This window comes from Mesoplodon densirostris, chromosome 6, assembly GCF_025265405.1.
Source record: "Mesoplodon densirostris isolate mMesDen1 chromosome 6, mMesDen1 primary haplotype, whole genome shotgun sequence".
NCBI classification, from domain to species: domain Eukaryota; kingdom Metazoa; phylum Chordata; class Mammalia; order Artiodactyla; family Ziphiidae; genus Mesoplodon; species Mesoplodon densirostris.
Genome location: NC_082666.1, coordinates 32,287,250 through 32,575,607, shown reverse-complemented (window position 1 = coordinate 32,575,607; position 288,358 = coordinate 32,287,250). Strand labels below are relative to the sequence as shown.

The 288,358-nt window shown below is 43.2% G+C and overlaps 2 protein-coding genes, 1 non-coding gene and 2 pseudogenes across 9 annotated transcripts; 3 read left to right on the top strand and 2 right to left on the bottom strand.

The window, feature by feature from the left end:
• Nucleotides 1-75,064: 75,064 nt before the first annotated feature.
• ZNF462 (zinc finger protein 462) lies at nt 75,065-217,525 on the bottom strand. 7 transcript variants are annotated; one of them, XM_060101167.1, is made up of 15 exons: nt 216,917-217,525; nt 216,238-216,281; nt 214,146-214,358; nt 161,162-161,411; nt 154,392-159,973; nt 153,421-153,585; nt 151,551-151,837; nt 147,241-147,359; nt 142,579-142,773; nt 110,998-111,265; nt 108,944-109,080; nt 98,842-99,065; nt 82,293-82,425; nt 77,464-77,587; nt 75,065-76,368 (listed from the first exon to the last, which is right to left on the bottom strand). In XM_060101167.1, exons 4-15 carry the CDS (start codon nt 161,382-161,384, stop codon nt 76,161-76,163), a joined length of 7,665 nt encoding a protein of 2,554 aa, XP_059957150.1. In that variant the 5' UTR covers nt 161,385-161,411; nt 214,146-214,358; nt 216,238-216,281; nt 216,917-217,525; the 3' UTR covers nt 75,065-76,160. The 7 variants fall into 7 exon arrangements, 6 of the variants coding, with proteins under 6 accessions (XP_059957150.1, XP_059957147.1, XP_059957152.1 ...); XR_009532780.1 differs by lacking the exons at nt 214,146-214,358; nt 216,238-216,281 and adding an exon at nt 77,036-77,181 and having other exon boundaries at nt 76,290-76,368; XM_060101164.1 differs by lacking the exons at nt 214,146-214,358; nt 216,238-216,281.
• Nucleotides 160,557-160,654, top strand: LOC132492822 (small nucleolar RNA SNORA70; annotated as a pseudogene).
• Nucleotides 217,526-219,382: 1,857 nt separating the features above from the next.
• On the top strand, nt 219,383-220,336 carry LOC132491611 (uncharacterized; annotated as a pseudogene).
• A 9,299-nt stretch (nt 220,337-229,635) lies between these two features.
• On the top strand, nt 229,636-230,329 carry LOC132492555 (lipopolysaccharide-induced tumor necrosis factor-alpha factor homolog). Its single transcript, XM_060102197.1, has one exon. It carries the CDS (start codon nt 229,636-229,638, stop codon nt 230,059-230,061), a length of 426 nt encoding a protein of 141 aa, XP_059958180.1. The 3' UTR covers nt 230,062-230,329.
• Nucleotides 230,330-241,298: 10,969 nt separating this feature from the next.
• On the bottom strand, nt 241,299-241,371 carry TRNAE-CUC (transfer RNA glutamic acid (anticodon CUC)). The gene has a single exon. It is a non-coding gene; the product is annotated as a tRNA-Glu (tRNA).
• Nucleotides 241,372-288,358: the final 46,987 nt, after the last annotated feature.

Sequence of the window (288,358 nt, the reverse complement as noted above, 5' to 3'; positions counted from 1 at the left end):
CAGGTCTTTTGTCTCCCTCAATAGGTTTATTCCTAGGTATTTTATTCTTTTTGTTGCAATGGTAAATGAGAGCATTTTCTGTTGGCATCTTTAGGATTCTCTATGTATAGTATCATGGCATCTGCAAGCAGTGACAGTTTTACTTCTTCTTTTCCAATTTGTATTCCTTTTATTTCCTTTTCTTCTCTGATTGCCGTGGCTAGGACTTCCAAAACTATGTTGAATAATAGTGGTGAGAGTGGATTTCCTTGTCTTGTTCCTGATCTTAGAGGAAATGCTTTCAGTTTTTCACCATTGAGAATGATGTTTGCTGTGGATTTGTCGTATATGGCCTTTATTATGTTGAGGTAGGGTCCCTCTATGCCCACTTTCTGGAGAGTTTTTTTTTTTTTTTTTTAATTTATTTTTGCTGTGTTGTGTCTTTGCTTCTGTGCGAGGGCTCTCTCCAGTTGCGGCAAGCGGGGGCCACCCTTCATCACGGCGCGTGGGCCTCTCACCATGGCGGCCTCTCTTGTTGCAGAGCACAGGCTCCAGACGCGCAGGCTCAGTAGCCGTGGCTCATGGGCCCAGCCGCTCCGCGGCATGTGGGATCCTCCCAGACCAGGGCTCGAACCCGTGTCCCCTGCACTAGCAGGCAGACCCTCAACCATTGCGCCACCAGGGAAGCCCTTCTGGAGAGTTTTTATCATAAATAGGTGTCGAATTTTGTCAAAAGCTTTTTCTGCATCTATTGAGATGATCATATGGTTTTTATTCTTCAAATTGTTAATATGGTGTATCACATTGATTGATTTGTGTATAAGGAAGAATCCTTGCATCCCTGGGATAAATCCCACTTGATTATGGTGTATGACCCTTTCCATGTGTTGTTGGATTCTGTTTGCTAGTATTTTGTTGAGGATTTTTGCATCTATATTCATCAGTGATATTGTTCTGTAATTTTCTTTTTTTGTAGTATCGTTGTCTGATTTTGGTTTCAGTGTGATGGTGGCCTCATAGAATGAGTTTGGGAGTGTTCCTTCCTCTGCAATTTTTTGGAAGAGTTTGAGAAGGTTGGGTGTTAGCTCTTCTCTAAAGGTTTGATAGAATTCACCTGTGAAGCCATCTGGCCCTGGACTTTTGTTTGTTGGAAGATTTTTAATCACAGTTTCAATTTCATTACTTGTGATTGGTGTATTCATATTTTCTATTTCTCCCTGGTTCAGTCTTGGAAGGTTATACCTTTTTAAGAATTTGTCCATTTCTTCCAGGTTGTCCATTTATAGAGTTGCTTGTAGTAGTCTCTTAGGATGCTTTGTATTACTGCACTGTCTGTTGTAACTTCTCCTTTTTCATTTCTAATTTTATTGATTTGAGTCCTCTCCCTCTTTTTCTTGATGAGTCTGGCTAAAGGTTTATCAATTTTGTTTATCTTCTCAAAGCACCAGCTTTTAGTTGTATGGACTTCGTTTCCAATTCATTTATTTCTGTTCTGATCTTTATAATTTCTTTCCTTCTACTAACTCTGGATTTTGTTTGTTGTTCTTTCGCTAGTTCCTTTAGGCGTAAGGTTAGATGTTTATTTGAGATATCTCTTGTTTCTTGAGGTAGGATTGTATTGCTATAAACTTCCCTCTTAGAACTGCTTTTGCCGCATCCCATAGGTTTTGGATTGTCGTGTATTCATTGTCATCTGTCTCCAGATATTTTTTGATTTCCTCTTTGATTTCTTCAGTGATCTCTTGGTTATTTAGTAACATATTGTTTAGCCTCCATGTGTTTGTGTTTTTTACATTTTTCTCCCTGTAAGTGATTTCTAATCTCACAGCGTTGTGGTAGGAAAAGATGCTTGATATGATTTCAATTTTCTTAAATTTACTGAGGCTTGATTTGTGACCCAAGATGTGATCTATCCTAGAGAATGTTCCGTGCGCACTTGAGAAGAAAGTGTAATCTGCTGTTTTTGGATGGAATGTCCTATAAATATCAACTAAATCTATCTGGTCTATTGTGTCATTTAAAGCTTCTGTTTCCTTATTTATTTTCATTTTGGATGATGTGTCCATTGGTGTAAGTAAGGTGTTAAAGTCCCCCAGTATTATTGTGTTACTGTCGATTTCCTCTTTTATAGCTGTTAGCAGTTGCCTTATGTATTGGGGTGCTCCTATGTTGGGTGCATATATATTTATAATTGTTATATCTTCTTCTTGGATTGATCCCTTTATCATTAGGTAGTGTCCTTCATTGTCTCTTGTAACATTCTTTATTTTAAAGTCTATTTTATATGATATGAGTATTGCTACTCCAGCTTTCTTCTGATTTCCATTTGCCTGGAATATCTTTTCCCATCCCCTCATTTTCAGTCTGTATGTGTCCCTAGGTCTGAAGTGGGTCTCTTGTAGACAGCATTTATATAGGTCTTGTTTTTGTATCCATTCAGCGAGCCTGTGTCTTTTGGTTGGAGCATTTAATCCATTCACGTTTAAGGTAATTATCGATACGTATGTTCCTATGACCATTTTCTTAGTTGTTTTGGGTTTGTTTTTGTAGGTCCTTTTCTTCTCTTGTGCTTCCCACTTAGAGAAGTTCCTTTAGCATTTGTTGTAGAACTGGTTTGGTGGTACTGAATTCTCTTAGCTTTTGCTTGTCTGTAAAGCTTTTGATTTCTCCATCAAATCTGAATGAGATCCTTGCCGGGTAGAGTAATCTTGGTTGTAGGTTCTTCCGTTTCATCACTTTAAGTATATCGTGCCACTCCCTTCTGGCTTGTAGAGTTTCTGCTGAGAAATCAGCTGTTAACCTTGTGGGAGTTCCCTTGTATGTTATTTGTCATTTTTCCCTTGCTGCTTTCAATAATTTTTCTTTATCTTTGATTTTTGCCAATTTGATTACAATGTGTTTTGGCATGTTTCTCCTTGGGACTCTCTGTGTTTCCTGGACTTGAGTAGCTATTTCCTTTCCCATGTTAGGGAAGTTTTCGACTACAATCTCTTCAAATATTTTCTCTGGTCCTTTCCCTTCTCTCTTCTCCTTCTGGGACCCCTATAATGCAAATGTTGTTGCGTTTAATGTTGTCCCAGAGGGTCTCTTTGGCTGTCTTCATTTCTTTTTATTCTTTTTTCTTTTTCTTTTTTTTTTTTTTTTGCGGTACGTGGGCCTCTCACTGTTGTGGCCTCTCCCGTTGTGGAGCACAGGCTCCGGACATGCATGCTCAGCGGCCATGGCTCATGGGCCTAGCCGCTCCGCGGCATGTGGGATCTTCCCGGACCGGGGCACGAACCCGTGTCCCCTGCATCAGCAGGTGGACTCTCAACCACTGCGCCACGAGGGAAGCCCCATTCTTTTTTCTTTATTCTGTTCCACAGCAGTGAATTCCACCATTCTGTCTTCCAAGTCACTTATCCGTTCTTCTGCCTCAGTTATTCTGCTGTTGATTCCTTCTAGTGTAGTTTTCATTTCAGTTATTCTATTGTTCATCTCTGTTTGTTTGTTATTTAATTCTTCTAGGTGTTTTTTAAACATTTCTTGCATCTTCTCAATCTTTGCCTCCATTCTTTTTCCGAGGTCCTGGACCATCTTCACTATCATTATTCTGAATTCTTTTTCTGTAAGGTTGCCCATCTCCCCTTCATTTAGTTGTTTTTCTGGGGTTTTATCTTGTTCCTTCCTCTGGTACATAACCCTCTGCCTTTTCATCTTGTCTGTCTTTCTGTTAATGTGGTTTTTGTTCCACAGGCTGCAGGATTGTAGTTCTTGCTTCTGCTGTCTGCCCTCTGGTGGATGAGGCTATCTAAGAGGCTTGTGCAAGTTTCCTGATGGGAGGGACTGGTGGTGGGTAGAGCTGACTGTTGCTCTGGTGGGCAGAGCTCAGTAAAAGTTTAATCTGCTTGACTGCTGATGGGTGGGGCTGGGTTCCCTCCCTTTTGGTTGTTTGGCCTGAGGCAACCAAACACTGGAGCCTACCTGGGTCTTTGGTGGGGCCAGTGGCAGACTCTGGGAGGGCTCACGCCAAGGAGTACCTCCCAGAACCTCTGCCACCAGCGTCCCTGTCCCCACAGCGAGCCACAGACACCGCCCACCTCTGCAGGAGACCCTCCAACACTAGCAGGTAGGTCTGGTTCAGTCTCCCCTGGGGTCACTGCTCCTTCCCCTGGGTCCTGATGCGCACACTACTTTGTGTGTGCCCTCCAAGAGTGAGGTCTCTGTTTCCCCCAGTCCTGTCGAAGTCCTGCAATCAAATCCCACTAGCCTTCAAAGTCTGATTCTCTAGGAATTCCTCCTCCCGTTGCCGGACCCCCAGGTTGGGAATCCTGACGTGGGGCTCAGAACCTTCACTCCAGTGTGTGGACTTCTGTGGTATAAGTGTTCTCCAGTCTGTGAGTCACCCACCCAGCAGTTAAGGGATTTGCTTTTACTGTGATTGCACTCCTCCTACTATCTCATTGTGGCTTCTCCTTTGTCTTTGGATGTGGGGTATCTTTTTTGGTGAGTTCCAATGTCTTCCTGTTGATGGCTGTCCAGCAGCTAGTTGTGATTCTGGTGTTCTCACAAGAGGAAGTGAAAGCACGTCCTTCTACTCCGCCATCTTGGTTCAGGGCTGGTTCCTGCTTTGAGCTCTCGCATTCCATAATCTTCGAGCAGAATTAAAGATAAAATAGCCCACAACACTGCTACAAGTGTTAGAGGGTCTCCCGCAGAGGCTGGGGGTGGCTATGGCTCACCCTGGGGACAAGAACACCAGCAGCAGAAGCCCTGGGAAGCACTCCCTGGCATGAGCCCTCCCAGAGTCCACCACCAGCCCCACCAAAGAGACAATGAATAGTTTTTTATGTTTCCTGTGTTACTTAGGCTCCTGGAGTTCCAAAGTATCATAACTCTTTAAGCTACTTCCAGAAATGTAAATTCAGTGAAAACATACATATGTCAAGAAAGACTCAGGAAATCAAGAATTGTTTCCAACATGGAAACTATCTGGAAGCTCATTGAGAATTCAAGGCTGCAAGGATCGTTGCTGTCATTATCCACCTGGCCCGGATACACTAAGGGCAATTGCTTCTACCTACCAACTCTGTAACCCCCTGCTCTGCATGTCTCCTTCTACCTCATTTATTTGTTCTATTCATACCTTTGTCACATTCATGGCACCTAGTACTTTCCCTCTTTGGAACTTTTTAGCTTTGGCTTCTGTTGCCAATTGGGTGAATCTCTCTGCATTTCCTGGTTTGAATTTTTCAGGCTCTGATTAGCAATGTTTGTCCCTATTTTAGCAACTAGATGAACTCATAAATTGTTGGCATGGATTGGCTTTTTTGTGTCAGGTGCTAAGAAAGAGAGGATCATAGAGACATGAGGGAGATGATCTTTCTGTCTAACATGTGAGGATACAGAGAGAAGACTGCTGTCTGAAAACCAGGAAGAGGGTTCTCACTAGGAACTGAATTGGCCAGCCCCTTGATCCTGGTCTTCCCCTGCCTTCAGAACTGTGAGGAATCAATTTCTGTTATCTAAGTCAAAACAAGTAAATAAATAAAAGAGAGAGGATCATGTCATAAAACATGGTTGCCTAAGGCTGAACCCTCAGCAGGGGCTGTGGGAGGTCCAGGAGCCATCAGGAGGGGCTCAAGGATGTGACTTTCTCCAAGGTTTCCTTGCTGAGTATGCCTGCAATGTGCTAAGCTTTGCAGATAGAGCTAAGTTAAGAGAGCCTCTGATGTTAAGCAGCACAGTCTGGTGGATGTGGGACACTAGATCACATGAGATCTTTTGTGTGACTATTGCAAGCTAGCTGTTTTTAATCAAGGCATGAACATGAAAAGGCTTAGTAGAAAATTGTTCAAAGTAACTAGATAGGGGCTGTTTATTGGAACATAGAGTAGAAACTGAAATATTAGTTGAATTAAATGGAATCAAATTGTGGAAAGTGGATGCAACCGGAAGAAATTGGGAGGGTTTGCATTCAAAGGAAAAGGGGTAGTAAAACTGTAATACAGTATAGTATTAAGAGCAAGGACTTCAGAGTCAGACAGATTTGGGTTCTGGGTCTGGTGTACCTCAAGCTGATTTAGTGCCTTTACGCAAGTTACTTAGGTTCCTTGAGCCTTGGTTTCTTTGTTGGAAAATAGACTAGTAATATTTACTTTTGGGGTTATTATGAGGATTGAATGCAAAATGCATATAACATATTTATCACAGAGCTTAGAACATAGACATTCAATAAATATTAGCTGTATTATTATTATATTATATTATGTTATAGTATTATATTAAAAATTATAAAGATGCATTCATGGCCTCAAAGGGTCTTTGGTTAACAACGCCTGAGAATTCTAGAAAAGGTCAGCCTGGTGGGCTAAGAGAGAAAGTCAACCTGAGCTGGTGTCCACTGAGAAGCCCCATTTGGATACAAGAGCTAAAGAAGTTTTAACTACTTTAGTCTTTGAAGTCACATCAGGATTTCCCCCCAGACACAGCACACCTCAAGCCACAGATGTGCATAAGAGCAGGAGCTCAATTAGTGGTTATTAAATCAGAAAGTCACAAAGATCTGAAACTTTTAGGAAAAAGAGGTGTGTGATAGCTCCTCTCCATCAAATGAAGTGGTCCCTTTGAGCTGTGCCATCTTATGGTTGTATTTTAAGAAAAGTCTCTTCTGGCAGATTGGAGTGGTTGAAAGGTTAAGAGAGGAGAAAGTACTGGCACAAGATATACCTTTTTCTCTTTAAAGTCTCTTGCAGAAGAAGTTATTGAATTTGGAATCCCTTAGGATTCTAGATATAATTTCAGGGGAGAAGTCGTTTGCTTGCATCTACTGCTAGGGACCCTTCTAAGTTTCTTACTGGTAGATATCCTTGCATTTCCTTTCTTTGTCAGTAAGAATTTACATTTCAGTGAAAATCACATAATATTGTCCCATGTCACAAACGTTATCGCACACTTCAGAGTTTGTCTGGAGCCCAGTATGTAGTAGACACTAAGGACATACTTGTCAAATGAATAAATAAATGAAGTGCCTTAGAGATCTAGTTCAACTTGCCTATTTTACAGATTGGGAAACTGAGGCTTGGAGAAGAAAAATGAGTCATATAAGTTCATCAGTGACAGAGTGGGTCTACAAGCCCAAGGTTTCTCCAAACCTAGAAATTATTATAAAACCCCAGATCTTAATGACTAGGTAGATATGAGAAATTCTAATTTTGAGTGGAAAATAGCCCCTGGCAGGCATTGGCAAATTATATAGAGGGCCATATTTTAGGCACTATGGGCTGTAAGATACTTGTTGCAACTACTAAACCCTACCATTGTAGCACAAAAACAGCCATAGGCAATACGTAAATGAATGAGCATGGCTGTGCTCCAATAAAACTTTGGTAACTATGTGAGGTGAAAAAAATTTTTATTTATAGACACAGAAATTTGAATTTCATATAATTTACATGTGTCATGAAATATTCTTCTTCTGATTTTTTTCAATCATTTAAAAATGTAAAACCATTCTTAGCTCTCAGGACATACAAAAACAGGTGGGGGGCTAGATTTGGCTGACCCTTGGTCTATGGCATTAAAAAGAAGAAAATTCTTGCAGAATTTTTGGCAGCTGCAGAAATTCCCTTAGCCCTTCTCTCACTTAGACTGCAATTAGAAAGAGTGCCATAAGCTTGGAAGAATGGAGTTCCAAAGCTTATTTCAGCTGTAATCTGTTCTTTCCACTTGTTTAAGGTCTGTCTTTTCAGGATCAGGCTAATTTCTTTCAAAGTGATTCTTTGGGTTTTCACAGTACTGAAAACACCAAAATGACCAATAATGGGATTGGTTAAATAATTATTTGTACACCCATACAACATAATAACCAGCCAAAGAATTGATGATGGTATTGATGTCAACTGATATGGGAAAACCATTGTTCATAATTAAGTGAGGATAGGCAAGTTATTAAGCATGATGTCTTGTTTAATCCCATTGATGTAAATGTAATGCTACATAAATGCATAATAAAAATTATAAGCAAATCTGACTTGTTAAGCAAACACAACATTATAAGCAAATATGACATTTTATTCATGTTTTTCTTCTCTTTTCTTATTTTTTCTGTAGTTCATAATAGTGAATTGTATAACAATTTAAAACTTCTTTTTTTTTTTTTGTGGTACGCGGGCCTCTCACTGCTGTGGCCTCTCCTGTTGCGGAGCACAGGCTCCAGACGTGCAGGCTTAGCGGCCATGGCTCATGGGCCCAGCCTCTCCGCAGCATGTGGGATCTTCCTGGACGGGGGCACGAACCCGCGTCCCCTGCATCGGCAGGTGGACTCTCAACCGCTGCGCCACCAGGGAAACCCTGCCCAGATTTGCATGCAGTAGAACCTTAAACTTGCATGCAGGTTTAAACCTTAAACTTGCATGCAATAGAACCTTAAAAAGGAAAAAAGACTGTGGTTCTGGATGAAGTCTCTAACTGCTGACCTTGAAGCAAATTGCACAAGTGACCAGAGTCCACTCAAGTTAATGACGTTGACTTAAATCCTTCCTACACTGCACATTTTCCCACACATCAGTCCTCATTCCAAGGGCAGATGCAGCCATGCACAACCAAGTCTCCATTTGTCTTCTCCTTCTCCCCCTCCTCCTCCTCCTTCTTTATTATCTCCTCCTCCCAATCTTCCTCCTCCTCCTTCTTCTAAATCTGTGAACCTTTCCATCTTACAGACAAGCGTCGCTGGGTGGAAGAAGCACTAATAAAGTTGGTAATGGATAAATCAATTTCAGCAACCAAGAGAACATGTTTTGTCATTACAGCAAGCTTCCATGCCATAATGGGGGGAATTTCTGTAATTTTAATTTGAAGCAAATCCAGCCCAAGTGTTAGATGTAATTATTCAAAAATATTTCAGAGATATTATCTCTTTTGCTTATGTATATTCTTAAACTGGATGTGGAGAAAAAGAGGGAAGCAGCAAAGAAATGATTATTTGTGGACTGGCTGCTAGGTGCTGTGCACTTCACCCATCTTTCCTCACTTACTCCTCACAGCAACCCCATAAAGAGGTTCGTAGTCCCTCTTTCAAATGAGGGATGCAAAGCTTAGAGATGTGAAGTTATTTGCTCAATGTCACACAGCTAGTATGGAGAGGAGCAGTATTAAAAGTACAGTTCTACCTGGCTTCAAAGACCATGTGCTTTCAGTTAAGCAGTGGTTATTAACTCAGTTTTACAGATGTCAACAGGGCCGTATTCTGAAATAGCTCACTAATTTTGCTTTTAGGAAAAAGTTAAGAAAAAAAACTTTAGTCAATGACCTTAAGTCTCAAAAACAAAACAAAAATAATATTGATTAAAAATGTAACACCCGGGCTTACCTCATGGCCCAGTGGTTAAGAATCTGCCTGCCAATGCAGGGGACACGGGTTTGAGCCCTGGTCTGGGAAGATCCCACATGCTGCAGAGCAACAAAGCTCGTGCACCACAACTACTGAGCCTGCGCTCTACAGCCCGCAAACCACAGCTACTGAAGCCCATGCGCCTGAAACCCATGCTCCGCAACAAGAGAAGCCACCGCAATAAGCCTGCGTACCGCAATGAAGAGTAGCCCCACTTCGCTGCAACTAGAGAAAGCCAGCATGCAGTAACAAAGACCCAATGCAGCCAAAAAGAAATTAATTAATTAATTAATTAATTTTAAAGAAATGTAACAACCATATCTATACATAAGATATGGGTTTTTATAGAATTAGAGTATGCATCCCATGGAATGTAACAAAGCAGTCTGAAAACTGTTCTGTACTCAGATTTTTAGGGACAAGAAAAACCTTGGTGATTGTGTAGTCCAGCTGCCTCATTTTACAGATGAGAACACTGAGGCTCTAAGAGAGGAAATGGTTTGTCATAAGGCCCTAGCAATTGGTGAGAGAGCTGGGGCTGGACCCCCGGTCTTCCACCTCCTGCTTCCTTCTGCTTGGTCACAGGGTTCCATGTTTCTCAGTTCAGCAAATCAGTCAGCTAAGCTCTACGATAGATGCCTCGGAGGTTTTGAGAGTTCAAAGTGGGGAAAGAAACAAAGATGAGTAAGAAGAGTTTCCTGCCCTCAAAGAGCCATCAGTCGACTGCAGGAACATCCCTGGGAAACAAGCACAGCATGTTCAGTGTTATCATAGGAGGTATAGCTTGATAAGGAGTGCATTTGCAGGGGGTGAATTTTGTTTTTTCTTTCCATGTGTGTGCATTTGTGTGTGTGTGCTCCCTAGGTGTTCTTTTAAATTTTGAATTAATTTTTTTTTCTTAATTTTGTTTTGAATAACAGAAACCAAATTTTAAGACTGTCCCTAAATTTTACTTCTTGACATATATAAGTTGGATCGATAGCCGGTTGGCTACCTTAGCGCTTTTGTTCAGATCCATGCGGCCTGAAGAAGCAACTTGAGTTCAGGGGGAGAGAAGCAGACAGTTTACAGCAGAGCTTTTCCCAAGCAAAGTGCAAGTGCTGAAAGTCTCGCTGGCTGGCCAACCTTCTGACAAGCAAGGAGTGTCACCTCTTGGGTCCTTGCCAGAAGCCCTTGCTACCAACCTCCCAGCTCTTAATAAACCCCCTCAAGACAGAAACCTGTGGTGTGCTTCCCTTTTGACAGCATCTGAAGGTCTTTACAAAGAAAGACGGCCTTTAAACAAGGAACTGGCCTCTGATGCAGACTTGCTGTGTAATCTTGATCCAGTTTTGTTTTTTTTTTCTTCTTCTCTGGATTTCAGGTTCTCTGTCTGTAAAAGGCAGGTATAGGACTATCTCATGGACAGCAAATACACATCATTTATTCCAGTTCACAACTTATTGTTTGCTTGAAATCAGCCACGGTTGGAATGTTTACACCACGTAAACTGGTAAATGCTACAAATCAGGACACTGCCTCCCACCCCTAGCTCCAATTCCCAGAACTAGTTATTAGACCTTTACCAGCATACCACTGCCTTCGTGATGCTTCTATACTGTTCTACACTCATGGCAGACATTGCTAATCAATCACAGAATTCTGGTCCAACCGAACCTAGATATGACTTAACAGCCTTCCTCCCTTCATTTCATCATTCATTCCTCCCTCTCTCCTTCCTCCCCTCCACCCCTCCTTCCTTTCAACCTGTTATGCAGCAAATAATCTTTGATGCCTTTGTGCGCCAGGCAGTGGGGATGGAAATATGGACAAAATCTACAAAATTCCTCTTCTCATGAAATTTACTTTCTCATGGAGAGGAACAGATATTAAACAAGTGACAGTGAATTTTAAAATAATTTCATATGGTGTAAGTGCTCTAAAGGAAACAAACCAAGTGGTATAATAATGCTTGAGGAGAGACTAGTTTAGATATGATCATCTGGGAAGGGTTCTCTAAGGAAGTGCTTTTAAGCCAAGAGCTGTTTGTCAAGAAAATGATAGTCCTGCACAGAGCTAAGGGAGGGCATTCTGGGAAGAGGGAACAGCAAGTGCCAAGGCCCTGGGGTGGAAACAAACTTGGAGTGTTTAAGAAACCAAAAGGCTAGTGTACAGGAAGCGACAGTAGGTATAAAGAGAGAGGTGAGAGAAGTAGGCCGGTCCAGATTTGTAGAGTCTTATAGAACAGGGTGATAAATTTGGAATTTATTGCAAAAGAAATAGGAAGTCATGGGAGGAAGAGAGTTCAACTGACAGGATTTTCTAAAAATGTAAGTGAGGTGAAATTCATACAACGTATAATTAACCACTTTATACTATATATACTATTATATAATATGTGTAAAATATTATGTAATATGTATAATGGTATATAACATACTATTAACCACTTTATACTATAGTATAAAAAGTGAGCAGTTCAGTGACAGTACATTCACAATGTTGTACAACCAGCACCTTTATCTAGTCCCAAAACGTTTTTTTTTTTTTTTTTTTTTTTTTGCGGTACGCGGGCCTCTCACTGTTGTGGCCTCTCCCGTTGCGGAGCGCAGGCTCCGGATGCGCAGGCTCAGCGGCCATGGCTCACGGGCCCAGCTGCTCCGTGGCATGTGGGATCTTCCCAGACCGGGGCACGAACCCGTGTCCCCTGCATCGGCAGGCGGACTCTCAACCACTGCGCCACCAGGGAAGCCCCCAAAACGTTTTTATCATCCCCAAAGAAAACCCTGTACCCGCTAAGCTCAAATGATCCATCAGGGACATGAAGGTCTGGTGATAGTTCTCCCTTCTAATGGTGCAGAGTCCAGGGCTCTGGACATCATTGCTTCTGGGTTCTTGACCTGATAGCTCATTTATGGTTTTGTAATTCTGGAATAATTTCTCAAAATCTCCTCCACTGCCATTGAACTCCAGGAATACCTTCAAATTTCTGTAATTGGAGGGATAGAGTCAATTGGCTAATATATTTCTTGTGACACTGAGATCAAACAGAAATAATAATCATCAAAGGGCAACATTAGGTGTACTTTTCTTGCAAAGTCCACAACCTCCAGTAGCACATTCCACCAAGATCTTAGCAGAAACAAGTGCATCATCCAATTAAATTAGCCCTTCCAGGTAATTCATGTCCTCCTTTCTTTCATCCAGCTTTGAAAAGTAATAGGGAATCAAATTGATAAAATCCCACAGACCATAAAGACAATTTTTCACTCTCTCTTCTCATTAGCCATAGAGAGTTGCAAAAATCCATTAGTTAAGGACTAAAAATCACTGACTCATGAGGAAACAGCTCTGATAATCCTGAGTTTGGAGTATGGAATATTGATCTGATTTATTTTTTCCTAATGTGCCTATTCTTGGAATGGCAGTCTATACACATCTCCATCTTGCCTGATTTCTGGTGCACTACTAAAATGTGGAACACAACATAAAGGGCACAGGAATTGGAGATTGCCCCATTAATCCTTAATATGTTCTTACATATTCCTGAATAGCAGATAGCCTAATTCCAAAAACATTGACAATGTTGTGGCTCTGATTTATGTTGCTCTCCCTGCCATGTCTCACTGATGGAGAGAGTGAAAAAAATGGATGGATGTTACTGCAATACACCAAGATAAAACAACGCACACATACACAGGTGTGTGCCCATACCCCATGGCATGGGATGAAGAGATTTGGCAGTGAGAGATAGGTAACTTTTAGACATGCTCAAGGAATATGCTAATAGAACATCTAAGTGAAAATGTCTGTAGGCAATTGGATCTGTGCTTCTAAAGTTGAGGAATGAAGTCTGTGTTGGTAACTTAAATTTTGGAGTCATCAGATTATATATGATAATTAAAGCCACAGGATTATATGAGATGGTCCAGGGAGCTAGTACAAAGTGATCATAAAAAAGACCCAGGACACAATACTAACATTTAAGAATAGGCAGAGAAAGAATAAATTCAGGTTGTCTAAGATCTTCCTAGAAAAGGGTGTTCTACATTCTTTTGGGCAATATACTTTCATGAAGGAACACAGTTACTTCTTAGGCCAGGACAAGCTGCAGAAGCACCAGATGTGGCACTTTTGGGGAACAGTATTCACCAGATGTTCTCTGGCCACTTCCAGCCAATCACTCTCAAATTTTCTTTCCAACACAGAGCTCTCCTGAACTTTAGATCTGCATTTTCTAGTGTCTCTTTGACGCCCACAAGCACTTCATCCTTCTTTGCAAAGCTGATTGCCCTTGAAAAATATTTAAAAGGTAGAATACAGGGATCAGGGACAGACTCAGTGGAGGAGTAAAGAAGAGGAAGAAGTTGACCAATGGGAGATTGTGGCATCCTTTAAAAAACTATTTTAAGGCTAGAAAGGCAGGCTATATGTTAAAAAAGAAAAAAAAGTACCAGATATTTCCTGGTATTAAATATCTGTATCTACTATGGACTTGAGTTCTTGAGAGCTGGGATGTGTTATTTATTTCTGTGCCCCAGTGCTTTGAGTAGTGTCTGGCACAGGTAAGAGCTGTGAACAAATGTTTGTAACGTTGATTTGAATGCACTTTCAAATGGGGTCAGTAGCACCTTCCCATGAGGATTTATGTCAAACATCCTCAAGGGGCCCTAGTCACTTTTGCTTAGGCAAGAATTTCATCAGTCACACGAGGGAATTGAGTCACATTCTGGGACAAACAGTGTAAAACTCCTCTCGCTTGCACCAGACTAGCTTCTTATGCCTTTCCATAATAGAGACTTTCTCACTAGCACCATTGTTTTCACTTCTGATCAACATATATGTGTATAGGGGCCTCCCTGGTGGCGCAGTGGTTGAGAGTCCGCCTGCCGATGCAGGGGATACGGGTTCGTGCCCCGGTCTGGGAGGATCCCATGTGCCGCGGAGCGGCTGGGCCCGTGAGCCATGGCCGCTGAGCCTGCGCGTCCGGAGCCTGTGCTCCGCAATGGGAGAGGCCACAACAGTGAGAGGCCTGCGTACCGCAAAAAGAAAAAAAAAAAAAAAACATATATGTGTATAATAAATAAAATAAAAACCTTGTGTTAGAGCAACTCAGTTGTTTGCTGCGCATGATAAATTCTACATTTAAAAGAGCCATCATGGGGGAAGGGAAAGGAGAGTTAGTGTTTAAAGGGGACAGGGTTTTGGTTTTGCAGGACAAGAGGTCTGAAGGGAGATGGTGGTGATGGCTGCACAGCACTGTGAATGTCCTTAATGCCACTGAACCATACGCTAGAAAATGGTTAAAATGGTAAATTTTATGTTCTATATGTTTTACCACAACTAAAAATAATAATTTAAAATTGTAGCTCAGTTCTTTAAAAAAAGGGATCATTGTTTCTTCTTCAAGGGTTTTGGGTTACTGTTGTCTCTCACGGAGAGTGGAGAGTCAGAAGTTTAATCTCCTCTGCAGTGTGCGGACAATGACCTTATGTAATTCTGTGTGAGCAGTAAGCTGCACCGGGAGAGTTTTGGATGCCGTTGTGGGTTGCACTGTGTCCCCTGAAAAGATGTGTTCAAGTCCTAACCCCTAGTACCTGTGAATGTAAACTTATTTGGAAATAGGGTCACTGCAGATGTAATCAAGTTAAGATGATTAGTTTTAATCCAATATGACCGGTGTCCTTATAAAAAAGAAGAGACACTGAGACAGGAGATATGTCGGGAGAACACCGTGTGAAGAGGGAGGGGTGGAGCGATGCACCTGCAAGGCAAGGAATGCTAAGGATTGCTGGCAACACCGGAAGCGAGGCAGAGGCAAGGAAGGACTCCCCTCCGGCCTTCAGACAGAACATGTAGATGCCTTGATTTTGGACTTTGGGCCTTCTGAAGTGTGAGAGAATACATTTTTGTTTGTTTGTTTGTTTGTTTTGCGGTGTGTGTGCCTCTCACTGTTGTGGCCCCTCCCGTTGCGGAGCACAGGCTCCGGATGCGCAGGCTCAGCGGCCATGGCTCACGGGCCCAGCCGCTCCGCGGCATGTGGGATCTTCCCGGACTGGGGCGCGAACCTGTGTCCCCTGCATCGGCAGGCGGACTCTCAACCACTGCGCCACCAGGGAAGCCCACATTTTTGTTTTTTAAAGCACCCAGTTTGTGTTCGTTTGTGACAGCAGCCACAGGAAACTAATACAGGTGCCAAGAAGAAGGGGATCCCCTCCAGCCCTCTCTGAGCTCCACGTGCATTTGCTAAGGAGGATAGGCTGATGAAGCTGGTCTTTACTGAGCATTCTTATGGCACACTGGTCTCATTAAGGGGTGGGGAAGAGAGGGAGGGGTCTTATCATTGTGACACACAGTCCTTCTTTAATAGGTGACAAGAGACAAAATTAAGGGCTACCTCTACGTTAAAAAGCAGTGACAGCACCAGTTGAACGCCTCCCATTTCAAGGAGACAGACACACGATCATCAGGTGGTTTAGCTGCTCCTCCAAAGGAAAGAAGCAGTTTGGAGCAGTGGAAAGAATGATGAATGGGACTTGGTTTTAGGAGTTTATAGTTTTGAAAGGGTCCTAAGATACAAATAATTAAATCTATTAAAAGGCAGAATGGGGCTTCCCTGGTGGCGCAGTGGTTGAGAGTCCGCCTGCCGATGCAGAGGACACGGGTTCGTGCCTCGGTCCGGGAAGATCCCACGTGCCACGGAGCCGCTGGGCCCGTGAGCCATGGCTGCTGAGCCTGCGCGTCTGGAGCCTGTGCTCCGCAACGGGAGAGGCCACAGCAGTGAGAGGCCCGCGTACCGCAAAAAAAAAAAAAAAAAAAAAAGGCAGAATGATTCAACATCAATCTGAGAGACAGGAAATACCCCCATGTGTGAGAATAGGTCTATAGGAAGCTTTCCAGAAAAGGAGGGCACTGCAGTGAATTTCTGGGAAATGGGGGTGGGTGCAGAGAGGGCCATTCAGTCAGTGGGGAGAGGAAAAATCTAGGATCCGTTCAGGGCCTGATGAAGTTTGAGGAGAACGTTCATTCTGTGATTACAGGAGGCATTAAAGGCTGTGCTGAAACTTCAGGTTGGATTTTCCAGGTATTAGGGAGACTTCCTAGGTTTCTGAGCAGGAGAGCAACATGATCAGAGCTCGGCTTTGGGTAGAGTGTCGTGCTGGTTGTGTTCATTAGGAGTTGGAAGAGGAAAAGTGTGGAAGCGGGGAGAGCAATTGGAAATGTGCTGTCAAATCGATTATATTTTCTAAAGTGGCAGCTTGCCAATTGTCATTCAATTCTTTGGAGATTTAATTACACATGAAGTTCAGAATCCATAAAGAAATTTCACAGAGCAAGAGTGAGTCTTCAAAGATGGAATAAGAACAAAGAAGCAAGTCCCTGCCAACCGCCTCCATTACCCATTTCCTATCACCCTAAATAATAATCAACTAATGTCAGGGAAGCTGGCGATTCATTTGACCATTCTACCTTTTTTTTTTTTCACCACTTACCAGTGTTTTACATTACCTTACAGTTAACAAAATGTAGTAAGCACTAGTATTCAGGAGATTTAGTTATGAGCCCCTGATTTCTAGCTATAGAATGGAATTACTATAGACTGAGATTGATTGCTTCCATACCACCTATACGTTGACTTTGATAAACCCTAGTCATTTCTCTCTAAAAGAGTTAGAGATTGTCTACCCAGTATCAGCAACCTTTTTATTTTGCATCTGGACCAACTGATGGAAAAGAAACTATACGCAAATTTTCTATAAGTCAAATGAAAAAAAAAGAGCTTTATTGATTCCTGTGGAGAAATGTATATTCTAATAACTTGTTACCTGCTTATTAAATAGAAAAATGCCAATTAAAAATCTTTGCATGGCTTTTCAGTCACTAAAATGTTAATTTCTATGTTAATATTAGAGAAATTGCAGCAAGGAAGCACATTTCTAGTTTCTAACTTCATGCTTAAATTAGATCAAAGATGATATTAGTTTTCATAAATTAACACACAACTTAGATCCAGTGTGTAATGAGGTAGGCCATGTGCATTCTTGAGGCTAAGGGTTGCTCACTGCTGATTTAGGAAGAACCCTTTCTTGGACACATGGGAAAATGAGTCCCAGAGATGTGAAGTGATTTGGTTGTGGTCATATGCCTACCGAATTATTGAATTCTACCAAAGGTCATTCATTTGGGATCCTGCATATTTATTTATCTATCTATCTATCTATCTATTTATTTATTTATTTATTTAGATCCTGCATATTTATCATCTTACTATTGTTTGTTCAACACATATTTACTGAGCATCTACTAAATACCAGACACCTTCGAAGTGCTGGAAAAACAGTGGTAAAAAAGACAAAGTTCATCCCCTAAATCCTAATGAGGACAGAGAGAAATAAATTGGATAATGGTGAATGATAAGAAAAAAAAAAGCCATTCATTTAGTGATAAATGGAATGAAAAAAATCAAAGAGGGTAAAGGGACTTTACTTTAGAGCACTTTTAGGTTCACAGCAAAATTGAGCAGAAGGTTTCCCATGTACCCCCTGCTCCCCACATGCACAGCCTGCCCCATTGTCAACATCCCCACCAGAGTGGCACATCTGATGAACCTACACGGATGCATCACTATCACCCAGGATGCATAGTTTACATTAGGGTTCACTCTTGGTGGTGTACATTCTGTGCATTTAGACAAATTTATAATATTTTTAAATTTCTAACACTTTCACTGTAAAACAGATCCTCCACTTGAGTTACATAGGAGGGAATTTGGGGTCAGTACTCCACTATTCGCTTCTAGAAAGCAGCACACCATTCACAATTTTTCGCTCATTTGTGAGCCTGTAGATTTGAAGGTTGGTATCACTACTTGTATTGAGAATGTAAGCAGGACATCAGTTCTTCCCTGTTCTCTTTCATGTGCTCCCCTGTAGAATTAACTTGTACAACAGCATCTGTGAGTAATGTGGACTGGAGACTGTGTAAGGAACAGAGAAGAGGGTTTGCACCCCACCGTAAACAGCCTTGGGCTTGGAAGTCTAAGTTCACACATCTCCCTCTTCCTTGGTTCCTTTTCTGTTGCCCAACCACAAGGGGGTCCTACTTTTCTATCCTTTTGTACCAATGGACTGGTCACCATCCTTTCCCTCTTCCATAGTTCAGCTCCGCCCCAGATGCTGTCTCCAGATCATGCCCTGGAGCCCAGTGAAAGAACAGGTGGGCCACCTTCACAGACCCATCACCTTAGAAGGCAAGTTAGGAACCCCCTCTTGCACTTGAGCATGACTTTGGATTCTTACTCCCGAATACGTAGCTTTCACCACACTTCTCCACGAATTATAGAAATGCTCTAGAGAGGAGAATTTCTATTTTCTACTCATCATTGGGGTGATACGTGAGTAAAGAAGATGATGTACCTCTTACATTATGGATGAAGACACAATGTTGTTGTGCACGGTGAGGGGAAGAAACACCGGCAAAGCCACTGATTATGCTTTGGTGTACTCTTCTCTGCTCAAGGGTGATTGTTTAACTAAGACCATCTGGCTCATTCAGCAGTAGCCAACACAAGGAAACACTTAAAGGACTGGTTTTCTGATATTAAATATGACTTTCGAAACCCAAATAGTTCTTATTATTAAGCCTGCGATCAAAGGAGATCTTAATTAGCTTTAGGACTAGAACTGTAAATAGAAAAGGCATTCACGAACAAGCACGTTATCCTTCCTGGCAGATGAGCGTACACATCATGGACCGCTTCATGATGATGGGAGAATATAATGTATTTGAGGGAAAATATTAGCACAACACCATCAAGGGGATTTGCCTGATGTAAATGTAACATGCCTATGTATACATTTATATATGAGAAAACTTCTTTTATAACAGTTACATTACCTCTCTTCATCTCCTTTATTATTAATCATTTTGAAGCCCTTGGCTTTGATATTTTTTCTAAGATTTTTCTCACCACCAGACATTCAAAATTTTTTCTTGAAGGATCCCTTAGTATAAACTAATACTGCTATATTAAGACTCTCAAATCCTTTAATAATTCTTTGGATAATTCCTAAATTACTCTAAGAACTGTATCCTTGGAAATAAATCCTAAGAACAAAATGAACATGGTTTTGTTGGAAGGACCAGCAAAAGAAAATAGGCATCTTAGAATGCGCTAGAAAAGTGGCAAAAGCTTTTTAGACAGTCGTTAGCTATCCTCATGGAGGAATAGATTAAAATGTCTAAAAGAAATAGAAATGTTAAATGCTCTCATTTCACATCAAGTATGTAATTTCTTTTTTGTTTTGTTTTATATCCAACCAGTTGGAACCTACAAAATAATACAGCACAGATTTCTTTTTGTTGGTCCTATAATACTTCCCTTGGAACAATCATGCCTGCAATTCGGGGACTGTCACAGCCAAACTGATGTCTTCCCTTGGGACCATGAGGAACAATTGCCCTTCCCCACGGGGTGGCTCTAAAAGCCGAGTCTAAAAGCCGAGCCTGGTGGATGGATGGCAGCCGCTCTCTGGAGTGTGCCCCTCTTTGTGGGTGAAGCTGCATAGTTAGGCCAAAATACTTTCTCCCAAATGGTTAACTGTTAATTGTGTGCAACTGCTGCAGAGCCCTGTAAAACCAAAGAGGAGAAAAACCATGACAATTTTTTTAAATTAGCGGAAAACATGCTCTTATTTTTTTGAATCCCCTAAGGGTCTTATTTTTTGTTTATTTTTTAATTGTCCTAGTTTGTTTCAATCCTTTCCTAGGCTTTAGTGTGATTAATTGAATGAGGCGTGGACATTTTATTTGCAAACCAAGTAACACATAATATATTTTTATTTTCCAAACCCCACATGATATAACTTCAGATCCATAACATGCATGGAAAATAAATATTTCATTAATTTCATTGTTCCTTAAATATCCATTTTTTTTTCTTCCTCTGAGTTTCTCTCCCACCTCCTCCCTTTTTTTCTCTTCTACATAGGTTTCAGAACTTCTGGAAAATGAACCAGTTGAGTGTGTTGTATTGGGGGGAAGGGTGGGCCTTGGAGGCAGGGACTGAAATCCCTGCTTGGCTACTATGTGATTTTTGGAAAAATTAGTTAACTTCTCTGAAACTCACCTTCTTATTTATAAAATGGGGCTAGTAAATCTCTAGGGTACCTGGGAGATGATAGAATGTGAAATATGGTCCTAGCAGGGGCTGTGTGGCCAGAAGCAGGGGTGCAGGAGCCTGCAGCCTGGCATCGACTCTCCAGTGGGCCACTTACTACCTTCAAATTCCTTCACTTCTTTGTACTTCACTTTTATTATTTGTAAATTAGAAACAAAAACAGTACGTGTCTTGACTCATTGCTGGGAGGCTTAAATGACTTCATCACACTTGCAAAGTGCTTAGACAGTGTCTGCCATGTGGTCAACACTTGACCAACGTTTGCCATTATTGTACTCAGCAGAGTTTCCTGCTCTCTGCCTACCTCCTCATGTTAATGATGTGTCCAAGGTGAGTCCATTCCCTCTACCTCAAGCTCAAGGGCACTTGAGTGAACCTGTTCAGCTGCAAAGTTTAGCTTCTTTCCCACACCCAAGAATCTCTGGGAGTTTCTGAGTGTGTGGTGGTGTAGCTGGAAGGTATAGCCCTCAAGGAGTGACTGGATTTTTGTGGTGCAAGGTCTAGAATCACAGGTTGGGTGTTGATGACACTCATTCAGTGGGAAGGCAAAGTTGCAAAGCTAAGTGATGACCCCACTCACATAATGGGCTCTTCTGCCCTGGCCAGTCTGTGGGGCTGTGGTCAGTGCCTTAGTCCAGCAGAGCTCTTGGTTATGACCCTCATTCACGGTATGGTCCCAAGCTAAGGCACCAAGAGCCATCTGAAGGGGAACTAGTGCCCTGCAGAGCTAGGGGTTACCCAGAAAACACAAAAGAGCTGACCACTGAGGGACCACTCCCTAACTCCCTAACCCTTGCATGTGTTCAAAGTGCAGGAAATGAGTGGCCCAGGGAAAGTCATGACGATTCTACGGAATAATTGATTATCCAGAGATCTGGTTAGGAGAACTGCCCCCTGGATAGCCAAACACGGTTGAGTCTGCCACGCAGAAGCCAAGAACTCAGCAAGAGGAACTTGAGATATTTGCCACTTAGCTCATTTAGGGCACAGAAAGGGTCCATGCACAATCTCTACTTTGAAGTTTTATTGCACTTATGCTAGTTTAGGGCCTTCTCACAGTAAGTTACTTTCAGAATTTCCCCTTCATTTGGCAAATTCTGGTGGAGAACTCACATACTAAAAATGACTTCTCTCCTATAATCTGGTTGACTTTGGATGGTGAACTAAGCCTGGCATAGTGGGCAAAGAGATTGTTACCACTGGTGTATTTCCTGTATGTTGGTTCATTGCTTGTATGGCTAGTGGATGTGCAAGCTGGAGGTTGTTGGCTGCGTTGGGTCTTAGTTGCGGCGTGCAGGATCTTAGTTGCGGCGTGCAGGATCTTTGTTGCAGCATGTGGGATCTTTCACTGCGTCGCATGGGCTTCGTTGCAGTGCATGGGCTTCTCTGTAGTTGTGGCGTGCGGCTTTTCTCTCTCTAATTGAATCATGCAGGCTCAGTAGTTGCGGCGTGCAGGCTTAGTTGCCCCGCGGCACGTGGGATCGTAGTTCCCCGACCAGGGATCAAACACACGTCCCCTGCATTGGAAGGCGGATTCTTCGCCACTGGACCACCAGGGACGTCCCCAACCCAGTTCCCACTTTGAACTGCCATGCCAGTGACCCTCTACACCATAGTCCCCAAACTTACATATGATTGCTTATTTGAAGCCTGGCAGTTCTGATTTGTGAATTGTGTACCTGGTCTCTTGTATCTAAAGTCCTTTGATAGTGAGAGTTGTAGGCGTTCCTCTTCATTTTTGCCCTAATATAGTATAACCCCAGGCCCTCAAAGCTGGCCTCCCTGTATAAAATAAGGACTTAGTAGAATTTTGTGAAGGCAGATTCTAATACCTGGTCTAATAGGCAGAATTCTAATACCAGGCCTTCCCCAATTCTCAGAAGATTTGAGAGGCTGGTGGTAGTGCTGGTGGGGATGTCTGGGTTACTGTTACTCCTGGAGCTTCTTCTTTCTATCAGATAGTGCCCTGCTCTCAACCAGATAACCTCAAAATAGGTCACTAAGTGGTTTAGCAATTCAGAAATAATCCTTTACAAGTGTCCTATAATACCTCTAACTCCCAGAGCCCTGTGATTCTGAGGACTCCCCGGCTAAACATGTCCTGTCAGCCAAGGTCCTCTCCTCAAAGAGGAACAGAAGGATTTTTGCTACAGCAGAAAGTAAATGAATTCTCTGCAGGTCACGAAGTAACCAAGGGTTTGGTAGGATAATTTGCTATAGTCACAGCATCTTACACAGATTCCATTTCATTCAAACCCTCAATCACATTCTCCACCCCAGGATAGCCGTTTAAAAGTTTGCTATTAGATGTTAAAACATGAGGGCCTAGACTATAAGATCCTTAGGGACCGAGAAACCTGTGATTTTTCATCTAAAATACTAAGCCATCAGAATACTGAGCAGGTTATTCTGGGGGAATTGGAGGTACTTCTGATGGCTTTCTTAAGATGATTTTTAAACTTTTGAAGTTGTCCAGTCTCAAGTTATTTGATCCATATTAGCTTGATTCTAAATAGAACTCATAAAACCAGAAGCTCTCAGGTGACCTTGGGGAAGTCTGACCTATGTCCTTCCTTAGTAACGTCACCTGCAGAGGAGTTTGGCAGAGCCTAAGGAAACCACTTTACCTGAATAAAATGTAGAGGGATGGGAGGGGCAGAGTTGCTGCACTGAAGACTCAGCATTTAAATGACTCATTTGGTTTCACTGTAGCCTGGAGCTAACAGTTTGGATCTCACACCAGCACGAAAACACATTTCCTCTCCAAGGAAATTGAGTAAGAATGTAGAACCAGAAAGACAATAGTGAAGTATACTTACCACGACCTCAGCTGGTCAATTGAGTCAGGTTCAAGGTTGCTTTCTTGGAGGGAAGTGTGTAGAGGAAAATTAATATAGGCAGTAAAAGTGGGTGTAGTCGCTCTAGAAGGCTGTGTTAAGTTAGTTAATCACTCTGAAGGTAGCCTCCTAAGTCAAAACAGGCGTCCAAAAGCAGATACCCATTTGATTTTAAGTTTGTAATATCCAGTAATCATCATTGTCTGATTTAGCTACTAAGATCTCCCCCTGGAAAGCCTTCTGACTCAGATGCCTGTCTTATCCATGGATGTTACAGTCTTAATTTGGGCCAGTCCCTGAAGAAGATGCCAGCATCTTGCTTTCATTGTTTGAGGGTGATTTCATCTGATTTTACCGTGTCTTTGTTTTGATGTCTGTAGAGTGTGCCGGCCAAGGTTACTTCCTCTTTCAGCCTGGCTTGGCTTGGCTCCTGAGTGATTTAAGACCTGTTTTGGAACTAAGTGTAGGAGTTGGATCAGTGTGGAAGTCAAGGTCAGATAAATAACCATTGTCATGAAGAAACTTAGGCAGAAATGGGTCTGCACATACACAGCGAATATTCTTGGTGGGTCCTGTCCCATTGGTTCTAAGTGACCCGATTTATTTTTCTGGGAAGGGAGGAGGAAACTTGTCCCCTGGGAATGTTCCACCAAACTCAAGGCCCCTAGTTCATGCTGGAAGTTCTTAGAGGTAATAGTCTTGGGGGCCATCTCTTTCCAGGAGTTCCTCACTTGGGAAAAGAGATGATGTCCGGATCCATCTGAGATGCCTACGTGCTGGAGTCAGAAGGTGGTGACTGGCCGGGTGGATTTGCCCAGTTGAACAGAGTCCCTTCCACTGCAGCCAACTTAACCTTTATAAAATACAGATCAGATCATCTCACTCCCCTGCCTAAAACCCTTGGATGGCTCACCTTTGATTATAGAATCAAGTACTAGATCATCCACCTGCCATTTTAGCTCTCCACAATCAGGCGTCTGCTTACCTCTCCAGCCTTTTCCCTCACTGTGGGCCTTATCTACTCAGCCTTAGTGGCAGTGGTTCACAAACCACAATTCATGAGCCAAAAGTGCCACTCACAGATCAGACCACAAGCTAAGAATGGTTTTTATATTTCTGAGCAGTTACATGTTAAATGGTTACACAAGTTCCAACACAGTATCTTCAATTTTGCCTCTTGGCCTGCAAAGCCTAAAATATTTACTATCTGGTCCTTTACAGAAAACGTATGCTGTCCCCTGTTTACATTGTCATGATACTTTCTGCCATACAGAACCCCCAAAAGCACCATTGTTGCGCTCCACCATGCCTTTGCTCAAGCTATTTCTGCTCCCTGAAATTGCCTCTCTTCCTCAATTACTAGATAGCTTCCATGTGCCAGGTGCTTGGAATACAGAGCAAATAAGCTCCTACCTTCTAGGAGCTCACAGCTTTGTGAGAAAGACGTGCAGCTATAGCAGTGAGTCCAGAACTGTGTGGTAAGGGCTGACAGTGTGCAGTGGGGACACCTACATCAGACTGGGACATCAGGGAAGGCTTCCTGGAGGAGATGGTTGTCTGAGCTGAGTTTTAAAGAAAGAGTAGGAGTTTGCAAGGTAAAGAAGAGGATTCAATTAATGCCTGCTTTTCCAGGCACATGAGCAGTATCTAAAGCCATAGAAGTGTCAAGACCTTCATATCAGAAGAAAGCTGTGTAGGATCACAGGAGGATTTTTTTTTTTTTTTTTTTTTTTTTTTTTTTTTGCAGTACGCGGGCCTCTCACTGTTGTGGTCTCTCCCGTTGCGGAGCACAGGCTCCGGATGCACAGGCTCAGCGGCCATGGCTCACGGGCCCAGCCGCTCCACGGCATGTGGGAACTTCCCGGACCGGGGCACGAACCCATGTCCCGTGCATTGGCAGGCGGACTCTCAACCACTGCGCCACCAGGGAAGCCCCACAGGAGGATTTTTAACAGGGCAAGGCAGAGTCATATTTGCCCTATATAAAGATGGCACAGGCAGAAAGGGCAAGGAACAATTGGGGGCAGAGAACCAGACAGGAGGTGGTTTTACACACCCAGTTAAGAAGTTGTAATATCAAAACCAAGGCAAAGATGGGAATGCGGGAGAGGTGAGAAAGCCTAATTAACCCTCAGTGGCAGATGGGTTGTTGGAGGTGGGGTGAAGGAGGAGGAGATTCTGACTTTGGCCCCCTCTTCTACGTTCCCAGCTCCAGTCACTAAGCAGATGATGGAGCCGCCCCCCTCCCCCCAGCCCGCAGCTGGGGAAGATCAGATGGGGATGTGCAGGGAGAATGAGGGTCTCTCGTTCAAATGTGAACACATTTGCCTCCTCCAGGAAGCCCTCAGGCTGACTTGGGGTTCTCCTTTGTACCCTAATGGCATTGTTTAGTTCTATCAGAACATGTACAGAGTGACCCTGAACTGATCTATACTTTTCTATTTTTTTCCATTTAAGTGGGGTGAACTCATTGCAAGCTGATGTAATGTCTAATTAATCTTTGTATCACCAGGGCCTAGCACAGTGTCTAGATGCTCAACAAATGATCATTGAACTGAACTGAATAGATGTGGGGCCCTTGGGAAAGGCCCCCAGTTTGGTATGGTTGAGCACGTTTTTGATCCCCAAATAGACTTGGGTTGGACTATTTCTACTTTCTGTCTTTGTGAGCTTTGCTGTCACTGTATATATTTATCACATATGTATGATACCTTACCTGCCTGTGCTCTAGGGCCACTGCGAGAATAAAATGGAGGCAGAGGCAGCAGGTATGGATAGTGGAAAGAGACTGAGTGTTGGAAGACCAGCGTTCCAGTTCTAGCTCTGCCATGACTGCACTTTACCGCCTTGACTAAATTATTCCTACTCTCTTGGCCTCAATTTCTCCATTTATAAAACGAGGTTGGATTGGATCATATTCCTTTCCCTTCTAGCATTCTATTATGTTTTACGAAACCAGACGATGGATGTGGCAGGGTCATGCACGTGGTACATCCATGCGCAAATAATAGAGGAGTCACTTAGAGTCCAAGAAAGGCTTCAGCGGTAAACTTCATATCCATAAAGAGTGGCCCCTCAATGCATGCTGTGATGTGCCACTTGGGTCCCCCCTTCAGAACTGAGGCACTCACCCCCAGCTGCTGGGAGTGTTGCCTGCTGACTGTCTGCGGGAATTGTCCTTAGCGGAAGGGAGCTGCCTCTCCTAAGGTAGCTTCTCCCCGAGGATGGCCTCCATCCAATCACTGTTCAGTGTGCAATACAAAGGCCCAGCCCCGTCAGCTCAACTTTGGACATCTCTGAAGAGTCACCTCGGCTTCAGAGCTCCCCGGGGCCCATTGGAACTGCATCCCAATTCAACTTCCCCGTCATCACTACCCAACCCTGCTTCTTTCACTTCCTTCCCAAGAAAACAGCTGTGCACAGATCACCTTGTCTGAGTGTTTCCTGGAGAGCTTGACTTTGACTTCTTATCCACTGGCTTCTTGTCCTCCAGGGACTTTGATCAGGCATGTCAGTGTCCCCCATCAGGGGCGTGGCTCCTCCACGTCTCTTAATAATTACAGAAATGCAAGGCGGGACTGATTCCTCTAAAGGCAACATCCACTGTGTATCCCACTGTACTTCAAAATGGCAAACAAGATTTCTTCTCCCGGGGAAGCTATTCTAATGCCCAAAGTCAAAGAAAGTTGTATGTCAGAGAAGGACTGGGTTAGTAACCCCTGAAAATGGAACTTTAAAAAAAAAAAAAAAAAGACTCTAGAAAAATAAATCATAGCTAATAAAGCTTACTACTCTATAAATCAACACCCAGAAGGAGGGGGCATAAGCCTTATTTTTCATAGTCTTGCACCAACTGTCTGAGTTTCACAATTTGGTTATACCTCAGCCAGAAGTTTTATTTCTGACATCTTGAGGTCTGAAATAAAGAAGCCAGGGCTTCCTTCTGTTGTCCAAGTTCAGTGTAAACCAAAGAGTCAGAGAAATATGACAAAAAGGAAAAAGAGATAAATGATTAGTTAAAACTCTTTGAATAGCTAGATAAATATTGACTAAGATCCTGTAAAAAAGAAGCATTCAGATCTGCCTGGAAAGATCAGCTTCCCTCCTTGCTCCCTCCGCTACTGTTCAGCAGCTCTGCTGCGAGATTCTGGCTCCGTTATTTCTCTCAGTGGGAGCTGGTGTTTGAATGACTCAGCACAGCACTCTTTCAGCGGGAGACCCTGCCTCAGGTGGCGATCAGGCCTGGGAGAATTGAGGTCTCATTTAAACTAAGTCAGAAATTTCCCAACTTGTTTTAAAGTGAAATAGATTTGTAAAAATAACAATGATAATTATTTGACAGTGCTGTTATAGCTCCCAGATCGAAATTTTAACCTTTAAAGTGGAATCCATCCTTCTCCTTTCCCAATGAAACGGACTTTCTACTTCTCTGTCAGGCATTTCCAACCTGAGCTGAAACACTTGCCAGCTCAGATAAACCTAATGTGAATAAAACAACAGCAGGATAATTTGTTTCTTGGCATCTTTGGTCTTTCTTAAATCGTCATTATTGCTCACATGAGCTATTTATGCCCATTTTTAAAAGTAATTTTATCTTCTTCATATTCCGTGCCTTAAAAAATGTGTATGTGACACAAGCCTCTTCATTTGGGGGAAATGGTTGATACTTTCCTATGTCATTTACATCACTTTTTAAATTGCCCTTATGGGGTTTTATTCCATTTTTTATAAATTGGAATATAATTTACCTAGAGTAAAATGCACTGATCCTAAAATAGGGCTCACTGTCTCCCTCAGGCCACAGTCCATCTGATCAGCTGCCCTCTCCCATTTTCTCAATGTTCCACCCAGGTCAGCTCTGGCCCAGGTGCAAGCCATTCCCACCTTGGGCCCCCCCTGCCCTGGGGCTCTGGAAGACTCCTGCCGTTCCTCCAGGCTTCCTGCTGTGTACCCTCCGCCTACATCATCTGAACTGGGACCTGGTTGCACCTGACCCGCCGTGTCCTTCAGGACCCTCTCAGGAAGGGCAGTCACCCTCTCACACCCTCCACCTCAGGACCAGCAGTGGGGTTGGGCCCCTCCCCCTCCCCCTCCCCCCTCCCCCTCCCCTGTCCGGAATATCACCTGACTCTTTCCTTCTGCACCTCCTCCTTCTTCAAGGCAATCCCACTGCTCTTTTCTAACCCCAGTAATATTACTTACCAACCTCCGTGCCACCTTTCCTCAGTTGTAGAGGATTTTTGTATCTTGCTCACAGACCTCTTCTCCTCCCACGTGTCTGTCATCTTCCTCAAAGACTTAGAATATGCAAAAAGGAGCTAAATGAATTCCTGTATTTCTCCCGAAGCTTGTCCCACTGTCTGTGTGGCTGGTGTCCCCGATGGCCGTTTCTGCCCAGAGCTGTCAGCGCGTGTGTTTCCCTGTGGCCCTGGGCCTCTGCGACCTCAACCCCGTGTCCAGCTCTCCAGCCCATCCGGGTCCTGCTAGCAGCGCTTCCAGAGCCAGAGCATCCAGTCTTCCTCACCATGTGCTTTTCCACTGGTTTCACTGGGATCTGCAGGTGCTGTTGCCCTCCTCCCAGCACCTCGTCTCTGTTCTCTCATAGAATCTTCCCTGACCTGGACCTTGCAGATCCGCGTCACGGCAACTGGCGAGCTGCTCAGCAAACCTGGCAACTCCTCTTCCTGCTTCTGAAGCACTACGTTTCCTGCCTTCCTCACACTTACCTGGGGCCACGGGACGGGCTTCTAGTCAGGGAATGTGAGGCATTTCCTTCAAGGTCTGGCCCACAGCAGCCTGATCCCTCATGCCCTTCCCCCTTTGCAAACTGGATGCTGACACCCGTGGTGAGATTGAAAGCCCCCCCCACCCCCGCCCCGATGAAGATGGAAGAGCCTGTTACCTTGAATTCCTGCAGGAAACACAAGCCCCTCTGTCTTAGTCGGCTTGGGCAGCTATAACACAAATACAGTAGACCGGGTGGCTTACACAACAAAAATTCACTTCTCCTAGTTCTGGAGGCTAGGAAGTCCAAGACCAAGGTGCTGGCCAGTTCAGTTCCTGGTGAGGGCCTTCTTCCTTGTCTGCAGACTGACCCCTTCATGCTGTGTCCTCACATGGTGAAGAGCGAGACTGTCTCTCTTGTGTCTCTTTTCTAATGGCATTAATCCAGTTCCTGAGGGCTCCACCCTCATGACCTAATTGCCTCCCAATGGCCCACCTCCCAATACCATCAGAGCTTCAGCGTATGAATCTGGGGGAGGGAGACACAAACACTGAGTCCATAGCATTCTCTCTCCACGCCCCCTGCCCCGCTTCCCGTGATCGAAGAAAAACATATACATAGACCATGAATTTTTATTTATTTATTTTTTACGTATATATTTTTGTATTTATATATATTTATATATATATACATATTTTTTTTTGATGTGGACCATTTTTTAAAGTCTTTACTGAATTTGTTACAGTATTGCGTCCGCTTTATGTTTTGTTTTTTTCTGGCTGCGAGGCATGTGGCATCTTAGCTCCCCAACCAGGGATTGAACCTGTACCCCCTGCACTGGAAGGCGAAGTCTTAGCCACTGAACCACCAGGGAAGTCCCTTGACCACAAATTTTTTAAAAGTCCTTTTACGAAGTTAAGCCTCTGAAATTTTGGAGTTCATCTGTTACAGCAGTTAGTTTCATCTTAACTAATATAAATGTGTAAGGAGAAGGAATTCGAAACTGGATCATGTTCAAATAGAGTCTTCAGGGACATAAAAGTGGGTCACGGGGAAGGGGGGCAGGCTTAGGGTGAGGGGATAAGGAGAATTAAAGTTCTGTCTTCTTTGTGGATACTTTCCTTTACTGTTTCATCCTTTTGGACACTCTCCAGAATGCTTCATTCATGGGACCCGGGCTTCTCCCAGGCCTGTGTGTAATGCTGGGTAGGAATGAGGGAATGATGCGGTGGGGGGGGGGGGGAAGGAGGCACTCAGCAGGGTGAGAGGGTGAATAATGACCTCACCTCTCAGCATGTAGCCCAGCCCTCCCCCACCCATCCTGGCGGTAGCAAAGTGTGGATGTTCTTTCTATGGTGTGTGCCCATAAGGGGCCTATGACATCAATAGGCAGCTACTCAGGAATTTGGAATTCTGGATCCTGGTCCCCCTTTCCTCCCTCACAACTGGCAGTCTGAGTTAGGTTGGGAAATGGGGCAGAAGCTGGGTGAGAGAAAGGTTCAGGACCAAGGCTGTGCCTAAGGCTCTGGAGCCCAGGCGGCCCATGTGATGGGGGCCTGATATGGGTCATGGTGGGGACCGTGGGTTCTTCCCTGGTGCCACGGAGGCCTGAGTGTCTGGACCTCACTCCCCTAACTGGCATGTCTTTGTTTCTGCTGCAGTGGATGGTTCTGGCCATGATGCTGATGAGGGAAATTACTTAAGGAGCAAGTCTTTGCCCCTCCATTCTCTCTAGCATTCCTCAGTCTAGCGTCTCTACTTAGCAACAGTATCTCCCCAGATCTCCCGGTCCCCGAGCAGGAGCTGCCGTGTTATCGCCTCTGGGAGACAAAGTGCTTCTGCTTCATGGATATTATCTCATTAAACCCCCCAACCTTTCCCTTAGGAGTCAAGCCACTCCCTTCACCTCCACCCCCAACTCACAATCCCTGCTTCGTTTGAACCAGATTGTGAATAATAAATACTGTGATTTATCGCGAGTCATTTGAAAGGAACTGTAAATGGACCCTCAGCTTCTCCATCCGTCTGAAAGACACCATCATAATGTGCGTACAGGAAAGATAATGGCTGTTCTGACACCCACTTACCTGGGGCACCAATGATTTATGGTTATTGGTCAGGGGTTCCCAGGCGCCCTATACTCCCATCGGACAGAGAAGTCCCAGAATCCTTGTTCTTTCCCCGAATGCTGGTGTTGCGTACCTTTCCACTCCCATCACTATCCCACCAACACGCAAGGCATCTAGAAATATTTGCTGCTCCGTAAACGTACCAATTTTCCTTGGGTTTTCAAAGCTTTAAGTAAACTGTCCCTCTGTTAGAATGCACTCCCTTTAGACTCTCTACATTGTGATCTGCTGCTCATCCCTGAGACCAGCTCAAATCTCATCTCTTCCATCAGACCTTCTCTGACTCCCAAAGGATGACTTGCTCTTTCCTCTGGTCTTCAACAGCCTCAAACAGAATTGCTACCATTTGTACCAGGCTCTAGCTACACACTGTTCATATACATATTATCATTTAATTCACACAACAACTCTGTGAGGTTGGTGATATTATTATAACTAATTTTACTGGTAAGGAAAAACAAGGCTTGAGGAGGCTAGTAACTCTCTTGATGTTGAATGGTAATCAAGTGGTGGAACCAGAATTCAGTGGTGGCGCCGGGTCGGACTCCAAAGCCTGTAATCTTTTACTCTATAAGCTGCCTCCATTTTTTTTGCTCACTTGTTGGTCTCTCTGTTAGGCTTGAGCTTCTTAAAGTAAGAGATTATGATCTTTTATACCTATATCCTAGTACCTAGCATAGTATCTGATATATGAGGTGCTTAATAAATGTTTGTAGGATGAATGACTTAAAGAAAGAATGAATATATAACTTTGCTGCTTCAGAGAAATTTGTTGTATTTTTTAATTTGGGGAAATATTGCCAGGTTTCCCTCCTGGTGACAATGTTGGGAAGAAGGATCCCTGTGGGGAGAAAAGGATTATATCTCCAATTAGGCAAATCCAGGGGTCATTAAAATTAGGCTGGGACTTCCCAGGTGGCGCAGTGGTTAAGAATCCGCCTGCCAATGCAGGGGACACGGGTTTGAGCCCTGGTCCGGGAAGATCCCACATGCCGCGGAGCAACTAAGCCCGTGCGCCACAACTACTGAGCCTGCGCTCTAGAGCCTGTGAGCCACTACTACCGAGCCCACGTGCCACAACTACTGAGCCCGCGCGCCTAGAGCCCGTGCTCCACAACAAGAGAAGCCACCTCTATGAGAAGCCCATGCACCGCAACAAAGAGTAACCCCCTCTCGCCGCAACTAGAGAAAGCCCACACACAGCAACGAAGACCCAACGCAGCCAATAAATAAATATTTTAAAAAAAGAAAAAAAATTAGGCTATACACTAGAACTCATGAAAGCTTTTGAAGAGCTTTTCTTTCCGTTGGGCTTCCCCATAGAGTGATTGGGATATAGAGTTAGTCTCTGAACTCATTCACTTATTTATTTACTCATTCAAATATGGATAGAGCGTGCCCTGTGTGGCAGGCATTGTACTGAGCTCTGGGGCCACAGCAGCCAGCACAGTCATGGTCCTTAAAGTGAACTTCTGTGGTTTGCCCACCTACCATCTCTTCTGCTAACAGAACCAGACTTTTCCCTTGGGAACACATCTTTCTGATGCTCAGACTGCGTGTTTTAGGTTGGGCTAATTTTCATTGTTGGCTTCAAGTTCGGGCACATGCTCAGTCATTGTATTGCATCCTCTAGCCACAGTGATTGGTTTAGGGATGGGCATGTGACCCACTTTGGGCTAATGAGAGTCAGCAGTGGGACTCTGGAACTAGTAGAAAAGTGGCACTTTCTTTTTGTTGAGGCTACTGGTAGAGAGTGAAATCAATACAAAGGAAGACAGAGCTGAGATTTTGAGAGAACAGGCAAGAGTAGACTGATGACATAATTTCATGCCTTAGATACAACCGCCTCTAAAGAGAGCAGAAACCTCGGACTGCCCATTTGGGTGAGCCAGTGTATTCCCCTTTTTTGCTTAAGTCATCTTAAGGTGGGTTTCTTTCACTTGCTGTGGAGTAGGTCCTAAATAATTGTAACCTTGGCTTCTGAACGTGGGGTTTTATAAGTGAAATCCTAAAAAGTAGAACTGGCTGGATCATAGTGGCATGCAGAACACCAAGAATTCCTCTATTCTTGGCTGGAAAGTTGGAAATCCCAGTCATGTCTTACATAGCAGCTGGGTTGAACTATCACATGTACTATCTTGAGACTCAAACTGTGTTTTAGAGATAGAAAAATGAATTATATTGGAGAGGATTGGCTACTTCATAAAGCCTTCAGTAGCGTCCTGTAAGGATGAAGCAAGCTGAGTGGGAAGGAAACGGAGCCCACCCTGTCTCAATCAGCTGTCCAGGAGGGCAGAGAGGAGTGCGGTGGGTTGGAAAAGCTAAACTGTCTATCCCAAGCTAAACTTGGCATAAGTGAAGTGAGGGAGGCTAAAAACACACAGGGAGAAAAGATTGGAACCTAGAGGTAGAATGATATTTCAACACTCTACAATGTCTTCTTTCTTCCGCAGCCTAAAAAGCTATCCTCTGGGATGCAGCCAGGAAGCAAAGGGAAGTTTAGCCTTGCCCCTCTGCATCCCCATCCCAGTGTATCATTAGCAAGATGGATCGAACTGGAGGGCCTGCTACTAAGGGACTGGAACCTTCAGACATTGGTCTAGATTCAAGGACCCATAATTCTGACTTTGCATTTGACTGGATGCAGATCAACCAAGAGCTTATTAAGGTTTTGGAAAATTGTAATGCCTGAAAAACACAAAGCCTGACAAATGATAACCTGCAACAAAGTGATCAACTCCTAGGGCATTTCCAGCCCCGTGAACTCTCTAGGAGGAAGTCAGCAGCCCTGAGAAGGGAAGCCACCCCGTGGCCCTCTAGCTGTGGCCACAGGGTCAATAGACAAGGCAGTTCAGGGAGAACCAGAGGAGGCCAGGCTGGTCGGCCTCCATCGCGGGGCAAAGACGTCCTGGTTATCTCTGTCCACTGTGCTGTTATCCCCGTCCATACATGCATTGGTGTAAATGCTACACCTTGTGACCCCAAGATGTAGTTTTCCCCTCTCTCTTTTTCTAAGAGGGAGCTCTTCATTGTAGCTATCTTTTTCTTTCTTCACCACCACGTATCATATGTGTTGGGGGGCGGGGATTAAATATGTCATTTAGCCGTAAGTTTCTAGACAAAGGAAACATATCAGAATCACCTAGAGGGCTCATAAAAGCCCCAGTGGCTGAGCCCTACCCCCAGAGTTTCTGATTCAGGTGGTCTGGAGTTCCAAGGTGATCTGGATGCTGTCATTGTTTTGTTTTGTTTTGTTTTTAATTCCTCAGGTAATTCTAATTTGCAGCCAGCATTGAGAAGCTGAGTTTTAGACCCTCTAATCTACAAGCATTTTATTGAACACATACTGTATGGCCAGTCCCTGAGCTAGGTCCATGTACATGTGAATTCATATGTATATGTGTATATGTCGATGAGTAAGCCAAAGTCCCTGCTCCTGAGACAATCTTCACCTAATAGAGGAGAAATCATATAAACTGATAAATCTCATACAGAGTAATGTCTCCTCTGATAGAGGTAGCCCACAGCTCAAAAGAGGAGAGTGGCAAACTCACTGGAGAAGTCAAGCAGGACTCCAGAAGGAGGAAATTCTTTATCTAAGCCTTAAATGACGAGTAGGACTTTCCAGGGGGCATTTCAGACAAAGGGAACAGCATGTGCAAAGGCACTGGGGGCATAGAACAGGACCACGAAACTGCACAGTCAGGACCTTACAAGAACGTTGATGTGGCTGAAGTATCAGAAATGAGGTGGCAGGGATGGAATCTGAACCTGGAGAGGCAGCCTGAGATGCTCCCTATCTCATGGGGAAAAGCCTAAAGACTTAAAGTCATTTAAATAGTGTTTAGATGGCAAGGTTGGTCAGAATCTCAGTGCCCAGTGGAGAGTGGCTACTTGTGGGGAGAATGAGGTACAAACAGAAAGCTCCAGCAGAAGATGGAGAACCAGTGGCTGAGGTTCCCAAGGGGTTCCACACACACTTTCAGGGGTTCCTTGTCTTCGAAAGGAGAGCTCTACATCCATGTATATATACATCTACGCACAGACACACCTGGGCTGAGGGCAGCTGGCTCAACGTTCCCGAGCAATAAACAGCCACTGTCTGTCCCCTCTCAAGCTCGGAGGCTTCCCCCTCAGCCTGTGGGCCTGACTGTCAGAGGAGGCTGGCGGAGGCCGCCCTGGGCTTGCAGCCGGGGAGCCGACGTGCCGGCACACGGCTGCTGACTTTCTTCCCCCCTCACATTAAGCTGGGAGCATTTTGCACTTTTCTTCTCCAACTCTTTCAAAGCAAGTCATTTTCCTCCTCTGGAAGGTTGCCCATTGTTCATTTGACATTAAAGATAGGTCTTCACTGTTTTCTCTTAAGGCAGCAATTGGTGAAGTTAAGCTGTATTATGTGGACTTGTCAGAAGGGTACAACATTATACAAAGGAACGATGTGAAACAAAAATTGCTCTCTCCAACCTTCCCGACATCTCCCGCACACAGATTTCAAACCACTTTCTGCCCTTGTGTGTGCCTGGCATAGCCTGGAATCTGGGGTAATTGAAGGGAACGACGGGGTTTGTGGTTCTTCCGGCTGCCAGGGAAGCAGCGTGCTGCTGGGAATCGCTCAGTGGACAGGGGGCCTGAAGAGGACTGAGTGGGGCTGGCGAACAGGGAGGCTGATGAGGAAAACCTCTGTCCCCTCGTTTTGCTTGGGAATATGGTTACTTCAGGCCCTCAGAGCTGTGGGATGGCGGGTTAGTTTTAAGGAGCTAGTGGTCTTCCGTTTCCCATGGTGAATTCAGAGTTCATTTCCCAGTGACTTTTACACAGGATCGCACGGTCACTATCCCCGCTGGAATGTGGTCCCTCCCTAATTCCGGGCAGAAGCTGTGGTCACTCTACCTCCTGGAATAACAGTTTCCTCACACATTTCTTCCCTCATTACTTGGGCTGTGGGCCCTGGTCTCCACTCTGTCACTGACTAAACGTGTGACCCTGGGCAAATTGCTTAATATCCCCGTGCCTCAGTTTCCTCACCTGCAAAATGGGAGTAAGAATCAGTTACCATCTAGCGTTGTTGTATGGGTTAAATGATACAATGCATGTACCTAGCATGGTGCCTGGCAGTTTGAGTCCTCAATAAATGTTTGGTGCGTGATACTGTTTTCGTCATATTAGTCCACAGACATTGACTAAGTGCCACGGGCACGGTTCTGGGTGGGCCCTGGAGAGTGGAAGTTGAAGGCGACAAGACGTTGCTTGCGTTCCCGTGGGAGAGGAGACCAGGCAGTGATGGTTCAGGATCAGTGGTCAGTGCTGGGAAAGACGTAAGCAGCAGCTGCCATGGCAGGGGAGGGAGGGGCACCCACCTAAAGCCAGTGGGCAGAGAGGGCTTCTGGAGGAGGTGCCTCCTGAGGGAGACTTGAAGGATAAACGTAGAGAAAGAGATAGTCTCCCTGCCAGAGGGAAGAGTAGTGCAAAGATAGCAAAATACCTGGAAGCTTTCCCAGCACCGTGCTCAAGCCTAAGTGCCCGGAGCATAGATAGCGCTGTTTGGTGGGCAGTTGGGGGAGAAGTGGCTGGAGAGGAAAGCCTGGACCCACAGGAAGTGCTCTGGGAGGGAGATAAAAGGCTTGGGTTTTGTGCTGACGGTCAGAGGGAAATACTTAATGGGTTTTAGTAGGGAAGCGGCATGGCCTGATTGATAGGCTCTGGGTGGAGGGTGGGTTGGGTGGATGAGAGTCTGGTCAGGAAGGCATCAGAGTAACGCAGCAGAGCCCCGAAGAGAGGAAGAAGTGGGATGGTGGCCATGCAGTGGGGGAGCTGGCATGCTTCTCAGATTTAGAAGTTCGAATCTCTACACCTTGGCAATCACAGGACACAGGAGGAGTTGGGGAATGTATCCCCCCCTACACACCACCAGTTTCATGCCTTCAGTGACCCGTGAAGAACCCTTCACAGAGGTGAAGATGGCGTGTTCCGTTATGGACATGCTGCCATGTTTGAGGTGGGACGGCCGGGTGGACAAGATCCAGAGGCATTTGGGCCTCCACCACTGCGGGCTCTAGGGGAGCTCTGGGCAGGGATGTGCGTCATCCACACAAAGGCAGTAACTGAGGCCACGAGGTGGGTAAGGTCACCCAGGGCAAAGAAAATGGCAAAAGAAGATGGTTGAGTGCATAGTTCTGGGAACAGCCAGGTGAAACGGATAGAAGGAGGCGGAGAAGTCCGTGAGAGGCCAAGGAGGAGAGGCCAGAGTGACGGGAGGAAACCCGCGAGCAAAGGGAGGCTATGGGGAGAGTTTCGCGAAGGAGGAGTGGTTGTGATGCGGGCTGCCCCTGACAGATGGATGGAGGTGAGCGCCTCCGAGTGGCCCCTGGATTTACAGTGAAGGGAGGCTGTTGGCCACGGGGGCAAGGACGGCGTCAGGTGTGGTGAGGACAGAAGGTGAGGGTGGAAGGTGGAGGCTGACTCTGACAGTCAGGGGGGCAGCGTTGGGAGTGCTGGGAGCACCTGAGCGCGTGTGTAAACACAGCCACGGGCGCTGCCCACATCTGCTGAGCCCAAATCTTCAGGGTGGAGCCTGAGAACCTAGTCTGAAAAAGCTCCCTTGGTGATTCTGCAGAGAGAATTCCTAATGGCTGGAGGCACATACGCCGGGCTGAGCATCCGGAGCCACGTGTCTAAATCCAGCGGCAGCCCACGTGTGCGGGAGACCGGGAGTGGGATCTGGATTTGATTGTGGATCTGCCCCTCGCCATCTGTGTGACTGGGGCTGCTTCTGTTCCAGCCTTCTCATCTGGAAGACAGCGAGCTAATCACCACCTCAGGGTTACTGTGGGGTCCTGGTGAGAAGACGCCCCAAATGTGTTTGTCTTGTTCAAAGCCCTCGTTGCTGCTAATGTTAATGTTGCTGTTATCTGCATGACCTTGGGCATATTTCCCAACCTTTTTGGACTCTTATTTCCTCGTTTGTAAAGCAGGAGTAGTAGTTTCTTACTCAGCAGGTGTTGAAGGACCGGTGTGATTGTGCCTAGAGAATTCTAGGTAGGTGCTCAGCAAATATTCATTTTGTGCCTTATTTCATGCAGGACGTTGCACTCAGAGGAGGCCACTGGTTAGGGGGGCTGTCTTCAGGGGCAACACAAGTTTCCCTTTTCGCTCCCTCAGGCACTCACGGGGTTTGTGATCATGGAGGGTCCTGAGATTTCTGCAACCGTCCCCCCCCCCAAGCAGCCTCAAAGTGGGACCGGTGGTTCTGGTAGCAGCAGCAGCAGTGGTCAGCGTTGGGAGATCGGGGGGCCCGTCACCAACTAGCAGCCATCCCAGTCTTAGCCCTCCAAAGGACTGGGGGTGCTGGTACCGCTTTCAGAATACAGGGTAACCTCTGGTTTCATGAGAGACAGATCGTCCAGGGACAGGGTCCTCTGCATGTCCCTCGGGAAGTCAGGAGGAGAGGCTGAGAGTTGAGATGTTCACACCGGCAGGAAAGAATCGGTCAAATGCCCAAGATCTGCCTTCTGGCTTTTGCCCAGCCAGGGCCTCAGAGCCACGTGGAAGGTGGACAGCTTTGCAGCTCCCTCCAGCCAGGCCCATCTGGGGGAGACGAAGGGGGCAGAGGGAGGGATGGACAGCAGGATGATGCAGGGCCTGCTTTCTGTTTTCTGCTGCTCTGACTACACAGTCACCTGGCCACCATTCCTGTCCATATCACGCTGTTCTGTTTAGGGCTGAAGTCGGCGGGATGGGCCCCTTTGGAATCTGAGTCACGGATGAGCAGTATCCGCTCAGCACTTTACAGTTTATAGAGCACTTTCCCTCAGGTTGGATCATTCGATTCTGATAGCCACACAGGGCAGGAAGCCCAGCAGGGATGACCATCCTCACTGTACAGAGAGGAAAACAGCAGCTTTGAGAGACCTATCTGCACCTGTGTGTCAGGGTCTGGATTCTAGTCTAAGAACATCTGGCTTCAAAGCCAGTGCTATTTTCACTAGACCAGGAGCTGCTTTACACATGGTAGCCCTGGACTGAGACACGGAGAGCTGGCTCCTTTTCACGACATGGCCGCAGCTTTGCTCTGTGGCCTGAGACCAGTCACTTATCTGCTCTGGGCTTGAGTCAGCGACTCTGACAAACACAGAGCTTGGAGTGAAAAGCCCAGATGATCCCTTCCAACTGGACCAACTGCCTGTCTTAGTGCTGGATGTGCTCCAAGCCACCAGGTGTGCCAGGGTTAACCTTGGAAGGGTTAGTTACAGCCCTGGACCGTAGCCTCTACCCAGCATCCTAGGGAAATATATGTGGCCAGAGAGCCCTTTACTCCTCCTGGAAAGCCATGATGAACCATCCTTGAAAAGCCTGATTTAAGTGGGAAATCCGCAGACATCAGTGCTCACCAGCAGGGCAGTGCCATCCTCGTCACCAGTTCCCTGCCTCTGGGCCCAGCTACTTCCCTATAGGCATTACTCCCTGGGCCCTCTCTGCCCCTCCTGGATCCTTCTTCTGTAGCATCCACTGAAGGTTTTAGGCTGAATAGATCGCCCTTGTTCCTTTGATTTGCTGTGAGTCCCCAGGGACTGTACCAAAGTGGGAACATAGTACCATTTGTGGAATGAATCAAAAACAGAATTCTTCATCTCCCTGTGGCTTTTATGTCCACCAGGGCTCTTCTGAGTGGGGTCTTCACTTCCCAGAGGGACCAGTTCTTTTCCTCCTGGGCATCATTTTTCCCTTGAGAGACTGACTTTGGTTTCTGCAGTTTACAATCACAGAATATCCAAGAGTTTTTTTTTTTTTTCTTTTTTTTTTTAAGAGAAGAAAAAACCCCTTCTCTCCTAGAGGTCAACTATGTCAGGCTCTTGGCTGAGTGGATAGACAGAGCGGGGCTCAGCCTAACTTCCTCTGCACTCAGGGAGAGCACATCTGACTTTCTGGGGGCCCGGGTGGTCTTTCCAGCTCTGCCAAGCAGAAGGAAAACTGGACTTTCCCCAGGGTCTGTACCTTGGGCTTGAGACCACTTTTTTTAGTTTCTTTTGGTTCCTTTGACCTTTTGGCTCAAAATGCAGATTAAGGAGAGGGGCCTAAGGAACAAAGTCTCTCTAGCTGCCACATGGACTACTCTGGAATTAGGCCACTGCTGTCAATTTTATTTGGTGATCCCAGTTGGATCTCCAAGTTATACCTGTAATTTGTGCACTCCATGTATTACAGTCTGTCAGAGAAATCCTATAATTATTTTTTAAGTGACAGAGTTTTAAGGAATAGCTAAATAACTGAAGCTAAATTTAGAGCACTGTCTCTGTACAGTGGAACAAGGCAGGAGTCAGAGATACAATCAGTGGCTTGTAGGAGAATTTTATCACTATCCGAAAGGTGGCAGCAAAAATTACCTCAATTAACCTAACAAGAAGCCCGTCCTCCTCTGCCAGCCAGCCCAGGAGCCCTGGCACACACCTTTTCCCTCCTCCGCCAGGATTCCAGGCCTTCCTCTCCAGCTGTCCCCGGCTCCATCTGCTGCTCCCGTCTGGGGCTGACGCCCAGGCCCCAGTCACCTCCTGCTTCCTCTCTGAGAGCCTCCAGCCTGGCATTCCAGAAGGAGCAGGGTCAGGAGTTCACGCCTCCAAGAAATCTCAGCACAGATCAATGCTTCACAGCGAGGCCAGGGAAAAGCAAGGGCCTGTTTTCCCCCCTGTGCAAACTCCATGGAAAATGAGATTTCCCACCAACCCAAATGGAAGATCTCAGGAGAAACTGGGTACATACCTCCTCTGTCTGTTCGTCCACACTTTTATTTTTGAGAATCCATTCTGTGCTGGATGTTTGTGAATGACTTTAGTTGCATGAATAGATTGATTAAATATTTATTTAGCTTTTACTATGTGTTACATACCTTGCTAGGTTCTGAGTTTCCAGTTGTGAACAGAGCAGCATGCCCTGCCTTCATGTAGCTCATGTTCTAATGGGGGTAAGACAATAAACAGGGTATGTGTTTGGGTAGATGGTGGTAAGTGCTAAGGAGAAAGATAAAGCAGGATAAAAGAGGTAAGGAGGGACAGGGGGCTGTGACAGCTTTAGACAGGACAGCCAGAGACGACCTCGCTGAGAAAGCCATGTGTGGGCAGGCACCTGAGAGAGGAGGGGGAGCAGCCCTGATGCTAAAATACCCTCTGCGGTAGGAAATGTTCAGAGGGCTTTTGGAGACATGGAAGGAATCTTATGGGTCAGGAGGTATTGGAGAAGAGAAACGTCTCCCTTCTCAGAAAAATATTTACTATTAAAGTCATAGCCGTTTAGGCCAGGGATCAGCAGACGAGGTGGTTTTGTACAGCCTGTGAGCTGGGAATGGTTTTTATGTTTTTAAGTGGTTGGGAAAAAAATCCAAAGAAGAACATTTTGTGACACATTGAAAACCATATGAAATTCAAATTCTGGAGTCCATAAATCACGTTTTATTGGAACATAGCCATGTCTATTCATGTATGTACTGTCTGTGGCTGCTTTTGCATACAATGGCAGGGCTGAATAGTTGTGACAAAGAATGTATGGCCCAGCAAGTCCAAAATATTGTCTGCCTGGACATTCACCAAGTTCTGGTTTAGGCAGTGCGGGAGAGTGGTTAAACCCTGGCTGTGGTGTCAGGAGCCCCTGATTCCAGGCTTGGGGTCACCACTGGGTTGCTATGTAACTTTGGGCACTTGGAAACTATTTTTTCATTTCTAAAATGGGGACAAAAGTACCACCCTCTTGGTATAGTTGTGAGAATTAAATGAAATAAAGAATATGAAGTCTACAGCAAGTGCTGAATATTAATAGCCCTTATAATGATTATATAGTAAAATGTGAAGGTAGGATAGAAGGATATTATAGACTGAATGTGTCCCCCCAAATTCATATGTTGAAGCCCTAGCCACCGCACCCCCCCAGTGTGATGGTATTTATAGGTGGGCCCTTTGGGAGGTAATTAGGGTTAAATGAGGTGGTGAGGGTGGGGCCCTCATGGTGGGATTAGTGCCCTTATAAGAAGAGATCCCAGAGAGCTTGCTCTCTCCTCACCATGTTTGGACCCAGCAAAAAGGCAAGCCAGGAAGAGGGCTCTCACCAGAGCCCGACCATGCAGGCACCTTGATCTTGGATTTCCCAGCCTCCAGAACTGTGAGGATTAAATATCTGCTGCTTAAGCCTCCCAGTCTGTTGCGTTATTTTATGGCAGCCTAAGCAGACTAAGACAAAGGAGGAGCAGCGTCTTTGCCTGGGGAGCCACAGAAGTGGTCACTGAAATCACTTTTCAAGGGGGAATCCAACTTCCCCAGGAAAGGAAGGTGGGAAAAGGCCTTCTTGGCAGAGGAACTTTATATGCAAAGGCACTGATGGTAATGAACAAGGCGGGGTGTTTGGGGAACAGAGAAAATTTCTGGCACTGAGCACAGACCTGTGATGGAGGTTGGAGAAAAGGGTAGGATCTGGGGGAGCTGAGGCTGGAGAAGCACATTTGTAAGGGACCTTATGTCCCATCCTTGGGGTGGGCAGATTTGTTAGGTTTTGCCCATTTGATTTTTGAAGGATTCCTCTCTCCACCCCTGAAGTCATCTTGGAATAGGGGTGAAAAGCCAGCTAACATGAATCCCTTCTTGTTCTTTCATGGCCACAGGTCAGTGGATAGTTCCTCAGCTCCTTCTCTGTGGCTGGCAGTCTGCTAATCTTGGGGTTAATCAGTGGTGAATAAGAAAGACAGCTCCTGACAGCCGGGAGTAAGGAGGGTTCTGAGAAATAAGGATTTCTTTTTTTTAAAAGAAGAGGAAAGTATACAAGGTTCTAAGAAAAGGTATAATCAAGTGTAACATGGTCAGTTAAGATTTTTCCCCTAAGGACACTGGAAAGTTTTTGAAGGGCTTTAAACATGGTGGTGATGTTATCAGACTTGAGTTTTTTTTTTTTTTTTTTTTTTTTTTTTTTTGCGGTATGTGGGCCTCTCACTGTTGTGGCCTCTCCCGTTGCGGAGCACAGGCTCCGGAGGCGCAGGCTCAGCGGCCATGGCTCACGGGCCCAGCTGCTCCGCGGCATGTGGGATCTTCCCAGACCGGGGCATGAACCTGTGTCCCCTGCATCGGCAGGCGGACTCTCAACCACTGCGCCACCAGGGAAGCCCCAGACTTGAGTTTTTAAAAGATGGCTCCACTCCTGTGGCCTGGAGGGAGCTCGTATAGAAGAGGCTATTGTTGTATCTGCGGAAGAAATAGTGGAAGTTTAGGCCAAACGGTGGAAGTGACCATGGAAATGAGGGAGTGGCCCCAATGAGAAAAAAAGGAAGGAAGAATTCATTGGGCTTGGTGATTGGGTATAAGCATGAGGGAAATGGAGGCCACGTGGATGATGAGCAGAGATTTTGCTACTGCATGGATGGTGATGTCATCTACTGAGATGGGGAATAAGAGAGGATACAGGGTTCAGGGTGAGGATACAGTGGGCATCAGATATTCAGTATCAGGGATGTTGAGTTGGAGATACCTATGGGATAATCTAAGCAAGGGTGGGGGCTATCTTGAGGTATTTGTCTATCTGGTTCTGAAGTTCCTGAGGGACATGGGGGCTGGAGCTAGAAATCAGGGAGTCATTAATAAATGGATGGTAATTTACACACTGTAGTGGCTGAGATCACTGAGAGATCTGTTTGCCCCTGTGCTGCCCCCCAGCTGGCGGGGTCGCACCTAGCCTCAGGATTAAATCCCGTGTAATATGCTGTCTTTCGAAAACAAATACACACACACAAACAAACAGGCAAATGCTTCAATTCCTGATGACTCAAGTGGCATGTGTCTGGCCCTGATTGTGCAGACAGTTTTGCAGGAAGTTGCCAACACAGTGAACCATCTGAAGCCTCTAATGAAGCAATTATAGTATGTGGAATGAACAATCCACCAACTGTAAACTCAGTAGTGAGAAGTTTATAGGGATGGAGGGTAAATAACGGGCTCCCTGCGGTTACGTCAGAGTAACCTGATCTCTCATTGGAGATGAAATGTATATAATATGGGAACCTCTCCGGCCCCTCCCACAACACAACACGCAGAAAGAAAAAAGTTCCTGTAGGGGCTGCCCTGGTGGCGCAGTGGTTGGGAGTCTGCCTGCCGATGCAGGGGACACGGGTTCGTGCCCCGATCCGGGAGGATCCCACATGCCGGCGAGCAGCTAGGCTCGTGAGCCAGGGCCGCTGAGCCTGCACGTCCGGAGCCTGTGCTCCGCAACGGGAGAGGCCACAACAGTGAAAGGCCTGTGTACCGCAAAAAAAAAAAAAAAAAAAAAAAAAAAAAAGTTCCTGTAAAATACTATCCCCACCCTCTAATCAGTGCTGCTCTCTCTCCACATTTTGGGAAGTTATGGTTAAAAAAGACCTCTTTACCCTGGTGGGATCTCTACAGGTAATACATTTCAATGCTCTGCCCTTCCCGTTGGATTCTTGAATCTAAAACAGTTGTGCTAAGAGAGATGTCCAATCTCTGGCAACCATTGTAGTATTATTATTTCCATTGCTCTATGGAGGCTCTGAATATGTATTACCTCTAATTCTCTCAAGCCTGCAGAATAGATATTATTAAGATATTAATTTATAATGAGGAAGGAGACAAGTTTAAATCATCTGTCCTAGGTTGCAGAGCTCAGCTGTGGAAGAGCTGGATCAACCAGCTGGTCTGTCTGAGACCAGAGGGCTTCCTCTTCCCCACGAACTGCCACCTTCCAGTCTGCGTCTGAACACCTTGGGTCACCTCCCCGCTGTTCAGCCCATTCTCTTGATCGCTGGTGTTAGGAGATTATTATTGAACTCTCCACCACCATCCTAGGTTTACCTCTTAAAACACTCAAGTGAGTGACTTAGGATGTTTGGAGAGAGTCGTCATGCCCTTTCTCCCCTCAGGAGTAAACACCTCCAGCATCTTCTGCCATGTCCCATGTGGCTCGGAGGGGCGGCCACTACTGGCCGCCTTCCTGACAGCCATTCCCGCTCTTCCCCCAACTTCCTTGCCAGAAGCTCACCTCCCACGGCAGAAGCTGAGAGGGCCAGAAACTCACTCCCCTAAGAAGGAAACACTGAGTGTGGATTTTGGAGCTAGGGAATAAGGGAATTGGAGAGACAGAGGGGTAAGTGTAGCAGAAAGGAAACACCTGGATTCCTATCCTGACTTCCATCAGCTGCAGGCAGATTATTTAAACTACCTAAGGCCTCAGTTTCTTCAGCTCTAAAATGGGGATGACCATAACTATCACAGGGTTGTTTTGAAAACAGAAATGGGTCAAGCATATGGGCACTCAGCATAGAGCAGGACACAGAGAAGTTACACAGTAAGTGGATGTCATTACTTTATTACTATTACTGAAGATGGGGCCGCTGTTCCTGAGTTTTACTTTATGCAGTGTAAGACATGGGGTTTACACATGAATAAGGCAAAGGGGCATTAGCATCTTAATGTTCGTGAATGTATTATATAATGTTGCCCCCCCAAAAAAGCCAAGTATATAGGGTTAAATTTTTTTTAAGCACATTTCCATAGGGTGAGTGTGATGAGTAATGTGTATGAAGTTTTTGAAAAATCTGCTTTAATGAAGCATCAAAATTGGGATTCTTCAGATACGAATAGTTGGGTACTCTTTAAAGCAGGGGTTCTTGTGCATGCTTAGAATCATCTGGATGGTGTGATGAAAACGCAATTGTATCAAATATCTCAACATTCCCAAGACAGGTCTTGTTCTTTCATGGTGTTGCACGTAACATTCTCTCTAGAGCACCCAGCCCTCTTTTAGGTGAGAAACCTCAGCTCAAATGTGGCTTTAACACAACAGCTTCTGTGCTTCCCATATTATTGGAACTCATTGAATTGTAAATGCCTGAAACCAAGAGCAAACTAGCTTAGACAAAAAGATTTATTGGCCAAAGTAGCTGAAAGTTCCAGGGATCTTTTAGCTAATATGCCATCAGGGATCGTATATGAATGTATGTATATATCCCTCTCTTTCTCTCCCTCTCTCTCTAGAATTCTTTGTATATCTATTATATCGTCTACTACATTATTTTGTTTATGTATCTGACACCCTCCCCACCTCCTATCCAAGACAGTGAATTTCCTGAGTTCAGAAAAAAATGTCATCTCTTCCTTGGTGTCCCCAGGACCCAACCCAGGGCTTGGCCCCTTCATGGGAGCTCAGTAATTATGGAGTTAATAACCGAATGAAAGAGGACGTCTAAGAGAAGACAGGGCCAGAGTGAAGAAGTAAGCGTCATTTCTTCTGCCTTTGGAGGATCAAACATCAAATAGTATGGAGTGTATTGACCTAGAACCTCCCAGGATAGGCCAAAAATTGTTGAATTCTAATTCTTCCCAGAATTCCCTTTAACAAATGTAACCAAACACCTGGGAACGGGAGACCTGCCACCAGATCATCCATTTGATTCCAAGATAGAAACCCTAGACAGATTCCCTCGCCTGCAATTATCCAGGCGGAGCACAGACAAGTTAATATCAACACTCATCTTGATGCCTGCACTATCCCCAGAACCCAGAGAAAGGTATTCTTCCCTCTAATCCTCTGTGGCAGGACAGATGGCATTTACAACCCAATCTAGCACCTGGGAAATGTTTTTCACGCTACCAATTAAGACGCATTTCCACCACTGTGTCTCCATCACTTGCACCTGTAGGAGCTTCGCCAGGAGCGTTCCATCCGATGGCTCCCTTCGTCCATTGGGGCCTTTTGCTACAGATTCAAAAAGTGTTGCAAAGGAAGAAAGTGAGAGTTGCATCTGAGATAGAAACTTCCTGGTACACTCACAGAGGCCCCAGCAAATTCTTTTATTTTTTTATCCAACTGACAATTACTATGAACCTACTATGTACCAGTAGACATCAGAGGAAAATAAAAGGTCTAATTAGACTCTACCCTTGAGGAACTCATTCTCCAATGGGATAGATTAGTAAGTCTAATTAAGATTCATTGTGAAAACGCTTTAAGTAGATACGCTTTGAGATACTGATGAGCATAGAGAAGGAAAAGGCTCACTAATTTTGAGGAAGGGCCAAATTATAGCCTGTGTTATAGAGAGGCCATGGGTGTTAGTCCATATTTACATACATGTAGTAACTGACATTTTTGTAGTACAGTGTGGTTTTCAAAGCATTTTCGCATATTTATTTCATTTTATTCCCCTTCTTCCTTTATGTAGAAATTAGTCTTCCCTGTTTTCAGCTTAAGAAATTATGGCCTGGAGAGGCTAAGAGATTTGTTCAAAATGACCAAAAAAACAAAAGAGCAGAACTCAAAACTAGGTTTTTTGATTTAAGAGTTTATTTGGAACATATTCTGAGTTGCACAGGGTTCTCAACTGTGAACAAAAGTTAGAAAACAACAAAAACAAAACAAAAAGCCCCCCAAACCCAAAAGCCAGGAATAGCATTACCCAAGCAGGCCCAGCACTGGCCTGGTGAAGGCACCAGTATAGCCTTCCTTGGGCATTAAATACCACAGCTCGCAAACCTGAAACCGCCTGCATGCCTGTGAGGTCTCTTGGACTGCTGCTCCGGATGCTTCTAGAAACTCAGTGTTGTCCTGCCTGTTGACAGGTGGATTCTTGATGATGCCTGCTTCTTGGGTCCTTAGCTTCTGGTGGAGTCTGAAGTTAGTGCACCAAAGGGCGAAGTCTCCATCAGGTCCTCTAAATGCAAGGAGGGCCCGGGAGGCAAGTGCCTGGCATTTTTTGTCTCTTTTGTGGGAGTTGGACTCAATTTTACAAGTTTGGCAATTCCCGAGTATGAGAAGGAGGTTTAGAAGCCAACACTTAGCAATGCTTTATATTCCCTTCACCAGTACCTCTCAGTAGTGCTGGTTTCCTTCTTTAAAAATTATAAAATAATAATAAATTCTGTCTGGCTCAGTTCCTAACTCCCCGAAGTCCTTTTGAACCCAGCATGAACATGCAAAACCTCACCTAGTCACCTCCTTCACCGGGAGGCTTGACCACGGCCTCACCATCACAATCATGCCAGGAACGGCTCATTTAATTATTGATCAAACCCATTCATTTAGGTGTGTGGTTAAACACTCTTCCCTGGACCACTGGCCAAGCCAGCTCTCAAGTTTAATCACTGAGAGCCAGTGACTTTCACTTCTGACCACTGATTGGGAAAGAAGGGAAAAGGTCCTTACTAATCTGTGAAATGCAGAATGTCTTCCTCTGCTGCCAGGAAGCAGAGCTGGCTTCTCTGCGGAAAGGGGCCAGGTATCAAGGCTGTAGCTCTTTTAGATCAGTGATGATTCTCAAAGTGTGGGCTCCTGGGCCAAAGGAGCAGCACCTGGAAACTTGTTAGATATGGAAATTCTTGGGCCCCAGCCTGGAGCTACTGATGGAGAAATTCTGGAGGGTGGGTGTGGCCATCTGTATTTTAACAAGCCTTCCAGGTGAGGGTGAAGCACACTAAGCCTTGAGAACCATGGCCGCAGATCCAGGAGCTGCTTCTGACATGGGCAGCAAGCTTCACGGACTCAACCGTCTTTCATTTTTCCTTAGTGGACCTGAATGCGACCTGAACGAGCTTCATTTAAAGCAGTGAGTAAGCCTCTCCCAGATCATCTTCCAGGTAAGTCTGCTCTTAAAAAAAAGTCAGCCTCAAAGAAACCTGGAATGGCTGGGCACTTACTTCATCCAAACAGTTAAAGACTAAACCTCACACGATTTCATATCCATTGTCTCATTCTGCCCCATGACAGCCCTGGAAGGGAAGTTATTTTCAAGGTGAGGAAATAGGCTCAGGAAAGTTGATTTAATTGCCCAAGGTCACATATCTAGGGGGGCTGAGCTGGTGGCCTCTAAACGATGCCAGGGCTATGGGAATGACTGGGGACAGTCTGGGAGAATTCTCCCACCACCAATGTGTAATAGTTATATCACAAATACCTCAACTAATCATCTCCCTCTGCTAAGGAAATGTGTCTCTTTGATTTGGTGAAATGCTCAAGAATCGTTCTTTCTTCTTTTTTTTTTTTTTTTTTTTTTTCTTTTTTTGCGGTATGCGGGCCTCTCACTGTTGTGGCCTCCCCCGTTGCGGAGCACAGGCTCCGGATGCGCAGGCCCAGCGGCCATGGCTCACGGGCCCAGCCGCTCCGCGGCATATGGGATCCTCCCAGACCGGGGCACGAACCCGTATCCCCTGCATCGGCAGGCGGACTCTAAACCACTGCGCCACCAGGGAGGCCCTTTTTTTTTTTTTTTTTGCGGTACGCGGGCCTCTCACTGCTGTGGCCTCTCCCGTTGCGGAGCACAGGCTCCGGACGCGCAGGCTCAGCGGCCATGGCTCACGGGCCCAGCCGCTCCGCGGCCTGTGGGATCTTCCCGGACCGGGGCATGAACCCGTGTCCCCTGAATCGGCAGGCGGGCTCTCAACCACTGCTCCACCAGGGAAGCCCGAATTGTTCTTTCTTGAGCCTATCTTTATAAATACAGTTTCATACAAATCTCCCATTATCTCTATGGCTTTGTAACAAAAATGATCCAACAGATGAGCATGCAAGCCAGGCAGTCCATCCTAGGAGAGAAAGGCATAAAGTATGAAAGGGGATCAAGCAGCTACCAAACCCAGCTTTGTCAGGTTTAGATGCAAATAGAACCATTAACCTTCATGAGTTCTTGTGAAACGAGAGGCTATTTTGCAGATACCCCCAAGCCTTCTCTTTACTTTTATCCCAAAGTTTCTGATCCCATCTCATTTTTGCTCCTTTCCTAACCTAGCCTGCATCCCATGGACATTCAACCCCCTCATTTCCATCCCCAACCCCAGACATACACACTCCTCTCCTACCTGGGATAAATTCACTGTTCTTTTTCCTGGGTTCCTGCTCCGTTACCACTGATTGCTCCTGAACTGTTGATGACTCCCAAATTAAAGTGCTTCGACACGCCCTGGGTTAGCCTCATTTCACATCTATGCCGTCACCTGCAGCAGAACTCGCAATCCTCCCTGCCAAGGCTTCCACTGTCCTTTCTCCTCCTTCCTTGCTCTGTTCTAAAGCTTTGTGCCTTTCCTCTGGCCTCCACTCTCTCCAGATCCCACTCATCCTCAACAGACGGTCTTGTATCCTAGGTCACAGAAAATAAACAGCCACTAAGCAGGAACTTCTTCCACTCTCTTCCCCTCTGCTTCCTAACTGATCTGTATTTTTACCCATTGTTATGGACTGAATGTGTGTCTCCCCAAAAGTCATATGTTGAAACCCTAACCCACAGTGTCAGTGTATTTGGAGATCTGGCCTATAACGAGTTGATTAAGGTTAAATGAGATCATAAGGGCAGGACTCGGCTCCGACAGGATTAGTGTCCTTACAAGAAGCGACATCAGAGAACTTGTTCTCTCTCTGCACGCACACAATGAGGAAAGGCCATGTGAGGACATAGTGACAAGTCAGCTGTCTGCAAGCCAGGAAGAAAGCTCTCACCAGCCTTTTACTAGTGCCTTCTTTCCCTTAAGTCAGAACTGCATGACAGGGTAGGAGCTCAGGGTCAGGGATGGGTTGGAAAGTTGTTGGGTGATCCAGGAATTAGCACAGAGCGGGTAAGGTGAATTGAATATTTGATAACCACCACAGAACTTAGCGGCTTAAAACAGAAAATGTTATATTGTTTCTCATACGTCTTCAAAATGGGCTGGGCTCAGCTGGACAGTTCTACAGGTCTGACTGGAGGTCATTCATGTGGCACTTTTTAGTTGGCAGGGCAGTGGTGGGGGGAGCTCAGCTGGGATGCTGTGATGACTGGGCCTCCTCCCTTTCCATATAATGTCAGGACCTCTCTCCCCATGTGGCTTTTCCATACGTTCTCTCCAGCAGTGTTGGCAGCCTTCTAACATGGGGGGTCAGAGCTCCTAAGAGCACAAAGGTGGAAGCTGATAGGTCTTCTCAAGCCTTATGCCCGAAACTGGCACAACGTCACTTCCTCTGCAGTCTGTTGGTTGTGCGTGTCACAGGACCAGCCCAGATTCTAGGGGAGGGACTGAACAGAGTGTGCTCACTGAGGGCCACCACTGTAACAGAATAAACAACTTTTCATTCGTCAACCTACACCATAGGTAAGGACTTTCCAATAGGACTGTCCACATCTGCTTCTGGGACTCTTTATCTTGATATTGCTTTAACATTTCTAAGTCCATTTCCTAAAGGAATGTCTACTGAAATATAAGAGAGCCCTACTGTTTTACGTGCTGCTCCGTCTATTTCAGATGACTTTGCATCTCTTTTTGAGGAGAAAATTTATTTCCAGGTTCTTGGTAGAACATCTTTCAGCATTACGTAGTGACAATTATGATTTTAGAGGGCTCTCACCTCACCTCCCTATGGCTTCACCTCCCATGTCTGGGTTTCAGAACCAGCACAGACTTGAGCTTCACCTGTTTTTAGTGGAGTTTAGAGGCTATGGTATAAAGCTAGCGTAAGATTTTGAGTTAGCCCAAGTATTTTCCATATTCCACACACAGCCATCTCCACATTTCTAATATACCATGGGAACTTTCTATCATTTCAGGCAGCAGCTCAGGCAGGCAAAGCTCATTGCCTCAAGGAAGGGAGGCTATAGCCACACAAAAGAGAACAAAGGCATCAATTCTCAATCTTGAGTTTCAAAGAGCCTTTTCAAAGTCCTGGCAGAGAAAACAGGTTGATAGAAAAGGTTTCTGAGTTTCAAAAGCTTGGCTTTTCTTATGCCAAAAGCCATATGCTATGATGTTTACAATAGATTTGGGGAGATTATGTGATGATAAATAAAAAATATAAAAATGTAAAGAAATATATAAAATAAAAATGTTAAAACATTTTACAAGTTGATGAATGGTCTAGTTGTATAGAGTCTATAGAGATTCCAGGGGCTGTACTGAGACCCAGGGGTCCTAGGAGAAGCAACAGAGTAGCAGTGAGTATTTCTGAGAGGGACCCCTAAATGTGGCTCAGTTTAGCAATCATTCCAGGATGCATTCTCTGCAAGCGAGCTCTGAGATGAAGAGCTCTGAGATGAAGTCCGGAGTGCAAAATGCTGATTAGGAATTAACATCAAAGAAAGAAAGGGAAAGAAAGCAGCACTGGGCCGAGGGAGAAGTTGAACCGGGATGGAAGCCTGACAAAGCCTTGGAGCAAATATTACTCACCCAGGTACTCTGGGACTGGGTGGAATGGCTGGACCTTTATGCCTCCACCTTACTCAGTCATCAATACAAGATGCTCTGGAAAGGGCATGACCTTGAGAGAGGTGGCTGTCTGCATCTCGGAGGAGCTGACAGCTGGAGACCATCTGCTGACTGCACTCACTCTCTGCAGCTGGGCTGCAAGTCCTTCTGTGACAAGGGATCTGGGCAGCAGTGTATCTCCACATTTACCATGCTAATCCTCTCCTCCCTGAGCTTAATCCCAGGCCAGGAGCTGATAGAATGCTTGGATAGGCTTGGAAAGCCTGCAGTAAGGGCCTGGTGAGAACTCCCCAAATGCAACCCAAGAGAGGCGGCACGGGGGACTGACGTGGAGGTGGAATGACAGCTGGACAGCCCAAGCATGGCCCCCCACTGCCATGGAGAAGTGCCTGAAAGTTCCCTGCCTCCCCAAGAGGGCTCAGCAATGGTTAATGGAGAGTCAGACCTGGGCTGCTTGGACCAACTGACACCTAAAGTTTTTGGTGGGCAGGGGACATCTCGACTGAAAAACGTGGGATTAACCAAAGACCACAAAACAAAAAGTTCTTCTTAGTAGATTCCAGCAAGGACAGATGACAGCTGTAAACCAGATCCCCCTCCCCTTTTTCAGTCTGGGGCTAGGATACTATAAAGCCCCTCCCTATCCAGCTATCTCTATCAGCTTATCTAAGTTTCAGGTCATGAGCTGAAGGAAGGGGTAGAGAAAATCCAAATTGACTGAGTTTAAACTTGTGGTGACAGAGAAAACCCTTAAGTGATTGAGTTTATTCAGAATTAAATAGATTTGAGTTTTCTGCCACTAGACAACATGGGGGTTCCAGATAGATGCTAAGTTCAATTACGAGTAAAAAAATTTAATTATATTTTTGATTCATTTATGCCAAAGATTGAAAATTCTTACTGGTATATAGATATGAGATGATCAATGAAGTGATCATTGCTTCAGTCAGTAGCAGAGATAGAAATGTAAACCGGTGATATAGATCTAGGCCTGCTCTTGGCCAAGTGTGTGATACAACTGGGGATGCTATCTCAGAATGCTGACACTCAGATACTGTTGGTGTGGGGAATATTAGGAGATGATTTCTGTGCATCGACTTGGATACATATACATATATAATCAGGACCTTAAATTATTTATGTTTTGCAATTCTACTTTTAGGTATCAGGTTTAAGAAAATAACCAGATATTCTGACTGCTGTACAAAGAATAGAGAAATTCTATTCCAGGCAACAAATATTGGCCTCTGGCATTTGGGGGATGGCAGTAGAGATGGAGGATGTATAGGAAATTGGGATTTTTTTTGGAGGTAAAGTTAAGACTTGATGATGGATAAAATGTATGTGAAGTTTAGAGCATGATGTCTTCTAGTTTTTGGCTTGAGCAACTGGGTGGATAACAGTGGCATTTACTAATATGGGGAAGATCCAAGAAGGAAATTTGCAAGGAGAGGGTAGAAAACAAGAGATTTATTGTGGCCACATTGAGTTTCTGATGCTTTTAAATACCCACAGGGCTCCATCTCTTGACATCTAGTCTGGAGCTTGGTGGAGAGGAGGAGACTGGAGATATAATTTGAGAGTCATGTACATAAAGACAGCATTTAAAGTCCTGGGAGTGGATGAGAGCATTTACCGAGTTACTGAATGTAAATAGAGGAAATCAAAGTCATGATAGGATCAAGTGTGTGATAAGATTATTATAGATTTTTATTTTCTTCTTTATTGTTCTCTATATTTTCCAAGGTGTTTGCAATGAAAATATATTACTTTTAAAATCAGAAAACGAGTAAAGTCCTAATAAATCTGCTGCTGCCAACTCAGAAACATCCATACCACCTCCCTGCTCCTTTTCTCAGAAAAAGCATTTCTCCTAGGTAGGGCATTAAACACATTAATGTGCGTATTTAATTGGGAATCTTAGAGACAGTGTTTGCATGAAAATCAACATCCCCATCTCTTCTGAGTGCAAATGAGCCACTCATACCCTGGCGCTCCCACCTAACCTGCATCACGCTGCTGATTGAACCTGTGCCTAATTACGTGTCGCTCCTTGAGTTCTGGAGTGTGTAATAGCACTGTTTATTTGCCAAGGTTGACAGTGATGACTAAGTTATTTTCCTCTTCATGTGTTTTTTTTTTTTTTCCTTTTTTAAGTGGAGTCACCCCGCCTATCATGCCACAAATACCAGGAGTTGACGGGGTTGTCTCTGGTCAGTGAGTGCTGGCACAGAAGCCCAGACATCTCAGGATGTTTTATCAGAAGCCTGGGGAGAGGCAGGTTTTTTTTTTGTTTTGTTTTGTTTTGTTTTTTGGCCACTCTGCTTGGCATACGGGATCTTAGTTCCCTGACCAGGGATCGAACCCATGCCCCCTGCAGTGGAACTGCGAAGTCCTAACCTCTGGACTGCCAGGGAATTCCCAGGAGAGGGAGTTTCTGTAACTCATCTGGGATGGCTTTCAGGCAGTGGTAAAAGGGCTTCTTGCCTTGAATCTTTATTCATTCAACTAACATTCACTGTGGGCCTTCAGTGCTCCTGGCCCTACTCTGAGCACAGACAGAGATAAATATGACCCTGGGTAGGCTCTCAAGGAATGCGAAGTCTAGTGATTCCATCTGGGTTCAGTTTGTGAAGGATTGTGATGAGGGAAGTGTGGGACAATTTGGAAGCACCTAATCTGGGGGAGTATGGTTCAGGGTTCAGGCTACCTGGAAAGGATAATAATAGCTCACATTTATCCAACTACCAGGCACAATTCTTCTTGCTTTATATGGATGAACTCATTTATTCCTTCCAAGGATCTATGAGGTAGGTCCTATTATTATGCTCATTTTATGGAATGAAAAATGTAGGCAGAGTGGTTAAATCTGAGCTGAGTATTAAAGGGCAAAGACGGGTTAGCTAAGTTGGGGTAGAGGGAAATGTTCCAAGCAATTGGAGCTGTGTGAGGAATCCACAGAGTGTGAGGAATAATTTGGGGGTGGGGAGCTGCAGGATGTTCTTTATGACTGGAGGCTGTGGGGCCTGGGAGGATGGAGCTAGAGGGTCTTGAGAGGCTTGAAGAAAGGGAGTGACAGAATTAGGTCTGCCTCCATTCTGGCTGCCTTGCGTAGCCTGGTTGGACTGGAGGAAACCAGATAAGAAGTGCTTGTAGTGGTCTTGATAAGTGATGAAAGCTAAGCTATAGCACCTGGAGTGAGTATGGCCAGAGGGAGATGGACTCAGGGGGTTCTATGCAGGAGACAACTGGACCCAAGGAGCTAGTGTGAGGGAGGACTCAGTGCCCATATTTCTCCCTGGGTGACTGGTTAAGTGGTAGTGTTTCCCTGAGACTGGGAGCCCCAGGGGAGCAGCGGGCCCAGTGTAGACAGACGGTGCATGAGGTTTGTTCTTTCTGGTGCCTTGAGCCTGGGTCTCTGGGGAATGGGAGAAAAACAGTGCCCAAGCAAACCAACAGAAAGACAGTGAGCATAGGATGGAGACCTGAAATCGAGAACAAGCAAACCAACAAACTCCTCTTCATCTGCTTACCTACAATCTGACTTTCCAGCATTTTCCTATAAACTTAAGGGGTGGGAGATGTTGGAAATGTTCTTACAAGCAAGGGATGGTAAATAGAAATTAATTGGATAGCACTTGTTATTCATGTTTTAATATGTGTCAAATGTCACTGCCATTTTGTCTTTTTTTAAACTCTGTGTTAGGAAAAATTAAGAATATATATTAATGAGACCTTTTTTTAAAATTTATTTTATTTATTTATTTGTTTGTTTATTTATTGTTGGCTGTGTTGGATCTTCATGCTGCATGTGGGCTTTCTCTAGTTGCGGCGAGCGGGGGCTACTCTTTGTTGCATTGCATGGCCTTCTCATTGTGGTGGCTTCTCTTGTTGTGGAGCATGGGCTCTAGGTGCACGGGCTTCAGTAGTTGTGGCACGTGGGCTCAGTAGCTGTGGCTCGCGGGCTCTAGAGCGCAGGCTCAGTAGTTGTGACACACAGGCTTAGTTGCCCCACGGTTTGTGGGATCTTCCCAGACCAGGGCTTGAACCCGTGTCCCCTGCATTGGCAGGTGGATTCTTAACCACTGCACCACCAGGGAAGTCCCCTTGAGACCTTTCATAGGTTTATTGCTGATGTTGCCCCCGACTTTCTCCCAATTCTCTGTACGGTCTTAATTTCTTCAAACCCAAATTCTCCTACTTTGGGGACTCCCCTGGCGGTCCAGTGGTTAAGACTTCACGCTCCCAATGCAGGGGGCACAGGTTCCATCCCTGGTTGGGAAACTAAGATCCCACATGCCACATGGCATGGCCAAAAATAAACAGACAAATTGTCCCACTCTGGCAGTTTTCAGAAGCCCATTCTTTGAGGTAGGGGAGACAGTACTTTATTTATAAAGACCCTATTTCACAGAAAAGGAAAAAAAGACCTAGGGAGGGTATGTGGTTTCCCAGCGGTCCCCTTCTGGGTCAGTGGTGGAGGTGGTGTTCTAAGACAGACCCATCAGATCCCAAAGGCCCTTATTACCATCTGCCCCTACCTTCTCCCCGAGAAGTGGATTGGATAGATTATAGGATGCAGGCTTGGGAAGAAAGACTATAATTCTTTAATTGTTTCCAAAGAGAGACTTCTGGTTCTTGAAAACTAATAAGTACTGAAAAGGTTGGGTTATAAGGAAAACGAGCAGCAGGTCTGCTAAATACCTTGCTAGAGTTAAGGAAACGGTCTAAGATGGGGAGATATGGATCCTGCCTGCTAAACTCTTGCAATGTTTTTATGTGGCTGGACAAGTTTACTAGTATCCTCTCTGAGCAAGAGGATGGCTGAGGAGTAGAAGCATCGGACTGGTGGGACTTCCCTGGCGGTCCAGTGGGTAAGACCCTGCACTCCCAACGCAGGGGGCCTGGGTTCGATCCCTGGTCGGGGATGCCGCAGCTGAGAAGCCTGCGTGCCGCAACTGCAAAGTCCGCATGCCGCAACGAAGATCCTGCGTGCCGCAACGAAGACCCTGCACAGCCTAAATAAATAAATAAATAAATAAATAAATAAATAAATAAATCTTTAGCGGGGAAAAAAAAGAAGAAGCATTAGACTGGTGAGGACCCAGTCGTGCCTAGATCAACAAAATTTTCCCGAAACCGAGGACATTCCAATGCGGAGAGAACCACAAGAGCCTCAGCCGCTCCGGCTTTGTTCTGCACTGAGACAACACCAAGAAGCATCAGGCCATGCTCTTGTTTTTATCATATCATCCACCAAATAATTATTCAGCACCTATGGAAAGAGTACTGCTGGCTGCATAGCCAACATCTAGCTCCCCTTTCCTCCTTCTCATTGAACCCAGATTTTTTCCCCAACCCATTCCTATTCCAGATGGAAACCACGATTAGTCTGTGACAATCAGATGATGGTGATTACCTGGCAAAGGTCCAGGGCTATATGTGTGGGCCAAGCTATGTTGGCCCAATGAGATGACAAGAAACTTTTATAGACTATGCTTGGGAAGAAATTTTCCTTTTACATGCAAACAATAAAGTATGTAGCATTGAAAGCCATGCTGTGACCACAAGGGGAACCAGCTTTTGGGTGGAGCTGATACCGATGGAGGTCAGAGAAAAGAATCAGAACTGAACCCTAGATGACGTCATTGAGCTGCTGAGCCTACCGTACCTGTTTCCCACAGTGTATCTGGACTTCGGAGTTTTGTGAAATTATACATTTCCTCATGGCTGTAAACCTGTTGGAGTTAGCACTGGGATTTTCTATTACTTGCAGCACAAAGCATCCTGACTGGATCAACCTCCTTTTTTCCAGACACAATGCTGAGCACTGGGGACACAGCCAATCAGGGAAGGAGAGAGGCTCACAAGTGAGCAGAGCATTTCTATTCTGAGTCCTCAGCGCGATGACCTCAGTAAGCCCTGAGGCTTTGGAGGCACCTGGGACCAGATGGCATTAGGGTCTGACCCCTGGCCGTAGCAGTGTAACCGTGATGGCTCTTCATAAATCTTTTTGATGTCTATCTCGATTCGGCCCAAATTATTAACATACGTACAGCAGGTTTGTCTGTGACCTCACAAACGCCACCCCGCTTGGCCAGCAAGTAATCCAAAGCCAATCTATTGTCCATAACCACACTGGCCAGTGAGTTTAAAGAACTCAAAAAGTCTATTTGGGGCATTTCCAGTGGTCAGGGCTAGGCTCTCGAAAGTGTTGGTTAGATTTTCTTGGGTTATTTAATGGTAGACAAAGCCTCCCTGTGGAGCCGCCAATCCCCCTGCTGGTCCTATTCCTTCCAATGTTAATCCAGTGACCTTCGTGGGATAATATTGAGTATTATTATGTATTGTGCTGTGAATGAGACCAAATGTCCTAATGTACAGGCTCTCTCATGATATAAGGATAAGATTTATATAGGGGCCATATTACCCTGGGGTGCACTTGTCTTTGGGCCCTCGTCCTGGGGAGTGCCACATATCCAGACATATCCTGAAGGTGCAATAAGAGATCTGGGAACAGAAGAATTTAACAAGGAAGCAACTGTCTGGACCCATGGAAGGGACAAGTTATAAACACAATGCAGGGACAGGGGCCCATTCGAATATGCAAAATAGTTAAGTCGGGAGTATTCCACGCCTTCAGCTTAGATGAGATGGTGAATTAAGAGGGTTTTACCCACTGCTTCCATAGGGCCAGACAATTTTTAGCCCAGTTTTTGGTGCATTCCATCTCTATCCTGTAGGCACCCTCAACCTGGATTTCTGTAAGCACACAGAGTGGAGGCATTCATGGGAATGCAGCTTGGGTCCAGGTTCCAAAACGCGTTGGTGATGTTACCATTGGGTGGCTAGGGATTATTCCTAAAAGGCTTACCATAGCCAAGAGAACCATTAGAGGTTGGAAGCATGACTTGTTTTCTGGATGACAAAAGTAATCATTACTAATGGAAAAGTTTTAAGCCATATTTTTTTTTTTTTTTTTTTTTTTTTTTTGCGGTATGCGGGCCTCTCACTGTTGTGGCCTCCCCCGTTGCGGAGCACAGGCTCCGGACGCGCAGGCTCCGGACGCGCAGGCTCAGCGGCCATGGCTCACGGGCCCAGCCGCTCCGCGGCATATGGGATCCTCCCAGACCGGGGCACGAACCCGTATCCCCTGCATCGGCAGGCGGACTCTCAACCACTTGCGCCACCAGGGAGGCCCTAAGCCATATTTTTAAAAAGAGTTCAACTTAGGCAAGGTAGTCGGCCTAACGGGTATTTTCCATCGCGCTCGTATGGGGAGGGAGGAGGGGATGCCATGTGTTTGAACTGGTCAAGCTCTTGTTGTATGTACCTGTTTGTACCTGTAATGATTGTTGTAAGCCAGGGTTTTTGTGGCAGACCCAACAATTAAGCAGTTTTTCTCCCCAGGTGGCTATTGTAGATATGTTTACTAAAGCATGATTTTCCCATTCCCCCTGAGCCAAGACCATCATCAGAAGTCCTACTAGTAGTTTCATGGCTTTTGATATCATATTACTGTATTTTTTCTCTTAGACCCAGCAGGGGCAAAGCAGATGTTTACCAGGGGGAGGGGGTTCTGAAAAGTGGCAGAATCAGAGCATGACAGTCAGAAACACAAGGATGAGTAGGCCAACCCATCACAGCCACATGAAGCCACTTATCTGTTGTCTTGAACAGGTATCTGAAGTCTTCCGCTGGCTCGCAGGAGTAGCTCTCTTCTGGTTCCTGTTGGGACTTACAAGATACAGGTTTTAATCTAGGCAGATGTACCCAACTAGTAATTCTCAGTAGCTTGACAGCAGTTGGGTACTTAGTAACACCTGGTATGGTCCCTTCCATTTTGGTTGTAGCTGGTCCTCAGGGGACCCTTCCTTCCAAGTGTTTAGTAGGACAAAGGCCCCTGACTGGATGGACTCCTCGACATTTTCTTTTGTTAGGGGGGTGGGCAGCACTTTGTTTCCGTGTTCTTGGAGGGCCGTTTGAACTTGGTTCAAGCTAACAAGGTGGGAGACCACTTTGTGGGTTTCCTCATCAAACAGAGATCTGAAGTCAAGAGCAGCCTCCTATAGGTCATTTCAAATGGTCTAAGTTTAAAATTCCCTTTGGGGCCATCCTGGTCCTTAGAAGGGCTACAGGGAGGAGGGAGACCCTGGTTTCTGAAGTCTCTTGGCACAGCTTAGCAAGTGTTCTTTTTAGAACATGATTTGCTTTTTCTACTTTATCTGAGGACTAGGGACTCTAGGAAGAGTGGAAGCAGTAGTTAATACCCAGAGCTGGGGAAGCCTGGTGGGTCAGCTTGGTGGTGAAGGAAGGTCTGTTATCACTCTGTGAGCTTTTTGGTAACTGAAATCTCAGAATTATCTCTTTAAGCAGAAATTTGGATGCTTCTATTGCCTTTTCAGTCCTAGTAGGTAGGAAAAGCTTCTATCCACCCTATAAAGGTGTCTATGAATGCCAATGGATATGTTCATCTGCTACATGGGGGTGTTTGGGTCAAGTCCAGGAATATTCCCCTGGATAGTTTCCCCGGTGTTGTATGGGCCAAGTTAGGGGTGGAGGTATGGAATGGCTTCCTGGAGCATTGTAGGCACAAAGCTTGCAAGCCTTGGTGATATTTTTAACAATTTGGGACAGTCCCTTACCCAGGAACACCTGAGTAACCAGTTTGAATAAGGAGAGTCCTGCCCTAAGTGGAAGGATTCATGGATGTGCTTAATTATTTTCCATTGCTTGGCCCCAGGAATGAGAACCTTGTTATCTTTTGTCAGCCGCCCTGAGAGGTCTCTTTCTAGTCCCCCACGTTTAGCCCACTCGAGTTCTTCAGGTGTATAAGATGGCACCATTGGGAAGCGTGGGCTGTCCGGTCTGAGAGCTACAGCTACAGCTTGTAGGACAAGCTGTTGTTGAGTTGCCATCTTAATGGCCTTTTTGGCCAGGGCATTTCCCCTTGTAAGGGAGGTGTTGACCTTTTGGTGACCCCTGCAACCTCCTTTGGAAGCTGGACTGCTTCTAAGAGTTCTAGAATTTCTGCCTGGTGTTTTATAGGGGACCTTTTGGCTGTTAATAGTCCCCTTTCTTTCCATATGGCAGCATGGGCATGTAGCACTAGGAATCCATACTTGGAATCAGTATAAATATTGATTCTTAATCCCTTTTCCAGCTGAACTGCTCTGGTCAAGGCAATCAACTCAGCCTTTTGGGCAGAAGTGTGAGCGGGCAGAGCTCCAGACTCAGTAGTGGTCTGCAGGCTGACTATGGCATAGCCAGCCTTTCTTACCCCTTCACGTATGAAACTGCTTCCCTCGGTAAATCATTCTACATCGGGATTCGTCAGGGGCTCATCCTTGAGGTCAGGTCTACTGGAGTAAACTTGTTTAATAGTCTCCACGCAGGAGTGAACAAGGGACCCTTGGGGTGGGGGGTTTGGCATTAGAGTAGCTGGGTTCAGGTCTTGGGAAACCTTAAAAGTTACACCTGGGGCGTTATGTAGGAGGGCTTGGTATTTAAGCAGTCATCCACCCGTCAGCCATTTGGTGTCCCTTTGCTTCTAGGACTCCTTGTGCCTGGTGAGGAGTTAGGACTCCCAGTGACTGTCCCAGGGTGAACTTACTGGACTCTTCCATTCGTGGAGCAGTGGCAGCCACTGCTCTAAGACTTCCTGGCCATCCTGTGGCCACCTGATCAAGTTGTTTTGAGGAATAAGCTGTTAGTTTAGTGAGGTCCCTGAGTTTTTGGGTGAGGACACCCAGGGCTACCCCTTGTCTCTCAGCTATAGAGAAGGTAAAGGATTTTTCTAAGTTAGGGAGACCTAATGCAGGGGTGGTCCCTAATTTTCGTTTCAGAGCTAGAAACGCTTGTTGGCAGTCTTCATCCCAGTTAAGGGATTCATGGTCACCTCCTTTTAGGGTCTCATAGAAAGGCTTTGCTATGAGCCTGAATCCAGGTATCCAGGGGGGTTGGTTGGAGGGTTACAGTGGCTTCCTTCGGTCCTGTACTAGAGTCCTTGTCCCAGGCGTGAGCATGTATCCCACGTACTTAACCTGTTGGGTGGAAATTTGGTCCTTGTGAGGAGAGACTTGATATCCTCATTCACCTAGGAAGTTGAGGACCTGAATGGTGTTTTTATCTGAGTTTTCCCTAGTGGGACTGGAAATTAGGAGGTTGTCCACACACTGTAGGAGAGATCCATTAACCAACTGTCATTCTCTTAACTCCTTTGCTAATGCATTCCCAAACAGGTTGGGGCTAGCCCTAAAGCCTTGGGGCAGCACGGTCCAGGTTAGGTGGGAAGTGCTCTGGGTGTCTGGATCTGTCCACTCAAAGGCAAAGAGATAACTGGGAGTCTGGGTGCAGGGGAATACAAAAGAAGGCATCCTTTAGGCCTCACACTGTAAACCAGTTTGTGTTTTCTGGAACTTGGGTCAGTATGGTGTATGGATCAGGGACTCTTGGGTGAACTGGGACCCCTGCCTCATTAACTGCCCTCAGGTCTTGAACAAACCTATATTCTGTATACTTTCTTTTTCTATGGGGAGAATGGGGATATTACACGGAAATTGGCAGGGTCGTAACAGCCCATATTTTAAGAACTTGGTTATGAAAGGCCGGATACCCCGTTGGGCCTCACGCCTCAAGGGATACTGTTTTTTCCCCGGGTGATCAGCATTGGGTTTTAATGAAATCTGAACTGGGGGCCCATTGGTAGCTCTGCCAGGAACCTCAGTATCCTAGACAGCAGGGTTCACTTGGGAAACAATATGGGGAGGCAGGGAGACTTCCTCTGCTGTGTTACTGAGGCAGGCTCCCATGGCCAAGAGCAGCTGTTTCTCCTGGTGCGTGCCTTCTCTGAGGCGGTCTCCAGATTGAACTATTATCTGGAATTTGGTGAGAAAACCCCTTCCCAACAAGGGGACGGGGCACTCAGGCATGAACAGGAACTGGTGTGCAAAGCTAAAACTTCCTAGTAAGCAGCTGAGGGGGGTGGTGAATCATTTGGCTTTGGGCCATTGTCCATCCATCCCTGTTTCTATACGGGATTGGGAGGACAAGAGTCCAGGGAAATCAGAAAGCATAGGTAGCTCTGTATCTAGTGAAAAAAAAAAAAAAAAAAGAAGTAGCTTTCCTACCTGCCACGTCAAGGGTTACCCGAGGCTCCTCAGGGGAAATGACGAGGTGTCCAGGTGTCCTTTGGGAGACAGAGAGGGTCCCGGGCCCCGTCAGTCCTCTCAGCCATCATCCGCTTGGAAGCCCCAAGTCCCCTTCAGGACTGGGGCAGTCCCGCTTCCAGTGGCCCTCTCATATCGAGCAGGGTCCCGGTGGACTTTTCCATACGAGGGGCATTCTTTTTTCCAGTGGCCCTCCTGGCTGCATTTAAAATAGGTCCCTTTTCGGTGGGGCAGTGTCTCTATTCCAGATTTTCTAGATCCTGCCCCTGCCATGGGCTTTTGCAAGGCAGGGGATGGGGGGTGGTGAAGTCGGGGAGGGTAACCCTGAGGTGCAGGAGATAGGGCTGCAGCTAGTAATTGTGCCTTGCATTGTTGTCCCCAAATCCTTTTTGCTTCCTCAACTCTATCTCTATCATTAAATACTCCAAAGACCAAGTCCATGAGCTGATTCATGGGAGGTTGGGGTCCCATAGCGGCCTTCTGTAGTTTTCTCCTAATGTCTGGGACAGATTGAGTGATATAATGGAAATTTATGAGGACTTGCCTTTTGGGGGTGTCAGGATTAAAACTGGTATACTTTCTAAAGACTTCCACCAGGCAGTCCTGGAAGAGGGCTGGATTCTCACCTTTTCCCTGTGTTACTTCTCTGACTTTGTCATAATAGGCTTAACAACATGCCTTTTCATCCCTTCTGTGAGGCAGGTTATCATGTGGTTCTTGTGTTCGAGCCCTCTGCCTCCCTGTTGGTAGTCCCAGTGGGGGTCCTGGTCAGTGATTGCATCCCCTCCTGTAAGGTAGATTATATGTCCTTGATTTTGGGCTGCCATTTCATTGGCATGTGCCCGGGCTGCCCCAAGGATCCGGCTTTTTTCTTCAAAGATGCAGCAGTAGAAGGAGGACCTATGGGTCCCCCCGAGTAAGTTCATAGGACGTTGTCAGCTTGGTGAATTTCTTCCACAAAGGGGTCCAACTGGAGTCCTCGGAAGAACATCCAGATTGCTCTGTGCAAGTAGCTAGGTCAGCCATTGGAAAAGGGACATGGACTCTGTTGTTCCTCCATCACCAGCTGGCACTTCCCTTAAGAGACAGAGTTTGGTATTGGGAGGTTTGCAGGTAGCCCTGCTTCGTGTAGTACCGGCAGGAATCACCTCTGGTAATGGAGGATACAGGACAGGGCTGGAGGGATGAGTGGTGGTATTTCCAGCAGCCCAGATGGGGTGCTAGGGGTAGACAGTCTGGAAGACTGTCTCCCCTCAGAATTGGGGAGGGTAGGAGTTCAAGGTTGTGGACCTCAAGAGGTCCACATAAGGGTATCATCTAAAATCAGATGGCCAGATCTCTTGGTCCCCTAGTTTGTACTGGGGCCATGCATTATTGCAAAAGAAAATTAATTTCTCTTTTCTTAAGCCATGTTGTCTAAATTTACTCCAATTAGCTATGCATCCTAATGGGGAGTCCTTTGGGGTGCTTGTGGGGCTCCTGTAGGAGAAGAAGGTACTTTTAAGGGATGTGAGACAGGTATACCTGGCAGGAGTTTTTTATTTTGTTTTTAAAATTTTTATTGAAGTATAGTTGATTTACAATGTGTTAATTTCTGCTGTACAGCAAAGTGACCCAGTCATATATATATATATGTATATATATATATTGTATATGTATAATATATATATATATATTCTTTTTCATGTTCTTTTCCATTATGGTTTATCACAGGATATTGAATATAGTTCCCTGTGCTATACAGTAGGACCTTGTTGTCTGTCCATCCTATTCATAATAGTTTGCCTCTGCTCACCCCAAACTCCCAGTCCTTCCCTCCCCCACCCCCCACCTTGGCAACCACAAGTCTGTTCTCTATGTCTGTGAGTCTGTTTCTGTTTCATAGATATGTTCATTTATGTCGTATTTTAGATTCCATATATAAGTGATATGGTATTCGTCGTTCTCTTTCTGACTTACTTTGCTTAGTATGATAATCTCTAGGTCCACCCATGTTGCTGCAAATGGCATTATTTTATTCTTCTTAATGGCTGAGTAATATAGTCCATTATATATATGTACCACATCTTCTTTATCCATTCTGTTGATGGACGTTTAGGTTGTTTCCATGTCTTGGCTATTGTAAATAGTGCTGCAGTGAACATAGGGGTGCATGTATCTTTTCAAATTTTAGTTCTTTCTGGGTATATGCCCAGGAGTGGGATTGCTGGATCATATGGTAACTCTATTTTTAGTTTTTTAAGAAACCTCCATACTGTTTTCCATAGTGGCTACACCAATTTACATTCCCACCCACAGTGCAAGAGGGTTCCCTTTTCTCCATACCCTCTCCAGCATTTGTTATTTTTAGACTTTTTTTTTTTTGGCTGCTTTGGGTCTTTGTTGCTGTGCGCGGGCTTTCTCTAGTAGCGGCGAGCAGGGGCTACTCTTCGTTGCGGTGTGCGGGCTTCTCATTGCGGTGGCTTCTCTTGTTGCGGAGCATGGGCTCTAGGTGCACAGGCTTCAGTAGTTGTGGCTCACGGGCTCTAGAGCACAAGCTCATTAGTTGTGGCGCACGGGCTTAGTTGCTCCGCAGCATGTGGTATCTTCCCGGACCAGTGCTCGAACCCGTGTCCCCTGCATTGGTAGGAGGATTCTTAACCACTGCGCCACCAGGAAAGCCCTAGACTTTTTAATGATTGCCATTCTGACCAGTGTGAGGTGATACCTCTTTGTAGTTTTGATTTGCGTTTCTCTAATGATTAGCGATGGTGAGCGTGTTTTCATGTGCCAATTGGACATCTATATGTCATCTTTGGAGAAATGTCTGTTTAGGTTTTCTGCCCATTTTTTGATTGGGTTGTTTGCTTTTTTTGTTATTGAGTTGTATGAGCTGTTTGTATATTTTGGAAATTTAGCCCTTGTTGGTTGCATCATTTGCAAATATTTTCTCCCAGCCCGTAGGTTGTCTTTTCTTTTTGTTTATGGTTTCCTTCGCTGTGTAAAAGCTGATAAGTTTGATTAGGTTCCATTTGTTTATTTTTGCTTTTATTTCTATTTTGCTTTTGTTTTTATTTCCTGGATCTTGGAACAGGGTCATGAACATTTGGATATATGGAACTTACCCCCATTTACCTTCCCTTTTACAAAATAGGTCCAGCTGCAAGCTGGTATTATAATTCAGTGACCCATTTTCTGGCCAGATCTCTTGGTCCCCTAGTTTGTATTGGGGCCATGCAGTATTGCAAAAGAAAATTAATTTCTCTTTTCTTAAACCAGCTTGTCTAAATTCACTCCAATTAGCTATGCATCCTAACGGGGAGTCCTTCGGGGTGCTTGTAGTCACCCCCATTTTTTGTTAGGATGTTGTGACAAGACAGGGATCTGTCATGATCAGTCATGGGTCTGGCCAAATGGTGGTTGTCCTGGCGCTCTCCCAGTGTCCCTGATACCCCAAAACATAAGAAGGGAGTGCACAGTTAGGGACTTACAGTGGATGGACCCCCTCAAGGGGATGTTGCACAGTTAAGTTCTGATGGCAGTGAAGGAGATGGTGTAATTGGCCCAATCTGTGATGGCCCCTAACTCCAGGGTAGGGAATTCGGCAGAGGAGGTGTTTAATTAAGCAGGGAAAACTGGGCTTGTGGCATCTGGCCTTAAGAAAGGGTGTGTTTGGGAAAGGCAGCAGTGAGATCCCTGTGAGTGACGGAAGTCTGCCTGCTCCGTGCGCGCCTGAGGCGGCCCCTGGGTTAGTTACAGAGAGGAGTAAGGGCCAGCAGGAGTCCTAAATCCTAAACCCTGCAGAGAGGGAGGGAGGAGACCTGGCCCTGAATGGGCTTCGTCATCCAGCAAAAGAGGAAAAGAAGCTGATAAAGCTGAAGGATAGGGCTGGAGCGCCACAGGCGATATGATGATACTAATACAAGGAAAAATTCCCTTCAGGATGTGACCCTAGGGGGAGGGGGGTGGGGGAGGGATGGAGTGGGAGTTTGGGGTTAGCGGATGTAAACTATTATATATAGGATGGATAAACAACAAGGTCCTGCTGTACAGCACAGGGAGCTAGAGTCAATATCCCGTGATAAACCGTAATGGAAAAGAATGTCTATATGTGTGTAACTGAGTCACTTTGCTGTACAGCACAGGTTGGCACAACTTTGTAAATCAACTGTACTTCAATAAGAAAAAGATTAAAGGATGTGACCCTTATGATGATTAGCACAACAGTGTTGGATCAAACATCCAATTGGGCAAAAATCAGCTGGGGACTCAGGGTAATAGTAGGTCTTGACCTGAGGGGAGGCTAAAGAGGGATACCTCTGCACGCTGTGAAACAGAGGCGACACCCGGCCTGCTGGCACAGTCAGCAAGGGGGCCCAAGGACCAGTGGACAGCCGAAGAAGTTACAGGAGTTTGAGAGAGGGAGGAGGAGATTCCACTCTTAACCAGCTGTGCTATATTTATCCGCTATTTTCTGTGACAAAATTCTGTGAATTTTCATTTCGCAGAATGAAAATTCAGTCATGTTAATCAAATTTCAAGTTCTATGGCCAAGCTCCTGCCTTGAGATGCCTGAAACAATTTGGCACCTGGGTTAGCATCAGAAAGCCCATCTGGGTAGGGTCTCCTCCCTGACCTGAATCTGAAAAGGCAGTGGGTGGCCACAGACCTGGACCCACGCGATTTAGATAAGGTTTCTCTCCTTTCCTCTCTTTGCCCTTTGACGACCCCCTCCTCTTCTGGCCTCCAGGACCGTTCCTTAAGCAACGTCTCCCCTTCCAAAATGCCCAGTAGCCTCCAGGCTGATGCCCTGTGCGGGACAGAGGACACAGAGGCAGGGCTTCCCGGCTGGACGGGCCCCTGGGAGCCAGGGGCCTGGGGAGTCTCGGATGGGTCCGGACCTGCAGCCGCAGTTTTCCAAACAGCCCCCTGGAGTAGGTTCTTTCAGCTTCAGGGAAAGGTCAGCGTTTCGATCTCATGTTTTCACACATCTTAAATGGATTTCAGAGGCCCTGGCGCTGCCCCTGCTCTCTCTTTAAACAATGTGGTGAAGCCGCTGTAGCTTTGCTAGAGGCTGCATTCCTCCCACATTGTGATGTGGTTTTGGAAGTCATGCATGCAGTTAGCTAAACCAAACTAAGCTGCTTCATGAATGGGAGCAAACTCAAGAGAGAAATGGTGAACAGAAATAAGGCAAGTTTGCTTTCCACCCCTAATTCAAAAAGCCAGATAATTAAGTAGGCGGAGAAAGCAAGTGTCCCTTCTGATTCCAAGAGCTGACTCTCTCTTTCTCCATTTCCTTTCTTTACTAGGTAGTGGCGGCGGCGGTGGTGGTTTGTCTGTGTGTCTTGGGGGCAGAGGGGTGGGTATTGTAAGGGAAGTTCTAGTGAAAGATCTATTTCCCCGGATCCTCTGAGTAAGCTTTTTCTGTCATATGGAGAACATAATAACTGCTTCCAGTCCTGTTCAGCTTCCCTCCACTCAGCTCTCTTCTATCTGGCCCTCAGCAGCAGTTCCAAATCTTTAAGCTCTCTGCTGACTTGCCCCCATCTCTCACTCTGGATTCCACCTGGGAGCCGAGGTTCTACAGAATGAACTCAGTGCCCCCTGCACCTCCCACCTGCAAAGGCCCAGAGAGCACATTCCCTTTCCTCTTACTTCCCCTTTCAGGGGAGAAAGAGCCCCTCTTCTTTGCAAAGCCAATTCCTCTACTGCGCCCTGGATCCCAACATGAATGAGCTTGCTTGTCAGTTACTCTGCAGCTGCCATAACTCCTTCGCTCCAGTGTAACGAACATGTCCAAATCACTCGAATTCCAAAAAAAAAAGTCTTCCCTCGAACCTGCCTCCCGAGCCCCCCGTTGCCTGCCTGCTCTCGCCACTGCGCATCTTGGTCCAGTCATCTACCCACTTGTCACTGCCACACATCCCTGCCGCCACCGTCGCCAGTTTTGGCTTCTGCTCCCCCATCCCGTGGCTGGCCACCATTGATGCCTAATCTTCAGACCCAGTGGACCCCCCCATCCATTTCCTGTTCACTTCTGGACGAGAGAGGAGGAGGAGGAGGATGGCCAAAGTGAGCTCTTGAGGGGGGAGTGTTGGTGTCAGTTCTCTGATGCTTTCCCAGAGAGCCGACAGTTTCAGACAAAGACATTTTTCATCTACCAAGCTGCATATTTTTACTTAGATATTTTAAAAAGCAATCTCAAGCTCTGGAGGAAAATGTAACATTGATGCCAAATCAGATGAGAACTAACACTTGGTATCAACAGGAATATATTTGAATTTAAAAAGGCTAGCTGCATCTGACAGCAGTGTGTCTCAGAGACTTAAGTCTGAGTCGGAGTGGGGGTGGGGAAGAGAAGCGAAGACTCTTCAATAAATGTTTATTAAGACAGGGGACGGGTGGTAAATAGGGTGACCACCTATGACATGTGGGAAGTCGGGGCAGGCTTCATGTCAGAAGTTACACTTAGGCTGACTCTTAAAGGGACAGGTAATTTCCGGTAAAGAAAAGGAATTCAATACCGAAGGCAGAGGGAGTGGTATGTACAGGGCGGGGTGTTTGGGGAAAAAACCCTGACATTTCCAGGAAATGAGGAGCACAGTACTTCGAAGCATCTTACGGTCTTTATGATCTAGTGTTGTCCCCTATCAGACCCCTTGGCCCTGAAATTTGGATAGTTGCAAGGAAAGAGCACATCCTATAGTAACTTTTGTTATGCTTCGGGCTGAAGACTCACTAAATGTATATGAGTAATCAACTTCTCCTGTGCCTCCCTAAAACAAATGTGCGCTTTTAGACACAGAAAACGTATTCAGTCAAGGCTGCCTTTCCCCAGAGTTGCCAGCAGCAACCCAGAGGTGGAGGCAAAGCCTTCACAACAGGAGCCTGGCGGTCCCGCAAGCCCCAGCATCTTCGGGGTAGTCTCTTCTCCCACGTTGCATCTCTGTCCTCACCATTCGTGAGCTCTTGGAGGACAAGAGCCATGTCTGTTCGGTTTGTTGTTACCCGGTGGCTAGCACCAAACATTTGCTCAAAAATATTGGTGACGTGCATGGGTGATGGGACCAGCATCCTGTGCTTTCTAAATAGAGGGTTTCTATCTCCCCTTCTGTCTCCAAGGAAACACTTTTGTAAGTTCCTGGTTGTGGTAGAGGTTGCCAGTTCATGAGTCCTTCCTGGGCACAGTGGTAGACAAGACCACACACTTTCCAGCCCCTTGTGGGTTGGTGGGATCGTATGACCAGGTCTAGCCCTTGAAGCAAGACTGGAAGTGATGTGTGCTACTTCCTGGATGAGGCATTTGAGTGGGTAGATCACCTCCAAGCTCTCAGCAATGACCCTAGGATTCATGTGTTAAGATGACAGCAACATCAGATGGAGAAGCTTGGATTCCTGAGCCACTAGATGAAAGGGCATTCCCACTGACCCTCACTGTGAATCTGTGTAAGAATTAAACCTCTATGGTGCTAAGGAGTTGCCTTGTTGCAGTGCCTACCATGACTAATTTATCAGTATATTCTACTTTCTCTACATAAAGCCAAGTGGGAGTATGGATTAGACATGAACTCAATAAAAACACTGTTCATTAAATATTTGATGGAGGCCATGAGAGAGGAATAGCTGTTTTACAATGGACAAGTCGATTACATCACTTTCCTTTAGGAAAACATACAGAAGAAACTTCTTAACCTGCAGTTCTAGAAAAGGTGGAATGTCTCTTGAACATTCAGTAATAAAGTTACTAAGAATGTGATTCTTGATGGAGACGTTTTTTTGCCAAGCCTCCCAGCAAACTCAGAGCCAAGTATGTAGCTTATGCATGGTCTCATGGAATGCATTTTTGCCAATTCTCTACTATGCTTTTGCTATTCAGTCATTTTCCCTTTAGGTCCTGATTTACCTAACTTTGTTTTCTAATTGTGTTTTATACACTCTGTCTCTTAATATCCTTCTTTTGTGAAGGACAAGGAAGTGTGAGAATCAAATTTTTAGAATGGGCTCTGGATGTAAGCCATTCTTAACACTGGTGAAGGCAGACAGTATAAATTGGCTTTGAGTTTAAAAATTATTATAGTCCAGTAAAGATGTTAAAAAATTTATTTTGAAATGATTAATTATGGAATGGCAGAAATTGAATATTCAAATGCAATAAATGTAACTGGTTACATGATAATTTTGATTTGAGCTAGTTTCTGACAGTAGTTTCTAACAGTAATACTTGCCTGGTCAAATAATTTTAAAAAGCTAAAGTAGTTTGAATTCATCAATAAAAAGATCATATTAAAAGACAAAAAAATCCTTTTTGACCCACCTCCTAGAGAAATGGAAATAAAAACAAAAACAAACAAATGGGACCTAATGAAACTTAAAAGCTTTTGCACAGCAAAGGAAACCATGAACAAGACGAAAAGACAACCCTCAGAATGGGAGAAAATATTTGCAAATGAAGCAACTGACAAAGGATTAATCTCCAAAATTTACAAGTAGCTCATGCAGCTCAACATTAAAAAAACAAACAACCCAATCCAAAAATGGGCAGAAGACCTAAACAGACATTTCTCCAAAGAAGATACACAGATTGCCAACGAACACATGAAAGAATGCTCAACATCATTAATCATTAGAGAAATGCAAATCAAAACTACAATGAGATATCATCTCACACCAGTCAGAATGGCCATCATCAAAAAATGTACAAACAATAAATGCTGGAAAGGGTGTGGAGAAAAGGGAACCCTCTTGTACTGTTGGTGGGAATGTAAATTGATACAGCCACTATGGAGAACAGTATGGAGGTTCCTTAAAAAATGAAAACTAGAACTACCATACGACCCAGCAATCCCACTACTGGGCATATACCCCAAGAAAACCATAATTCAAAAAGAGTCATGTACCAAAACGTTCACTGCAGCTCTGTTTACAATAGCCAGGACATGGAAGCAACCGGTGTCCATCGACAGATGAATGGATAAAGATGTGGCACATATATACAATGGAATATTACTCAGCCATAAAAAGCAACGAAACTGAGTTATTTGTAGTGAGGTGGATGGACCTAGAGACTGTCATACAGAGTGAAGTAAGTCAGAAAGAGAAAAACAAATACTGTATGCTAACACATATATATGGAATCTAAAAAAGAAAAAATGGTTCTGATGAACCTAGTGGCAGGACAGGAATAAAGACACAGACATAGGGAATGGACTTGAGGACACAGGGAGGCAGAAGGGTAAGCTGGGACGAAGTGAGAGAGTGGCATGGACATATATACACTACCAAATGTAAGATAGATGGCTAGTGGGAAGCAGCCGCATGGCACAGGAGATCAGCTTGGTGCTTTGTGACCACCTAGAGGGGTGGGATAGGGAGGGTGGGAGGGAGGGAGATGCAAGAGGGAAGAGATATGGGGACATATGTATATGTATAACTGATAATAGAGCAGAAACTAACACACCATTGTAAAGCAATTATACTCCAATAAAGATGTTCAAAAAAAAAGACAAAAAAAAAAAATCAGTGCTGTTGATTTTAATTTACCCTTCTTCCAGGTTTCATGACTATTAATTTTCCCTTGGATTTATAACAGGGTAGCTCAAAGAATAAGTTAATGATGGTAATTACCGGTGCAGGATGCGTAGTAAGATAGTTTGTGGCAATGGCTGTGACTTGCAGTTAGAGGAAAATAACTGTGCTCACGGGTTCAGGGTCCCCAGATGATGATGTTCAGTCACTGGCATTTCCTCCTTCTGAAGCTTCATACACCACTTTTAACATTTTTGATGGAAAACATTCATTCCCTCCATGAAATTTCCCCAGTTGGTTATAAATAGCTGATGCAGAAATATTAACATTTTAAAATCCAAGCTCACACCTCACCTTAAATTTACCTTTGCTTTTCATAACGGTTTAGATTTAATGGCTTGAAATAGCTCTCATGTACATGCATTGAAAGGCAATGCTATATAATTTCTACATTTCATATCTGTAGTCATATCTGTAAATGATTTACAACAGATGCACAGACACATGTGAAAAAAATTCTTTATTAATTTCTCACATTTCATTACAAAATGTATGTTGCAAACAACTTTGAATAACCTACTTGTGTGTTTTTTGTTGTTTTTTAAACCCCTTGGCTTCAAGAACTCAGGATCTCCCTATCTTTTATCAAGTACTGGGAAATACTGATTTTATTGGAGTCAATAGGTTATCATTTTGCTATTTATTTTCTTCTCTCAAGCTCTGAAAAAAAATGTCCTCTGTATAAATTAAACAAAAAAATGTTGTAAATTCTATGTCATTACAGTCAACAGAATTATAATAATGCATCCAAAATGTGCGGCCACAAAATATCAGGAATATGTTTGAAAAAAGAAAAAAAATGACATTCTAGCCTTGTTAAAAGGATAATGGTCCCATATTTTTATTAACAGGTTAGCAAAACAAAATCCAATGGATTACAATATTTACATGTTATTTGAAAAATAAAGTAGTGATAAAAGCATGTCACAAATATTTTCTTTTTTTTTTCTTTTTTTCTTTCTTTTTTTTCTTTTTTTTTTTTGTTTGTTTTTTGGTAACCATTACAAACACCCAATCCAGGTATGGAACTGTTTAGTACATTTGAAATGAGGCCAATTAAAAACAAATAGGGACACAAAATGAATCTTTGTCTAGATAGTTCACACTTTCCCTTTTTCTGGTTTCCACATGATGGCCCCCATCCCTAAAAAAAAAATTAAATTAAAACAAACGCCCTACAAATAAAAATTCTTAACAGCAAGAAAGTAAAAGAACAACATGCTTTTCAAGTAAGCACTTATTCCACAAATGCAATATCTTTCCATGGATTTTATTTGAAGCTGTGTGGGACACTGTCATCTCAGCAATTCCCCTTCCCTTTCTCCCCCCCTCCCCCAACCCTTCCAAGTAAAAAAAAAAAAACAAAACAAAACATGAAAACCAAAGGACTCACACACGTACACACAAATGCTCATGCACACATCCAAGCTCACACGCACACAGGCTTCTAAAACCTAAGATTCAAGGAAAGTTCTACTTTTTGGAACGAAACCCTTTGTTCACAATCAGAACGTATTATAAATGTAGACTTAGATTTAGTCTAAGCTGCTCCCTCCTGAAAAAGCTAATATGGGGAAACAGAGCAGCTGGCAGCTAGATTAAAGAAAAAAAAAAAAAAGTAGTTCTCCAGGCTCCTTGTAGGATATAAGTATTTCGTGAACACTCTCACCAAAGGGGATGGGATTCGAGCACATCCCCTTGTCCCGCAAAATAAATGAGAATCCCCCCCCGCCCCCCAAAAACACAATGCAAACAAAAACAGAACACAGATTTAAAATCACACACAAAAGCCAGCCCATCCTAACAGAAATTATTTGTGTGAGACAGATAATGTGTAAAATTTGACAGCAACAAAAGGGTGAAGAGGACTTCCTCGTCTGGCCCACAAGCTGCATAGCTGTGCCGAAAAGTTTGGTTCTTTAGTTAAATTAAAAAAAAAAAAAAAAAAAAAAAAGAAAGTTAACTTCTTTGTTATTTCCATGTTTAAAATAAAAACGTTCCTATTCACAAAAAACTAAATCTCCCTTGCCCCCAAATCAAAACAACAATAACACACACACAAAAAACAATTTATATGAAAAACTGAATTGTGCTGTGTTTGTAACACTCAAACTGATAGAAGATAAACGTGTGGCAAACAAAACTCCACAGTCACCTTAAAATTAGCTCACATGAAATCTACCAAATTCTAAATTATAGTTGAACACTAATAAACAGCTTACCTGGAATAAAGGATAATTCACAAACATTTATCTAATAATTAAAGTCTGTTTCTTTTTTTTGTTTTGTTTTTTACTAAAATAATTAAAAAAATCACAGTATTTTAAGAAATAAAACCCACGTGGGGATTTTAAGCACAATTTGTGTTCCTTTCTTTAAAACTCTTTTTTTTTTTTCCTCCATTCACCATCTTGCCCAGCAGTTCTCTCTACATTTAACCACAATGACGACAGGTAGTACTGACAAATGCAGAGAATTCCCTTGGTTAAGTTTGAGGTACTAGGAAACAGGTGACTGTTTTATGCAAAGCAGTTTTTTGTTTTGTTTTTGTTTTTTGTTTTTTTGTTTGTTTTTTCCCAAAGCGGCTGCAGTTAGGTCTTGAAAAAGCTTAACGTATTAAAACTAGAAAAACGCACCAAAAGTTGTGCGTCAAAAAGTTGTTCCCCTAAGAGAAGTCTTCTACTGTCACGGAGCTTCTGTTTCCACATACTGTCCAAGACCACCATAGCGCACACATGTGCAAGGGAGGTGCTTCGTATTCCGCAACAACTGAAACTTCCACGATGAAGATCCGGAAGGAAAGATGTAGTGATGGAAAAGGAGCCACATATTCCAACCATTTAAATAACTTTAATTTACATACTCACTCACACAGGTACCAGTGCTTTGAAAATAGATTGTTCAGTCCTAAAAAGCAGCTTTGTTCTGTCTTCTCTTTTCTGTCCCCCCCTTCTCAGCCCAAGCCGGCCCTCCCACTTTTTTTCATCACGGTTCAAGTAAGAGGTGATTAAGAATTTCACCAAACGCTTATTCTTTTTTGGCCTCTGCATTCTCCAGGAGAGATTTGTCAGCAGCTACTACACAGATGGCTACTGGTTCATTCTTTAGGGAAAAGTCTATCCCGATTGCTTCGTCATCTTCCTTTTCCTCTATAGAGGGCACCTTAATACTGTCCTCCATGCTATCTTTCAGGTGGATTTCTTCTCGGCTCACCTGCTTGGTGTCATTCAACGCCCTGGAAAAACATTCATGGTAGTGACGGGTGAGTATATATATATATATATTTTTCTAGTTAAACAAAAAACATTCATGTCCTTATTTCTCTGATCCTAAAAAGGTCTTGGGGTCTTACAAGTATGACTGAACTGTGAGTGATTTATCCTTGCTACCTGTTATGCTTAGGTCATATATTTCTGGTATCTTATCAAAAAGTTGAACCTATAAAAATATCCATTATCATACTATGTATTGATTATCCCATGCTTTGATTCCAGATCAACATAATTATTTTATGTTCCCTCCTGTACTGGGAACAGTATAAATCATAAGCGGTCATAGCAAGAACTGCCTTATACTCAGACCCATCAGAGGAACCTAGAAGCTTGGAGATTTGCTATATTTATTCGGACTAAAAGAGCAACTCAGGTATTAAAGATTTAATGGATAGGTCCAGAAACAAATCATAGAAACAACAAAAAGCAAACACCTGAAGACGGGACCCATGTCCTGGGGAGCTTAGTTACATTCTCTGAAGTTTAGATGCTTCACGTTTCTGGGCATTTTCTGCTGGAAGGACCAACTCCTAGGTTCTCCCAGCATCTGCTGGGCTCTAAGTGCCTTGTCTGGGGACAATTTCATGTTCAAGGATCTTATGAGTGATCTACAGGTATGCTCCCACCTACCTGGGAGGCAGGCAGAAGCGGGCTCTGTCCCCGAGGCAGAGCATTGAAGGCACCAAGAGGTGCGTGGGAAGGTTCAAGGCCACTCAGGGAATGAGTCATCACAGAGGCAGGAACAGAAGCCAGATCTTTGGACCCCGGTCCACGCTCTATCAGAGAACGTCATGCTAATGAAAGCTGAAGGGACACGGGCTGGAGAGAGCGCTACACTTCTACACGAGGGCTTGAGCGGGATCTGTCATTCGTAAAGATGATCTTTCCTCCTTTGACTTGTGTCTGGGTGACCATTTAAAAACCAGCGGAAAGGTAGAAACCCAGTTCGTTACAACTGCCTCTCCTCCCATGCCCGGAAGTGTGACACAGAGGGGTCTATGTACTGTCAGGAGAAACCGCCACCTCGCACGATGGGCGAAGGCCTTCATGGGACTTACATGCCGTGTCTCAGCACGTGCCTTTCCCACTCAGAGCCCTGGGAAAACGCCCGTCCGCAAAATTCACATGGAAAACGCTTCTCAGTGTTGATAGCAGCCCCACGGTCAGAAAATCTCATCAGATCTGTGAGGAGAAAGCAGAAGTGTTACCTGTGTGCCGGGGAGCAGGCAGCAGAGAAGTCAACATCCATTAGGAAACTTCCTCTCCTACCTTCCCTCCCACAGCCATTCAGTGAAACCAATTTCCACATTCCGTACTCTTTCTCCTACTGGCTTTTCACCAAAGGATATTTCTTGAAACTCTCTCAAGAACTGTTCCTGTGGTTCCCGAGCCCCACGTGTCCTCACTTCTCCTCACCTCCCAGTTGCTTCCATCACAAATAACCTAGGTCTGTCTTGCCTGAAGAACCCCTTCTGTTCATTCCAATGGCATCTGTGCATTTTTTTTCCTATCAAATCTCTCCCTTCTGTGATGCTCTGTATCAGTGACTCAAGTTTAACATCTATTCATTTTTTATTTGACACAAGTTCATCTCTGCTCACTAAAAAAGCACCAGACCAGGAAAAGCGTGGTAAGACCTCAAGGCTTCGACGCATTCCAAGGAAGGCTGAGGACTCACGACTGGTGGTCATCTGCCATGGATATCAGAATCAACACCTCCCAGGGTGACTGTGAGCACTGAATGAGATCTGTAAGCAAAGAACCTAGCAGGAGTACGTCCCGGGCATCAGGGAGGCTGGAATGTGAAAGCGTGTCCTCAGCTAGTAAGGGCTCCTGGCCAGCTGCCCGGCATCTAGGCCTCAATCGGTATACATATTACATATATATGTATATATATATTTTTTGGGGGTGGGGGAGCTGTGTTGGGTCTTCGTTGCCGCATGCAGGCTTTCTCTTGTTGCGGTGAGCGGGGGCTACTCTTTGTTGTGGTGCATGGGCTTCTCATTGCGGTCCCTTCTCGTTGCAGAGCACGGGCTTCAATAGTTGTGGCACCATGCGGCTTTCTCTTGTTGCGGTAAGCGGGGGCTACTCTTCGTTGCGGTGCATGGGCTTCAATAGTTGTGGCACGCGGGCTTAGTAGTTGTGGCTCGCGGGCTCTAGAGCACAGTCTCAGTAGTTGTGGTGCACGGGCTTAGTTGCTCCGTGGCATGTGGGATCTTCCCAGACCAGGGCTCGAACCCATGTCCCCTGCATTGGCAGGCGGATTCTTAACCACTGAGCCACCAGAGAAGTCCAATTGGTGTATTCTTGAACATGGGGATATGCACACATTTCTGGATTGCTCTGTCGTTAACATCAAATGTTGACTGTCATTTTATTTCCTCCATGGCCCTGGGCACACGTGAGTGGTCTGATAAATGTGGACTGACTGGCTAATTGTTTACAGGCCACTCCTCCTGGCAAACTCAAAGATGAGAGCTTATATGGCCTTTGTGTTATCCTGAGTCCCCAGCCCATATGTCTTTGATTATACCACAGAGGGCCAAATCTTTACGTGCATAATAAATAGCAGGACCTAGACGGCTCTGCAGCCACGCTGCAAAGTGAGGGCAGCACACGGGGAAATGTTGATCATCTCTGCGTATCTGATCACTGTGTGTCTGTACCTACAAGACGTTACAGGAGGATGTCTCCTGGTTGAAATACTCCGTCTGATAAAAAGCCTCAGGATGACGTTAACAGGCTAGGTGTCTCTACGCTGCCTTCATCTTCAGCACAAAAAGCTCTGTGAATGGGGCCAGTTTTAACAAAAGATGAAACATTTTCTCACAAATTAAGAAGATCACCACACAAGCCATTAAAAATAATTGCGCAGACTATCTTCCTTGCTTCTTTTCATTGGACCTGAGACAACACCATCTGCCCTGCGCATTAATTCCTTAGCAGGGATTAGCTCGGGCAAGGAATCAGCAGAATGCCTTCCTAACTCCTCCCGGCTGCATAATGAGAGGGGGTGGGGAGGGTCCTGCTTGGGCTCATGGTGATTTCTTCACGCCTGGTTTCTTCTCTTCCAGATTCCCTCTGTGCTGCCTTCTGAGGCAGGACCTGCAATGTGGCCACAGTCAGTCCCCTCCCTGGTTCTCGTGCTGGGAAAGGACGCTGGGAACGGGGTGGCTCCAAGGATGTGAGCCCCCCGAACTGAGCGCCCGATGAGCAGCTACAGTGCCAACGCGGGGCCTGCCCCTGGCACACTCACTCGCTTACCCTTAGGAAACATGAAACCAGCCACCTATTCTTTCCAAGGGCTCATGCTGTTTCATCCTCAAAGGAGGAGGCCAGTCATTACCTGTCACACATCAAATGGCTCTCCATTAGCCCCGGGAGCTGTGCTAAAGCCACCTCCCGCTCTCTACTCCTGGAAGACAGAACGTCTGGCAAAAACACCCCGAGGCTATTGTGTGCCGGTTCTTCTGGTTGGCAAGAATACACCTGATGGTGGAAAATTGATTCAAAGGCAATGAGACAAAGGAGGCTGTTCTTTCAAGGATCGGGCGAGGGGTACGGGAAGGTTTTGGCTAGTAATTCCCATTAACGTTACTAGAAGTGACTCATGTAATTCCCCCACCCTCTGAGAGAGGAATACAGGCTTCTCCACCCCAAGACTCTTTTCCCCATGCTGTTAAGGCTCATGAATGTGGATGCTAAACTTTCCAGGGACAGGCGATCAGACACCATGAAGTTCTTTCCAGGCAAACAGAGCTGGTCTGATGCCACAGTGCCCGTGCGAGGGGGCGGCCAGGCTGGGCAAGCAAGGGAATGTGCCTGGTGCTCTCACATCTAACTGCCATCTTTTTCTTCTCATTGTCTACGCTTTTATTTTAGAGGCGTCACGGGAGGGGAGGACTAAAAGGGGTTCCTGCCTCTGCAATACTTACAACCTGAAAAATCATGTGTGCTCGGCTCTAGAGATTAAAAAGTCATGGTACCCGATGAGGAATAATTCATTTCCTGGAGAGGACCAGTAGGGCACAGAGCACCATGAAGACAAGGAGCCTGTGTACCCTCTGTCACAAGCATCCTCTTCCAGAGAACTCTGGAAACAGTGCACAGACGTTAAAGAATTCATCACTAAGAACATATTTGTGAAATGCTAAAATAAATAAATAAATAAAGGAAAAGAAAATTAAAAAACCATGCTTCTCAGATCACAGCCATTTTCCTTGTAGGGGCCCTACTAATAAAAGTTGTAACATTACAAGGGCAATCAGTCTATATGGTGTGGGTGTTCTATTTATCCATTTACCACGGGCATGGGGGCTCAGGAGCCAAACTGGATCTCCACTCAGCAAATCTGTGGTCTCCTACTACAGCAGAGGTAAAAGATGGTGGGCGAGGGGATGGGGCTGGAAGTCAGGAAGGAGAACAGGGAGAACCTCAGGGGGAAGTGGCCACCAAGTCAGCTTTCTTAGGCTTGCAGACTGACCAAGCAAGAAAAAACAAGAAATTCCACAAAAGTGCCCCTTAGAGTGAGGCCCTAAGGGCCACTGGACGGACAGAATTCAGGGGCAGGTTCCCTTCAATGAGGAACATCCCGCTGTCCAAAGGGTAGGGGAGATGGTACCGTAGTGTAAAAGACATTTTGCCTTTGGAGCCAGAAGACTTAGACTCAACCTCCAGTGTTTTTTGGTTTTTTTTTTTTTTTTTAACTTTAAACAAGCTCTTAAGTATCCTGGGCGTTTGTTTCCCCATTCGTAAAAATGGCAATAATACCATCTACATTGCAGGGTTTTATCATTATTATTAGCTGGTTACTATGTTCTAGGAACTAGACTAACGTTTGTGTGCTATCTCATTTAAGATTTACGCAACCCTAGGAAGTGACATTGTTATTATTAGGATGATGAATGCGTAAGGAGATAAAATAATGTACCCAAAGTCATATAACAACAAGTAGCAGAAGTCGGAGCCAAATGCAGACAGAGCAACTGCAGAGCCGTCTAACCTGATTTAAGATTAAGGAAAAAAGGTATAAAACCACCAGCACTGGGCCTGGCACATCATGACGCTCAGTAATGGCAACTAATACCATTCTTCTCATCACTGGGATGACGTCTATCACATTTATTTCTCAGGTCTAGGTTATCCATGTGCTTTTGATAAACCTGCAATAACTAAAGTAAGATCTCCCAACCTATATTCTTTATGTATAGTCTTGGGTTTTCCACAAGATTCTATGTTGAGCAATATAGAATACCAACTCTAGATCATGTAAACGTATGTCTACAACTAAATATACTTTGAAAAACTTCACTTTGAAAATAATGATAGACTCACAGAAAGTTGAAAACTCGTACAAAAATACCACAAAACCTTTCCCTGTAAACACAGCCAAATAAAAGCCCCTGGTCTCTCTCTCTCTTTACAAAGCAAAAGCAGTAGCGAGGGGGGTAAGAGGAGGACCGTGCAGAAGGACACATGGAGAGAGCTCAAGCCCCCTGCAGCTCCCCCCAGCCCAGCAGTGTACACCCCAGCAGAAGCAATTTTAAATAAGTGTTCAATTGGAAGCTCATTTACATTCCTCAGTAGCTTTTACAGGACCATCCATCTTGCCGTCTGTCCTTATTCTGCAGATTCCCTAGATACCAGTTTTCCTGAATAAAAAACCAATCTTGCCACGTATTTTTTAACGAATGTATTTCCTGGGAGTTTCTAGAGCCGGTACTAGTTTATGAGACACAGCCCCTGGTGTGTTTCTTAGTGCTCCGCGACTCAACGAAGAGGGGCCATTCCTTCTGTTACCCCTACAACAACCTTCTGCCTCCCCTTCTGTCTCAGCACGGCCGGGCTGGATGCCAGCCGGGGCTCAGAGGGCAGAGAAGGGACCTACCTCTGTCATCAGCCTTGCTGTTCATTTCCTCTTCCTTGTCCTCCTCATCACTGCTGGAGCTCTCCATCTTCTCCTTCATCTGTTCCAGCTGATCCAAGTTAACTCGTCCAACCAGCTCAAAGTTACGGCTTACCTGAAAAAGACCCAAACAGACAGTGGAATCACAAACCACAACCGAATGCGTTTCTCCCCGGAGGATAGAACTTCCCACCGTCATTTTCCTGTGGGTGTGCTTTTAGAGCCAGGACCAAATAACCCCATGCCTAAGAGGTCCTTTCTTCACGCTGACTCTCTCAGAGGCGTACCTGCCGTTTACTTCCACATTCATTTTCACCGGAAGTGTCAACACTGGACCTCCCTTACCAAATTCAGTAAGAAACGTGAGCTACCGTCAGCAGAAAATCAAAAGTATCGCGAAGCCTGGGGTGTAGAATAGGTGTCCAACAAACATTTTTGGAGTTGAATTCAAGGATGTACCTTCTGTAAACTCCCCAAATTGTGGTTTCCTTCCCCTTTCTGGGAATGTAGCCTTTTCTGGTTTGGGCTTTTGGAAACATGTATAAGAAGTGTCATACATGCATATTTATGAAGTTATGTTTTCTGGAGGTGAAGTGACTCTGTAAGTAACCTGAAGACTAGCAGTGAGAGTCCCAACATTTCCACCATCAACCTGGAGGGCTATCAACCTATCAACCTGGAGGGCTATGGGCTGTCCTAGCTTTGACCAAGTGACAGCTATTTGATTCCTAACTCCAGTTTAGATGTAAGACAATATTGGTACTGTTTAGTGTTACTACTGTTTCTGAAGCTGACCACAGCCTATTCATCAAAGCTGGGGATTATCTGAGAAAAATCTAGATGACAAATCCCTAAAAACCCTTTTAGAGTGTTAACTACGGCTGATTTTTGTTTACATAAAAAGTGGCTAGAATAATGTGGGAATCCAAACTGTCTTCAAAATATCATCCAAGAGAAATAAAAATCCACCCTGAGAAAACTCTGTAAGGATATTCTGTTTGGGGTTCTCATGTCAATGGTAGTACAAAATGCAGCCTCTTCAATTAATCAATTTTCAGAACTTCTTCAGTTGCATGTGTAGAGTTATCAGCAACGACAGCACAGGAGTCTAGCCAACAAAATGACTCAAACCAATACAGTGATGGGTTCCGTGCTTCCCCTGTGGGGACCAGGGAAGGGGCCCATGAAGATAAATAAGACCCAGTTCTTGCCTCCAGAGTTTAGTTGAGGAGGGAAGACAGACTTCATTAATGAGACTCCAAGGCAGATTTCCATAGCTGCTACAGGAGAGACAGCGTAATGAGGGCGCAGGAGAGGATAGGGAGAATTTACAAGACAGTTCCAAAATATTCCCTGGGACCAGCCTGGAACAAAGATGTGCTGAGCACCACCAATTCCATATGCCTGGCAGATGGAAACATCATCATCAACTGTGACAAATGCGAGAGAAAGAGCCTCAGAGCATCAGGGCCAACAGACAGTCCTGTGAAAAAGCTTAATACTGCCCCCATAACATCATGTTGGGGGGCGGCCGCGTTGAAAAGGAGCAAGAACACTCGGGATGAAAGCTCTCTTAAAGCAAGAGAAACAATCCATTGAATGTAATCCATGAAATCAGTCGACTTGGAAAACAACTCAGCATGAGGGTGGAAAAGACCTCTTCGTCAATCTCAGCCCTAAACCCTCAGAGAAGGCAAATTCCTGATTTGCTCATGAAAAAAAGTTTTAAAAATGAATAGACTATGGCGAAGAGGAGGAAGCCAAGTTAGAATCTTTCTTCGTCTCTGAGTTCACAGTATCAGCCGGCAAAGGGCTTTTGAACAAAGTACCTTCCTAATTAGGGCTTTATCTATTTACTATCCTCACTCCTACCGACCTATATAGATTTTTTAAAATTTATAACACAGAAGCAAAAAGGCAGGGCACAAGGAGAAGGAACTTTGAAGTCAGATAGACCTGAGCGCAAGTTTCGGGTTCGCCGCGAACCATGAGACTCCGGGCAAATTACTGAACATAAATGTCCTCAGTGTCCTTGTTTGTAAAAGGGGGCCAGCATAGTATCTGAAACACAATAAATAGTTCACCAAATTGTGGTTTCCTTCCCCTTTCTGGGAATGTGGCCTTTTCCGATTTTGGCTTTTGGAAACATGTATAAGTATCGTAAGTGCATATTTATGAAGTTATGTTTCACCACAAAGTCTACATTTTAATCAAATAGCATTTATGACAAATATGTGAATAAAAGTTTTCTGGGTTGCCAATTTTTTTCAGGAAAAGGAGGCAAGATTCCAACTGGCCTAATTTCAAAATATGCAAAGAAACAATATTTTGAAATGATCAGTACTTTAAAAGGCAGCCTTTTCCAATAGCTTTCTCCCTGCTTCAGCCAGGGCAACTATAACCATCATGTAGAAGGGGCAGGAGAGGTGGGCATTGCCAGGAAACAAAAAAAGTGAAACCAAGAAAGGCCAAAAAACAATCCTCAAACATCTTTAATCCAGCAGTTTGCATTCATTCATTCATTCAGGACTCCCAGGGGCCCTGCTGTATGCCAGGCCCTGTGCCTATCAAGGAACTCACAGTGACAGAAGGAGATCTGTCACCAAACCAAATGTTATTTTTTCTTTTCCTCCTTCCTGTTTCTTTTCCTTTTACAGGAAAACTGTTAGCATTTTGGATTCTGCACAATTTTATGAGTACATGACATTTTCATGGTATAACGTTCACCCGGGGCTCACCAAGGATTTATTTGTCCTGAAGATTTCGAAAATCTTTGTTTAAAAATAAAAATGAAGAATTTTGCTATGTAATTAGAAGATTTTAAATTAAAAACTCTTTATAGGGTTGAGTCCTTACTATACTTTAAATCTCCAAACCAGCAATCCAGGGTTAATCTTCATACAAAAGGAAGACTCCTTGCTGCACTTCTGAGCCACCGTCTCTTTCCTGTATTATTGCAAGCCCCTTCCCTCCCTCCCTCCCTGCTGGTCTCCCAGCATCCATTCTCACCACCTCTTGCATCTAACCTCCAGGGTGCTCTGACTGAGTGATTAAAAAAAAAAAAATAAAAAAAAAAAATCTGCTCATGTCAGACTCCACTTGCCCTGAGGATGAAACCCCAATTTCTTACTGGGCTTTACATGTCCCCCCGACTATCATCTTACCCCCTGGCCCACCTCGCCCTCACACTGACGGCCCTTTGCTCCCACCACCCTGAGCTTATTCAGGTCCCTGGAACAGGCCAAGCTCTTGACTTTGTGCCTCTCTCCGCAGAGGCTATGTCCTCTGTGTGAAATTCTCTCAAGCCTGCCTCGCTCACATGGTGTCTCCTCAGCCTTCCAGCCTCGCTCCAATGTCACTGTATCTGGGGGACCTTCCCTCAACACCTCCTGGGTTAAATATCCTTGCTCTAGGCTTCCACAGCACCCTCCCCTCCCCTTTCATAACTCAGTGACTGTACAGCCCAGGGAACTAGATTCAATACCTTGTAATAACCTATATAGGTATGTAGAACTGAATCACTTTGCTGTACACCCGAAACTAACAAACATTGTAAATCAACAATGGTGCGATTAAAAAAACCCTCAGAAATTAACTGTTTCTGGCCTGCCTCCCCAACAGAACTGCAAACTCCATGAAGACAAACACCCTGCAGCTTATTCACAGCCAGATCTGCACTGGCCAGCGCAGTGTCCAGATTAGAGCAGGCATGGTTCTCACCTCTTGGATACTGGGTGTCTGCATTTTCATTTATTATATTTTTCTGTACTATAAATGTTTACAAAGAAAAACTAGAAAAGAGAAAAAACTCACTTAAAATCCAACGACCTACATGAAGAACCTAGGGGTAAGATGGGAATAAAGACACAGACCTACCAGAGCATGGACTTGAGGATATGGGAAGAGGGAAGGGTAAGCTGTGACAAAGTGAGAGAGTGGCATGGACATATATACAGTACCAAACATAAAATAGCTAGTGGGAAGTAGCTGCATAGCACAGGGAGATCAGCTAGGTGGTTTGTGACGACCTAGAGGGGTGGGATAGGGAGGGTGAGAGGGAGGGAGACGCAAGAGGGAAGAGATATGGAAACATATGTATATGTATAACTGATTCACTTTGTTATAAAGTAGAAACTAACACACCATTGTAAAGCAATTATACTCCAATAAAGATATTAAAAAAATAAAATCCAATGACCTATACATAATACCTGTGAACAAGTAGTTACATTTCTGTATTCCTGTTCTCTATTCACAGATGATTTACAGTGCTGTTTTTTGATGCATGGTATGGCATAAATATCAATCTCTGTATACATCCTTTTTTTTTTTTTTTTTTTTTTGTGGTACACGGGCCTCTCACTGCTGTGGCCTCTCCCGTTGTGGAACACAGGCTCCGGACGTGCAGGCTCAGTGGCCATGGCTCACGGGCCTAGCCGCTCCGTGGCATGTGGGATCTTCCCGGACCGGGGCATGAACCTGTGTCCCCTGCATCAGCAGGCAGATTCTCAACCACTGCGCCACCAGGGAAGCCCTATACATCCATTTTTAATCACCACATAATACTTCGTTAAGTAGATATATTATAGTTTACTTGACTCTTCCCATGTGAGTTTACCTTTGGTTATTTCTGGCTTTTCACTATTAAAAATGCAACAATAAGGCTTATTATATACAAACCTTTCTTTCATGTTTAGTTTTAGCCATGGCAATCAGGGAAGAAAAAGAAATAAAAGGAATCCAAATTAGAAAAGGAGAAGTAAAACTGTCACTGTTTGCAGAAGACATGATACTATACATAGAAAGTCCTAAAGATGCTACTGGTAAACTACTAGAGCTCATCAATGAATTCGGTAAAATTTCAGGATACAAAATTAATATACAGAAATCTAGCATTTCTATACACGAACAGCGAAAGATCAGAAAAAGAAATTAAGGAAACAATTCCACTTACCAGCACATCAAAAAGAATAAAATACCTAGGAATAAACCTACCTAAAGAGACAAAAGACCTGTACTCTGAAAACTATAAGACACTGATGAAAAACTGAAGATGACACAAACAGATGGAAAGATATACCAGATTCTTGGATTGGAAGAATCAATAATGTCAGAATGACTATACTACTCAAGGCAATCTACAGATTCAGTGCAATCCCTATCAAATTACCAATGGCACAGAACTAGAACAAAAATTTAAAAAATGTGTATGGAAACACAAGACCCCACCTGAACAGCCAAAACAATCCTGAGAAACAAAAATGGAGCTGGAAGAATCACACTCCCTGACTTCAAACTATACTACAAAGCTACAGTCATCAAAACACATTTTTGTTCCGGCACAAAAATAGAAATATAGATCAATGGAACAGGATAGGAAGCTCAGAAATAAACACACACACCTATGGTCAATTTATCTACGACAAAGGAGACAAGAACATATGATGGAGAAAAGACAGTCTCTTCAATACTAGACAGCTAGCTACATGTAAAGAATGAAATTAGAACATTCTCTAACACCATACAAAAAAATAAACTCAAAATGGATTAAAGACCAAAATTTAAGACTGGATACTGTAAAACTCTTAGAGGAAAAAATAGGCAGAACACACTTTGACATAAATTGCAGCAATATCTTTTTGGATCCATCTCCTAGAGTAATGAAAATAAAAACAGAAACAAATGAGACCTAATTAAACTTAAAAGCTTTTGCACAGCAAAGGAAACCATAAACAAAACAAAAAGACAACCCACAGAATGGGAGAAAATATCTGCAAATGAAGCAACTGACAAGGGATTAATCTCCAAAGTATACAAACAGCTCACGCAGCTCAGTAACAAAAAAAACCAAACAACCCAATCAAAAAATGGGCAGATGATCTAAACAGACATTTCTCCAAAGAAGACATAGATAGCCAAAAAACACATGAAAAGATACTCAACATCACTAATTATTAGAGAAATGCAAATCAAAGCCACAATGAGGAATTACCTCACACCAGTCAGAATGGCCATCATCAAATAATCTACCAACAATAAATGCTGGAGAGGGTGTGGAGAAAAGGGAACCCTCCTACACTGTTGGTGGGAATGTAAACTGGTACAACCACTATGGAGAACAGTATGGCGGGTCCTTTAAAAACTAAAAATAGAACTATAGTATGATTCAGCAATCCCACTCCTGGGCATATACCCAGAGAAAACTATAATTCGAAAAGATACATTCACCCTAATATTCATTGCAGCACTATTTACAATAGCCAAGACATGGAAACAATCTAAATGTCCAAAGACAGATGAATGGATAAAGAAGATGTGGTATAGGGACTTCCCTGGTGGGCCAGTGGGTAAAACTCAGTGCTCCCAATGCAGGGGGCCCAGGTTTGATCCCTGGTCAGGGAACTAGATACCGCATGCATGCCACAACTAAGAGTCCACATGCCGCAACTAAGAAGCCCGCATGCCTCAACTAAAGATCCCACATGCTGCAACGAAGATCCTGTGTACTGCAACTAAGACTCAGCGGAGCCTAAATAATTAATTAATTAATTAAAAGATGTGGTATGTGTATACACATACACACACACACACACACACACACACACAATGGAATGTTACTCAGCCATAAAAAAGAATGAAATAATGCCAACTGCAGCAACATGGATGGACCTAGAGATTATCGTACTAAGTAAAGTAAGTCAAACAGAGAAAGACAAATGTCATATGACATCACTTACATGTGGAATCTAGAAATGATACAAATGAACTTATTTACAAAACAGAAATAGACTCACAGACTTTGAAAACACACTTCTGGTTACTAAAGGGAAAAGGTGGCGGGAGGGATAAATTAGGAGTTTGGGATTAACATATACTCACTACTATATATAAAACAGATAATCAACAATGACATACTGTATAGCACACGGAACTCTATAATAACCTATATGGGAAAAGAATCTGAGAAAGAATGGATATACGTACATATATAACTGAATCACTTTGCTACACACCTGAAACTAACACAACATTGTAATTCAACTATACTCCAATTTAAAATAAATTTTTAAAAAAATTTTAATTAAAAATAGAAAAAAATGCAGTAATAAGCCTTATTGTATATAAATCTTTCTTTTATATTTAGTTTTAATTTTATAGGCTAAATACTCAGACGTGAAATTACAGGGTCAAAGTCAAATGGTATACAGATTTTATATTAAAGTTCCAATATATTTCTAAGTTTGCTTCTAAAATGACCATACTTGTAGTGATTACTTTCTGGATCTAGAAATTGGTGGGTATCCGACCAACTTCTTAATGAGACAGAGGACACATGGAAGGACACTCACTTTCTTCTTTAGAGATGAGAAGCAATTTATCACCTTGTTTCACAAAAGCCCACAACAGAAGGAGAAAGACAGCAAGGCTGAGTTTGAGTTCTAGAACCTGGCTCCTTAGAGCCTTCTGAAGGCAAAAGAAGCCATCCAAGTTTTTAAAGGGTAGGCTGTTCAAACACACAATCACTCAGACTGTAAAACCATGTGCAGATCCTTGTATCTCGTGAAAGTTATCTGTGAATGCCCAGGAACTGAAAGTCCCCCATTAAAGGCTGCTAACTCAGAGTTGTGTGAAAAGCTGTGCAGTAAGGAGGTGAGATGAACTGCCAAAGACCAGCAAAAACTTTACCCCTTAACACTGAAGTGGAGATGCTGTAAACTCCTCAATGCTCATGCTTAATGTTCAAGCTTCACCACTACACCTGTCTTTTTGTTTGTTGCTTTTTAACCATTCAGCAAAATGGTTTCTATCTGTCCCTAGCATATGAAAGAATTTCCATACTCGAGTCTTATTCTAAGGGGAGGAGTGTTATGTGATTTACAAATATAACCAAGTTGCACATGCATTTTCATACTGCCCTGGGGGGGCAAACCCAGCCTTATAGGAAAGACTGATATAACCTTGCTTGTTAAGGAAAGAATGAAGTTGGACACCCTCGTCTTCAGATTACTTGGCAAACATTAACTGGGGGAGATGGTGATGAAGACAAATCCACGTAATATTTCCAGAGTCCCCCTCCTACTGACTTAACACTTGTACCTTCAAAAAGAGGCCCCCAACCAGGATGTTCACATCACCTAATAGTGCATGTTCATGTTAAAAAGAAAGGCCAAGTGAACTTTTTACTTCTAGAAGAAGTGACAGCAGAGAACATGGAAAAACTGTCTCTTACATCAGAAGTGCCCATCTCAGTCACAAACTGACAGTGCGTAGTACTGCAAAGATTTTAAAGGACTATGGACCAGGCAGGCAAACTTTTTCTGTGAAGGGCCAGTTAAGCGAGTTTTTTAGGCTTTCTGGACCATATGGTCTGTCACAACTACTCAATTATTGTGTAGCTTGAAAGCAGCCACAGATAATACAGAAATGGATAAGCATGGCTGTGTTCCAATAAAACTATATTCAGGGACACTGAAATTTGAATTCTGTATAATTTCACATGTCATGAAATATTACTCTTTTGATTTTTTTCAACCATTTAAAATCGTCAAAACCATTCTTAGCTGGCGGGCCATATAAAAACAGGTGGTGGGCCAGATTTGGTCCATGGGCCAGACTCTGCCCACCCCTGACTTATGATATCAGGTGGTTTGCCCAGCACATCCTCTTTGCCTGTCTCTGAAAGTCAGAATGGAAATGAGGGAAAAGAATCAGTGGGAGAAAGGGTCAGCAAAGCACTGTCTCTGAATTCTTACAGGAAGGTGGTCAAAGACGCAGGTAAAAGTCTTAAATTCTCTGCTAAGAGCATTTCTATCAGAGCTCTTATAAAAGCTTCTAGAAAAGATATTCAGCTCAGTGTATTAAAGTACTATGGAAGGTGAGCCACGACACCATACTTGCTTTGCATTATGCTGCCCTCCTATTTTAGAGACATCCTTATCCAGCACTTAACATGCTGGTTGTGATTCTCTGTTTAAGCTTATCTCATCTGCTTGCTTATAAACTCTTCCAGGGTAGCAACTGTTTCTTATTTAGTTTTACAGGCTCAGTGAAGAGTATAAGGCCAGTCATCTAGTTGACACACAATACATGCTATTTGAATCTACCAGTAACATAAAATCCCATAGGCGATCATAAAGTATAAAGAACTTTATAATATTGCATGCCATGATACAAATTTGCTTGCTAATGAGAATAAAACTGGACATTTTCTAAAAGATTTTGTTTCAGTGCTTACCAAATAATCTACTATATGCTAAAAATTAATCCAGTAGTTTTTCCATGTATCACTTAACCCTTATGATCATTCTGTAAGATATGTGTTATCTTCCGTATTTGTAGATGAGGAAAACAGGACACAAAGCAAGTAAGTGACAAAGCCAGGATTAGAACTCACATCTTCAGATGACATAGCTCCAGCTTTCCTCATTAGAATGCAGATCATCTGTCAAAATGTAAATTTGCTTACAAAATATGGAAACATTATCCATGGGATACTGGCTGAACACAAGAAGAAGGAAGAAAAAAGTACTGTGACAATAATATTCGATCCAAAATTTGGTGGGATAAAGCAGTAGAATCTTTGGAGAATATTTTCTTCAAAATAAAAACCTTTCTAAGAACAGTAAGAATAAAGGGTGGTAAAGTACCAGAAGGGTATGGAGCACAGAAGTCAAGGAGACTATGTACTTTCTTTTGCCGTCATTGAGTTAGAACAGAAAACATGCTTCTGCCAGCCCTGACTTAGCAAAAGTCCAGACAAAATCAATCATTTTGAGCATCTCAGCACAGCTCCAGTCACAAGTACTCAAGACAGCCCAGTGAAAGGCATCATTAAAGTCAAACAACTTTGCTGTCGGCCAACTGAGCTGCTGCCAATCTCCGGAACTCGAAATCCAGAGGCAAAGATGCTGATGATGGTGTCATGTTTTGCTTATTCGAACAATTAGGATACTTATAATTTCTTATTTGAAAAGTGGTTTCGTTCATTTATTTAGCAACCAGCTACTGGAGACTTTATTGTATGCAGGGCACTATGGTTAGATTTGGGAAGAAAAGAGAGGTAAACAATGTGGTTTCCATTTTAAGACTGTTGCATCCGGTGGCAAGACAGAGGCTTGTTAAGAGTTAAGTGCAAGTTGAGGCAGCATGAAACACATGCCTTAATAGAGGAAGAAGGAGAGCCCTATGGAAGCTTGGGAGCTAGGGCCATTCATTGTGGCTGGAGACTTTAGTGGATAGTTTCAAAGGTTATAGGCAAAGAACATCTTCAAATGTCTACTTGAGAAATATCTTCTAAGGTTCTGCCAGGCACATCCCTCTGAATATGACCACACCTCTTGCTCATCTACCTCTGATCTGTCTTCCAAAATACATGAAAGAAGCAGGTCCATGGTTGACAAATCAAGAAGCAACTAACATGAGGGAGAGTACAGATGAAATGACATAATCTTCTGGAAAAACCTTCAGCTTGCAGGAATCTACAGAATTCATAAAGCTAGAGATGCCAGTACTTAGTTCAGAAATTAAACACAGTCCAAAAAGACCATGGCCAAAGGTGTATTTTATGATTTGGAGTTGGGGAAGGTTCTTTGTTTTATTTCTCCTCATTTCCTTTGCTGGAAACAAATATTCTATGTGACTTTTTCGTCACTGTGGATTTCACTAGTCCAGAAAGCAGAACAATTTTATTGGAATAACTCAAATGTTGGCAATTCCTCCCGAGCTGAATGTTCTGCTGCTTCCCCTAAACTGACAAAAAGAAAGAGATACGAGTTCCTTAGAGTTCAGCTGCCTGAGGTTCCATTTGTATAAAAAATTAAAAACATTTCAAAGTAAATTCAATTAGTGAATGTGTTTGGCTGAATAGACTATCCTTCTAAATTTAATACAGTGAACATGACAATTTTACGAGCAAAGCAAGTTAGAGATAATATATTTTTATGTTCCTTAAACTAGCAAAGAGACTTCAGAACCATAAAGAATGCTAACAAGGTATTGCATATACTTAAACTTTCTTCAAAGAAAAATATATGTGTGTTTTTCCAAATGTGAGAAGTGAGAGGTTTGTTTTTTTTCATGACTTCAAGGTTCCTAGAAATGTTACCTCTTCATCTTGCACCAGCATTGCTAATAAATGGCACCACTGACATATGATTTCATTCTGTGTGTGTGTGTGTGTGTGTGTGTGTGTGTGTGTGAGAGAGAGAGAGAGAGAGAGAGAGAGAGAGAGAGAGAGGAACATAAGGAGGGAGGGACTGAAAGAATAGAATAGTCCGCCTCTAGAAGACCTAGTGAGATAGAAAAAAGACAGGGAGTTGAAGGATGAAAAACTAAAAGTTCAAATAGCCTGTACTGTTTACTTTAGATTCCAAGAGATTTACAAGTGATTCCTTGTTCACTGGTACAAAGATAAAGATCTAGGAAGACAAGATTCTGTGTCACCTAAAAAAATGAAGGTGCTAAAACAAATAAAGAGAAAAAAATGAATGTGTTGATTGTCACCCGTTTCTACTTCACCTTGGCTTCTGAGGATAAACACAGCAGTATAAATCCAGGGCACTTGAGAATTTGGTTCTTCAGCAGAATGGTTTATTTAACTTCAAGGATGCTTCCTGCTGAACCAGTATTCTGTCTAGTCCATGAATGATACAGTCTGACATCTTCAGAGACATTCCTGAGGTTTACAAGCTTTGCAGGCAGAATTCAGGAGTCCAGTTTTGAATATCCACTTCTGTTTAATGATGAAATCCTTTGACTGAAAATACATCCTACAGTGTCTTTTAATTTCTTGTATAGATTCTCTCCACCACACAAAATCACCTAAAGCTATTTGTGGAAGAATGTAATGAGCAAAGCATACAACACATTGTTTTGCTAGAAAGCAGTAAACCTTAGTTTAGAACCAACTGCTAAGTCTATTGCACATTTTATTTTTGGCAGTTTACACGTTCCTCTGGACCTCTGCATCTTTATAGATCTATCTGTTCTCAGGATCAACCTTATAAGAAAAGACTGCAGAAAATTAACATTTACTGAGGACCTACCATGTGTCAGGTCCTGAGGAACTTGCATCTTTTAGGTATTAAGATGTAATTTACTTACCATAAATTAATCCATTTTAAATGAACATTTCAATGAGTTTTAGTAAATGTATACATTTGTACAACCCTCTACAATCTTCTTCTATTATTCTAAGAAATACCCTCATACCCTCTGCGAGCAATCCCTGCTCCAAACCTCCAGCCTGAAGCAACTTCTGACCTGCTTTGTCTCCTCAGTTCTGCCTTTTCTAGAAACCATACAATATGTAGTCTTTTGTGTCTGGCTTCTGTCCATTTAACATGATGATTCTGATATTTAGCCATATTGTTACATGTATCAGTAGCTAATTTCTTTTATTGATAAGTAGTATTCCGTTGTATGGATATAGCACATTTTGTTTATGTGGGAGTAGACTTGCTGGATCAAATGGTAAAGTGTATGTTTAACTTTTAAACAAATTGCCAGAATGCTCCAAAGTAGATGTGCCATCATTATACACTGCATTCAGCCCTGTGTGAGATTTCCAGTTTCTCCACATCCTTGCCAACACTTTGGTGCTATTGGTCTTCTTAATTTCAGCCACTCTAGTGGAGAGGTAGTGATGGCTTACTACCTAATTTGCATTTAATTGTCTTAATTTGCATTTCTTTAATGGTGAGTCCTACCTATTAAGCATCTTTTCATGTGATCACTTGCCTTTTGTATATCCTCATGGGTAAAGTGTCTATTCAGATCTTTTTCTCATTTTTAATTAAATTGTTAATCTTCTTATTACTGAGTTGTAAAAGTTCTTTATATATTTTGGTTAAAGTCCTTTGTTAGTTATTTTGCGAATATTTGCTTCCAATCGGTTGCTTGCCTTTTCATTTTCTTAATGGTGTCTTCTGAAGAGCAACAATTTTGATGACATCTAATTTATTGATTTTTTTCTTTTAATGTTCACAGCTATTGTATCATACCTAAGAATTTTTTCCCAAGAGAAATTTGAGTGACGTAAAGCATCAACAACCACTATTTTCCATACGGAAATCCAATGGTAACAGTACTATTTGTTGAAAAGTTATCTTTTCCTTATTCCCTTGGCACCTCTGATGAACATCAACCGGCCACATATATTAGGGTTTATTTCTGGATTTTTTCTTCTGCACCACTGATCCATACATCTGTCCTTATACCAATACCACACTTCCTGGGTTACTGTAGCTTTACAGTAAAAGTTTTGAAATAAGGAAGGGTGGGTGAGTCTTCCAATTTTGTTCTTTTTTCATACTGTTCAGGCTATTCTAGGTCCCTTGCATTTCCATATACATTTTAGCATCAGTCTGTCAATTTCTACCAAAGAAAAAAGCCTACTGAGATTTTGATAGATTGATTACACTGAATCTGTAGATCAGTTTGGGAAGCATTGCAAATATTCAGTCTGCTAATCCATGAGTATGGTATATATTGCATTAACTTAGTTCTTTTATTTCTCTCAACAACATTTTGTAGTTTTCAGGATATGGCTTTCACAGTTCTTGTTTATTCTTAAGCATTTTTATTCTTTTTGATATTATAAATGAAACTGATCTTCTTAAAATTTCATTTTCTCCGATTGTCCATTACTAGTATATAGAAATATAATTGGCGTTTGTATATTGATCTTATATCCTTCAATTCTGCTAAACTCACTAATATTCTAGTACCTTTTAAAATAGATTACTTAGGATTTTCTACCTACAAAGATCACACTGTCTGTGAACAAAAACAGTTTTATTCCTTCCTTTCCAATTCTTATGGCTTTAATTTCTTGTTCTTGCCTCATGGTTCTTGACTTTTGTATTTCAATCACTAGCAAACTTCTCTTTAGTACATTGTTTGTTGATACTCCTATACCCTTTTCATGAATGCTGAAATCAGGGTGTTGTACATCCTTCACCCCAATGAATGACCATTTTTAATTAGTGCATAATGTCAATGCCTATCAGTCAAAATTCACTTTCAGCAGCACTGCTGTCTATGTTTATAAAATAGTGTTTGGATAATTATTTCAAAAATTCAAATTGCATTTTGTATTCATCATTTAGAAAAGAAGAAATAGTTAATAAGCACGAGCCTCAAACTTCACAACGATTGAGACAAAGATGAAAATCATTAGGCATGCTGAGAGTGGCAATTCTTTAGCCTCAATTAGGTGCTTGTTGGACTTAATAAGCTGGTCAACCATGAGAGGGAGTAAGATTAAAGAATCGAACATGGCATAATGAAAATATAACATATCAAAAACCATGTCTAAAATGTAAAGCAGAGTCAGTGATTTTATATATATAGTCCATTTTAGGTCTTTAGGGACATAACTGCCTTTCTCATAGGTTGTTGTTATATTTGAGCACAGTTCAATTCACAAATAGACTGAGACGTGGCTCTCAGTGTGGGAAATACCAGGACTTCATTTAATCTTACAAAACTTCTGAGAAGAGTATACTGATTCCCATTTAGAAATCAGGAAACAGAGAAATTGAAGTAACCTGCTGTACAGTAAATGGTGGAGACGAAATTCAAACCTAGGTCTGTTTGGCTCCAAAAGTTCTAAACTGGGCTCCTAGTTTCCTGAGTAACCCATTTGTTTGATGCATATTCCAAAGCCCCACATTTCCACCTGCTTTCACAACTGGTATGGTTTCTAGCCTTCTCTGGAATTCTCCAGTGACTCACAGCTACTGTGCAACCATTGGGGAAGAATCTACCTTCCTGGTTTGCTCTGTCCCAAAATACCAGTCTGATGGCTTCAACACTATAATGAAAAGATCCGAGGTGGTTACATAAATAAGACACATGTGCATAAATGTAGAAAGCTTAGCTTGAGACAGATAAGTGATTTTCCTTTCAGTTTTGGGGCAGAAATGCCCAGGAAGTTTGGATAAGAAAGGGTATTGAAGTTTTTAAGTGAGGTAATTCAGGCGTTTCTTCTCTGCTTTCATTTTTGGGGAGACACATTAGAAAATGAATGCATTCCAAAGCAGAAAAGTTAGCATCAAACCATTAAACTGTAGATGGGTGATAAAGCTCAGCCTTCTCTCTCAACATCCCACAGAAAAATTCTAACCCTTGGGTACAGATGTCTCAGACAGGGATCTTTATAACTTGGGTTTGTAAGTCCAGAAAAGAGAAGCTGTTATTTCCACTGACAGTACACAGAGCAAGGAAAAAAGGAAACAGTATCAAAAGTGCTTCTCATTGTGCCTTAGGTAAACACTCACTAGATGTTTTGGATTTGTTGGTTAATTAGAAAACATTTCAATAGGCTCTTTTCATGAAACAAATACTAATCATCCCTACCCCCCCCACACACACACACACTCCCCACACTCTGGACAATATACAAAACCAGAAACAACTGTCTCAACTCCTGATGTGCCACACAAGTCCTCAGAGAAGTGAGGAAGCCATCTGGGATGATTTTACCCTCTGATCAGCACACTTTTGGAAGAGAATTCTTTTTCATAAACCCCTTATTTTATGTCCTATACTAATTTGTTCCCTCCACAAATAAAACACATACTGTACGGTCCTTACAGTGTTCAGACATGAAGAGCAAAGCCTTGGAAAATTTTTGTAGTCAGCAATATATCGGAAACAACCTACATGACTGAGGGACACACCGGCAGAGCCATCAGATAGAATAGGGGCCGGCAACTAAGGGTCCACAGCCTGTCGCCTAATTTTGTAAATAAAGTTTTATTGGAACACAGCCATGATCATTCATTTTTGTCTTGTCTAGGGCTGCTTTCTTGCTACAAGGGCAGAGTTGAGTATCTGCCACTGAGACCATCTAGCCTGCAAAACCTGAACTATTTACGATCTAGCCCTTTACGGAAAAAGTTTATCAACTCTTGTGATAGTACGTTTAAAATAACATGGAGGGCTTCCCTGGTGGCGCAGTGGTTGAGAGTCCACCTGCCGATGCAGGGGACGTGGGTTCGTGCCCCGGTCCGGGAAGATCCCACATGCCGCAGAGCGGCTGGGCCCATGAGCCATGGCCGCTAAGCCTGCACGTCCGGCGCCTGTGCTCCACAATGGGAGAGGCCATAAGGGTGAGAGGCCCATGTACCGCCAAAAAAACCAAAACCAAAACCAAAAACATAAACATGGAAAAATATTCCAGTTAGGGTAAATTAAGTACAAGAAAGGAAAGATATACTCTTCCATGTAAGGTAGAATCATAATTAAATAAAACAAAGGAAAGTGGGCATAGAAGAGACCAAAAATGTTAAGCAGTTGGATGTGGGGGTAGCATTACAGGTGGTTCTCTCTCCCCCATCTACATGTTCCACTTTTCTAAAACGACCTTACAATTCTTTTATAATAAAAGAATAAACTGAACCTCATTTTAAACATTACTTTGGCGCGTGTCTCTGTCTTGCACACAGTGGGTGTGGCTAAATTTGGCCCGGCCCCTCCCCCAGGTGTGCTGGGGGGCGGTGGAGGGTGGGGGAGGCCAGGCCTGTACCTTATGCTCGTCCCGAAGGTGGCTGTCCAGTTCCTCCGTGTGCTTGGTCTCATAGTAGCAGAGCTGGCATTTGTAAGGTTTCAGTTCATTGTGCTTTTCTATGTGTTGCTGGAGGCTCTCGTCACTGGAGCAGGTGAAGGTACACTTATCACAGCGGAAAACTACTCCCTGCAAGTATTTTGACAGTTTGGATCGGCATACTTCAATGGGGACAACGCGCTCTTCTGTGGAAACAAATTGAATATAAAGATGGGAATTTTTACTGATGGAAGGCAGATGTCCTCTCTCGGGAGTACAAGGAGAGACTCACCCATCCACTGTTGCTAATTCTCATGGCTCCGGGTCCATGAACTGCACACACATGCCCACCGTCCCTCCTCCAACCCCCCAAATCAACACAGTCCGCTGGGACACACAGGTGTTTCTAAGGCCGAAAACTCTCTGTGTACTTATTACCCAGAATGACCTATAAATAGGGGTGGGCAGGCTGAAAGGTGTTGGCTAATTCCTGAATGGAGGTGATGAAAGGAGGAGAGAAGAAGAGAATTTGTACCAACAGGAATGAGTATCAGCAGCAACCATCAGCGCATCCCACTTCCTCAGCAAGTGGCATTTAGGCTGGACTCACAGATGTCTTTAAGGGGGAAGGAAAATGACATTCTCAGAGCACCTATGTGCCACCACTGTGTACCTCCCTAGCTACTCTATTAGGCTGGAGTTATTCCCATTTTTACAAATTAGTAAAGCAAGGAACTGAGCTTTTAAGTAACTCTCTATGGGTCACAAACTCTGTAATTGCCTAATCCGAGATCCCCATGCCCGTCTACCAAACCGCAAGTCTGTTATTTCCCATCGTTTCCCATTCCATTCCTGTTTCCCCTTCCAAGATGTTCTCAAGGAGACTGTTTTCCTTTTCTGGAAACCAAGGGAATCTCTAATCTAAGTTCAAATCTGAAAACAAAGCATCCTGGGCACTTTCATTCACTGAAACTCCAACTCCACCTCGGAAGAACTGAGGCAGATGAAATGGTTGCAGGCAGCCTTCCGGGGGAGAAAGGGGTGGCGTGGGAGATGGGGAGGATTTGTGCCTTTACAGACAATCTGTAATCTGACTGTCACAAGGGAGAAAATAAAAGAGAGAGAGGATTTGGGTGCTTTTCCCATTCACATACCAAATGCTGCAGGGCTGGAAGTGTGTGTGCTTGTTTATTTTGTGCTCTCTCACCCTTGTGTTTAGCTGCTCAAGTTAAATTTCACACCAGTCTGCCCAGAGTTTCGGCACACGCGCCAGATATCCGTAACTGGGATAAAATTAAAATCTGTGCTATTTATGCAAGGATCAAATATAGCGTGTGCTTTCATGCTGTGTCTGAATTTCAGAAGACTCTGAAAGTTTACAGATGGACACACACAACATATATTTTTTAGAAAGAGCAATCTATTAGTAAGTCAGGGAAGTGTGTTGTACCCTCAGAGTCACCGAGTGGCAACATTTCCAGAGCATCAGGATGTTGTGTGCTAAAGCCCCTCACTCTGGGAGCCCTCCCTTTGTTGCTGGCCTGTGTTTGGCCCCTGGGGAATTTTCCCACCTGAAGCCCTGTCTTTCTCTCAACCAGCACATTCTCAGTGCAGGGCAGTCCCTGCCTTGGGAGCCCTTGAATGCAGCGATTAATTGGCCAACAAGAATCTAAGCAGAGGAAGCGTGGAAGGTGGTGTCTGCACCACACTCCCTGGAGCTCTAATGCATATGTTATTTTCCCTGTACAAAGAGTCAGTCGCTTATTTGGAAATATAAATATTTTTAAACCACAGTAGAGCAGACAGCTAAGAAACACATGATTATAATGGAATCCACACATTTTCTTAGAATAGCAAATGCTGTAACAGTCTTCTAACCATTCAGTTCCACGGTTTGGTGTAAATGGAGGGAAAAAATGCTTTGGCGTAAACTAATGAGCCTTAAGACAGCCCAGGCTATGATGTTTTATTCCTCTAATCCAGGGTTTCTCAAGAGTAGCACTACTGATGTTTTGATGCCAGATAATTCTTTGCTGTGGGAGGCTTTGCTGTGCAGTGTATCATGTGTATCATCAGCATCCCAGGCCCCTGCCCACCAATGCCAGCAGCACCTCCCCCCACCCAGTCACGACGACAGAAAATGCCTCCAGACAGCTGCACCCTGAGGAAGCAAGATGGACCCCGACTGAGACACCGCTCCAAGTCAAGTGCCAACTATTCAGTCCAGCTGCCCTGGGTTAGACAGGCGTGGCCATGAGCTACGAGCAAGCTGGCGCCCACGGCAAGAGATGGGGGACAGGCTGAAGCAAGGGGACCGGGTTCCACACCCTACAGCTCAGGAGTTCATGGGAAGTGTTGACACCAACTCTTCTGGCACCTTCCTTGAGACTTGCGCCCTCGCCCCGCCCCATGCTCTCTGTGTTTGCTCCTGATTTACACTTTGTCATTTCCACTGCTTCCTCTTTCCTCCTTTGGCTCTGGCCTGTCCCGTCTGCCCCGGTTCTGTCGACCTCCGTGGAGATGGAGAACAGCTGGCTATAATTTTCCACATAACGACGCCTCAACACCTTGAAGACAGTCATTCGGTCACCCTCCAGTCTTCCCTTCTCCCCCATAAATAAGCGGTTCTTTCAAGCTTGTGTTTTTTTTTTTTTTTTTTTCTTTTTGCGGTATGCGGGCCTCTCACTGTTGTGGCCTCTCCCGTTGCGGAGCACAGGCTCCGGATGCGCAGGCCCAGCGGCCATGGCTCACGGGCCCAGCAGCTCTGCGGCATGTGGGATCTTCCCAGACCGGGGCACGAACCCGTATCCCCTGCATCGGCAGGCGGACTCTCAACCACTGCGCCACCAGGGAGGCCCAACTTGTGTTTTTTTTAACAGGTCTCCTTTTCAACTCCTCTACCACTTTGGTTAGTCTTCTTTGCAGTTTCCTATTTCACTCTGTGTGTCTAAATGCATTTTGCACAAAGTCAGGAGCACCCAGAATAATACCTTGGAGGTGAAACAATAACAATGAATGGGAACGGCTGCTCCCATTTATTAAGGGCTCACTATGTTTCAAGCACGGTTAGGTGTTCGATCCTCTCAGCTACTTTTTTTTTTTTTTTGCAGTACGCGGGCCTCTCACTGTTGTGGCCTCTCCCGTTGCGGAGCACAGGCTCCGGACGTGCAGGCTCAGTGGCCATGGCTCACGGTCCCAGCCGCTCCGCGGCACGTGGGATCTTCCCGGACCGGGGCACGAACCCGTGTCGTGTCCCCTGCATCGGCAGGCGGACTCTCAACCACTGCGCCACCAGGGAAGCCCCCTCAGCTACTTTTTATTCTCACAACGCCCTGCAAAGTCAGTTTGATTATCTTCAGTGAAAGCTGAGAACAGACCCGTTAAGCTACTTCCTCGAAGTCGCTCCTCTAGTTCGGCACGAAGTTGTGACCTGGGAGCCTGGGTCCGCTGACCTTCACCGGCGCCCTCCTCTGTGCCTCCTGAAAAGAACTCTCAGGGCACATCCAGTCTGTTCGCCATGCACTGCTAAGCCTTTTATTCCTAATAGTTCAAAATCACAAAAGCTATCGGTGTCTAAGGCAACCATTTCTATCTGTATTTCTTTCAAATATCTTCTGGATTTCACAGAAGGTCATTTCCCTGCTGACTTATTCTGAAAGGTAAGACTTCCCATTTCCAAACTAAGACATTAACTACAATATGTCCCAAGTCTCTTAGTTAGATGGATGTTAATTTTAGAAAAAAGTTATCTTTTCTTTCCTTTCTACAAACATGGTTAACATGACCAAGATATAAAACAAGACAGACTCTAAAAGGCAGGTGAAGGACCAACAGTGTTTTCTCAATAAGGTTATTCATGGTGGAGGCCAGTGAAGGTCATAAAGTGGGAGACTGGAATGTTTCCAGGTAGGGCCTGAGCCCTGTCTTGGCTACAGAAGCTCAGCGCTTGGGGCTTTTTCTATGGGGGCAGCGACAACTGTAGGTCTTTTCTTGACTTCACACCTCTCGAAATTACCTTGGGTAAGAAATCAAGGCCTGAATCACACGCATTGTGACTCAGCTTCCAGCTCTGCTTGCAAAAATATTATGACTTCACCAGTTTGACTACAAGATAGATCGTGTCCCTCATCTCCTCATACTCAAAAGATGGCTTAGCACTGCAGCTGGACAGAAAAGCCAAAAGGCTCCAGCCCGGAGCAACGCCACACTGTAGCACATGGGTGCTAAGGCTCACCAAAAGCCCGGAAGTGTGTGCCGGGTGGAAAAATCGCAACTACCAAGGCGGGGGTGAGGGGGTCACTTCTGCTCAAAACAGTGAAAAACGACCTCACTGTGGAACCCAGAATCACCAAGTAAAAATTCTTCCTGAAAGGGAGACCACAACACACATGGGTTTCCTCCCCACAACGTGCCAGGCCTACATGAAGCGGGGGGAGATTTGGAAGTCATTCACTCCAACAAACTCTGAATGCAGGTTACCATGGTAGAGGGCCAAGACCCTCTCTGGGCCAAACCAAAGACCCACCTGTTACTCTCTCTCAGCTCAACAACTGACAAAGGCTGAGTACTAGAAAGCCACCATCCCCAAATATAACCATAAACAGACACACATAAACATAAGCACAACAGCTCCTGTAAGAAGTTTTGACATCAGCCAGGCTACCACCCTCAAGCCAAACAGAGCTGGGAGCTGCATGTCTAATTCTAACAGGCCAAAGCACGTGATGGGGATGAAGGGAACATGTAATCTCACTGAATAAAATGAAAGACTATCAATCTCACCATAGATTTTTTTTTTCTCAAGAAAAATGATACTGATCAGATAAATTAGGGGAGATTAGTTCAGTTCCAAAAAGATACCCACCTGCAGGGTTCAGTTGTACTCAGCATTTGTGTACATATTGAGGTTACAGGCTGGGAAACAGAGAGGTTAACATGCCAACTAGAGACCAGTCTTGGTGATTTACACAGCTCCATAATTATAATGTAAATATTTGGCAGAACTGTTTCACGCCTATAATTCAATCTGTGCCCAGCTTTTTATACCCAGGTTTGCTGTAGGTATACCAGGGACGTCTAGGCAAAGCGATGCATGAGGCATTGTGCTTCCGATGGTGACGAGAGCTCAGTGGAGGGACTTCCCTGGTGGCGCAGTGGTTAAGAATCCGCCTGCCAGTACAGGGGACACGTGTTCGAGCCCTGGTCCGGGAAGATCCCCCATGCCGCGGAGCAACTAAGCCCGTGCGCCGCAACTACTGAGCCTGCGCTCTAGAGCCCGCGAGCCACAACTACTGAAGCCCGCGCATCTAGAGCCCGTGCTCCGCAACAAGAGAAGCCACCGCAATGAGAAGCCCGTGCACCACAATGAAGAGTAGCCTCGGATCACTGCAACTAGAGAAGCCCGTGCACAGCAACGAAGACCCAATGCAGCCAAAAATAAATAAATTTATTTTAAAAAAAAAGAGCTCAGTGGAAACATACTCCCGAAACTGTTTACTCCTTCGTTCACTGTCTCTCTTGCCACTAAAGCTCAAGCTCCTTCAGTGCCCAAACCTGGCCTGACTCTTCCTGGCTGTATCCCTAGAGCTTAAAGCAATACTAGCACAGGATGGGCGTTCAGTAAGTGTTTGTGGCATGAATAGAAACCCACCAAACCTCCTACCACCAACTTTCTCCTTGAAGCAGAAGTCTCGGGGCTTAATTTTTCTCCAGTTAAATTGGTCCAATCATGGTCAACCTCACCAAATGTTGATCTGACCTAAGTTCACAGTTCCTCCAAGAGATGGGTCTATAATCCTTGGCTTCAATCTTTGCTAAATTAGAATTCACAGGTGTCTCATCAGTACCCCAGCTTCCCAACTACCTACAGAGTAACGTTCTACCCCTATGCTGGTACCCAAGCCCTCCTTAATTTGGCCGGAATATACTTCCCTAGGCTTGTCTCCTATTCTCTTCAGAGGAGTCTAATACCACTCTGTAAACACGTCTTGCTTCCACTCATCCGACTGGTTTGTTAAAATTCTCCTTCCACTCTGTAGTGAGTCAAATGGTGCTCCCAGAAATTTATGTCCACCTGACCCCTCAGAATGTGACCTTATTTGGACATGAGGTCTTTGCATGTTAGTCAAGACAAGGTCCAGGTGAGATCATATTGGATTAGAGTGGGTCCTAAATCCAGTGTTCTTGTAAGAAGAGGAAAGGGCACACCGACACACACTGACACATACTGACACACACACACACACACACACACACACAGAAGAAGGCCATGTGCAGATGAGGCAGAGACTGGAGTGAAGCAGCCACAAGGCAAGGGAAGCCCAGGAAAGTCGGGAGCCAGCAGAAGCTGGGATGAGCCAAGGAAGGATTGTCTCCTAGTGACTTGAGAAGGGGCCCAGCCCTATGAACACCTGCATTTCAGACTTCCAGGCTCCAAAACAGAAAGAGAATACACTTTTGTTAAGTCCCCCAGATAACGAATACACCCACCTTGAGTCTTCTCTGCCTGTTGAAATGTTATCATGGATCAGTTTGAAAGCTACCCCCTCTACCACCTTTTTCTACCCCAAACAGAAATATATCTGCCACTGGGAATCTCCCAGATACTGATCACTCACTATCTTATATGTACTTATGCACACGCTTCATCTCCTTGAAGAGGGCAGACTGGGTCTCGTGTACCCCATCTTAACCCAAAGAACGCAGCATGCCGTGGCATGGAACAAGCAAATAATGAATGTTTGCTGAATGCATGGACACACAGTATGCTCTCTCTTGCCACAGCCAACATAATTCCATGGTTATTTCTCATTCAGATTTCCCGGGAGTGAAACGGATTCTCTTTCCCTTCCTCCCTATGTAAATATAGCAATTTGTCTGGACAAAAAGCTAAGGAGACTCTAGTCTTGCAAACAGCAGCTCAGTCTCAGGGCCAGTTCAGAAGTTGTTTTTCTTGCCTTTCATTCCACGTATTTTAATTAGCTAAGGTCTCAGAAAGATCTCGTACTGCAGGCCCTAGAGACCAAAGATGTTTATTCATCCACAGAGTAAGGAAAGCACAGGTGGAGAAAGAGCCACATCTGGTTACTTTGAGATCAGCCCCAACTCGAAATTGCCAGGCAGACACCCAACCCTGTCTCTTGACTTGTCGAGACCAGCTTCCCACTGAGCTGCCATTTTGAGTTGAGATGGCCACCAAAGCCAGGCCAGGATGCAGATGGCAGCTACGCTGTCCCGAAGCACCCTGCCCCCTGCGGCTCAGTGGTCCTCGTCTCTGACCTCCAGTCTCCAGACCACGCCATCCTCAGACCCAAACGCCACAGCCACTAGAATGCTCAACAGAGTGACACCAGCCACCTCCCCAAGGATGAGACAGTGACGCCTGGTGGGCAAAGGCATGGGCTGGGGGTCAGACAAGCCTGGGTTCAGATCCCAGGCTGGGTTGCTTATTAGTCATTTGACCTTAGGTAAGATGCTCAGTCTTTCTGAAGCTGTTTTTTCTGTTGTTGTCAGGGATAACAGTAATACCTACCACTTAGGGTTTTGTGAAAATTCCATAAAATGACTCACTGAAAAGCACTTAGCACAGCACCTGGTACCTAATAAGCTCGCAGCAATAGTAACCATTGCTGTTGCCGTGGATGCAGTCCACGGCATTATTACCACCACTCCTCAAATGCTCATGCTCATTCCAGATTGTGTACTTTCTGACCCCAATGAGGACAGTATCTATATACTCTGATGCCTCTTTTAAAATAAATCATCTCTATAAATAAAGAGAAGAGACTGTAAGTAAGCAGTGACAGGCAATATGACGGATGGGTCATGGGGTCAGAGGGCTGCGTTGACACACAGTTTCCCTGCTCACCGGTTGGGTGACTTTGGTTAAACTACTTCAGCCCTCGTGGGCCCAGGGGACTCGCCACTGGATTCAGGGTGGGGACAGTATGCTCTACATCCTACACGGTCCCCTCAGGAGAACCCAGTGGAGAAACTCCTTTCAGGTTCCAGCATCTCAGATTCCTGAACAAAATTTCAAAAGTCTAACAAACACTCTACATCCAGTGGCTTCCGTTTTTGTCTCTCCTACCGTGGGCCGCAGTCCCAGGGCCAAGACCGCAGCCCACTGCTAACAAATGCACAGCACCTCACGGCGGACACCGAGGACCCAAACTCTAGGTGAGCTTTTTCATACTTCACGTGAACTTTCAACTGCTTTCTCCTTATTCTGCGTTTGCCCCCATCTTCTCATTTGTTTTTAATCCTACAGTTCTGCACGACTATTTTTAAGATACCTTAAATCCTTTGTGAAACGATCGTAAATAACTACACTAAATCAAAGAAAAAGTTTTTTCCTGCTTCAAGCTTCACGTACGTAAAACAGGACTACGGGTCATAGTACTGTCCCTCCCAGTGTGGCTGGACGATGAAGTAAGCGTGTGTGAGAGGCACCAGGTCAGGTGTGGCATGCTCCAGGCATTAAGCATTTCTCTCTCTCTGCCTCCGTTTCTTGAATTCTCAGCTCAGGGAAGGAAAGTCATCAAGCGCATTAGGCATCAAGGCTCTGATCCCACCAGGCAGCAACATGGAAAAGAGAGAGAATCCACTGCCAAAGTGGGGTCTCACCGATGCTGTCTGCTCTACAGCAGCACGACTCCTGGCCTCGCCCCAAGCAGTGCGGGCACAGAGCCAGCGACACACACATGGGCCAGGGGACCGGAAGCCAGGTGGCTGAGGTGGCACACCAGGAGGGAGCACCCGGGCCAGGAATTCCTGCCTAAACGCTCCTGCGTAGCTTTCCCCAGCTTGCAGGCGGACGTCCTCGCCAGCAGGCATGTCACGTCTCATGAGCCTGTCCGGGGAGGAGGGGGACCTGAGGGCGCAGAAGGCTGAGTCTTCCACGGAGTTTGCAGCAGACGTGGGTGACATGTCACAAAACATGCCGGCCAAAGGCAGCGGCTCTGGGGAAATGCTGGAAACTTTGAAAATGCCCCCTCCCCCCGCCCCCTGCGATGCCCAGCATTTCAGAGTAACATCTCAGCAGGGTAGCAGAAGACACTTGTCGCTTTCAAGTCTTTTTTCGGTATTTTCGGCAAATACCTAAAAGCTTTCCCAGGTTAGAGGTAAAGGAAGGAAGAGAGGCAGGAAGAGGAAGAATAGAAGGGAGGGAGGGAGGCAGGGAGGAAGGAAGGAGAGATGGAAAGGTCAGTAGGTGGAAATAGCATGAGAGACTGGCAACGGGCACTCTAGCCATCTTTTTCCATCCACCTCTGGCTTGAACCTCTTCCGGATAAAGTAGGTTTTACATAAACATATTTTTCCTTCCAGTGCAGACGGGGCCTGTTGTTTAACTGTTTTAATTGGCCAGCAGTAAACTCCACTCAAAGGAAAAAAACAAAGAGGACCTAGAAGACGTACCCCAGCTTATCAGAGGTGTTGACATTTATGGAACACCCAGGATGCACCCACATGGAACACACCAGACGCTCAACACGTCACCTCAGAGGCATAACTCGTCACCTCTTTTTACGGAGGAGAGGGAGGTTAAACACAGGAGGCTTTAAAGCTAGAATTTAATCTCAAAGCCTATGGCTTTTCTAACATATATCAGGCCACTTTCAGTTTGAAGAATTTTCGCTCTCCCTCCAGTTCAAGGGAAATTCCGCATTCTGCTTTGGAAATCATCATTTTGGTCTTCGTCCAAAGAACTGCTTACAGCCACAGAGCTCCCTGCCCTCACCCACCCACTCTGCTTCTCATTCACTCCTTCCTTAGCAAGGTCGTGAGACGGGAGGACTGAGGATATAAAACTCCCTCTCAGGGGGAAGCCCCGCAGAACTGTTCGCTGCAGAATCCATCACCTTTGCCTCCCGCCACGTGTGAAGGAAATCCTCTCAGCTGGAAGATGTTTTTACCCTGTTGGCTGTCACTAGGGTGATCGCTGTGATTTCTTGAGGGAAGAGATATGGTGAGGAGCAAGGGACCAGGCAAAGGTGCCGCTTCCACCTTGAGACGGCTTCCCCCTCACGCCACCCGAGCTACCTTCCCCCCGCCCCACACAAGAAAACCGAGCTTGGAAGGTTACCTCGGTGCAGCACAATGTGGTCAATCATGTTGCGTTTGTATTTGGTGTGATAGAGGCAGAGAGGACAGCGAAGATCTTTGGGGCCCTCCTCGGGGACCGCCGAATGCCCGGCTTCCACGTGCATAGTAAAAGCAGATCTGGGAGGGAGGCGGGGAGACAGGCGATGAGTGTAACCAAGGAGCATCTCACTCACACCCCCTGCCAGCAACCCTACTACAGAGACATTCCACCCGGGGGCCAGAACTACAGTGGTTCATCATGTTTGCTGGCCGCAAGTTCCCTGGTCACTCGTGCAATAACTAAGCACTGTCATGCAGTGGTAACTTCTTTTTGGAAATTTTGCTACCTGGCTGGGCTCAGGCAGGGCTGAGTTTGCAAAGAAAGAAACAGGCTCCTAATTTTATTCTTGAGAATTAGAAGTTGCCTGTTAAACATATAAAACAAAATCCCTACAAGAATATATTTCTCATCAGGCTCAGAAGGAGAGGGGCTGTTTTGAAGCTGGGAAGATTTATCAGCTGCCTCGGTGACTCTTCCCAGGGAACAGGGGAGGGCAGGCTGGTTAGGAAGTCAGGACGGTTGATGACCACGTAAAGGACACTCAGAGCTGTTGCTGTACCAGCCCTAAGGCGGAGGGCACCGCTGCCTCCCCACTCCACCCTTCTCAAAACCTCAAAACTTACAAAGCCTTAAATGTCTCATAAAAATGGATGAAACCAAGAGTTTAACGGGCAAGGTCCCCTTATTAACCCGAGTGCCTCTCTGTGGGGAAACATGTACACCTGTCAGTGGGCCCTTGTTATCTGGGTCCTTTTTGCCTTCTCTCACTTCTAAGGTCACATACATATTTATCTAAAAAACAACTGAACCACATTAATAGTCAGAGATGTAACATATTTTCCATTAAATCCCAGCAACTAAGATGTTGGTGGAAAAGAGACTTGTTTTTCTATCAGTTCATGTTTTTTGGGGGGGCATGAAGTCTACTCACCAGCCTCTCCGTGTGGAGTGTATATTGAAATACTGGAGTGACCTAAAGCCCAGGCCCTGACGGCAGCAGGAGCAGATAATAGCTTTATATCTGTGCTATAGCATTTCATATTATTACAAAAGCTTTCTATCTATGATACAATAACACTTATTAGTGTTGCCTTTGTGCCAAGCACTATGCTAAGCACTTTACGGCTTCATTTACGGTTCTTTTACTCCTCACAAGCGCCCTATGAGGAAGGTACTATTATTGTCTTTTTTTTTTTTTTAACAGATAAGTAACCAGAGACACAGAGAGGCTTAGTACCTTGTCCAAAGTCACACAGCCAGTAAGTGGCAAAGCTGGAGTTCAAACCCAGGTAGTCAGGCTCCATATTCTACACTCGTAACCATGAACCTAAACAGTATCTCCCAGGATGAGATGAAATCACAGGAGTTTAGATTAAATGATAGGAAGCATTCCAATCTTTCTCATACACAGGAGCAAAGGTGACTCTGGCTTATCTTTTTTCTAGAAGGGAACTCTCTCTGTGATTGTTCAAGTTTAGTCTTCCCAGTGTGGAATCTTGGTTCTCTGGGTGTCTTTCAATAATATGATCTTAAGAAATAAGAAATCTCTACAACGGTAGCAGGGGCGTCACGACTCCTGACATTCTCTCTTGACTTTGACTTTGCTTCCGAGAAGATATTTTTTTTTCTCCAAAGACAAATAAAATAAAAGGTGAGGGTGAGGGTGTGGTTTTCCAAAGGGAAAACACTCAGTGTTTCACATACTGGGTCAGGGAAATCCTTTGCCATGATCTCACACTCCTTGGGCACCCATCTGCTCTGATATTTTAAACGCATTTGTTCTGATATAGCTCTTCATCTCTTCCCCAAACCCCCCAAAACAGTCTTCTGGAACTAGCCTCCTCTTGTGAAGACTGGACCCAGCAACCCCTTCTTTATCCCACAGGCAGGGCCTCCCATGAGCTCCAGATAGGAGAGTGAAAGGGAAGAGTATGGTGAGGGGTGAAGCGGGTGCAGCCACCTTGTTTTTCAAGGCTGTTCTTCACGCCACTTACTTAAAGCCTGTGTAAAAGGAGCAGTCTTTGCACTTGAAGAGCTTCTTCCCACCGTGCTTGTCCCTGTAATGGCGCCTGATGCTCTGGATGTAGCCAGAGGAGAATTCACAGAATTCGCAGTGAAGAACGGCTTCCGTCTTCTGCTCAGTGCCCCCCGCAGCTCCAGAAAGAGGCACGGGGCTAACACGGCTGTTGTTTCTCGCCAGAGCAGCGGATTGATAGTGGTTCAACTGCTGCTGAACATCTGGAGGCTCGGAGTAGGATGAGTCTGTGGACAGATGGGGGAAGATGACACCAGACACAAAGCACACAGTGGAGGTTTGCCACTTGAAAACCCCCAACATTAGTTTTGAGTTGTTTTGGGTTTTTTTTGCGGTACGCAGGCCTCTCACCGCTGTGGCCTCTCCCATTGCCGAGCACAGGCTCCGGACGTGCAGGCTCAGCGGCCATGGCTCACGGGCCCAGCCGCTCCGCGGCACATGGGATCCTCCTGGACTGGGGCACGAACCCGCGTCCCCTGCATCGGCAGGCGGACTCTCAACCACTGCGCCACCAGGGAAGCCCTAGTTTTGAGTATTTTTTTAAAGGGGTTGACTATGATCCCAGCTTTCATCTTTATTTACATTCTACAACGCATCTCTGGGGAAAGGCAGGTAGGGAGGAAGCGTCACTTCTTTTAATCTGACTTTGAGGGTTCACAGCATTTAAAAATAAAATTCTGAGGTTAAAGGTTTCAAAGTGAAGGAAGAAAGTAAACTGTTTTTTTAAAGGAAATTGCAGCATGGCAACAGGCTGCCACAGAATACCCATCCTTGTAGGTGAGATAAATAAACCCGCACAATGTACACAGGCATCCACATGAGAAAGGAAAGTAGAAGATGCAATATCTCCTCCTTTGCAGCCCAGAATTATTCAAGCCAACCGGGGAGGGAAAAAAAAAAAAAAAAAGTCTTTAACAGAAATGCTCAAGCACATGGCACTCACAAATATAAAAGTGTTTTATGCCTTTACTGTCAAGTGATTTAAATTTTAAAATATAAAAATCCAATAGTGTTCTCCAGGAATGGATGTTTAAAGCTTAGTCAGCATTAAGATGGAGATTTATTCATAAATCCCATTAAAATGAAATTCCAAACAAGTTTCCCTGAAAGGTATTTGAAAGTTTGCAATTTGGAGGAAAATGCTGGAAGTGACAGGCACAAATCTTAAGCCTGTGACGCTCCAGTGTCATGTGGTGGGGAAATCTAATGTAGACGGGAGGTGGGAAAATCTCAGTTTCGTCCTTAAATAATAATTTTTTTAAAAAAGAGAGAGAAAGTGAAAAGAAAAAAAGGTCTTGAACCTTTTCCCAACACCCAGCTCTGAATGTTGAGGTCAGGAATTCATCAACGTTATCACCACCATTGTCCTATATAACCTAGGCTGCCCATCAATGACACAAATGGAGTCTGTGAATCCCACACAGATGAATTTCAGTGTAACTTTCTTTGAAAAGAAAACAAAGGATTCTTTTCTTAAGCCTTTCAAAAAGCAGGGGGGAAACGGGACAGACACTGTACCAGCCTCCTCCTGATTTGATGGACACCTAATTTTCCAAAGTGTGATTTCCCCAGGTGGGACACGCGGTGGGGCGGGGCTCTGTAAAACCCATATTTGATGAGACTGGTACCATCCACCCCATTGGCCTCAGAGCAGTTCCCTTATTGTGGGGTCACCTCTTGTCTTCAAAATACTAAAATTCCTCCCCCCCCCTTCTTGTTCCCTCCTCCCCTCCTCAATTCATATTCCTCAAGATTGAGGAAAAAACCCCTTTGGAAATTGTAAACAAACCTGCCACACACACACACATACAAATAAAACAAAAGGAAACTCAAACAATATCTCCGAGCCTCCATGGGTTCATTACCAGGTGTAAACTGAAGACAAAGGAAGAAAGACATTAACACAACTGAATTCATTTCACCCGATTCTTTTTATCTCCTTTCTCCTTATTCCTCCACCCTAGCCAATGAACCCACTGAGGATCAGAATAATGCAATTGTCAACTTCTCATTCTTTCTTTCAACAGCAGGTTTGTTTACCATTTCATGGACTGTTTGAGATGTTTTCTGTTTAAGCTCTCAAGACTAGTTTCTGCTTCAGACACACGCAGGATGAAGCACAAAGCATGCTCTGGCCGCCTCTCCTGTTAACTGGGACTTGAGCTGCTGGGAAAGCACTGCCACGCCAGTACCCCGGCCAGCCCTGCCCTCTCGCCAGTGCTGGTCCTGGTTTGCTCCTAGCTCTACAGGAAAGAAATCCTGGGACCAGCAAGGCCGAAGTCAGGTCCGACTGCCCTGCCCAGTCGACCATCCACAAATCTCCCCAGAGACCAAAACAAAGGAACAGCCCATTTCTAAGTAAGCAAGCCACCACGGCCTCCAAGAGTCAGTCACAAGGCACCGGACAGCTCCAGTCCCTTTCTAACAAAATTACAAACTGGCTCCTAATCAGAAGACAAACCAGGTCAATCTGTCTCCCCTACCTTCTGCCACCCCTGACCTAGAGCACACGTAAGACTCTCTTGGGTAAAACTCCCCAAAGGGAGAGGAGTCTGACTCAACACATTTTTCTTCTTTCTAGGGTCTATGGCATATCATTCCACCCATCTCGAAAAACGCATTCTCAATTTTAACACGGGTATTTCTTTGTGATACGAAACTTGAAATAAAAATGCTAGAAGTCGTGGAGAAAGCATTCCAAGAAAGGACAGCTCATCACCCTTCACAAATGGCAGTGTGAAAAGAACACCTGTATGTATCTGTGTCATAAAATCCTTCTTTCCTGGTTAAAATCAGATGGACAGGTTTACTTACAGAAAGAAGCAAATCTCACCAACTTAGGATACACTTGCAATAATCCCCAAGTGATAACTTTTTGGGTCTTCTGAGAGCTTTACTGTCCTCTCTGGTGCCAAGACACACTCTTCCTCGCTTTCACTTGGAGTTTGTGAATAATGTACAGTTTTAGCACTTCAGGCACTAAAGTGACAAAGACGTGAGTGTGTCTGATTCCACTGATCCTAAAAAAGCCCACTTGCTGAGCTACATAAAATCCCAGTTTGTTCACGAGGCACAGCCAGAAAGAAGAGCAGAAGAGGATGCTTTTGTGCCCAGGTTAGAAAAACAAACAGATTCTTAGCAGTGAAGGGCATGTCACATAAGTTAAAAATCATCATTAAGACTCTTTTCTTTCATTCCAAGCTTAAGAAAAGGAAAGGAAAAACACTCTGTGCTTGCAGAGCCCGACCTGTGATCATGGGAACATACAGCAGCTAAAGCACAGGAGTACAGGTTACATCTTTACCGCCTCTTTGGCCACGAATATCTAGGATGGAGCCAACAGCAAAGAGGGCATTGGTCCATCCATTCTTAACCCATCCCTGAGATGTGCAGTCTCAGAAGAGTGTCGGTCTCTGAGTTGTGACTTTATTTATGTGCAAAGTTTTGGAAATTAAATTATGATGTATAATTGCAGTTATAAAATAAATTTAGCTAAGTTATATGGAGTTATCCATTTTGTAAACTGTCTATAATAGGAAAATGATTTTATAAGCAAGATCATAACAGAACTGTAGAATGTATGGTCACAGCGCATCTAGGTGGGGCTTTGTAAGTTACTGAACAGCCAACAACGAATTCTCACCACTACGGTGTATGGCATAGGTTCTCATGCCAATTTTACCGATGAGATGGCTGGGGCTGAGAATGGTTGGCCACACAGCTACCGAGAGGCAGAGGTAGGACTGGAACAAAGACCTCTCTGACTCTAAAATCTGAAACTTGCCTATCAGGCATCTGACTCAATGGGTTGACCTCCGGGGTCCCGTGATGCAAGTCAGAACATGAAAGAATATCTGAGTGTTCCATCAGCAAGAAACACACAGCAGAGAAGAGAGAGAGAGAAGATGGCAGTAAGGCTGAAATAGCTGAGAAAGTAACATCAGACTAGGTAGAAATGATCACAAAGAGAAAATAACATTAAACTGAATACCAAGGAAAACACTAAAACCAGCATTTCAGAGCACATGGGAAAAAAGAATCAACAAAGTAAGATTCCCGGGAAAGAAAAAGAATATCCAAAATTTCAAAATGCTTTATAAAAACAAAAAAAAAAGGGACCACCCAGGGGACATTTCTATAAGCACGCTACACAGGTAAGCACTGCAAATACCCAGAACTGGAGATGTGCCTGCCCAAATGGCATGCTTAAGTCAGATGCTGGATAAACTGCCCTCGAAAGATAATGCTGTAACATTCCTCAGGGGGGATTTGGCTGGGAAAAGAAAGGTACACGAATACAAATGGGAGATGGGTGTTTTCCAGTGGCTCTTGGACAGCTCAGGATTTCAAACCGGGGAAGGGCTGAGTTCCAGATGAGAGCTCCTACCCCTCTCATTCAGTCAGGTTCCTGGAGAAATGGGAAATTTCTGGCTCTCATTCCAGCCCCCCAGAATTCCAGCCAAACCCAGGTAAGTATCCGTTCAAAGGGTTTTGTTTTGTTTTCTTTTCTTTTTTCTCCAGAGATTAGCCAGCACAGAAATAATCACTGGAAATCTATTTTATAGCAAACGACAAATAAGTGAACTCTGGAAGAACAATAACCATGACAGAATGAAGCCCTCTTGAACATTCTGATCCAACAAAATATTCGACACCCTCTTCGTGTCAGGCCACAGGCAGGCTCTAGGGACTCAAAGTCAAAGAATGTGCGAGGAAGGAATCCCCTGGCCGTCCAGTAGTTAGGACTTGGCGCTTTCACTGCTGGGGGCCCGGGTTCAATCCCTGGTCAGGGAACTAAGATCCCACAAGCCACACGGCACAGCCAAAAAAAAAGAGAAGAAGGTGCGAGGGATGCCTTCTAGGAGCCCCGATCTACTAGGAGAAACACAGAGTAGCTGGCTGTTATGAAGATATACGCCTGCTCCATGTCTAACCCACTTACTCCACTGACTGAAGGAATAAAAGGGGCAAAGAGAACAAATGAACAGTAACAGGAGAGTTTAAGTATTGCAAGATTGAGGAAGACACAGGGAAGAGTAAGAATCAATTGGGCAGTAAATTGTGGGAGCAGCAGAGAGGACAGCTCCCTTATGCGCTGAGTGATCTGAGAAGGAAGCCGTACGGGAGATCAATTCTCCATTTTCCGCAGCTCCACAGAGAGAGTGTGAGTGAAGGTGAAAACGTGGCAGCAGTCCCTTGGTGCCAGCACCACAGTTAATTATATTTGAGCTAGAATTTCATGCAGACTTGAGGGAGAGGCTCCTTGGTCAGGGCAAATCCAGTACCAGGAGAAAAGAAAAGACAAAAGGATGTTAGGCAAGCAAAGTTTAGAGGCGGCCAGGGGAGCAAATGGTTAAATGACACCCATTCATTCAGCAAACATTTACTGAACATCTAAGTCAGTGGGGGACCCTGTTCTGGAACAGGAGGACATGGTCCCTGCCCCCAAGCGACTCACTGTCTCAGACAGACGTGTAAATAACTGATCGTGATACACTGCAAGAAAAAAAAAAGTCTCAATGGAGCCACCTTATCTCCAAAGACCTAGTAGAGAAGAAGACAAAATCAGCAGTACTTGGTGACTGGTGGAAGTAGGAGTGAGGGAGATGGGGGGGAGGACGTCAAGAGAACCTTGAGTTCCATTAATAAACGTAATTAGTATTAGCTAGTGTGTTAATTAATGAAATCACTACCAGACGTGAAGCTACCTAAATGTTCAATTCACCACACCTCCACCTTAAGTCATGAATAGCAATTAAACAACTACATTCTTATCACAACAACAACAACAAAAGTGACTTAATTCCTACAGAGTAAAGAAATAAAGATCAGAGGATGAATCTGAGCAGGAAAATATGTACATCGGAGGGTGAGGGAGATCGCGTAAGGAAGGATTTAAAATCTTCAAGTCCTAAAATAGCATAGAGTTCAAAATGATGCACAGATTGCAATTTTCTTCAGAAAAGCAGGTGATTTGGCACCTGAAGGTTGGTAGTATAAGAAACCAGAAACAGAATATTACCTGTAGATAATTTAACAACAAATATGGTAAAAGCCCAAAGTATAGGGTTTGGGTTGGGACCCAAATATGCTGGAAATACTGCCCACTGTTCCTAGAAAAATTGAGAAAGGCACACCAACAATGACAAGAGAGCAGCTAAAGACATACTTTAGGTAACAGGCAGGAAACTTTGGGAATGGCATTAACTCCTATCATACAATGGCTAAGAAACTCATGCGAAGGACAAAAAGGGTCCAAGTATTTCCATGTACGTGATAGCAACCCAGGTATCTGTTGGTGACGAGATAGAGAATCCTCCTGCTTATCAGTGAGCTTAGACATGACCTGAGTCTTCACCTAAAACTGAAAAAAACTCTGTCTGGTGGACGCCTTAAACTCAACATGCTGCATGCACATGGCCACCATCTTTGCTCACACATCTCCGTTGGCTTTCTGAACGTGAGTCAATGGCTCACCACTTCGTTCAAGCTCAAACTGTGGGAATCCTCCTTCAGAGACTGTCAGATGTTTCCTGGGGCAGCACATTTCACCAGGTATCACATCCCAGAGACACATGTCATTTCTTCCCTCCAATCATATTCCTCTCCAGGGCCCTGCCTACCCTTCCCACTGTTCATTCACATCCTCAGATTCCATACAGGCAACTCTTTAACAACCTCCTAGCTGGTCTTCCTTCCTCCAAGATCTGTTCTAGTTTGGCCAGCATACATGTCATAGACATATAATATATATCACTTACATGAGCATGATATGATTATGCCTCAGGGCTCAAGGATAAAGCCTACTCCTTGGTACATACAGCTCTACAGTCTGGTCTCAGCCTGTGTTTCCAGCCTCACTTTTGGCTAATTCCCAACTCCTTGCACTTTCTACATATCTCACCATTGGGAATCCTTGATCAAGGGCTCCCTGATGCTCTTCCTCTTCTTTATGCCTGGCAAATCCCTACCCATCCTCAAAACCCAGCTGAAACGTCACCTACTCTGTGAGGCTTTCCCCCAACAATCCAGACAGAACCCTGCTCTCCTCTGTGCTTTGTCAATACATACACATAGTGATTTTCATCTGGATCTTATTATACTTCAGCTTACACTTATATATGTTCTCTCAAGCAACCTCCACCAACAAACTCGGCCTTATCTCTCTATGCCTTTGACCTTAAAACATCCCATGGCAACAGGGTCTGGGCTGGTTGTTGGAGCACTCTGCAGCAGCCCCATCCACTTCTGCTTCCAGCAGTTGAGTTAATGCTAACAAAAATCAGTTTTATTTTCTCTCAAACTTCTTTGTACCTGTATTATTTATATTTGTTATTGAGCTTATTCAATTTAATTAATATTATCTAAAATGATGAAAGATGGGTATAAAAGTTGCCATTTCTATGAAAGCTCCATTAAGTGCTTGGAAAAGATTTGAGAAAGTCAAGTTGCCAAAAAAAAAATGACTGTCAAATTACGTTTTGGCAAGATAAAAGATTGAGGAGAACATGGAAGTCTAGAAGGAATCTGCTCTAAGACTGTTCCACAAATGTCTAAATTATCATTCCACTTAAAAGAAACTGAAACTGGAAGTAGTATAGGTGATTACAGTTTATGCAAGAGAGAAAATGGGGAACTCCAATCACAAGACCCAGACTCAAATACATAAGGTTGAAACCTACAGCACAATCCTGGTGAACGAATGCATTTTTAAGTGAAAATAAAATGCTTAAAGCACTTTTAAAAGGATTCCCTGCATTAAGAAATTTGCAAATATCACTGAGAAACTAGGTCTTGATTATATCAAATAAGTTTCAACTGTATCTATCTATATGTTTGACCCTATTTTATATTAATTCAGAAAATACTTACTGAGAGGCTTCTATGTGCCAGGCACTTCTAGGCATTTGGGATACATCAGTGAAAAAAAACCAGCAAGGATCCTTGCCCTCGTGGGGCTTACATTTTAGATTGACAGGAATAGTATCTTATGTGCTTTTACAGCCAGAGACTCATGGTCCTTTCATTCAAAAAAGTACTTAAGAAAATGTTTCCTGGATTGAATTTGTGAACAACTTTCTTAAATTCAATCCTGTACCTCTGTCTGTCTATCTCTCTGTTTGAAGTTACAAGAACTGTTTGTATCATAGAGCTGTCAAGATGATTCACAGATTCAAGAGGTTTACTTATTTTAAAAGATTTCTTAGGTTCTATCTAAATTCCTTTGAAACTCAATTTCTTTCTCAAGATATCTACTGTTCATTTCTTGCTATTAACAGGCAGCAAAATGTGGCATCCAGAACATGACCAACTTCAAATCACCAATTCAACTGTCCACGTATTTCCTTTGAAGACTCTCAAAAAGGTTCTCCAGATAGAACACTGGGCCATTCCAAAGGAAAACTATATTAGAAACTAAGCTTTGGAACACAAGCCATTTCAACTCCTCCTGGATAGTGTCTAAAGGGGAACATAAATCTCTAAAGGCAGCCACGTTACTTTATTTCCTTCTTTTGATTATGCCTTGAAAACCTCCAGGCCCAAGGACTCTGGCACCCCCTTGTCTTCTATCATCAGTAGAGTTCTCTGGCCTGGATGTACAAGATTATGATACAATGGCCAGGGGGGACAATGGGCACTGGATGACTATATATAGGAATTCTGGGCTTGGTTGTCATGGAGACAAACGGAAAAACAAACGCCTAATCCTGAAAATAAGGTTGAGGCCAAACTTGAAGGAAACACGCACTGAAAACTTCCTGTCATTCTGATGAGTAAAAACAAAACCTTGAAATATGATCAGGGAAAACAAAACAAAACAAAAAGTCAGTCTTCAAAATGACAAAAACAGCAAAAAAACGAAAAGGGGCTGAGATTTAGCATCCCATCATCCTTAAATTCACTGAAAGGGTCTCTCAAAGGCCTTATTTGGCATGAAGCTTCATGTTCTCGTTTTCTCTATATTTTCGGGGGAATCCAGGCAAGTCTGACCTAAAACAAAGAGAATTCCTGGACTTGCAATTCACTAGGTCCTATAATTGGAGACAAGCCCATTTGTTTCTCTGTATCATTTTCCCCCAGTGGCATCACCATCCACCCAGTCAATAAAATGAGAACAAATCCTTGATTCATTTCTCTTTCATTCTATACATTCAGTGAGTGAAAAAGTCCTATCGGTTCAACCTCCCAAAAAGCCCGCATCTGTGACCCACTCACGGTTCCACAGCCACTGCTTCTGTTCAGGCCCCTGTGGTTGCTTGTGTGAACTTGCATTGCAGGACGTTCCTAACTGGCTTTCTATCTTCAACTTTCTTCTCCCCCTAAGATACCTTTCTTTTCTAAAAGCAAATATGATCAAGGTACTCAAGCCTTCTTACAAGAAAAATGTCCCAACTCTGAACATCAGTACCCTGGCCCACCTTCATCTTCCCAGACCCACCGCAATCCACACCCACCTCACTCCACACCCACCGCACTCCACGCCCACCGCACTCCACACCCACCGCACTCCACACCCACACTGCCCCCACTCAGCACTACTGCCACACGGAAAGTTCTTAACATTCACTCTGTGTGCTTTTTTTCGCTGCTTCTTTGTACATTCTTGCAATATCCTTCTTCGACTTCTCAGCCTGGCAAACTCATCTTTCAAAACTGAACTCAGTTCAAATCTACCATCACTATGAAGATCTTCCCTGATCTTTCTAGATACACTTATTCAACTCCCCCTTCAGGCTTTCCTGCTAGTTCTCATGCTGCACGCAGGTTAATTCATTTTGCCTCCACCAGACTATGATCTCTTTGCAAGCAGGATATCTATCCATGCATCCATGCATGCGTGCATGCATCCATCCATCCAACTATCCACCCATAACTTGTTTAAAGTTCATTATCTCCCAGAACTTAGTTCAGGGCCTGGCCCAAAAGAGGTGTTCAATGAACGTGTCATAAAGATCCAAGAAGATTTCAAACTGGAAAAAGTGCTCTGGAAAACCCAGATTTAACAGGAAAATCCAATTAACCAAATGCCACTCTCTCTTTGAACACTGTGGTTAATAGAGCCGTCCCATTGAAACAGGGATCCACTTTTACTGAAACAAGCCTGGGTCTTTTTTGATTACCTGGAGAATGGCTTCTGAAACATTTGAGAATTTGAATGGCAGGAAATTCATGATCCATGACCATCCCAAGGAGTCACAGGCATAATTTCTGGCTTTCACCCTAAATCAGCAAAAAGTCTAAACTTTAAAACAGATGGTATCAGGACACCAGGGAGCCACTTTGGATGAATCACTATGAAACTCTCTCTCCTTCTTCGCACCCACTGGCAGGCACAGATCTGTGGTAGGCATAGATGTTCGTGAGATGCACAGGTGTAACAGTACCACGTATCTAAATGCACCATGACTTTGCTATAGTCAACACCTAAGGCCACAAAAATAGAGGCCTCTGCAATCCAGAAGGTATTCATAGATTATTTTCAGATTTTTAGCATTGCACCCTCACCGTATGAAATGTTTTACCAATTTTCCTCCATCATGGATGCACTCTCCTCCCAGATATGTAGTGTAAGGCTATTCATTTTGTAAAAGGACCTGTGGTGGCTCAGAAAAGCAGAGATGGCTTCATGTCACCCAGCCAGTCAGTGGAGAAACAGTAACAGAACCCGGGGCTCCTGCATGCCCCAGTTTCGAAGACACGTTCTTTTTCTGCCACAGCCGTTAGCAAATATCACAGGTATTCCTTCTGTACCAAATGGTATTTGTAACTCAAAGTGTGTGTTCTTAAAAACCCTCCTTGAAACTGGCTGGAAATTTGTCGCAAATCAAATGAATGCATGGCGAAGGAGCAGCACCCCCCCCCTTTTTTTTGAGGTATGCGGGCCTCTCACTGTTGTGGCCTCTCCCATTGCGGAGCACAGGCTCCGGATGCACAGGCTCAGCGGCCATGGCTCACGGGCGCAGCCGCTCCGCGGCATGTGGGGTCTTCCCGGACCGGGGCACGAACCCGTGTCCCCTGCATCGGCAGGCGGACTCTCAACCACTGCGCCACCAGGGAAGCCCGAAGGAGCCCTTTTCTAATGTTTTTCAGGAGGAAACTCTGGGTGGCATCGGCCATTGTTCATTGAGACACTCTCACAATACCAAATGTATAATTCACCTGCGACTCTTTGGAATTGTGTGATGAGGAAGTAATGCTTCCTGCTGTTCGTTTAGATCGTATAGATGTCTTTACCACACAGAAAATCCAACCAACAACGTGGAGCACAAAAGCCTCTTTTACATCAGTGACTTGGCCGCAACAGTTGAGAGCTCGCTAGCAACTTCAGATGGTATTCAGAGCTTACGGGCCATGGGCAAGGCCGCCGTGCTTCCTCCTCAAGGCCTGACTGGAGGGAAGATACAAGGAGGCGGTCACAGTGTCCAGCTTGCAACAAACAGTACAGGGAGAGCCCGCACAGGGAACGATGCAGAGATTTCTCCAAAGCTCAGCGAAGCAAGAGGGAAGAACACATCTGAGGAGAAGCGTATATATTTAGATACATGTCGAGCTCTAAGTGACGGTATGGAAATCGGGTGAGGATAACGATGGCGGATCAAGAACAGGAACGAGCAGCCACACTTCAAAGCGCACGGTTATTCTAAAATTGTCCCCCAGCAGCGGGAGTCTCTGAACCAACACACCCAGTAAGAAAACGGGTTTCTTACCCGTTTTTTTCCTTTTCTTTTCACCTCTTCCCATGCAGTGGAAGAAAATCCTGGCTCCGGGTAAAGCTGTATTTTTAATAACATTAAAGCAGTAGGTTCTTCTCTTGGGACAGACACTCTTGCACCCACTCCAAACGCCCCCACGGGAATATTGCTAGTGATGCTGGGCTCAGGTGTAGGGTGTAAACCTCCAAGAAGCAGAAGGATCAGGCAGTGAAATCCAGGCTCACCTTTCACTGGCTTAGCAGCTCTAGGTCATCAGGTATGTCAGGTGCTTTTGCACAAGTCTCTCACTGATCTTCACCATGACCTTATGACATGGGATGTGTTACTTCCCATTTTACAGATGGGGAAACCAAGGGAGCACCTAGAAAACAGGCAACTTCTCAGCGCCCCGGAGCGTGCATGTGAGCCTCCTCATAATCCTTGGGGACTCTCAATTAAGCAGTCCTCTGGTTCCTCATTCATAAAACGGAGACAGTGATACCCACGACTTCATAGGGTGCAGTGCAAACAGGAGAGCAGTGTGTAAAGTACAGCGTCTGGCACAGGGTGGGGGTGCTTTAAGGGCCTCAGTTCCACAGCAATTAAAATCTACATCATATATTTTGCACTAAACGACAAATTGCCTTTTAGTGTTCATGGAGTGTTTTCTATAGATGAAAGAATTTGATCTCCTTCCCTGGACTGCAGGACGGAGCGGAATGAGCATCTCTTACACTGCTCTAAACAGATGTAACTGACATTCACCCCAGCTCCAGGCACATGGCAGGTGTTCGGCAGCTAGTTTGTGACTGATTGATTCTGGGCAAAGCCAACTGCACCGCCCCTTCTGGCAACAACCGGCTGGCTTACTCTGTAGGTGAGGATGGCTGCCACGGGGAGGGGACTGATCGAGGGGCTTGGATTCAGCTCAGAGGCAGGGCTCGACCCAAATAATACACCCAGTAACCCCCATTTTGTTAGCTAACGAGGCACACAGAATGGTCACAAATCAACTTGCTACGAAAAGGAACATCAGAGCAAATTTAATTTCCAAAGTTTAGAGGCTTTCCTGGCAACCATTCTGGGGTCTATTTCCCCTTAAAGGTTTTTCAACATCACCTCCAGCTTTGCGCAAGGTCCCTGGGTAACCGACTGGTGGGTGTGATCATCCCCGTCATTGATGACGCTCTCCCAAAGGCCCCTACCTGACACGGCTGCCGCTGCCCTTTTCTCCCTGTTACCTTGTTTTCTTTCTCTCGATTGTACTTCTAACCACCTGATCTACAGCACGTATGTACTGGTCGATTGGTTGGTTCTCCCCACTATCTGTGAGAGGTTTGTCTCAAACTTCTTAACTTGCATGGATGTTTGGATTTTATTTCATAACCAGTGAGGGCATCTAAGTTTTCTTGGGGACTTCCGGCTCAGCTGGGCACGGAGTGTCTGCCCAAGACTGAGTATGAAAAATGTTAAGGGTCTGTGACAAAAGGCAGTCCTGCTACTGGACCACTACACGTCTCGGCCTCTTGAGGGTCGTGGCCAGCGTGCAGCACCATGAACAGCAGCACTTAAGACTACATTCATTCACTTAAATAGCTCATTTGAGTGCCTACATGTGCAAGGTAATCTGCCACGCTCCGGGGACTCAAAATAAAATGATGGCCTCTGCTGGGACTTCCCTGGTGGTCCAGTGGCTAAGACTCCGCACTCACAAAGCAGGGGGCCCGGGTTCAATCCCTGGTCAGGGAACTAGATCCCACATGCCACAATTAAGAGCCCGCATGCTGCAACTAAAAGATTCCGCACGCCACAACCAAAGATCCCGCGTGTCGCAACGAAGACCCGGCACAGGCAAATACATAAATAATTTTTTAAAAAATGATATGCCCTTTAAAAAAAATGATGGCCTCTGCCTTCAACAAGCTGATGGTCCTTATATGTGGAATCTAAAATATGACATAAATGAACTTATCTACGAAACAGAAACAGATTCACAGACATAGAGAACAGACTTGTGGTTGCCAAGGTGGGTGGGGTGGGAGAAGCATGGATGGGGAGTTTGGGATTAGCAGATGCAAACCATTACATACAGCATGGATAAACAACAAGGTTCTACTATAGCAAAGGGAACTATATTCAATATCCTGGGATAAACCATAATGGAAAAGAATAAGAAAAAGAATGTGCATATACATATGGAACTAAAGCACTTTGCCGTACAGCAGAAATTAACACAACACTGTAAATCAACTACAGTTCAATTAAAAAAAAAAGAAGTGGATGGTCTTGGCGGGGGGATGGAAAGTCAGACAGTTACAATAGAGTAATGATCAGCTCTGAACTAAAGAGTGCCCAAAGATGTGAACAGAAAGGAGGTCCCTTAGCCAGGCAGGAAGAGTTAGGAAGATTCAAGTTTTCAAGGATGAGGAGGAATTAGCCAACCAAGTGAATGGAATAAACAGGAGGTCAGGTGAAAAGAAGTGGAGGAGGACATTCCAGGAAGGAGGACTAGCAAGGCCTGGAGGGTGAAAGCAGGACCCTGTGCAGACAGGGCCTTCAGGACAGCTGCAGCGCAGGATGCAGCAGGAAGAAGGGGTGAGGAGTGACCCCGAGAGAGAGAGGGGCCCAAATATCAGCTTTCCATGCTGAGCTTGAATCTACTCTGAAGGCAGAGCAGACAGCCACTGGAGGGTCTGAAGCAGGAACCAGGTGAGATAAAGGCTTCGCAGTTGTACCTTTTCTATGTCTATGGATTGCACGCAGAGGCCTGCCCCATCTCTCAGATAGGGAAGGCAGCTTGGCATAAATACATTCCCACCATGAGAGAAAACCAACCAGCAGCACGTTCCTTACTGATGAGGGATAGCAGCAGCTGCCTATGACTCCATGCTTTGTGTTGTCAAGTAGAAAACACCAATGTGGTAACTCTTCCCCTCTGGATTTTACTAGCAGGTTGGAATTGTTCATTTAAAATTCAGTTCCAACTGTTTCAACTGAACACATTACATTTACATCTGGAATAGATTATGGTCCTACTACCTATGGGAAGGAAAACTGGAAACCCAGGAGGCTACCTTTTCTGCTCCCCACCAACCCTTCATGTGCAAGAAAATACCAAGGAAGCACAGGAAACCAAGTGGTATGTCCACACGCTGGCAAACACCAAAAAGACGTAGCCATCAGCCAAGATCTTGTGGTCTGTTGTTTAAATACAGCGTCTCAGCAACATCAAAAATGTTTCTAAATCTGTATCGTACTCCTTAATTTTAACACCCATGTGTCAACCCAAGGACACTTAATACATATTTCTTGGACTCAGACTCAACTCAATGGTCAAACTACTATCTTGTAAAGTGATTCAATACTCTCCTGGATTCATTAGTGTTTTATAAATGGTTTGTTTCATCATAACAAATATTACATCTACTATATGTTAGGTATTTGACAGATACCAAGACCATCAGAGCTCACAATTCAAGAGCTCTCTGGTTCTTAGGGGAGATTATTGAAACACACATGAAAATGAGTGCGTGCTCAAAGAACAGAGCCAACGCCCACAAGCATTTCTACCTGTTGTGAGCAGAGAGCCTGTCAGACACTGTGGGTCTGGAGTCAGAAAAAAAATCCAAATCTTGACTTAGGGCTTTAAACCACTGTCATGTTTATCTACAGAACACAACTTTCCTTTTACATTTACAGGACATCTACTCTAGAAAGTGATGTCCAGAATATAATATGCCAGGTGTTTAGAATAGAAAGATGGGCAGTGGGCAGGACAAAAACCCTGGCCCTGATGAGCTCCCTTTCTGGTAATATCATGGAGTTGGCAGAACGGACCACGTGTCCCCCGGGGAGGTCGGCCATGGCACTGTGGGGTTTCAGAGGAGGGAGAGCTGACTCACGTCGGGCATCACAGGAAACACCATGGAAGCGAAACGTGCACCTGGCTCTGAAGGACAAGCAGGGGCTGGACATCTGGAAGCAGAGGAAGGGAGGGGCAGCTGGGGGATGGGCATGGAGAATGCTGAGAGTGGGAATTTCTTTTTAATAGGCCAGGTAGAGCTGCTAGAGGTTCTCGAACAGGAGAATGATATGACTCTCATCCTTGCTTAGAGGGGACTGAAGGGAGCAGTGTGCAGGTGGGGTGGCTATGGTAATGGCTTGGGTAAGAGACGGGGAGGGGAGGGGAGGGGTGGGTGTGAGAGGAAGTAAGGAGACGGAAACCACAGGACTGAGTAGGCAACAGATGGGATGTGGGTCCAAGGAGACCCGGATACGCAGTGGATTCTAGCTGGGTACCAAGTGCCCTGGCAGAGGGGCAGGCCTGGGAGGAAGTTCATGAGTTCCAGTTTAGAACCTCTGCGGTGGAGGCTGAGTGGGACATCCAGGTGGAGAAAGTGAAGAGCAGATGGAAAAGACGGTCTGGGGCTTAACCTGATTATGGCTGGACGTGGAGATTTTGGTGGCATCCTTAGAAAAGTAAGAGTTGGTTCCGTGTGTCCGTGAGGGGGGAGAGTGCAGAGGAGAGGACTGAGGACCAGACTGGGGTCTACATGATGGCAGCTGTCGGCGAAAACAGGGTAAAGAGAAGGTATCATCAGGGAGGCCGGTGGAGAGCCTGAAACAGTAGGACCCAAACCATGGGAGGAGAGCTTCCCCGGGAGGAAACCTGAGCAGTTTTAAATGCCACGGACAAAAAAAGAAGGATGAGGCAGGAGCAGAGGCCGTGGACTTGTTTGTCTGGAGTCGCTGTCCACCTCTGTAAAAGCCATTTCACTAGCGCACTAGGGCCAAAGTCACACTGCAAAGGATTCCAGAGAGGGCGGGGAGGAGAGGCGGCGGCAGCAGGTGTAAACAAGGGAAGAATGACTCTTTCCCAGAGAGCATGTCTCTGGGGTTAGCCAGCAGGTCACTTCATGAGTGGTTTCAATAAAATGCTGAAGGCACAACACAGACTCTAGCAGTTTGAGAAGAGAACGAGTGGTGAGGAAGAATAAGCTGGGAGTATTGGTTCTTTTCAAGAGATTTGGAGGCTAAGATTGCAACTACAGGAAATACAGCAGAAGTTCTTACCCAAGAATGGTTTTAATATTCAAAACGGAGCACTTTCCCAGGGTTCATAGCGCTCCCTTTTCTAGACTCTCCAAGGGAATAATAACACATCTGAGAACTAAGATTTAGGGAGACTGTGTGACATCGTAGACAGAGCTGTGGAGTTAGGCCGACTCCACCCTCCTCCAACCCTGCCAGGTAGTAACTGTGACCTTTCTTAAGACTATTTTCCTCCTTCCAAAAACAGCAGGAAGCTGGTTATGGAAGTTCCTATTTTATGGAATTGTTGTGTGGATTAAACCAATGTTCGTAAAGTATTTAACCGACATGCAATAAATGATAGTTATCACTAATTTAAAATATATACTGATTAATGCCAATAATAATAATGTCTAACTTTGGGACTTATCACTGCATTACACCCACTGATTAGGACATCAAGTGCAAAGGAGTTTCTTGTGTGGGTGGTTTCCATTAAGCCCCAAAGTCCAAAGAAATTTAAATCAACAGGACTCCAGATTAAGCACCTCTCTCCAAAAACGGAATTATTTTAGACTCCCAAGAAACAATTCATGATGTTAAGAGATTTCATTCACCTTCCAAGGCAAGATGTGAAAGTTTTCTTTCTTTTCCATTAAAAAAAAAATCCTCATCAATCTCTGGTTGTGGACAAATTATCATAAATTGACAAGAAATTTGCTTTTACTATGCTATTTTAATACTAAGATTTCTACAGTAATTTAGAATGTGAAAGCATTTTCATATGTTATCTCATTTTATCCACAAAATAACCCCAAAAAGTAGGCATCATTATTGTCTTACATATAAGAAATCATGGAAGGTCAATGATTTATCTCAGCCCACACTTGTGAACGGAGGCAGTCAGGCCCTCTGCCTGAGGCTGCACATGCTGGATGGTCCACGGCCTCCAATGTGGGTGGTACTTTCTGGATTTGGACCTCAAACTCAGGTGTCCAACATCCCCAAGCAGACTCTTAAGGAAAGATGATCTATACAAATAACTGGTTTTGGAAAGATCATTCCCGCTCCCCACTTTCACTAGCTCCAGCTGGGTTAAAATGGGTCCCCTCCTGGCATCTGCTCAATCAAAACGCACCCAGCGATACACAGGAAGAGTCAAGCCCCGCGCCGGTACTGCAGTGCGACTCTAAAATTACACTGGACAAAAAGTCGTCCTGAGTTGGGGAAGAGGTTCCATGGAACCCTCGCATGCTTCACCGGAGTGGGAGTGCCTGAGGGGAGCCACGGCCACCAGATGCCCTGGAGCAGGACCTCTCGTGAATCACATGCTGCTGACCTACTGCTGTTAATCATCTTCACGCATTTTGGGAGACAGGAAGCCCAGGGGCCACAGGAGGGATGCTCCACCTGGTCCACAGGGAGAGTCTGGGGCTGCGGGGGTGGGGCTGGTCTCCGTGCTGCTTAACTTTATATGGCTTTACGTCACCAGCTCAAGCACGGTCATCTCCTTTTACTGGGATGATGATGATTAGTATAAACACCACCAGTTTACTCAGTATATTATGAAAGCTGTTTTCTCATACACTGTTTTTGCCATCTCGCCATTTAGAAAATGGTAATTAATTAAATAAATAAAATCTGAAACCTGCCCTTGACTTAACACAGAACTACCATCCCTCCCTCCCGTAGCTCTCAAACACTCTTTTCTGCCCTGGCAACACACAGTGGGTGGACATCTATGTAGCCTACGTTCTTCCCTAGGGATACTGTGGTTTAGATAACATCCCAGAAAATTAGAGAAGGCAGAAATGTAGTGAAAAGTACGGGTATAGAGGCACATAATAATGAAGCCACTGAAAAAAAAATGAAGAGGAAAAAAATTCTATCCTGTATTTTCACATTGAACTTAATCTTTTTTTTTTTTTTTTGCGGTAGGCGGGCTTCTCACTGCTGTGGCCTCTCCCGTTGCGGAGCATAGGCTCCGGACACGCAGGCTCAGTGGCCATGGCTCACGGGCCTAGCAGCTCCGCGGCTTGTGGGATCTTCCTGGACTGGGACACGAACCCGTGTCCCCTGCATCGGCAGGCGGACTCTCAACCACTGCGCCACCAGGGAAGCCCGAACTTAATCATTTTTTAGACAATTGTTTTTTTCCAGTCTTTCATTATATAGGCAACATAACCAAGATGCAAAAGTATACTGTAAATGTATCAGCAAAAATGGTCTTATTTTATTGTTAACAATACATAGAAATTACTGATTTTAATGTGTTAGTTGGGAAGTTTACTTACACTTTACTGCCTGCCTTTAATTATCACAATTGTTCCTTCTAACAGACACGCTGGTGGCCTTATTCTTGTTTGCATGCAAGTTAGATGTGGATTTCTTCATCTTTCCTTCTCTGTATTCCTAATTAAAAACTTACCCATGGGCAACATTTTAAAATACTGTTAAATCAGAGTAACAGGAAAATCACAACTCACAAGTACAATATAATAATTTGTGACACCACAGCTATTAACTCTAGCTCCTCACTCCATTTACTCACTGTTAGCTTTGGGACAGACGAGGTAAACACTGCAGCTATCTGCAACTTCTACCACCTTGGTTGTGACCCCATGCCTGTCTCTTTCACTCAAGAAAGTACCTTGGAATACTTATAAGTAAACTGATGTTATAGAGGGATAAATCGGAATAAGCTCAAATTTATTTTTAAAAATAAATTGATAATTTCAAAAAGATACATGCACCGCTATGTTCATAGCAGCACTATCCACAATAGCCAAGACATGGAAGCAACCTAAATGTCCATCAACAGATGAATGGATAAAGAAGATGTGGTTTATTTATACAATGGACTACTACTCAGCCATAAAAAAAGAATGAAATAATGCCATTTGCAGAAACATGGATGCAACTAGAGATTATCAAACTAAGTGAATTAAGTCAGAAAGAGAAAGACAAATACCAAATCACTTATATGTGGAAGCTAAAACACGACACAGGGACCTCCCTGGCAGTCCAGTGGTTAAAACTCTGTGCTTCCAATGCAGGGGACGCAGGTTCGATCCCCGGTTGGGGAACTAAGATCCCATATGCCGTGCACAGTGTGGCCAAAAAGTACAAAAAAATATTAAATTAAATTAAAAAATAAAATAAAATACAACACAAATGAGCTTATCTACAAAATAGAAACAGATTCACAGACATAGAGAACAGACCTGTGGTTGCCAAGGGGCAGGGGGTTGGGGGAGGGACGGAGTGGGAGGTTAGGGTCAGCAGATGTAAGCTGTTATATACAGAACGGATAAACAAGGTCCTACTGCACAGCAAAGGGAACTATATTCAATATCCTGTGATAAACATAGTGGAAAAGAATATTAAAAAAGAATGCATAGCATAAGTGAATCACTCTGCTGTACAGCAGAAATTAACGCAACCTTGTAAATCAACCATACTTCAATATAAAAAAAAAGTAAATCAGATTTGTGGTTAATAAAGATAACCTTGAAAACAGATTGCGAAAGCTTGAGATTAGAGCCAGGAAGACGGGTGGAAATCAGAGGAAGTGCAAGGTGAGGGTTATTCAGGGTTGGGGTCTGGCAGGTTGGAAACCAGAGAAGGACAAAGGAGGCAGAGACACGAGAATGTAGGAGAAAGCCCCTTTGAAATGGCTAAGCCTAAGATCTGGGTTGGCTAGACAAGGGATTGGTAGTGGTCAGAGAGAATTTACGGGTTTGAGATGCTGGAAGTAGAGTGGCTATGGTGAGTCCAGCCACAGATGAAGGGTGGTGGAACACAGTCAGGAAGACGTGAATCTCTCTAGCTGAAGAAAACAAACATTCACTGAGTCATGACCACTGAGTCTAGTATACTGAAATTCCAGAGCACGATGGTCATGGCTGGGGTAGAAAGGCAGGCTGTGAGCCTGGCACTGAGTTCACTGAGGAAGCTAAAGGAACATTCCAGAAGATAAGAAGGAAATAAGCAGAGAGCAGACACTTGAAAAGTGAAGGAAGCAAAAATGTTCAACAGGTAGCAGCAAGTAAGGACTGCACTCACTCTTCTTGGCTGCTTGGAGGAAAGGGATTAGTCGCTTTGGTCACAGAGAGTTGAGAGGGAGATGGAGTTGCCATGGGGGGCAGGGGACGGGCAAAGCTAGTTAGCTGGAGGAGGGAGGTGTGACCAAGGAAACGTGCAACATCATGGTGCACACTGGCTTTTTCCAAACATCTTGTGACACAGCTGAGCTCGCAGTCACTAAAATTCCCAGGCTTTTTCACACATAAACTACTGTTTTGTCTGTCTGTTTTCCTTGTGTGTGGTTTATTCTGCCGCCCTAATTCACATCAAGAAATATTTACTGAATGGCCTGCCAAGTGCTAAGACTCTGAAATAGTCCTTGACCTCAGAGAGCACACAGTTTAGTTGTGGAGACAGATATGATAACCGACAATTATAAGAATATTTGGCAAGTCTAGTAATGGAAGTGAATACAAAGGTCAGAAGCTACCCAACATGTTTTATATTTATTCCCTAACAAAATCTCATTTTCAGCTCATTACTCTGAACAGTCTAGACAGTCTGTAATCTTGATTTTGTCATTTAACTATGGACCATTTGCCAGTATTTCAAATGTATTAAGTCTTAAGCAGTAGGAAAAGAGACTTTACTTAAGTAATTTTTTAGAAGGTGAATGAGCCTTTAAAGTGAAATAAGCAAGTGAAATTTTGATTGGCGAAACCTCAAAGGCCTTATATAATTCTGAGACTCCCATCTTAAATACACATATCACATTCACACAAAACTTCTTGAAGCCTTTAAGTACTCAATGTTTATGATTTGAAGGGGAATCATATTTGTTGGTTTGTTTTGAGATATGGACCCTCACATTTTAAAACTATGGTGAGTCAAATAGTGATAGAATCTTCCAAGTAAAGACAAAAACATGAAAAAAAAAAGTAGTTTGTATATTGTGGTCCCAGTTTTGGAAAAAAATTAAAATAACAAAACAGAGCCTGTCTGTATAGGCAAAGAAGAAACATCTAGATGATTCTACAGCAGACTGTTATTAAATTCTTTTGGGTGCAGAGAGGCTGGCATTATGGGTGACCCTCACGTTTTATGTTATGTATTGCCATAAAGCTGTTCTTTAATCCTAAGTAGGTATTACTCTTGTCATCAGGAGGAAAAATCTATGCAGACATCTTCAAAAGGGATAACTACCTCCCATGACTAGTTTTAATGCACATTCATTCTTGAAGATTTACAGGTATCAGCATCAGGCACCCATAGTTCAAAAGTACCCTCCCACTTCCAAAGGGGACAGGGAACTCGCTGCTGTTCTTCCTTGTTTAGCCCAGCTTCTTAACAATGAAAAGACCTCTTCCTGGTGTTAATTACCCCTACAGTTTGGTTCTACTTCCCCTTATCTCGCCAACTATCCTCCCAATAACTTCCCTACACACCTCCACTCTAGCCAGACTGGTCTTCTTGCCGTCCCAGGATCCCTTCTTTAAGTTTGGTCACTTCTGATACTCCTCCCACCTGGAAAAGACTTCGATCTGCCCATAAAAAAATCCTACTTGCCCTTCAAGGCCCAGCCTGAGTCCCACCTCTTCCAAGAAGCCCTCCAGGACTCACCAATTCCTTCTCTTCTCCATGGCTGCAGCCAATAAAATCCAAATGCAAAATTTCTCATTTGTTATATTCTGCTCTTTTAACTAACTCTACGTATTTATTAACTCAAGCTCTAAATATCAATCAACAATAAAATTTGGCTTTATTTTCCTTTGGAAGATTCCAGGGCCCCCAGACATGTAAGAATAGGTTTCATCTTCTCCACTCTGGCTCATTTATGGATGTGTGTTTCTGTTGCGACTCTTTGATGAAATGGCCCAAAGGTTAAGGGCATAAGCTTTGGGTTCAGACAAGGTCCACCACATATATGTTTTATGACTTTGGGACTCATCATTTCAGTCTCAGTTTCCTTCTCTATAAAATGAGACTAATAATAATTTGTAACTCTGATTCATCGACATATTGAATCTGATGGCAAATTTAAGGCAGTCAGCCGAAGTAAATAAAAATTATGATTAATTTTACCACTTCAGAATTAAACCAAGAGACGACAGCCAGAAACCTTATAATAAACCAGAATGGATGACTTTCAAACTGGTCACGGGGAAAAAAATAACTAGGAGTGCTAAAAATCAAGGACTACAGGAAAAGTTGAGAAGGTCATCCTGTGTTGCTCGATGGGGCGATCACGGCAGCTTTGGTGGAGGGCTCACAGCGCATGAACATAAGAGATGACATAGGAGGTGGCTTCCATGAGGCAGGTAAGAATATTCTGTGTCCCCGAGGAAGCTGGAGAGCCTAGCCCTGGAATGACTGTCCCAAGAGCAGTGTACAGGTAAATAAAACCTTAGCTGGGCCCTGTACTCTTAGCCAAACACCTCTTTTGAGTTGACCCTGATGACTATGAAACTACTTACAAAACAGAGGAGCCCTCTGGCAGGAACACGTCCCTTCCTGGGCATAAACAGCAAGGGACTGACTTCAGTAAAAGGCAAGCAGATCCAACTTACCTGAACCTTTCATGTCAGTTTGGCCAGTCTTTATCTTGCCGTTTTTGTTTAAGTACCACCACTGGAATTTTTCTATAAGATATTATTTAGGATTATGAATGAATTAAGAAAATGTGTACATCATTTGGACATGCTGGGCCACACCATCAAAACTCATATAATTTATTTTAAAAAATAAATAATAGTTGCTTCAAGAAGGTTATTTCTGGCAACTTCTCATCTCGCTCTTAAAAACAATTCTTTTTCACATGCCCACCTTGCCCGGGATATACCCTGTGCTCCAGCAAAGCTGCCCCAGGATATCTACCTCTGAATCATGGCTCACACACACTAGTCCTCCCAAATCCAACACCCTTCCCTCTGCTTGTATAAAATCCTCTAGTGCAGAACAGTATTTGAAAGAGAGGAGAGGACCTATGAATCATAAGAAGTCTCAAAAGAGTTTAAGGGATTTTATATTCAATAAAATTGCACTAAAATATCTAGCTCTGGTTCCAGGGGGAAAAAAAATCAAGGTGGGCAATGATAAGACAAAAAAAAAAAAAAAAAAATCTTCCTTTCGAAAAAGACCCGAGATAATTTTAGATGATTTGACTAACAACTGAATATACTTTCTGCCAAAGAATAAAGTAAATTTCTTCTTCCTTTTAGATACTTCCCACAGCTGAGGTTCTGGAGGACTTTAAGGTAATCTCCAACCAAGAAATGCAAAAGTCAGCTGTGGAATTAGGAAGCAAATTCTGGTGTTGCTAGGAACTAGCTCTGAATGAGTTGGGTAGTATATGCTTGTATTTCTGAGGAACAAATGTTTTTCTTGGCATGGGAAGAGGGAGATGGGCGAGTTGACTGAGTTCCCAGGACATGGAAAGCTTATATTTGAAATGTTTTTCAATGCTTGGCACATGAAACTGTGGCGAATTCAGAAAGTCACAGAAATCTCAGGCAGGTGGGTTTCTTGGGAAGGGTCTATCACATGATATTCGACTTCAGGGTGGTGATAATTTCGGAGGCTCCCTATTTGCTGATGAGGGCAAGGTCTATAATTTAACCACTGAAGACTTTTGGATGTCTAACAGAAGATGCGGAATCATCTGTACCACTTTGCACCACTGGAGTTACAGCCTTCTTAAGTCTTTATAGTAGAAATGCCACTCTTCATAATAAGCACTAAAATAAACTCTAGATCAGATTTTAATGTAGAAATTCTGAAGTCAAAAAAGGGAAGGTTAGTATTCTCTGGCCAGATAATTTTGAGACCAGCAGAACCTATTAAAAAATAATGGCCAAGGGCTTCCCTGGTAGCGCAGTGGTTAAGAATCCTCCTGCCAATGCAGGGGACACGGGTTCGAGTCCTGGTCCGGGAAGATCCCACATGCCGCGGAGCAACTAAGCTCGTGTGCCACAACTACTGAGCCTGCGCTCTAGAGCTCGTGGGCCACAACTACTGAAGCCTGTGCGCCTAGAGCCCGTGCTCTGCAACAAGAGAAGCCACCGCAATGAGAAGCCCATGCAGCACAACGAAGAGTAGCCCCCACTCGCCGCAACCAGAGGAAGCCCACGCACAGCAACAAAGACCCAATGCAGCCAAAAATAAATAAATTAAAAAACAAAAATGATGGCCAAGCCACTGAAAGTATGCCTTGTATCCCACGTGCTATAAACGACATAGATCTTTGTATTTCACAATTATTCACTCAGGAGTCATTTTTAAAGAAACCACTCTTCTTTCTTTCACCCCAAGAGAAATCTGACTGCAACTGGAACCTGTGTGGAAGGGTCTGATGCCCTAGCAACTAATTGGATCCTCTTAAAGGTTGAATTTTATGTCTGACCTATTTAGAAATCTGAAAAGCTTCTCTTCAAAAAGCAGGCATCTCAGATCTTAATTTTTAAGTGTCAAGTATTGCTGCAGTCAAGGTTAAACGAATTGATAGTTTGGCGTCAGACTCAATACAATTCTTAGAGAAGATTTTCTTTCAAGCATAAGTGTAATTCACACACTAACAGTTTTAAAGCTCTACTTAATGCCCTACATTTCATATATGAAACAAAGAATATATTTAGGTCAAGTTATATTTTAAATGACATCTAGAAAGTCTATATGTTAAATATAAAGGTCTATAATGACATTTATTAAAGACAGGATTAATTTCATGGGTATTGCTGTAATTTTTTCCACCAGTCATCTATGGCAGGGTTCAGCAACATACAATCCATGGGCCAAATCCAGCCTCCCCTGCTTTTGCACATAAAGTTTTATTGGAACACAGCCATGTCCATCTGTTTACATATTGTCTACGGTTGCTTTCACATTACAGTGGCACTGTTGAGTGGTTCTACCAGAGACTCTATGGCCCACAAAGCTGAAAGTATTTTCGATCTGGCTTTTTACAGAAAAAGTTTGCCAATCCTTGATTTATGGCTTGTAGAAATTAACCACTACAAGTCTCCTCTAACCCATATATTATGTTAAAAGGCTGGTGGTGGGCAAAATTTTCAGGGAGAGTAAAAGATTTTTACTAATCTATGAGTTTTGTTGGTCAGTTTCACTCTATAGCTTCTCTGAACTGGATTTAACAGCAACCAAACACTGTATGTTTTTTGACGTAGACGCAGAGAACAAGCTAGTCCATTCCAGGGTCAAATGATTATGTGCGCTTGCTCCAAGGCGCTCTGCTACCAGGTAACCACACTGGTAATGCCCATCTCCCCAGCGCCACCACACTTCCTGTCTCCTCCTGAGTACTGGAAAGGCTTACACCCTGTCTCAAACTTCAGTTTCCCACTTCTACAGAAGGTCTCGTTATCCAGGGAACAATGATAAAGTTGAAAACACTCTTTGTCAAGGAAGATCATTTCCTCTTGGCAGACTGATGTGTCAGAAAGCTTCTCTTAGAGCAATCCCTAAGGTTTCATCTTTGGATCGTCCGTCTTTTGAACTTGCCTCTTAAATGGAAATGAAATAAACTTACCGTTGTACAGCTTGGTTCTGTGGAGTTAGTCAGACATGCTAGGAGACTCGGTACAATTAACTGAATTGAAAACTGTGATGCCTCCAAGAAATCGTTGGTCAGTTAAAAGAAGTCAGCATTTAATAAGTATCTACCTAACTATTCCCATTGGAAAATTAGGGGACAGAACCAAAAGCATATCCACAAGTACAAATGAACACCAAGAAGATCATCAATCGATGAGAAATCAGAGTAGGGCTGGGGCTGGTAAATGTCAGTCTTTAGAAGAAGTTAAACTCAGAGACTGGTAGACAGAAGCAGACAAGGAAGAAATCCTTCCAAGCTCCCAGCAGAGCTTCTTCAGATGCATGGAAGTGGAAATGAAGGCAGAAGATGCTGGGGACAGCAAGTACAGAGATGGTTGGAAACATAAGTATTTGTTGGAGAGACCACTCAGGATGGAGAATGTCTGACTGAGTGGTGAACTTTGAATGCAACGCAGAGGACTTGGATTTTGACATGAGAAGTGCCTGTGGATTTTTGATGAGAGATGCCTTGATAAAAATAGTGCTTATCAAATATTATTCTAGAGATTAGAACCGAGAAGCCAAATGAAAAGTTGTAACAGAAAATCCTTCTCTTAAAAAAAAAAAATCACAAAGCTCCTTACATTTTTCTACCAAGTCATACTAGCAAAGACTTCTCTGCTGGGTGGACTACAATGAGATCTATCTTACAAGGGGAAGGATTTCATGACCAAAAGTTCTTGGTGTTTTCCCTAGGCTGCCATTAGGGCACAGACTAAAAGACTATCTAATTCTCACACACCTTATTTATCTTGCACCTGGTCTTCGTGTCCGATTTTTGTTTTAAGCGTACCACGCCAGCTACTTCCCTAAAGCAGGCCATTCTGTACAGCATAACTGGACAGAGAGAAGAAATAAAATCAGCTATTCTTTAGGGGACATTCGAGGGAGGAAAAAGATGGAACGTCACCAGTAGCCTGACTTCTTACAAAGGATAGAGCTGAATTTTAAATTACATATCCACTGCCCAGGCACTGTGGAGCTACTCAGGCCTAAACAAATCTCATAATGAAACTACACTGCTCTAGTTTCTTTCTTGTTTTATAGATGTATGTATATGTGTGTTTTTCTGTACTGAAAGCACAGACTCGGAAAAAGCCTGAAAAAGCCCAGTCCTCTATTTTATATGGCAGAAAGCACCCAGTAAACACAAACATAGCAGAACACTTCCTCTTGTTGACAACCTTATGATTCCCCCTTAGTGCACTGTTTAGAACAGCCATTAAGTGTCATTTCCCATTACCTTATACACAGAATCAGCACTGCTTTCCTTTCCAACCGCCAATCATGAAGGACATATAGAGGATCCACGTGCTGGTGAGACATGTCAAGACTGACAGCCCAGAGCCTAAGAGCTCTGTTTATGTCCAGAACAGGTGTGTGGCCAGGCAGTGGGAGTGCAGTCACCCCTCCACCTTCTCACATCTGCCTTCCCAGCCTCCCTCCCTTATAGGGCTCCCCTCTGCACTGGGAGGGAGAGCAGCTAGGGAAGAACCTTCCTGTTCAGCCCGTTTCCTTCTGCCGGAGAAGGCTGGCTCGCTCTCAAGACCGCAAGCATCTGACCACTGCAAACAGCAGCGAGCATGTCCAGTCGTTTTATTCACATCCCTCACTAGGGGATCAGAAAGCCAAGGACACACTGGTGATTTCCCTGGTTTTATGGATCTCTACTCCCCCCCAGGCCTGCAACACATTTTTGGTTCTTGTGTTCAGAGCGCCCTGGCATCTGCAGTGTGGGAAACCTTAACCGAGGGCCAATGGCCCTACAGCTTCCCCCTATTAAAATGTGCAACTGGATTTCACATGCGTGTTTCAAACACCATTCAAGGCGTGATTTACAGGCTACTGTCTAGCCCCACAGCTGTTTTTTCGTCCCCCAGATGCAGCCACTTCTAGGAAACCACCACTCAGCTCTCTAGCAGACAGCCTTCATTTTCAACCTCTTCCCTCATTCTTGGGCGTCCAAAACCTTGCAACACCTACATCAGAAGGATTCAAGAAAATATCTTTTGAACGGACACACAATTAATTTTACTTTCCACACTATCCATTCATGAGAACAGCCCATTTGATGCCTTCTTTCTGTTTACCCCACCTTAAACTTTTGGGTTTACCTCACCCAAATTAAACAAATCACTGTTGACCCACTGATCCAGGTTATTTATATACATTAAAAACAGCACATGGGCCTCCCTGGTGGCGCAAGTGGTTGAGAGTCCGCCTGCCGATGCAGGGGATACGGGTTCGTGCCCCGGTCTGGGAGGATCCCATATGCCGCGGAGCGGCTGGGCCCGTGAGCCATGGCCGCTGAGCCTGCGCGTCCGGAGCCTGCGCGTCCGGAGCCTGTGCTCCGCAACGGGGGAGGCCACAACAGTGAGAGGCCCGCATACCGCAAAAAAAAAAAAAAAAAAAAAACAGCACAGGTCCAATGAGTTCTGTGTAGGCCTCACTAAAGAGTTGCCACCCAGAGCTTTCACATTCATTATGTTCTTCCTTTAGAAGAAGAAGGAAAAACACTTTTTTATTTTATTTTATTATTACTATTTTTTTTGTGGTACGCGGGCCTCTCACTGTTGTGGCCTCTCCCATTGCGGAGCACAGGCTCCGGACACGCAGGCTCAGCGGCCATGGCTCATGGCCCAGCCGCTCCGCGGCATGTGGGATCTTCCTGGACCGGGGCACATACCCATGTCCCCTGCATCGGCAGGTGGACTCTCAACCACTGTACCACCAGGGAAGCCCGAAAAACACTTTTATATGTTGCCAAATTATCTCCCTGTGGCTGAATAGACTGTCCGTGTTATGCAGAGAGTTACTCAATATCATTATCATCATGTTTCTGCGACCACCCTCCTCCCAAGGTCCTAACCTAGTCTAGCTTCCAAGAACCTGAAATCAGCCCCAAAAAAGGTTAGGCTTCAGGCTTAGGGCTGTGGTTAGTTCAATACCATGCTGATAATACCCTCTAAACATTTGATTTTAAGCTGCTGGGTGGCCAGAATGGCACTGTATCCATTTATGATTCTTCTGTGCGTTGCACACCTCCTGGCAGAAAGTACAGACTCAGAAAGTTGACTGAACTCTTTTTCAGCCTACACAGAGGAAGGCAAGCCATGCAGTGAGTAGGCTGCGGGATTCCCTTGTCCTGAGACTAAGACCCGCCTTCCAAGGGGGAGGAGGACAAAGGGAAAAGAAGGTACAACATGGCAAGAAATGTCCCAGGAAAAGCCTTTGTTGGGAATGGTGTTTGGATGTATCAATTTCACCCAAATGGTTGCACAAGTGTAGCTTCCATTTCAGATGAAAGCAATTCATTGACAATCATGTGAAACAAGACCTTACAATTTACATCAAATTCTATTTTGCCTTTTGTTGCAATATACCAATCTCTTACAATGAACAGAATCTCAAGGTGCAAAGGGGACATCTTCTGTGGCCTTTCACATGTGCTCCCCCCATCTCCTCTCCACCCCTTACTCTGAGACTCTTAAGTTTTCCTGGAAAACAACAACAAACACAGGCTAAACTGCCACACAACAGCTGAGGAGACAGCGTGCCCACTTCATTCATTACAAGCCACCGTCGTAACAACAAGCCTTCATTGTTAAACAGAAGTCCTTCAAGACAGGAATACCGGCAAGGAGTTATTGTGTCTAAGCTGGTGTTTACTGATTTGCAAAGGAAAGGCCACCAAGTTCTACAACTCAGCAACGACAGCTTTTAATCCCAGGACTTACCTTTTCTTTTCCTCCCAATTGTCTTCGCCCAGACCTTGTGAATGAAGATTCCTCATTTACTCTTTTGCTATTTGGATAACTAGCCCACATGGACGTGTTGGGCTGTCAGACCTTCAGGTTACCTGAGGATTCTATCTTTTTAAACCCTTACATTAAAAATAACCCCCAATTCATACTTGTCATAAATGGTCTCAAAAGCCAAAACTGCAATCAAAGGATGTAAATCGCTGAATAACATGACCATTTATTAAATATCTACATGTGTCAGGTGTTGTGTTAGGCATTTTACACATGTACCTTTTCTCATTAATCTCTCAAGGCCATCACGAGGTAGGTATCATTATCCAATTTGTCATGTGAGTCTAGGAAGCTAAGATTGCCCAGGAAAACACAACTGGCATTGAGAGAAGGAAGATTCAAAGCCAAGCCTTGGTTCCAAAGAGCCCCTGAACTTTCTTGCCGGCCCACTAAGCTCCTCTCAAGGACCTAGTAGCAGACCTTGGGCAACAGTCCATTCCCTGACCTGGGAAGTATTCAGGCTAGGGGGTAGATAACTGGTTACCAGAGATGCTGCAGAAGGGATTCTAGCACGAGAGGCTCACGGAAGAGAGCAGCTCTCAGGTCTTCTACATCACTAAGAACCTCCAGACTCCCTCCTCTCCTAAGCACGAGATCCTGCAGTCATCTGCGGTGAGCCGAGTCATCAACACCCTTCTGTTTCTCGGGCGGATCAAAACAAGAAACCGTCCTGTGCTCACGCTGCCATACCCGCCATCTCTCGCTCTCCTTCTCTCTCTTCTACAGCTTTGGTTACACTGCCAGTGAGGAGACCCCCTCCAGGGCTTCCCAGATTTAGTCTGAAGCTTCCACAGGTGGGCAGTTACACCCTCCTCCTTCCAAATGACGCTTCCTCGACATCCTTCAGCCATAACAGAAATCACTACGTTACCCCTAAATTATCTTGTGACCCCATCAGACACATGCCCCCACCCATTCACCCATTCCAGTCCCACTCTGAACTCTGTCCTTAACTTACACATCTGGCACCCCGAACACTCCACAGCACACACATATTTTTTTAGGACAAGACAGGATATCAATAAGTACAAAAGTCAACGAAGAAATAAATCTCCCTGGTATTCCTCCTCCTTCTTGCTCACAACCACAGCGGAAGAATCCAACACGAACCCATCACACACGTGCTCTTTTCACAAGCAGCGGGCACACCAGTGCAGAGGCGTCTGGCCTCAGCACCAAATAAATGCTCACCGAGTTCACTTCACCCTCCAACTCCAATGTCTATACTGTTCCAACCTTTTCACGTTTCTTCCTTCACTTGAACCGCCACGTTTTCGTGTCAGATTTTCCTCTAGAAAGAAGGATGGGCCGTTAACCCCAGCCCACCTCCCCCCACCCATGATTGATGGTGGCTCGGAAGCCCGGTTTTACCATTGGAATCTTCCACTTCTTCGGCCGGGGTGGCTTTTTGGGAGGAGGAGTGGTGGGCGTGCGAGGAGAGGAGACTGACAATCCTCGGCCGGGGGAGGGTCAGGGCTTTTCCGTGGACCTTGAGGGAGTGTTCCTTCAGCTGGCTGATTGTCATGGTGGAAAAGGAGCACCAAGAACACTTGTAGGCATGCTCACCTGGAGGGAGACGGTCAGCAGCAGAGGAGAAGGAGGGGAGAGGGGACGAGGCGGGTGGAAGACAGAATAACAGGGTCAGTTAACTCCAGAGAGCCTGTCTCAAGCCGCACGGTCTGAGGGCCCTCCCAGACCAACCCCCTGCCCACTCCCACGACCACAGGGCTCCTGGAGGATCGGAACTCTTCTATGAGCCCCGTAATCAAGTGACCTGGTCCCTTTCCAGCTCATGCTTTGCTTATGGGGATGAGCCTACGGTAGATTCCCCAGCAGAGAGTGAAACCAAATGTCTAGGTAGCTCCCTCAGCAAAGGCTTTCCATCTCTCTCCCTCCCTCTCTGTACCAGAAATGATGATGTCAGTTTTCATTCCAGCCTTTATTATCATCCATAGAAAATAATACACTTCATTCTTATTCCAAGGGTCGATCGGTGGCTTTCCGAGCACGAAGTCACTCAGTGCAAACTGCTGTGCTATCCTCATAATTTACTTCCTTGCTGACTCTAGGCCTCCTGGATTCCACACATCCTACCTGTGGGGTTTTTTGGGACCAGTTCACGAACCTCAGCACAAAACTCCATTTCCCTATCTGATCAATAGTACAGAAATGGGTAAAAGTCATTTCTTTAACTGAGAGAGGTGTGTGTATATATATAAACATGTGTGTCTGCATTTAGCTCCAATATTTTTCAATAAAAAGGACATGGAAGTAAAAATAAGTATTTTTCTTTCTTTAATTAATTTTTATTGGAGTATAGTTGATTTACACTGTTGTGTTAGTTTCTACTGTACAGCAAAGTGAGTCAGTTAAACATATACATGTATGCACTCTTTTTTAGATGCTTTTCCCATATAGGCCATTACCGAGTAGTGAGTAGAGTTCCCTGTACAATACCTATACAGTAGGTTCTTATTAGTTGTCTATTTTATACATAGTAGTGTGTATATTTCAATCCCAATCTCCCAATTTATCCCTCCCTCCCCCTCCCGCTCCCTTGGTAACCATAAGTTTGTTTTCTACAAAGTATTTTCCTTTTAATTGTTTTTATACCACTGAAATACAGCACAGATCACTATGATCAAATTAAATGAGAGTATGATTTATCTTTGCCCTAAGTCAGGTTTTACATGAATTGCAATTTAAGAAGCAAGGGTGTGAAATGGGCATCCTTATGTCGCTGGACAGACAAACACTGGTACAATCAACTCGGAAAGCAATTTTGCTTTTTATAACAATAAGCTTAGAAAGCTCATGCCTGCAACTCAATAATTCCACTTCTGAGAATTTATATTAAGGAAATACCCTTTAATACTTAGAAATCTGTATTTAGAAATATACATTACTTATGCTTGAAAAAGGGATGAAACATAGGGAAATGATTAAGTAAACGTGGGTATATCTTCTTGATAAATTACTATTCATGAAAATAAATTCTTGAAGAGTTGGCAATTCATAGAAAACTAAAATACTGAAACTCAGAAAAATAAACAGAAAAGCATAATACATTTTAGATTAGATTATAATCATGACTATGGAAAATAATTATAGCGGAAATGGTTGAAAGGAAATATTATCAAATATTAACAACAGTGGTCTTCAGATAATAAGATTATGAATGGCTTGACTGTATTTCTTCTTTCATTTTCAAATTTTTTCTAATGAACATGTATTTTTTGAAATTTATTTTCAAGTGAAACTTAAAAACCAGAGAAGAGGGAAAGGGAAGGAAGGAGAGGAATAAGAGAAGAAAGGATTGTTAGTAACGAAGGTTTTGTGGACCAGTGAATATGAACTGAGGACAGCGCTGATGTGCTACAGACAAATGCTCACTAAAGCAGAGCAAGAATGAGCAAGTAAACATCCACTCTTGCTTTTACCCTGCTGAGATGGTTACTTTCCTGCCACCCCGAAAATTACTAAGTGGTTTCACGTGAAGTGAGACCAGCATCTGAAGTCCTGCATTCAAGCCTCCTTTTCACCACTGATGACTCCCAAAGTGTGCATTTCCAAGAAAGCCTTGAAGAGACCCACACAAAACCTTGCATGATGCAACATGCTATAGCCCAAAGCAGAAGAGAAGCACAAAGAAGTCAGAGGACCCAAACAAGAACACCAGTCAATTCCACACCCTTCAGACCATGACCTGTTAGCTACAGGATAATGCTGGGCATGAATAATGGTGTTTACTAAAATAATAAATATATCTGTCATACTGTACACTACTGCTCTCCTTATTCCATTTCTCAATTTTTCAGTGCAAACCTGGCTATATGAACCTTGGTGGGTGGTTAGAGAGAGAATTCAAATCCAGGTAGCTGGTTAGTACACACTACCTTTTACCCTGTAAAATAAAATAAAATACTCCATCTAGGACAGACAAGATGAGTCAAGAGTCTTCTGGAAAATGATTTGGCTTTCTCCAAGCCAAGCCACTCTCTGTAGCTAAGACCAAGTCATAGACACCAACGGTTCAAGGTGTGTGGAGAACTGGATCACGATGCTCCCACCCTCTCTCTCTGGATGCTTCCTTCCTGCAAACCAGTGAGCACAGAAGACCAGTCTGCTTGGTCAGCTCCAAGAATATACACTTCAGCTCAATGCCCTGGAGTCAGTGTGTAGCCTGTGGCACTTTTTTTTTTTTTTTTGCGGTACACGGGCCTCTCACTGCTGTGGCCTCTCCCGTTGTGGAGCACAGGCTCCGGACGCGCAGGCTCAGCAGCCGTGGCTGACAGGCCCAGCCGCTCCGTGGCATGTGGGATCTTCCCGGACCGGGGCACGAACCTGTGTCCCCTGCATCAGCAGGCGGACTCCCAACCACTGCGCCACCAGGGAAGCCCCGTGGTACTTTTTAAAAGTCTTTCCCACAGGCCAAATCACTTACCCAACTCCCACTGGTAAAGTGTTTTTGACAAGGCTGAGATCTATGGGGGAAACTCCCCAGGACAGTGTCCCAAGTGAATAATTTACAATATACACCAGTTAGAAAAGAGTGGTTTGAACCCGGAAGTCTCTTACTCCATGGACTTTAGTAAAATGTTCTGGAAGATATAAAAATACTAACAGATAGAGAAGAGCCCATATAGCTAATCTGCCATCCCCTCCCCCACCCCCAGTGGGCTTAAGGCATCCTGAAGGCTTCCATAGTTTTACTCCATTAAGCCAGTTCAACAGGACCCAACCTTCAGGAAACAGCAGAGACATGGCTGTATTTCCACAGGGGATGAGGAGATGACAAAAGTGAAGGACTCGGGTTCTGGGCAGTTAATAAGAAGCTAATAAGGGAAGGGAAGCTAATAAGAGAAAGGAAGCAAACAAATGAGACAGAAGAATTCCAGTTGATTGAAAACTTTTAAACTAGAATTCTAAACACCTTAGCTGAGGAAACTCAGGGGGAGACTGGATCTCTAAAAGAATCTCCGACAGTATCGCTAGCTATTCTAAAGCTATTGGTTCCCCAATTTTCCTTTGTTTGATGTAAGTTCCTCAAAGGTTGACAACACCTCTGAGAGGGCCACAGGCTGCTGCAGAGTCGGGGTTCTCAGAGGACACTGGGGACATCCTGGGAGGAGGCCCCAGACCCTGCCACACTGCCTTTCTTACTCATGCCTCTTTCCTCTCTTGGATGAGCTCTGATTAGCTACCTGTGGGCATCCTCCATCATATGCGAAGTAAAAAAGAACAGAAGAGAGAGGGAGGCAGCATCCTGTGAGTGACAAGGGTGTAGGTTGTTGTTCTGGAGTCAAATCCTTAGTGAGTGGGCTCTGTGGCCCTGAGCAGGACACTGGAGTTTGAGTCTCTGTGGCTGCATCTGACACTGAGGGTGACAGCAACATCTACCCTTTGGGACTGCCTTGAAGATTAAATGAGACGATGAATATACCATGCTTGTTAGTACAGAGACTGGTAGGTAAGGGATGTTCACGAGACGAGCGCGATGAGATGGGATGACAGAGCGATGGAGATCAGCACAACTCCTGGACACTCATGACCCAGGGTCATTTCTTATCTGGGATGTGGAAATGCATCTAAGGGCATCTCATGAGAAATCTCACACATCCTGAGGTCTCTGTCCCTTTGAATGTCCCCAAGATTATAACTTTATTTTAAGTTGGAAATTATCTTCAGGATATGTACCAATTCTTGCATTTCCATTAGAAAATCTAGGTAATTTAGAAATTTCTCTAAAAACCAGAACCTGTGAGTAGCAAGAATCGGTCAGTAGGTATGTGTTAGTAGGTATGTGTTAGTTGCGTGAATCAACTATGACATGCGTGACGGGGTACTTGGTATTGTTTTTCCTTTGGGCCATTCTTTAATTTTTTTAATTAGATTAAAATACAACTGACTACACAACCATCCCAAGAAAAACTTATTCTCATGTGTATGGAGCAAGAGACTTAAAAATTTCACTCACTGAAGACTATTAAATTTCAAACTCAGGGAACTAGTGCACTGCGGACACCAACTCACCAGCATGAGCTTTGAGGATGTGTGTCTTCAGCCGGCTGTTGTAGGAGGACTTGAAGGAACAGAGCTTGCATCGGAATGGTTTATGGTGTCCGTGGTGGGTTTGCATGTGGCGATCCAAACTTGAGGGAGAAGAAGAGAAAAGGAAATGACAATATTAAAAACCGCATCCAACATTTTCTCATTGCCCTTTTCCAGAAATCCCATTCCTAAGCTGTTCAAAGTCATTTTGTTACTTTCCAAGGATGGTGCTTACAGGAGGAAAACAAACAAACAAACAAACGCAAATTGACAAGAGTTGGAGAAGCTAAAGGAAAGAAGAGATCAAAAAATTTTTTTGGATTGAGAGACATGGCAATGGAAACAGGTCTTGGTAGACTTATTTTCCCTTCTCAGGAGCACTGTGAAGCAGAAGAGGGCATCCAAAAAGAAAAGGTAAAATATGGACAAATTTAAGTTTTCTGAAAAGTCAGTGAGGTGCCTATCAAAGAGTCCTTGGGCTTCCCTGGTGGCACAGTGGTTGAGAATCCGCCTGCCAGTGCAGGGGACGCGGGTTCGTGCCCCGGTCTGGGAGGATCCCACGTGCCACGGAGCGGCTGGGCCCGTGAACCAAGGCCGTTGGGCCTGCGCGTCCAGAGCCTGTGCTCCGCAGCAGGAGAGGCCACAACAGTGAGAGGCCCACATACTGCAAAAAAAAAAAAAGAGTCCCTGAACTTATACCATTAAAAAAAAAAAAAAGGGGGGAATTAGAGAAATTTTGCATGTAAAAAAGGCTGACTTTCTTCTTAAACCTAAATTCCGCTGTGAACACCTGAGCAGGGCACTTGCAATGGGCTATTTTCAAGGTCTTTCTAAATATGGAGGTCCAGTGCAGGTGTGTTTACAGGAAGTCATGTGATCCAAAGGCTGGCCATGCCTTCTGATAAAACCATGTTTGCTGTACATCAGTATTCCAGAAGCAACTTATAAAGAAATGATTTAATTATAATTTCCCAGTATTTCATAATAATTACTACTCTAAAAAAATAATAAATCTACCAAACGAGGTGTGGGAAGATGTTCTAGTTTAATTTGTATCAATGCCCCAGAGAACTAGATTCCATTCTAAATGACTCATATGGGAACAGTACTGCTTACCATTTAAATATATAATGTCCTCCCAAGCTCCAAAGCAGCCCTTTCCACACTGCCTAAGGACACCTCCCGCTGAACATCCTTCAGCTATCTTAAACTCAACCAGCCTGAAACAAACACGTCAGTTTTTTAAAATCCCAAACAAATTCTCCTCTTCATTTCCTTCTTTGTAGAAAGAACACTTCCAAGCTGTCACTCAACCAGCCTGGAATCCTCTGTGCCATTTGTACTGTACTTTGCCCCTCTTCCCCTCCAGTAAGCCAATTTTTCCCAGCCATGAAGATCCTCCGTCCCTCAACTGTTCCCAAAGTTCCATTCTAACTTCGTGGATCAGCTACTGTCACTGCCTCCTAATTGGTCTCCCCCATCTTTTTTCCAACTCAAAAGCACAAGCGATGGAGTCAGACTGCCTGAGATCAAATGGCAGCGATTACTCATAAGCCGAGTGGCCTTGGGCAAGTTCCATAACCCCTCTATATTAAAAGGCCTCACTTCCCTTATCTATGAAAGGGAGATAATAATGGGACCATACCTCATAGGGCTGTTCTGAGAATAAAATGAGATAATACTTGAAGGCACGTAGCACAGCGCCTGGCACACAGTGAGGCTCAATAAATGTTAGTGATTAAGATGCCTTTACTCGTTTCAGAGTCTTCCTTTTACCAGTAATGTATATTACAAAGCACTAATTCTGCATTCAAAGACCCCCAAATGCAGTCTCTACTCAGGTATTCAGACTTTACCTTCTACTATTCCTTTACGTATCACTTAAAAATTAGTCCAACTAGACCGCCAGCTGGTCCCCCCTAAGCATCGATCTCTTCCTCAGGGCCCTACTCTCTCATCGTTTCCTCCACATTGCATCTTCTTTCCCAACTTGGCAAGTCCTATCTTCCTACTTTAAGACTTGACTCAAATGCTCCCTGTTCCATAAAACCTTCCCAATTCTTCCAAAGTAGATGTACCATCTCCCTTCTCTGAAACTTCATTGCATTTTATTGATACTTTTTTTTAAAGACATGTGCCTTATTGTGCCAAGTCATTTGTGTGTTTGCTTTACTTATAACCTGACTAGACCCTAAGTTCCCTGAGATCACCGACCATGTCCTATTCATCTTTATATTCCCCCAAAGCCTCAACAACAGGGCATATTCATTTATTCACAATGATTTATTGAGGTTCTGTGTGTCAGAAAACGTTGAGAGTTGCTGTCCAACAAATACTCATTGAACTGATGAGAACTACACAAGTTTGAGGCCAGGGCATGAATCTGATGACAAAGATTGGATACTAGGCTCTGTATAATCATAAAAGAGTTTGCAACCCATCCTAACCTCTGTGGAAGCATCACCTCTTCCTGCCTTTCAACAGCCACTAACTAGCACTTTATCTTTTTTAAGAAGCAAACAGCCCATCACTTATTTTCAATTATGATAAAAATAAACAGCATGTCAGTCTCACAATCAGTCACCTTCATCCAAGACTGTAGAACACGTTATTGAAAATTCCTCTCTCATACAGTTGTGACAGAAAGGCAACAAAAGGTTGTTTCTTCTCAGAACCATCCCTCTTCCTATCACCTCGAAAAGACTCACACAAAAACCCAAATTTTCAATTTCAAAGCTGTGCCAGGTAGCAGGAAACTCTGTTTCCTCAACCCACCCTGTACTTCAAGCATCTCTCTGGCATCGATAAACTTCTTTACCATTCCAGGTCTTTTTAAAAATGCCATGCAGGGCTTCCCTGGTGGCACAGTGGTTGAGAGTCTGCCTGCTGGTGCAGGGGACACGGGTTCGTGCCCCGGTCCGGGAGGATCCCACATGCCGCGGAGCGGCTGGGCCCGTGAGCCATGGCCACTGAGCCTGCACGTCCGGAGCCTGTGCTCCGCAACGGGAGAGGCCACAACAGTGAGAGGCCTGCGTACTACAAAAAAAAAAAAAAAAATGCCATGCAATGACCCTTTGGTCATATGGGTTAAAAAGTCCTAATTTTACCTCCTTAGCCACTTAAAATTTCCCAAATGGAACTTTACTTCCTCAAATGTTGATTAGGTTCTGGATGAATGTTTGACAGATGCACCAGTAAATTCATCGACTCTCTGGTCTTTCCTTGTGTAAGTCATAGCAATGCCTCCAAAATTATCATTTAAGAAAATGCCCAATTTAGAAAACTCTAAATCAAAAAGATACATGCATCCCAATGTTCACAGCAGCACTATTTACAATAGCCAAGACATGGAAGCAACCTAAATGTGCAACAACTGATGAACGGATAAAGAAGATGGGGCACATATATACAATGGAATATTACTCGGTCATAAAAAAGAATGAAATAATGTCATTTGCAGCAACAGGAATGCAACTAGAGATTATCATATTTAGTGAAGTAACTCAGACACAGAAAGACAAACACCATATGATATCACTTTATGTGGAATCTAAAAAAAAATGATACAGATGCACTCATTTACAAAACAGAAATAGACTCACAGACATAGAAAACAAACTTATGGTTGCCAAAGGGGATAGCGGGGGCTAGGGAGACCAAATTAGGAGTTTGAGATGAACAGATACACACTACTTCAGGGGTCCCTCAAGCAGGCCACACAGCAGAAAGTGAGCGCGGCAAGCGAGCAAGTGAAGCAAGCTTCACCCGCCGCTCCCCATCGCTCACATTACCGTCTGAACCAACCCCCCGCCCTGTGGAAACAACTGTCTTCCAAGAAACTGGTCCCTGGTGCCAAAAAGGTTGGGGACCGCTGCACGACTTTATATAAAATAGGTAAACAACAAGGACCTACTGTATAGCACAGGGAACTATACTCGATATTTTGTAATAACCTGTAATGGAAAAGAGTCTGAAAAAGAATGTGCATATATATTGTGTTTGTGTGTCTGTGTATAACTGAATCACTCTGCTGTACGCTTAAAATTAACACAACCTTGTACATTAACTCTACTTCCATTTTTTTTCTAAATGCCCGATTTTGCCAAATCTGATGTCAGGCAAACAATCTCCTGTTCTCAGCCCCATTCGACAGGTGAGGTGACAGAGGCTCAAGGTAACACAGCCAACTGAACAGCAGGCCTGAACCATGAGCGGGGCCTTCAGACGCCTCCAAGCTCTCCTGCCTTCCACCTCCTCCAGTTACCACTTGCACCCACTCGGTGAGCACTTACTTGTGCCTGAAAGCAGAAACAAAGGAGCAATACTGGCAGCTGTACTTGTCCTCGCGGGTAAACATGGCCAGGGCCAGATGGCTCCTCTCATGAGAACGCAGCCCCTGCATGGACATCAGGACTCTGTCACATTGACTACAATGGTATCCCCCCGGCCGGGTTTCATCCTCCAACATTCCATCAAGCAAGCAGTGTTCACCATCCACCCGGTCCACCAGGGTGCCACTGGCATCTTTGGCTGCTTCCAGTCCATCCAGGAACAAGTGGGAAGGGTCTTCAGCCTCCTGCTAAGAGAACCACACACACACACATGCCCCACCAACAAAATAAATATCCATCATCATCGCTCCCAGCTCTCCTCCTCTCCCTTCATTCTCCCAAACTCCTGTTACGCATGTCCTGTTAAGGCTTCCTCCCCTGCCTCTCCAGCTCCCCCTAGAGGGAGGGCAAACCCAACTGGCATCCTTCATGCAGTGGTGGTGATGTAAGGGCAACATATCCGGACACAGGTTGCTACTGTCTGGGAAAGGTGAGGGAGCGGCTCTCCCACTTTGAAGACAATTCACTCACTTACCTTCTATCTTAAAGAGAAAATTCAAATTGGGATCCTACCAAAACTGATATAAAGCAAGTTAGGGTTATGGCTCAGAGAAAGGAAGAGAGGAAGGGAGGGGAAAAAGGAGAATGGTGTGGGCCCTTGGGAGCCTTGGAACACCCTCGGGAAATGAAGGAAACTGGAAGATCCAGCTCTCTGCCACCACGCTCATCCCCATCTCACAGATGGTGACATCACCCCTTGACCGAAGGTTGCTGTATAATCAATTCAAAAAATTAAGAAGCAGCCTAGCCAGGTTTGGGGTGGCTCCTCTGGATTACTGATTACACAGGAAGAGCCGCTGTCTCCCTCGAGCAATTATGGGACGCGAGGCTGGGACACACCCTGGTGGCGGGCAAGAAGCTGACTGATGCTGTCCCGGTGCCACTCACTGCTGTGCCGCCAGCCGGAAGGCTTCAGTCTTCAACGGGAAGAGCGGAAGCTTCGCCTCCATGCCACATTGGCAAAACAGGACTCAAGATCAAGAAGGGCCGATGACAGAAATGCATTCACGTATCCAGAGACAGAGCAGAGCCCTGAACCGACTTCTCTGCTCAACACTAAGTGGTCAGCAATATCCTGGAAGGCAGGGATGGCGGCTTGCTCACTGATACAGTGGCTCATTTTAGGATTATGATCTTCAAACCAGGTGGCCTAATACTGGTTGGGGGCAGAGAGAAGGTGCTCCTCAGTGACACAGAGGGAGAGGGGATGGAGGAGACAAATCAGGTCAAAGGGCTCACAGGGCCGACTGTGACCTGAAGGCTTTCAGGTTTAGATTTAACGTTTCTTAACGCTCCTCTGGGGACCCAGGATAAGAAGTAAAAGACAGATTCTCCCGGGCTCTCTGCACCGTGGCCAGATGAGAACAGCAAGAAGTCAGGCAGGGGGAGGCGCAGAAGAGGATGGGAACAGAACCCACTGGACTCCTCTCAAGAGCCCAGGCCGCTTGGAAAAGCAAACACCTAATGGCACTTAAATGCAGCACATAAGGGAGACCCAAAGCCTCCTGTACCGAGAGGCCCGGATCTTCTGTTTCCACCAGACTATCCGCGTGGAAGGGAACCAGATCGAAACGCAACCGGGTCGAAACACGGAAGATGAGGAGGATCCAACCTGTAAAGAAATCAAAACAAGCCAGACCGATCCCAGCATAACTCAGGAACGCCCACATCTGGGGTCGCCCTTTCCTGAGTGGCTCTGAGCAACGGCGTGAATTAGGAACTCGAAGGGCTCACACACAAGACTCCTCATCCAGACCTTCCCAGTGCTCACCTTCACGGCGGCTGACACGGCCGGGACACTGCCGTACTGGACGTGCTTGCGCAGGTGGTTGCAGATGGCCCGGAGCGTCGGATGCACTTCCACACAGAATTTACATTTGTAGCCCACCACCTTCCTCTCCTTGATCTTTGGCACCTCTTCTAAGTGACCAAAAGGCTGGTAAAATACAGTGGTAGCCATCAGTACTCCGAGCCCTCCCTCAATGGCCGGCATTTATTCTTGCAGCTTACTAGCAGATTTTACGTTAAAGCAGATTAGCAGGTTAAAAACCAAGGGAGATAACACGCGAGCATTTTTACATAACAAATTCGTCAGGGGCGAGGCGCGCTGCCCACTGTGCACGCGCGCGAAGTCTCCAGAACCCAAACAGGTTACAACTTGTGAGGAGAGAAGATCTCGGTGCAGAAGCCTCATTGTCACTGCCACCAAGTGATCTGGTTTTCAAACCAATTTTTCAACTACACAGGTGAAACGTCGCATAGCTACGCCATTAGCAGACTTCTTGACCAAAAAAGAAAAAAAAGAAAAGAAAAGAAAAAAACTCTACTCCTGGAGACGTTAGGTTCCTGTAGCCGACACTGCAAACAAACCAAGACATGGCTGAGAAGCGCTAACGATACCAAGACACGGCCCGCAACTGCCTTGGGAAAGAGAGCGAGCGTTGTCCTGTAACTAGGCCTCGGAGAAGGCTACTTGGCAGAAAGAAATACAGAAAAGCCACCCGACCCTCCCCTGGGGAACCTTGGGAGGGGCGAGAGGGAGGGGGACGGGGCCGTGGAGAAGGGTGAGCGTAGAACGCGGGGGGGATAATCAAGCTCGAAATGTTTAATTGACTTATTGAGCTCTCTGGCAGGCTAAGTCACTAGGAAGCCCGTAGCGGTTTGGCTGGCAGCGAAGACGTGCATGTGGGCACCAGTGATGAGAGGCCTCCTGGGGGAAGGGAAAGCAAAACATATCCTTACCCTCTCTTGTTTGAAATCTGCAAAAGCACCATCTGCATATTTCTGCTTGCTCAAAAGCTGTTTCCGCCTCTCCTGACGTTTGGCACGCTTCTGGAATTCCTCATTGTGAATGTTCAAGTGTGAGGTCAGCTCCGCCGTGCTTTGCAGTTTGCTATCGCAGTGCTTGCACTGGTAGGCGGAGCTCTGCGGGCGGGGGCCGCCGCCCAGGATGACGAAGTCCCTCTTGAGGTCCCGGCTGTGGTGGTCTGTGTAATGCATGCAGAGCAGCTCCGCCGTGCTGAAGGACAGCTTGAAGCACTTGATGCAGCGGAAAGGGAGCCACTCGATCTCCTGCCCGTCGCTGCCCTCCACCTCGGTTTTCTCGAAGCCGCCTCGCTCGTCCTCTTCCATCAGCACCGGCTTCTCGTGCTCGTCGGCGTAGACGGCGGTGAAGTAGCCCCCCAGCTTGCTGGCGTGCTGCTTCTTGGGGAACACCCCCGGGTGGCGCTTCATGTAGTGGGACACGATGCCCTTCTTGCTGAAGGACTGGAAGGGGCACAGGGAGCACTTCTTCTTCTCCACGGCGCGCCGGAGCTCCTCGCTGAGCTGCGGGGAGTCGTCCTTGGGCGGCGACGGGATGATCACCTTGTTGGGCTTGTCGCTGATGGTCCTGGAGGCCGCCAGGCAGTGCGTGTAGTAGGCGTCGATGTCGTGGCGCTTCTGGTAGTGGGCGGCCAGCCCCTTGCGGATGGGGTTGGTGTAGGCACACAGGGCGCACTTGAAGAGGTTGTTTTTGCCCTCGGGCTGGGCGCGCACGTTGTTGTGCTTGATGCGGTAGTGCCGGGCTATGCCCTTCCGCGTGGAGCAGAAGTACTTGCAGAGCTGGCAGCGGAACACAGTGTGGGACACCAGGTGCGAGGTAGCGAAGTGAGACGTGGACACGGGCTCCTCTCCCACCTCGTCCTCGGTCACGGAGACTTGGGAGGGGCTCACTTCAGTGGTTATCTCGGGCTCGAGGGTCATGGGCAGCTTCGGGGGAGACTGGGAAAAGACATCGAATTCGGGCTGGTTGTGGTACTTCTCATAGTGGATCTTGAGCTTCTCCAGAGTGCCGTGCGTGTAGGGACACAGTTTGCAGCGGTAGGCGCCGTACCCTTGCTTGAAGATCCTGCTCGTCTCCTCCACGTCGTTCTGGGCTATGTCGGCGGACTGCTCCACGTCGTGCACGAAGTCCTCGGCAGTCACCTTGATGGACGGGTGTCGCTTCTGGTAGTGGGTCAGGACACCGTGGATGCGGGTGTTGATGTAGGGGCAATGCCTGCATTTGTAGACGGCGCCCGGGTTGATGTCGATATCCTGGGCAAAGTCAGCAGCCTTCACTTTCATGCCTGGGTGCTTCTTCCCATAATGGGTCAGAAGGCCGTGCAGGTTGTTATACTCAGACTGGCACACGGTGCACTGGTACGGGGTAGAGGAGATGGCGGGGTTGGCTGATGCTAGCTGGAGGCTCTTCTCCGGGGAAAGCCTGGCATCCTCAGGGCATTCAGCTTCCTGCTCGGGGAGCGGGGCAGGCATACTGTTTTCACAATTCACAGGGCCCACGAGCTCTTCAGGCGGAGGGATGGGATTCTCGACAGCATCTTTCTCCTTGATGATATCCAGCAGCACGGACTCGTCCCCATTCATGGCCCAGGGGTGGAACGCTTGGTAGTGATTGGTGATGTCCCAGATGGAGACAGCCTCAAAAACACAGTCTCGGCATCTGTACGTTTTGGCTTCAGCTGGCATCGTGAGAGAGGGAGGGGATGGGTCTGGCCCAGCCCAGAGCTTGGTGGCCATGTACGTATAATCAACGTAATGCTCGGGATGCCTCCTCTGATAATGGAGGAGCAAACCGTTGGGATCTGTGTGGGAATAGATGCACCACTCGCAGTGGTAGCCAGCTTCTATCAAGCCATCTAGAAATGCCCACCGCATGATGGACGTGACTGTGGCCTTCAGGGCAGGGTGGTCTTTCTTGATATGCTTCCTCAGTGCATAAAAGTAGGGGGAGGTGTACGAGCACTGCCGACACTTGAGCGCCCGGAGTTTCGTTCTGTCCCGCTCCACGTTCGAGGGGGGGACCAGCACGCAGCCAGCAGGCTGCTTCTGGTTACGGTCGCAGAGGCTTCGGATGGTGGCCGTGTGCTGCCGGATCACGTCCGCGTTGGCCTTGAAGTCTCGGTGCTTCTTCTGATAATGGATGAGGACACCTTTGACCGTGCGGTTCCCGTAATCACAGTGCTGGCAGAAGAACATCTCGCTCTCTGCGGGAGGGCCGTCTCTCTCGGAGCCGCTCCGGCCGAGCTGCTGCCTGGGGGCCGGTGCCCGGGGGGAGCCTTGGGGCCCATCGGCCCCTCGCGTCATTGCGGCTGTGGGAGGAGCCTGTCTGATATATTTGGCGGTAACCTTTATCTCTGGGTGTCTTTTCTGGTAGTGGACAAGGACTCCCACAACTGACCGATTGCTGTAGGAGCAGTGTTTGCAGTAGTAAAGCTCGGTACCGAGGTCTGGTGGCGGGGGCGGTGGGGGGGGTGGGGAACCCATGGCGGATATTTTGGGAGACACTGGAGCACCCACCTCAAATGACAACCGAGAAAGGGCAGAGCCCCTGTCCACAGACACCATTCGCATGGTTTTCTGGATCCTAAAGTAGGAGGCCTTTTCTTCCGGGTGTTTCTTCTGATAATGAACCAACACAGAGTGCATGTTGGGGCTCGCGAAGGAGCAAACGTCACAATCGTACACGACAACGGTGCTGACCGAGGGGTCCTTCTGATTTTCACATTCTGGAGGAAAGGTCTTGGAAGGGGTGTTCTTAGGGAACGGAGCTGGCACCCCGCCGCCACGGGCCACGGCAGCTGACGCAGCCATGTTCTTGGGAGCCGAGTTCAGGATCTCCCTCAGCGTCTGGGACTCCGTGTTCGGCCCCTCCTGCTGCTCCACCACGTAGCTCGAAAATATCATCGCATTGTTAATCTTGACGGTGGGATGCATTCTCTGGTAATGTGGCATCAGGCTTCGGACGTTGGGGCTCGTGTAGGAACAAAACCGACACCGGTAGATCAGGTCCGAGTGGTCGAAGTTGAGGACGTTCATGGCTTCTGGGTGGTGTTCGCCGTAATGCTGCTGCAGGTCTTCGAAGTTGGTATAATCGATGTAGCATTCCAGGCACCTGTACACTGCGCTGTGATCGTTGGGGTCCAAGATGTACCTGAAGCTGAATTTAATGTACGGGTGCATGCGCTGGTAGTGGGTGCTGACGCTCCGGGCAGATTTGTTGTTGAAGTCACAGTGTTTGCAATAATAAAGCCTTCCCGAGTCACTAAAGTCCGCGTTTTCATTACCGTGCTCAGTTCCGTAGATAGGAGTCTGGGTGTTGAGCAGAGTAGCGCTGGAAACCTGGTGATCTTTCATGTTCGCGGAGGAGCCGTAATAATCCTCTTCATCTTCAGAAAGGGTGAGCTCTATCTCAGCCCCGTTGGTGGCATTGTAATCGTGGGTGACAGTTCTGAAGTTGGGCTCCTTCTGGGGCTCAGGGGCATCTCTCGCCCAGATCTGCTGCGCTGAGAAGGACGTGGGCACCTCCAGGACGGGCTCTGGCGGCTCTTCTTCCCGGTCCAGCTCCACCTCAATCTCCACTTCGTTGTCTTCCTCTTCCTCCTCGTCATCCTCCACGTTGATCACCGCATCTTCCTGCTGTTTGGTTTGGTTAATTCTGCTCTGCAGGTTGCTTGCTATCTCGTCAATCCGGGTCCTCTTCTTCACGGGCGATAAGTCGAGAGGAAAGTCATTAGCGAGTTTCCTAGAAGCCTTAGCTACAAAATTGTTCTTGGAGGACAGCCCAAGAATTGAGGTCTGACTTTTCTTCACAGTGTTGCTGGAAGAGGGGTGGCTGTCTGTCTCGCCGTCCGCTGTCAGGCTGGAGGGCTGCCCCTCGAATTTTGGCAAGTTGTCGCAGAAGGAGTGCTTGTGCTGCTGATGAACCCTCAGCCCTTTCAGAGTTGTGGTGGAGTAATTACACATGGTGCACTTGTAGGGGTGCAGGGGCGGGGCCTGCGCGGGCGGCGGGGGTGGGGGCGGCACCTGATGGGGCGGCTGTAGCTGCGGCGGCTGAGGCTGTGACGGAGGCGGGGGTGGTGGCGGCGGCGGGGGCGGCTGTTGCTGCTGCAGGGGCTCCAGCACGACCCCCGACTTTCTCCCATTGATGCTCGAGCTCTCGTACGACACGACACCTTCGTGCAGCGGGGAAGCAATGCTTTCGCTCTGGGAATTCACAGCATCCCAGTCTGACGTTGTACCCGTGTGACACTGTTTGTGAGCCCCAAGTTTTAACGAGCTCTTGCAAGTAAATGGACATTCATCACATTTGTAGACGGCTGTCTTTCCGGATAAGTGGATGTTTTCTATGTGACGGGAGATGCTACGTCGATGCATGGTGAGGAACGGACAAAAGGGGCACTGGAACCTGTTCATGAATCTTCTAAATGGGATCCCCTTGGTCTCCAATAATTTGTTGCCCTCTGAGCCCATCAGCTGCTCCGTGGACATGCCTGCTGTCTGATGATCCAGAGCAGTTAAGCCATTCTCACTGTCTATTTCATTTAACTCTTCATCAGAACTAGAGTCATTCAGCATGCTGTTAGTTTCCAGGTCGGCAGAAGAATTGGTCATGTCAGTCATTCCGTAACGGGATCTCTCTGCCAAGTTGACGAGGCCAGAATTGTGAGGTGACTTCGGCTTCATCTGAGGGTAAGACATGGGAGAAAACTTGGAAGCGGAAGAAGAATTGGGTCTCATGATGGAATTGCCGATGGAGCCCCTGAAGGTGGAGACGTTAGTGTTGGGTAGCTCCCGGCTGGCAGCATTCATAGACAGATAGGTGGAGTTAGAAGTGGGGCTGGGGGCGTTCTTGTTCTGCACATCAGGCAGATTAGTCCCTTCTTGCTGCTGCCTGAGACTGGACAGGATCTTGACCATGCTGCGGTGTTTCTTCATCATGTGGTCACACCAGCGTTCCCGGCGGGGGGTCTGATAGCTGCACCACTCACAGCAAAAGTTGCCTCGAGACTTGGTCAGAGGCTTGACCATAGATTCTAGGATGCTGCGCTCCACGACCTCCGCCGGCAGTTCCTTGCAGGGGTCCTGCAGGGACACGGGTGGGACCACTGGGTCTGGCATCGGAGCAGGGGCAGGGGGAGGAGCAGTGGTCTCCTTCAAATTGTTTTTGTGATACATCTTCTGATGCTTAATTATTCTTGCCCTCCTTGGTGACTTGTATGTGCAAAACTGGCAAGAGAAGACCTTTCCAAATCCCTCGTGCATCATGATATTATAATTTAAGGATCCTGGAACAGGGGGTCCTGCCGAACTCCCTTCAGCTTGAGCTCCGTGGACCTTCCTAGTGTGCTCAATGAGGAGGTTTTTTGACCTGAAGTAGCGTACGCAGAACTTGCATTGAAAAAACTTGTTTGTTGGTTTGGGATTAGAGGCAATATGCTGACCGTAATATCCTGGACTATGGCCATAGTAACTTCCGGTCCCCAGTGCAGTTGCATTTTGACCTAAAGAGAAGGCATAAGGTAAGTGGGAAGAGAAAAGCAAAGCAAAAGCGAGTCACGAAATTCAATCATGCAAATCCATATTCTTTTCAATTATCCTTCATTAATAAACATCACATTCAAAAAGCCTAACATCTCAAGATGAGGCCCTGAAGAGTATTATCGAAGCGTTAACGAACATAAACACGTTGCGTCTCACGGACGGAAGGCAGCACTCGGCTTCAGGTGCAAGAGTCTCCACATCTCGATTCATGTGCCACAGAGCTATGAAAATGCAAGTTTCACACACTGCAATATTCATTCTGGAACTTTCCAAGATACTACCCTGTGCTCCAAATTGAAAGGAAACTGAGAAACAGAGGAAGCTGAAAGAACAATAACCTGGGCTACTCAAGAAGAGAAACGTGATGCCCAAACCACAAAAATGGCTCACAAATGAGAATTCCCTGGCGGTCCAGTGGTTAGGACTCGGCGTTTTTCCACTGCCTTGGTCCAGGTTCAATCCCTGGTCGGGGAACCTTTAAAGATCCCACAAGCCTTGCAGCGTGGCCAAAAAAAATGGCTCGCAAAGAGCAAGAAACTCTGTAGGAACCGTGCATGTCAAGAACCACGGCTACAGACTCCTCGGTAGTGTATGCAGCCTGTTGCCTGTACTGGTTGCCCTAAGGGACCTTGGAGACAGCCCTTTCCAGTGGACATTCATGACTTGTGCCCAATCTAGGCTCCAGACAGGTATGTGCGGTGCCTTTGAAAAGCCCCAGGGCACAGTGGCCAGGGTCCACGCTGGCCAAGTCATAAGGTCCATCCGCACCAGGCTGCAGAACAAGGAGCACGTGATTGAGGCCCTCCACAGGGCCAAGTTCAAGTTCCCTGGCTACCAGAAGAGCCACATCTCCAAGAAGTGGGCGTTTACTAAGTTTAATGCGGATGACTTTGAAAACAAGGTGGCAGAAAAGCAGCTCATCCTGGATGGCTGTGAGGTCAGATGCATCCCTAATCCTGGCCCTCTGGACAAATGGCGGACCCTGCACTCATGAGAGCCTTGGCACTGTCGTCCCCTCCTTACTCACGCCCACCAATAAGTCCTACTCTCCTGTCCAAAAAAAAAAAAAAAACCACGGCTACAGGCAGGCTCAAAATAGATGAGGGCAGTGAAATACATCAGATATGCCGAGCCTAGGACAGATTTACCTGATAAGTCCTCTGCAATCACAAATTCATCCTTTATAGACGAAAACTCCACCTCTGTCTGGTTACTGGCATTCATGGACCCAGATCGTGGCTCATTTGCATTGTCTTCGGCAACGTCCGTCGGCTGCAGAAATGCCGTGTGGACATCCTGGATATGCGCCTTGAGATCTTCATAAGACGGGGCTCTGAAGTCACAGCCATCGCACTGAAGCACCTCCATCATCTGGGTCTACTCTCTCACATTAGGAACCTGTGGTGGCAGAAGGCAGACGAAACACCTTAAGGCTTGCGCTCATTGCGTACCCCAAGCTGATGGGGCTACAAGTCCATTAATGGAAGAAATTCCAATATCGGCCATTTTCTCTCACTGGACTTTGCCAGATGGAACACTGGCCAAAGAAAGGAAATCAGACATAATAGGGATGGTGCCCTTGGCTTCGTAACTTCAAAGAAGGGGGAAAAAACCAGGTAAACTTGTTCTAGCTTGATGTATCTGCAAGTGCCATGTGTCAAAGAAACCCTTAATACTTCAAAAGTTGTAGCAGTTTCTGAATTTCTTGACTGGATTCAAATTTCTTGGTAGGTTAATACTGACTTGGATTCTGGCTGGGGCCAGTTTTATTTTTGAACCAGAATCTTCTCAGAAGTAAAGAGGTTGCCCATACAGAAGAAAGGACAAACTTCACTCTTCATTAGCTGTTTTAATACTATAAAACATTGATGTTTTATCACCAAATGGTGAAACAGTCCTGAATCTCTGAGTGGCAGTAGGAAAAGCTTTTATTGTACCTGTTTATTCTTCTATTGTCTTAACTGATATTGCGGTACACCTCCTTCTTCCCTTCCTTAAACAGTTTATTTTTTTTTCATGAGCTAAATGGTTATTTGCTTTTTACTACCTACCAATTATAACCTAACAGCTTCTCCAATCTAATTAGGTCATAAAATATTTCTCAAGAGATTCTTAAACAACCAACTTTAGATGACAATCCAGTTTCTAGTTTCAGGTTGCACCCTGGTACCTCGATTTACACTAAGGCAACAGAAACACACGTGGTTTGGAAGAAGGGCTTCAATGGCAGGACTTTCTCTTTTTCTACTTCTCCCCTTTACAAATGTGGAGTGCATACTTGGCCATAACAAGCAGTGAACCTGATTTAGAATAAAGTAAAACTTGCCCGGCTGCCTCTGTCCTGCTATTTACTGTGTGATTGAAAGATACAGATAGCTTCACATGAACTCAATGGAGAGGCCCACCATTAAGAAGTTAAAAATGCATTAGAAGGCATAGACCTTCCTATTTAAGTTGAGATACCCAGTTATTATCTTAATGACTGAGTTACTTCACTGAGCTCATAGCAAACTCTACTGAGTCACTGTAATCTAGAACCAGATGTCCAAGGAACAAAAGCCACAAGCCATATCTTTCGATACTCTGATCGTACGGCAACTTTCTATACTTTTATTGTCAAAGATCAATTACTTCTGCAGGAAGAATAAAGTGGAGAAATCTGTCAATGCCGTGAAAGGAGCTATGGCAGGAGGATTTTCTCTGAAAGAATGCTCCTGTGAAAATAACTCCTGGCAAGTCCAGCTCTGGACAGCCTGAGCTTGCAGAGTGAGACACACAGATATTTACCTTCTCCCCTTTCACCCAGCAATTTCTCTTTTCCAATAAACCCTGAACTGTGCACCAGAGTTCCTGTCAGCTAACTCAGCCTCCATATTCCCAGCCACACCAGCTTTTCTGTCTCAGCACCAACCCAAATTGTGTGGAAGAGGTTGCTATCAGCTCTGGATCAAATTACAGCCGTCACCGAGGCCCCACCCCACTTCTCCTTTTCGCACAGCCCATTAGACCTGAACACAAATTTTTCCATAGTGCAGACGACTCCTGCATTTAGAACACTTCACGGCAAAAAGGCAGATCATCCAGTGTGCGCTCCCCATCCCCCCAGCTTAGTCCTTTCATCTCAGCCAAACAAGCCACAGCTCTGCTGAATGTGTTTATCACACTTTCAGGAGATAGGAGCTCCTGCGTCACTGGAGCTCTAAGTCTCACTAAGCTGCCCTAGTCCTCTGAGCTTTAGGAGCGGCCATTTTAGCTCAGAGCCTCCCTTCTGAGCACAACATGGCTTCTCTGGGATGGATGCTGCCAGGCTGCCAGGCAGAGGGAACAGGAGAGGAGCAGCCTGGGCCCCTCCTCTGCCCTCCTCCTCCCAACAAAGGAGGAACTGTTTTCACTCCTTCCCGAAAAAGCAGCACCTCTCTCCTCCTCAAATGTCATTCACCAGGATCTCCGAAGGTTCTTTTATCCCATGCCTCATGGGCTAGTTCGTTCATCCCAGCACAGCCCTGGTTACCGCAGGACGTTCCTGGACCAGACCCTGTTCTCCAGCTGCCTTTGGGGGGTGGGCTGGAGGGGGGGAACCTCCAGAATGCCTTGGCTTCTTGGGAGTCGTCCTTCCACACACAGAAGACATACCATCCGACTCTGCTTGCCAGATTCCAAAGTCTAATGACCTTTGTTAATCACCAGCCAGTCTGTCTGCATCAGCAGACCCTGCCAACAGGCACACCCTTCAACACAAAGGCTGTAGCTATTCCTTTTAAAAGAGGTTCTCTGAAAGCTCCATTGTGTAGCCGAGAGGAAAACAAAATCTCTTCCCTTCAAAACTTCAAGCCTTTAGAAATAATGCAACAAAAGGCTTTCTGCTGTGTGTCTTTTGGAAAGTTTGAGCCTTGTTCGCACAACATCCACCAAAAAAATGACAGTTCTGCCCAAGGAAAGCAGGGCACCTTTGGCATTAAGTCATCCACCCCGAGATGAAATTCATCTCTCTGCACCGTTCTCTAATATCTTGGTGTCTTCCGAAGCTCTTAGCAAGGATTCAAACTTCGCTGGATGCAAACAAACCAACGGTCTCCTTGTTCTGCTACAAAGGAGATTAAAGGGTTAGGAGATCAGGAAAAAAAAAAAAAAGCCACTGATTTGGAAAAAGAAGAGATGATGAAATTGATTTCCTAATAGGTTCTAGCTTTAATGTTGTTGCAGACTCTACCTCAAAAATAGCACAGAGCCTTAGAAGAGGTTAATCTCCAGGCTGCTGAGAGAACCAGCGTCTGGTTACCACTGAATGGCCTTCAATTGGATGTCTGCACCGAGTCCTCATAGGAGGATGTAGCCTCCTCTGAAAGCCATTTTGTCTTTGTGCACACATTGCTCCTGGAGACGCTGACAGAAGAAAACAGAAATTGCCAGCATGGCCTAAACAATCAAAGACACAGAAACTTGATGTGTTTATGAGAATGAGGAGGTACACATGGGCAAAAAGTGAGAGGAGGAGGCGGAGACGGAACAGGGGAGGAGAGAGACAAAGAAAGCTGGACCTGAGGATGACCCATCCATCAACTCAAGGATGTTTTTGCAGCAGATGGTAATCCTCTGAGAAACCAACAACAAAGATGGGAACAAAGATGAGAAATACTCTCTTGCATATTTGACTGTTTCATCAACCGAGAAAGAACAGCAACCCTAAAAGGCTAAACCAGACACTGAGCTGCTACCAAATGATGATTTAAAGTTAAAAGCCTTGATCTCCTATCTATTTACTTTATTTAAAAATTCTACTGCAATAATGAGATTAGCAGTATTTTTTTCCCACTGACCAAATCAGCAAAATCAAAAGCAGAAGAGGAAGCTTCTGAACTAACTGAAAGAAATGCTATTTCAAAAGGTCATGAGATGAATCTACAAATCAAACAAGCGTGTCCCCCCCGCCCCGCCCCCCGCCCCGCCCCCGGCCCCATCTCCTACTCCCAATGCAATATCTCCAGGCCCCTCAAGGTCAAGCAGGCATCGGACAACTAGACTCGCACCACCACCCATGATGATGCCTTGGCAGGCAGATGAAAATGGATTCGTTCCCAAATAAGCTAGCACCTAATGTGATTAGTCCTCCTAATGTGAAACCTCTAGACCATACTAATTATCCACGACTCTGCACTACTGATTGCCACGTGTTGGTTTGTGCAATTTACATTGATAAGTCTAGAGTTTTCAAGAGGTGGGGTTTTGATGGGAAACCCAAAACCCAACTTTCCATATTGGACAAACCCTTGAAGACATATTTAAAGAAAATCCAGAGATCTTGTTAAGGATTGGGAATATACAGCTGAGAACGGGGATAGGGAAAGGATGGCCACCAGCTGCTCTTTCTCAGTCTTAAAAACACCAATTTTGAACTTATTTTCAAAACAGAAACAGACTCCCAGACATAGGAAACAAATTTATGGTTACCAAAGAGGGAAGGGGGAGAGAGGGATAAATTAGGAGTTTGGGATTAACAGATACAAACTACTATATATAAAAAAAAGATGACAAGGTCCTACTGTATAGCACAGGGAACTATGTTCACTATCTTGTAATAAACTATGACGGAAAAGAATCTGAAAAAAGAAGATAGATAGATAAGTAGATCTATATATATAATTGAATCACTTTGCTATACTTCAGAAAGTAACACACAGAATTCCCTGGAGGTCCAGTGGTTAGGACTCTGCACTTCCACTGCAGGGGGCGCAGGTTCAACCCCCTGGTCTGGGAACTAAGATCCCACATGCCATGCGGTGTGGCCAAAAAATAAAAAATTTTAAAAATAAATTTTAAAAAGAGAAAGTAACACAGCACTGTAAATCAACTACACTTCAATTTTAAAAAACCCACCAATTTTAACTTCTACCGTCTGCCCACCCACCTTCTGTGTTCACAATGTCAGAGACCCATCATGCCTCCATTTTCCTCCTGTGACGGTGAAAGGGGACAATCCACAGGTTCATCATGTGCTCTCCCCACTCTCTGCCCAGACAGGAGGGGAGAAGGGAGGCGCCTTGGGTGTTTGAGGGCACGCCTACAATCCTGCCACCACAACCCTCACCTGGGTCACCTCGGCGAGCACCGTCCTCCAGGATTGCATGGAGCACGAACACGGTCTTCAAGTCAGAATCCCAACTGTCTCCAGGAAGCGTCCAAATGGAAAGGTGGAGGCCTTGCCTGGACCTACCCTGTTCTCTGACTGAAGGACTGCAGACCAGAAATAAAGCTGTGAAGCACCACAGCCACAGGGATTCAAGAGCAACTAATTATATAAGCTTCAAAGCCTTTGAGAAATAGAACCAGAAACACCGTAAGATGCTTTTCCTATGTCCACTCCAGAAACCTAGTTTCATTTGTAAGACACTGAACTCCTCGGTTCTCCTGAATCACAATTCTAAGAAAAGGCTTTAGTGAGCACCTATTGTCTGTGCTTTTCTCACTTTCCTTTCCCATGATTGGAAAAACCAATTACCAGTTAGTGGAATGCATAAACGTCGGCACCGTTCAGCTAGAAAGACAGAAAAAACAGGAACTTAAAGATCATTCTACAAATGTATTTGAGATCGGAAACTGTTGCTATGATGAGGTCAAAGAGCTGTGGGGTGTGTTGGGAAATTAACATCCCTTATTTCAAGCCCCAGGAACGTGGTTTGGGAGGAAAGAAGACTTTTTTCATGCTTAGGATGAAAAATGAGGCGAAAAAAATCACTAACTAATCCACTTGTGAGTGTGGGTCGCTACTCTCAGCAACAAGACATGTTGTACATCACTGCTTATCATTTACTCTTGTCATGGTTGAAGTGGGAGCTCTAATAACTTAAAAATCATTTAAAGCATCTTTCCAAACAGGACTGGATCAAGAAATGGAGGTAAAAATCTCCTTTCAGGAAAAGGAACAGTAGTTACGAAATCACACTTACAAATGCAAATAGAGACTATAGATACACACACACAGGCATGCATATATATGCAAACACATGTATCATAGGGTGCCTGTCCTCTGCACATACATATATACATACATACATGTACGTAAATATGAAATAATTAATTTTCTTGATTTAATTTGAACTCAGATATGGGCATGTGCCAAGTTTAACACTTCTGTTAGAACACTTTTGAATAAGTACAAATGACATACACACTCTTCCCATGTTATAGTGATTAAAAAAAAATAAGCCAACAAAATAAACCAACAAAGAACTTCCAACAACAAGATACCTACATTGATCGCACAACATTTGGTACAACTATAGATCCTGGCTCACCATGTGGTGTCTTCAAATGTCCTATCCAATGTTTATGCTGTTTGCTACATGATCTAAGCAGTTCTGTGTACTCTTGGCAATTCACCACACTAATGAAAGGTTTAACATATCAGGGAGGATAAATAATTAAGGAATTCAGAAGGGAGACACAGCTGTTCTTCAAAACCAAATTTTCAGAAGAGAAAGGATTAATTTGCAATCACATATGTAACCCCCAAGATGAAACTGAATTTAAATAGTAGCAGAGAAATACCACACGAGCCTGAATCCGGCCAATGCCCATGTGTGGCCTCTAGTTCCATCTCTGGGACAGAGTCTGAAGCAGGCAATCTGCAGATTAATAACCCCAGTCACCTTCCGGCCAAGGATGCTGGTCTTCAGGTTCTCTTATTTTAGCTTTGTTTTCCTGAATCAAGTTTTCAAGTTTTACAGAGCACATTGGAGTAATATTTCATAACAGATAACCTCGGGGATCATTATTAAAATGAGATGATCTAATCCAAATGACCCAAAAAATATCAGATATGTAAACAAGAAGCCACTCTGGCTGAGTGACCTGTTATGAAAGCAGGTAGTGAGTGTCTAATACAGAAAGATAGTACATACCTTCTGGAGAATTCATGCATTCCTTTGCAATGATATAAGGCTAATTGAGGCCAACAGGCCAATAGGCAGCCTGCCAGCTCTCCTGTCCTTAGAAAAGGAAGCGTGTGATTTGAATAAGGAGATAAAAGAGGAGAGAAGGGTCTAGAAAAGAAAGGGAGGAAGCAGGGTGGTATCTCAGGAGCTTTAGACTTCATTGTCTGTGAAGGGGAACCTGCAGTTCACCAGATAACTCCAATTCTGAGAAGCGTCCTGACAATATTCTCCTTGAGAAACAAAACAAAATGAAGACGCCTCCACATGCTAAAATTCTCAAAAGGCAACCATGACAAATGAGATCGCAGCTCATTTTGTTCTTCCAAATGACCGAAAACCACTCTTAGGGTTGAATGAATTCTCTGAAATGTCATGGGTCCATCAGGAAATTCCTTGGAAACTTTGAAGCCATTCTTGCCCGAGCCTGGAGATCAAGAGAGACCCGATTTCTCTCCTCTAGAGCCAAACCTCACCCAAACGGCAGAGACAGAAAATCGCTGTATTCCTTTGTAGACTCTTCAGCATGCTGGCTGGGTTTCCACAGACACTTTTCACACTACAAGAACTCTCATTATAAAAATTGTAAAATTAAAGGGAAGTTGCAGATATGCTGCTGGGTCTTCATTACAGAACTGATTAAGACGCAGAGTAAGCAGAAGCTGCAGTCAAAGGCATCTTCCATATCGTGAAAGACCAAACCACACATTGAGTAGCTCCTCTGTGGGTTTGAAGGCTTCACTGACCACAGGCCTTGGGCATGTCTTCACAGCCAGATCTGTGCCTGGCACAGAAGGTCTGGCCAACCCCACCAAGTCTAAATTCTACAGTTTTAGTGAATGAATCCAGAAACCATTTGAACAACTTACCTTGCTCTCTATTACCTTCTGAGAGGAAAAAAACACAAAAAACAAAACGAAAGGATCCAGGGCTGTTGAAAGTATAAGAAAGTTTTGCCAGAAGAATCTCTTTTATTTGAGGAAAAGCCCACAAAAGTCCCAATCTAATCCCTCTGAGATGTGTTCTTTGCCTTGTGCTCGTGGTTTGCTCAGAAAATTCAGACAAGTCACTTCCTTTAAATGAGAATTGTCGCGAGTCTGCCTATATCTGTGGCACACAAGGCCCTGATGCAATAACCTTTCCAGTCCAATTTCTTATATTTGACAAAATATAACCACTCATGGTTCCTGATCTAACTACCCCCTCAGGATGAAAGCCCTAAGCAGACGGCTTTCTGGAAAGGTAAACAATGGCTGGGCTTGTATGAATCAGGAATCGTGACCATTTTGAAGTCCTCCTATTCCAGAAGATTGTGATTTTTTTTTCTCCTCTTGGCCTCCACCTATAGCAGAAGGCACTGCCCACTGAGATCCATTGGTTCTCCTACCCCATTCCAAGAAAATAGGAAGAACACCCTATGTTTTTATGTATGGAACTGGCAGATACCCAAGAATTAGGAATATTTTAATTTAAATGATAGCTAAAGAATTTCTTTTCTCTTGCAATCTCCAATCTACTCTCAGCAAGTAAGTTTACTCCTAAAAATCACTGCACCTCAAGAACTTCTTAGCAGAAAGTTAAGACATTTGTCTGCCAACACAACAGTAGAATTTATCACCATGTGAAAACACTACAGTGGCTCAGGTACTTGGCCAAGCCCCACGTTCCATAAATCCTTAATGAAAATCTCACTTTGCCCAACAAACTTAGGTCTTTCAGCTTAAAAAGGACAAGGATATAGAAATGCCTCTCCAGCAAGTAAAATAATTTATTCCCAGCAGGTGTGATGGCTCCACCTGCCACCTTCACCTTGAACAAGTCTTTCGAAGCCTTTACTTGGATCATTTCACTAAATGAAGAGATTTGATTATGCCAGTCAACCTTTTCGTACAAAGGAGTGTTTTACAAAATTTTCTTATATTTTGAAAGATTTTTTCTGACTTAATTCATCTCTCACTTTTTATTATTATTCAGAGACAAATAAATGCCTAGTTTCGTCATGGCTGACTCCTCCTCATGCAATTCTGGGCTCAAAGGTTCTATCCTCCAAGGGGCTTTTTCACAACTCCATCTAATATTAGCCCACTCTCCCCACCCCCATGAAATCGAGCCCCTATCCACAACTCTGACCATGCTGACTTTCTCTACCACATGACGCTGCCTTATAAGTTCCTTCATTGTTGCTATGATACCTGTTTGTGCTCTATCTCCCTCTGCTAGAACATAGGCACCCTGATAGCAAGCCCACACCTGTCTATTTATACTGGTATCTTCAGCACTGGGGACAGTTCACACAGTGGGTACTCAGCACATGTGCTGAATGAATGAACAAATGAATGAATGAAGCAGAGCTTGTGAGAGATAAGATTCCAATCAAACATAAAAAGATTGGTTATGAGTTAGATTCTTCTACTAACCTTATGTTGTCACAGAGCAGTGGTCCCAACCAGGGGCAATCTTACCCCCACAGACCCCAGCCCAGGGATATTTGGAGACACGTCTGGTTCTCACAACTGGGCGGCGGGGGGGCGGGGGGGAGTGGTGCTACTGGTATCTAATGCGTAGAGGCCAGGGATGCTGCTAAACATCCTACAACGCACAGGAAAACCCCCATAAGAAAGAATGATCTGGTCCAAAATGACAACAGTGTGGAGGATGGAAACCCTGTCACAAGTGGTCTTTAGGTATTTTCAGTCTCTGCATATAAGCCACCTGCCTTTATAAGCCTTTCATGTGGTCCTGGCTGGGGACTCTCAGGACTAGATGATCAGCAAGTTCTCTTCCAGCTCAAAGATTCTATGATTCCATGGTTCAAAATGATCTTAGTAGCCTTCCTGTCCTATGACATCACGAGTTTTTTAGTTTTATTTTTCTGATTTGGGTATTTTACGATAAGCTTTTCAAGAAAAATCCAAGATTAAGGAATATAACTGGTCCATCTCTCCTTAGTGATAAGCCCCTTGCACTGATGATGACCCTGTGGGCTTTGTGGGTAAGGGATCAACATCATTAAAAATGGTCAAGTCCAGGGCTTCCCTGGTGGCGCAGTGGTTGAGAGTCCGCCTGCCGATGCAGGGGACACAGGTTGGTGTCCCGGTCCGGGAAGATCCCACATGCTGCAGAGCAGCTGGGCCCGTGAGCCATGGCCGCTGAGCCTGCGCGTCCGGAGCCTGTGCTCTGCAACGGGAGAGGCCACAACAGTGAGAGGCCCACGTACCGCAAAATAAAAAAAAAATAATAAAAAAAAAAGGTCAAGTCCTACAGTTAGCATGTGGCCTCCAACTAAAATTTCTATGAAAAACATCATGCACATTTTCTCCTCTCCAACATACAAAATTATCTTCGCTCAAAGTGACGGGGCCCCAGGCTACTCACAATCACTCTTCAAAGGATGAGTACCGTGTTCCTTTTGGTTCTTATATCCCCAGGGCCCAGCACAGGTCTGGCCCTGACAAGATCTGTGGGATGAATGAGTGTGTGCATGCCTGCTTTCCAGGAAAGAAAATTAACCAGTGGTACCAACCCAAACTAAACATATAGGAACCTAAGCAATTCCAGAGAGGCTCCATGACCAGAAAAACAAAACAAAACTTAGCACTATATGCCACTGCTCCCACTCAACTCATAATGTTCATGAAGCCACATCACAGTGCTTGGCTGACTACTGGGATATTAGGAATTCCATGTCCCCACCTGTCCTTGATATGTGAGGAAGTGGCCACCTTGCTTTTCCTCACCATCCAAGCGAAAGGTACTCTGGCAGCATCATTCTACCCACATATTTATAACACTGCTAAGCTCCCCTAAACTGATGTGACACTTGGAATCATCACCTGGGGCTACACTTGAGACTATCTGGTTGCCTTCCCTCCACAAAAAAATCTTTCAATTCTTGTTTGCAAAGATTCTGGAAAGCCTGAGGAACCATTCTCCCCTATAGCTCAAAACTGTATAAACCTGTTCAGTAGAGGAAAGTATACAGAAATTAGGTAGGAACAGAGTTCTCTCTCCTTGGCTTCCCTAAAAAATATTGAAACAATAAATTACCTGTGGGCTTCCCTGGTGGCGCAGTGGTTGAGAGTCCGCCTGCCGATGCAGGGGACATGGGTTCGTGCCCCGATCCCGGAAGATCCCACATGCCGCGGAGCGGCTGGGCCCGCGAGCCATGGCCGCGGAGCCTGTGTGTCCGGAGCCTGTGCTCCGCAACGGGAGAGGCCACAGCAGTGAGAGGCCCGCGTACAGCAAAAAAAAATAAATAAATAAATAAATAAATAAATAAATAAATTTCCTGTGCCTTCTTTAACTCAAACAGAAGAATTCACTCCTAAAAGTTAACTATCTGGGGCCTCCCTGGTGGCGCAAGTGGTTGAGAGTCCGCCTGCCGATGCAGGGGATACGGGTTCGTGCCCCGGTCTGGGAGGATCCCATATGCCGCGGAGCGGCTGGGCCCGTGAGCCATGGCCGCTGAGCCTGCGCGTCCGGAGCCTGTGCTCCGCAACGGGGGAGGCCACAACAGTGAGAGGCCCGCATACCGCAAAAAAAAAAAAAAAAGTTAACTATCTGTAAGCTCATTAGTGTCCACTAGAGAGGAGATCTCAAAAGACCACGTCGTCCAATGTGGCCCAATATCTTCATTTTTCAGATAGTGAAACTGAAGGTCTCAGGAAAAATAACCTGCCCAAGGCTTCTGGAACATACTTTCTGAAGCAGGAAAAAAAATCTGTTGAATTCCATAATTAGAGAAAGGAAATCAGCAGTAAAAACACTCTATAAATGTTATTCAGTTCATTAATAGTTATTCACACTTGAAGTCCACGCCCCATATATTCTCACAAACAAGAATCTTTCTTCACTGAGGAGGCAGATTCCAGAATAACCCCCCGTGTCTCCTCCTCTGCTCAGAATTCTATACTCAGGAGATTAACTGAAAAGGTGCAAAATCCATCATCTGCAGTTTGACTGTTCAAAGATCTTCTTAGGCATGCAGGCAGTGTGCTCCTGCTTTGGAAGCACATGTGGAAGACTGAAAGTTGCTGACAAAGGTATACACAGAAGAACGAGATCCATAACACTGAATCGTCTTTCCTCAGAATCCAACCTCATGGAATCAGAACAAGGTTATGTAGTAGCTTTATGCCCACCAAATCTACCCCATGAGAAACATAGACTTGTTTCTTATGGAACATGTGCTCTGCCAACAAAGTTGCTGAAGAGGCTGGCTGAATGAGCCTTAGGGGTGTCTGGAAATATCAGGGTCAGTTCATTTAAAATGAACCTGTCTCCTTGTGGCACAGCTAGTCAGTGGCTCAGACCAATAATTTCAGAATACTGTTGACACCAGATTCCATTTCAAATTACATGTCATATCCTGAAACCAACCACAACTTAGAATATTTCACATTTACTAATACATTTATATTCTATATTATACTATATTATATTATATATTTATCCCTTATTTATCTATACTCTTAGTAGATATCTATATCCATTTGTTGGATATGAAAAACTAAATGCATCCAAAAGGCCAGTAATCATCTTTAACTTTTTAAATATTCCCCCCATATGGGTCTCTTAGGAAAGAGTCCCTTACCATAATGAAAAGAATGACTCAGAGGGCTTCCCTGGTGGCGCAGCGCTTAAGAATCCACCTGCCAATGCAGGGGACACGGGTTCGAGCCCTGGTCCAGGAAGATCCCACATGCCGTGGAGCAACTAAGCCCACGCGCCACAACTACTGAGGCTGCGCTCTAGAGCCCGCAAGCCACAACTACTCAGCCCGCATGCCGCAACTACTGAAGCCTGCAAGCCTAGAGCCCGTGCTCCGCAACAAGAGAAGCCACCGCAATGAGAAGCCCGTGCACCGCAACTAGAGAAAGCCCGCGTGCAGCAACAAAGACCCAACGGAGCCAAAAATAAATTAAATAAATAAATTTTTTTTAAAAAAGAATGACTTAGAAATCAGGAGGATGCTGAGATCTCCATGTTTGTCCATGTTTTCCTCCCTGTAGAATACTTTTACCTACATTTTGAAGATCCGCATAATTTCCATCCTTTAAGAAAAAGATTCTCAAAGAGAGGTCCCTAGACCAGCAGCATCAGCATCGGCCAAGAATTCATTAGGAATGCAATTTCTCAGGTTCCACTCCAGACTCCGTGAATCAGAAACCCTGGGGGTAGGGCCCTGCACGCAATCTGTATTTTAACAAGCCCTCAAGGGGATCCTCATGCTCACTCCAGTTTTAAGATCAAGCTCAAATCTTCCCTCTAGTCCCTGAGACCAGCAGCTAGAATGCTGAGTTCCCTTCTCCATTGCACTGGGAGCCCTACTTATAAGCCCTGTTGATTGAATGAATACGATAATAGCTATGCAGTCTTTAAAGAGTCTAGGAGAAGACTAATGTTTGCAAATATTTCATTTCTCATTTAACAATTAATGGGAAAATACTAAGTTGCAGAACCCAGCATCAGAAGCTAATAAGAGCACACCCATAAAAGACAGAGTTAATATCTACGAAAGAATGAATACTGTGGCCAAGACAATGCTGATACCGATATTCATCTCCCTTAATAATTTAAGAACGGTTCATGACATGGTGTCCTTGATATTTCTAAAGTGGGATGTGGCAATCCACAAAGGAAAGAATTGGAGTGTTTTATACAGAAAATACTAAGAGTTGGGTAAATCCTCAGGACCCAAGACTCTTGTACGACAGAAGGCTTTCATAATAGACAAAATCTTATTAGAAAACATTCAAACTTGGAGTGGTTATTTGATTACCACACTAAAGCTGCAGTGCTGAGTTAAATCCACTGTAAGGATCAACGTCTGAAAACACAGAAGTGTTTGGAAATCCCTCAGAACAAGGATATGTGCTTTAAGCTAACCAAGGGACTTCCAGAAAAAATGGTGACTAATTGTCTCAAACTGCAAACAAAGTCTTGGGTGAAGGAAAAGAAAGAGGAAAATATAAAAAAAGAAAAAAAAAAAAAACTGGCCACACCAAACCGGTAGATCTATGGGACCCTCAAATCTAAAGCAGGACTTAAAACTTAGAATCACAGAGTTCAAAGATAAGATTCATCAACTGTGTCCTACCTAGGCGTCTAACCAGGACCCTTGTAGATTGCTGAAGGCTACAGAAGAAAGGCAGTCCATCCAGACCCAAACTCAGGTTCTGAGAGCAGAATTAAGCAGGATTTAAGGAGGAGATTTAGAGAGATATTATCCTCACTACCTGGGGGCCAAGAGAAAGTTCTGAGAGTCATGTCCTAACTGAAGATGAGTAAGTTAGAAAAAGTGAACTGAGGCCAAAAAAAGTGACAGAAAGAAACAGGCATGGAAAAGACCAATGAACAATATATTTTGAAAGAACAGGGCACAGAAGAATATTATATACAACAATTAACAGAGATACTATAAAAGAAGAGATCAAAGATAAGATGATAAGACATCAGCATGAGATAAAAGAGAAGCTGGCAGTTGAAGAAAGAAGCTGACAACAAAAATAATTATCACTGCAGAACCAATAAATATATTAAAGTAATAAGAGGTAAAATCCACAAACCAGAACCAAAGTTGATGATGTGGAAAACAGTCTTCAAAAAAACTGCACAAAATGAAGAGGAAAAGGACAAGTAGATGAAAGCAAGTAGAGAACATGACAGGTAAGAGAGTTTGAAAACAGAGATCCAAAATACAGATAAAAAGGTATTCCCGAGTAGAAAGTAAAACAAAACAGGGCAAAACAAAATATGCTCAAATCTGTGATGGAAAATAACTTCCCCGAAATAAAGGAATATCTGATGTTTCAGGGAAAAGTAACAGAGAATCATCAAAATTGATACATCTTGGTAAAGATACAGTTTTCTAGGATAAACACTGAATTCTACAAAATCAAGATATTTAAAAGTTAGTCAATTGCAGGGGGAAAAGTCAGACAGCCACAAACTTCTTCCCAGTAACATTCAATGATAAAGAGCAGTGGATGGATTTCTACAGAGGCTTGAGAAAGAGAGAGCAAGATTGGAGTATTCATTTCCCAACTGAATTCGCAACCATGTATAAAAATAATAACACATTTTCCAATCAGCACAGTCAGGGAATGCTGCACTTACTGACTCTTCTTCAAAATCTATTCAGTGATGTAATATATCCAACCAAGAGAAAGTTCAAAATTGAGATCTCAAGAATAGGGAATTTAGAGGTAAAGAGAGGATGTGAACACAGAATCCACTTACATTTAGAACAAAGATTGATCAATTTATAATAGTTACAAAACAAAATTACAATCCCTTAAAGGGAACAATTATAATAACAATAGATTATTCCATATAATAACAATAGAATTATATAGAATTGGTAAAAATCCTCAAGCATAACAACAAAAATAAAGAGGTGGGAGGGATGGATTGGGAGTTGGGATTAGCAGATGTAAACCATTATATATAGAATGCATAAATAACAAGGTCCTACTGTATAGCACAGGGAACGATATTCAATACCTTGCAATAAGCCATAATGGAAAAGAATATCAAAAAGACTGCATATATGTGTATAACGGAATCACTATGCTGTACAGCAGAAATTAACTCCACATTGTCAATCAACTATACTTCAATAAAATAAATTTTATAAAATGAACAAGTTAAAAAGAAAGAGGTGGGGGTGGTTGGCCTTAGAGGATAAATGTAAGTGGAAGAATATTCTCAACTCTCACAGAAGGACAAATATAAATACTTGATAGTATTCTTTCTGAAGTCACTAAATAGAGGTATTAAAGCTTAAAATTTAATTAGTAATAAAAATAAAAATAGACTAGTTTTTAATCTTTTTTTTGATCAAAGCAAACACAGCCCACGTAGTAAAAAACAGAGAACAAAGGAAAAGTGCGTAGACATATACAAGTACGTGCAAAAAATTAATTAGAGTCAAATGTATATGTTAAATCAATAAACTACTATGGAAAATATTCCCAGACTAGATTCAAAAATGAACTCTAATTGCATTTTGTCCAAGAGATACACCGTAAAATGACACAAAATCTTTAAAGTAATAATATGGTAAAAGTATATCAAGAAAAGCAGGGATCTTGAAAAATTTTACTCATGGTTAATTCAAGATAAAAAAGCTTGTAAGCTTATCTTTAAATATTTGCAAAAGCAAAAATAAAAAACTTCCACAAATGTAAAGGAAAATAAATTATATTTTGAAAAGTTTTAAAGATGAACATTTAAGGAATTCCCTGGAGGTCCAGTGGTTAGGACTCCGAGCTTCCACTGCAGGGGGCCCAGGTTCAGTCCCTGGTCGGGGAACTAAGAACCCACATGCCGCAAGGCACAGCCAAAATAAATAAATAAATATAAAGATGAACATTTAATAATGTAAAAACTTACAATCCACTATGAAGACTGATCGTGAATATTTATGCCCCCCCCCAACAGCACCAACTGGAGAAAGAAAAGAAAAAAAAAGGCAATACAAGAAGAGACAGACATAAGTACTTAATATGTGAAATGGAAAAAAGCAACTAAGGATAGAAATAACAGAATTAATAGAATTAAGAGACACATTTCAAATTCTGTATCCTGGAAACAGGAAGCACATTTTCATTTCAAGCAAGTATGAGACATTTACAAAGGTTTTCAAATGCCCATGGAGGTTTACAAGCATCTCTAATGCCAGAATTAAGAGATTATAAATTACAAATAGAAAAAAGTAGTCTATCATTTCTACTTACACAGCAGCAAATCTAGAGGAAAAAGGAAAGCAAAAAATTCCAACACTTGGAATTTTTTTTAACATTATTCTAAACAAGTTCGGATAAACAGAAACAAACACTCAACTACAGAATGTGACTTTAAAAATCTTATGTATGTAAATTGCGGAATTTAGCAAAAGCTGTACTTAGAGGAAATTTCATAGTTCTATGAAAATTATAAACAAGAAATAGTAATACTTCTTATAAATCAAGAAATAATACTAAATGAATGAAACATCTAACTCAATGAAAAGAAAAAGGAAGAAAAGACGAAGAAAGAATTTTATTAAGATCAAAAATCAGGAATCAAAAAATCAAAAAACAATAAAACTGCCTGGGTAACCACTTATTTTTTAAAAATGTAATTCTATGTAAAATTAAATAAAAACCACTATCTAGCCTAACAAGAAAAAAGAGGCGAGGAAGGCAAAACATAAATATAACTAAGAAGAAGAAAATATCCACGAATGTAAAGGAAAATAAAATATAATTTAAAAATTACTATGTACAACTCATAGTTATATTTGTAAACCTAAACGTCATAGATGATCGTCTAGAAACATACACTACCAAAATTAATCCAAGAAAAAGAGCCAACCCAACCAGAGAAGAGACTTCAAAAATTCAGTATATCAGAATGCTTTTTAAATTGGTCCAAAGTCTGAAGTGTAAGACTTACCAATATATTTCCAAACACATTATACTGTAGCACAGATATCAAAGCTTACCCCCAAACAATAAATAGTAATATAAAAACAATAAAAGCAGACCAATGCACTTATAAATATTGAGGCAATTATTCACAATAAAATCCAGGTGCACATTAAAGGAATATCACTCCATGATGAAGTGGGGTTCACTGCAGGAAGGTAGTATTTCAGTACCAGAAAATTTAGGGAATTCCCTGGTGGTCCAGTGGTTAGGACTCTGCACTTTCTTTCACCGCCGAGGGCCCGAGTTCAATCCCTGGTCAAGGAACTAAGAAAGATCCCGCAAGCCACATGGAGCAGCCAAAAAACAAAAAAAGAAAGAGAATCTATATTCTACTACATTAGGAAGTCAAAGGAGAAAAAATGATTTGATAACACCGAGAGGCTAGACAGCATTTGATGAAATTCCAGAACCATTTCTAATAAAAATGTTTTAACGATGGGCTTCCCTGGTGGCGCAGTGGTTGAGAGTCCGCCTGCCGATGCAGGGGACACGGGTTCGTGCCCCGGTCCGGGAAGATCCCACGTGCCGCAGAGCGTTTAGGCCCCTGAGCCATGGTCGCTGAGCCTGCACGTCCGGAGCCTGTGGTCCGCAACGGGAGAGGCCACAACAGTGAGAGGCCTAAATACCGCAAAAAAAAAAAAAAAAAAAACAGAAAAGAGGAGATAGTCTCTAAACTTTATAAGGTAATTCACCTGGGTGTGGGCCCAGGTGAACAACACTTTCACTTTCTACTTAATGATTTAAAGTTTTTCAACAAGACGTTATTACTTTAACTTTAAAACAACCATCAAATGTAAAGCACTGGAGTGATATGGCACGGTATTGTTAGTTATCAGTGGTTTGCACCTCCGTTCACCAAGTGTGTTGACTCTCCTACCAGCCCTGGCGTTCCGTTTTCTACCCAATTTAAGACTCTTTAATGACTCCTTAAGGCAATAGCCTCAGATGATCCCTATGCAGTGATTTTAGGAACTCCAGCCTTAAGGTCAGGAAGATATATATATATATGTATATATATATGTATATATATATATATATATATATTTTTTTTTTTTGCGGTACGTGGGCCTCTCACTGTTGTGGCCTCTCCCGTTGAGGGGCACAGGCTCCGGACGCGCAGGGTCAGCGGCCATGGCTCACGGGCCTAGCCGCTCTGCAGCATGTGGAATCCTCCCGGACCAGGGCACGAACCCGTGTCCCCTGCATCGGCAGGCGGACTCTCAACCACTGCGCCACCAGGGAAGCCCAGGAAGATTTTTAACTGATTATATCTGCATATAAGCGTCTCAAGCAACAAGCTGCTCCACCCATGCATTGAAAAGTCTTTTAGTTCTGTGAAAAGAAAAGCTATACTCTATCTCCTCCTCAAAGGAATTCAAGCAAGAGGAGGAAAACTGTGAGAATGACCTCCTGAAATAATTAAATTAAGAAGCCCGACCCAATGTCTTTCCCTCGTAACCATCTAGAAAAATCTCAACCTTGGATCCGTGTAAATCAGTGTTCTACCTACTCTTAGATTGGTATCCCTGCAAATTCACGGTTTCAAACTTACCCAGTAGTCTGATGTTTACCTGTCTTCCATTCTTCACTGTGTCTAACTGAGAAGAGGAAGAGGTTTCCATCTTCTGTGTGCCTTTCCCTTCCTCATCCCGGCTGGGACCCACCCTCTCCCTCTTCTCTTGCCACAATGGAAGGCGTGCTCCACTCGCTTTTAGCTAAGACCTGGGCTCCTGATCAATGCTCTCCTGCCTCACCTGGGAGCTCACCTGGCCTGCATTTTCAATTTCTCTCTGATTACCAGCCAAATCATTCCCATCTTAAACTCTCCTATCCAGGAAGAACTCCCCAGCCCCCGCCCACCCCACCCAACACGCACGCGTACGTGTGCGTGCGCGTACGCGCACACGCACACACGATGTCCCTCTGATCTATCTTCTCCCCTGGAAGAACAACATAGGTACAGTCAAAGCCACCTAGGGTTGAATCCCTACTCTATGCCTTATGAGCTATATGAATTCTTGACAAATATTTAAATTCTCCAAATCTCTATTTCCTCAGCCATACAAAGAAATCCAAATTTCATAGGGTTGCTGGGTGGAATAATCTGGAAAATGAACATAAAGCATTTGACATAGTAGGAAGACAACCATAACTGCCATAATTACCATTAATTCCCCCTTTTCACAGACAAGCTGCTTTCATGCTCCTTACTTCTCCCTCAGTCCTCTACATCTGGCATTTGTAACTACCATTTGGCTAAAACAAACACACCATGGTCAGGAACGACGTTCTTCGGACCAATGAAAGAATACTTTTTCTCCTTATTTAACTTAACCATAACTTCTGTACCATTCTCCACCATAGCCCACTTTTTCCTTGAAATAACTCTCTTCCCTGGATACCTATGATTCTCTCCACCAGAACCACCAATCTGCATTCATCCTTCACTCTGACTTTAGACCAGGGTTTCTCAACCTCAGCACCACTGACATCCGGGGCCAGATGTCTGTTGTGGGAGGGCTGTCCTGGGCCCTGTAGGATGCTTGGCAGCACGCCTGGCCTGTGCCCAATAGAATCCAGTAGCATCTCCTCCCTCATCATCCCCAGTAGCGACCACCAAAGTGTTTCCGCCACTCTCACTGGAGACATTGGGGGCAGAATCACCCGCAGCTGCGAATCACTTTCTCCAGAAAACCCTGTCCGGCACTCCAGGGCTGGGTTGAGACCCTTCCTAGATGTTCCTGAAGCTCCCAAGCATTTTCCACACAGCACTGTCTGCCTAACTGCCTGTCTCCTCACACTGCAGTGTGAGTTCCCTGGCACCAGGGACTGTGTTTGGTTCGACCTCCGCCCCAGCCAGTGTCTGGAACCTACATATTCTTCTTCCTCCCGCAGAAAACAGATTTATTATGACATACTTTAATAGATTTTCAAGGTAAAGAAACCCCCAGCACACAATGTAAACTTTGATTGTAACATGCATCCTTTTTGAGAAATGTACAAATGTAGGGGAAAGTGGGTCTCGGTAGCTAGGAAATAAGGAATCAGGCTGAGCCAATGGGCTGCATGTGTTTGTGCATATATGTATCTGTGTGCCCGGCAGCAGTGGGGGGAATGTTGATGGAGGAGCTAAGGATCAGAATTAGAGAAAGGCTTTAGCTTCAGTACCCCATGGCCATGAGTTAGGGGCCTGGCTTGTGGCTGGAGGCTACTCTAAGGTAGATCAGCAGGACCCTTCTGCTGGCCTATTTCCCTCCGTATTCTCAAGCTTAAGTCATCTCCTTCCTAATCCAGTGCTGCCCTTGTCTTAAGACTTCCTGGTTGATTTGGAAATTTTGGAACTTAATGATATGTTTCTACCTGCATCCTCCCTCTCTCACATCCTTGTGCACATTACTATGCTCCTTATACTGTCCCTGCCTCTGGCAATGAAATTTCAGACAAAGAAGAGTGTCCTTACAAAATACCATTTTCACTCATAAAACATTGCTGTATTCCAGGAGGCTGGTGTATTGGAGGGACAAGAAATGTCAGGATTGAAAAGAACTAACTGGTCTCCAAAAAGTTTATTTCTATGGAATTACTCAAAAAATATAAGTCCTTGAAGACCCACATATTAAAGAGAAATGAGGTCACTGATGGCCAAGGTTCAGCACAGCAAAGGCAAAGCTCTCTTGTCTCCAAAGCTAAGAACCCCAGGCATTCAGCTCCTTCGCCTGCATTACAAAACCTGTGCTTCCCCTTAAGGAATTCTTGGAGGAAGCATTCCTTAACAGGCATAAATAAGTGAAAAAGGAGCTGCACATGTAAAGCAATTATACTCCAATAAAGATGTTAAAAAAAAAAAAGGCTGCACAACAGAATACGTGGTCTGTTGCTAGTTAAATAATAATGGTCATAATAATAATATTAGTATACAAATATAGGAAAACAATAAGAAAATATATTCCCCAAACCCTCCATGGTGAAGTTTTCTCTGGGGGTGGAGTTAAAAGAACTTTCACTTTCCCTGAATTCCAATTTCTATAATGTTTGTATATTTATTAGTATGTTGGTTTTACGAGCTGGAAATGATTTTTAAACGTTTGAGTGTTTTCAGAGAAATAAGTAAACAAGCTAAACAGTCTCCCTTAAAAAAAAAATCCCCAGGTCCAACAAGTCAGCCCACATTTTAGGGAACGTGTGGGTGCATGATCACTTTGGTGTGTAAATACTTAATATGTGTCCACATAATAATGTGGGCACGCTAACAAAAGCGGCACAGCCAAGACTGACCACAGAACACTAACTGCCTATTAGCAAATGGAACAGATGTCAATGCTTTGCTAGTTTTCTCCACGAACTTCAGACAGGAGCAGGTGTGTCCCATACAATCTGAGAAAGCAAGGTTCAGCTGGAACACACATTTGAACACAGGCTTTAATCAATCAATCAGTGGACCCCACTGATGGACAATTCCATTTAATGTTCAGTTTTGTTCCATGAAGCCCAAGGAAGACAAAGACTGTCCTCCAGGGACTGCACCATTTATCTTATACCTCAAAAGAGGTACATCTTAAATGTCCCTCCAGGAAATATTAGAAGCAACATAATCCATTACCCCCCTGGAGATACATGGGACACCAGTCATGACCACCTCATCTCATCCCACAACTGAGATAAGGTGGGAAATCTGAGACTTAATGAGGTAAAGTCTGGCCTAGAAGTCTCTTGTCATTGCAAAGGCCATTACATCACATATCTAGACAAGTGAAAAGGGAGTCACTGATCAGGAGCTCTCTGCCCTCATTTAAAAGAAAAATCATTTTCAACTGAGTCCAACACACATATTTATTGACTAGCTACCATGTGCCAACACCATCCATTTATTGAACACCTGAGTGCCTACTAGGTAGCTGGTATGGTTCTAGACCTGGCCAAAAAAAAACAAAAAACAAAATAAAACGGAAAGAAACACGGGGGCAGACAAAAGGCAGGTATAAGGCATGCTCTTTCTCATGGAAGTTAAAACATAGTTGGGACAAGACTAACAGAAAAAAAAATAGAGACTGAAGAATTATAAACACTTTATAATGAAGCATGGATTGTTACGGTACAGTTTCCAAGTACAAAGATGATGAGAACAGCTGGGAAAGCAAAGGACATGGTGGGTCTGTGGGTTTGATAATGAATGTTCTTGAAAGCTAGGCAGCCAGCTGGGTCAGTAGAACTAGCCTAGGTTTGAGCAAAGAAAGATAATAGGATCTCACCCTAGCAGTTAGGATCTAGCTTTATTGCCTACCACCTAACCTCAGGCAAGATACAGAACTGCTTCCTCACCTGTATAATGGGACTAAAAATATCCATCTCATAGGGATGAAATAAGATAACATCGATGGAGCCTCAAATGTCAGATGCCTTCCTCCCTCCCTCCCTCCCTCCCTTCACTGGGAGAGCAACAGGGAACTCTTATCATCCTTAATCAGGGGAATGTGATATAATGAAAGCTGTGTCCTCTCAAGATTATTTTGGCAGCACTATGAAGGACTTCTGGGGGTGGGAGGAGGGGAGGAAGGGGGTGGGGGAGATAAAAGCTGCTCAAGCAGCTGCTGAGATGGTCCAGGGATGAGACAAAGTAGGTCTGGACCTCCTCACTGGAGGTGAGGAGAAGGTGGTCAAGACTACACAGTACGTAGAAGGGAGAAATGACAAAAGCCAATGCTCTGTGGATTGATCTAATCACCAGGTCACCACTTTCTGACCCATTTAGAGTAACTAATGAGATGCGGTCCAAGCTCAATTTTTTTTTTTTTTTTTTTTTTTTTTTTTGCGGTACGCGGGCCTCTCACTGTTGTGGCCCCTCCCATTGCGGAGCACAGGCTCCAGACGCGCAGGCTCAGCGGCCATGGCTCACGGGCCCAGCCGCTCCGCGGCATGTGGGATCTTCCCGGACCGGGGCACGAACCCGTGTCCCCTGCATCGGCAGGCGGACTCTCAACCAGTGTGCCACCAGGGAAGCCCCAAGCTCATTTTTTTAAACATATGTCAAGAACAGTTAGTTCTTCAGTGATCGATGAAAAATTATACTTTAAACTGCATTTTTAAAAAGAACAGTGCCAGTGAAGGCATAGAATATCACCCAAGAAGCAACAGTCTTTAGGTTGGAATACTTAACCGGATGGTTCTCAGAGATACACCATCAACCTATGATAATGGTATTCTTATGTATTTTCTACATAACGAGATAGCAAGGAAATTACCTAGACCTGTACTATCAGAAAGAAATATAATGCAAGCCATGGATGTAGTAATTTTAAATTTTCTAGCAGCCAGAAACAGGTGTAATTAATTTCAACAATACAGTCTGTTTAGCCTAATATATCCAAAAGTATTATTACAACATATAACAAATACAGAAACACGTTCATGAGATATTTTACGTTCATCTTCTCCTGAGTCTCAAAATTCAGTCTGAGACTTACAGCGGACCATTCGGACCAGGCACATTTCAAATGCTCAAAATGGCTCAGGGCTACTGTGTTGGACAATGTAAACTTAGACAACCTTCAAGGATCCCTCTGAACACAAAGTACTTACTCAACTGAGTTTTCACTGGAATTCACCTTGAGGTAGTCTCTATTGCAGCTGAACATCTGGAGAGATTTTTAAATGCTAATCTAATCACATCAGTTCCCTGGCTTACAGCCCTGCAATGTCCTTACATTTTCCTTAAGACTAACCAGTTAGGGATCTCTCCCATTCAAGGAGAGTCTGTCACATTAAGTTTTATGGATTATTGAAATGATATCTTCTATACGAATAGAGATACAAAGTCTCTTAAAGCACAATCTCCCTACCTACATTGTCAAGCTGGCTTTCTAATGCACCAGCCCCAGAGCTGATCAGCTGAAAAACACCTTCGGCCAACGAGGGCTATTTTGAACCTGGCAATTGGCCTGCCTAGCAGCACCCAGCATGGTAGTTAAGAGCATGGGCTCAGAGCCCACTTGCCTGAGTTTGTATCCACTTACTAATTGCCTGGTCTTAGTAAATTGTATAACCTTTCTATGCCTCTATTTCCTCGCCTATTTCATAGGATTATAGTAAGGATTAAATGAGATAATACATAAAAATTATTTGGGCATGTTGTCTGTCACCAATAATTCTCAGCCATTATTTTCATGGACTTCTCTGTCTTCCAGAAACACCAGTATCATGTTTCTCAACAATCTCAGAGAGGTCTGTAGGCAGCATTGCACAATGGAAAGAGCACAGCTGACCTGAGTTCACATCGCTGCATTGACACCTAACACGGATGTGACCACATGCCAGTTACTTAACCTGTCTGGGCCTCTGTTTTCTCATCTGCTAAATAAAAACAACAACAAAATTGGATCCACTGAACAATAATGGTAAAGATTAGAAAACAAACAGAGTAGGTCATCTGGCCCTTAGAAATATAGTGCCTGCCCTCTCTTGAGTACCATTTACATATCCCTTCCCCTTCTCCATCAGAGCCTAATGAAACACATTAGTTTGGGAATGAGTTGGGATACATCTCTTCTGAGTGAAGTAAAGGCAAAGGAAAACTCTTGTGACAGGACTGTTTACTATTTCAATGGGCATCTGCTATCTTACCATGTCTTTAATCATCACTAAAATCCATCCTACATAAGCCATAGCAGGCCATCTGGGCCACTGGCTCTGAGAAGGACTATTCTATGAAGAACATGGTGACTTCCTTCCACAATGAGACATCCTCACAAGGTTAGAGGATGTCTCCTGAATATCCCCAACTTCCTTTAAAAGCCTACAAAGCATTTGTCATTCATGGGTGAGTCATCCATGGTGTCCTGGAAAGGACTGGTCAGAAGACAAGGTTTGGGACTTTGTCCTGGCTTTCAACCAGCTGTGACTTTGGGGAAGTCACTTGACCTTTGTGGATCAGAGAGAGCACATCTGCTTCAGGGAGTTGTGGTGGAGAACAAATTTACATAATGTGTACTGAAAGCCCTAGGTCTCATTTACAAAGAGTTTTGCAAATCAACGTAAGGCAGGGATTTATCTAAACCTGACTTCCATACTTTTGTGCGTTGGTAGCGTATTTTGGAAATTTGCCCTGAGATAAGGAACAGGACTCTTGCTTTATGTTCGTTGTGTCATCTCCTACCTTTTTACCCAGTTCCAGGGTTAGGAACTGGAGATCCAGACCTCTGACTTTGAGAGCAGGGATAGGATGAGGCAAAGAGGCGAGAAGCCTGGGGCCAGGGTGACTCATGGCTGTGGAATTCATGAACGGGTGGAATGCTCTCTGCATTTCTCTTCCCTGTCAAGTTTCTGGGTTAGCAAGGTACAGATGATACACGGAGGAAACAGGCATATTTCTTTGCAGACCAAATTTTTATATATGCACACACACATGTGTACGTGTGTGTGCACGTGCGTCTGCCTCCAGCTATGAAGAAAGGCCAAGATCTAAGCAAATTATTCCTCTGTTAGGTTGCATAAAACCAGAAACCAACATTGTGTTTTAAGAAAAGGGTTGTTGTAGAAAGTACAACATCTCTTCTTTTGTCTTCTTCACTGCCTTGGAGTTTGGCAAATTAACCCCCATAAATCCTTTGATATGATTAAAATTTTTTAATAAAAAATGTTAGGTGAAAAGAAAGAGAACTCCTTTGACAAGCCATTAAAATTCTCCAACATCGTGAGCCTCTGAAGTCATGGTTTAGCAGGTGGGACATGGGGATGTGCAGGTTGTGTGAGAGGCTTAATGATGCCAGCATTTTAAAAAAATATAAAAAAATACAAAGATGATCCAAAACCTAAAGCAAATAAAGCCTGTATTACACACTCATGCATAAAGCTACATAATCTTCTGTCCAAGTTGTGCTTTTGTTAAATGGATGCCAGGATTATTCTAGAACAATAGGAAAGGACCTCAAAGGGGACATTCCAAATACCTTGTGTGTGGATTTTCTCACACAGCTGTAGTTGTTACAACTCTATTAAACCAGCTGCTGATAATTTTCAAACGGTCCATTCGTTCTACCAACGACCTTGAGCCACCACCAATTTCAGACCTCATCTTCATGTCTTAATCAACAGCCTCAAATGGAATCCCCTCCTCTTTCAACAGAGAAATGTATTTTGAAGAAAGATTGTTGATGGCATAGCTTCTTTGTCATCGGGGAATTTGTATAATGTGGAATTTAACCTACAAACCCCAATCTTCCTGAAAGGAAAACAATTCCTCTGAGATTTCCTTCTCTACAGCAAGGGGAAAACAAAACTTTTTTTTTTTTTCCTTTTTTTCCTTGTTTAACAGAACAGAATGCATGGATGGGTCTCTCAGGGCTCTGGAAAACTCTCTCGAATGTGCTTGATCAACAATGGGAACTCATCCAGGGCAAAAAAAAAAAAAAAGCCAGGCACATATATCCTAAAGCTACTACAGATAAATCTAAGAAAACGTCACCTTCTCTATAATCAAGGGTGTGGTGAGGAAAAGAACTTACACAAGTGATTTCATCTTCAGATGTGATGTATTAATGGGACTGAAGATGATTCGGAGAGAAATCAACACCATGAAAAAAAGAGTGCCAAGACAGAAAGGAATGTCCTTTTCTTAGGCTTGGAACCGAAAATATTTTTCTCTCTCGTGACCATCTTAACTTCAAAAGCAGAAGCAAGGAATGTCAATCCGTATGGAGCTCCGCTGGCCGCGGACTCTGTTTCCATTCTTTCCACCGAGAAGGGGAAAGGCAGCCCGTTGTAGGCCTCTGCCAGAAGAGACGAGAAAAAAAAAGATACCACTTGTTTTTAACTTTCCGAGGACACAGACAACTCAGGGAGAGCGAAAGCACAGAGATGGATAAAGATGACTTTGGAACGAAGTTGTTAGATTTTAAAAATCAAGAAAGTGGGAGAATTCAAGACATGTCAGAATTTCCAGTAACAAAAAGCATGGGCTTCATAGTTTGTGTGCTAGGAAAATGCTTTTTCTTTGCCTCTTTTTGTTACTTCTTCAGTACTTTTATTCCAGGAAGAACTTTTCTTCATTACTATAAATATATCAACCTCTCATTTCCTAGAAATCCATCATCTCCTTTTCTAGTCGGTGTATTCTCTCTTTCCACCTTTTGACTTTTTACCAATTCTCATCAAATTAGCTTTAAAAAAAATCTTGATTTCCTGTACTAGCCATATTCTTTGTCCAAAAAAATAAAGCCTGCCTTATCCTTTTACTCAACCAGAAAGGTACAGAGGATATTAGGAATGCCATTTAGTCTTCAGGAATAAAGATGAAAAAGTGGCTTGGGGCATCTCTTTGTTCACGCTTGCTGGCAAGTTTCCAGGCAAAAGTATTTGGTAATCTCATGATAATTGGACAACACAGCCCATTATGCACTCCCTACGATGCAATATTGTTTCATGTCACAGCATGATGCAAGTGACATGAGCTTTGGTGTTGAGGACAAAGGCAGGGAGTGACCTCTGGGATTCCACAGCAAAGCACATGCCCTCTGACCTGGACACACGGGGCCAACCTGAGACATTCACCCGTACAATGAAGGTAAGCCAAAGCGTGGCCGTGTGAGTGGCGACAAGCCTCAACTGTTTCCCATCACCAATGGTGTTTAGCCTAACCACGTAATAAAACAATGTATAACCATGGTTTATGGACACAGAGAGAGAACCGTGGAAGACAGATACGATATCTGATTGAAAGGTTTCATGTCCTGTGCAGTGTGCTAGCTTTTTATATGCCCGAAAAGGGACTCTAGAAGTAGATGAACACATTTTCCTAAAGATGTTTGGGAGGCTCTTCCAAACCAAGAGACTGGAAGATCACCAGTGTTCCTGAAAGAGGAACTTCAGGCGTTGCTGGGGTGATGACTGGAATTTCTGAGGTACATACATGCAAATGATGGTGGAACACAGACTGACAACAGATTTGGAGAATAAGGTCATCCATAGCCTAGTCAGGGCCAGGGAAGCCTTGTATATAGTTTTTATTGCCTAAAGAGCTACAGGCCATCACCAGATTTTATCAACTTTTAGTAGAATGTTAAGCGATGATGTATATATAGGTTGCACACTGCAGAAAAAGCCTGGTCTAAGAATCCTGCAGGCATATTAGAAGGATGGCAGAAGGAACATGATCAATGTGGAATCTAGTCTAGAGCATAAAGCATTCAAGGGAAAGGTGATGCCCGTTCACTGGTCTGAATATACCTATACATCAGTGCCACTTGCAGCTTCTTAAGGAAGTGGTCCTGCATCCTGATCACCTGGGTACCCTGACATGTCTGAAAGAGTGGATGACAAGAAAGACGTCCGACAGCTTTACTTGGAGGAGTTGATCTTCAGCAATTAGAGAGAACATAGAAGCCAAAGAAAATGCATTACAGTGCATCCTAGGAGGTGTGGCAGTGCATTACACCTGCCAACTATGGGAGACAGAAACACTAGATTATGCGCTTCTAGAAGACAGGATCTGGTCTTTCTGTCAATCTCCAACGTTTAGCACAAACTCTCAATAAATGTTTGAACGAATGACCAAATGAATGAATAAGGGTGAAAGACAGGTCAGTCCAATGTCCAGCCTTTAAAATCGGGGTATCAGGCTGTCTTTCTTCAACTAACCAAGAGAAGTCTGAGCCGGGAAAGGCTGTGCAAACACCAAGAGAGGGCACAAATCAAAGAGCAGGGCAAGGGCTGCATAATCTGACAAAGAGAGTTTGCCAGCCCTGTTCCCTTTTAACCAGACTCCCCCATACACACACCACATCCCATCACTGGCATGACCTTCAAATTCAAAAGACAGAAGCAGGGACGGCAACTGGCAACAACCACCTGAGCTCGTTAAGGATCCCAACAGGGGAGCAAAGAGGCAAGTTTTACAAGATAAATGGCAGCAAGGCAGCAATTTCTGAGGCCTCTCTTTTAAAAGGGGTGCAGAGGAAGGGTGTGTACTAAGGAGTGGAAGTACTGACTTCCACCTAGGTTCCCCATTAGGCCAAAATTTTGCAAAACCAGGTGTGTGCAATTTGCCTATTAAAGTTCTCACCCTGGGGCAACTGACAAGACTTATCAGTCCTGGAAGACATGTGCTATGACCCCAAGGCAAGTTAAAGCATATCCGGAATATTTTAAGCTCGCAAGAGAATCTTTTTGTTAAAGTGAAAGGGGATCATTTTGCTGAAACAACTGACTGGGAGGGAAAGAAATTAAGAGTGGTGTGTTCCCCAGGTTTGTGCAGAAATTAGACCATTATCTTCCAAAACAAAGGCTCAAGGTTAGATGGTGGTTCCAGAAGCAAAAGAAACGTCTTCTATTGATGATTCTAAAAGTGGTGGTGCTTCAAAAGGAAATGTTCCGGCAAAGGGCGAAAGCACCAAGGTGGGCTGCCTTGCCTACTTGCTAAGGTTGAGTCAACACTCTTTTGAATACCAAGAGTTCTTAGAAAGCTAGATATCTCTCCCTCCTCACGGTCTAACATGGTGGGAAGAGGGATAGATGTGGAGCGGTCAATGGGAACAGACGGCTGTGGCATTTCTTAAGAGTAGCTATTGGCTGCTGAAAATGCTAAAATATAGGACAGCCTCAATTCTGTTTTCCAGACCAGCCAAGAGGGGCCCATGGATGCACCTGCATGGGAAATAACAGGGCCCTTGCTATGTTGTTATCAACAGCATTCATCTCAAATTATATGTTAACAGACTGCTCTGCATGTGAAACAGAGCCCCCGCCCCGCCAAACACTGACCGGATTCAGGGCAAAGTATTATCACACACACTTGGTTCATACGCAGGAAAACCATGGCAGAGTTCTAGTGGTATATGCTCCACATCCTGCAGATAAACAAAGCTGCATTTACAGAACACCTCTCCCGTGCTGGCCTAGCGCTGTGCTTGACAATCACAAATTCACAGCACTCCTTAAATTGCCAGGCACATTTATACCCACCATGGGTCCTTATGACAGCTTATCTTTGGAAGCGGAAAGGGTTCTAAAATTATATGTAAAACCTCGTGAGGGTCACATCACAAGAAAATTTATGACCGAAGTTTTTCCTTCTAAATTTACTATGTAAACTACGTAAGAATAACTCGCAAAAGTCCTCTTGAATCACGGTTTCATCATTCTAACTATATAACATCTCTAGATTCTAATATGAGGCAAGGCAATCATGCCCCCTGTGGATTTTGTGATAAACAGTTCATTTTTCTCATTAAAAAAGTGAAAAGAGAGATGGTACAGAAAAAAATGTACACTATGGGTTTGGCTTTGCTCCTCAAGATCTAGAGGGGTTTTGTGCTATTTAACAACTTAGTTACCTTGGGCAAGTCCTTGATCTTGTTTGCAATTTTGCTCTCATTTCCAAAAACTGAGCTTAAATAAATGACCTCCAAGGTTCCTTCTAGTTTCAAAATCACAAGTAACAGGTAGGAAACCTCTAAGGTAATATCTTGAAGCAGTGATGGTCAGGATACAGGGATCTAGCTTGACTGTCTTCTCCAACTTAGCTGTATGACCCTGGGCAAGTTTACAACCTTTCTGAACTGTCTACAGAGGGAAGGGATTTAATGTAGATGTTCTGGGAGGTCCCTTCAAGTAAGTGGGCAATGAAAGGCAAACTGTGGTCAACATGTAAGAACAAATAAGAAGGCGGCAGTGAAACAGGGAGCTGAATGACCCTTCACCAGTACCAGGGTTAAACTGTATGAACCAAGCAGAAGGAGAATTCTTCAGGCTACATGATAAAAACCACAGTGAAAACCCTATCATTGCTTCAAAGTGCTACTTAACAACCTAGTTACCTTGGATAAGTCACTTGGAAAAGCTGCTCCATGAGCGAGTTTCCTCCCAACTAAATACCCTCTCCTTTGGTTTAAACCATTTGGAAATAGGAAGACCTCATGAACACCAAGGCGTTTGGGAGGGAGGGAGCCTGTGACTTTAAAACACATAATTGCAACTATGGGGAAGTAGCCCCCAACCAAGGATTTCCCCTCTCCCGCAGCCTTCTCTTTTGACGCTTCATCTCCACACTCTTTCCCAACACGCCTAGACAAGGCACAGACCCCTCCAAGCAGGGCTCCGGACCGTCTCCACCAATCAATCAAAATTGGCACAAGAACTAGAAGCTATTTGCCAGCACTGTTGTAGTGGAATAAGCATAGATGGCCAAGACAGGAAACTGAAATTCCACTTCAGGCTTCTTAACTAACTTCTTACATTGTGGACTTTGGACAAATCATTGTAGCCTTTCCAGAGATGCAAAATGAAGGGGTTGGCCAGGATGATTTCATAGGTCCCTTCTAGCCTGAGAGGTCATTTCTTTGAATATCACTTGACATTCACTGCAGAAGATAGCAACTCCTTCCCTTTTGGACCCTAGCTCCGTCTGTTTTTTTGTAGTTGACACCGGCTGTGTACCCATGGGTCAAGATTTAGAATGTGCTCACAGACTATGTCTGGATCCTGCAGGCGGCACCCCGGCATTTTATTTATAAAACTGGGATCCAGTATCATTGCCAACATGCAGTGGCTTGAATCCTGAGAGCTGGATACCCTTGAGTCATTATCAACTTTCGAAACAGGCACACATTCACTCAGCTGAACAGAAAGACATTTCAAGCTTCAAAATAATCCCAGATTTACATAAACATAGTGGAGTCATGAAAAAGCAAAGAAAGTTTCGAGGGAGGCAACCACTTGAGCCACCTTCTTGCCACCCCACACCCCCATCTGTCTTTCGTACGAAATCAGAGATGTTCCATGAGTCGTGGCACGGCTACCTTCTCTCCTGCGAAAGCCAACTCACCAGCTTCTTGGGTATGAGGCACCTCTTGATTATCATTTAGTAAAAGACAAACGGTTCAAGTCTGTTATTTGATTCCAAACAGGCATCACACATTTGTTAGGCGACCTTGAGCATACTTTACCTTCTCCTGGGGAAAACACAAGCCTCCGTCTATCTCGATGAGGAAACATCCAAAGAGCAAAGCATTATGAGGACTCATGACTCTCTCTGGCATCTTCCCCTTCTCTCCAGGTGATGTATGTGAGGGGAGGGGGTACGGGATGGAGGAAAGAACTGGAAATGGTTAGGAATCAGGTAGGTCCAAAGCACCAAGCGGTCCTCAACATCAGTCCCACGTGCAGGAGAGCCAATTCAAGTTGTCCTGGTTCTAAAGTCCTGATGGGGTCATGAGCTCTGTACCATATGCCTAAAAGGTGACCTCATGCTGATTTCTGCTGGGGCAGCTGGAACAGGCCAGGATCGCTTGCCACAGTGATCTGAGTCACTGCTCAGCAACATCTCGGGGTTAACAAGATCACATGTTCAGCTGCTACTTAAAGCCTTGGAGGCACTTCAACCTCTTAACTTGGGTAAGCGGTAGAAGCCGGGTAGGTAGTGTCCAACTCCTCAAAATAACTTTGAAGAGACTTTCTTCCATTCTTGGAGCTTCTAAGCATGCCAAGGACATGACCATGAGTTCTGAGGCCATGACCACTGTTTTCGGTTCCTAACAAATGACTGTCAAAAAGAGACATTTCCTCAACTTTCTTCTTTCTATTCAATTGTTTCTTCTCTGCTGCTTCTAAAACAAAATTCTTCTCACTCCCTATGGGACCTTTAAAGTTTGGAGGAAGAATGGAGAAAGAACATCAAACATCCTTAACAATATTTGTTCTGTAGCCACTCTTTTATGTGTGGAGGGTTTTTCATGGCAGTAGTGGTAATTGTTGTTTTGGGGACAAACAACACGTAAAAAAAGAAATAATTTCCCTGAGCAACAAGGTCCTACTGTATAGCACAGGGAACTATATTCAATATCCCGTGATAAACCATAATGGAAAAGAATATGAAAAAGAATATATATATGTATAACTGAGTCACTTTGCTGTACAGCAGAAATTAACAACAAATACAGTTAATCAACTATATTTCAATAAAATTTTTAAAAAGAAAAAAAGAAATAATTGCCTTGCTTTTTCTCAGGAAGCCAAAGTGTCTGATCTATCAAATTTTGGAACAGGGTCATCTTCCTTTCTGCTGAGATTAATGCAGAAAATATCCTAAAAAGGTTACATTGACCACACAACATCGCTTTGAAACGGAATCTTCTTCCCTCCAAGCTACATCTTATCTCTTCGGGGCAATGTTTACTTAGCTGGTTCATTCATTCATTTGTTCACTAACCGAGCACTCAAGATCTATCACTTATCAGGCACATTATTAGACCCCAGATCAAGGTGATCCTGTAGTCAAGGTCATTCTGATTCACAAATGGGTCAGTGAGCTGTGGCCCAATATCAGAAGGAACAGCTTCAAAACAGGACAGGCAGGCAGCCATATGGAGCAAGTCCTCCGTCAACAAGTGCATCTCTTTATTGTTAATAGAAAAAAAAAAACAAAAACCAGAAGCTAATTGGGTTGGTCAGTAGCAATCTCTTTGTATATAGAAATCAACACAATGTCACATCCCTTTGTTTCTGCCAAAGGTATAATATGAAAAAAAACTGCATCCTATTTAATTGATGAATGACAGATATTCTGCTAACATGGCCTCCATGGTGGAAGGGAGGGCACGGGGCATGGGGGGATGGTGGTGGTGGTGAAGCACAGTAAGTAGCCTGCCACTAAGATGACACTTCCCAAACCTATATCACTTGGTGTACTGTACCCTTAAGGTGCCCTGGAGGTACTGAATTCCTAGGGAAGAAAAGACGAAAGCCTATTCCATAGCTCAAATTATTAGCAGCTACAAATATCAAGTTCTGACAGCACCTCTTTTCCTTTTCCTGCTTCCTGCGTGTGAGACAGTAAAGCACAAGCGGCTGCTTCTTTCCCCCTTGCCAGCCTAATGATACTGAATTTCCAAGACCAGTGGTTCCTAAATCTGACTTCTAAGAACACACATTACAGGCTCCCACCCCAGACCTACTAAATCTCTCTCCCGTAGTAGAAGCTAAAAATCGGTTTTTAATAACCTTCTTTTTGTTTCCAAGTTCTCAGAATGATTCTGAAGATCCGCCCAGGTGAGGAATCACTACCCTATACCACAGTTACGGTGATTTAAAAAAAAAAAACAAATTCAAAAGGAACTGTCCACCCCATCGCACCTGATTCCCCATACTTGTGGTTCCTCAAACATTTGCTTTCTGAGCAATGAAGAGAACAGAAGAGCCTCCTCCACCACCACCCAAATATCCAGCGATTAGCATACGAGACCCACAGATTCTTCACATTCTGAAGCTGTTAAAACAAACACCATGTCTGGTGCAAAGTTTGCTCAGCAGCCCCCGTGGTTGTGTGGGCTCCCTTATCCACCTAAATGAACAAGCCAAGGCTGCTGATCCCAGGTAAAATGATAAATATATCAAAGGAGCCTCAGACTTAGACCCTGGATTCCATCCAGATTTCAGACCAAAAGATTGACTAATCCCTTGCTGGCAATACAAAAATAATAATGACAAAAATAATAATACAAAAACAAAATCACCTGTTCTTAGCCATATCGAATAGCATCTTTCCTCGAAGTAATAACTTTACTCAGGGTACTTTCAACGTCAAGCTTAGCCTAGCCCACACAAGAAATAACTAAGGACACGGATGCAGGGCTTCTGTACAAGGTACCCTGGGAAAATGCAACTCCTGAGAATCGGCTGGAATGCAATGTGAAGATTAAAATTGGAATTAGTAAACAGGACCATGAAGAGAAAAGTCTTTTCATCTTCTGTCCATACACTCTCCTGCCCTCACTAGGCTAACATTCACATGGTCCCGGCTTCAGAAAGGCTCTGACTTTCCTGCTATTCTCCTAGTCTCGCTTTAACACATACTTTATATTAGAATGCGTTCCAGGAAGCATATGGCAATAGAACTAGGTCAACCATTAACCAAATAACAGGAAACTGCTCTGCAGCGCACACCCTTCAAAAGCTTGCTTAATGGGCTGGCTCTTCAGAATATGTCCTTCAGTGAGGTTGGACTAACAGGATCCATGGGTTTCTTTAACGCTGCAGTCACCTCATACCTAGAAGGTTTTCTGCACACACTAGACTTTCAATAGTCGAAATCATTCCACTGAGATGTTCAAGAACCAAAGGCAAAGGTGAGGAAACACGTTTTCTGAAACTGCTTGACAATCTTCAAAGTGCATGACTAGTGTCCTGGCTCCACTGCTTCGTTCTTCCAATTCTGTTAAACTGATAGGAAACACTACATACTCATCTTTTCTCTCTGTAACTTGTCTGTATTCCTTGAGCTTCCATACCACCATGAAATACATGCCATGATCCATTTAGACTTGATAAGCCAAATAAAGTCTTGGGAAAATATGTCTTCTTTTGTCGTATAAAACTACGAATGAGTTTCCTCCAGAACCACCCGCCTTGAATCCTCGAGTACTGCTGAGTTTGAACGTTTCCTCTCCAGTGTTTCAGACCCAATTCTACAAAATCTAACTTTACAATGGCCTGAAGAGTCATTCAGGATCCTACCGGTAAACGGTCGTGCTCAAATTAGTATTCTTCAGAAACTACCAACCATCAAACTCTCCTTGGCTTCTTCAACCTAGACTGCAATCTAGACATTCTTACTTCCAAAACATATTGAATATAGATTGTAGAGTTGGGCCGTTTCCCTTGATTAATATTAACTCTCATTTTCCAATGAAAATGTCAGTGCCAAATCTCCACTTAACTAAAGTTGAATGCTGGATGTCTAGGAGGGTTGCAGTAGCCACCACTGCTTAAAAGGAACTAAGAGATTTTTGATTTCGGAAATGTCTGATTTCAGAGATGTTTGATTTCAGAAACCTAGGTGTGTTTGGGGAACAGATATTCAGGAGCAACATGACCTTTTAAAGAAGTGCTAGACTTGATTAGCTAACTCAACCCATACTTATTGATTATGAACATCTGCCCCAGGTACTCAGCAAGGCACTGACATACAGAGATGAACAAGGGAAACCCCACACCTGCCTTTCCACAGCTTCGAGCTAGTTCCATTCAGTAACTGACCATGAGCCAAAGCAGTGGTTGGCCTTCCAAGTTGACTTGGCTAAATTTTAACTAAGTAAGGTCTTTTCCCCTGAAAACAGTCAACAAGGCTTCCTTGAGCACCAACCTAAGGAATGAATGGCACACTGGGCTAGAGGTCAAAGAGAAGCCTGTAAGAGTCATCCATAGTGTGCGGTCTTTTGGATTCTGGATACCCAAATCTCTCCCATCAGAGCTATTCTTGGGAAACATCAGGTTTCTCTTTTCAGGGAGTTAGTTGTATAACCACAGTCAAAACAAAAACACCAGAACTTCATCTAAGGAATTTAATAAATAATCCATTACAGAATGCTCAAAGATAGTGCACACAGAGGTTAAGGTACTTTTCTTCCCCTTTACCAGATTTTGGGGTCGTGTTTCATTGAGGAGCACACTGGCTCTTAAAAGTCACCATATAATAAAAGATACTCCTCAGCCCCTAAAGCCAAGAAGTTAAATGTTTATCAATCCCACCAGGATAAGCTTCAAGGAGCCTCCTCACAGGGATTTCAAGTGGACTCAAGTGTATTCGGACTCCTAATCAGATAGTCACTGTTTAACAGTGCCCTGCCTATAAAAAGTGTTTTATAAAAACTGAAGGATGGGAGAAAAGGGAATTCGTATTTTTTATGTGCCTACAACATATCAGGCTCTGCACCAGAGATTCATATTTGTGATCTTATTTATTCCCCACAAGAAGTTTACAAAGTGAATTTTTTTTTCCAGATCAGGAAATTGAAGATCAGAGATTAAATCATTCACTCAAGGTCACACAGCTACTCACTGGCTCTGAGGTCTATGTTCTTTCCACTACATACCATGGCCCTCACTGCCAAGGTCTTCAAGGGCCTCCCAACCCTGATAGCAAAGGGTTCCCTTCGATGCGGTCTCTGCATTAGAGCCAAGTGTTCCTTCCCGGTATGAGAGCACACTGCCCCCAATACAATCTCCAGGACCCTTCAAAGAGGGTCCAGTGTTTCTCAAAGTGCCCTAACACTGATGATGGAAAAAGGTCAGGCCGGTTCCTGAGATACGAAGCAAGATGAACTCAGCGGGTCCTCCTGCCAATTGCCCTTGCCCTTACTCATCTGCTGGAGTATGCCAAGGCCTGCCAGGAATGACGCAGGCAAGGGTCACCATGGGTGATCCTATACCCTTCCAGATTACTCCAAAATAATAGCTCGGGGCTGCAACAGGCTGGCTCCTTGAAAACCCACCAGTAACGTTTCAGAGGAATCGAACCTCTCAAAGAAACTCTTTGCATCCGTCAACCTCAGCATGAAACCCAGGGGGTACAGAGTAAAGCAGAGGTCTAAAGGTAAAAGGTCTAGGAATCTGTGGACCTAATCCATTTTGGAAGTCCAAGTCCTAATATTGCCTGCTGGCTGCTCCTTTTTAATTCACAAAGGAGACACAATATATAATTTTCCCGTATACAGTTCTGACTACACATTTACACAAAAAAATGCAGATGAGTACCACAGTTATGAAAGGCCCAACTTCGGCCATTAATAAAACTGTGCCTCTGACAACCACTCTTTCTACTCACCAGCCCCACAAAACTGAGCCCAGAAAGGCAGGCTTGGTGAAATTTAGAGCTACTTAACATAAACAAACATAAAGCCCTCACTTGGGTTAGGAGGTGTGGCTAATTTTAGGTGACTGCTCCGTATCTGATGAAATCTGGAGCCTGGGCTTCTGACTGGTTTAATGCAACCCTCGCGCCTGCATCTAACCAACTCCACCTCAAAATTTTCTCCACTGGGGAAAACAAGTGGTAAGGTGGCTGAAAGAAGGAATTCATTCCTGTGCTGTGAGGTCTTCCCAGACAAACTGTCCAGTCTGCTCCAGCCCCCGGGCTGCTGAGGCGCTGCACCAGGGGCTGACAACCACAGGGCCGCAGCATTTAGGAAGAGCCGATGAGAGCCAGGCCTCACGGAGCTTCTGCTGATCTGCATCCGGGAGTATTCATTCAGGAGAGGCTGTGAAATCCTTCCGAGCAGGCAGCAGAAATTGAGAGGGCTCTTGGTGATCAAGTGCAACTCCGCTGGTCCCATTCCTAGGAACGGAAGATTGGAATACTCCTTGCTTCAAATGCATACAGAACGGAGTCCCAGATACAAGAAACAAGTTCAGCTGATATGAGAATCCACTTTTCCAAGAGTCAGTGACTTCCTCTCTCTCTCTCTCCCTTTAACACAGCTGCGAAGTCCACTGAGTGTCCAGCCAAGTGTACTTGTGAATTTCGTGCCCTCTCAGGCCCGTGAGAGGACCCCATTCCAGCCTAGTGGCTTGACGTACTCAGTCATCAGCCTTCAGGTTTAACGAGGGAAAACAATCTCCCCTTCGAACTGTGGGAGCTTTCTTTCCAGGAGAACTAGACAACCCTGATGGCTCTCTCCAGTTACACAGCAATTATGTAATTGCCGAGCTTCTGCAGAATCACTGGAACCATTCTGCAGCTTTCTTCTGACTACAGCTGCAGCACGATGTTCCGAGATGATTGCAGCCTTTGAACGGATGGCCGGTCTCAAAGCTGAACACAAAGGGACGTACAATGGGATTCCATCTCAAGCGCAAAGATGCTCCAGCGTCACGAAGCCCTTTCTCCTCCTCCCAGGCTGGGCCACTAACTCCTTGCCTTTGCCCGCCCTACATGTGTGGGAAATATGGTTCACTCCGTTTATGCTGACAGGTTCCAAAAGAGGCAGAAAATCAGCTGAAGTTTTGCCATGGACCATGCACAAGGTAATTATTTAGCACATCATGGGAAAGCTCCAGAAGAGGACAAGATGCAAAGCGGGGTGGGGGGGGAGCATCTCTCTAGACTTCCTGCACTGGCATGAAATGAGTGCTTCCCTTCCTCCTGCCAGCTCCAATCCTTCATGTTGACATTACACATCCTGTACTGTAGATCCACCCCCATGCTGCCGCTTGCCCAGCTGAATTATCTCCTGCGTCACAGCGGTGGTAACAGAACTGCTGGCTCGGCAGACTTGAAAGCACCATTTCAATGCTTATTGCATTCAGCAACTGGACATATTACCAGTGCGTCGGTCGGGGCTGGTTTGTGGCCCTCTCAGCAGCCATGCAATACTCAACCTAACCCTTCTGCTAACCAGATGGTCTGTTTGCCTCTTGGGACCAAACCATTCAACTTGACTTTATTAAATTCTATCAAAATGTGGGGACAGTTTACAGCAGTGGGTCTGGTTCATCTCCAACGGGGTTGCTAAGATGAAAATGACCTAAAAATAACTGGAAACTAGACTTCACACCAACAGTAAATATTTAAATGATCTGCCAGATTCCACACCCCAGCAGCATTAACTACATGGTTCGCAAGTTATACTGTAAATATGCACACACAAAGACGCAGAAATACATGCATCTAAATAGGAATCCTTGGCCCACTGCCTCCAGCCAAGGTTTCGCCACCCTCTGGCTCATTTAAATGTGGTTAAGGACAGCCATCTCCATCATAATCACTCCAATTACCAAAACAAAGAACCTAACACAACTGGTAGAGCGATCCCACCTCCCCTGGGTTCGACCACCTAGACACACTGCAGGCGTGCCAGGGGCTCAGAGGGCCCTCAATAAATGTTTGATGAATGGAGATGAATGGGCACGCATTTCTTAAATATAACAGCATCTATAAAACACGTTTTATGAGAGTGAAGACACTAAATTCTTTCCAACTCTATCATCATCCCACAGCTACTCACTAGGAACGCAAAGCCAGGCGGCAGCTACATGTCAAGGAGCAAGCCACCTGCACAAGAGGCAGTGGATGGCCAGTAACTGATCATTGCAAATGAACTGCAGAGGCAGCCGTTCATCTAGTACCTGGCAGGGTGCTGGGTGTTTTACATACATTATGCCTCTGAGCCTTCACCAGAGAGGGGATTTCACTCTAAAGATAAACTGGAGGTCAGGAGCAAATTAGGAACTTGACCCCAAGCGAAGCCAATCACTTTTCTACAACTTGGTTGTCACAGATAAGTAAGGATTCTGCCACTTGGAAAGAACTGCACACAGGTGAAGGTGGCATCCCCAAATCCAACACTCCCTGAGGCCTCAAGGAAAATGGAAAAATCCTTCCACTCCCAGAGCTTTTCTCGCAGCTCGGAAGTTCTAGTTTCAGCCCCTCCTCTTTCTTCCCACACTTTTTATTTTACTGAGGGCATTCTACATTATTATAACCAAGACCACACCCACAGCTTAAACCTCCATTTCTTTCATTTTGGTGTCCACCCTTTGACACCAAAAATCTCTCATTTGAGGGGCTTCCCTGGTGGCGCAGTGGTTGAGAATCCGCCTGCCAATGCAGGGGACATGGGTTCGAGCCCTGGTCCAGGAAGATCTCACATGCCATGGAACAACGAAGCCCGTGTGCCACAACTACTGAGCCTGCCCCCCAGAGCCTGCGAGCCACAACTACTGAGCCTGAGCTCTAGAGCCCGCGAGCCACTACTACTGAAGCCCGCGAGCCACAACTACTGAGCCCGTGTTCTGCAAAGAGAAGCCACCACAACGAGTAGCCCCTGCTCGCCGCAACTAGAGAAAGCTCACCCCAGCAACGAAGACCCGATGCAGCCAAAAATAAATAAATAAAATAAATAAATTTATTTTTTTAAAAAGTCTCTCATGAGAGCATCCTAGAGAGCGGAACACAGTAAATAAATACCTGGTCACTTTTTCTCTCCCCCTCAAATATCGCTGCACACAATTTTAAGTGGTGACTATCATTTTTTTAAGAATTAAAAAAAAATTTCCACCTCCACCCTTGTCTCTCTGGAAATGTTCAAAATGTAAAAATAAATAAATAAGGCGTCATGGGTAATCTGCTCTGAAAGGTGAAAAAATCACTGCTGTGCTACCCAAGAACCACTTACATGTTCTTCATCTCTGCCACCACCATCACCAGCACGCTGTCAGGAGGCACCAATGAATGTTCTTCTGACTCGGCACAGACCAGGCTAGGTAGGTCCTGTTAGGCCCTATCAACACCCGTCCACATTTTGAAATAGCACCTACCCTGAAGGCACTCTAAAATTAGCCTCCTTACCCCTGAGATCTCTAAGCCTCTGATATTACAGTACATTAGTAAGACCAAGTGGACATGGACGATTAAAATAAACATTTGCACAGAGAAGACCAAAGCAATTCAAAGCAAGGACACAGGACAGCCCTCAAGCTGGCTCAGAGCTACCTATCGGAGTGAAGTCATAAACAGCCAACCAACATTTATGTGAAATAGCACAGGCCAGTATTTTCACTGAAGAAATACAGTGTTCTTAGACAAAGCATTTTTGCCAGAATGACGCCAAACAGGAGGAACAATAATGACATCTTTCTTCCAAAATGCTTGAAGAAGTTCACACTGATGAAAAATTGTTCCCATACCACTGCAGGGAATATTTCTGCAAGGTGGGATAGTAAGTGCACTTCTCCAAGAGGACATGGAATCATCCTTGGGTGGTTTACAAATCCCTACTGAACGCACATGCAGGTGTGGAGTGCTGCAGAGTCCATAGCCAGCCAGACCAGAGGCTCACAATCTGGAAAAGTCTACCTGTGAATGGACAACAGCAACGAGGACTACTCATCACATAAGACAGACACGGCACAAAATTAATCCAAACAACAAGTCTAAGACGAAGGACAAGACAATTCACACCTGGTAAAGCCCTCAGAGCAGACCTCTACCTCAGTTTCTCTATCCCTGAGGAAGAAAGACACTATCATTTTTCCAGTGACCATTATGAACCAGAACCCCTATACACATAATACTTTTTAGCCTTTATGTCAGTTCTACAGATTCATATTATCCCCATTTTATTGGGTAGGAAATCAAGGGAACAGAGAGGTTAAGTGACTTATTCAAGGTCACACAGCTAGGAAGGAACAGAGACAAATTTCATCCCATGCTTGTGCAACACCCAAAGGGTGCTCCACCCACTACACACCACTTCCTTAAAGACCCAAGCACAAAGAACTGCATGCTCACACAGAAATTCTGAGAAATTTGCATTCCTGATTCTTCAGGAAAAGTAAGTGCCTTCTCCCCAGCAAGAATATCCTGTCCAGGGCTTCCCTGGTGGCGCAGTGTTTGAGAATCCGCCTGCCGATGCAGGGAACACGGGTTCGTGCCCCGGTCCAGGAAGATCCCACATGCCGCGGAGTGGCTTGGCCCGTGAGCCATGGCTGCTGGGCCTGCGCGTGCGGAGCCTGTGCTCCGCAACGGGAGAGGCCACAACAGTGAGAGGCCCGCGTACTGCAAAAAAAAAAAAAAAAAAAGAATATCCTGTCTGTCTGCCTATCTATCTATGTAAAATATATTTACATACTTCTACATAAATACATACACATACCCCCATATACCCATATACCCACAGACATGGCAGCCGAGTTCCTAATTGTTCACACAGTTCAATGCAATGAAGTTCCGCCATGGTGTGCAGATTTTAATTGCGTTACTTTCCCATATAACTGCATGTCAGAAAGGGAAGGCTGCCAAGTGACAATCTGGCCCAGTGATTCACAGTGTCACACTGACATACCCACTTCTGATACAGGTTGTTTATACTTCCTAGAAATCATTGACTTCATTTAAGAGATAACAGTAAAGGATGTCCCCCAGCAGTGACATGTTCTTTTTCTCTTGGAATACACTAGCGGCAAATGTCAGGAATTTGGACAAGGGGGGATCCCATAAAGTTAAAAGCCCTCGCTCTGTACTCCTCAGACCTTAATGATCATGCTGATAGGCAGCATCTTAAACACAGATGACTCTCTTTTTCATTTTAAGACTATGCCTTATAAAGTAAAAGATCTATTCAAATGAATCACATTAAATCTACTGAACAGGTATCATGGGCTGAGAAAAAAATCTAGCCAATTTTCAATTTTTTATGCTTCAAGATTCTTATGTGCTGACTTACTCATGTTTTTCAGCCATATTTGACTCAAAAACTTGAAAATTTATTTTTCTGTAGACATCAATACGAGCCATATAATATGTGCGTGGTCACAGACAAGATGATGTTGCCACCAACTTTTTTACTAAAATGAGGAAAAAGATGATGGGAAGTTCGCAAGAAGGGACAAAGGACCAGGAGGAACGTACTGGGAACGTCGGAAATTCACCGTTCAGAAGCTGCTTCAGAGAAGATCGCTAACACTTACCTGTGCTGGGGTCAATTTTGTTAATTGTAGTTGACGTCTAGAAACGGGGTTATGAATATAATTATCATGAAGCAGCAATTGGGCAATCACAACCTAATTAAACCCAGTGACTAGATTATCTTGTTTTTCCCTTAATAATCACATAACATTTAACATTTGCTCATTTCAGGACCTATGGGTGATGTTCATTCATTATTAACAAGCTACAGCCACTGGTCAGAGAAAGACTGGGTGAGGGATTCAAACACTTGAGTCAGCCAAGGGGTGGGGAGAAATTTCAGAGACATCTGAAATATGTTCTTCAATCCCACTTCACTGCTCAGCCTCCCCAAATTACTAATGAGAGGCAAAGCCATGGGAGAAGATGCAAAGAATGATGAGAACTTCCACACAAGTGCAAGGATACAATCCTGCTTTCTTAAATGGGTGCTAATTTATGTGATCTATACAATGTGCTTTTTCACATTTTAATGCAATCTGTCTTGGGAGCGGTGATTTTCTTTTCAGGATAATAGAGGATTCCTCCACCAGGCCTAAATACATAAACTTTACACATTTACCTCCTCCGACATGCTCTAAAGCTCCCTCTCCTCCCTGGCTCTCATGTTAAGTGTGTTCTCAAATTCAATGTCCTGTTCCCAAGTGGATGTCACTGCACCCACAAAGAGACCTTGACCCAATTCACCTTCACTTTCTGCAGTGCTCCTGAGGGTAGCCCGGGTAGACCTCTCTTCAAAAAATTAAGAGGAAGAGGGCTTCCCTGGTGGCGCAGTGGTTGAGAGTCCAACTGCCGATGCAGGGGACACGGGTTCGTGCCCCGGTTCGGGAGGATCCCACATGCCGCGGAGCGGCTGGGCCCGTGAGCCATGGCCGCTGAGCCTGCACGTCCGGAGCCCGTGTTCCGCAACAGGAGAGGCCACAGCAGTGAGAGGCCCACGTACCGCAAAAAAAAAAAAAAAAAAAATTAAGAGGAAGATTGAAGAAACATGTAAAGGACTGGTCTTTGAGACAGGCTGGTCTGAGGGAGCATCTTAGATGGCTGGGCACTATAGCTCAGACTGAAGACAGTCCCTGTGGCTCTAAAATTAGAAATTCCATGGGACTTTCCTGGTGGTCCAATGGTTAAAGACTCCACACTCCCAATGCAGGGGACCAGGGTTCGATCCCCGGTCAGGGAACTAGATCCTGCATGCCACCACTCAAGATGCCGCAACTAAGACCTGGCAGAGCCAAATAAATAAATAAATATTAAAAAAAAAAAAAAAAAAAGACTCCGTGCTTCCACTGCAGGGGGCATGGGTTTGATCTCTGGTTGGGGAACTAAGATCCCGCATGCCACAAGGTGTGGCCATAAATGAATAAATGAATAAAATTAAAATTCCACCCACAGAACTGCACGCTTTGGTACAGTTCAATTTTACTCTCTTCAACTATGTAGTTATTTTTTTCTGAGCCGTTTTCCCATTAAAGGACTTTATCTAAGAAAACAATGGTTCTTATAAGTTTGGTAGATAATGATACGGATGATGGGTAAAAGTGGGTGACTTTGTGACCTCCTCTAGGACGCTTTAGACACAGGACACATGCTTATCCTCCTACCCAGGTTTTGGGTGTGAGTCTGTCTAGGGACAGACGATCACCTGAACAGATCCATGGCCAAGTTAAGATTTTTATAAAACCACCACCAGTTGCTTCAAGGTTAAAGAGTCTACTCAGCAATTAACACCAACCGCCTGTCCTACAGAAAAGCTACTGCCCTGGGTATCTGAGGGATATCTGGACCTGCTCCATGGCCCTTAGTACAGCTTGTTACTCTATTAAGGGCATTTGTGGTCATACCTGAACAACAGCTTCCTTACTGTACTGTGATGTTTCAGGGAGGGGCAAATAAAACCAAAACATCCATCATGTCTCCATGATCTAAATAGAGCACATGGTGATCACTAAGGGCGTGGAGGATACTAGCACCCATGCTTTGAAGAGTATCTGCACTATTTTCCAAAAACGACCCTTAGACAGTGGAACTAATTTTCAAATATGTCTCTGTGGCTTTTGAAAACATTTCTCCTGCTTGCAGTAACCAGAGCCAGTACAGGGCACTCAGACTTTCAAAAGGGGCCCTAAGAAGAGAAAAAGTTAAGACACCTTCTCTACTTAAAAAAGAAAGTCATACAGCATTATCTTTCTGCTTGTAACAGGGAGGGGCTCCTTTTAAATAGCCACGTGTAACTACGTTACACTACTGAACTTGATACAATTTTTTAAAATTTATTCTCTAAATTTCCCCCTACATGGTCTCTTGAGCTTTTTTTTACCATCTTCTCTGTAACTCAGAATTACAAACAGAGGGCACTCTTTAGTTAAACACACTTTGTCAAGCTATTACAATAAGTTATATCTCTCATATCAACTAATATATTACAATTAATTTTCCATTAAGCTCAGAGTTCCTTCCAGAACACCAGGATATACTCCTGGCATAAGCAACTGGAAGAGACAAACCATCCGAAACATAAGCTATTAGCACACTAAGTAATAGCCACGGCCAGTTCCCAGAAGCTGAGAGCCAGGAGGTGGTCCCCCCATGTGTGCATCCTGGCTCCCCCATTACAAAGCTCCATGAAACTTGGGTAAATTACTTCCCCGACTTCAGCTTTCTCTACCATAGCAAAAGTCCCTGGTTCATATTAAATGTTAAACAAATGTTACCTAGTATTAATATTAACTATATGAGTCACTCCAAGAAGGGAAATAGGGTTCTGTTAACGGTTTATGTGATATTCCCACTCTATAGAGGAGTTGGCAGAATTTTTTGATGAAGCAATCATATTTAATCTCCTTATGGAAGGTCTTCTTACCCAACATCAGAAGGGAAAATACTCAGTTGACAGCAGAAGAGGGAGAGAAGATTTTTTTTATTGAAGTATAGTTGATTTACAATGTTGTGTTAATTTCTGCTGTGCAGCGAAGCGACTCAGTTATATACATATTTACATTCTTTTTTATATTCTTTTCCATTATGGTTTATCCAAGGAAATTGGATATAGTTCCCTGTGCTATACAGTAGGACCTCATTGCTTATCCATTCTAAATGTAATAGTTTGCATCTACTAACCCCAAAGTCCCAGTCCCTCCTTCCCCCGAGGGGGAGAAGTTCTTGTAGCTGAACTTTGACATTCAAATGAAAATGGTCTCTTCCACCCAGATCCCTTTGCCAGTTAACATTATGAAATACTAATTAACAGTCTTCAGTGAAGACCATTTAAGATAGAAACCATCGAAGAGAAAAGTTTCTGGGTGATAAGTACTTGTTACTGAAATCTTTCCATAATCCCTAGCTGGTATCTATGTTTTCACCATCTTCAGCCGATAACCCAGTGTTCAAATTTTACCCCACATGTAGGACCCCCAGATCAGGTCCAATCTGGGTTGGGTAATTGACATGGGATTGCTGACTAACTGGTCACACAGAGGGATGATGTAATTAGGGTTAGAATAGCTAAACGTTCTGGACCACGGTGGCCTTATTTTGGATTTTAAAATGCCAAGACTGGATTGACAGACCAGCCTGTGATGCACGGCTCCAGCAAGTGGCTTAATTCCAAACTAGACACAGGTAGTCATCACGGTCTACGCCTTTCCCCTCTGAAGTAAGCACATCTTTGTTCCCCACTTCTTCTAACACCCAGGGCGCAGGTAGAGAAGCTCTATGGATAACCTTAGCGAGGACTATCACATGTTCTGCCCATTAATAATGCAACTACTTTCTGCTGTGCTCTATTCTCTACTTTGCTCCTTTTCCAGGAAAATCTCCACCTAACTCTACTTACTTAATCAGCTCCTGCAAGTTTCCATCTGCCCTTTAGCAGCAACGCCGTATTTGTAACCCCAAAGTCACGTAAATTGTCTCCCAAGCCCAATTCTATGTTTTACAATAAGAACTGACCAAAGAATGTGGGTCTGAGCACTGGTCTTCATATTTCACATGCAATAGGTACCAAATTACAAGGTCTTTTTTCACTTGCTTTATTGTTTTCTTAAAAGCAATGCCTTTCTTCCTGTAGGCTCTTCCCAGTGGACAGACCTCTTCTCTTCTGACTTGTCAATCATTCTCCTGCCTCTCTTCTCCTTTTCCTTTTCCCATCCAAGCAGTCTCTCCATCCCAGCAAATTTCCACCACGTAATTATGGCAATGCTTTAGCTTACTTTTCTGTTAGCTTAACAACCCTATTTTCTACTTGTGCTGAAAAATGCTACTGTTTGCTTTTCTGATGGGCTAATCCGTGTATCCTTTCAAGGCCTAACTTCCCCTACCATGATAGCAGCTGGAGCACTGATTCACAGGTGCCTTCCAAAGCTTTTCATTAGCAATAGAAATGAGATGGTTTAGAAACCCGTTTCTTAATCTGCAGGTGAGTATTGGAACCTTTGTGCAGCAAACATCTTTCAAGTATCCCACATTGTGCCACTACACAATTATTTTCTGCCTAATAAGTACAATGCTATAGGCACATTTGTCCCGTTAAAAGGGAGAATGTTCCCTCAAAGGAGATCAGCACCCTGCCTTTCCCCCACCGTCTCTGGCATTTACCAGCTCAAGAGAAAAGCATTCAGCTGACATGAGCAAAACTGAAGGACAGTGACTTTCCCTTCTTAAATCTGAACAGGGAAGAGAAGAATTCCAAAATGTGAAGGCCTTAGCTCGTGTTCTGGTTCAACTGGCCAGACGAGGGCTTAGGGAGCGAACTGGCCTTCCCCAGCCAGGCTGTGTGGCAGCTAAGCCTCTCCACAAATCCTGGGCTTCATTACTTCTGACACAGTTGTCTCGCTGGGGCCTTGAGCTCCTTTTGTACTCAAACCAATCTGAATCCAAAGATAAGTCTTACCTACCCGTCTTGGACAAATGCTTGGTTTCCTGCTAAGTGATCCTAACACATTTTCATCAGGACCCACTGGTTGCTTATGGAATTTTCCCCATCTCTCCTTGCATGGTCTTTGTGAAAAGTCTACTCGAAAGCCTGGCAAGTAACTTTCTGAATTAAGCAGTCTTCATCTTCAAGGATTTATTTTTTGAACAAATAAGTACCTCCCCACCTTCCCTTCACCATCTGGAGCAGGCTCTGCTCTCTCAATGAAGTTGGGGGTAAGGTGTGGACAGGGCTGGCAGAAGTGTTTTCTTAATATTCAGAAGCAACATGCAGTGAACTAAACAAGCAAACACATGAAAGCAAGGAAATCAATACCAAAATACCCATGACCTGGCACAAAAAGAAACCTTCCCTCCAAGAATAACGCAAGAAAAAAACCCTCTCCAGCTACAAATTAGGCAAGAATGCTTTGAAGACACCACGTCATGTGCTCACCAGAATTAAAAGACAATGCACTTGCAGGTGAACCATGTGGGTAACCTCTCAGCCCACACTACTCTGCCTCTTGTCCTTCCAAGCCCTGAAAAATCCAACTTGGTGTTGGAGCCACAGATCCCAAGACTACAAACCCTAGGTATGCGTCAACTGATAAGGACAGGACCCCTTAGAAAGTAGATACATTTTACAATAGCATTTCTGAGCAGAAAATGTAAATCCAATTGCTCAGTGTGTGCAGTTCTCCAGATACAAAGCTCAAGGGGACAAGAGTCAAAAGAGCTTCCTAATAAACTGTCAATGCAACCTAAATTCATAAAAATCCATTTTCCTTCACTTGCAAACTTCTCCACCTAGTTTTTATAAATCCCAGAGACAGTTCCACTTAGGATTATCTTCTCTCCAATGCCCCCCCGACTTTTTTTTTTTTTTTTCCTTCCTCAGTACTGGCATGCAAACCATGCTGTTTTAACTTCTTTCCTGTTCTCCCAGTTCTTCTGGAACATTTTATTTTCGACAGTCAACTCATCTGGAGGAATGCCACACTGAGGTCCAACTGTTTATAGCGTTAACTGTGTTTCTGCCAGAAGTCCACATCCAGCCCTACCTTCTCCAGACTGCCTCCTGGATTAAGAATTTATGCTTTCGTTTAGAAGAAGCTTAGAAAACGTGGAAACTTCCAAACATCACTCTTCTTCTTTACAAAGTTACTCTCACTTGTCTAAGAGGAATCAGAAATGGAAACCTGTCATCACCCTTCTTCAAGTACTGTCCCATCCCTCTCTCGTGGTTAAACGTTGCACGTGCTGTTCAAACGGCATTTTAAGGATGACTTCATGTCTACTGGGGCATGGGAAATAGCTAGCCATGGGTCTGCAACAGAGAACTGGGCCTCAAGAAGGTACACGGAGGGCACATTTTTGGACGAGTCTGGAACACTGGGAAGCCACCAGTCATCGTTTTAGACTGGATTTCACTCTCTTGGCCATTCATCAGTATTACAAAATGGCATCTCTGCAAGAAGCCAATTGAAATCTGTACCAGGTTGCAAAATAGATCCTCGGAGTCCAATTGTGGGCACTCCGGTTAAGTTGCAGTAGACCCAGACAAACTTCCAAAGAAGAGCACTTGAAAAGGACTCCCCAGCCCTGGATGACAGAATTACAGAGAGGAGGACAATTAGAAGAAAATCACAGCTACAGACCCAAGAGCTAAAAGTCCCACGAACAGAATTGGCCTCTGGAGCGTATCACTTCTATGAATGAGCGTGATCAGCCCCAGGCTCCCCATCACGCTACACTCAGCTAACAAAAATCAATACTCCTGCCCCACTAGCATATGATTTCAGGGTTTCTCAGACAGCCTTGCACTCTGGAGAGGAGAGTTGGTGTTTCACAAACCGCTACAATCATGGGCAGTAGGGCAGTGGAAAGGGCACGGGACTGGGAGTCAGCCGACCTGAGTTCTAGGCCTGGCTTTATTACAAATGAACTTTCTGACCTGTGCGAGTCACCTCACGTCTCTGTGCCAGTTTCCTCCTCAGTACAATGCAGGGGGAAGGGCAGATGTGAAGGAGGTGATCTCTCTAAGGCACAAAAAAATTAGCTTCTCAATGAAAAGTTCTGAAAGGTGACTATCAGATACTTAATATTCATCATTTAGGGTGTTACCAAGTAGTCAATTTTTAAATGATTTTTATGTTAATTTCTACTTGGGAAGTAATATATTTGTCCATAACCCCCCAAATCTCAGCTTAATTCCGATGTTCCCCGGAGTTCTTCCATAATACAATCAATCCCTCTTTTCTTTTCCTTTCTTATTTTTTTAAGCAACCTTCCCCAAACTAAGACTTGTGCTATTAAAAGAGCTTAGAACTTCCCATTTCCTTGCTAGGGCTAAAATTAAACTGTCCATTCCTTAGGGCCCAACATAACATCTGCCAGATGTCTTGGCATATCACACAAGAAGAGGAATTTTCTTCTAACATTATCTACTTTCCTCTCTGTTTGCTCATAATCAATTAATAGGTCACCAACACCCAGCTAATGTTTCCCTCAAAGCCACCAACTTCCTAAGTATGTGAACTTCAAAATATGCTTGCTTTCACACACACACACACACACACACACACACACTCTCTCTCTCTCTCTCTCTCTCTCTCTCTCTCACAGACACTTGATTTTTTTTTTCTTCAGCTCACTAGATTTTAGTAATAGACACTGGAAATATTTTCCCCACTTCTTCTGAATTTCTTAGTTTCCATATACCAATATCCAATCATACACCCATGTCAGGTCCTTTCCCATCTTAGTTCATTATTTATATATTTCCTAATTTGTGAGTGTGGCATTCATTGTGAAATAGCCTCTCTATTCCCCAGCCATCAACTTGAAACATTCAATGCAGCTTTGTCAGTGTTCTGTCCCATGAGGCAGTGAACTATAAGTCTGATAAAGGCACATACCACAAAGAAGATAAGTAAGGTTACCTTAACCAAGAAATCTCAATACCAGGAAAGAATCCAAGATAGACGAGACCCTATTAAACTCCATCACACTGAAAATGGGACTCTTTCCCAAGGCAACTTTACCATTCTTTCCTTTCAGGAAAACTGACCACAAGTACTTTAAAGTCCATTAGATTAGTACAGTTGGATTTCTTTTTTCCCCTACTGTCTTCCAGAAGACTCATTAGAAAGAAAATTTAAAAATATATACACATATATATGCAAAATAATTATTTCATCTAAAAGTTGTCTCCAACTCCAAAGAGTAAGGAAAAAACAAATCCTGGAGGAATGTGATCGATTAATTAGATGGACATAAATCTAACATGAGAAGGATTACGGAATCCAAAGACCCAACAAGAATCTTCTTTATGGCAGTGTGCATCACAGCTCACAGATACTTCTCCAGAATGATCTCTCTGTGATATATTAGAGCAAATTAGGTAAAAACTTGCCTAACGAGCCTAATCAACTTGACGTCTCAAAAACAAAAAGGATCTCTGAGCTTTGACATCAAATGAGAAGGTTCCATTGGACACTTTATTTCTCTCATAGTGGTTTATCCTAAATACTTGTCCCAGTTCAAAGGCATATATCTAGAAAAATGCAAGAAACCATGTCTTGAATATAATGGTACTTCTCATGTTGGTGAAGAGCATCAGAGATGGATGTGTCTCTTAGGTAACCAGTTAGAACACATTCTCAAACTCCAAAATGCCTCTTAGATACCTAATTTTTTCCCTCCAGAAAACCTCAGCTCTAAGGCTGAATATTTGGTTGCAAAGTAAAAAATATGAGTCAAAAAACATGGTTGCTGGACGGGCAACCAGTGTGTCAGCTTTTCTCCCTACTGAAAGAAGTAATGAACCAGATTTCCTGGTATCAACATCAACAACAAAGACATCAGGTAGGTGTGCTTCAAGATCAACTATAACATACTTATGTTTACATAGACATATATGGTTAATTAGATGCAAAACTATCTGGTAATTACTTCCCCAAACAACTCTTTTTATCCCATTGCATTTGAACTTCCGAGTTTGAATATGTAGCAAATACATACATGCATTAGTAATTTGAAATATAACACTGCTGACATTCTACCTAAGAGCAAAAGTAATGGTATCAAAAAGTAACATTCAATAAATGAATAATGAAAGGTAGGATTCCAAGTAAGATTTTTTTAAGTGCTCTTGGAGAGCCCTAGATTTTTAATAAAGAAGCAGAGCTCTGAAGAGAAGTATTTTTAAATGAGCATACACATCAACTGCAAATCTTGAAAACCATACATCTTCGTCTGCAAAAACAGGGTTTTACTTCATTGACCATGGACAATTATCAGCTAAAAAACCATGTATTTCTCCTCTCCTTTCACACCCGTCAGAAGAACAATAACCCTCAATTAATGACACAACAGTTTGGTTTGAAAAATGTGATGTTGTCATATACAGCACTGAGCATTTACTGAATGACACTGCTCCCAGTTACTCAACAGAATATAATTACATCTGGAATCTAAAACCACCTCAATCTGCACAAAAATACTGTGGACAGAAAGAACTTTACACACACGCAAATCTGACACATAATGAGAAAGCAAAGCAAGAAAAAAGCTGGTATAAGTCGCTCACCAATGTGTTGCTTATTTCTGTTGAAGCTGGTACCTTGCTATATTTCTCCTTAGTTGAAAACGAGGTCCAATCAGCCTCCTTACAATATATTATTAATTGGTTCTGAATCTCCTCCAAGTTTTCATTCCACTGTGGAGCCTTCCTCACCTATCTTCAAGAGTCCGTCTAAAATTCTTCCAACATCTTCCCTCATCCTCAAGATGGCTACCTTACCTAATGGAAAAGCAACATCTTCATGGTTGGCTTTTATAAATTCCTCAAGCATTTCAGGATTTAGTTCTTTACTTGGATCAATTACATACATTCTCTAGAACTAATCTGTGAAGAACTCCAATCAGTGTGTGTGGACTGGGTAGGTTTGGGTCCTTTCTTCAAATCATCCTCACAAAATGTCTTCCTCTAAGACTAATAAATTCCTCCCAATTAGAAAGGTGAAGCTACCTGGACAGAAGGTTTTCTCAACTGACATAATACTTTAAAATTTTGTTTCCATAGTGACATTGTTAAGAAGACATCTGATATTTCTGAAGACTTAACAGTACTTGAGAACACAGAAAAAAACAGCAGAATGGAAGGGAAGAGGGAAAACAAAGGAACTAAAAGAAGGCCTAATACACAAATGGAGCATCCTGAAAAGAAATGTAGACCTTCAAGAAACTGGTGTCAGCCAGTCTTAGAGTTCCTCTGAGATCTTGCAGGATTTGCTGTTGCTGCTGTTGTTTTGCAGAAATCAACCCCAACCAGACAATAAAGTCTTGCAATGCATCAAAACATGATGATAACCAAGCCCCAGAACTCCAAAAATCTCAGCTCAGGGCCACCACCATCTTCACAATGAGGAAATCACATTTCCTGGCGACTTGCAGGAGACCTGGAGCAGCTTAAAGTTGTGTGAAGACCTCAGTGGAAAAATGTTTAAGGTTTTCCTTGCCTTTCCCGAAGGAGGTCAAAACCCTCAGGTCCACTCAAAAGGAGAGAAAAAAAATTCCAAAAGTTTACTTTAAATTGGCAACAAACGCCTCCATAACTTGTGAAAGCACTCCTTAGGTGGGAGAAAAATGTGAGCAGCCCTTCCAAGCCCCTCATTTCCTTGCATAATGAACAGATAGTGAGGAGCCACCACAAGATTCACCCCCTGGAAAGGGAGAAGGAGAAGGCTGGCAAGCCTCCTCCTCCAGCCATCACCAACAGAGCTTCAAAATGGAGACATCCATAATTTTATAAACACTTCTCAGCTTTGTCTCCTGGAAACCCGCTCTCCTCCATTTTCTGGTGGAGTTACAACATGACACGGGCTTACCTGACTCAGTTCCCAGCTCTCAACCAAACTAGTTACTTCCTCAAAAATCCTGCAAGCCACCACCAGAAACAAAACCAAAGCAAACCAAACAGCCAACACAGACACTCAGACACGGCCCCCCGGGAGCCCTGGGAGAAAGCCCCAACTGGTTGGTCTTTTCCCATCCCAGACGCGTGCTTAAAAATGAAACTTTTTTTTTTTTTCAGTAGGGGAGGAATATAAAAGGAACTCCAGGCAGCCTCCCTCCCTCTCTGTAGGTTAGAAGCTACAATGAAAAGAAAATGAGGGTTCCTCCAGGAATGGTGAAAAGCCTGGAGAATGAACGTGAGAAGAAGCTTTGTGTTTTGGAGTCTGGACTGGAACCAAAGCAGACAGCTTGCAAATGGAGGACAGGGAGATAAAGAAAGGGAAAGAGAGGGGCTGCTCCTCTGGTGGGCGGCTGCGGCTTCCCCTCGCGCCTGGAAGGAGGACAGACCCCTGGGAACTGCACCAGGAGTCAGGCGACCCCCAGGCCCCTGCTTGGGGTCTTTTCTCCCCTCCTCCGAGGAGAGCCAAGCGTGTGTAATGGCTTCTCCTCTCCAGAAACCGTTGTCCTCCTCCACCAGACGCTTCTGAACCCCCAGCCTGGAGACAGCTCCTAGCTGCTCCTGAACCTGCGCCCCCCAGCCGGCCGGCGCCCCCCGCTCCTCGCCTATCTGCTCACCGGCAGCACCGGCAGCCGCCGCCGCCGCCCCCCGACACATCCCGACCCCGCATCCCAACTTCGGGGAGAGAAGAGAGCGAGCCAAATACCTGAGGAAGAGGGGGGTGCCAATCCGCACGGCTTTGCCATCGGGCTGGGGACAAGCAGACAGAGAGGGGGGAAAGGAAGGAGAGGGACAGAGAAAGAAAGAGGTCAACCCGCTCAGGTCGGGGCGGCCGGGAGCGCTCCCTCCTCTGCCCCTCGCTCTTTCCCTCTGGCTCTCGGCTCAGGTCTCCCCGACTCCCGCCCTCCGCCCCCCTCTCTGTCCCTTACTCCTGTGCCCACACCAGGAGCATCCGTCCTAAGGCTCCAGCTCTCTCCTCACTCATCTTTTATTTTCTCTTCTCTCCACAGAACTACACGAAATTAATTAAGCCACAGCGCTCCGCTCCCCCCCGGCAGAAGGAGCAGCCAGCAGGAAAAGCACAGCCACCTCCACCGCCACCACCACCACCTTCTCCTCCTCTTCCTCCCTCGCTTCTCCTCCTCCTCCTCTTCCTCCTCCCCCTCCAGCTCTCTCCCTCCTCCTCCTCCTTCCCCCCCCTCCTCCTCTTCTCTCTCGCTTCTTCTCTTCCAACAGCCAGTCCATGCAGGGGACTTCCTCTCCTCCCCGCTCCACCAACCCTCCTTGGCCGAATGAATGAGCGCGTTTGTGCCTCCACCACCCCGTGCTCTCCTCCCCGCAGCACTCGGACCACCCCGAGGTGCTGGTTAATTGCAGTAACTTACTGAAGAAGCGTCCCGGCGCCGGGAGGTGTTTCGGGTTCTCCAGCCCCACCGCCTCCTTATCCTTTTTCTCTTTCTCCTCTTCCTGCTCGGGTTATTGTTGTGGAAGTTGTTTGGGAGTCTCATGTGCTTCTGCCGGGTCTCAGCAATGGAGGATCGCCATCTTCCCTGCCTTCCTCGGCTCTTCAGACTCGCTGCAGCTGCAGATGACCTGAGATATCCGTCTCTCTCTCCCTCTCCCTCTCTCTCCCTCCCTCCCTCTCCCTCTCACTCTCTCCCTCTCTCTCTCTCCTCTTCTCTCTCCTCTCCCTTTCCCTCGCGCGCTCTCTCTCTCTCTCCCTCTCCCTCCCTCTGTGTCTCTCTCTGAATAATGAGCAACCAGAGGGAGAGAGAAAGCAAGACAGAAAGAGAGAAGGCAGACAATCTTCTCCTGCCACACAAAACGCCGGAGCACCAGGGGGTGCGCGAAGCCTTTCTAATAAAAACAACAACGCGCAGGAGAGAGAAAGAAAAAAAGAAAGAAAGAAAGAAAGAAATGAGGAAAGGGCTGGAGGTGGGGGAAAGGAAGAATTATCCAAGAGCTGAGAAGAGCAGGAGAAGGTGGAGGAGATGCTGAGGCTGCGGCTGCTGTCCCCCCTCCCCCCCCGCCCGCCCCCCCCCGCCCCGCTGAACCCCAGAAGGAGGCAAGGTGGTTGCAAAGTTAAGGCTGGGACATTGTCTTTGTCACTCAGAGCAACACAGAGCCAGGCCAGTGAGACGCGAGAGGAGGCGGTGGCGGAGGACGAGGTGGTGGTGGAGGAGGAGGAGGAAGAGGAGGAGAAGGAGGCAAAGGAGGAGGAGAAGGGGAAGAGGCAGATGAGATGAATAAAGACCTGCGGAGAAGGCGGTGCGAGGAGCGCGGCGGCCGGGCTGAGGCGTGCGCGCTCGCGTCCCGGAGGCGCCCGGCCGCCCCGGCCGGCAGAGGAAGCCCCCAGTGAGGACCCTGCCCGGTCGCTCATAGCGCTCCCACCATCAGCCCTGCCCGAGGCGCCGAGCCCCGGCCCCAGAGTGTCCCTCGCACGCATCCATCTAGAGGCCAATCTTTGCAAAGAACACACATTGGGAACTAGAGGTTGCAAGTCTAAACCCAGATCAACCACGTGGGGCTTTTTAATCCCTTTCCAGCTTGCGGTGTATCTCCAGTGAAAAGCTCAAATTGTCCATTACTGACACGTATTTTGAAGTCTTCTCCTCCGAAATAAAGGCTCATTGTGCATTTTATTTCTTTTCTGATATGGTAAGGGGGTGGGGGAGGAAAGAACCCATCATTCTGAGCCTCGGAACCACCACTTTCTTTTCCTAACTTGTTAAGTGTTTTGACGGCGCACCAAAACGGGTAAAAAAAAAAAAAAAAAAAAAAAAAAAAAAGCCTACTTGAATAACTTTACACTCTCCAGCCCCGCGTTGCTTGCACTTTCTGGCTGATCATCTAAAGGCTCGGAAAGTAACAATCAGAGCTCCTAATGATAAGGTGTCATGGTGTTGAAGACAAGAGAGCCAAGATGAAGCTTTCACACCTTGAATTTTTATTTAGTGTAATTTCCCACAAATCGTTCTGAACTATTTGTTTTGCAAAGGAGTGGGTTTACCCTCCTCTCTCACTAGGTCTAACGTCTCCTAAGGCTTTAATCTGATGGTGGGGAGGGGGCGGGGGGTGGTGCCTACAGTATAAAAAAATCAATATAGCAAGTCAGAAGCAATTGAAGTTCAAGGGCATGGGCTGCTTGTACCATTTCTATTTCTCGCATCCTCGAGCTGGACATCAACAGCCTCGGGAGAGAGAAACACGCAGCGCGCGGGGCAGAGACCTTAATTAAAGTTTCTTTTGTCCGCGTCTGAATTGGGGGATGTTGCTGGATTCCTTTGCATTGGGGAGCGCGCATCCGGTGGCGAAGGCGCGGTGGGGAGGATCCAGGGCAAGACTGTCCTCTGTAATACTCACAACCTCCCCCGCAAACCCAACAACAGTCCGGGAAGATATCCCCGTAAACCCACACAATGAAGGGGAGGAGGAGACGCGCGCGGAGTTGGTTCCCACCAGACAGCGGGGTTTTATAAACAGATCGGAATCCTTTTCCAAGCTTTTCCCCAATCGTTTATTCCGGGGCAGAATCTCTCACCCAGAGACACGATTTCACCCCCTTCCAGTCAACACTTCCTGCCCTTTTCTCCTCCCACTCACATTGAAAAGCTTGGGAGCCCTAAAAGGGTGTTGATGGCGGGGGTGATAAATAAATAAATAAATGACACTACGCGTGCGGTGGAGGAGAAAGGAGGGGGAGGGAGAGGCAAAGCGAGGAGAGGGAAGAGAAAAAGTAGGGAGAGGAGAACCAGGAGGAGAAAGCTCAGAGGCGAAAGGGAAACAGTAGTCAAAGCAAGAAGAGAAAGAAGAAAGGAGAGAGGAAGACGGTAAGGCTGTTCAAGACTGAAATGACCCTGGCTTTGAAGAGACTTGGGAGGGCTCCCAGTCCAGGTGCCTGGAAGGACCTGGGGATAGTCCTTCTGCCCCGAGCTCCACCCACCCCGGGACCACAGGGGTGCCTGAGCCCTGGCCGCCGCTCCCCCATAAATTCCTCGTGGCACCGAGAGGAAGCACGCCAGGTCTCCGCCGTCCCTTCACTGCCCCGGCTGATAATTTACCTCTTTGTCTTTAATAAAAAGCTGACTTTTTCTGTCAAGCTCTGCACCGGGAAAGTAACAATCGTATTTCAGGTTGAAAGCTTCTATTACTGCTGGGTTTTGGAGGCTGTGATAAAATCTTCATCGACGTGAAGGTTCCTTCTGGTTGGCTTGGGTCGGAAGTCCTAAGATGGGGGCCGCCCTTCCCCGGGGGCAGGGGGCAGGGGCGCGGGGAACCCGGCGGTGCGGAGGGAGGAGGAAGCTACGAGGTCAGAGGAAACCCAAGACTCCTGGGGCACCAAAGGGCTTCCCGCAGTCGGGGAATGAGCCCTGGGGAGGAGCCTTTCGCGAGAACGTGAGCGCGCCCCAACACGCCTCAGACCTCATAAACCCACTTGGCAAAGACCGGGGAAGCGGCTGGCGGACCGACTGCGGTGAACTCAAGAAATTAACCTTGCGCTGCAATTAAACGGGCTGCCGCCCTTTCAGACTCACCTCGAGCGACCGTGATAGAGAGCTCCCGAACCGGCCGCGGGGGGACCTGGCTCCTCCCTCCCGTCCCAGGAGAAGGGGACAAAAAGGGGAGATGGACTTGGAGATGGCCCCGCCCTTCAAACGCTCCAATCCTTGGAAACTAAACCTCCTTTCCAAGCCTCCACGTCTAGAAGGGACAAAGGCAGCGAGGAGATCCAGAGACCGATGGGGGAGATAGGTGGCTTTCGGGTTTCTCAAGGGGGTGCTTTGGGCGAAAGGTACAATGGCTGAGTTTCCATTCCAAATACAGGACAGTCTTTAGAAGACCATCTTCTGGTTTAGAAGCAAATTGACTTACCAAAGCCGTGAAGCAAACTACTGCAAAACTCCCGCATAGCCCTGCTTTTTGAATGTGGAGGGCTAAAATTTCAGTTAACGATGCCATACACACATTTTCCGACCTTTTTTGAAGTCAAAAGTGTCTTAACTCTCCATCTAAGATAATGGAAAGAAATTAACATGAAAGAAATAAACATGGTGGGGGAGTGGGCTTTTTGTTTGCCTGCTTGTTTTGATTGGGGGTAGCTTTCTTTCAAATGATACGAAGGCATTTGGATAAATAAAAGCTAGGTCACTCAAGGAAAGTGATGTGGCTGAAGGTTTTAGTGAAAACCTTGACAAACTTGGCACTTAAGTAACTGTAATTATGCTTTGCCATTAGCGGACCATTAAGATATACAGGAGAAAGTTCACACCTCCTGCTGTTTCATTCCCTAAGAATATTCACAAAGATAATACAAGCCTCCTTGGGTTATCTTCTCCACCCGAAGGGTTAATTTCTAAAATTTTTAATTAAAATGGAAAAGCTTAGGTTTTGTACACAGGCAACAATGTGAGGCAAGTCTCGTGGGGACACATTGGCTCTGTGAAATTTGCCTTTTGTTACTGTACCCTATGCCATTATTCCCCTGGAGTCATATGGGATTTCAAGACTTTGTTAATGTTCCAGGAAGTATGAATACGTGGGAAGTCTGGACTTTCTTCTCCCTTATCATGGGTGACTGGCATACAGACTCCTCATAAAGGGAAATTATGGCTCATCAAAAGAGTGACTTTATGAGCATTAATAGAATAATAAATCTTGCAATTTTAGTTCAAGAAACAGTGGAGTCCTATAATCAGAGTGACCCATGCAAATATGATCCACTTACTTGCCCAACTCTAGCAGGATAGGGATAGTCTATAAATCATTTTGGTTTTTAAAGGTTAGGAAAGGAAAGTGTCCAGACCTCTCAAAAGTGTTTATGGGGGGAAAGGGGACTTCTATCCCCTACAGGAAGGAATCATGGAAAGAAGGAAGAGTTGGTCCAGAGGCTACATTAAAAAGATAGAATTTCAACTGAAACAAGAGTGAATAGATGTTTTAATGTCATTGTTTCAATATTTACATTATATCATATAAAAAAGGGAAAGTCCTGCTTCCTGAAAACTATGCAAAAAAAATTCCAGTTTATAATCCCACTTTCTAAATTCCAGTTGCAAAACTGTTCAGGCTGATGATTTTAGCAAAACAAAGAGTAGATGAATACAGAGTATGGCTTTTTCAGAAGTCTTAATTATTCCGTCTTTAAACATTTGACCACACACCTCTTGAACTTGGTGGTATTTTCCTTCCTATGTAAAACTAATTTCCCATGCCATGCAATATAGTCTTTTTACTATTTGAGTTATTTTCAATGGGCTATTTATTTTGAATTTTTGAGATCTTTTACTGTTGTTGGAAATGACTAGTCCTTGAAAAGTTTTTTTTAAGACTTAAAATTGGATAATTATGGACTCTCCAGATATCAAAAAAGTGAAGTCACTAACACACCTTCTTTCTGATCCCTTACCGAAAAATCAATATATTTTCATAAACCCAAACCTAAACATATGTAACTAGTTGACTACTGTCCACGCCTAGGGAGAATTGACTGAAAGAAGACAAACGTGGATAATTCATGATTCTGAACAGCTCCCAAAGGAACAGAAATTGCGATAACTTATATTAAACTTCCCCTGTATGAATCTTTGTACGCATACCTTTGAGTACCAAAGAAGATGTTTCAATTGCAATGTTCTAAAAAAAAATTTTTTTAAGTCTTTTGCCCATAGGTAGAAGTTAAATTTACAGTTCTATCAAACTAGTTACTGTAATATGGACCATTCATGCGGAATGTCCATTAACCATTGAATATTTGTTTAGCATCTACAATATGCCATACTCAGCTCAATACCAGGGATACAAAGATGAATGAGAGAAGATGCGTCAAAGTCTAAATGCATGATCTACTTCAGGAACCACTAGCTTTAAAATGCCATTATATGGATTTATATAGAACTTTAGATTTTTACTCACTAAAAAGCAATACAGGACTTTGGCCAATAAGGAGACTATGATTAATTTGAACATTTTTGTTCATACTATAGAGTTAGTAGGAAGTAATATTGTGTTAAAATAATTTAAAGCCAGTGTCTTGCCTTAACTCATAATTTAACATGAAATTCTAACTAGAGAAGATCTTTTTAGGAAGAAAGAGCTGTGTTAGATCAACTATGATTAGATTAACCAAAATTCATAAGAAAGACTCAACTGAAGGATTGTCTATTTTTTGAGGTATCCCGTCTAGCAGACAGACCAGTATTTCCAGATTCCTACTAGTTGCATTCAAACTGAAGCACAGAGAGGGGATGTGACCTAGTCAGGAGCACAGAGCTGGTCAAAGGCAGTCAGCTCTACAAGCTATGCTTCCATGCAGTTTCCTAAAGTTATCATTCTGATATCACCTTCAAGATTTTTTTTTTGACATGCTTCCATACTACTTGTACTGTTATTTACTTAACATATATTATTTTTAAATGAACTTAAAAAAATCTTAGCTCCATCAAAAGTAATATGACTAATGAAATCACAAGTCTGATGGGCTATTAATATATAAATTTTAATACACATCAAAATAAATATATTATTAAAATTAGAATAAAGAAAAAAGATTTGGGATTAAAAAACTAGTCTGATAGTATACATGCCAAACTCTTAATGGTAAGGAGTGAGAAAGGTGAAAAAGAAAGTGTTTGAGTTATTTTTTTATGTACAAACAGGAATCACTTTTATAATTTAAAAGCTAAGAGAAAATTGTATGGTCTAGTGGTGGCTAGCACAGCCCCAAAGTAAGCCTTTTCATTATATATACTTAGAGGAATTAAACATTAGCACAAGTCTTTTAAGTGCGATTTAACAATATATATTTAAAGTCTTAAAATGTTCACACTTTTTGTTCCCTTAATTCCTCCTCTTAGAATCTACCCTAAGGAAACAGTCAAAAATGTAGAAAAGATTTACACAAAAAAATGACAGAGGTAAAGTAAACAATTGAAAATAACTTGTGATTAGGAGAAGAGGAATGGTTAGTCAATAATAAATCTCCACTATGACATATTAGGCAGCTTAAAATTATTTACAAAGATTTTGTAATTAAATAGAAAAATGGCCTCATGCTAGGTAAAAGACCTAGACATAAAGTTATGATCACTGATTATTTTTTCATAATGCACACACTCAGAAATCACTTTCAAAGGAAATATACCAGCGTGTCAATAGTAAATTGACTTATTAAAGGTTTAGGAAATGTAGAACTTATAAGTGATCTATATAAGTTATATAAGTATATAAACCACATATATACATATATGTGTGTGCATATACATATATACATACAAGATGGAGTTGACTGCTTTGTTTGAACTGAATTGTCAATTATCTGTTTTAGTATTTCAAAACATTTTAAAGTTAAATGATAGAACCCACTTTTATGTGTCTGGTAATTATAAATATGTCTTGAAGATCTTATTAATATTGCTAATAAAACTGTCACAGTATCTGTTTTTCACAAAGATAATTTAATTTGCTTTTTTACAGGGACAATAGGAAGATTTGAGTGAGTATTTTGAGTACATTTTATATACAAAAGGAAATTTAGGGCCAAAGAGATTGAATGATTTAACCTAAGGTCTTCTGACGCTAATAGTGTAAGGAAGACTAAAGTCCAGTTCTCCCAATTTCTACTGTTATGTTTTGAAATCTAGAATTCCATACAATCTCAAAAATATTGCCAAATACTATCAAAGGAAATTTTCTTTTGGGCCATATGAAAAAAGGTTATCTTCATCAAATATGTGAATGAAAGCTCTGATACTCTTTTACACCTAAAAAATTAGCAGAAATATATACTGTATATGTATGTATATGTATATTTATATTTCCCAGTTGTTAAGAGTATATATAATTCTCAGTTGTTGAAGATACGGAAAAATAGACCCTCTAGTTCTCTGTTAGTGGAAATACGAAAAGTTTCAATCTTTCTGGATGTATTAGAAGTCTTAAACCCAGGAATTTAACTTTTTTTTTTTTTTTTTTTTTTTTTTTTTTTTTTTTTTTTGCAGTACGCGGGCCTCTCACTGTTGCGGGCTCTCCCGTTGAGGAGCACAGGCTCCGGGCGCGCAGATTCAGCGGTCATGGCTCATGGGCCTAGCCGCTTCGCGGCATGTGGGATCTTCCCGGACCGGGGCACGTACCCGTGTCCCCTGCATCAGCAGGCGGACTGTCAACCACTGCGCCACCAGGGAAGCCCCCCAGGAATTTAACTTTTAAAACTTGACTTGGGAAATATTAATAACTGTCATCAAAAACTTCTGTACAAGGGAGTTCCCTGTGGCATTAGTACCCCACAACAAGTGACTGGTTAAAGAAATTATGTTCATCTATGTAATAGGAAGTTATATAGCTATCAAATTCTGTAAGAAATATTAAATGATAGTGAAATATTTACATGATTTTTTGATAAGGGGAAAATCGATTTCAAAACAATATGTATAACACTATCTCATATTTGTAAATGTGTGTGTGCATCTAGGCATTGAAGAATAATTTTAAAAGTATAATCAAAGTGTTAACGGTAGTTTTTTCCAGGTGATGTAATTTTTTCTAGGTGATGTAATTATGGGTACATTATATATTTTTTTCCACTGTGGCTTCTTAGATTTTTAAACATTTGTACAATGAATCTCTCTCTTGCAATTAGAAAGAAAAAGATTTAGAACTCCCAAATAAACTTTGCTAGCACAAGATTTCTTTTATATCATAAAGACTGACCAAACCAAACATTTGTCTGATTTGTAAAAAACAAAAATTTTAACTGTGCGGTTTTATTAATCATTATTGAAAATGCACACACCTTGAAATCCTTGCATACATTCGATTCCCCAAACAGCCTTTACCCAGAGTTCAATGCTTCTGGTACAGATTTTGGGTGATAACTTCCAGTACCAAGGTTACCTTGACTTTGCATCCACCAAGCATCACCCATGACTGGCCCCTTGTAGATTTCATGTGAGTTGCCCTTTCAGGAGAGTCTATATACTCTCTTCTGTCTATTATGTTGGGGTGTGCTTTCCCAGCAAGCTGCTAAAAACAGTGTTTCACAAAAGTTACTCATTGGCTACATGTTCTTTTAAGTGTCTGGAATGCAGAACAAGTTTATTTTTTAGTATCTTTCTGATGTTTTTCAAGGTGGTATTTTAAGTGAGTATTTATTGATTTAATGTTTATAATAAAGACAAATCCAGCTCTAATAACGAACATCTACTTACTAGTTTCCAGCTCCTGCTCTTATGAGTGATGACCTTGGGCTCCATGCATCAGTTTCCACATCTGTAAAAGAAGTATAATTAAATACTTATAGGATTGCTGAGGATTTTTTAAAATTAATTTTTATTGGAGTGTAGTTGATTTACAGTGTTGTGGTTATGAGGATTTTTTTAAAATGTATATAAGGAACATGAAAATCTGTAACTGCTAGCTAATATTATGATCTATGTCCTTTTTTTTCCGGTACGCAGGCCCCTCACTGTTGTGGCCTCTCCCGTTGCAGAGCACAGGCTCCGGTCGCGCAGGCTCAGTGGCCATGGCTCACGGGCCCAGCTGCTCCACAGCATGTGGGATCTTCCCGGACCAGGGCACGAACCCGTGGCCCCTGCATTGGCAGGCGGACTCTCAGTCACTGCGCCACCAGGGAAATCCTATGTCCTTTTTTTTCTTTTTTTCCTTCTTTTTTTTTTTTGTCACAGGGCGCGACATGTGGGATCTCAGTTCCCCCGCCAGGGATCGAACCTGTGTCCCCTGCATTAGAAGCATGGATTCTTAACCACTGGACCACCAGGGAAGTCCCTGATCTATGTTCTTATAGCTTTACTGTGAGGTGACATAGGTGAGGTGAAGAGCCCTAAATCTGGAGTCAAGAGTTAGGTATCGGACTTCCCTAGTGGCCCAGTGGTTAAGAATCCACCTGCCAGTGCAGGGGACACGGCTTCAAGCCCTGGTCCGGGAAGATCCCACATGTCACAGAGCAACTAAGCCTGTGCGCCAAAACTACTGAGCCTGAACTTTAGAGCCTGCGAGCCACGACTACTGAAGCCCGTGCGCCTAGAGCCCGTGCTCTGCAGCAAGAGAAGCCACGGCAATGAGAAGCCCATGCACGAAGAGTAGCCCCTGCTGGCTGCAACTAGAGAAAGCCCCCGTGCAGCAACGAAGACCCAACACAGCCAAAAATTATAAATAAATAAGTAAATTTATTTTTTTTTTAAAAAAAGAGTTAGGTATCTAGTCCAGGAAATCAAAACCAGAATATGTACACATAACAAAAGAAATTCATTATATTTAAACAAATCTTTAAAATCAACAGTGATCATTTAAAATAAAAAACCTAAGTATGACTAATTGTATCTAAGTTCTCCTATTACTATTTGTTTCTGTTAGTTAGTTCACTTTGTCATTTGCTAAAACTCAGCCACCAGGCATGTGGCAGTAGGGCCAAAGGATTTTTTCTGGTTTTTTTAAAATTAATTTTTATTGGCGTATAGTTGCTTTACAATGTTGTGTTAGTTTCTACTGTACAGCAAAGTGAATCAGCTATACGTGTACCTATATCCCCTCCTTTTTTTGGATTTCCTTCCCATTTAGGTCACCACAGAGCATTGAGTAGAGTTCCCTGAGCTATACAGTAAGTTCTCATTACAAAGGTTTTCTAAAAGTGGAAAAGAAAATCTTAAAATCGAGAAAAAATTTTTATTGATATCTCAAATCCAAGAAATGGTTGTATAGGCTCAGAAAAATCCATACAATGCAGAATTGTTATAATAAATGTAAATAAGTAAACTATAGCAAATGTGGAGCATTTTATTTTACTTCTTTTTTCTGTGAATTGTATAGAGATCACCATTGTTCATTGGTCTAGCTTCTGGATCAGCACTGTTCTGTTGGGAGCACAATTTGAAAACCACTGATCTATTCCAGATGAGAAAATGGTCTCAAGGAAAAGTGATTTGCCCAGAATTACAGACTAAGGTATTGAAGATCCAGACCTGCCCAGTTCCTCTTTATGGCAATTTCCGCTCTTCTAGCAAAAGAGATTTCCTTGAGCTGGTAGTAAACCAAAAACTCAGTTACCTTCTTTTTTCCTTCCCTCCTTCTCTTCCTCCTCCCTCTCTCCCTTCCTTTCTAAGGTTTCCCAGAAATGAGAAACTGTACTTTACATGACCAACAATAATTAACGGCTTAGTCAACCAGTAAATAATTTTTATGCTTTCTCTAAATTATTTTGATGACTTTCAGTTCATTTCATCTTTTTTTCTAACCCAGAGGATTAGCAAAACAGCTAATTGTGGTCTTCATATATCAACATCTTCTGCTCCTTGGGAATGTTTAGGGTTTTCCTTCACCTTTTCCTTTTCATCTTTCACTCTAAAAGGGTTTTTATAGGCTTAGGACCAGGAAAGAAAAAAACAAAGAACAAAGGTGGCGTAAGGTTTTTTTCACCTGGAAAATTATAATTCTGCTTTTATTTCATATAGAGATATAAATGGAGAAACATAGCACTATTCTACTTATCAGGGATCATGTGAAAGAAGAAAAGTTCATTGTTCTGGCCCTTTTGTGTTCACTCTATATCATGCAGCATTCACAAAGGAATTATTCCTATGATTGAGAAGAGAGATAGGCTGGTGCTCTCATTTGACTTACAACAGAGCCCTGAATTTGAAATTAGTAAGGACTTTTTAAATATCATGAACATGGAATTATAGTATCAACTTGGTTATCAAATTAACTCTGTGTATACTAGAACTGAATGATAAAGCATATAACATGGAAGAAGGAAAGCAATAGTGCTTGTTATTACAGTTCCATTTGACTATAGTCAGGATCTAGTAGATGCTCCTGTCCCATCCACTGAGGAGACTGCAAAATCCAAGGCATCACAGGTGAACTGTCACCTGAACAACAACTCAGGAACATGAGCCCTCATCAGGCAAAGGGATATGGTATTTGTAAGAGAAGATGCACAGATTTTTTCGGAGGCTGGGAAAAGCCTTAACGCACTGGATCAGAAATAGGAACCTCTGGCATCTGTAAATGATCTCACAAAGCCTTTCCCATGTACAGTTTTAAAATCTATTCTTCACAGCAGTTTATGACATGAAGATTATTTCTTCTGTTTTATATTTGGAGAAACCAAGGCTCAAAGCAGTCCAGTGACTTTGCCCAAGATCATTCAACAAGCACTTGGACTTGAACTCAGGACTTCTGATTCCAGATAGCATCATCTTTCTCATTGTCAAGTATTAAACTCCCAAGATGACATAGTAATATGTTTTTTCCATTTATCTATCTATCTCTAGATATATTTCCTGATTATTTAGCAAATACAGAAAAATAAAAGAATATCTAGTCCCAAAACACAGAGAGAATTAGTATTATTCTCTGTCTTTCTTGTCTGTATTTCTCCCTTTGTGGTTTGATAGTCTATGTTCTTTGCTTTTTTTTTTTTGCGTATGCAGGCCTCTCACTGTTGTGGCCTCTCCCGTTGTGGAGCACAGGCTCCGGACACGCAGGCTCAGTGGCCATGGCTCACGGGCCCAGCCGCTCCGCGGCATGTGGGATCCTCCCAGACCGGGGCACAAACCCACGTCCCCTGCACCGGCAGGCGGACTCCCAACCACTGCGCCATCAGGGAAGCCCTCTTTGCTTATTTTTTTGTGTATGTGCATTTTGTGTGTGTACCTTTACATTGACTTGTGATGTTCACTTTATAGATTAAGAATATTAACTCCTAATATGTAATAAAAGATTTTTCTTAGTTTTTATTTACTTTTAACTTTAATAATAATGCTTTTTGATACCTAAAAGTTACAATTTTTATGTTTAAATTTATTGATCATTTTCTCTATGCTTTCTATCACTGGTATAGTTTATACTTTCAAGCCCCCTAATAGGACGACTATTCATTTACATATTTGTTGTGTTTTTACTAACTCCAAGATTTTTATTTTCACATTTAACTCTACAAACTATGTACAATTTATTTTTTAATATGTGATATGAGGTAGGGGTTAAACTTAATTGTTTTCCAAATCATTAACTAAATCGTCTCAGCATTATTTAAAAAGCATCCTTCCTGAGACCTCCCGGCTCGACTGGCTGCGCAGGCGGCGGTAAAATGTCTGCTCCAGGATCCTACCAGGCGGCTGCGAGACCTTCCTCGGTGCCGACTGTGCCCCTGTCCTATGAAGAGACAGTTTCTGTTAACAGTTACTACCCCACACTTCCAGCACCTATGCCTGGGCGGGCCACGGGGCTCATGACGGGCCCGGATGGGAAGGGCATGAATCCGCCTGCGTACTACACCCAGCCAGTGCCTGCCCCCAATGCCAATGCAATTGCTGTGCAGACAGTCCGCGTGCAGCAGCCCATCTCCTTTTTCGACCGCACGGTCCAGATGTGTTGTCCTTCCTGCAACAAGATGATCGTGACTCAGCTGTCCTATAATGCCAGCGCCCTCACCTGGCTCTCCTGCCGGAGCCTGTGCCTGTTGGGGTTCATGGCGGGCTGCTGCTTCATCCCTTTCTGTGTGGACGCCCTGTAGGATGTGGACCACTACTGTCCCAACTGCAAAGCTCTCCTGGGCACCTACAAGCGTTTGTAGGACTCAGCCAGACCTGAAGGGAGCCGTGTGCTGCAGGAAGGCCTTTCTGACTCTCACCCAGCTCCGCCCCTGGTGAAGGCTCCATTTTGGTGGTCTCATCTCTCCAGGGTCTCCACCTTCGTGTCTTCTTCTGGGGGGAAAATATCGCAAAAATAACACACCTCCAAACCCCAGAAATTGCTGCTTGGTGTCGTGCACAGGACATGCAAAGACATTCTCCTTGAGTGCTGGTTCGAGGGTTTCCTGCCTCCCATCTGTGACCCCAAGTCATCCCATCCAACTGTGATCGTTGTCCAGTCTGAGTATCTTCTGGTGATTTGCCACTGGCTGGCTTCTTTTTTTTTTTTGCCTCAGTGGGCCTTTCTCTTGGTGGTCTCAAACTGAGAAGCCCCAGATTGCCTTATTTTTGAAGCTGTTCTGGCCCCAGTACGGCTGAACCAACCTTTAGTGCCTACCGTCATAGCCATCTGTTTCCACTTCTGATGACAAAAATCTTGCCTTACAGTCTAAGGGCTTGGCTCTCAGATTCTGCAACTGCAGGCTTTTAAATAGCACACAAATTCACTTTAATTTCTTAATTCGTTTTTAAGTACAGGGAGGGGTTATTCACACCCATCAGACACAAAGCCATGAGGTCATAAACGCAGGCTTGGAATAGAAGGCTGGATCTTTACACTGATCCGCCTTCTTTGGACCAGATCCTCAGCCACTTTCTACGAAGGGCTTTTTTTTTTTTTTGGTAGAGGAATTGTTTGTATTAACCGTTTTTGTGACCTCCTTTTGGTCTTAAACACCTTTGAACATAATTTTGAAAGGAAGGATTTTTAGAACCGTTTTCCTTATCCATATGACTGGTATCATTTTCCCATTTGCCAATGCACTCTCACATTTTTTTTTTTTTTGCCTTAACAGAAAAAGTAATGGGGATAATTTCATCCACTGCTTTCACTTGGGTTTAGTGTGGTTCCTAAAAGACCTCCATAATGGAACTCTTAAAGAGGGTCCCCTTTGGGGTTCCTGGTGGATATTTGGAAAGACAAAGGAAAGCGTGTTTGAGCACATCTAAGTACCATGGTGCTGAAAAGTGTGGGGACCTGACTGTTTCAAAGGCATCTGAAGTCTGGGTTTTATTTTTCAGAAATCAATTTGTTGTATAACATCTGAAGACATGATTTCTAGGACTGAAGCAGCAAGCCAGAGTTCTCGGTTCGCTGCTGTGTCATCTTTGAAATCAAGACAAAGCTGGGCTCAACTTTCAAGAGTTCCCGTTTTGATAATAAATAGGCACAGGGAACACATGTGAATAATATTATGTAGAAATCAAGCCTAGGCCTTGATCGAAAATCTGTATATTAGTTGAAAATTATAGTCATAACCCATTGATTCAGCTTATTCATTTGATGTTTTGAAAGTTCCAGTAATTATTTTTGCAATGACTATGGATACTACATAGTACTTTGGTGTTATCTGCTTTTCAAAAATAAAGTCTTTTGTTCATTCTGAAAAAAAAAAAAAAGCACCCTTCCTTTACCCAAGTAATTGAAAAGTCACCTTTATTGCACACTACAATTTTGTATGTAGTGACATAATGTTCTAGACTATCCGTTTGTTTCCATTTATCTGTCTACATTAGGAGATGTGTGTCAGTTTTATTCTTGGTTCTTATATACTCTTTTATTATCAGGTTTCCCCCTTTAACCTGAAAAAGATCACAGTATTGTTTAGATTTTTTTAAATATTTGAGTGAAATTTCTCTATACATAACTCAGTCCAAATTCCCTCAAAAAGTGCACAGGTTACTGTTTAGCTCATGCCCCCAAATGGTGGCTTTATCATTTCACAAAATTATAGGCACGTTAGTGGATTAAAAATTCATTCAAAACTTTACGTCAGCTTTTTCCTTAATATAGTTAGGTTCAGTACTCTGAGTCTAACGTCTTACACTACTCTTCACCATTCAACTTTGTTTCATCTCACTAAGAAATCAGTTAATCAGGACTTCCCTGGTGGAGCAGTGGTTAAGAGTCCACCTGCCATTGCAGGGGACACGGGTTCGAGCCCTGGTTAGGGAACTAGATCCCACATACATGCCACAAGCCACAACTAAGGAGCCCTCGAGCCGCAACTAAGAAGCCCGCCTGCCACAACTAAGACCTGGTGCAACCAAATAAATAAATATAAAAAAAAAAAAAAGAAATCAGTTAATCAACTGTACTTCAGTAAAAATTTTTTTAAAAGACCAAAAAAAAAAGAAATCAGTTAAGGTAATAGAGCAGTGACTTCAAAATTCATAAAGCAAAGAGGAACAAGAAAATTCAATTAAGGCAGTAAAAGAAAAATATAAGAAAAAAGGTATAAACAAATAAGAAGAAATGAAAAGAGAAGACACAAAGACAATGTTAGAAATAAGATGTCAGAAATAAAGCCGTCTGGTTAATATATTCATGTCCATTTTCAGAATAAATGTTAATGGATGAAGTTTCTCTATTAAGATATAGAAACTCTCATACAAATAAACCAAAGAAATAACCATAAACTTTAATCAAATTTATTAAATGGGTTGTACAATTCCTCTATATCCTTTTTTAAATCTGAGGGTCACAGAATCTGTCAGTTTGTGGAAAGAGGTGTTAAACAACAAGATAGTCTAAGAAACAGAAAAGGCAAACAGCTATTTAAATAAGTCATAAATAAAAGTAAGTGACCAGAAATATTTGAAAATCAAAAGGAGTAATCAGAAATCAGGTTAAGTACTATCAAAAAGAAAGAAGGAGAAAACATGGTAATAGTAGACAAAATAAAATTCAAGACCAAAAATACTAAATTGAAAAAAGAAATTTAGTTGTTAAAAGGAATAATTTACCATTTTTTGTACCTGATAATACAGCTTTAAAATATATGAAGTATAATCTGTCATATCTACAAAAAAAAAGCTTACAAAACTATAATGATAATTGTAGATTTTTGACAATGCCTCAACAAAAATGACAAATTAAGTGGCCCCCAAATACAAAAGGATATAGAGGAATTGAATACATACTCATTAAACTTGGTCATAGATATATGCATAGAACTGTGTGCCTGATATTCTTTTCCAGTACCCATAGAACATTTACAAAAATTGGCCAGTCATTCAGCCACAAAAATAAAAGCTCTAAAAACTCAATAAAGGGCTTCCCTGGTGGCGCAGTGGTTGAGGGTCCGCCTGCCGATGCAGGGGATACGGGTTCGTGACCCGGTCCGGGAAGATCCCACGTGCCGCGGAGCGGGTGGGCCCGTGAGCCATGGCCGCTGAGCCTGCGCATCCAGAGCCTGTGCTCTGCAGCAGGAGAGGCCACAACAGTGAGAGGCCCGCCTACCGCAAAAAAAAAAAAAAAACCTCAATAAATATTGAAAGCAGAATACAGATCAGAATGCAATAAAACTATAAATAAACTCCAAAGGACAGAAACATACACATACACAAACTATATACTATAAAACTTTCATAATAACTTTTGGTTAAAAAGAAAACCAGACTGAAATATAGACTATTTTAAATAGCAAAAATAGAGAGAATACAAGATATCAAAACTTATGTGATATGACCCAGTTGTAGTCAAATAGAAATTAATATCACTAAATGTATTAGTTAGAAAACAAAATATTTAAAATCCACAAATACTCAGTTGAAAGAGCTAAAAATAATTTTTTAAGTAGAAATCATTGAGTGCTAAAGTGGAATTCTATGAAAATTAACAAGTAAACTTTACCAATTAAACTATCAACCAAAAATCAGATAAGTCAGATGAAAAAGAAAACACAAATGCATAATATTAAGATAAGGAAAGAGACATAACTACAGACACAGAAGAGATTTTAAAGTTATAAGAATATTATAGGGAATTCCCTGGCAGTCCAGTGGTTAGGACTCCATGCTTCCACTGCAGGGGGCATGGTTTCAGTCCCTGGTTGGGGAACTAAGATCCCGCATGCCTCGCTGTGCAGCCAAAAAAAAAAAAAGAATGTTGTATCAATAAAGTTAAAATTCTCAGGTGAAAAGGATAATTTTCCAAAAATCTATATAATAATGAAAATTGACTCAAAAGGAAGAAGAAAAGAAAAATGACCAATTAACACATGAAAAGAAAAAACATAGCTAAATCCCCAAACCCCACACTAGAGTACTAGGTAAATTCTAGTACACCTTATAGAAACTGATAATTCCTGTTTATAAAATATATGTATGTATTTATGTATTTATCTTTAAACTCATTATTAAGTAATAGATATTCATAGAAAATTTTTTTAAATGCAGAAATTTTAAACATAAAAGTCCTAGGCTATTTAAAGAGTTTATACTCATTCTTTGTGTCTAGTGTTACTCTGTCAGCCCACAATCCAACAAAGAAAACCAAATACATCAAATTTTATAATATGACTTGTAAATATAGATGCAAAGCTCCAGTATAAAATGTTTTATATAAAATCCAACATATGAAATTTAAAAATCCAGCATATGAAAGAAATGATTCACCATGAGTAAAGAAGGTTATCCTAGAAAAGCAAGGATGATCAAAACCAGGATATCTATTGATAATAATGCATTACATTAACTGAACACAGGAGAATTATAATGTGATAAACTTGATAGACGCTAAACTGTAGTTGATAAAATTTAATACCTATTTCTGATTTAAAAAAAGCAAAAAAGAAAAACAAAATTGAATTTTTATTAATCCATGACTAGAATGATATTTTAAAAAATTATTATCAGGTTATGTTTCAAAAAATACAGCAAAATCTTGCTACTGAAATATGAGAAGCATTCCCATTAAGGTCAGGAATTGAAAAGGAAAATACCTCTTATCCACGGATACAATTCAACATTTTACTAAGGTCTCAGCTTTTGAACTAATTCAAGAAATAGTAAGAATAAGTATTAGAAATATGTCATTAGAAATAATGACAGTTTTGCAAACTGTCATTATTTGCAATTGCAATTAGGAACTCTCAAACAAACCTCTTAAAAGTTAGTAGAACTCAGAATTCTGTAGGGAAACATACAAAAATCAATCGTTTTCCCATACTCCAGTAATATCTAAATGGATTTGGATGCATTCAGCTTCAGTTAGAGGATGCTGAATTAATCGAGGTTTAAACCTTTTTTGCTAAAAAGGGAATGTGGAAGAAAGCAGTTGACTGGTATGTTCAGTGGCCCAATAACTTCTTCAAGGACCTAGGCAGTTTTCTTCCTTCTGCCCCATCATCTCAAGTTGTTGCCTTTTCCTCTTCATATTTGTGGTCTCAGGGCCACATTATGGTTATCCCAGTCAGGTGTCATTCCTGCTCATCAGCCGTGAAAATGGGAAGAAAGGAGAGCAGAAGCAAAGGGGCTTTACTTGTATCAAGTCCCTATCACACATTGTGTAATACTAGGGAATATGGTCAGCCTTGGTGGCAAGGGTGCCAGGGACTGTGAGCATGTAGCAAAAGTCACAATCATTTGGATCGCCATGACTGGTTTAGACCAAAGATGGATGATTCATCCTCTGGGAATGGGCAGGTTGCTGACCCCAAGTAAAAGTAGGATTCTGTTAGCAAGGGAGAAGTGATCAAAGACCTACTTGGTAGATGACTCCCAGAGTATGACACTATACCAAGTAGAAAATAAGATGGGGATAGAAGATCCCAATCACTCAAATGAAAAGTTAAAAAAAAAATCATGGGACTTCTCTGGTGGTGCAGTGGTTAAGAATCCAACTGCCAATGCAAGGGACACGGGTTCAAGCCCTGGTCCAGGAAGGTCCCACATGCCACGGAGCAACTAAGCCCGTGTGCCACAACTACTGACCTTGTGCTCTAGAGCCTGCAAGCCACAACTACTGAGCCCGCGTGCCACAACTACTGAAGCCCGCATGCCTAGAGCCCGTGCTCCACAACAAAAGAAGCCACTGCAATGAGAAGCCCAGGCACCGCGATGAAGAGTAGCCCCTGGGCTTCCCTGGTGGCGCAGTGGTTGAGAGTCCGCCTGCTGATGCAGGGGACGCGGGTGCGTGCCCCGGTCTGGGAGGATCCCACATGCCGCGGAGTGGCAGGGCCCGTGAGCCATGGCCGCTGAGCCTGCGTGTCCGGAGCCTGTGCTCCGCAACGGGAGAGGCCACAGCAGTGAGAGGCCCGCTCGCCACAACTAGAGAAAGCCCGTGCACAGCAACAAAGACCTAATGCAGCCAAAACTAAATTAATTAATTAATTAATTAATTTTAAAAAATCATAACGTGGGAGGGATGGATTGGGAGTTTGGGATTAGCAGATGCAAACTATTGTATATAGAATGGATACACAGCAAGGTCCTACTGTATAGGACAGAGGACTATATTCAATACTCTGTGATAAACCATACTGGAAAAGAATATGAAGAAGAATGTATATATATATATATATATATATATATATATGTATACCTGAGTCACTTTGCTGTATATAGAAATTAACACAACATTGTAAATCAACTATACTTCAACAAAATAAATTTTAAAAAATTCATAACCTATCTAGAATAAATAAGCAATGAAATATATAAAACCTATATGATGATATTTAGAAATTTTACTAAAATACTTTATAAGATGTGGAAAAAATGGAGACATCACATTCTTATATGAAAAGCCTCAATATGGTAAAATTTGATTCTCTATATAATAATATACAAATTTGTAGTAGTCCAAAACAAAATGACCTTTTCTTTTTTAACTGGATAACTGATTCTAAAGTTTATCTATAAGAGGACATTATTTAAAAAATAAGACTAGATGAAGCTTAATTCATCATATCTCAAAACGATTATACTGATACATTGACAAAAACAGTGTGGTATTGGCGCAAGAATAGAATACAAATAGTAGAGTACAGAATGGAGCACAATAAAGAATGCAAAGTCTGAAACCACCTATATACACATGAGGATTAGAGTATAATGAATCTAGTATTTCAAATCAGTTGGAAACAATTGATTATTTTAGATTTAATTTTGGAAAAATGGCTCCACTTGGGAGGAAATAATTATAGTCCTTTCTCACACCATGTACAAAAATAAATTCCAGATGGATTAAGATTATAAGAACAGAAAAACAAAACTGCAACATACTGGAGTCATGGAGGAATATTTTTGTAATCGTGGGTGTGAAAAGATTTTCTAAAATGACATAGATTGACCAGTTAATCTACATAGTAAATTCTGTAGGTGAAGAAAGTTAAAAGACAAATGATAGACCTGGAGAAGATATTTACCACATATATAACAAAAGATAAATTAATTTATAAAGAGTTCCAATGATTCAATAAGAAAAAGACAATCTACATTTTTCAAATGAACATAGGATATCATCAGGCACAGAAGGCATATGAAAAGGGCAAAATACATATTAAAAAGACATCTTATCTATAATAAGTATGGAAGTGAAAATTATAATAATGGTAAAATATAATGATAAAATATAATAAAATAATATAAAAGTGAATAAAATCATTCATCAGATCATCAATGTATTTTGAAAATTGATACTATTCAGTGTTGATGTGTATATACAAGTACTAAGTTTGTGGAAATGTAAACCTGTACAGTGGTTTGGTGGACAATAGGGTGATATCTATCAAAATTAAAAATATTCATACTTTCTGACCCAAAAACTATACTTCTAAGAATCCAACCTATAGAAATATTTGCATATGTGCACAAAGGTATTTATTGTAGTATTGTTTCTAATAGAAGAAATCTGAAGCTACTTAAATGCCCAACAATTGTAGAATTATTTCATAAATTATAGCATGTAAATTTGCACTATTAACAAGTTTTTATGTTTTCATCACAATTAAGACAGATCTGTTTGTATTGACATGGCAAGATCTTCAAGGTATATCATGAAATGAAAAAAATTGCCATATTTATTTTTTAAAGCTAATTTTAATATTACATTATTACATTATACATTATGTTTATCTTAGAAATGTTATGTTTATATATTATATCATATAAGCATTCAAATGCATAGAACAGCATCTAATAGGATGCTTTCACAGATGATTTCTTATAGATTGGAGAATATTAATGCAGGGAATAGGGGGAGAAAAATTATCTATAAGGGGGGCTTCAGTATTTTAGTCTGTGCATTTCTAACTGCTCAAATTTTTCAAAATAAGCACGTATCATGTTGCTTTTGCAATTAAAAATATTTAAAAAGGGACAACTTAGTATTTGGATAAAACAGACTGAGGTTCAAATCCCATATTTATCACCTAATAGCTGTGTGACTTGAATATTTTTAAGTTCTTAGAGACTCAATTTCTTTATCTACAAATTAGGTAAAATAATACACACTTCATAGTTGCATGAACAGATCAAATGAGATTATGTATGAAAAACGCCTGGCTCATAGTGAGTGCTCAACAAGTAAGTGTTGGTTTCTTAAATGGCTGAGGTTAGAGATAAGTAAACTATAGTCTTTATCATTTGCTTTTCTTAGCTGGGGTTACAGGAAGCATACTTTGATCAAGCAGATTGGATGAATCATTTGTACTTGAAATTTTCATTGAAAGATGGCAGATATGGTCTATGTTTTGAGATAAATTAAATATTTAATTGTTTGATTATTCATTCATTTATACAATGAATATAGTGTTATTGACTCTACGTCAGCCAGTGTGCAAGGTACTTGGAGGTGTGAAGATGAAGAAGAGATCATCCTTTCTACTAAGGAGATTGAGGTTTGCTTTAATTTAATGCTTTCAGTTTAGTGAGATAAGTGCAATTCCAGAGACATTTGTAAAATGCTAAGGATATAAAAAAGAATAGTGCTGAAAAATCACAGAATCAGAGAACTTTTGAATTGAGCAAGACCAAGGGATCATTTATTCAACTTCTCATCCAATGCAAGAATCCCTTCCACAACATTTTTGGAAGACTGTAAAACAGTTTCTGCCAACATAATAATTATGATTTATTGAATGTTTACTATTGCTCCTGACACAGTCCTAACTCTTCACAAACATTCTCTCAGCTTAAACATCACACCAAAACTGAAAGCTAGTTACCATTATTCATAATTTATGGGCAGAAACTAAGACCACAAGAGGTTAAGTAATTTGTCTGAGGTCACACACCTAATTCACGGAGCTGAAATTTGAACCCAGGTCAGCCTCATCCCAGAGCCTATATTCTTAATTTGAACAACTACACCCTACTGTCTTCACAGTTGAGACCTTTCCAATGATAAGACACTCAATATATTGAAAGACTCTTGTTTCACGTCTTGTACAGTTCTTCCCTATATAATGTTGGCATCTGTCTTCCTGGAGCATCAGTTACATACCTCAATGAGCATCAAATAACACCTCCAGTGTAATTGGACTTACCACAAATGCAAAAATGTTTAAGACATGGTTTCTACCCTCACACAGTTTATACTCTTGCTTTTTCTATTTGGAGGAGTGCAGAATGTCACCTGCTCTTCTACCAGGGAGCCCTCCAAAAGTCTGAAAACAATCCATCCTTCACCTCTTCCAAAAAACATTCCACCTCTCATTGAACTTTTTGTTGTTGTTCCACATTGAATATCCTCAGTTCTTTCAACTGTTGCTATATTTCCAGAGCCTCTCCATCTCAATTTTCTTTCTCCAGATATGTACCTGATACTGTCTTTAAAAGACAGGGTTTTGAACCAAAACGATGAAGTTAATGTTATGGTAGTACAGAGGAGATTTAGCTGACTTTTATTTAAATGTCAACTTCAATTAATATTTGCACTAGTGTCTCTAGCTTTTGATTGCAATCATGTTATTTACTTATATTAAGTCACGTTAATACCACTCAGCGCCCCCTCACTTCTTTTTTTTTAATTTTATTTTAACAAGTACTAGTCTATCCAGGTCTTGGTTTTCTCCTTCATTTTACTTGTGAAACAAACTTTTTAATTCTTAAATCAAGACTTTATTGTTATCCGTATTAAGGACAATCTTTTTTTTTTTTTTTTTTTTGCGGTACGCGGGCCTCTCACTGTTGTGGCCTCTCCTGTTGCGGAGCACAGGCTCCGGACGTGCAGGCTCAGCAGCCATGGCTCACGGGCCCAGCCGCTCCGCAGCATATGGGATCCTCCCGGACCGGGACACGAACCCGTATCCCCTGCGTCGGCAGGCGGACTCTCAACCACTGCGCCACCAGGGAGGCCCAAGGACAATCTTTTAAATTGGTTTATCATTTCAGACTACCCAACTTTTTTTCAGTCTTGATATTGTTTTCCATTTTATTAGATATCTCTCCCAGCTTTACAGAATTCTCAATCCACAAAGCCCAATGTTTTTGTGATTTCTCTGAAAGATCAAGGCAAAGGAGGGAGTTCTGAACTGTGCTACTAATGACCTCTTCCAAGTTGGAATAGATTCATTAATCAATCCTCCTTTGTTATTATTGTTCAATCAGGGATGAAGTCACACAGCTAAGTTAGTATCTGACCTACATAGTAAGAGAAACAGATTGTTATATGTGCTCAGATAGCATACAGACATGCGTGGTATAGGCTCCTACGTGTGTTTGGGGACGGTCCAAACAGGTAAAACACATGATCAGTGACATGGCGTTCAGCAGATAAAGGCAAAACAAGTTTTTAGTTTTTTGTTCATTTTTATTTTCTAAACACTTAAGAGAGCCATTACTTCTGTGGATTCATCTGTAGCCTCTCAATAGGCTAGAGAGACAATGTCAAATCCTGATTGGTTGAAAGTAGTTCTAGAAAAGCAAAAGAGGGCCTCCCTGGTGGCGCAGTGGTTGGGAGTCCGCCTGCCGATGCAGGGGATACGGGTTCGTGCCCCGATCTGGGAGGATCCCATATGCCGCGGAGCGGCTGGGCCCGTGAGCCGTGGCCGCTGGGCCTGCGCGTCTGGAGCCTGTGCTCCGCAACAGGAGAGGCCACAACAGTGAGAGGCCCGCATACTGCAAAAAGAAAAAAAAAAAAAAGAAAGAAAAGCAAAAGTAATGTCCTTTATATTGACGTTTCTCGTGGTCTGACCTCCTCCAGGATAACCTAGAGAACCTAAAGAAAAGGATATACTACTTGTGCTTCAGCCAATCCCCTATTAATATCGTTGCTTGCCACCATGTTTTTTTTTTTTTTTTTGGCTGCACCACATGGCTTGCGGGATCTTAGTTCCCCAACCAGGGATTGAACCTGGGGCCCTGGCAGTGAGAGCACCAAGTCCTAACCACTGGACCACCAGGGAATTCTTGCCACCATGTTTTTTATTTGTTTGGAATAGCTGAGCTCTTGAATGAGAACCTGGACTTCAGATGGTCTGTGTTGCAAATTACAGGCATATCTGTGTGGATAAGCTCTCTGTAGAAAGTTAAGAAACCTTACTAAGATATGTATCTATCATCTCTTTAATAAAGGCCCATTGCTTATCATGGGAGAAATATAGCTTCTTGAGATATGGTAGTAGTTCACTGGACAAACTTATGAATAATTTCACTTTAATGAGATATTCACATAGACATGTGCACTATTAAAACATTAAAAAGTATTAATATTTATTTTAGCTAGATGAAATCTTTTTTGGTACCAGTTGGATCAAAATAATAGGTTTTAAAATAAAAAGAAGAAAGAATGCTATTTAAAATATTTATATTTTAATAATTTTCTTTCTGTCATTTTCTACACAGCCGAAACTTGAAGATTTTCCAGCTATTTCTAGATACAAAAACGTGAGCAGGGCTTCCCTGGTGGCGCAGTGGTTGAGAGTCCGCCTGCCGATGCAGGGGACACGGGTTCGTGCCCCGGACTGGGAAGATCCCACATGCCACGGAGTGGCTGGGCCCGTGAGCCATGGCCGCTGAGCCTGCGTGTCCGGAGCCTGTGCTCCGCAAAGGGAGAGGCCACAACAGTGAGAGGCCCGCGTACCGCAATAAATAAATAAATAAATAAAAAAACGTGAGCAGAGTGTTATACCTTCTTATATTAATCAAGCCATATTTTATTACTCAAAATATGTGATAAATACTGTTAAAGAATAATCTCTCACCCACAGCATATTTTCCCCCAATCTAGCAAGTGCTTAAGAAAATAAACCACTTGACCATTTGCACAAGACTTAGTTCACAGTCTAAGAAGAAACAAAGTCCAGACAATCTACTACTAGATGCTGTGACCAATGTGACCACCATCACATTTGCACTGTCCTCAACAAGAAATGCCCATATTCCCTCGGCCCACCTCAGGGTTTACCTGCAGCTATGATGGGCATTTCTTGGGCATGCAAACAGTTTCCTACCACAAGTACCCATGCTTCTCTTTCCCTGCCTAGGGACTTCTGCTAGCACCACAGGACATGCACAGGGCAATCCAAGAAATGCAATTTTCAATCAATGAGTCTATGAATAACTACCCCAGTTTGACCCTCTTGACAATGCTGAAGCATATTGTGCATGCTTCCTCAGAAGGTCCCCATTCAACTGAACCAGTTGCCCATAACAATGACATGCTCATTAATACACCTATTGTCTTCTCTCAAATCCTTGTCTCAGGGTCTACTTTTGGGGAAACACCTCCTCCTTCACCATTTCTATTGAACTGTCAGTGAACTTGATTATATTAGCAACTCCCAGAGTGAGAAAGAATCCTATCTGTAGCTCAGGTAAGATAACAATGGAGCAGAGGGAAGGTGGTGTTATGGAAAAAGCATGGAAGTTAGAAGAAAATCTAACCAAGACCTCAAGTCAAATCTCAGCTCTCAATGGTCCCAATCTTTCTATCAGCAGATTGCTTTCTCCTTGAACATGTTCTTCTGACCTGTGAGATTGCCCTCTTGATTCTCTTCCAGTCTCACAAGCCATACACTCTCAGTCTCCTTTGCCTGACCCTCTTCATTTTCCTACTTCTGTTGGTTGGAGGGATCTAAGCTCAGTCTCTAGACTCCCTCCCTTGGCTATTTAAACCCACTCCCAATGTACTTTCACCCAGTTGTGTGTTTCAAGTACCATAAATATATGGTGACTCCAAAACTTACATCTTTGCCTAAACCTCTCCTCTGCACTCCAGAACACTGATGTCCAAGTGCATATTCAACATCTCTACTTGGATGTCTAATAGGCATCAAACTTAATGCTTCAGAACTGAATCCTCGATTTCCACTTCACCCCGTTCTCTCCGATGATAAATGGCAGTTCCATTTTTCCCCAAACTCCTGAATCATGTTTAACTCATTACTGTCTCACACAGTATGGTATCCATCATCAAATCCTATCCTTCCACTTCAAAATATGTCCTAATGTAGCCATCCCTTACCTCCTCTACTGCTAATCTGGGCCAAGGCATCATCATCTCTTGACTGGATGATTTCAATAGCCTTCTGACCAACCTCTCTGCTTCTACCCTTGACCTCTTAAAGTTTATTTTGAGTGGCCCTTTTAAAACATTGTCAGATCTAGTGACTGATATGCTGTGGTACCCCAACTCATACAGAATAAAATCCAAAGTATATTGGATCATCTTGGACTCTAGGGTCTGATATGACCTTGTCTCCACTACCCTTTTGGTTGTAATTTTTACTACCCTCTTTCTTGCTCAGGCTGCTTCAGCCACACTGGCCTCCTCTCTCTTACTTGATTCTTGGCACTTGCTGTTCCCTCTCCCTGGAATTTTCTGCAATCATGTATCCTCAGGGACACATTCTCTTCACCAAGATCTCTAGTCAAATGTCACCTTATTGAGATGATTTACCCCACCACTCTATCACATCCACTTCACACATAAATACATACCTATACATACATACACTGTCCATCTCTGTTAGCACCATCTGACCTATTACACATTTCTTTATTTGTACATTATCCTTCTCTCCCAAATAGAACATGAGTTCTTTGAGATCAGGGATTTTGGTTTGTTCCCTGTTGAATCCCCAGCACCCACCGCAGTTTTTGGCACGAAAAGGCACCCAACACATATACTGTGAATGATGTAATAAGCCAGCTATAAATCAGGGAAGGTTGGTCTACAAGATCTCCTATCTCCCTCTCACTCAAATACTACATGATCTTAGTTGACTCTGAAAGTATAGAATATGCACTGTAACTTGTTTAATCAGACAAAAGACTTGTTTTTCACTCTCATTATTAATCTCCAAAACTTGCTTGTTACTCACATTTCTTGATTCACGGAGGAATATCTGTTGGAATGTTTAAGTTAAATTGATTTTATGTTTATATACCTATCTAAAAGCACTGTAGACCAACACAGTGGGTTTTCTTTCTTCCTACTTTGATTATATTTTCTGTAAGCATTCCAATTTTCCCCAGGTACACTGTTTTACAAGTAGGATTTGGATTTAGAAGCAAAAAGGAGTCAGAATTCCTCTTCCAATCATGAACTGGCCCTTCTTCCTAAACATTTCCACCCACCAATATTCTACTTTTAGAAAATCAAGAGAGAAAGACAATAATACCAATTTTGCATCTATCCAATTAACCCAAGACATGGAGTCCTTTTCTTTTGGGCCACACCATGAGGCATGCAGGATCTTAGTTCCCTGACCAGGGATCGAACCCGTGCCCCCTGCATTGGGAGCACAGAATCTTAACCACTGGACTGCCAGGGATGTCCCTGGAGTCTCATTCTTTCTTCTTCTCTACATAAACTAATAGGTGTTCATTGTCTTATATTTTCTCCACCTGTCTTAACTGATTATTGCTTCATTTCTAATCTGAGAATTATTTAGAAAATTATAAAATATCTATCTAAAAATTATAAACATGTAGTTATCTTTTTTAATTCTTTGCTTAAAGCTGAAATGCATTTTTTTTTCATATTTACCAAAACGATGAAGTCTGATATTTCTTTGAGATCTGCCAGAATTAAAACTGGATTTCAGCCTTATGCAAACCCTAGTCAATCTTAAGTACAAGTGGTCATTGACTGCTAAACTTTATTTTTTAGGCTCTTCCTTTCCTTAGTGTGATTTTGACCTAGTCATTTCTCTTGTAAGTCTTCCTCATCCTTTTTTTGGTAGTTTAGAAATGCTTTAAAATTATTTGCCAAGCTAGACTGAGATCTTCTTGATTCTTACATTTCCTAAATATCCCACCCTTCACTGTACATTAAAAATGCAGAAAACCCCCAAAATTACATACGTGTTAAAAATGAAGAAACTCGGGCTTCCCTGGTGGCGCAGTGGTTGAGAGTCCACCTGCCGATGCAGGGGACAACGGGTTCATGCCCCGGTCCGGGAGGATCCCACATGCCGAGGAGCGGCTGGGCTCGTGAGCCATGGCTGCTGAGCCTGCGCATCCAGAGCCTGTGCTCCGCAACGGGAGGGGCCACAACAGTGAGAGGCCCACGTACCGCAAAAAAAAAAAAAAAAAAAAAAAAAAGGAAGCAACTCTGAATAATGATAAGACATGTGCTGGATCTCTTGTGAAAATGGTGGTTCCCTCCTTTTTTTTGAGGATCTTAAGTTATTCTCATTTCTGGTGTAATTTTGGTGTAAAAAGTCACTTATGGAGCCTTCTTGGTAGGTTTCAATGGTCTTTGTGTGTGGATTATCAACAGTGGAAAGGGTGTGAAGAAAGAATAATAACAATGACAAAAAGGAAGATTAGATTCCTTCAATTGATTTGTAAATACCTATTAAGTGCTTGTTCTGTGCTAGGCAATGAGTGAGACAAAGGGAATACAATCGTAAGCAAATCCAGACAACCATCACTGACCTTCTGGAACTTACATTCTAGTGAGTAGAGTAGGAGACGCTGGGCAAGTAGAAGGAAAAATGACTGCACGTGAAAACTGTGAAATTGCAGTTGTGATCCTTGTTAAGGAGGACAGGACCACCGCAGCTGTTCAGGTTAGGCCTTACCTGAAAGCACAAGGCCAAGGGGTGAGTGATGCCTGAACGAGCCAGCCAGAGCTCTGTCGGCTATTTCCTGCTGGCATCTGGAAGAGGGACAAATTCCAGTAATTCCCACACAGGTGGGACAGCAGGGGCCCAGAAGGAAAGGTTAGTCGAGCCTCAGATATTTGGAGAGGCCATGGAAGGTTTCTTTGAGAAGGAAGAAAACAAACAAACAACATCCAATTAAGTCCGATTTGAAAAACAGATGAAAAAAAAATAAAAAGAATTAAGGGGGATAGAGATGATAGTGGGTGGGGAGGACAGTGAGAAACCCATTCGCTGTGCTGGTAGCAGCTTCTGCAAAGAGCCTGTGCATCGTGCCCTGAAGAAGCTGAAGGATTCTGGACTGGAGTGAAAGATGGAGGAATTTGGAGAGGTGTTTAGGAGCCAATCATGTAAACTTGAACATGGAGGCTGTATTAAGGGCTGAGTGTTTAAGAGTGGTGTCTGGTGCTGCACTGTGGTGGGGCAAGGGAAATACAGACCAATTAGAAGGCTATTGAAGTGATGAGCGAGAGACGGTGATAGCACCACCTGGGGTCATGGCGATATCTATACAAACGCTTAATAAAAACATGTTACAAGGGTGATGAACCTACTCTTTATTGGAAACGTTGTAGAAGGAAAGACTGTATATAGTGTGAAGAATAGAATTCAGAACGCTTAAGACCCAGAGCATGGTTTCCAGCCTTAGAAAACAGAGCAACACTGTTATGATTTGTTTTGTTTTTTGATAATGAAGGCTCTTAGTTGTATGGTCAGGCCACTCAGGACGGCTGTTCTCTTGCTCTCTGCACCTCCCCTGCCCAACCAGTGTCTGCTTCACCTACACCCTACTCACAGGACTGACCTTCCTAGTACTTGCCCCCGCCCCAGCTGGTGATTGTTCTCATCAAAGGGGCGGTGAAGGGCGTGCCCCCCTGCTGTTTCCCCTGGTAACTAACAAGCCCACCTGAGGTCAATTCCCCCATAACTGGCAATCTGCCTCGCCTCCCCTCCCCCCTCAGCGAAGCCTACCGCCCTGTCCTGCCCGCGGTCTGCTGCTTACGGTGGAGTGTTGCTCCAGGATCTTTCTTCAGACATGGAAGCCCCGGCCCCATCCGCTAAACCACTGATGTCTCTGTTGCTGACTCTGGGCTCTTTCTTCAGTCTTAAAGCTGGGCAAGTGCAGGCCTTATAGGCCTGCGGGGTGCAGCCCAGCATTAGGTAAGATGGATTATATTAATTTTTGGCTCTGTGTGGGTCTCAGATGTGCCCTGAACTTAGCTCCCTAAAATTGTTGCCGTCAGACTTAACTACTTGACCTTTACCTTGTTTGTATAAATGTGAAATGCTGTATGAGCTACTCAATGCAACATAACTGTTTAATGGAAAACTGTTTTAATTATTAGTTTAATAATCTAATTTACTTTAGCAATCTAATACTGTTGAATAATTAGTTGTTTCAAAATTCTGGTTATTTTCTTAGGATACAGTTCTGGAGAGAGGGTTTCTGGGTTGTAGAGTACACATATTTCTAAGGCTTTTCGTACACATTGTTAACTTCACCAGAAAATTTTGATATTTTACGATCTCACTAGCTGTGTAGGAATGTTTGTTTCTCTATACTTGCACCAACATTGGATGTTTTTACTAAGAAGGGGGCTTCCCTGGTGGTGGAGTGGTTGAGAGTCCGCCTGCCGATACAGGGGACACGGGTTCGTGCCCCGGTCCGGGAAGATCCCATATACCGCGGAGCGACTGGGCTCGTGAGCCATGGCCGCTGAGCCTGCGCGTCCGGAGCCTGTGCTCCGCAACGGGAGAGGCCGCAACAGTGAGAGGCCCGCGAACCACAAAAAAAAAAAAAAGAAAAAGAAATTAAGCTTTCGGAACTTCCCCGGCGGTCCAGTGGTTAAGACTCTGCCTTCCAATGCAGGAGGCGTGGGTTAGGTCCCTGGTCTGGGAACTAAGATCCCACACGCCGTGCGATGCGGCCAAAAACTTAAAAAAAGAAAAGAAAGAAGTTAAGCTTTGCCAATATTATAGATAAAAGAGAATCTGGGGCTTCCCTGGTGGTTCAGTGGTTGAGAGTCCGCCTTCCGATGCAGGGGACAACGGGTTCGTGCCCCGGTCCGGGAGGATCGAACATGCCTCGGAGCGGCTGGGCCCGTGAGCCATGGCCGCTGGGCCTGCGCATCCGGAGCCTGTGCGTCCGGAGCCTGTGCTCCGCAGCGGGAGAGGCCACAACGGTGAGAGGCCCGCATACCGCAAAAAAAAAAAAAAGAATCTTATTTTAAAAAATATTTCTCTATTACAATATGTAAATTTTTTTTTCAAAATTAGTATCTATATGTATTACTTTGTGAAATTTTCTTACTGATTTTCAAGGATTCTTTACACTGTAAAGCTCCTTTAACCTTTTTAATATGATTTAAAACATTGTCATTTCAGCATGTATAATTGTTTTGCTCACATTTAATGAGGAAACTTGTTTGTTTTAAAATTTTAGAAAATGCTTACTAATGATAATTAAAATCAGGTTGCATTTTTGCATGAGCAAAACTTGTAGACTCTGGTTATTCATTTAGTCTATTTATTCTACTTTGTTGCAGCATATTTGAGGGTATAGATTTTTGAATTAGAATTTTATAGGTAGTTGGTCATTATGTTTGTAATAGTGACCTAGAAGCCAATGGTACACTACTAAATATTTAACAATTGGGTCTTTTTGTAGAATTTACTGCTTACTGTGGTGTAAATACTCCCATCACAACTGATTTCAGGTTACCAATGTGAAGTTGCATAATGCACTCTCAAAAACAGCTTTTGAAGTAATGCAGGATTTGTAAATGCCAGCTGAATCATCAGAGTGGTTAAGTTTTTGTTGCACATAATTTTAGTATTAAATATATTTCAAAATTTTTGCATATTGATATATGGAGGATATTTGATTAATCAAAAAACCCCATTCACCAAATTAGTCAGCGAAATGAAATTTACTTGTCATTTCTCCATTTAAATCAACATATCATGGGAAATTCTAGGAGTCTTTGAATTTACTAAGAAATAATAAAATATTTTAGTTAAAAGTTATTTTCTACCATATTAAATAAGACCCAGCGGGGAGAGTGAAATCATAAGAATTCGGATTAATTCATCTAGAAAAGAATAGGTTAAGGATTCTATGAATACTTATCTTCGTTTTTTTTTTTAAACATCTTTATTAGAGTATAATTGCTTTACAATGGTGTGTTAGTTTCTGCTATATGACAAAGTGAATCAGCTAGACATATACATATATCCCCATATCCCCTCCCTCTTGCGTCTCCCTCCCACCCTCCCTATCCCACCCCTCTAGGTGGTCACAAAGCACGGAGCTGATCTCCCTGTGCTATGCGGCTGCTTCCCACCAGCTATCTTACATTTGGTAGTGTATATATGTCCATGCCACTCTCTCATTTCATCCCAGCTTACCCTTCCCCCTCCCCATGTCCTCAAGTCCTTTCTCTACGTCTGTGTCTGCGTAATACTTATCTTCAAATGCCTGAGTGATGATGGTTAAATTAAAATAAAACCACCACAACCACCACACACACACACACACACACACACACAGTCTTCCCTACTTCCATGGAGTTAAGAACAAGAGAAATTAAATGCTAAAAGAGGAGGGATTTAGCTTGAAGAAAGAAGACTTACCTAGTTGCAAAGATTATCAAGAATGACCTAGTTTTGTTTTCTCCTTTTTCTGTATAGCTATTAAAATAATGTAATTTTGTCTCAGATAATTTGGGTGTGATTTTATAATAGCTCTAATGAGTTTCATACATTAAATATACTACTTTTGTTTTTCTCAGTGAGAGAAAGGGAATGTATTAAGCAAAAGCAACTTGGAATCTTGAGCAACATGGAGCTCTCGAAATCCAAAAGTTTCGAGTGACACTGAGCCATGATCACCCTTGTACGGTGGAGAACTCAGTGATTCAGGGAGGAAAGCCTCAAGATGAGTTGCGGGGGAGGGGGGAGAATGGTCACTGGAAAATTCATTCGGTTGCTTTAAAAGATGAGCTTAACTCTGGCTCCGGATTCACATTTCCCACTTGTGTCTTGTCTTCAGAAATAAAAAAGAGGAAACCACCAATGAGAACATGTGGTATTATAAATCATCCCAGCTGTTGTTAGAAAAATGAGTAAGGGTTCTAAACAGTTTCAAAAGGTCCTTACTAGCCCTTTTCACTCACCTTGAGAAGAACCATAGAAGTAAGAAAACAAAAGGATTTCTTTTTCTTTCCATACACCAGTCATCAGCAGTGTTCTCTTTGGGCTCCTGGCATCTGGGTCCAGTTGCTGGGTTACAGGCAAATATAATCAAAACAAACACTAAAAGGTACTCTTTTGGCTCTTAACATGTTGGAAAGGTCTTCTGCCTTCCATCCTCTAGGCTGGCCAATTCTCAAGCAAAAGTGACTTTCCCATTTGCTGTCATCTTCCTGTAGGACACCTCCTGATAATAAACTTGTTGTGGAGTAGAAGCTCTTAATTAGGAGGCCATTAGACCTTTAGACCTTTTCTCCAACTTCCTGTTCAGTAGTACCAGGAACTCCAGTCCCTACCACCCTTCCCTGTCCTCTGAGAGCTGCTAGGCTGGAGAGGCTCTTCCATGGCAGTATTAACCCTTTGCTCCCCTATTGGCCAGTTACCAAGGATAGATTTTCAAGGAAACAAATGGTATTTTCCACTCAGGACTGCAGTGCCAGATCCAGTGATGGACTTCCTGCTTCTCAGCACTTGTGATGTGTTATACTATATTTGAACTTGGACAGGAAAGCTACAGGCATGTTTAGAAGTTTGGGAAATAAGATCTATGGCAAAAGTCAACCCGTGAGCCAGTTTGTCCAGAGTATTTTATTAAGGTCCATGGGATGCCAAGCACTTGAATAGAATCAGGGCATTCCAGCAAGCTCTGCAGAGGTTAAAGGCACCAGGATGACTTGTCCTGGAAAAGAGTGAGAGGAAGCTGTTATAAATCCTCCAATATTTAAAGAGGTACTATTGAGAAGGTGACAACCAATTGCACATGAACTCTGCTAAGGCTAGAACATGAGGAAATACACTGGAAAGATAGACATTCTGTGTATTTTTAAGGAAAATTTCCCAATAGTGTAGGTTGATAAATACCTTAATGGGTTCTCTAGAAAGGAAGTATGGCCACATTTCCTTTCTGAAAACCTAGACCAAAAAGGCTTACCTCTTATCTGCCTGAAATGGTTTGGTTTGGTTTTGTATGCATGATTATGAGTGTGTATGTGTTTATCTGAAGAGAAGAGCTGGACTGACTTCTGTTCTAACAGAACTTCTGTTCTAACTTCTAGCCCCGTCTGATCTTTGAAAAGCAAATATTCACTATATTTCTGGAAAGGTCAGAAGTAAGTGTTTTTATCCTGGTGTTTTGCAAAATCTGAGCCAAAGAAGACAAGGTGTCTTTTTCATGCTTACCCAAAATATGAGTGTTAGAACCAAACATATATTTTGCAAGTATTGATTGTGTTTTATTAAAAGATTGAAACTTCCCGAAAGAATTTTATCCTAGTGACCTAAAAAATTACTACATCTTTTCAAAGCTGGCATATAGTGTTATTTTTTTCTTCATTCTTTTTCATCATCATAGCGACTATTCCTTGAACTTGTGGTATGTCAAGCATTGGACTGAAGGCTTTGTATACATTTTTATTTCTTTTAATTCTTACATCAATATGTAAGGTGGGTATTGTTATTTTTATTTACCAGATGATGAAACTGAGGCTCAGATGAATTCTGCTATAACTTGTCCAACTGCAGTCAGCAAACTAGTAGGTGGTAGAACCAGACTTAGAATCCTAACTTCCCTGAATCCAAAGTTCTCCTTTCTCCACAGCACTGGTCTACCGGGAAAGTCTGACTCAGCTGTTTTACATCAAAAAGATTAAACAAATTGTTAATAAAAACATCATTCATACACACTAACCTTCCTGAAATAGCTAAAACATATATGACTTACGTCAATTGACATGCTTCCAAAATGGTTGAAAACTTCTTCTGCCTAAGAAAATACAAGAGTGTTCAAAAGCAAAAATCATTTTAATTCTCTTACTATTCTTCTCTTTCTGAAATGATTTTTTCTGAGTGATTGTAAAGCTGTAAGATTGATTTCATTGGGGCTGTATTTCATAATATAACTAGCATCAAATTATGAAAATGGCCCAGATTTTATGTTCCACAATTTTATTCTATCTTACGATCCGAGTAAGGCATGTCTTTCACTCCTGTCTTCTGGAATATTCCAAATTCCTTTTTGAGATGACTCTTCCACTTGGGCCTCCTCAGCTGGCACCTTCCCCTCTCTTCTCATGATCAAATTTACAGACTCACTGTTTGATAAGAGGGGGCTGCAGGGTAGAACAGGCAGTGGTAAAGATTGCCAGAACTAAATGTGATTTCAGGCAAGCCTCTTAAAATCTTTGTGTCTAGGCTTTTCATCTACAAACTGCAAGTGATAACCCTTGTATTTCCCAGTTGTTGTGAACTTTGTAAGTGAAAAGGTAACAAGAAAACTTGGTTAAGTGTCTGAGTATTGCTGTTTGCATTTGACGTGTGAAGTGGGGGTATCTTAGCTCACTCTGAATCCAGAAATGTGTAATAATGAATTGATTTATTTTCTGCCTCCTTCCATAAAAAATAGGAATACTTCAGGAGAGGAGAATATAATATCTTTGTCCCTTTGCTTCGAATTTTCCCCGACATGAACCTCTACCAAAATATACCTTATTACTTTCTCCATAAAGTCTCCTCTTCTTCCCATATTTCTATCCTTGTTAATGTCAGGATACACCCAGTTTCCATCCCAGTCTCCCAAATTGAAAACCTTGAAGCTATTCCCTGCCAAATTCACCAGCCCCTGCCCCCAACACCCCCCTTTCTGTCATTCCTCCCCTCCTCAATCCACCTGGGCTTCAAATCCAGCTGATAATGTCACAGAGATGTTTACTGGATTTCCCTTCCACTTGTCATCCCCACAACCTCTGTTCCTGGGTAAGGCCTGAATCATCTCTCACTAAGACAGTTGAATCCTTCTCTCTCGGGATAGATGAAAACACAGCTTCCATCCATAGTCACTGCCTATGAATTTGTGTCCAAAGGAAAGTTATACCAACAGCAGCCTACCGATTTACTATATTTTTCTGTTGGCTTGGGCTTTTGTTCCAAATTCCTATGTTAGGAATCGGGTTGGATGACATGCCAGCTGGAAGAATTGCTTGTGTCTGGGCTGGCTGCTCATCTGCCCAGGCTTCTTTCTTCTGGGCTAAGCTGAGTTTTCCGTTGGCCTTCTGTGGGTGGAGTAGGTTGGCAGAGGGTGAGGACAAGGCCCAAGCCTTCTTATCTCACTGGCTCTAGGGGAAGTGATTTACAGGACAGAGAAGCATTCATTCCAAGGAAGAAGGGGCGGTCAAACAGCAAGATCCCCTCAAATATTTCTCAACACGGGGTCAAAAACTGTTTCTCCCTTGGCTCTTTGCAAAGTTCCAGCTCCTTGTATCACGGCCCAGCTGTGGGTTCTTGGTCTTAACCCATGACTGGAGCTTGGTCTACTCCCCAGGAGTGGAGCTGGGGAGAGGAGAGGGAGACTTGGATTTCTCCCAGAGTAGTGTTGTCACATTGTAAGTCATGAAATCATTTTTGTGGGTTGCGACCAGCATTTAGAAAAATAAAATGTAATGTTACAGAGTGGAAAGGAATAGGACAAAAGAGAAAGCAGTAGAATAGATTTCACAAGGTAAGGGTGTGACTTTTTCATGAAATCTTTGTGTTAGTCATATTTAAGGATAATTGTGTGTGTGTGTGTGTGTGTGTGTGTGTGTGAGTGTACTGGGTCACAGTATGAAATGTATTTTTTTTTTGAAATGTATTTCTTACTGTGTGGGTCATGGTCTAAAATTTTGGAAGCCACTGCTAGGTTAGAATATATAGAAACAATCTCTCTTCTAGTTTTCTCCCTTTGATCCATCCTTCATCCCCCAATTTGTCATTTAAATAGCCTTTCTACAAACCAGTGTGATCACACAATCACTCTGTTTAAATATCTTCACTACTTGTATTACTAATTCATGAGCATAGCAGTCAAGGTCTTCAGTAATTCAATTCCAACCACTTTTCCAGTCTCGCTTACAACTATATTCCTTATTGTTCTACTTTAGCTTTTCCAAAAGTGCCTTTCACATTTGTCTTTTTGTCTTTACTCACATTATTCTTTGGCCTAAAATGTCATTTTCACTTCTCCACTTATCTAAATCCAACTCATTAAAAATTTGTTTTTAAATAACATTATTTTTCTGATTAAAACTTTAGACTTTTACAGAGGTTACTAAGTATAAAATCAAATCACATAATTCCATAATCCAGAAATAGAATTATATCTTTATATATACCTTCTAGTCTTTACTTAAAAGCACATACACAGACTGATTCACTTTGTTATAAAGCAGAAACTAATAAAAAATAAATAAATAAATAAATAAATAAATAAATAAATAAATTTATTTTAAAAAGTTTATTTAAAAAAAGCACATACACATATTTTATGTATACATACATATATATTTAGAACCCTTCTTTTTTAATGTATATGGAAAGATTTCCAATTTCATTAATATTCTTCTAAAATATACTTAATGAATGCATCATATTTTATTATACAGATATTATTGAACATTTAAGTGGTTTCTAATATTTTATTTTTATAAATAATGCCTTGATATATGTCATTATGTGTCTCTCTGATTTTTTTTCCCCTTTGAATAGATTTGGACTTACTGGGTTAGATTGTGTTTATCCTTTTAAGGACCTTGATATAGATTGCTTGATCTCTCATAAGAACTACACACACAGTATCCCTATTTGTGCCAATACTGAATATTATCCTTTACGAAATGTTTGCCGACCTGATAGATGAAAAATAATTTTGCATTATTTTCATGTGCATTTCTGAGGATTAGTGAGATTAATCTCTTTTTAAAAAAAAATTTTTTTTGGTCATTTACATTGCATTTTGTAGGAAATTGCTTGTCCCTGGCCTTTGTCCATTTTTTTTTTTAGGGAGGTTAGTTTTTGTGTGTTTTTCTTCTTTATTATAAATCCTGCTTATTCTTCAAAACTCAATTTAAAACACACTTTCTCCATAGAATTTTCTTCTAGTTTCTTAGTTTGAATCTTTGTTTTCCCATAGCATATTTTTTTTTTTAATTATTTATTTCATTTATTTATTTTTGGCTGTGTTGGGTCTTCGTCACTGCACACGGCTTTCTCTAGTTGCGGCAAGCGGGGGCTACTCTTCATTGCTGTGTGTGGGCTTCTCAATGCGGTGGCTTCTCTTGTTGCAGAGCACGGGCTCTAGGTGCATGGGGTTCAGTAGTTGTGGCTCGTGGGCTCAGTAGTTGTGGCTCGCAGGCTCTAGAGCGGAGGCTCAGTAGTTGTGGTGCACAGGCTTGGTTGCTCCGCGGCATGGAGGATCTTCCGGACCAGGGCTCGAACCTGTGTCCCCTGCATTAGCAGGCAGGTTCTTAACCACTGTGCCACCAGGGAAGCCCCCCATAGCACATTATTTGTACCTCTCTTTAGTGATCAGTTTACTCTGCCATATTGTTTGCTATCTTCCTCCACTTAGTTACAAAATATTTGGGGATAGAAACCTTTTTTTTTAAAAAATTTATTTATTTATTTATTTATTTTATTTTTGGCTGGGTTGGGTCTTCGTTTCTGTGCGTGGGCTTTCTCTGGTTGCAGAGAGCGGGGGCCACTCTTCATCGCGGTGCGTGGGCCTCTCACTGTCGCGGTCTCTCTTGTTGCAGAGCACAAGCTCCAGACACTCAAGCTCAGTAGTTGTGGCTCACCAGCTTAGTTGCTCCGCAGCATGTGGCATCTTCCCAGACCAGGGCTTGAACCCGTGTCCCCTGCATTGGCAGGCAGATTCTCAACCACTGCGCCACCAGGGAAGCCCCAGAAGCCTTTTCTTACTTGTTTTTATATCTCTCTCCAGTAAAAGGCAGATATTCAGTATACTGTTCATGTTCTTTGCCAAGCCAGAGAGCAGAGCCTTCTCTTTTCAGTGTGAAATTTGTTAGGTTATTTTTCCTGCATGCTTTTAGAATATTCTATCTGAGGCTGCATTCACATATATTTAGGAAGACTCAGTGAGCGCAGAAGGCCTTCTTTTCGGGGTGCTGGGGAGAGGGAGAGAGCAGTGCCCTTTCTGATGTCTGTTTGGCTGTGCTTCCCAGTTCTGTTTAAAGTAATCTCACCAGCCTTAGAGCTTCTGCATTCTGGGTGATGTGCATTTCCATTTTTCCCCTCTTTCCCTCAACACTGGGGTGTTCTGCCTTGCTGTGCTTACAGGCTATTTGAGATCATTCAAATTACTTTTGGAAATTGGTCAGAGGTTAGAGTTATAGTATGTAACTGCTGGATTGAATCTCAGAGCTGTCTAGTCCCACACCTTAGACCTTCCACCAGCTTCTACCCCAAAGACTTCCCCTACGGGAGATGACATTGACCTCTCAAAAAGAGTAAAGCTCAGGTTCTGTGTCAGGGAGCAGTTCTCCCTTTCCACGCTTCATCCTGAAGGACCATCCCTCTGAGCATCTTTCCTGGAGAAGAGCATACATTTGACCCATCAGTAAATCAGGACCAGCAACAGAGTCACCCAGGCTAACTCTTCTGCCTTCCTCCTTGGTATTGTTCTCCAAAAGGGGCATAACCACTACATGCCAGTGTTTTCTGTCTGCTTCTGGTTGTTCCAGTTGTTTGCATCCTTCTAACATGTTCTCTGAAGGAATCTGATATTTATTGAGCCTCTCATACGTCACACTGTACTAGGAACTTGGCAGATAGTATAACATTATTTCCTCTAATTGTTCCCATTTTACATTCAAAGAGTTGAGGCTTGCATAGTCAAACTGAGAAGGTTACACAGCTGGTAAGTAGTGGAGTGAGGAGGACTTGAGCCCAGGTTGGCCTTACCCAGTGCTTGAGTTACTTTCACTACACCAGGTTTCAGTACAAAGAAGAGTGATTTGGGTTACTGAAACCATATGTGCATCCCTTCAAGGCTCTCTGCCTTTTGGTAATGTGAACATTGAATTTGGGGGGTGGAAGGGAGAAGACTTGTTTTAAGGCACAATTTGTTTTGAAAGTTAATTATAGGTGTTCTGAATAAAGTCTGAATTAGTGTTTATAGAGGGATGGGATGAAAAAATGAGAAGCATAGTAGGTGATCAAAACGATTTATCAAATGAAAGAGAATTATATGCTTATTTTAATCAAGAGTATGTTTAATTTAATGAGAAAGTGAAACTTAGGACCCATAATACCAGGAGACATTCTGCAGAGTAGTTATAACCACAGACCTTGGAGTAAATCAGAACTGGAGTTAAATCCTAGTTTTGTCATGCATACTGCATCTTTCTCGTGAGTACCTAAGTTTACTCATTTGTAAAGATAGGTAATAATACCTATCGCTCAGGAATTTAATGAGGTAATAGATTCATTCATTCATCTTTTTGCTCCTTTGACAAAAGTATGTTTTGAATATTTACCATTTGCCTGACAGTGGAGATGTAGCCATGAACAAAACACATACATGTTTCCTGCCCTAAGAGAATTGACTGTCTAGTGGTTAAATGTAAAGTGTTTGTCATGGTGTCAAGAATGTGCGAAGCACTAATAAGTGGTAGATGTTACTATTATTATTATATTATTCTCATCATTATTATTAGGAGTGTGCATTTCTACAACTACTTGTGATTTTGACATATCTTACATTTGATAATAGGTGTGAGACCTAGTTAACATTTTCCTGTATTGGCATTTCTAATTAAAGGATAGCGTTGTAAGGTAACAAGCAATTATTGTTAACAAAGGAAGCACTGTATAATCAGTGCCTTGCTTCAAGAATGAAGGATTTCTTCTCTGTTCCTTACTTGACTGTTATTCTGTCTTTAGCCACATGAAACACTCAGAACAGGGTCTGGCACAATGAATACCTATTAGCTGAAAAAAGAATGTATGAATGAATGAGGGTTGCACAGACTCTAAACACAGCATCTGGCTGGTACCTACAGAAGAGGATGCTATCTGGTTGTAGATGTACAATGAGAGTCTCCACATAATAGGGCCCTAGGACTTTTTTTGTAAACTCAAGCACCTAGAGGAAAAATCCAAGGTGGGAGACTCTAAGCAAGAAAGTTATTTTTAATGTCCCTAGACTACAATGGGAGAAGGAAAAACAAAAAGGCTGAATAGGCGATAATCATCTCCCGCAACTGAAGGATTCTACGCTTAATTAAATTAGAATGAAACGCTGAAATAGTTATTCAGGTGTTTTTCCATGCACCCATATATTTTACAATGAGTGTCTTTATTTATTTATTTTGCAGTACAGGGGCCTCTCACCGCTGTGGCCTCTCCCGTTGTGGAGCATAGGCTCCGGACGCGCAGGCTCAGTGGCCATGGCTCACGGGCCCAGCCGCTCCGCGGCATGTGGGATCTTCCTGGACCGGGGCACGAACCCGTGTCCCCTGCATCGGCAGGCGAACTCTCAACCACTGCGCCACCAGGGAAGCCCACAATGAGTGTCTTTAAATGCAACAGTTTGAGTTAGTATTTTATAATAATTTACCACCTTTTGAGATTCATATAAAATTTAATGCCTATTCAATGGAAATAACTTTTACATGCACTTAGAATATATTCTTGAAAGTGTTTAGTAATGGAAAGAACATGTGACATGGAAATTTGAAAGGGTTTCTGCCATATCAGATTCACATCCATAAAAATAAATTTGATCATGTGGGTCAGATTCCATTTCAACAAATACCTATTTGCAAAAGATAAGAAAGCCCCAGGTAATAATCTATTCATTTTATATCATAAGACCTGTTCATTTAATATTATGTTTAAACTATTCATGTAATATCATAGAAAGTAGAATAACAAAAAATATATACTTTTATTGACTTTAAGATCATGGAATTTGACCCATATGTTATTTAACGGGCATAATTTCTAGACCATCTGGATAAATCTTCTATTTTTAATAACTTTTGCAAGACCGTTAGTGGTTATTTAATTTTAGTATTTTTACCTTGTAATTCAAACTCATTACCACCATAAGAAAATTAATGTGATCAGCATAAGCATATTTTTACCTTTAAAGACATAATCATAATTTTAATAGGTAGGCCAAGTGATGTTGATAGTGAAGTCTGAAGGAAGTTACAGTTTTCTCTTCCTTCTGGCCTCTTTTTCTCAACAGACACTACCATTTTTTGATAAACATTGCAAGTTACAAGTATAATACTCATTTACTGAAATATTCAGGGAATTAATATTTGACCCATAAATTCCAAACTACTACTTTTCTTTCCCTTCTAAAAGAAATATGCTTTCATTCCCTGTGTATTGAATGTAAAACAGAACCAAGTCATCAGGGATGAACATTACCTTTCAAACTATCTATACACAAATGCTCGTGTATCTGAAGCTATAATTGTATGCACGTGAGCATGAGGATTGCACACATTGTGTAAAAACATGGTTATGATGGGTGAGCACTTACAAAAATAGCAATCAATCAGCACTAGTTTAAGCCAGACACAGTGTGGGTAGGTAATATAAAAGCTTCTTTCTGCAGACCTAAGTTGGCTGTAGCATCCCAATTCTGAGCTAACACCTTCATTGTTATTCTAGTCATAGAATTCAAAGATGGAAAACACCTATTAGGTTACTTAGTTTATCTTCCTAGGGCCAGCACTGAAGATGACTCTGATAGCATATTTTATTCCTTCTTCTACTTCTTCAGTATTTGGTCCACTCTCATTCTAAAATGTCTGTGCTAACAGATATTCAGCTTGTTTCCTTGGGTAAGTATATTCTCTTGGATTTCCTTACATTTCTTCAACATTTAGAACACATTTTTTTCTAGTTTGCAAATACTGTTGTGTGCTGATAGCCAGATCTAGGCAAATGCTTTTTCCCTCTTCAGAGCATCAGTCATCTGCTCATGGATCATAGCCTCCAGAGCCATGTGGGGATAATAATATCAATAGTTGTGATGCGTTTTTTGCTTCTATGCATATATGTATGTATGTATGTATGTACCTCATTGGCTACCAATTTCTTTCTCAGATTGCTCATCAACAGAGGCTGAAGAAAAGACAAGTAGATCATCTGAGTTATGTAAAACTCTGCATGCTGAATGAGCCACAAAATAGGATTGCTCCAAATCTCATTATTGGAGCAAATAGGGTTTGCAAGGAGACCTTGATTCAGTTCCAACTGAAGACATCTGGACCTTGAGAACATATCTCAGTTTCTGGTACTTCTCAAGCCCAGGAATCCCAATGGAATATACCAAAGGGAATGGTGTAGTGCTTAAGTTGTATTAGGAATTTTTCTAAGCACTTCACATATTTAAACTCAATCCTCCTAATAGCTTTTTGGAATAGGTTCTAAATAACTCTCATTTTACTGAGGGCTCTGAGGCACAGGTCCACTTGCCCCCGTCATAAGACAGGTCAAGGATGGATGGAGGTGGGTAGGAATCCAGTAGTTTAGTTTCAGAATCCATGTCCATTACCACTATGCTGATTTGAGTGAGGGAGGGAAATGAGTGAGCATGTCCTTTCAAGTCAGATGGACCCTGTTTTGAGTATTGACTCTACACAACTTTTGTGATTTTGTGCAAGTTAGTTGTCCTCACTGAGTCTTAGTTCCTTTGTCTGGATAGTGAGGTTAATAATAGCCTCCTCTTAGGATTTTATGAGATTAAATAAGAAAATGCCTGTTCAGCCCTTGGTACAGTCTCTGGCATATGATTGACATCAAACAAATGTTAGTTTCCTTCTTTTGAAGTTCTCATTAATGTCTTGGAGGAAGGATGGCCATCTTACCTTCTTAGCCACTCATCCACCATTCCAAAAGTGATTTTTTTTTTTTTTTTTTGGCCATGCCACACAGCATGTGGGATATTAGTTCCCTGACCAGGGAGCAAACCCGTACCTCCTGCGGTGGAAGTGTGGAGTCTTAACCACTGGACTGCCACTGAATTCTTTTCTAAATGATTGGTTTTTGTTCTCCACATAAAGGCATAGGTTTCTGCTCAAGAGTGTTAGAGATGTCGTGGTATGGAGGAATATCCTTGTGGAATCAAGTTAAGGCAAAGTCTGGCCAATGCCTTCATTTCATATGCCATGTTTAGTTGGTAGACATTGTATAGAAATGGCCCCTGAATTAAAAATAGATTTTCCCAAAAAGATTGTTGCAATTTGGAACTTGAAGCATATTTTCTTCTAAAAATTATATGTTATAAATGATAGGTAATTAGGCTAGTTCACACAATCTTCTTTAACCCACAAGATATCTAAGTTATAATAGCTGGTAGCAAAGACAGTAATTGATTTGCTTGTCATAGCTAAATTCTCCTTCTGGCTTAACTTATTCCACTCAAAGCCATGGAAGAGCCAGAACTGGATACTTCATGTTCTGTCGACCTCTGAGTTTTCAAGAACTTATAAATCCATCAGCTGGCCACTGGGCAATCAGATGCTCTCCTTAAAATTTGAAATGAGTCCCCAAAGCTGTAGCCTAACTGTGTTGGACATTGAGATGCTACACTGATGAAGAGTTAGAGACAGAATCCATGCTATGGTCCTTGGTTGGATAGGGCAAGAATGACCAAGCTGGTGTGCAGGAAGAGGAGAGTGAAGTCGACGCACAGCAAAGAATGAGAAAGAAACCATGTGGCTCAGAGAGTGAGATGGAATGAGTAGGTGCCTGATGACATTATAGATCATGCGATGCCTGATTGTTAGGTTCTACAGTTAGATCCCATAGCATCTTCCTGTATTATTTCAATAAATCCTTCCCTACTTAAAGTAGTTGGAATGCGTTGCTGTCATAAGCAACCAAATGGTTCCTGACAAAGCTAAAGTACTCAGAACAGAACTCTTCTGAACTCTACATTTTACCTGTCTGGATGGCTGTCTAGGTATGGCTGGGTTCTGATGTCTGAACCTGCTTGTATTAAGGGAGGGCCCTTGGTTGGGAGAGGAGAGCAAATGGGAGCCCTGGCCTGACAATAGTCTATTTTTGTTAACTCCCAATCCAGAAGGCATTACCGTCATTGCCTTAGTGTCTTCCCTGCCACACACAAGCCATCGCTCTCTGGGTTCACATTGTTCTTATCTTGAATGCCCTTTTGTTCCTCTCTACTTATACAATGTTTATTTCACCTTCATTGTAACTCAAGATGAATCATGGAGAGTTACAGAGTTTTATGGCAGGAAGAGGACAAAGCCATGTAGTTCAAAGGCTCAACGACGTTGCCCAAGGTCACTCAACTAGTAAGTAGTGCTGCCAGGACTTGAACTTAGGTTCTGACTTCAGTATATTTTCCACTAGACAGCTCTGTCTGTAGCCCACAGGGCCTTACCCTCTAGTACATCAGAGTGGCCAGCTCACCATGTAGCATTTAGTTGTATATTCCTCTGATATATATCTGGCTCTTGTGTTATCCATGTCTGTCTTAACAGGCTGCAAGCTTGTTGAGAGCAGAAAGAGTAAACTTTCTTTTAGTTTGTCATTCCTCCTGGCACTTCACATGAAGCTTGGCATATATTTGATCAATACGTTTCTGAATATTCCTTAAGTGATTGAAAATATCATGCAGGGATGAATGACGATCCTCAGAGGTTTCCAAAGCTGTCATCTACAAAAGTGATGACCATTCCCAACACAGACAAGTCCCATGAAAATAGTTTGATATTATAACCACTGGTGAGAGAGGATTTTAACTGTGAAGTGTAGAGATTGGATCCTTTACTCATTACGAATGGGAACCAGATCCTGAAGCTGGAAGCTTCATTAACTACAGAAGTGATGCTTAGTGGTGGCACAAGCACAGAGATGGGGCATATGTAGCAGTCCTTCCCATCCAGGAATGATGGGGGGCATGGTATTTCCAGTTGGGGTGACTGAGATGATTCATGGATTAACTTATTTCAAGTGGTAATCACGTTCTTTTCAGAACATCATTTTGGGTGATCCTAGTCTAAGATTTTATCCTTCATAGGAAGCATGGATGAGAAGGCAACTTAACCTTTTCTCTTTTCTGATCCTAAGAATGTCCTCCTGGTCTCTGACTTCCCTACTGACCACTATCTTAGTGCTGACAACCATCTTCATGGTTTTAGATCTCATTGTTGACATTTGTATCTTAACACATTCTGACCTTACGTTTTTGTCAATGTAGACGTAACATTCAAATTAGGTCATGGGGACCAACAAGTGGTAGCAATGCCTTGTGGGTCTTACATTCATGAAGTGAGTCCATCCTTACTGGGACCACAGAGCTGTGACTTCCTATTAGAACATAGCTCCAAGTGACATCCTTTTTATTCACTGTGGTATGTCCAACTGGGATTTCTGGGTTTGAGAAGGACCAGCAGCTTAAATATGCTTTCAGTGTTCAGCTCTCTTCAGTTGAACTGGGTCAAGCTCTCCTCCCTATACTCTGCTTGCTTCAATAGTGAGACTTTTCTCAAAGTTGCAGTCCTAGCAATCCTATTTTGTGGCTTGTTCAGCATGAAGTGTTTTACATAATTCAGATAGTCTGCTTGTCTTCTCTTCCACCTCTGTGGATGAGCAATCTGAGAAAGAAATTGGTGGCCAGTGAGGTACATATGTATATACATAACATTGATACACAGAAACAAAAAATGCATCAAAATATAAACAGATGATTAGATTAAAGTGAGCTTTTCTCCCTCAAATTTTATAAAATGAGTGTAAATTACTTTGTAATCTAGAAAGCAATACTCTTAAATATAAAATGAACAATTTTGAAATTTAGAGAAATATTACCATTTCCATCTTAGATACACTCACACTGTTTCTTTCTTTCTTTTTTTTAATTAGAAGAGTGCAATTTTGGAGAATATAAGCAATGTACTATTGTCCCAATTTCTTGATTTACTCAGCAATTGTCTTCTGTTCATTGGCATCAGTATAAGTATGCATGTTAACTTCCCCATGATGGTTAGTTTATGAGGTGCTCAAGGGGAGATGCTCAGCTCTTGCTGAAGGGGAGATGGAATCAACATTTTACTTAAAGTTTAAGCTGAGTATTTGCTATGTGGTTATCAGCAAGACATCCAACCTTTCTGAAGAATAGTGTAAATGATAAAGAGTCATTGTAGGGCTTCCCTGGTGGCACAGTGGTTGAGAGTCCGCCTGCCGATGCAGGGGACGCGGGTTCGTGCCCCGGTCCGGGAAGATCCCACATGCCGTGGAGCGGCTAGGCCCGTGAGCCATGGCCGCTGAGCCTGCGCGTCTGGAACCTGTGCTCTACGGCGGGAGAGGCCACAGCAGTGAGAGGCCTGCGTACCGCAAAAAAAAAAAAAAAGTCATTGTAAATGCCAACTTAGATAATACATGCAAAACTTCTTTTAAAGTGTGGGGTGTATTATATATCTAGGGATAATAATTATTATTTCTATTTTAAAGTTCATAGGTATCCTTACAAGGCTCTCTTCTCCTTATTGTTGGGCATGGACTGACTGACACTCTCTCTTAGTATTTTTAAAAAATATTTATTTATTTATTTGTTTAGGCCACACCAGGTCTTAGTTGTGGCGTGCGAGATCTTTAATGCGGCATGCGGGATCTTTAGTTGATGCATGTGGGTTCTTAGTTGTGGCATACAGGATCTAGTTCCCTGACCAGGGACTGAACCTGGGCCCCCTGCATTGGTAGCACGGAGTCATAGCCACTGGACCATCAGGGAAGTCCCTCTCCTAGTACTGATCCAAGCAGTGCTCAGCTTCACTGGTCAACCTCCTGTTCTGTGACTACAACAGGAAATGTCATGTCACTATGACTTTGCCCAGGTTATTCCCTTCACCTGGAATCCTCTCCTCCACATTCCATCCAACTTGCCTTCTCAGGTAGGCATAACTCTATTCACCTTTCAAGGTCCAGCTCAAAATTCCACATTTCTGTGAAGCCTTCTCTGGTCCCTCAGGAAGAATAAGTTGTTCCATCCTCTGCATTAACCTCTCTTTCTAGAATCCCTTAGACTATGTTGTAATTGGTTGTTTACAAATCTGTCTCTTTAAACTGATCAGTGATTCTTGGCTGTTGTATTAAGGTTGGCAGATAGATAGTGAATCTTCCCCTGATACACTACCAACATCAGCTCCAAGTGTGAGGCTTATTTTTGCTACAACCGAGTATACACATTTATTATAGTGACTTCTGTCAGAAGGTACGATGAGCTGAGCAAGTTGTGCAATGTGGTATAAAACAGGGTGTTATTTGCTACAGGGAAAGGTAAGAATTGTCAACAGAAGGCCAGGAATGAAGAGAGATCAGAAATTTATGTGAAGCCAGTCCACAGTTCTACCTCAACAGTGAGACAGTGCTTTGTGATTGATGAAGGAAACATAAACCCTTCAAATGCACACCCAAATTTCTAGTATTTAAGAGTGTATCACAGGGAATTCCTTGGCGGTCTATTGCTAGGACTCTGTGCTTCCAATGCCACGGGCCCAGGTTCAATCCATGGTCAAGGAACTAAGATCCCACAGGCTGCGCAGTGTGGCAAAAAAAAAAGAAAGAAAAAAAAGTGTATCACAAGTACAGAAAGAATTGGGCACCACTGGACTCAATGTTGAGTTCCTTGAGGGCGTGAATTTGCATTTGAATGAAGAATATAAGAGTAATACATAAGCGCGCCTAGAGCCCGTTCTCTGCAACGAGAGAAGCCACTGCAATGAGAAACCCGTGCACTGCAACGAAGAGTAGCCCCCTCTCGCAGCAACTAGAGAAAGCCTGCGCACAGCAACGAAGATCCAACACAGCCAAAAATTAAAAAAAATAATAAAAAAAAGAGTAATACATAAGAAACAGGACTGGTAGGTCTAAAAGGGGAATTGGTCAAGTAATTTACTGGTGACTGTTAAGTATGTCACTTTTCTAATGTGAAGTAAAGAGATTTTTGGTAAAGTGATTGTCAGTGACCAAGTCACTTGAGCAAATGGGTCCAGTTTGTTTTGTGGTTAAGATCTCAAGCTTTGGGAAGTCCCTAGTGGTCCAGTGACTAGGACGTGGGTTTTCACTGCTGTGGACCCAGGTTCAGTCCCTGGTCGGGGAACTAAGATCCCACAAGCCACATGGTGCGGCCAAAACCAAATGAAACAGAAGATCTTGCGCTTTTACATCAGATGCATATGTGCTCAAACCCCAACTTGGCTACTTATTACCTGTGTGATTTGGTTGCTTAATGTCTCCAAGCCCCACTTTTCTTGTCTTTAAATGAGGCTAATAGACTACATCGGTTGGGATAATTTTGACTACAAGTAACAGACATTCCAACAGTGAGATAACTGGCTGTTTCACATTGCTAGAAATTCAAAGGCACAGTGGATTCCATTGTGAGATTCAATGACTCTAATGTTCTTTCCATCTTTCAGCATTATCATCTTCAGGGTTCACTACTTTCTGAAGGGAAGTAGAGGCCACACATTCCAGTGTCTGTGGCTTAGGAGCAAGGGAAGTTTTATCTGAAGACCACTGGATTAGCAGCTTATTCCCAAATTAATGACTCTAGCAAGGATGGAATTATTATAACTGGTATAGACCAATCATCTCAGGACAAATAAATGCTGGAGAGTCCGTCACAACCACTACAAGATCAACTTTTTGTTTTTTTGGCCATGCCACCTGGCTTGTGGGATTTTAGTTCCCCAACCAGGGGTCAAACCTAGGTGCCTGGCAGTGAAAGAGCAGAGTCCTAACCACTGGACCGCCAGGGAATTCCTTTTTTTTTTTTTTAAAGGAAATTGTTTGCTAAATTCTTAGCTCATTGTTTGGAACATGGTAAGAGGGTAGATCTACTTACCAACCAGCCACGAATTCAGACCTAAAATGACTAACTCAAATTTTGGATTTGTAATGACATTTCTTGCCCTTTTCTTCTTTCTTTTACTTAGAAGTTATTTTTTGCCTAAATCCCTCTTCTCACCTCTCATCAAAATTTACCAGGGCTGTGTCTCACATACAGTGGACGTAACCATGAGCACCTTAATGTCGTGGTGCCTCTTTGCTCACCTGCCAGTGATTTTTAGGTATTGTAGTCTGAAAACTCTCTTTTGTCCTGAGGAGTTTGGATTTTGTTGTGTGTGTGTTCTTGAAGGCAGGAAGCAATTCCTAAAACTAAGAGTCAGACCCTGGATTCGGTGCTTTCATATAAGATTTGGCTGAAGCAGACCTGGGCTACTCTATCTCTCCCACTCACCAGCTGGGTAATCTTGTGCAGACTACCCTCTCCTGGGAGGCTCAGTTGTCTCTTCTGCAGAATAAGGATCTGCTGATCGAGGAAATAAGGGTTTAGAAAGGTTTCCTAAATAATTTAGCTCTATGAAGATACTAGTTATTTTTCCTCCACTTGGTAGCTTTTTTGTGTACCATATAAACGTAATAGTCAGATGGGCATAGCCTACTCAAAGGGAAGGTAGAAAATAAACCATGCAAATGACTTGATCTGGGAGCAGCTTCCTATGTTTAAAGAAAAAAGAAAGCATGTTTCTTCTTGTTCTTCTTCAGGAACTTCCCCACCCTTGATATTTTTAGTGACCTCAATGGGACTCCATTGAGACTCCATTGGGAGACTCTCCCAATGTTCAGAAAATGTCTCTGGCTGAACAGGAACAAGGTGGGTTGGTTTGTTTGGTCTATGTTTGGACCTATGGTCTAGGTGGAGAGTTCTACGTTTCACCAATGAGAAGCAAAGTCATCTGCTTCTCTGGATTGATGGACAAAGTGCTATAAACCTTTACATATTTGGTAAATCAATGAAATGCACTCAAGGGTAAGTGTCAGTCTCTAAAGTGTTCTTTTCTGGGGTTTAAGACTGAAATGATCAGAGCTGTCTTTCAGATAATGAGAACTCTCATTTCTTGGGAAGTAGCATCAAATAAAGTGACTTTTAGGGATATTCCTTGGCCTAATCTAAACTGAAACAGATACTGCACATGGCTTTATTTAGGAGCCTGGAAGTTGAACATGGAAGGAGTTCTTAACTCAACATCCTTGCAGATTGTAGAAACTGGTTGATATTTCCTGACAAGGCCTCTTGCCAATCTAACCTCTCCTAGCTAAGCTATTTTAACTCTGGTCTTAGGCTGATGTATCTCCTAGCAACACATCTTCTCCTAAATAAAAACAGATCTCCCAGATGGTCTCATTCATTCTTTCCTTCTATTGACCAACTGTGTTACCCATTCACATCACTTTCTCAACCTTCGTCATTGTTTTTCTTTTCTGTTCTCTTCTTTCCACCTCATTCTTTTACTGTTTTCTCTTCATGCTTCTAAGCTGATGATCTAGATTAGCACTGTCCATTGTGGGAGCCATTAGCCACATGTGTCTATTTTAATATAAATTAGAATTAAAGGAAATATAAAAAATTCAGTTTCTCTTCAGTTGCATTAGTCACATTTCAAGTCCTTAATAACCACATGTGGCTAGTGGCCACTGTATTGACTGGACAGTGCAGATACAGAAGATCTTCATTATCACAGGAGATCCTGCAGATAATACTGATCTAGGTTTTCAACTTTTCTACTTCCTGTAGTGCTTTCCCCCCCCCCCAACTTTCAGCTAATTTCTACCAATTTTTACCCTTATTCCTATAAAAAAGTCAAAGATACTAATTTGAAACAAAAGAAATCTCTTGATAAATTGTTCCCATACGTGGCACAAATGTTCTTTTTCTTGGGCATAGCCATTTTCTAGTTTCTGTAACCTTTTCAACAGATTAAATTGGAGATCAGAGAGTTGTTGTAGTCTTTAAGATTTTTATTTTCAAAGACGGAATTTCATATGAGCTATGAAGACATGTAATCCCTCATTCTTTGAGGCGGCCATCAACACAATTCAACAGTGATTACTGAGTGGAAACTTTGTCATCAAAAAAGGACAGTAGCTTCCTTCACACCTGTTAGGATGGCTTTTATCAAAAAATAAAAATGTAACACATGTTGGTGAGAATGTGGAGATATGTTGTATACTTTTGGTGGGAATGTAAGTTGGTGCAGCCACTATAGAAAACAATGTGAAGGCTCCTCAGAAAACTAAAAATGGAACTACTGTATGATCTAGCAATCCCCCTTCTGAGTATATACCCAGAGGAATTGAAATCAGGATCTAGAAGAGATATCTGTACTTCAATGTCCATTGTAGCACTTTTCACAATAGCCAAGACACACACACACACACACACACACACAGTGCAATATTATTCAACCTTAATGAATAAGGAAATCCTGTCATTTGCAATAATATGGATGAATCTGTAGGACATTATGATAAGTGAAATAAACCAGACACAGAAGGGCAAATAGTATGTGATACCACTTACATGATAAATCTAAGATAGTCAAACTCATAGGAGCAGAGAGTGGAATATGGCTGCCAGAGGCTGAGAGAAGGTGGAAACTAGGAGGTGTTAGTCAAAGGATACAAAGTTTTGATTATACGAGATGAGTAAGGCCTAGATACCTACTATGCAGCATAGCATTAACAATACGGTATTGTACACTTAAAAATTTGCTAAAATGGTAGGTCTTATGTTAAGTGTTCTTATCACAAAATAATAATAAACATAATAATAATGATAATAAGAGGGCAGGAGGAAATTTGGAAGTGATGGGTAGGTTTAAAGCATAGATTGTGGTGATAGTTTCACCAAACTTATCTCCAGATTCATTGAGTTGTATACAGTAATTATGTATAGTTTTTGTATGTCAAAAAAATTTTATTCTATTTTATTATTTATTTATTTTTGGCTGCGTTGGGTCTTCGTTGCTGTGCACGGGCTTTCTCTAGTTGCGGCGAGCAGGGGCTACTCTTCGTTGTGGTGCACGGGCTTCTCATTGCGGTGGCTTCTCTCGTTGCGTAGCACAGGCTCTAGGTGCGCAGGCTTCAGTAGTTGTGGCATGTGGGCTCAGTAGTTGTGGCGTGCAGGCTCTAGGGCGCACAGGCTCAGTAGTTGTGGCGCACGGGCTCTAGAGTACAGGCTCAGTAGTTGTGGCACACAGGCTTTGTTGCTCCGCGGCATGTGGGATCTTCCTGGACCAGGTATCACACCCGTGTCCCCTGCGTTGGCAGGTGGATTCTCAACCACTGCGCCACAAGGGAAATCCCGAAAATAATTTTTTTTAAAGAGGCCGATCTAACTTTCAGATTTTTTTTCTCTAACTTTTTGCCTTTCCGTCCTTGCCAGCTCTGATCTTGACTTACTCCTCAAATTGACTCTTGCCCTTTGCTTTTTGTCAACCCTTTGATGAGGGATGTCATCTTTTTCATTGGAGTCAGCTCCTGATTTCAGCCTGTTCTGTTTCGTTCCTATGCTAATCTTGCTAAATTTGATGACTCACCTGCATCGTTGCCAATATGCAATCTCCCTGCACCCAGGTTTTGCCTTGCCCTTCAGAATTTGAGGGCATACTTGGAGCCTGAGGAGACTCTGCTTAGTCCTCCATTAACAAGCATGAGTTTTGACTTCTTCTATTTGCCTTGAACTCAGCTTGGAGAGATTGAAAAGTAAGAATTTTTACCTTCAAGGAGTTTACATACTTGCTGGACATGAGGCAAGAAATAAGACCAGATGATTAACAAGGATTGGGTCCATGAGTGGTGTAGACCTAAGAACAATTAGAATTAAGAGAAGGGTTTAGATTATTTCATTAAAGAGGTAGAACCTGGCTGTCTGAGGAAGTTTGGGCAAGATTTGGATTGGCCAAAGGACAGCATCACAGTTGGTGGACTAGGGCAGATGACATGCGGGTGAGACTCACTTAGGACTTGACTTTCCTCTACATTATTTGCTGTCCTTCTTCATTTTCTGTTGACAGTCATATCCACATCGGGGCCCTGGGTGTCACCATCCTTCATTGTGATGCTTTCTTTTGTGTGGTTTCTCTTGACTGCCTGTGGCAGCGACTATCCCAGGGAACTTAAGATTCATTTACTTTTAATTTTTATTTGTTGGGCGTATATGAAGACATTTGGGATATTTCACTGGGGATAAGTCACTCATTCTAAGAGCTGAGATTAAGTCTGTGGCAAACTGTGCCCATATCTCCCACCAAGCTGAGAGAAAGCAACATTGCTTGTTGGTTTCTTTTCTGGGGACTTCTGAGATCTTAATTATTTGAAGCCCTTCCACTGAGCTCATATTTTTCATGTATCATTTTTGGGTATAGACAGGTATCCAGGGTTTAGAACCCTCATTTTTCAGATGGGAGATCTGAATTTCCACGATAGGAAATGATGAGCTCAGGATGTGAGCTCCTCTAGGGGTTTGCGCTGTTCTTTTTTTCTCCCCAGTGCCTATTGTTGTTCCTGGAACATATCAAGTTCTCCCCGTAAATGTTTTCTGGGTGAATATTTAATGAATGTCTCAGAAAAAACAACAGTAATGCAGGGTTTGAGCAGAGCTCAGCAAAGCGGAGTGTATAGAACTTCATCCTTTTGCAATGATTTAGAGTTCTTCTACTTGTTCAAAAGTGTCCAGTGTTTAAAGTTACGTCCTCTCTGAAGTTTTGCAGTGACACCCCCCTTGACTGTTAGGCACTGATTCATTGTGATTTCATAGCACTTTTATCCCTCAAAGCACCAAACACATGATACTTTGTGACCTCTTCCCCTGTCTCTTCCTCTAGCTGTTGAGCTTTTTCAGGAAATCGTTTCTTGTTTATTTTTCTAAGTTCAGTACCTGGCACATAGCGGGCACTTAATGATTGCTTTGAGAATAAATGATCCTATGGTCATATGTCACAGTGGATGCTGTTGGTGCTCCACACAGATGCCCTCAGATACCATCCCCAAGCTCCTGTATGGTTTGCTTCTAACAGTTCACACCATCAACCCTCTGGAGAGAACTAGCCTTGGGCCATTGGACACTCTGTGCCCTGACCTTCCAAGATCCATAGTGCTCGGTAGTTTACATTCCTCAGGGGTATCCTGGAGCTGGTGGTTTACTGGGTCAGTAGTATGAAATCCCAGCTCCCTTTCCTCAGAGTTGAAAAAACTCTGCAGCATTATTTATCCTCCAGAGCTTGTCGCAAGTTCAGATCGATGCTGGAACTTCCCCTGAGCTCACACCATGTTTGTCTTCTTTCTCTGTCTGTCCTGATTTCTCTGACCTTCCCAGTTTCTCCTGAGAACACTTCTTCAATAGGTCTCCCCTGCAGGAATCCCTACCTCAGGTTTTGCTTTGGGGAAAGCCAAACTAAGACCTATGCTAATTCTGAATGTTGGAATTATATATGCAAGTTTCTCTGCAATTTATACTGAAATAATAAGCATATTTCAAACACTCAGGTAATTTCAAGAAGTATTTGAGATAGACCTCCTGTAATAATTTCCAATACCATTTTTTTATGATGCAACATACCTTTCATGGGGAAGTATAGCCCTTGATAAACCTATTGCTAGAGAGGACTGGCTTTCTTCCTCCCAAAAAGAAGTGTGTGTTTCTAAGGAAAAAACCCAGGAAGCCTGCACTGATGTTAAACTGGACCACTCACGTATTAGAGCTGAAGAGATGAGACCCTAATGTATGAGTCACAGAGAAAACACAGCTGGAATGAAGCAAGGCATACCAGCACATTCAGGAATGTCACCAATTCATTTCTGAATGGGGGGAGGGAAATGTAGTCCACTGTGTAACACATACCTCTCTGTTTGCTATTTCCCACTGCACCTTTTTGTGCCTCCTTTTCTACAGCTCTCCAGATCTGTTTCTCTCACTCTCCCCACATAGCTGGTCAAATTTCCTTCCATCTCCTGGTGAGTCACCGCAGTAGGACCCCAGGTGCCAATGGAAAGAGTCATGGCTGAAAACTCTGGCTTTCTTAATGGTTGTGTGTATATTTCCAAGAAGAATAGATCACTGGCATTTTAAAGGGATCCTAAATATACCACTAATGAAACTGGAAGCCATCTCTTCAGCAGCCAGATTATTGTCAGGAGTTGACACCGTTCCTAGAGGAAGGGAAAGCACTAAAATAAAATTCCCTGGGTCCAAATATCTCCAAGCTGCACAGGCGTTGGGTGTGAATGACACTTGGAGGAACACATGCATCAGTATCTTTTAAGTGCACACTGTCCCTTCTTAAACCCTTGGGCTGGTGACAACTTGACATACAGAAGGCGTCGCTCTGCATAGGCTATTTAACCAAGGAAAGATGATTGTCAGTTTTCTCCAGCGTTCTTTTATTAATAGTCTGTAAACACGGATGTCCCTATTAGGGGCAGGTCCTTTTCTTTATTTGAAATCTCCATTAAATTACTCTCCCCAAATACTGTAGCGCAGCCGCAGACCTCCCTGGACATAAACTTTATAAGCTTGTCCTCTCTCCCTTGAGCTTTCCCCTGCTTAGCTGCCCGTCCTCCAGCTCTGAGAGTGTCATCAGGCCTGATCTCCAGCTGAGCAGAGTCAGGAAAATGGCAGCTCTCACGGAGAGGCAGCAGAGCCATCCACGGTCATGGAGCTATTGACACATTGACAGATATGACAGATATTTCCAAAGGCGTGTGAAGCATTAATTTTAATGTACACTGTGTGTCGTTACTTAGTAAATATTTATTTGGCTGTGAAAGATCGGAGAGGTAATCACTTCTTTCCTGCAAATATAGTTCCTGGAGGAGTTCCATCTCCCTTTTCTTGAGGGAGCTCAGGACTCGGTGGAGTCTGGAAACAGAACATGGGGAAAGAAAAGATGCAAGAGGCAAGATCTCTGTTCTAGACTCAGACTTGTACAGTCTTCCGTGTTTCGTCCAAAGCGTTTCCTTTGGCCACGTGGACATAGTCTAACCATATTGGCTTAACAACCAATAAGAATCTTGTTTAGCTAGAAAATAATTTCTAGGAGGTCTGGATTGCCAATAAGATCTTATCTAAAGACAGGTAGATCTACCTGACACTCTCTTCCACTCCACTTTTCCCACCTGAATCTCCTATTATGGACTTTTCATTTGACCTCTATAGTCATTGGCTGTCAAATATACACAGAGGTCTGTTTGGGGTCCATCTCTTCAGATGCACAGCAGACCATTTAAGCTAAATGGATGGAGAAGCTGGAAGGCAGTAGACTGAGTTAGAATAATAATCATTGAACACCTGCAAAGGCATATTTATTTCCACATGTACTATCTCAGTTAATCCAAACAACTCCCTCCCATTCAGGCATTTCACAGAGGAGAAAACTGACACATGAAGGGGACAGCATACTTTTCCCAATGTCACCTGATGGCAGAATCAGAATTTAGACTTGGGACTTCCAAATCCAAGGTCTAGGGCTCTGTCAGCTATACTGCCACAGAGAACATTGCATACATAAAAGCATTTTGTAAACCTTAAATCTTTATGAAAATGTTAGTTACTGCTATTGTGGATAGTTAGAAAAATGTGCTTGTTAGTTTTGTCTGGCCGGTCAGCCATCCAGGGCTTTTCTAATGAGGCAATGAACCCAACAGGGGTGAGGGGATGAGCTGCCAAGCCTTTCACATCAACTTTGTGCGCACTAATTAAACATTATGCCTGGATAAATGGCCCAGGATGACAAAGTCCACAGCTTCTCACAGATGGTTCCAGGAAGTCGCATGGTTGGCTGGCGAGAATTTGGTCATGAATAAGATGCAACCTCAAACCTCCTCCACTGGTTCTGTGTGAACAGGTACATTAATCTTCCTTTGTATCAGTAGCAAGCTGTGGGGTGAATGGCACGTGGGCCCCAGAAGTCAATTTCCTATTGGTAAGTATCTGCTAAATATATGCTGATTTCATTATAATATATAAGGAGAGCGATATATACTGGGGTATGAGATTGAGCTCTAAAATACTAATTCATTTTAAGTGTTTTTTTTCCTTTGAACCTATGTTGTTTATCTTGGCAACCTCCCTTAAATGTCCTTTGACTTTTTACAAGCTGGTTTATTTGTCAAGTTTACTCTTTTCATTTCTTTGTATTCAGTGGAACTTCTCGGGGATTTTCCTCCAACAAAATTTTACACCAGAGAGGGAAATATACATAGTCTAATTCCCTAGGGAATGAAATAGGTTTACAACTTATGCAAGATACTAGTCATGCATACTGTTATTATAATAAATATTAAGACAACTCTAGCTTGGAGTCTCAGAGGCAGCTAGCGGTCTACACAAAACTTTACTAAATCTGGAGTATGCTCTACCTTTTCTGTCTCAAGTTCTGCAAGTATAGAAAAACCAATTTTTTTCTTCACTTCAGTAGTTGTGTGACTGGCTGATTATAGCTTTTGTGTGTGTATTGTGGTAAAGGTACGTTTTCTTGTGGAGTACCTGAAAAATCAGTCAGAAGAGAAACTACTTAAAAGTCTTGAATTGTCTAGTCACCCAAATGGGAATGTATTTGCTGATGGTTAACATGAAGATGGGTCTTGTACACCCTCTATCTAATGTTACCCAAGATATGTGACTTCAGTGGATCCACCCCACTAAGTCTTGGACAGGGACTCAACACCTGATATAAGCAGACCATCATCTTATTTACCGCAAGCTCTTATCCAGATCCAGTATTGATATTTGGGGCAAGTCTTTATTTACTTGACACCATGCTGGTTTTTTAATATTTATTATTATTTATTATCCTGTTAATGCTTTAAAAATACTCTAAAGGTGGTTCGATTGTTTTACAAATAGAGACACTGACCTCCTAGAAAATTGATTTGTTCAGGGTAGGAGCTGGGATGTGAACCCAGGGTTTCTAAATTTTAATTCTATTTCTTACATGGGTGATTTGGTATGACAGCCTCCTATTGTTAACAAGATATGGTCTGTTGAGCAAGGAGGAAACCACCAAGCCATTCTGGTTAATCTTGCCCATCAGTCAACTTGCAGGCATCCTTGGTAGTCTGCACCCTCTTGTTTGCCCAACATTTAGCTTGAGGGTGATGAGGCATGATGGTTCTCTAATAATGCTCCTGCCCATAAATTCTTTACACTCAACCAAGTTTAATGGTGAACTATTTTTAAAAAATGATGGTGTTTGGTCATTCATTTGCTTCAAATAACTGGCCTAGGGCTGATGCCTAAGGTGGAACTAGGCACCACTCTAGTTCACAAGCCCTTTAGAGACATCTACGATCAATATTTCTAGTCCTAGAAGAGTCATACAAAGTCATATGGACCTGGGATACAATAAAGAATTTAAACTCTGTAGAGAAGAATCTATCTCCAAAGTCTTAAGAGGAAGATGAAGGTAAGGGGGCAGTATTTGATTTCTGTAATAAAAAGATGAGCTTTCTGGTCAATGTGTATGCAGTTAATTTCTGAAGATGAGTTTATTCTTGCCTTGTTAAAAAAAAGTGAGCAATTTAGTTTTCCAAACATTTTGTGGCTGAGCAAAGTTGAGGTGAATTACTTGTGGTAAGAAGCCACGGTTTCTGTCCATCATCAAACGGTTACAAAGCCTCAAAAGTCCAAGACGCATGTTTCTTTTGATTCATTCAATGCCATCTGGACACTTCCTCTGCATTAGAAAGTGAGGTGATCTAACCATGGTTGCATTTTGTGGAATAAAAAATGTGGTGAAAATTGAATACCTTTAGGATGGCTTAAAGACCTTGTTTTTGGAGACCATGTGACATAGATTATGCTTCACTTCATTTCAGAAGAGTGAATACCAGGGAAAGTAATGCAATAGACTAAGAAGATTGCATGTTGAACTCCTCTTCCTGGAATGATTCCCAGAGCTTTCACTGCTTACTATTCTCTGATGATTCCCAAATTTATATCTTTAGCTCAGGGCTTTGCAATGAACTCCAGACCCACTTTTCAACTGCCTGTTCAACAGTTCCACCAACATGTTTTGCATACATGTATTACTTCTCTGACCAACACAATCACTGTGCCTCTGTTTTCTTGTCTTTCTTAACTGTAGCTAGAGTCATTCTAGAATCCTTCTTTTCTCTTATTCCCTACATTTGATGAATTCCTATGTTATGTTAATCCTACCTTAATAGTATCCCTCAAATTCAATTCTACTTTATTTACCACTCATTCCCACCACCCTGGATTTCTCTTTCCAGGATTATTACAGACATTCCCCACCAATATCCCTGCCTCCATCTCTCCTCTCTCCAGTCTTACATGATTTGCTGCGAGAGTTTTCATCCTAAAAACAATGCCATCATGTTGCTTCCTTGCTTAAAGATCTCCATTGTCTTCTCCTTGGCAGCAGCATAAAGTTCAAACTCGTTCATATGGTTTACAAGGTCTTTCACAATCTGGACCTGACTTATCTTTTCAGTCTCATCACTTGCCACTCCCCTCAATCACACACACTTCACAATCACCAAACTGAACTGTCTCTTTCCCTTATCACATGGTGTGTTTTCTTCATTGTGTTTGTTTGCATAAGCTGTTCCCTTGGCTTAGAATCCCCTCTACTTTTTCCCAGAGCCCCTAGTCATCTTTAAAAACAGCACAGTCACTGATAACAGGCATATTAATGGACCCTTTATTCCGATCTAGGGACTATGTTCAGGGCTTTGCATGTATCATCTCAACTTTTAAAACAATCCCAAGGTGTGGGTATTATTCACATTTTAAAGAGGAGGTAATGAGATTTAGATAGCTTGGGTAATTGCCAAATTTACTCACAGTATCCAGGCTGAAGGACTCTGGAGCCCATACTCTAATCTCTACAGCGTAGTGCTTGAAAAATTAAGTGATCAAATATACAAAAGGATGAACCAATAGTACTAGGAAGATTGCGAGCTTTGTTTTTGGGGAAAACATGGCATGAATTATATATTCCTTATCTTTAGAGTAGGAGCTACCAGCCCTTTCTTTGCACTGAGAATTGTAAATTTATCATCAACGAGCCTCTTCTCTGAAGCTCCTGTGATTACCACCATAATCCATTCCAGGTAGGGTTCATAGGCCCTCCCACTGTGCTCCCATAAATTCATACTTCTGTTTTTATCAGAATTGATAAATGGTGAGTTCTGATAAAAGTTTATCAAATATTATTAATATTGGCTCAAGTGTTTGTCTCTCACCAGACAATGAGCTCCTAGAGAATCAAGAAAATATCTCCTTCCTCTTTTAACTGCTGTGGTACCCAACATGATAGTTGGTCCAGAGTAGGCATATGGTGTGCGTTTCTGGAATAAATGAATGAATGGACTTAACACCTTTGCTTTAGTCTAGGAGTAGATATAACTATTCTGATGCATAATATTTCTGCTTACGTTTACACTCAGTGAGCTTATACCTCAGAGTGACTGTGAATTGTAAGCTGTAATTCTGGTGTTCCTAAGTGTCTCTCCAAGCTGCTGTGTGCCTCTTCTAGTGGGAGCATCTTGCCATGCTAATTCTACGTCTAGAGTTTAAGACACAGTTTATATTTTTGTCTGTAACCTGGCCTCTAAACATATGCTAATGATTTTCTCTGGTACTCAACTGAAGTACTGGTGATCCATTCTAATCCTAGAAGAAAAACTGGGTATTTTTGACTTCTACAGTTGTTGAAGAATTATATTTTATAGGGACTTCCCTGGTGGTCCAGTGGTAAAGAATCCACCTTCCAATGCAGGATATGTGGGTTTGATCCCTGGTCAGGGAACTAAGATCCCACATGCCGCGGGGCAACTAAGCCCACGTGCCACAACTAGAGAAGAGAAAACCAGCACACCACAACTAGAGAGAAGCCCACATGCCTCAATGAAGAGCCTGTGTGCTGCAACGAAAGATCCCGTGTGCCGCAACTAAGACCTGACACAGCCAAAAATAAATAAAATAAATAACAAATAAATCTTAAAGAATTACATAAAACAATGGAAAAATGGATAATTTAAAGAATTTCAAGAGTAGTATTTCTTTCTTTTTAAAAAATTTATTTATTTATTTTATTTTTGGCTGCATTGGGTCTACATTGCTGCCCTCGGGCTTTCTATAGTTGAGGCGAGTGGGGGCTACTCTTCGTTGCAGTGCATGGGCTTCTCATTGAGCTGGCTTCTCTTGTTGCAGAGCACGGCCTCTAAGCGCACGGGTTTCAGTAGTTGTGGCACATGGGCTCAGTAGTTGTGGCTCATGGGCTCTAGAGCGCAGGCTCAGTAGTTGTGGCTCATGGGCTTAGTTGCTCCACGGCATGTGGGATCTTCCTGGACCAGGGCTCAAACCCGTGTCCCCTGCATTGGCAGGCGGATTCTTAATCACTGCACCACCAGGGAAGCCCCCTATTTTCTTCTATATTGAATTTTTACCTGAAACAAACACTGGAAACTAACCTTCAAATAAGATGTGACTCTACTCCTATTGAGTGGGGGGATAGAATATTAATGTAAAAGCTTAGGAAGATGATATTGAAATTCTAGCCTGACTTCTAGGTTTCTGATTTGTAATTTGTCAAAATGATGTACGGCAATCAAAAGTCTTTTTATGAATTTATCTTCCCTTTTTTGTGTGATTGGTATGCTATTTCTGCTGCATAGACTGTTGCTAGCTGCCTAGGCCAACTGAAGCTATGGAGCCAAATACTAGCAATCAGGCTGGGGGAAATGCTATGGGAGTGCATGTAGGGCAGATAGGATAGCAAAGCCCATACTAGGAAGAAATGTGAAAATGAGGGTGATAATTGGGAGATGTGGTCAGGGCTTAAGTCAATATCGGGTCATATAGCAAAAGAGATTCTATGTTTCACAAGTGAAGTTCATAACCCTGGGGTTGGCAATTTGATGAGAGAGGTGAAAGTTGACAGGAGCATATCGGCTTATAAAGTATGTGAACTTTGGTGAAGGCCCAGTTCGGACAGAGTGGTTTCCTTGAGAAATAGTCATATAACTTAAGTACAGGTGAGTCACCTGGAGACCTGCTCTTGCCAGGTGACACATTAACAACAGCCCAATAAGTGCAGATCACTGCCACCACCCCAAACCACTATCAATTTAACTCTAAAGACTGGAAAATGATGTGGGTATTTACTATCTTTTCTTGAAGGACAGCTCCAGGGGTTTACACCTTATTTAATTCAGCAAAATATATTAAAGTTTTTCTTCATTGATCCATCTGTCCAAAGACATAAAAAAATTTCCCCTCTTTCCATTTCCAATTCAATCTCTGATTCTCAGTCTCTGACCCTAACTCTGTGTTCCTTGCCCCTCCATCATTCCTTTCCTCCTTTTCTATCCTGGGACTACTCCTCTGACTCCCCAGCCCAGAGCAGGATTTTGGTGAATAAAGTTCTCTCTCTCCTTGCAGAGATCAGCCCTCCTTTTTGAAGACTCAGTGAAGCCCTAACTTCATCTCTTTTAAGGTATATTTCTTCCAAACTATCCTGACATTGGAAAATTTTATGGGGAAAAGAATTTCCAAAGGGAAGGCATGTATCTTGATCCTTCCCAAGCGACAGTTGCTTCATGGAAGATCAGCTATTGACCAAGTTGGACAAGGCTGGGCTTTGCAAAGTCCCTGCCACTGGCAAGAACATCCAGAACCAGATTGTCCAGAGATATTGTATATATGGGTTGCTGCTTAAGAGTTTGTGGTTACAGCTGCATTCTCCACAGTGCCAACTATTAGGCAATAATGAAGGGAAGGACATGGCTAAAAGGGCAGTGCTGGTTTGAGGACACAAATTGTCTGTTGAAAAATCTTCAGTTTTTTCCTTTGGAGCCAAAGATGATTTCTAGCATCAGAATAAATTGGTGCAATGGCTAAATTCAGAATGAATGAGATAGGCTCATACAGTTTTTCAGAGAATATTTTGGGAAATTTTCTGCCAACTTGTTGAAATTGGGTTATTCAAATGATATTGATGATATTAAAAGTGGGAAATACATTTAGAGAAATAATTTGACAACATCTACCAAGTGTCTTAAAAATGATCATTAATTCCATTTCTGAGTATCTCTCCAATGAAATGTCTGAAAAAATGAAGACTATGAATAAAGATGCTTATTGCAATGTTCTTTTTTTATTTTTCAGTTTTAATATTTTTTATTGAAGTATAGTTGATTTACAATGTTGTGTTAAATTCTGCTGTACAGCAAAGTGATTCAGGTATACATCTATATTCTTTCTTTTTTTAAATATTCTTTTCCATTATGGTTTGTCATAGGATATTGAATGTAGTTCTCTGTGCTATACAGTAGGCCTTTCTTGTTTATCTGTTCTGTATATAGAAGCTTACATCTGTTAACCTCAACCTTCCACTCCATGGCCCCCTCAAGCCCCTCCACCTTGGCAATCACCAGTCTGTTCTCTGAGTCTGTGATTCTGTTTTTGTTTCATAGATAGGTTCATTTCTGTCATATTTGATATTCCACATATAAGTGATATCATATGGTATTTGTCTTTCTCTTTCTGACTTACTTCACTTAGTATGATAATCTCTAGTTGCATCCATGCTGCAGCAGATGGCATTATTTTGATTTTTTTTTATGGCTGAGTAGTATATATGTACCACATCTTCTTTATCCATTCATCTGTTGATGGACATTTAGGTTGTTTCCATGTCTTGGCTACTGTGAATAGTGCTGCTATAAATATAGGGGTACATGTATCTTTTTGAATTATAGTATTGTCTGGATATATGCCCAGGAGTGGGATTGCTGATCATATGGTAATTCAATTTTTAGTTTTCTGAGGAACCTCCATACTGTTTTCCACAGTGGCTGCACCATCTTACATTCCCTCCAACAGTGTAAGAGGGTTGCCTTTTCTCCACATCCTCTACAGCATTTGTTATTTGTAGAGTTTTTAACGATGGCCATTCTGACCGGTGTGAGGTGGCACCTAATTGTAGTTTTGATTTGTATTTCTCTAATAATTAGCGATGTTGAGCATCTTTTCATGTGCCTATTGGCCGTTTGTATTTCTTCTTTGGAGAAATGTCTATTTAGGTCTTCTGCCCATTTTTCGATTGGGTTTTTTTTTGTTGTTGTTCTGGTGTTGTATGAGCTGTTTGTATATTTTGGAATTTAAGCCCTTGTCAGTTGCATCATTTGCAAATATTTTCTCACATTCTGTAGGTTGTCTTTTCATTTTGTTTATGGTTTCCTTTGCTGTACAAAAGCTTGTAAGTTTGTTTAGGTTGGAATATATTTTAAAACCACTCCAGAGTCATAGCCAATGTCAACAACAGAAATTGCCTTCAATGTTCTTCATAATAGACATCATTTGGTAAAAGCTAAAAGGACTATTCTGTTGAGAAAAATATTATACAAATCATGGTAAACATGCTCAATGGATAATTAAGCAGCCAGTAACCTGGTACTGTTCATGGCCATGTTATAATATTCAGTGTAAGATGTAAAGTTATAAATAATTACAAGTTTGTAAGAGATGAATAAAACTATATATAATGTATGTATGTATTAAAAAGACCCATATATATGCTGTCTACAAGAGACCCACTTCAGACCTCGGGACACATGCAGACTGAAAGTGAGGGGATGGAAAAAGATATTCCATGCAAATGGAAATCAAAAGAAAGCTGGAGTAGCAATTCTCATATCAGACAAAATAGACTTAAAATAAAGACTATTATAAGAGACAAGGAAGGACACTACATAATGATCAAGGGATCAATCCAAGCGGAAGACATAACAATTGTAAATATTTATGCACCCAACATAGGAGCACCTCAATACATAAGGCAAATGCTAACAGCCATAAAAGGGGAAATTGACAGTAGCACAGTAATAGTAGGGGACTTTAATACCCCACTTTCACCAATGGGCAGATCATCCAAAATAAAAATAAATAAGGAAACACAAGCTTTAAATGATACATTAAATAAGATGGACTTAATTGATATTTATAGGACATTCCATCCAAAAACAACAGAATACACTTGCTTCTCAAGTGCTCATGGAACATTATTCAGGATAGATCATATCTTGGGTCATAACTCAAGCCTTGGTAAATTTAAGAAAATTGAAATTGTATCAAGTATCTTTTTGGACCACAACGCTATGAGGCTAGATATCAATTACAGGAAAAAAACTGTAAAAAATACAAACACATGGAGGCTAAACAGTACACTACTAAATAATCAAGACATCACTGAGGAAATCAAGGAGGAAATCAAAAAATACCTAGAAACAAACGACAATGAAAACGACCTCCCAAAACCTATGGGATGGTGCAAAAGCAGTTCTAAGAGGGAAGCTTATAGCAACAAAATCCTACCTCAAGAAACAAGAAATATCTCAAATAAACAACCTAACCTTACACCAAAAGCAATTAGAGAAAGAAGAACAAAAAACCCCCAAAGTTAGCAGAAAGAAAGAAATCATAAAGATCAGATCAGAAATAAATGAAGGAAACAGTAGCAAAGATCAATAAAACTAAAAGCTGGTTCTTTGAGAAGATAAACAAAATTGATAAACCATTAGCCAGACTCATCAAGAAAGAAAGGGAGAAGACTCAAATCAATAGAATTAGAAATGAAAAAGGAGAAGTAACACCTGACACTGCAGAAATACAAAGGATCAAGTGAGATTACTACAAGCAACTCTATGCCAATAAAATGGACAACCTGGAAGAAATGGACAGATTCTTAGAAAAGCACAACCTTCTGAGACTGAACCAGGAAGAAATAGAAAATATGAACAGACCAATCACAAGCACTGAAATTGAAACTGTGATTAAAAGTCTTCCAGCAAACAAAAGCCCAGGACCAGATGGCTTCATGGGTGAATTCTATCAAACATTTAGAGAAGAGCTAACACCTATCCTTCTCAAACTCTTCCAAAATATAGCAGAGGGAGGAACACTCCAAAACTCATTCTACGAGGCTAACATCAACCTGATACCAAAACCAGACAAAAATGTCACAAAGAAAACTACAGGCCAATATCACTGATGAACATAGATGCAAAAATCCTCAACAAAATACTAGCAAACAGAATCCAACAGCACATTAAAAGGATCATACACCATGATCAAGTGGGGTTTATCCCAGGAATCAAGGATTTTTCAGTATATGCAAATCAATCAATGTGATATACCATATTAACAAATTGAAGGAGAAAAACCATATGATCATCTCAATAGATGCAGAGAAAGCTTTTGACACAATTCAACACCCATTTATGACAAAAACCCTCCAGAAAGTGAGCATAGAGGGAACTTACCTCAACATAATAAAGGCCATATATGACAAAGCCACAGTCAACATCATTCTCAATGGTGAAAAACTGAAACCATTTCCACTAAGATCAGGAACAAGACAAGGTTGCCCACTCTCACCACTCTTATTCAACATAGTTTTGGATGTTGTAGCCACAGCAATCAGAGAAGAAAAAGAAATAAAAGGAATCCAAATCAGAAAAGAAGAAGTAAAACAGTCACTGTTTGCAGATGACATGATACTATACATAGAGAATTGTAAAGATGCTACCAGAAAACTACTAGAGCTAATCAATGAATCTGGTAAAGTACCAGGATACAAAATTAATACACAGAAATCTCTTGCATTCCTATACACTAATGATGAAAAATCTGAAGGGGAAGTTAAGGAAACACTCCCATTTACCACTGCAACAAAAAGAATAAAATATCTAGGAATAAGCCTACCTAAGGAGACAAAAGACCTGTATACAGAAAACTATAAGACACTGATGAAAGAAATTAAAGGTGATACAAACAGATAAAGAGATATAGCTTGTTCTTGGATTGGAAGAATCAACATTGTGAAAATGACTCTACTACCCAAAGCAATCTACAGATTCAATGCAATCCCTATCAAACTACACAATGCCATTTTTCACAGAAGTAGAACAAAAATTTCATAATTTGTATGGAAACACAAAAGACCCCGAATTGCCAAAGGAATCTTGACAAAGAAAAACGGAGCTGGAGGAATCAGGCTCCCTGACTTCAGACTATACTACAAGGCTACAGTAGTCAAGACAGTATGGTACTGGTACAAAAACAGACATATAGGTCAATGGAACAGGGTAGAAAGCCCAGAGATAAAACCATGCACATATTAACACCTTATCTTTGATAAAGGAGGCAAAAATATACAATGGAGAAAAGACAGCCTCTTCAATAAGTGGTGCTGGGAAAACAGGTCAGCTACATGTAAAAGAATGAAATGAGTACACTCCCTAATGCCAAACACAAAAATAAACTCAAAACGGATTAAAGACCTAAATGTAAGGTCAGACACTATCAAACTCTTAGAGGAAAACATAGGCAGAACACTCTCTGACATAAATCACAGCAAGATCCATTTTGACCCACCTCCTAGAGAAATGGAAATAAAAGCAAAGATAAACAAATGGGACCTAATGAAACATAAAAGCTTTTGCACAACAAAGGAAACCATAAATAAAATGAAAAGACAACCCTCAGAATGGGAGAAAATATTTGCAAATGAAGCAACTGACAAAGGATTAATCTCCAGAATATATAAGCAACTCATACAGCTTGTATGAGCAATCCAAAAATGGGCAGAAGACCTAAATAGACATTTTTCCAAAGAAGATATACAGATTGCCAACAAACACATGAGAGGATGCTCAACATCACTAATCATTAGAGAAATCAAATCGAAACTACAATGAGGTAGAACCTCACACCAGTCAGAATGACCATCATCAAAACATCTACAAACAATAAATGCTGGAGAGGGTGTAGAGAAAAGGGAACCCTCTTGCACTGTTGGTGGGAATATAAATTGATACAGCCACTATGGAGAACAGTATGGAGGTTCCTTAAAGAACTAAAAATAGAACTACCATATGACCCAGAAATCCCACTGCTGGGCACATACCCTGAGAAAACCGTAATTCAAAAAGAGTCCTGTACCACAATGTTCATTGCAGCTCTATTTACAATAGCAAGGACATGGAAGCAACCTAAGTGTCCATCGACAGATGAATGGATAAAGAAGATGTGGCACATATATACAATGGAATATTACTCAGCCATGAAAAGAAATGAAATTGAGTTATTTGTAGTGAAGTGGATGGACCTAGAATCTGTCATACAGAGTGAAGTAAGTCAGAAAGAGTAAAACAAGTACCATATGCTAACACGTATATATGGAATCTAGAAAAAAGAAAAAAGAAAAATGGTCATGAAGAACCTAGTGGCAAGATGGGAATAAAGACGCAGACCTACTAGAGAATGGACTTGAGGACACGGGAAGGGGGAAAGGTAAGCTGGGACACAGAGAGTGGCATTGACATATATACACTACCAGATATAAAATAGATAGCTAGTAGAAAGCAGCTATATAGCACAGGGAGTTCAGCTCAGTGCTTTGTGACCACCTAGAAGGGTGAGATAGGGAGGGTGGGAGGGCGGGAGATGCAAGAAGGAAGAGATATGGGGATGTATATATATATATATATATATATATATATATATGTATAACTGATTCACTTTGTTATAAAGCAGAAAGTAACACACCACTGTAAAGCAATTATATGCCAATAAAATCATTTAAAAAAAAGTGTCCTTTACCACAATGTTCATTGCAGCTCTATTTACAATAGCCAGGGCATGGAAGCAACCTAAGTGTCCACTGACAGATGAATGGATAAAGAAGTTGTGGCACATATATACAATGGAATATTACTCAGCCATAAAAAGAAATGAAATTGAGCTATTCGTAGTGAGGTGGATAGACCTAGAGTCTGTCATACAGAGTGAAGTAAGTCAGAAAGAGAAAAACAAATACCGTATGCTAACACATATATATGGAATCTAAAAAAAAAAAAAGGTTCTGAAGAACCTAGGGACAGGATGGGAATAAAGACACAGATGTAGAGAATGGCCTGAGGAAACAGTGAGTGGCTGGGACAAAGTGAGAGAGTGGCATGGATATATATACACTACCAAATGTAAAATAGATAGTTAGTGGAAAGCAGCTACATAGCACAGGGAGATCAGCTCGGTGCTTTGTGACCACCTAGAGGGGTGGGATAGGGAGGGTGGGAGGGAGACGCAAGAGGGAGGGGATATGGGGATATATGTATATGTCTAGCTGATTCACTTTGTCATATAGCAGAAACTAACACAACATTTTAAAGCAATTATACTCCAATAAAGGTGTTTAAAAAAAAAAAGAGAAAAAAAACCCCAACCCTAAACTGATAGTTATAGTTGACTTAGGAGCTGATACTATGGGTTTCCTGCATCTTCTTTCTACTTTTCTATATTTAACATTTCTTTTATAAAGACCATGTACTTCTTTAATAAGAATAATAGTAATAGTAGTAAACATTGGTAAAAATATTCATTTATTAAAAGAATTTTTTTGTTTGTTTGTTTTTTTGCGGTACGCGGGCCTCTCACTGTTGTGGCCTGTCCCGTTGCGGAGCACGGGCTCTGGACGCTCAGGCTCAGTGGCCATGGCTCACGGGCCTAGCCGCTCCGTGGCATGTGGGATCTTCCCGGACCAGGGCACGAACCCGTGTCCCCTGCATCGGCAGGCGGACTCTCAACCACTGCACCACCAGGGAAGCCCCTAAAAGAATTTTTTTATTGAAGCGTAGTTGATTTACAATGTTGTGTTAATTTCAGGCGTACAGCTAAGTGATTCCATTATATATATATATTCTTTTTCAGATTCTTTTTCCATATAGGTTATTACAAAAGGTAAAAATATTTAAATACAATTCCAAATGGAACAGTGGCCTTGCGTGCTTAAACTTATTGCTGTGAACATTTTTCTGTGTTTTTTTTTTTTGTTTTTTGGTTCCACTCCCCTTAAAATGATACCTCACAATGCAATTTCTAGCATCGTCAGCTGTGAGATTGTTGTAATCTCAAGGAATGCATGCTGGTCTTAACAACCATGGCAACAGACTTTGCAAAAAGTTAAATGGAATGTGTCTGATTAAGGATCTACCACAACTGAGTTCAATTTGAATCTTACTCTCCTGGTTGGTGTTGGAGTTCTGTTTTCAATTCTAGCGCAGGTGCACTGTGGTACCATTGGAAGAGGATTGCCACTTATTCCCTGTGTGACATTTAGCTGTCACTTATCTTTTTGAATCTCAGTTTCCCTCTCTTTTAAACAAGGATAGTAATACCTACATCAGAGCACTGTTGACTGAAGCCAAGGAGGCAATTACTATACAGAAAAGCACCATGTAGACATTCGGGAAGCAGTTCAGTGTGTAGGAAAGTGAGCATGGTTTGTCGTGGAGCACACCTGAGTTTTCCTGGCTCTGCCAGTTGCTGTGTCTG

What these genes read in the sequence shown, in the direction of transcription:
- LOC132492555 (XM_060102197.1), top strand. Translation starts at nt 229,636, where the DNA reads ATGTCTGCTCCAGGATCCTACCAGGCGGCTGCGAGACCTTCCTCGGTG.
- ZNF462 (XM_060101167.1), bottom strand. Translation starts at nt 161,384, where the DNA reads ATGATGGAGGTGCTTCAGTGCGATGGCTGTGACTTCAGAGCCCCGTCT. An exon ending in CAGATTTCAAACAAGAGAGG is followed by an intron (nt 153,586 to 154,391) that starts GTAAGGATATGT and finishes GTATTTTACCAG; the next exon opens with CCTTTTGGTCACTTAGAAGA. An exon ending in CAGCAAGGCTGATGACAGAG is followed by an intron (nt 77,588 to 82,292) that starts GTAGGTCCCTTC and finishes TTCTCCTCACAG; the next exon opens with ATCTGATGAGATTTTCTGAC.